Consider the following 255,646-nt stretch of genomic DNA (forward strand, 5'->3'; position numbering starts at 1 on the left):
AGTGGGAGTTAGCACCCCATCCAGGGTCTTTTGGAATTCTGCAGGAATGTTGGTAGAAAATGGGAGGGTATTAACTCAGATGACTCTTAGTTTTTAAAGTAAGTGAGCATATAGCATAGTAATGGGCAAATTAAATGAAATAAAACATTAGGTAGCTTATCCTATGCACAGCTAGCTCAGTTGATGATATCTTAATAAGCACAGGATTTATTCCCATGATGATATAATGCAAATTGGATCCAAAACATCCAGGCAAACACAGAGGCCAAGATTTGTTAAAGTGAGTTCCTAAAGTTAGCCTCTCATATATGAATTTAGGTGCTGTGTTATACAAACACATTTTATATAGACTGGTTTCAACAACAACCTCCTTTAAGCCAGGAATATGTAAACTATTCTGGCTACTGCAATCAAGGATGCAAGCAATCGAGTAGCCAGTTTAACCAGTGTGCTTCTCCTTTGATCAACACTGTCATTGTGCTTAGTCAATCACAGGAATTCCTGCAAATTTTGATAACAATCTACTGGTGGTTGTGTGATGTCAGTACACAACCCAGAGCTTTTGGTGTATTAGTACAAGCTAACTGCTTTCCTAAATATGATCTGCTTGTTGCTGCATTATATTACTCACTTTGCATAAATAATGGTATCTACCATGTTACAGAGCCTTGTGATTTGCACTCCTACTGATCAATTACATTAAACTTGTACTAAAAGTGAAAAAATAATTATTACAAAGATGGTTGTACTGATAATATTGAAAACTAGGGTGAAACATTCAAATGGCATCAGAACCTAGCACTGAGGATTTTATGCTTCTGAAACATTATGGGTCATAAGATCGTTCCCCAGCTAGAGTATTCTTAGCGAAATTAAGTTATTTTGTTGTTTTATAGGGGTTCATATCCCTATATGAGAAGAGAAGCGTCTTTTCAAACCTTCTATGTTGGTTCCAGAATAATATCTGCTTATTTCATGTCAGAGGAAACAGCTTCTTGGTCAGCTTCTGGACAGGAGTGCCCTGAGAAATTTCAGAATCAGTTATGAAGCAACACTGATATTCTCCAAGGACTCCTGTCTAGTCATCTCAACCGGGAAAAATTTGCATTTGTGGGTGGAGTGTTAGGGTTAAATAGGAGAGCCTTAAAGCTCTGTAAAGTTGATTCAGTGAATCATTAAATGATAGGCTTTGTGTGAGCTTTCTTTCTTACAAAGGCTAAGTGTTTGTATGCGTTTGCTTATCATCTAGGATAATGGAGCTCTGACCCTGGTTGAGACCTCTCGCCATAAGCAATAGTCCATCCCTATTCAACAGTGTTTGCCTGGGCCCTGGTGTTTTTAGCCATATGATAGATACACCCAAATTACTTCAGTGTCTGAAACAACACAAATAAGCCATTGCTTTGAGTATGTGTGCGCTACTGACAGAGCATAATCTGATCAACAGTAATATATTACTTTGCCCTTGAGCCTTTTGTGAGAGACCATAAAGCATTTTAAAAGCATGGGTGATGAAACATACAGAAGAACTGGGGGTGTCTATATACGTGCTCCAGGGTGGAGGAGGGGGGCTACTGAGAACAACCTTTTTTGCCAGGCAAACTTGGTATACTGGTGGCATTAGCAGGAGGTTGCTCCTGGCTGGCTATAGGGATTTAGATGGGGTATAAGGGAGAAGGTGGTCCCTTGGGTATTTGGAGCCTAGATTGTTTCAGATATAAGTCAAAACCAGCACCTTGGATTATGCCTGGAAAGCTATTGGAAGCCAGCACAGACTAGAGCAGGGGCAGGCAATTATTTCAGGTGGAGGGCCACTTAACAAAGTTTGGTGAGATTTCAAGGGCCAGAGGGATAGCCTCACCCCTTGACAATTCCCTACACCCTGGACACCATATTAGGACTGGATGTCCCACCCTTAACCGCTGACCTTTACCACTGGAAATCCTTCCCCTTGCCCTCTGGAAATACTCCTTTTGGGAGGGGGGGGTTGCCATCTTAGAACCAGAAAAAAAAACCAAATCATACACCAAAAGTCAAACACCTACTATAACATATTTTAATTTTATTGCAAAAAATATTTGTCATGATTTGTGTTTCCATATATATATATAGAAGTGATTGTATAATTATTCAAAAATAAATTGTGTGTGTGCATGTGCACAAGGTGTAGGGGGCATAGGGTATTTGTGAGGGTTGTGTATATGTGGGGGCAGGGTGTGGGTGTGTGGCATTTGTGGGACAAAGCTGTGATCAGCTCATTGGTGAGAGGGTGGTTCCTGCTGCTGCATTCACTTCTGGGCAAGCATGGGGGGTGGGGGGAGGGCGTGTGCCCCCCCCCCCCGATCTGTGTGCGGGGCAAGAGTGAGTTGCGACTGCAGTCTTTGCCCTGGGCACCAAACTTCAATGCTACAGCACTGAGAAGATCTCATTTAAGCATCTCTGTGATGCTTAGTTTCAGTTCTCAAACTGTGGATGTCTCCAGAGATAACATCTTTGTTAACAGCAGCATATGGAAAGAGAGAGATAACAGAACCAATTACCTATCCATCAGGCCCTCTTGTCTCTGCAAGTTTGTATACACAGTCAGGCCCTTACCTCTCTCTAAAAATGAAAAGATTCAAGAAGTTAAATGAATAAAGAATATCAAACAACAAGAATGTATTTTTTGTAGAAAACAATGATTAAATCTAGGCTTCCTGACCAGTGACTTAAATAGTGATTTTAAATCATGATTCAAAATCAATTTGCTTCAAGTCAAAATCCACCCTACCTCCTACTCATTTTTGTATCCAGCTCGAGAGCAACATCCACTTTCTGGGAGGTGCTTAGGACCCATTGTGATATGCACTGCATAGAAACCAAAATAGACAGATTTGATGATTGATAGAGAATTTAAACAGAAATGAATTTGATATATTGGTTATATAAATCGATTAGACGGGCTGTAGAGTCACCAGCAAAAAAAGTGTAAGCAGCAGAAGGCCAGCTGTACCTAACATATGTTTTCAGAGGTCTTATGTAATGAATGAAAGAATTACAGCTATAAAAATGAATGTACTCTGCAACTCTTATACCAAGGTTTGTTTAAATGTTTGTAGGAATATAGGTTCCTACATTTTCTTTAGGCCCTTAAGTGGCCTTTCTCCCCCCATAATTATTTAGTTCCTAGTAGCTCCTACTGAAGTCACTTAGGGTCTTTTCACTGACTTCAGTGGGCATGGGACCAGGCTATAAATACAGGTGCCAAATTGAGGATGGAGAAATTGTATTATACAAAGGCAATCGTTTCAATTCAGTCATTTAAAATAAATACACATCCAAGTATATGCTTATGGTGACATTCTCTTCCCTTCCTGGTCATTTAGGGCCTTTATACATGTGCTTTGGGAGAGAGAGAAAGAATCCCGGGGGTGAAATATACATAAGGTCTTTGGCTAGGGACAGAAGTCACATATAAACTGGTTTAAGTGATCAGAAACTGGGCTAAACCTATAACAGAATAGAAGATCAGTGCAGATAAACCAGTTTAGCTGAAACTGGTTTAAGGTAAACCTGGTTGAATGTAGTATCAGACTTAACTGATTTGGGTCAAACCGATTTATGAAACTTCTGTCCCAGACCCTTTCCTAATTCAAGTTAAAATACAGTCTCCCACCATACTTTGCAGCCCTGGGCTGGGCTGGGCTGGGCTGTGCCATCTGCTCCAGAGAGCAGGGCTGGCCCAACCCCTCTATTCCCTGTCTGGAGCAGTGAGCACTGGCTGACAAGGGAGTATGTTCACCTGTGCCTCAATTTAATCTGTGCAGTTTAGACTATCCTGCAAAGACTGAATCAATTCAGCCTCAGACTTTATGACTGTCTATACTTAGCCTTGGAAGCCATAGTGTCATTACTGTTAGTGGAGAGACCCCCTAGTGCCAGCTATGCACCTGTTATTTCTAGAGGTGCATTGATACATTGGCCCATATTGTATTGGCATCAGTAAAAGGAAAATTGACATTATCAGCAATTGGCTATTTTTGGCTGATGTGGCTGATAATGTCACTGATAAATACTGTGTGCACGTGCAGCCTGGCAGAGTAGAGAGCAGAATCCAGGTGGCAAGTCTGGGGGGGCAGGGGAGAAGGGAGAAAAAGGGATGTGGGGGAGGCATATCGAGGCCATATCAAGGTGAGGGAGGGAGTGTGGGACTGGGGCAGGAGCAGGAGCTGCACAGCCAGGGCAGGGCAGGATGGTGCCCTAAGCAACTCATCCGGGGGTGTGGGGGGGGCAACTCCTGCCACGGTGCGCACCCCCAGGAGAGGCATGGGGTGCAAGTGCCCTCCAGATCTGTGTGGAGGCAAACAGAGCCATCCCTGGGGAAGGCAAATTGGGGTGACTGACCCGGGCCTTGCACTTTGGGGGGCCCTGCCGACAGTGCCATATAGGCCTCGCCAAGGCTGCCATGTGCTGCTAGCTCCACTGCGGTGCCACGCCCCTCCCTGCTCCACACTCTGGCCACTCACCCCCCCACTCCACAATCCGGCCACTCACCCCCTCCCTGCTCCATGCTCTGATTGCTTGCCCTCTCCCCACTCTGTGCTCCAGGTGTTCACCCCCCCCCGGCCCTGCACAGGCTGATAAGCCCCTGGGCCCCGTACACTCTGGGGGTGAAGGCTGGGGGTGTGCTGGGCTCAGCTTCGGGTGGGTGGGAGGGTGGCTATGGGGTAAGCTACAGCCACCCCAGAATTTGCCATAGCCCCCCCCCCCCCAGTGCTGCTGCCACCTGCCTTGAGCTCAGCCCTGGACCAGCCTCCTCCCCACTGGGAAGAGGCTGACACCACCCTTCACCCTACAGCAGCAGCTCGCCTTTGCCCCACACACAGATTTAGGGGCACATGCCCCCTCCTTGCCTCTCCTGGGGGTGCACGCAGTGGCGGAAGCCTCACCCTGACCCCTGAACACGCCACTTACGGCTCCATTCTTTGCCCCATCCTGGTTGAGCAGCACCTACCCCTGCCTGAGCCCCACTCCCTTCCTCACCATGGGGGCCTTAGTCTGCCCCCCATGCCTTCCCCCCCCCCAACAGACTCACCAGCCAGACACTGCTCTCTGAGCTGCAGGGTTGCACATCAGCAATTGGATCAGTATTAGACAATCTGGCTTGTTAATAATTGGCCATCAGTATCAGCCCAAAAAATCTTTATCAGTGCATCCCTAGTGATTTGGTTCTCCAGTTGAAGTTCCCAACTTTGAATCTCACAAAAATCCAAAGACGACAGGATATGGGGTTTTAGTTCAGGCCCCTTTGTAGCTATCAGATACTAAGTAAACAAATTTTCTTCCTTAAGGAAGTGAAAAATGTGGGTAGGTTAACCTAGCCAATTAACAACTGACTTTCAGCAAATCAGCATGCTGAAGCCCTGGTTATGTGGTATTAATAATGAATCTGCATCTCCCTCCAAAGACTAGGTCTTCCTATCAGATTGGGTAGTGTTCAAGTTTCCAACTTTATACTCTCTCATCAGAAAAAGATACATAGCCAGCATCACAGTGGATTATTGCCCAGGGCAGGAGACTTCCCCCCCTCTCCGGCCGAGATTCTTTATGAATGCCCATACTTTATAAAAGCCTTAAAAAAAAAAAAATGTAACCCAGGTGGTACTCAATTATGTACCTCTTCTCCAAATGAAAGGGAGTGCTAGCAGGGCAGGAGCACTGGGGAGGCACATCTGCCCAGCTGGGTGCAGCTTTCTTCCTCCTCTTCCTCCCCTATGGAGCAGAGCCAGGACATACATTGAGGCTTAGCTATATACAATTTCATTCATAGTTTCATGGCACCCCTCCCCGAGTAGCCCAACAGGGAATGTTTATCACCCCTAACTCAGTGTTTATCAACTCATTAACAAAACAAAGCCTTTCTCCATTAACTAATGGAGCTCTTCTTAAACAGCTCTTCTAAGGAAGGACATTAAACTACCTGTTGGTTAGCTCCAAAAAGCCTGTCTGCCTCTGTCCTCTACCACAGCATGGACCATAGCCAGCATGTGGTCTGCTAGTTAATGTTGAGGTGTGTGTGTAAGGCAGAGGGGTGGGGGGAATAATTCCTGCTTTCAGGGAGAAGCCAGGCAGATGCTCTGTGCCTGCAAGTCTCTGCCAAGTTCCAGCCAGGGAGCAGAGGGGAGGGGCCAGCCCTGGAGCAGAGAGCCCAGCCCAGTCCAGAGAGCAGGCTGGGATGCTGTGGGAGTCTGATTTGACTTAAACCAGCATGAGATCTGGGACAGACACTGCATAAATTGGTTCGAGCCAAATCAGTTAAGTCTGATACTACATTCAACCAGATTTATCTCAAACCAGTTTCAGGCATTTTCAAAAAGGTTTATGTGCACTAAACATCTGTTCTGTTACAGGTTTAAACCAATTTCTGATCACTTAAACTGGTTTATGTGTAATTTCTGTCCCTAGTCTAATTGGCTGAGCCAGCTGCTGCCTCTTAGACAGGCAGTCTGCTAACCAGCTGGCTTATTGCTCCAGGCATCCATTTTTACCTGTCCTACAGAAATTAATAGAAAATATATACCTTTCTATAGAATGCATGAGCTGTCTACTATAGGCTAGTTTAAATTCTACAAGAAAGAGGTTTTTTTAAATTAAATTCCATGTTATTTAACAGATTAATCTGTTTGACTTGTATTACATTAATTACAACAAAATTATGTATGTCTTCTCCTTGGAGGGAGGCCCATGTGAAAGAGTTGTATAAATATGATGTGCTTTATTATGATCTAAATAACCTCCTGCCAGCTTCCTAAACATGAGACATGCTGTTACCAGAGAGTTGCATAATTTTGTTTGCATTCAACCTGAAAGAATCACCAGAAAGAAATATTTTTTTTTAAATGGGCTCACTGCATTGAATCCTCTCTCTCTTTCTCTCTCTCTCAGCCCTAAAATAATTCTAATTATTTATATGAGCTTAGCAAAACCAAAGAGACTTCCCACTATTGGATAAAGTTAGGAAAACAATAGTTCCACCTAATTGAAAACATTTATGTGAAAACCTTTCTCATTTGCAGTCTTGGGTAACCTGGTTGCAATTTCAGAATGCACTCTCCAGGGGATTTAGATGGGATTTCAGTGTCTCTTAGCTCCCTTAGTTTCCCTTAAAATTCCCAGTCAAGGAGGAATGGGAATGCTCCTACTGCAGGAGCAGGCCCAACATTTTAACACCATATTTGAACTCTACCCACAAGGTAAATACAATAAAATAAAATAAATATACAATACTTCACAAAATCACAGGAGTCTTCTCTGGTGTTTCAGTAAACAAGGCTAAGGGAGGTTATAAAATACACAAAGAGCCCCACAAATAGCTTTTGCTTTACTCATCAAAAGCTCTTTAACCTTGAGCTAAAATAAATAACTTCATAGAAACAGCCAAGCCAAACAGAACTTTTAACCCAGCATTCAGGAGAGGTTTGTAATGCTTTTGCTTTTTTCCATAAAACCTGAACATTAGCTGGGTTCTGCTCCAGAACTGGTTGTCTCCTGTGAGAGGCACTCTAGCATCGCCAGCTGCCTGTGCTCCTCAGGGTCCCTTGCTTCTCTGAGTTTTGGTACTTTTCCATTGTGCTGCAAGGAGTTGTCCTTTTAACCCTACCCTGGTCTTCTCAGCATGAGTACTCCTTACCTATTGAGCCCCAGCCTGTTGACTTTGGGCTAGAGTGGGTTCCAGGAAATCAGAAAGATGCCAACCAAAGTGCTACCCAGCCCTACCATCTACCTCAAAAAGGGAAAGAGAATGACCAAGGCATGTTATCTTTACTTCAGAAGGATAAAAGGTCTTAAACCAAATACAAAGGAAAGCATTGTCAAAGTAGTAAAAGGAAAATGGAACAACATGCAACACATTTTTCTGAGGGAGATCATCAGTCAAATTTCTGATCAGACAAGAAAATTGACATTCGAGAGAAAAGCAATGGAATAGATTTAATTTATTTAAATTTAATAAAAACTTTTTATACTGTGCTTTATGGGGAATTACTGGCCAAACTGGAAAGGACAGGAATCAGTGAGGTAGATAAGAATTGACTTAAAGGGAGACTACGGTGGGTTATGTTAAAAGGTGAGTTATCTGACCCAAAGAGTGGCATCCAGTGATGTTCCTCAAAGATCAGTCTTCGGGCCTCTGCATTTAACATCTTTGTTAGTGACCTTGGTACTGGAACTAGATGTGTCCTCATGACATCTGCAGTTGACATTAAGCTAGAGGTATTGCCAATAAGGGAAAGAACCAGATCATTCTACAGGAAGTTTTAAATAATCTTGTGGAATGACAGCTAGAATGAAGATTAACAGTATAGAGTGATAAGTCATATACTTAAGACCATTAGCAAAGATTTTGGCTATAATATGGGAGCTTATAGACTGGAGACTGGAGGAAGAGAAGCACCTGGGTTTATTGATTGATTGTGGGATAGCCATCATTGGCGACACATAGTGGGTGCATGTGGGTGCATATGCGCTCCCTGGGATTGACTGTGCATCCTGTGACAGAAGCACCACCGACGCTGCTGGCGGCACCTACAGGAGATTGCTGCTCGCCGCCCCCTCTCCCCACTGGCAGCGTCTACAGGCAGTCCCCAATTGCTGCTAGCCGCCACTGCCAGTGGCATCTGTATGCGGTCACTGACTACTGGTCAGCGCTTGCCACCCCGCCACCCCACCACTGATACCGGTGCAGCCACCTACAGGAGCTCCCTGCCGCCATGCCCTCACTGCCACCACTGCCTGCACACAATCGCCATGCCCCCTCAGCCTCCGGGGGCATGCGTCATTCATGATAGCCATAAACTGCCACTGAGATGGGCTAATGTGGTGATAGGGTGAATTAGGCAGGGTAAATTCAGTAGAGATAAGAAGGTACTAGTACAAGTGTATAAAGTATTAATAAGACACATTTTACAATAATATGTGTAGTTCTGGTACCCATGTTCAAAAGGATGAACTTAAAGTTGAATGGGTTCAAAGAAGGACCACTAAAATGGTTAAAGAAATTGAGATTTTTTTTTATTGAAGGAAGATTAAGGGAGCTTGATTTGTTTATCTTAAAATGGAGACTAAAAGGTGATATGACCATCCTTTATGAGTGCATTTATGGGTTAATATTAGGGGTGTGCAAAGCAGGCCGTATTCAACTTGGATTCAGATTCAGCCTACTTCAGGGGACACTGATTTGATTCATTGATTTGGATCACTTGTGATTTGATCTGACCGAATTTGAATTTGAAGATTTGATGCTGATTCAGAGAATCAGCTATTCGGCCATAGACACAGCTTTAAATGTTTTTTCTACATACCTCAAGGTAGCAGGCGTGGCTCATGAATGCTGAGATGGTGTAGCAGATGAAGCGGCACACAGGAGTGGGGGGGGGGGGGTGCCATGTGCTCGGCAGCAGACTTGGAAGTGAACCAGTCAAGGGGCAGTGGGCCAGGCCCTACGAAGAAAGGTTAAAGGGCCTGAATCTATTCAGCCTCCCCAAGAGAAGGCTAAGAGGGTATCTAGTGGCCAGTTACAAACTCACCAGGGGGAACCAGTGGAAATTGAGTGAGGCTCTGTTCTCCTGGGCACCACCTGGGGTTACTAGGAATAACAGCCACAAATTGTTAGAGAGAAGGTTCAGGCTGGACATCAGGAAACATTGCATTTAGGGCTGCCAGGCTCTGGAATTGACGCGCAAGGGAGGTGGTACTCTCTCCTATCTTGGGGGTCTTCAAGAGGAGGCTGGACAGATATTTGGCTGGGGTGTTGGCATTCATTCCTGCCCAGGGCAGGGGGTCAGACCTGATGATTTGTTTAGGTCCCTTCCAACCCTAAGCACTATATAACTATAAATTGATCACTTTGGCCAGGTACAGATATTACACTTCTACCAGTGTAAGTGATTGGAAACTGGTCTATACCTGTAACAGAATAGAAGTTTGGCACACAAAATAGGTCTATACCCATAACAGAACAAAAGTTCAGCGCATACAGACTGGTTTAAAAATAGCAGGACCCAGTCTAAGATTTGCTTCCCTCTCCCTCCACCAAAGAAAGAATCTGTGTTCTGTTCACTACCAATCTAAGCTACATTCATTGTTTATGGAGAACCACATCACTTAATTTGATTCTGTCTCAGGCTTTTTGTGTGTCTGTATCTAGCCTTTAAGATGGAACTGGATAAGTTTCTGGAGGGGATAATAGGATAGGATAGCAGTTCTGGCTCAACATTCAGGCTGCGTGATATGGAGAATCATGTATTTGCCATTGCCATGTTGAGGTTTAGAGGAAACAGTTTTGTAATATGGCAGTTCTGTGATAATCCTAAACTTTGGGGCTTTTGCTGGTCACCAGTAGGGTCCAGGGAGAATTTATTTCCCTCCCACCTCCATCATGAATGCTTCTGCTTCTGGGCTTCTGTTTGATTTTTGGTTGGTTGGTTCTTTCTTTGCTTCTTCAGAAGCATTGGAACATTGGTCACAGCTAAAGCTGAAAGTTTTTGACTGGGATGCACTGGTATTTCTGCCAGTACTGAGAAAACCCAGAAGTTCCTGACTAGAAGATATTGTTTTTCTGCTCAGGGTTACTCTGATAGTCCAATCTGGGGTCAGGAAGGAAGTTTTCTCCTAGATCAGATTGGCATGACCTCTGGGAGTTTTTTGCCTTCCTCTGCAGCATGGGGCATGGTCTTTTTCCGACTAATTTCTGAGCACATATTATCCATCTCCTTCCTTGTCACAGCAATACCAGAACACTAGAAGTTCCCCCATCTCTCCTTTTGCTTATGACATGTTATCAGGTGGTTTTGATGCATCAGGTATTGTGTTCTGTGTCTGTGAGGATTTGAGGTAGCAGTCTAGGGGACTCACTAGATTATTATCTGTGAAAGCAGAAGATGAGATTCAGTGGCTGAGGAAGCCCCTTCTAGTGCTATGCAACCAGAGAGTGGAAGCAGACATGCCACCTCAAAGAAGAAAAAGATCAATCTAGAAAAAGAATGTCTTATGGTAAAAAGTTAAGCCTCACTGGTAAAATCCTTTACAGCATCTAGCCTGGGGTTTTGGAATGCACACAGTTAGCCTTCAGTGGGTGCATCTACATGAGACACTTACTGTGTAGTAGTGTGCTGGTCAAAAACTGTGCTAATACACTACTGTGCAGTAGTATTAGGCTACTTCACGGTAAGCATCACAAAAAAAACTGCGCCGGCACTACTGCACAGTAACTAGTTGCTGTGCATTTACTTAGTACTTTATTATTAAGTACTAAACTAAATGCACAGTAACTACTGTGCATTAATGAACGTGTAGATACCCCCAGTGAGACTACTGTAATGGTGCTGCTCTTCCCTCTGCTGGGATGCATCCAGGGGTGAAAACTTGGGGTATACCAATACATATAGTGTGTACTTTACAAACTGGCTTCAAACTGTCAAGAAGCAGGGTAAAATTAACCTATGCAGAGCTCTGTTTTGTAGTTACCAGTCTGCCACTGTACCCATATTAGTTTTACACACACTAACTCAGGTAATTCTACACTACCCCACAGTCTTCAGTTTAGATGTATCCTCAGATTGTAAACTCTGCAGCACTCCTGGCTTTGTGTCTTTTTGGGTAATGAAAATCCTGCTGTAGGCAGGATTGTACGGCATTCAGAAATTGGGAGAGACTATTCCCAATTAGTTTTAAATAAACTATTTAAGGACTTTGAATTAACTATGGAACTTTCCATTTTCAGAGAAAGATATGACTTGTATGCTTCTCTGTAGATGGAAAGTTCCACAGTTAATTCAACTCCAAGGATGTTTGGCTTAGTCTTTCATTTTTGTTCAACAGGGGTTCAGTGAGAGATTGATAAAATGTGTTGTAATTCTTTGCATTGGAACTCAGTTTTCTTCTGGTATTTTCAGCTTTTAAAAGGTAGGTAGTTGTTTGAGTGACAGAAGTATACAATAGAAGATATGTTTTTGCTTTGTTTTGTTTTTCCATTCATAGCTTCAAAATATTTATGTAATGAGTTCATTTAACATTCTCATCCATGAGCTCGTATACTTGCCAGCATGTTCAAATCTGTTCATTTTTTAAAGTGTCTCCTTGAATCTTAATAGGCTGTAGGAACTGACAGGCAGCGCTGAACAGTTTAGGTCTTCCAGGGACATGTCTGGAGACATAATGTAGTGAAGAAATGTGGAAGTACTTTGGTTCTCAAGTGCAAAAGCTACAGTAGTTCATTACTAAGGTTGTGGAGTTAAATTCTCAGGAAGTCAGGAAATGAAAACATGAAGTTTCCAACAGCACTGATTTTTTTTTTATCCTTGTGTCTCTGGTTAAGAGTGTAGGTTAATGTAATAGTGTAACTTATTCAACATAAGCCAAAAATATGTAGTATGCCTGAGTTATAGTTACTGTTGCACCCTTTGCCTTTCCTTTCCTTTTTTTACTTCAAATGCTCAAGAGCAATGTTGCATTTACATTGATTTTTTGGGGGGTCATTTCCATGTCATTTGAAATGTAAGGAAAACAAGGGAACACATTTTGGTAATGTTGGCATAATATTCAATTTAAATGGTCCAAATCAAAGTTCACAATTTATTAAAGGGAAAGTGCTGGGGAATGTATGAGTTTCCAATTCGGTGCTGTTGTTTTTTCCTGGATTTTCTGGGCTGGGTTAACAGACCAGTAATGCTGCTACTTGCATGGTGATATCTAGAACAACAGCAAATGATAAAATTGGGATTTTTCCCATAGGTTTCAGTGAGTTTAGGATTCACTCCTGGTTCTTATATGCTAATCATTCAAGCATCTGCAGCTTCTGGGCCTATCAGGACAAGGGAGAATGGGCATAGGGCACATGTTACTGGCACTGCAATTATTTTTGTTAGAGAAATAATGTAACATTAATAAATAATGTTTATAGTGAATATTTACAATAAACAATATATGACAGGTGTTGCCCAGTCTCAGGTTTGTAAAATATCAGTAAATCAAACACAGTTTTATTCAAAATTTAATTTTTTAGCAAAGATCTTAGTTAAAATTGGATAAACTGGAATGTGGAATTGAAAAGTGGATGTGAATCTCATTGCTTGACAAGGTTCTTTGGGTAAATGTGACATATTTTATTAGACCCGCTAAATAGTTGAAAAAGTTGTTCTTTGCAAGCTTTTGGGTACAAATGCCCTTCTTCAGGTAGAGGGAGAGTTTGCCTCAGGCACCTCAGGAAACTCTCTCTGCCTGAAGAAAGGTGTTTGTACCTGACAGCTTGCAAAGAACAATTTTTCCAACTATTTAGTTGGTCTAACAAAAGATATCACATTTACCCAAAGAACTTTGTCTGCCTATGTCCTTAGACCAGCATGGCTGCAACCAACACCCCCCAATCTCATTGCTCGTTATATAACTTTGCTTGTGTATGGGTCAGATGCTAATGAGAAAGCTCATATCAGGTAGAGAGAGAGAGACACACACACACAGAGCATAAACAGAGTGGAAAGAGAAACTCACTGGGAGGCAAATTATGCAGGTTCTAATATGCCAAGTCAGTTTGTGGTACGTTTCAGCAACAAGGCTGACAGACATGCATGGCGCCTAGGATGTAAGCAAGCTCTTGTTTATATCATGATTGCTTGGGGAACTAAGATTTTCTTTGTGCAAGACTCAGCTGTTTGTTTATTGTTGGTTTTCATTGATTTGATCTTGATTTTTGAAGTAAACATTATTTTCTTCTACATTTAATCCACCAAGTCTGCTTTGGGATTCCATGTCACTGCACCTGTCCCTGTGGAGCTGGATAGCATTGCCTTGAGTGCCAGTTGGAAGAGCTTGTTCAGGAGCCTTGCAAGGGTCTCCTACCCTGCTGGCCTGATAAGCAAGAAACCCAAACTTTGATCCTCTCCTATAGAACACTATGGAATTGTTTTCACTTCATTTTCTTCTATTAAATATTGCAGGCACATGAATTAAGAGAGCAGGTAACATTAGCACATGACAGAGTCATGTAACAGTACCCTAGCATAGTAATTAAAAAAAAATGCAGAAATGAGAAAAATCTCCAGGTTCTTTAATATAGAGAAGTAAGGCTACTAGACATAGCAGGATAGTGGTTCTCAACCTTTTTCGATTCAAGGCACCCCGTGTTCAACTTGGGACACGCCTCATTAGACTCAAGGTACCACTCGGAAAATGCCAGAGCTTATCTTTTTTCAGGCATAGGGAGAGTCTGTTGGTGTTTATGTGCTCTCCCGGGGAGAATAGAAGCCAATACGCAAAATGCAGCGCTGTGAAAATGCAACATTTCATTTTCACAGACCTGCATTTTGCATATTGGCTTCTGTTCTACCCAGGAGAGCACACAAACACCAACAACTCTCCCTATGCCTGAAAAAGGGTGTTTGTGCCTTTAAGCTTGCAAAGAACAATTTTTGCAACTATTTAGTTGGTCTAATAAAAGATATCAAATCTGCCCAAAGAACCTTGTCTGCCAATGTCCTTAGACTAACATGGCTACAACCAACAACCCTAGAACTCTTACCTTTTCACTTGTGTCTTTTAACTACAGAAAAATGCTAGAGCAATTCTTTTGTTGCAAAGAACTCAGGAAGACCACAACAGGTCGGCATGTTTTTAATACCATCTCAGAAATCTCTGAGTTTCTCTAGTGAAGCACGTTTGTACCCCTAACAGCACTAACATTGCATGGACACCACAACACCCTTTGAAGGATCTCAAGGCACTGCAGGGTGCTCCTGTACCCTGGTTGAAAATCACTGTAGTAGGGATTTTCAGGATTAACACAATCAACTGAATGTGTATAGTCCCAGCAATATTATAACCTAAGGAAATAGATCCCAGTATTATCATGTTACTTCTGATGATGATGATGATTGCTTCAAATCCAAAAAATATTTGGTAGGGGTGATGAACAGTGACACCAGGTTCATCAGTCGGGCAGCCTTGAGCAGGGGGAAAAGGCTGGTGAGGGCTGCTTCCCCGCTCCCTCCAGGCACACCCCAGCTGGCGACTGTGCAGGCCAGCATGGGGGTTTAAACCCTTCCCTAATCATTGTAGAAGGAAAGGGAGGGCTCACTCTAGCACCCCCTGCCTCTGGCTTCTAGCCTGAGCCACTGCAAGCATGTGCCTGCATTTCCTGAATCAAAAGTGAACATCTACTTGCAAATTGGTTCAATCTCTGCAGATTAAACTAACCTGCAAAGATTGAATCAATTCAGGCTTGCGCTTTTTGAATGTCTATCCCTAGCCTTTGTGTATGACACTTTTTTTAACTTATACTGGGAAGCTGTATGATGTTCTGTCTACACTTTAAAAAGATGGTGATAAACTGGAAAGGATTCAGAAAAGATCCACAAAAGATATTTAGGGGTTAGAGAAAATGCCTTGAGAAATAGAATATCATTAAGAAGATTGAGAAATGACTTGATACATTATAGAAGGATCTTTACAAAACCCAAAGGCACAGCCAAGCCTGGAAGCAAGATTATGCTGAATATTGTTAGGTAATTGTTATTAATAATAAAGCTACGCTCTAAGAAAAGCATTATTTTTTTGAGTTAGCAATGCATTGGACTATGGATTATGGTGCTACAGGAGGCTGCAGTGTTTTGAAATATTCCAGCTGGGAATAATACAGGTGCCAGCTGAAATTATTCCTTCTTGAAGTGTTTCCTTTGGAAACATTTCCAAGGGTACATTCACATGTTCACCAGTACTGAGAGCCATGCTGGAAATGTGATCCAAGTAAGTTGGGGTGGAGGGGTGGGATCAGAGGGAGGGGCTAGCTGGTCTGCAAGGGAGAGTTAGTGGGTCCAAAGAGGGGTTGGCAGAATTGGGGGAGCTGGAGGGTCCATAGGAGGGGTTGATCTGTCTGTGGGAGGGCCTAGTGGGGGTTGTCCATCTGGAGGTGGAGGGGGCCAGAGGGCTAAAAATAGCTTGACTGTGGGGGGAGGGGTGGAAAAGTATAGTCCTGAGGCTGCGCTTTATATGTGTATACACACTCAGTTAGATTGGGCACAGGTGGTGGTGGTGGTGCACCTCCTCAGGGGAACTAAGATCAGGCCAGCCATTTTTTGTCAAATCTAAACTCCCTGGTTGTATGTACAGCTTAACACTTAGATTGACCTAACCCTAGTTAAGTTGATCTAAGTGTAACATCTGCATGGCATAACTTCCCACTAGCCAGGATTTTACTGTCTTTGTAAAAATATTTTCATGTTGATATTTCTAGTTTTATAGTGTATATATATTTATTAGATAGATCTAGCAAATAAAATGTGTTTTGGTTCAGTGGCCTGAAATGTATCCTAGTAATCCATTAAAATACTTTAAAATGTAGCAATAGACCACATGCAGGTTTAAGCAGCAATGCTAGGTTTCATTTATTTTTATTTACTGTTCTGTGATTAAAGTACTTCAGTAACTGAAAGGTCTTTTTCTGCATATAACATCTAAAATAATTTCTATTTCTAAAGCATAACAGAATCACTTGTAATCATTGTTCTATGACACAGAAAAAAAAAGAAGCAAATAATTGGTAACAGAAGTTTACCACTAGTCAGAAAAGCTATGTGTATAGAATTAAAAGTTGACATATTTGCTATTGGGTTTTTTTTGTTTTATGTTCAGTATGGTCTTCCATGTTGCATCATAACAAAGACAGCTGTACATAATAAAAATGGGTATTTGGAATAGCAGGCGTGTTAAAACATGTCCAGTTGAATGAAGGAGGTTTCAGGATGTCTGGCCAAGTTCAACTGTAGTGCTACTAGGGGCAACTCAGCTGAAGTTGGTAGAGGTCTGCTTGCCTCCAAGTGCTGAATCTGTTTATTATTTGTAGTTATGAAGGAATTGGATTCAAGTTTCTAACTGTTTCTTTGCTTCGTTACCTGGACAAATGATTATGACAGTAAATGACAGGTATTGCATGTACATACCTGCACACACATATTGAGAAAATATGTTTGAAAAATGTGGCTGTGGCAGGGCACTGTTGGTGCCTGCCACTTTAAGGGCTGGAGCTGTCAGCAGCCAGGTGCTTGAGTACAGTGGCCATTTTGAGACCCTGGATATATATAGGGTGAAACAGCAGTTTGCTGCTGGCAGCTGTGAGAGAGACATCAGCCAGTGGAGCTGAGGTTCAGGAGCATCTTGGAGGTTTATGAGCTGGAGCTATGGGAATGGGGGAGGCTCCTGGTCCTGGGCATTACCTAAAACTTCACCCTGCCGGAGATGGGTGGCCTGGTGGGGTTCCTTGTGGCATAGGAGCCCCCAGGAAATGCCAGGCCAGTTACCACCCTGGTGAAAGGCAGGTTGGGGCACCTTAATAACTCCAGCTCCCCCAATGGGGTGGGTTACCCCATAGTAGGGCTGAGAAGGCAGACCCAGGTTAGAGAGAGTGAGCTAGATGCTCAGACACCTGACTTGAGGCACACTTGACCAGTCAATGCTGGGGCCAGGACCAGAAGGGTCAAAAGGGCTTGGGGCCCACTGCAAGGGATGCCCAGAGCTGAGGGCCTGGGGTTACAACTGGTCTTGGAGGTAAGGCCAGGGCCTGTGTGGCCAAAGGTCCCAGGGGGGCCACACCCCAGAGGGGGAAGAGTGCAGGGAGCTAGGCAGGCCACCTGATAGCAGGGATCCAGTTGGAGTCCAGACTGGAGGGTTATGGGGCCCAGTGTGGAGCCAGAGACATCAAGAACTTAGATGCCATCTGCAAGGCATGGGCTGTGGTGTAGGGAAGGTTCTGAGTTGCAGATAGAGCCCCTTGGCATCAGGGCAGGAAATGGGCAGCCTCCCACCTAATTGAGACATCAATGATTAAACAACAAGGCAGGTGAGAGAGATGGGAGGTTAGCCCAGAAACAGGTGGGCGGGCCAACTCCTAATTGGCCCTGGGAAGGCCCCCTGTTACAATGGCCATAAAAGGTGGCCATAAAATAAATAATATGTGCCCTGAAATCATTCATACTGGTAATAATGCATTGTATTTCTATAGTGTCATTCTTCTGCAGACTTCAGAGTACTTAAGTGACTTATAATTCACCCTGAGTTCTTTGTGTCAATTGAGCAAGACTTGGTAGTTCTGGAATAGAAAATAACTGCACATGTTCTGCATGACCTCCATGCTTGGGAGGCAGCATCAGTGATAGCAATATGGGTTCAGTCATAACAGCTTCTAAACCAGCAACAACACAGGACCCCAAATCTGTAGCAATCACAAACTTGTACTTGGTACTATATAGTTGTCCTAGAATCCCATAGGCGAGATTAAAACAGCAGATCTCGTGACTCCCTCCTTTTGGCACTGCCAAATATTGTACTGCCCTCTCTGGTTTCAGCAGGCTTCCTGACGCCTTTTGCCTCTCTACAGCCTTAGGCATGCTCCTGTGCTAAGTGGCCCAGCACCAGCAGAGCTCAGAACCTCCCTTTCTCTCTTCCTTCTACGTGACTTTGCCCTTCTACGTGACTTTGTTCTGAGCCAGATCCTGTTTTCCAGCCTTGGGGCTGCTGCAAGTGTCCAGTAAGTGGCTCTCCTTGTATACTCAGGCAGTAATTGGAGATGGCAGTAGCATGCACTCTTTCACCCTGCTCCCCACTACCTGACCCCCACCCCATTCAGTACCTGACTGTGTTGCAATCCCTGGCTCTAGTCTTCTTGGTCCCTGGGGACGGGTGAAATGAGAACATGTTGTGCCCGTCACTGACTTACCAAGCAGATATTCAGTTACCTAACTGAGCTTTCCCCGCATTCCAGCTGTCCTGACGGATAGTTCAAAAAAAGAAACAAGCATGTCAAAAGGATATGGCTTATATCCTCCACCCCTCTCAAATCAGCCATTGGCTTGGGATAGAAAAAGAACTATATAAGCAGGATAGGAACTGGTGAGATACATTTTAGTAGAGAAGCTGCCCTGAGAGAAGTGTGTACACTACATTATAGGCAGCTATTGAAAGACAGGAGGCACAGGAGTAAGCTACACTGCAGCCTGCCTGCAATGGGTGCCTTAGGGTTGAACATATTTGTTCCTCTCAGCTAATATCTACTGCGGATCTTGAGAAGTGAGGAGTTTTATCCCAGAGGGATAGTAAAGTTCCTGGGTGAAGTGACAGAGTATTATGTTATGGTATGTCCTCACAGGATTTTCACACATTGTAGGTGTTGTAAAGGCATTAAAGCATGGGATGGTGTTTGACAGATTAGTATCCTCTGCTAATAGAAATAAACACATGCTGCTAGCCTTACTACTCTCTTTGGGCACACCTACAAGTCCAATTATGGTGCCTGAATACACTGCAGAGCTTATTGCTTCACAGTTAATTTTTCCTGGGTGCATTGTTTGAATGTGTGCCTGGGAGCAATTAACTCCAGAGCAATAATTTCTGCACTTTATTTATGTGCAGTAGGCCTGTGTGAAGTGGCAAGTATTCACTTTGGATTCAGATTCGGCTGATTTGGAGGACAGCGATTCAATTGGGAGATTGAATCAGGACAGTGATTTGAATTTGGCTGAATCAGATCCAAAAGACTGAGTGCCGCTTCAATGCTGCTGCAGAGATTCGGCCATAGACTAAACAGGCAGCTGACATAGCTGCCTCCAGATGGTAAGTCTCTTGGGGTTGGGGGAGGAAAGGGGCATGGGGGAAGAAGGGATTGGGGCTGGAGCTGGGACAAGCTATCCAGATGAGGCAAGGGGGGCAGGGGGGCACGGGATGTGGGTGCGTCAGTGCTGGGAGCAGGGGCTATGCCGTGCTGCCGCTTGCCCAGCTGAGGAGAGGGGGAGGCAGAATGTGGGCACGGCTTGCTTTGGGTGGAAGAGGAAAGCAGCAGCAGGGCATAGCCCCAGCTCCCAGCACTGCTGCTCCCGCATCCCATGCCTCCCTGTGCTGCCTGGGCAAGCAGTGGCAGGACAGAGTCCCTGTTCCCAGTGCTGATGCGGGTGCGGCAGTGCTGGGAGTGGGGGTGTTGGCTACAAATGTCCAATTTGGGATCCTTAAAATTCTGGTTCATTAGGTGGATTGAAACACTGTAATGAGTTAAATCATAAGCCTTGGGGGTGGTCCTTCCACACACACACATGCAAGCTACAGGAGTCAGATATAACTATCCCACAGGCGCTGGAGTCTGTCATAGGTTCATAGACATTAGGGTCGGAAGGGACCTCAATAGATCATCGAGTCCGACCCCCTGCATAAGCAGGAAAGAGTGCTGGGTCTAGATGACCCCAGCTAGATGCTTATCTAACCTCCTCTTGAAGACCCCCAGGGTAGGGGAGAGCACCACCTCCCTTGGGAGCCTGTTCCAGACCTTGGCTACTCGGACTGTGAAGAAGTTCTTCCTAACGTCCAGTCTAAATCTGCTTTCTGCTAGCTTGTGGCCATTATTTCTTGTAACCCCCAGGGGCACCTTGGTGAATAAAACCTCACCAATTCCCTTCTGTGCCCCTGTGATGAACTTATAGGCAGCCACAAGGTCGCCTCTCAACCTTCTCTTGTGGAGGCTGAAAAGGTCCAGGTTCTCTAGTCTCTCCTCGTAGGGCTTGGTCTGCAAGCCCTTAACCATACGAGTGGCCCTTCTCTGGACCCTCTCCAGGTTATCCGCATCCCTCTTGAAGCGCGGTGCCCAGAATTGCATGCAGTACTCCAACTGCGGTCTGACCAGCACCCGATAGAGGAGAAGTATCACCTCTTTGGATCTATTCGTCATGCATTTGCTGATGCACGATAAAGTGCCATTAGCTTTTCTGATGGCTTCATCACACTGATGACTCATGTTCATCTTGGAGTCCACTAGGACTCCAAGATCCCTTTCCACTTCCGCGCCACCCAGCAGGTCATTTCCTAGGCAGTAGGTGTGCTGGACATTTTTCCTCCCTAGGTGCAGCACTTTGCATTTCTCCTTGTTGAACTGCATTCTGTTGTTTTCTGCCCACTTGTCCAACCTGTCCAGGTCTGCCTGCAGCTGTTCCCTGCCCTCCGGCATGTCCACTTCTCCCCATAGCTTTGTGTCATCCGCAAACTTGGACAGAGTACACTTCACTCCCTCGTCCAAGTCGCTGATGAAGACATTAAAGAGTATCAGTCCAAGGACCGAGCCCTGCGGGACCCCACTGCCCTCACCCTTCCAGGTCGAAACCGACCCATCCACCACGACTCTCTGGGTGCGACTCTCCAGCCAATTCACCACCCACTGGACTGTGTAGCCATCCAAGTCACAGCCTCTTAACTTGTTCACCAGTATGGGATGGGATACTGTATCGAAGGCCTTCCTGAAGTCTAAGTATACAACATCCACCCCTCCTCCTGTGTCCAGGCGTTTCGTAACCTGGTCATTAAAAGAGACTAGATTAGTCAGGCATGATCTGCCCACTACGAACCCGTGCTGGTTTCCCCTCAGCATAATTTGTCCTGCCGGGCTCTCGCAAATGTGAGCCTTGATAATTTTTTCAAAGACTTTGCCAAGGATGGAGGTGAGACTGACTGGCCTATAGTTGCCCGGGTCCTCCTTCCTCCCCTTCTTGAAAATGGGGACCGCATTGGCCCTTTTCCAGTCCTCCGGGACTTGGCCCGTGCGCCACGAGCGTTCAAATATTCCTTCCAGTGGCTGTGCAATGATGTCGGCCAGTGCCTTCAGTACCCTCGGACAGAGCTCATCCGGGCCTGCCGACTTAAAGGCATCCAGGTCTTCCAAGTGACTCTGCACCATCTCAGGGTCTACACATGGTAGTCTGGCGCCTTGCTGCTGCCTCTCTACAACCCCAGTGAGAGACTTGTCTTGCCCCTCTTTTAGGAACACTGAGACAAAGAACTCATTGAGGAGTTCAGCCTTGTCCCCCCTGTCCATCACCAATTGCTTCTGCCCATTTAGTAGGGGTCCTACTCCTCCCTGGGCCTTCCTTTTACTCCCTATATATCTAAAAAACAATTTCTTGTTATCCTTTACCTGTCGTTGAGGCTTCTTTCAGCGTGGTGTTATCTTCCAGAAGGGGGTCACCGGCTGGTCCTTCTGGTTGGACAGGTCGGGTGCTGGTCAAGTTGGAGATCAAGAGGGCGCCACTGAGGGTCACTTTTCACTGCCTTTTATCTGTCCTTGGCAGACTTTGGTGACTCCCCAGTTTTCAGGTTTGCCCAATCCAGGGGTCGTTGACCCTCGTGGGACTTCCCCCCTCGGTGGCTACTGGATGGCATCTGTCAGCCCCAGGGGTCGTCCGCATGTACGTGCAGGTTTGGGAGTCCATTGATGAATTTTGAATAGGACTCTGGGAGCGGTTGATCTGGAGATATTCAGCCTAAAAGTTGGTCCCCGGCGTTGATTAACTCAGGCCAGGGCTTCTAGCCCTTGATGTTTAGAGATTTCCCAGTTGTTACATTGTCTTCTATTGATTTCTTCCATTGGTTGATCTGCAGTTTCCTTAGGTGTTAATTGCTGCCTGCTACCGTGTTACACATTCAATCACTGATTCACTCGCTCTTTCAGGGGCCAGCCTGATACAGCGAAGGGCAGTTTGATTCCTGCCCTTGTTAACCTTGTTACAATGTATAACCTACTTATGAAACTAAACACATTTAGTTGAAAGTTGAAAGGTGAGGAGTATAAAATATAAGCTACAAAAGTAATGCCATGGCACACAAATAGATAAAAATACCAAAATACAAGGGGAGATACAAAATGCACACACAAATTTCAAAACACAATTCTTTATCTTAAAGTGAAAGAAAGAGGAAGGAAGAAGAGGTAGAAGAGGAAAAACATATCCAAGGAAGGGAGAGCAACTGCAGGCAAGAGGAAAAGGGGCTTTCTGCTACAGGGGATATGCCCTGCTGCCTCTTGCCCCCTTCTGCCTGGAGTGAGCCACGACTGCATTGCTCTCCCCCCTGCACTGGCTGGGCAAGTGGCAGTGGGGCATAGCCCCTGCTCCAAGTTCTGCTGCACCCACATCAGTGCTGGGAGCAGGGACTCTGCCCACTACCACTTTTCAGCTGGTGTGGATGGGTGGGCACTGCTGCCACCTGCCAGCCAGTGTGGGGGACTATGGGAGGGACGGGCACTGCCACTGCTTGCCCAGCCAGTGCAGGGGTACATGAGATGTGGGCATGGCAGTGCTGGGAGTGGGGGCTATGCCCTGCTGCTGCTTGCCCCCCAGCCCAGCTGGGCAAGCTCCCTTCCCAGAAACAATGTGAACCTCCCTCCGGAAGAGATCATACTACTGGCTATTTCATGTACGGAGCACTGTCCAATAATAAAGGGACTCCATTTGGATTGTGGTAACTGGATCTTTATTTAAGTGCCCTGTATTTTGTGTTGCTGCTTCCAGTCACATACTACTACATGGTATGCTCAGAAATATTGTACAATCCCCAAGCACCTGGAGCTTCTTGGAAGCTTACTGTTGTCATCCTCCAAGTTGTCCCTCCCAGCAGGTAGTTATACTACTTATTACTAGATTTTCACATTTAAGTACAATTGGATAGTCTATTCTAATACCCTGCCAAATCACTTATGTAGATTAGATTCCCTTCTCAAGCACTATGGCCTGGTGAAAAATGAACTGGACTAGATGTCACGGGAGAGGGTCCCCAGGGATGGCCATGATACCCCTAGGGCTCCTTGACTGTGCCAATCCTGCCCAATGGTTACCCTCTCTCACCTGCCATGTCTTGTTGGCAATTATTATGAATAGGGAGGCTGCCCTCGAGTTTATATTGGGCATGGTCCTGATGGACCCTGCTGAACCCTGTGGGTTCTTGAACCACTTTTGGGTCTTGCACAAAATGGTTGCCTCACGAGGCACCTCCAGCCTTATGGGCTAGATGTATGGCTCCAAAACTGCCCCTTTACCACACCCCAAGCCTCACAGATGGTATTCACCCCTTGTCTCTCTCCACACCCCCTGGAGCTGGGCTCTCAGCAGCCCTGTGTCTCCGAATCCCCGGCACTGCGGTCGGCTCACCCCCTTTGTCACCGCACCCCCCTGGCACTGGAGTCTGCTCACCCGCTTTGTCCCTGTGCTCCCTGGCACTGGCATCTGCTCACCCCCTTAGTCTCCACACCTCCTAACACTGGGGTCCCCACACTGTAGTGGGGCCCTAATGAGGCCTCCTCTTTCCCCAGTAGCCTCAGCCCTATCCACCGGTATTATAAAACAGCAACCAAAAATATGAGCCCCTGGGCTATAACATAACACAAAAAGTTCAGGGTGTGCTCTGTCCCTTTTAAAAGAATCAAACTTCTTCTCCAGCACCAAGTGCTTGTGGGCAAGGGTACCTGGTGAGCTCCTGGAGCCCTATTAGCCTTAAGTGCAGTATATCTGGCAGCTGCAGCATCTCTGGGCAATCCTCCCTGGAAATTCCTTCTCCTTTGGCTGCTGGTAGAGAACTGCCTTTCTAGTCCCAGCCCTGGGGTTTATACGTGCCCAGGGCCCTGCCTCTTCCGGTCACCGGACCGGCTGCAGGTGCAGGCTAATTCCCTCCTTAGGCCTGCTGTCACAGTAACTTGCACCTGTGGGGTTCCTGCCTGACTGCTAGGGCCCTCTCTCTAGGCAGTTTCTGCCCTTAAAGGAGTAGGCACCTTAGTGCCCTGAGACTAATCGTGAGTTTAGGAATCATGAGTTCTGTTCCTGCTTCTAGTGACTTACTTATTCTAGAAGATACTGGGTGCATCTACATGAGGCGTTTACTGAAGAGTTGGCTAATTAGCTCTGCAGTAAATGTCTCATGTCTATACTTGCAGTACTATTAGGTAGGAGTAAATTAATTAACTCCACAGCAGGATAGTACCTATAAATACAAATACAATCCTGCTGGGGAGTTTTTTGCTGCACAGTAACACACATGTAGATGCTGGAGGGGGTGGCTGGAGCACAAGAGGTACTTCAGTGCAGGGGCTGCCTACTGGTTAGACCCACACTGGAGCACCTGCATGCCCCAGCTAGCTCATCTGCAGCTCATTGATCCAAGTTGGAGCAGCCCCAGGCTGGCAGGCTCACCTCTGCCAGCTGGGTCATCTCTGACCGAGATCTTCATCATACACTCCTGGGCACACCTGTAAACACAGTGCCCAGGAAGCAATGAAATCCAGTGCAATGAGTGCCAGAGTTTATTGCTTTGACTTAATTGCATGTATAGATGTACACATTAAATATCATTACTCCATTTTACAACTAAGTGAGAATTTGCCCAAGATTACTTCAGGAAGAGTGGAGAACCTAATACGGCTAGTTCCAATCTTACCTCCTCAGCCACACTGACTCTCAGAATGAATGAGCTAAGTTTACAGTATGTTATCCGGATTGTAATGCTTCTGGGAATGGTACACTGGATTTCTTAACTCTAACACTGTACTGCTGCTTAGCAAATCATCATGCTGTATAACTCAATGGTAAAATTTATGAGTCTCATGCCTCTGTAGTGACTGGTCCACATACAAGATAACAGTGTTCCTTTAGCTCAAGGGGTAGAGGTCTGGGTTATATAGTAGAAAGTTAGGGATAAGAGTTCATACTTTGCTAATGAATCTTGTAGGAGGTCCTTCTGCATATAGTGGAATCTATTTTCCCTGGTTTGTTTAAAAATGAATTACAAAGTTCACACAGAAAACATTTTTTTTAATTGTTTTCATAGTTTAATTGACTAATTATGTTTTTTAGACCATGCACAACAAAATTCCAGTGTTTCCTATGGTGGTAGTTTGTGACAGACTTTGAAGCTTGTGTCACACATTGATGCATTTGAAGAGGGAGTGATTAAACCAGAGATATATGGCACTGAGAGAAGAGCCCTCTGCCACTTGAATTAAAAAACTAACTCTCTTTGCCAGTAGCATTAGTGGTAGGTTATCTATCTGAACAAGCCACCAGGGTGTGACACAACACACTTCACCATGGTGTTGTATTTGATTTGGTATTGAATACCCAACAGAGTCATGGAAAAGAGAGCATTTTACAGATTAACTTCAGAGAGATTATAAAGGTTTTTCTAAGAGTAACATTTAGGTTTTCAAGGGTCTAATAAAAAGCCTGTTGAAGTTAATGTCTTTCAAATGACTTGACTGGGCTTTGTGTACGTCCATAAAATATTGACTTCTATACAGAAAGGTTACTTACTTGGAAATGCACATAATGCATATGAGTATGAACTGTCCCATGCTATCATGATAGAATATTATCTTTGGAAATCGCTTGCATGCAGCCTATGCAAAGCATTTCCTATGCATGTAATCCTTAATTATAAACAAGTTACATCTCCCAAAATTGTTCAGAAAAACAGAAAAGTTTAACTTTTATTATATGAAGTCAAAAAACACAACAGTCTAAGCCCTATTACTGAATAAAGAATTTGTGGACTGTGGCAGGGCACTGTTGGTGCCTGCCACTTTAAAGGCTGAGCCAAGCAGCCAGGAGGTGCTTGGTTGCAGCGGTCATTTTAGATCTCTGGCTGCTTATATAAACAGAGTAGTTGCCTGCTGGCAGGCCAGGCAGAAACATTGCCTGGCTACAAGGCTGTATGTAACTTCCTGGAGGTAAGGGCAGGAGCTTAAGGGGATGGTTTGGAGGCTCCTGGTCCTGGGCAGGACCTAAAACTATACCCTGCCAGGAGCGAGTGGCTTAGTGGGGCTCTTGGTGGTGTGGGAGCCCCCAAGAAATGCCAGGCCAGTTACCAACCTGGTGAAAGGTGGGTAGGGACACCTTAACCCCAGCCCTCACCATCTAATCCAGGGAAGGCCAGGTGCACTCCATGAGGTGCCTGAGCCTGCTGGGGTGAGTGACCCCATGGGGCCAGGCACACTTCATGAAGCACCTGAGCTGGGAATAGGGGACCCCGATCCCTGAGTTCAGGCAGGCAGCTTAGTCCTAACCAAGGAACCCGACTGGCCAATGCTGGGGCCAGGACCCAACTAGGGTCAAAAGAGCCAGGGGCCCACTGCAAGGGATGCCCATAAGGGCAGAGAAGCTTGGTGTCACGACTGGCCTGAGATGGGGCCAGGTCTTAAAGGAAGCTGAAGGTCCCAGGGTAGGGGCCACAGCTAATGGACAAAGGGAACAGTTGAGTTAGCTGCCTGAGATGCCATCTGTGAGGCTTGGGCTGTGGTGTAGGGGAGGAATGGAGCCGCAGATAGCACCCCCAAGCATCGGGGCAAGAATGGGCAGCCTCCTGCCAAGTTAACACCTCAATTATGTTCCATCAAGGCTTGGCAGATGAGACAGGTGGGCGGCGTGCCCAGAGGCAGGTGAGGAAACTAGAACTGCGACTAGTTAAAGAACTCCACTTTGCCACATGAACTCTCTCTATTTTTAATAAGCATTAAAAAATTTCAACAAACCTGAGTTGAAAAACTATGAAAAACATGTCTACTTGGTGCCATTGGGTAAGGGAGAAAGCATTTTTCACCAAGGGACAGATGTCTGCTAAAACAGCAGAGTTCAGAATCGGATCCCAAACCTTTCCAAAGTTTGGGGACATTGAGTCTTATGGTTTTAGTTGATGACCATTCCTATATTCCCATTTTAACATGAGGTTTATGAAAACAGCATAGGATCAGTATTAATCAATTGTATCAGAAACAGATACAGGCTTTCTATAGTCTGACATTCAAAGAATACCACTAGCTCATGCTTCTAAAACACAGTGGTGCCCACAGAGGTGGATGAGTGGCACAGAGTTGGCCTGTGTGTTGAATCTGGCATATGGGGCTGGTCCGCAGGTCCAATCTAGCACATGGGCCTTGTCCATAAGCCTGATTCAGCACATGAGACTGCATCATTTGGCCCATGGGGCTCCTCCTGGGTACAAAAAATTGGTAAAAGGATGAGTGGCAGCAGCTACTATAGTTTTGAACCCATGAGTAGCCTGGTGGGTCAGATGACACAACTCCATGGGAAAGATCTAGCCCATCGGGGGGATCTTGGTCATCCCTTTTCTAAAACATTTTTAGGTAGTAACAAAATGGTCTGTAATTGTGGTTCATGAAAACTAATTATTCCATTTCTCTCTTTGCTATTGCTGTTAAAGGTGACCTACCAAATAAACTTGGATTGGTGCCATTTTTTGCCCATACATAATGTATAAAGGTGGTCCAATGCTTTTTAAAACATCTTGTTCAATATTATCACTTACACTAGAAATTCAGCCTTACTGGGCTTTAAGGACAGAATGTTCCTAATGGGAGAGCTCCCAAGTATTAATGCAAAAAATCAGTTTGTCTCACACAGCTCTCATTAAAATGCAATTAAGGAAGACCCAAGTGGGCTGGGTCTCTATTGTAATATAGTATCACTTGAGAACATTTCATTGTGTCATCAAATGAAATATGGTTTGTATATTTCCTCAAAATGAGTGCATGTAAAGACAAGGATAGCATCATATGCTACTTCCAAGAAGCCCCCAGATCTGTGCCATCTACATATCCTCTTCTCAGGGCCTCACATCAGTCACTGTAAATGGTTGTCAGGTGGCAAATCATGTGGGTGAGTACACAAAAAAAATCATTTGCCATATTTTCACACATATTAGAAAACCATTATCCATCCCACTTCTGCTCATCTCATGTCTTGCATCAGAAAGCAATAGCTTAATAGAAAAGAGAAGAAGCTGGTTAAAATGGTGAGTGATAATATTTGAAGGCAACACATTAAGGATGTTCCTAAGCCTCAGCTCTTTGATGTGGATTCAGATCAAACAATTCCCAGGTTCTGAAATGTTTGAATCTAACACTGCTCCCACTAACAATTGTCCGTAACACTCTCATTGGCTTTGATAGGAACATATTTACCATGAATATGTATATGGCTATGATAGAGCATTTGTGCCCCACCTCTGCATAAGGCAGAAAGAGAATGAATGCCTTAAAGGCTGCCTGGGTTTCAAGACTGGAGAGAGAAACTGGAAGTTATGGTTTGTGAGGATGTGGGCCTGACTCATGTGAGCAAGGGAAAGCAGCCCAACACTTTCAAGGAATGGAGCCGGCTTCTGGGAATGTGACTCAGTTTGGTTCTTCTCTGTCCCCTTCCACCCACAACACGTGAACACACAACTTCACACTGCTAAAAGCCAGTGGTGCCCCAACTGGTAAGTTACACTTTGAACTTGGGACATTCTTCTGTCTGATCTTTGGTTATACTCCACCCTCCTCCTTCCACTCTCCCACACACCCTCTGTGCTGTTCTCATTCTTCCATTATTTTCTCTGTCTTCACTGGGCTTCTTTTCTCCTTTTTGCCTCTGCCTTCCTCTTTGCTCATCTCTTCATATTGCTCCCCATCAATCTGCCACAGGCCTTTCATATGGACAAATGAAAGCACAAAGAAGGAAATAACACTAATGAGCTATGTTCCAACAGCACCATAATCCCTTTCCATGTGCAGTCTGCACGTTTCAACCACCCTTTATTTTTGTCTTTTTAGATCATAGAATGTAACAGCACTTTCTAGAATGCCTCTTAAGGGCAAAATCTTTTTCTTGCTATGTGTTTGTATGGTGCCTAGCACCCCTGTCATCTTGACTAAGGTTTGTGGGAACCATTGTAGTATTAATAATGAACATCAAACAATAAGGAAAACCTGGGGAGAGAAAATAATGAAGCAAACAGGTGAAAAATAGAATATACTTGCAAGTGGCTAAATTTATCCTTTGTTTTATTCTTGGCTTTGATGAGGTAGCAGTGGTATAATTAAGGATATACTCAGGCCCAAATATTTTAAGAAAAACAGATGAGAACTCAAAAAAATCCTGGCCAAGTTCAGTTCGTTTGGGATACTTTGAACTCCAAGAAGGCCTATGTTCTGCTTCAAAAACCCCCTCTAACGATACATAGGCCCAAATCTATTTCCTGCCAGCTGCTTTTATGCCAATTCATTTTCATAGTTTTCTCTGAGGGAAGCAGAGACATAACAAACAGAGCAGCTCAGTGCCCCTTGGGAGTGCGTGGGGCAGCACCAGCATTGGCTGTTGTCTTTGCACCCTCCCCCTAAGACAGGGGACCAAAGTTGCACATAAACCGGTTTAAGTGATCAGAAACTGGTTTAAACCTATAACAGAACATAAGTTCAGTGCATATAAACCAGTTTCAAAATGGCTGAAACTGGTTTAAGATAAACCTGGTTGAATGCTTAACTAATTTGGGTTAAACTGGTTTATGCAACTTCTGTCCCATACCCTTTGCTTGTTGTCACAGGGCACTAAGGTGCCTGCTCCTTTTATGGGCAGAAATTGCCTAGAGAGATGGCCCTAGGAGCCAGACAGAACCCTCACAGGTATAGGTTGCCATGGCAGCAGGCTAATGAGGGAATTAGCCTGCACCGGCACCTAGTCAGCTGACTAGAAGAAGGCAGGGCCCTGGGCACCTATGAGCCCCAGGGCTGGGGCTAGAGGCAGCCAGAGGGGAAAGAGTTTGTGCATAAAAGCTCCATGGAGATGCTTGGCTGCCTGTCTGGCTGCTGGTAAGACTAATGGGCTCTAGGAGCTTCTAAAGTGCCTGGGGACAGGAGGCACACATTGCTGAGGGAGAAACTCTTTAAGGGGTAAAGTGTAGCCTTCAGTGTCACTGGTATTATTATTGTTAGGTTATAGCCCAGGGGCTCATATTTTTATTGTTGTTTAATCCAGTGGACTGGGCTGAGGTTATTGGGGAGGAGGAGGCTTCATTGGGGTCTACTACTGTGCAGAGCCCCAGCGCCAGAGGGCGCAGCAACAGGCGTGAGGTGACCCCAGCACCAGAAGGCACAGTTACTGAGACTAAGAGTCCAGTGACAACAAGAGGCTGAACTAAACTGAGGCCTTATTGCAAAAGATAACATCTGCGAGGCATGGGGCTTGGTAAAGGGACAGTTTTGGAGCCATGCATCTAGCCTATAAGGCTTGGGGTGTTTTGTGAGGCAACTGCTTAGCATGGGACTCAGCAAGGGGTCTAAGACCCCTCAGAGTTTAGTGGGGCCCATCAGGACCATGACTGCGTAACAACTTGAGGGCAGCCTCCCTATCTACTATCTTAACCAACAAAGCATGGTAGGCAAAACTAGAAGGCACCCGCTGGCATGGTTGCAGGGCCCTAGAGGCATCACGGGCATCTCTAGGAACCCCACCCCATGACACTGGTTTAAGTTAAATCGGAGTCCTCCAGCATCCCAGCATGCTCTGCAGCCCTGGGCTGGGCTGGGCTGAGTTATCTGTTCCAGCCAAGTGGGGTTGGCCCTGCCTCCTCCTCCCTACCTACCTAGTGGAGCACTATCACTGCTCTGGCTGGCTGAGAAGAGGGTGGGGATGGGAAACCCTTCTCTGGAGTGCTGCCAGATCTGCCTGGCAAGGTGGCAGCAGCCCTTGCCAGGAGTCCTCAAACCACCCCCCCGCCCCCCAATCACTGCCCCAGCAGCAGGAGTGGAAGCAAGTCCAGACTTTGGTAGCCTGAGGGGAAGCAGTGTTTTAATCCCCACATTTGGGGGTGGGGAAGGGGCAGCATAGTCACCAATAGGTTCCACTCATGCAGCTGGGGCAGTGCACCTGGGGCTGCGGCGGCCAGACTCCAGTAGCCTGAGGGGAAGGCGGGGTTTAATCCTCCCATTGCAGACAGCAGCAGTGGGGTTGCAGGTGGGCTGCATGTGCAGCACAGCTCCCTGCCCCCTCCACTCCACAGCTCCACCACTGGAAGAGGAACTATTGTGGCAGGTGCAAGTGAAGCACCTCCCACCCACTTACTGCCTGCTTATGGTGCCACCAGGTGCTTGGGGTGGGCTGCTGCAGGCCAGGGGTGTGGGCAGAGGTGGGGGGAAGCAATGGACCACTGCAACCTGGGAGACTTTGCCTATGCCTGAAGAAGGGTGTTTGTGCCTGAAAGCTTGCAAAGAACATTTTTTTTCCAACTGTTGATTTGATCTAATAAAAGATATCATATCTACCCAAAGAACCTTGCCTGCCTATGTACTTAAACCAACATGGCTACAACCAACAACAAGGAGAAGAAACAAATTGCTGGTTAATTTATGCTGTTACTCATACAATATTAAGAGAGAGAGAATATTCATCACTTCACGATCTTCAAACCAGTTGACTGCATTTTTTTATTTTTTATTTTACAGTTTTAGGTACTGTTATATGCTGATCCAGTTGCTACTATGTGTATAAAGCTTCCATCTTTTATAGGAGTTCCACAAGAAGAGTGAATGCTGTGCCAGGTCCCTTTATTTAATAGGGTTGGCAAGCTGGTCAAATGACCAGTTGAAAACTGTCAATTGACTAGTCAATTGGGGCCATATTTTTGACTGGTCAAAAATTAGAGAATTTTACAGAAAACTACTTTTTTTTTTGTAGACAGAAACATTATTTTTATTTTTATTTTTTTACACATTTATTAATGGAAAATGTGTGCTTTTTTCTGTGTATTATTTTGACCTATTGGCAACTCTTTACAATTTTTTACCAATTTTTGACCAGTTAATTGAACTTTATTTGACTGGCCAAATACCCAATCCTACTACTTACTGACCCAGAAACACTTATAAAGTTAATAGATATAAACTAACGGTGCTTAGCCTTCCGGCCCTGCAGATTGGATGAGCAATGTGAGGCCAATCCCCAGTTTGATCTGGTATGCAGCGTTGATCTATGAGTGCTATCCGGCATGCTAATTTAGCTGGGTATGCCAGACCAACACCATGCTGGCCTAGTCTTGCACACTGGATCCAGCCATATGCCAGCCCAAGCCTATGGGCTGGCACAATCTAGCACATAGGACCATATCATCTGACCCATGGGGCTCCTCACAAGTCCGGAATTTTGGCAGCAGGTGAGCTGTAATTAATGCTCCCAACTCTTCCTCACCACCACTTTTTTTGTACCTATGGGAGACCCACAGGTCAGATGACATGGCTTCACAGGCCAGATCTGGCCTGTTGGTCAGAGGTTGAGCAGCCCTGGTATAAGCCACATGTAGAACTCACTCCACCTGTTAATAACAGTAAAGGCCATGAGCCATGGCATTTAAAAATCCCCATAGGCGAATTTACAAGTTAGGGCCAAGATAGGGGATGGGCTAGCAACCAGCTTCTCCTTGTTTGCATACATAAGCTAAGGACAAAAGTTACACATAAACTGGTATAAGTGATCAGAAACTAGTTTAAACCTGTAACAGAACAGAAGCTCAGTACATATAAATCAGTTTCAGCCATTTTGAAATTATTTTTAGATAAACCTGGATGAATGTAGCATCCGACTGAACTGATTTAGGTCAAACCAGTTTATGCAACTTCTGTCCCATACCCCTTCCTGGTTCAAGTTAAACCAGAATCCTCCCAGCATCCCAGCTTGCTCTGCAGCCCTGTGCTGGGCTGTGCTCTCTGCTCCAGATAGCAAGGCTGGCCCTGTCCCTCTGCTCTCTAGTTGGGGGCAGAGGCATAGTCAGACGTGAGCTGGCATGGCCCCGAGGCGAATGGAGCAGCAAAGGGATTTACTCTCCCCTCCCCTCTCCCACCGGGGACTGCAGCTGAAGTCTGCCTGGCCAGGGTATAACAGCCCATCAGGCATTTGACCCTCCCCATTCCAGGGGCAGAGGCATGGCCAGAGCCAGTCACCATGGTGCCGCCATCTGTCTGCCTTGCCCAGAGCTGGGTCTGAGCCGGGCTGGACTACAGAGGCTGCTAAGGGCAGGTGCACAGTGGCTAGCTCAAGCTGGGCCGCAGGAGCTGAGCCCTTGGCTCGGACTGCAGGACATGAGCGGTGGCTGGCTGAGCAGTGGGCTGCCTGACCTGGCTCAAAGGCACTAGCAGGCCCAGAGCCTGGCAGTCGCCCTCCACAGGGGCTTGCAGCCCACACCACACCCTTGTCCTGTGCAGCACCTGCTGGCTGAAGCCACACCACAGGCTGTGTGCTGACCAGGCCTGGCAGGGCTCTTCTGCCTCCCCCACCTCTAGCTGCTGCTGCCACCACCACTGTGAAGCTCTGGGTGGGGGCGTGGAAGCTTTAGTTCTGCAGCTTCTGCCTGGTGCACAGAGCTCCGGCTCCAGCTCTGGCTGCTTTCCACCCACCCCCTCCCCACCAGCAGGGACTGCTCATCACACTGGGTGGGAGGAGTGACTGGAGCTGGAGCCAGAGCTCCAGCTGGAGGTGAGGAGAGCAGAACAGCACTGCCAGGCCCAGCCAGTGTGCACCTTCCTCCCGCCAACAGCAACTATTCCCCCTCCCCCACCTGTCTCTGCTGCATCACTCCAGGCGGCAAGGCGGTGGGGGACAGTTTTAGCCCAGCAGCTTCTGCTTAGAGCATGGAGATGTGACTCCAGCTCCAGCTGCTTTCCACCTGCTCCCCAACCCCCCACAGGGGCTGCTCATCATGCTGGGTAGGTAGAGAAAGCCCACAGCATGCAGCTCTGCCTCCAGCTCCAGCTGCCTGAAGCAACCCACCCCTACCCCTTCCAGAGCAGTGCATCAGGGACAGGAGTAGGAGGAGGAGTAGCCTCTGAAGGCAAGTGGAAGGTGCACGCTGGCTGGGCTTGGCATGGCTGTTCTGCTCCCCTTACATCCAGCTGTGGCTTGTTTCTGCTCTGCCATGCAACTCTGGGTGGGTGGGTGGGTGGAAGCTTTAGCCTCATGACTTCTGCCCAGTGCCTGGAGCTCTGGCTCTAGCTCTGCCTGGAGCAATGCATTTCTGCCTGCATTTCCTGAATGTCTATTCACTTGCAAATTGAATCTTCAATCTAGGCAAGTTAGACTAATCTGCAAAGATTGAATCAATGCAGGCTCCGGCTCTTTGAATGTCTGTTCCTAGCCATAAGGATTAGGGCAATGCCTGTCATGCTGACCAGACTGTTTTCAGAGCTACAGGAAAATCTACCCTTGATTTTAAACTGCTTAGTAACTGAGTTTGCAAGTTTAACTCTGTAGGAACTGGGAAAGAAATACCCATACAATGCATTATGGGTCCTTCTGTTCCTTGGTAGTAATTGTACATGACGTTATTAACTTCAAGGGGATTAATTAGTTGATACAAGGAATACAGTGGAAAATGTGGACCTAATGTTGCTCTGACTGAAATCAATGAGACTCCACTGAGTTCTGCTCCTATTGACTCCAATAGAAGGAGAATGGCTCTAACTGAAGGCTTAATTTTGGAAGATAAACTCAATGGAAGTTGAGAGTGCATAGGGACAGATATTTGCAGGTATTGTGATGCAAGTAGGAAACATTTAGCAGTACCTTACCTAGAGACCTAACTTCCAAAGTTAGATGCATAGAAACTTCTGAAGCTCCTGTCTGATGCCTGTCTCCACCTTTGGTTAAGTACAGACATTTGAAGAGGTTAGGGGGAAGTTAGATCAAGTTAAAATATAGACACCTGATCTAAGGTAATCTGGGATGGGTGTGTATAATGGGGGGAGGAGGTTGGGGCAAACAGGCTTAGGGGGAGATTGAGGGGATCTGCAGGGAGATGATGGGCGGGGGGGAGGTGGTATCCATGAGTGGGGGATGCAAGCCATACAAGAAAAGGCTGACAGATACAGAAAGGCTGACAGATATGGCTGTTCAGCCTGGAAAAGAGAAGACTTGGGGGAGGGGGGGGGTAGCAGCTTACAAATATATCAGGGCTGAACATCGGGTTAGGCAAACAACTGTTCACCAAAGCGCCTCAGGGGAAAACCAGGAGCAATGGTCATAAAGTCCTAGAGACGGAATGGGAGCTGGCGGGGAGAGGGGCGGAGATAGGGGAAGAGTCTACAGAGACTCTCTTCCTGGATAGGCTCCAAATTGGAGCTCGATCCCCCACCATCTTGACCCAACAAATGTTAGCTAACGTCGGTTGGGTTGAAGTTCAGTCTAGCTCATTGTGATTTCTGTGAAGAGCCATGAGTTAGACCTGGGAACTGCACTTCTGTCTGTGCCTATAGAGAAGTCAGAGTATGTTCTTTTTCTTTGCCTTCCTTTCTGTTTAATAATTTTGTGGCTCACATACCTGATTTTTATGGGATTCTTAGGAGTTTTTTAATTATTTCATAAAGCACATGTATTTTCTACTTGGCAAGGTCCTAGCATTTTAAGAGCAGTGACGGGTGATAAATAAATGTGTCATGAAATATTACACTATGCAAAAGTTGTCTATACCAAGAGTCATCAGAAATACCTGGGCTCATAAAAAAAACTTTCTGTGACTTATGATCTTGTGCAAAATTGGGCCAAATCTTAATGAAGCTGGAACCATTTACAGTTTTTATATTATATCTGGTACAATTCATGACTGTCTGATTTCAGTAGGAATCTATGTGAAACTTAGCTGGTTCAACTGAGTTTGAATTTGAAACATTTAGGTATCTTTAATCCAAGCTTCAACTATCATTCATCCTAAAGAGGCATGAGTGAACCCATGCAGATCATAGTTGAAGGAAATGTTAAAGAAATCTGCCAAATTCAACTCTTGATTTGCTTCTAGGGCCAAACTCTTAAAAAAATGTTGGGATGTTTAGATTCAAAATTTCAATGCATGTCCATCTCTAGCACAAACTGGCAAAGAAAGTCCCTCACATTTCACACAACTCTAAGCATGGGCATTTATTTTACCTGACAAAACTAAGTATTTGCATGTTTATATAGTTTAATAATTGTAATTGGATTTAGAATAATTGCACAAATAAGTGAAGTTTGTTTATGTGTGGACTGGTATGTTTGGAACAAGAGCTGAGCAACACTGAGGGAAGAATAGAATGTGCAGAAGCGTAAGGGATGTCCTCATAAACTTTTTGAAGTGCTGCATGACCTCAGTTGTCCTGCATAACCTTAACTGATTTCAGAATCCAAAGCCATGTTAATTCTTAAGGACTATATTGGTCTCTCTTGCCAATTTTTCAAACGATGACTGTAACTTTTGGTGCTCAGTTGCAATACCATACACCTAATTTTAAAAATACTGAACACACACAAATCCAGTTGCAGTCCAAAGGAGCTGCAGCTTTTTAACACCTCTGAAATCAGGTCCCACATCTAGCAAGTTGGACACTTTAAAACTGAGGGCCCTGCTACACTGTCAAATGAAAGCTGGATAGAAACCAACTAATAGAGTTGTTACACAGTTTCAAGCACTAGGTTTATAGCTGTTTGTCTCTCTTTATAGCTGAATAGTCATTTTTATTGTGTTCTAATTACTTTGCATGTGTGGGGTGTCTCAATTTATTGTGTGATAAACCGAATAATTGTGTAATATATGTAACCAAGGAAATTAGCAGGGACCTGAAGGACACAAAACCTATTCATTCAATCTTGGTTCTACCTTGACTAGCTACAATCAAGTTAGTGATACAAAATTGTTTCTATATCCACACAGATGTTTTCATTTGAGTTAAGTTAATCAACTTAGTACAACTGAGCCGGAAAAACAACAAGGTCAGTGTTGCTAGGGACAGAAGTTGCACATAAATCAGTATGGGTCACCAGAAACCAATTCAAATCTGTAGCAGAACAGAAGTTCAGCGCACATAAACTACTTTCAAAATGGCTGAAAACAGTTTAAGATAGACCTGGATGGAAGTAGTATCAGACTTAACTGATTTTGGTTAAATCAATTTATTTAATTTTGTCCCAGATCCCCTCCAGATTCAAGTTAACTCACAGTCCCCCAGCATCCCAGAATGCTTTGCACCTGCCCCAAAAACAGCCCCCTTGCAGAGTGGGAGGGCTAGCCTTAGGCCAAGCTGTCTCTTGCAGCAGAGCAGGGAGACATGCTCTAGTGCCCTCCGTTTTTGTTCTAGGCCACTGCAGGCGTGTGGCTACATTTCCAGAATCAAAACTAAACATCTGTTCATTTGCTTATCAGTTCAACATATGCAGTTTAGACTGACCTGTGAAGACTGAATCGATTTAGCTTTGTGCTTTTTAACTGTCTGTACTTAGTATGTGTGTACACAAACTCTCAGTTTTGGTCCTTAACAGATCCACCGAAGATATACTGACCTGGATTCTGTAAGTCCTTATATATTGCAGAGGAAGTGGTTATACATAAGCATAAATTCTGTTAAGTACAAGGACAGTAGTACTTAATCTGTGTGGCCACTGAACTTCCCATCTACTCATAATCCCATTTCTGGTCTGAGTCTGACCTTCGTAGCTGAATTCCCTTGGTGCTCATGATCACTCCTGTTAAGTGCAACAACTCTATTTGGGGTGATGACCCCTGCAACTGTTGTACCAGGCATAAAACTGAGTACAAGTAAATCTGTAGCCCATCATCCATAGGCAGTGCATGGGGGGGATACAGAGGGGCACGTTTCCCTGATTTCTGTGCTGATGGTGAAACACGGGGCTGCAGTCCAGCTGGATCCAGGGCCTGGCAGCTATGGGGAAAGTGGGATACAGGGCATGGGTTGGTGGGACACAGGCCTACGGTGGGGCATGGGGCTGGGCAGCAGCGGCACAGGGTTTTGTCGCACCTGAACTGTCAACAATTACATATTATCTATGCCACCATCCTTAGTTTTCCATGAAGGCAGGTTATGTATCTCTAATTTATTAGAACTATTTGTCCTTGTCAATAAAAGAATGGATGAAAGAGAGCCTTTAGAAGCAAGACATGAGCCCCTCTCAGGGAAATCATGGGCGAGAGGCAAAGGCCATGAACAGGTGTTACATGTCTACCAGGAGAATTTCTGTTTTTCCAATAGATATTGACAATGTACAGGTGATCGTTCAGCTTCTCACAGAGGAAACGTGAACTGTCTGTAGTCTTGGCAGAATTCAACTTTTATTTTTTTTAAAATAATTTCAACAGATGATATCTGTTTATTTTTAAGCATTTATTTTAATCTTTATCAAGCTAATAAATTGTCTGCTCCCCATGCCCCTAATTTAATGCAATCCTGATTATTGAATGACAAACATAACTACTGTAGGAGTGCCACCGGCTGAGTGAAAGAACTGCCATCAGTCCTGGCTCTGCTTGTGCATGGCTCCCTCATCTGCTTTGTCACTTCCTCTTCCTTTGTTCCCAGTCCCTGGGGTTTCTGGGAGTTGCACTCCAAACTACAGTCAGCACGGTTCTGTAGGACTCTGTCATCACACTCTCTATCAGCTATCATTTTTCTTACATCCCTTTTCTATAATTTCCTATTATTAATTATGGAAATATTTTTGTTGGTCTGTGTGTGAGAGGTGAAATCAACTTTTATCAATGTTTACCAATAAAAATCAAATCCTGCCAAGCTTATCCACCTGCGAGAGATTTTCCATCTTGCCACCTGGACGAGCTATCCTGTGAGAGAGTTTCTCTTGCTAGAGTGAATGCCTGCACACTCAACTCCTCCATGATCAGGAACATTAGAGCAGCAGCTTCCTCTGTGCCTTCCCCAGATCAAGAGTACTCCAGTGTGGGGAAGGTGTGGGGGGAATTCCTGATCACAGAGGAGTTGAGCTGCTGCCCACACCCTGCCATAGCCTTTTTGAGAGTGGGGGAACCTTGGTTTGGGGAAGACTCAGAAAGCAGTGGGAGCTGGACTCCTCAAACACTAGAGGAGTCCACCCAAAGCTTTCCCTGTATGGGGAACCCCAGTCTCAGAAAGGCTTGGAGAGCCAGTGGCAGCTCAAGTGGGGAGACCTCAGTCTGTGGAAAGCATGAGGAGCAGGGGGAGTGGGAGTCTGCCAGCTAGAATGCTTGTATGATCCCTGTCTCAGAAAGATTTCTACCACTGAATATTTCCCAGAAATTTGCTGCAGTAGAAATGAACACAAAGCATTATCATGGGTCAAAACTCAGGCTAAGAGATGGAGGAAAACAATCCAAATAGGTCAATTTTCATTGGGCAAAGTGTGAAGAGTAGCCTCTCAAGATTTCATATCAGTAAATATATTCAATGCTAGACTTAAGAATTTGTAAAGGGGTGAAAAGTACAGTAGCAAAATTTGCAAATGATACAAAGTTGTATAGGTTAGGACCAGAAAAGATTGAGAGGAACTTCAGCACTCCCTGACAAAGCTAAGTGAATAGGCAACATAGTGGCAGCTGAGACTCAAGGTTGATCAATGCAAAGTAATTGACTTAGGTGAAAAAAAGCCTATGCTACAAATATGCCATAGATAGTTCTAAATGAACTGTATCAATGCCAAAAATGGACTTGCCCAGCATTGTGGGCAACTCACTAAAAACACTGTGGGTGTGTCTACACATGCAAATGTTGGAGGGTGGGTTTACTCTAGAGTAAATTACTTTAGAGTAAACCCACCTTAGGCAGGCTGTTACCAGATTTAATATTAGATTTTAGGTAGTGGCGCTGAATTCATAAATGCTTGAAGAAGAGCAGACTGTTCTCTAAAGAGAGCATTTATTGCACATAACAATTTTCAACTTCAAGCATACGACAAAGAACAACAGAAAACTTCATCTAAGCCAGAGCTTTCCAAACTGTGTGCCGTGACACATTAGTGTGTCGGCAGCAGTGTGTAGGTGTGTCGCGCGAAATGCAGAAAATTTTACAGAAGGGCACCGCAGAGCTCCCTTACTCGCGTCTGCTTCCCTTGGCCCCTCCCCCGGAACTGAATTACTGTGTCGCGAAATGATGCATGTCTAAAAAGCGTGTTACCAACATGAAAAGTTTGGAAAGCTCTGATCTAAGCTAAGACACAGCCCAGTAAAACACGGTGACAACACACACAATTTAGTCTAATTTAAAATACAATATAATAAACCAAAAAGACAACAGAAGGCCTTTGCATGCATCTTATGTAGTCTCAAGGGCAAAGTGTCCCCTTACAGCCAGAGATTCAGAAGGTCCTTCTGGGGAATCCGCAGGTCATCTTAGGTGCTGGAGTGGAAATTTCACAGGCCTCATCTCTGCCTCCATTTTTATAGGTGAATCTGTACCTCCTTCTCTCCCTTGGGTGACTCGAGTATAGTCACATATAGTATACCCCTCATACGTTCAGTGTATTCCAGTCTCTCACCTCTTACAGGTTCTGCTTTGAAATGTATATGTAGTCTTCTGCTTTCTTTGGTCACACCAGCCCAAGCAGTCCCCTGCTCCCTTCGCTCTGTTTCCAACATACACATGTGATGATTGTGTTAGAACTTTGCCAACAATGCATCTACACATGCAGGGATTTGGGAGAAGATTTGCTGCTCCTGGTAGCAGTCTGCTCCCACCCCCTCCTGCCTTGTAGTTGCAGGACTTAGGCTGGAAGACCCTTATCTCCCAGCCTGAGACCTGTGACTGTGGGGCTCAAACTAAGGATCTTCCAGCCTGAACTCTATCACTGCGCATCTCAGGCTGGGAGATAAGCATCACCCAGCAGTGGCCCTGCAGGGGCAGAGCCGCTACTGGGAGATAAGGGTCTCCTAGCCTGAGCCCCATGACTGCAGGGCTCAGGCAGGGAGATAAGGATCTCCAAGTATCCTGCTCGGGATTAGCAGAGCTGGGACTGGGAGATAAGGATCTCCCAGCCCCTGCTCTGCTATCATGATCTGGGAGCAGGGGTCTTGGAGCTCCCCGCTGCTGCGACAGGGGTACATAGTCCCCATCTGGACTCCTGTGGTGGAGCTCACCCTGGCAGCAGGCAGCTTCCAGGGACAGGGAGCGATCTCCCACTCCGTTGTGGATGGCTGACTAGGAGCAGATTTGGCTCCCAGCCAGACATCTACACAAGCACTACAGTGCTGTTACTAGTGTCAAGTAAATTTGCTACTTGCATTTGCAAGTAGCGAATTTACTCAGGAATAGAGAGATTTACTGTGAAGTAAGCATGTGCATGTATAGACCCATATGCTTACTTCACAGTAAACGATGCTAATTCGCCATTTAGCATCTTGTGTAGACGTGCCCAGTAAAGGTCAGCACATGATGCTTACTACACAGTAATTAGCTCTACTGCACAGTAAAGTATCTCATGAGGATGCCCCCTGTATGTGATTAAAAAAACAACAACAACAAAAGATATTAAGAGGCATCAAGAACAGAATGAGAAATAATATGGGGAAATTATCTTATTATATAGTTCAGTGGAACTGTCTCTTGAAATACATGCAGATTACCTCATCCTAGAAAGGATGTTATAGAGTTATAGAGGATTCAGAGAAGGATAAGTGGACCAGAAGTTGAAATGTTTGGAATTATTTACATTAGCAGACAAATAAGGACATGAAATATCTTCATCAGTGATCTGGAATATAGGATGGAGTGTACTTTCAGTAAGTTTTTGGATGACACCAACCTGGATGGAATAATAGATACACTCAAGGGTAAGGCTAGGATTCAAAGGGTATGTCTAATACACATGTATTAGATCCAGGAGCAGTTTACTTGCAAGTAAACTACTCATGAGTAAACACTCACAGGCAGGTGTCTGCACATGAAGGGAAGCAGAAGCAGATTTGTTGCTAATGGCAGCAAGCTGCTCCTGCTTCTTGGGGCCCTGCAATGGGCCCTTGCTGCCACCAGGGAGAGCTCTAGGGCCCCCCTGGGTGCTAGCCCAGGGGCTGGCAGGGAGCGCTGGGCCAGGAGACAGCTGCCTCCTGACTCGGGCTGTCTGCTGCCAGCGCGGGGACAATGTTCCCCTGCCCCACAACAAGGAGGTTCTGACCCTGGCTCCCCAATCAGGGGTAGGGAACAGGTCCCAGCAACCTGCCTCAATCTGCCATTGGGGCAACTGTTTGCTCCATGAGCATGGAACTGGATGGGGAGCCATCTGGAGAACTTGTTCCCTACTCAGCTCCATGAGCACGAGCTGGCACTGGGAGATACAGATCTCCCAGCCTGAGCCCTGCAATTGTGGGGCTCGGGCTGAGAGATGAGGATCTCCCAGCACCAGTCCCACAACCGCAGAGCTGGTGCTGGGAGATAAGGACCTCCCAGCCCCCCAACTCCCTGATCATGATGTGAAGCAGAAGCTGGAAGATAAGGATCTCCCAAACCTAACTCCTTGATTTCGATCTCAGAATGGGGGGGGGGCTTGGAGTTCCCTGCTGCTGGGGCAGGGGGATATAGTTCCCACCCAGACTCCGGTGGTGGAGCCTGCCCCAGCAACAGACAGCTCCTGGGGGCAGGGAGCAATCTCCTGCCCCTGATGGCCTGCTGACCAGAAGCAGAGTTGCTCCCGGTCAGGTGTCTACGTAAACACTACTGCACAGTTACTAACCGCAAGTAAATTTGCTACTTGCATTTGCAGGTAGCACATTTACTCTCAATTAGCGAGGTTTCCTGTGCAGTAAGCATGTGCACATGTAGACACACATGCTTACTGCGCAGTAAACTACAGTACTGCACAGTACAGTGTCTCATGTAGATGCACCCAGTGAGACCTAGACAAATTGGAGGATTGGACCAAAAGAAATCTCGTAAAGTTCAATAAGAAAAAGTGTGAAGTCCTGTACTTAGGACAGAACAATCCCATGCAGTGGTACAGGCTGGGGGCTGACTGCCTGGCAAGCAACTCTGCAGAAAAGTACCTGGGGGCTATAGTGGACAGTAAGCTGAATGAGCCACCAGAGTGCCCTTGCTATGAAGAAGGCTAATGGCATACTAGGCTGTATTAGTAGGAACATTGCCAGCAGATTGAAGGGAAGTTATTTTTCCCCTCTTTGGCACTGATGAGGCCACATCTGGAGTACTGTGTCTAGTTTTGGGCCTCCCACTACAGAAAGGATGTAGACAAATTGGAGAGAGTTCAGCGGAGGGCAATGAAAACAGTTAGGGGGCTATTGCACGTGACTTATGAGGAGAGGCTGAGGAGATGCTGGGTTTATTTAGTCTGGAGAAGAGAAGACTGAGAGGAGATTTAAAAGCAGCCTTCAACTACCTGAAGGGGGGTTCCAAAGAGGATGGAACTAAACTATTCTCAGTGGTGGCAGGTGACAGAACAAGGAGCAATTATCACAAGTTATAGCAAGGGAAGTTTAGGTTAGATAGCAGGAGAGTAGTAAAGCAGTGGAACAGGCTACCCAGAGAGGTTGTAGAAGTTCTATCTTTGGAGGTTTTCAAGACCTGACTAAACAAAGATTTGGGTGGGATAATCTAGTTGGAGATGGTCCTGCTGTAAGCAGGGGTTGGACTCGATGACCTTCTGAGGTCCCTTCCAACCTCAGTTTTCTTTGATTCTATGAAATATATTAAATAATTGTTGGAACAGAACAGGCAAGAACTTTCAGGAGCTCTTGTTTTCCATGCATTACAACTGGGAGAAGGAGACATCTGATGAAATTGGATTGTGAAAATCACTTTCCATAATGTCATTGAGGCCAAGGACTTAGCAAGATTCAAAGAAGGAGGTGCATGGTCCCACTAGGGGGAATGCCATACTGGATCTGGTATTGGCAACGGGAGATGACATGATAGGGGACCTCCAGATCGGTAGCCATTTGAGAGACAGTGATCACCTTATAATAGAATTCAACATAAGACGGCGAGTGGGTAAGGTAACTAGTAGGGTGAAAGTGCTAGACTTTAGGAAAGCTGATCTCAATGCACTCAGGCGATTAGTCAAGGAAGCACTGCAGAGTAGGAGTTTTGATGGGATGGGAGCCCAAGAAGGGTGGCTGTGCCTAAAGGAAACGATCCTTCGGGCACAAAGCAAGACGATCCCCGAGCGAGGCAAAAGAGGGAAAGGGGCCAGGAGGCTTCCATGGCTGACCAGAGAGATCCAGGGCAGCCTAAGGGCCAAAAGGGGAGCATATAAAAAGTGGAAACAGGGTGAGATCACTAAAGAGGAATATACCTCCTCTGCTCGTGCTTGTAGGGAGGCAGGTAGGCGGGCCAAAGCTACCATGGAGCTGAGGATGGCAACCCAAGTAAAGGACAACAAGAAATTGTTTTTTAGATATATTGGGAGTAAAAGGAAGGCCCAGGGAGGAATAGGACCCCTGCTAAATGGGCAGAAACAATTGGTGGTGGACAGGGGGGACAAGGCTGAACTCCTCAACGAGTTCTTTGCCTCAGTGTTCCTAAGTGAGGGGCACGACAAGTCTCTCACTGGGGTTGTAGAGAGGCAGTAGCAAGGCGCCAGACTTCCATACATAGATCCTGAGGTGGTGCAGAGTCACTTGGAAGAACTGGATGCCTTTAAGTCGGCAGGCCCTGATGGGCTCCATCCGAGGGTGCTGAAGGCACTGGCCGACATCATTGCAGAGCCACTGGCGGGAATATTCGAACGCTCGTGGTGCACGGGCCAAGTCCCAGAAGACTGGAAAAGGGCTAATGTGGTCCCCATTTTCAAAAAGGGGAGGAAGGAGGACCCGGGCAACTATAGGCCGGTCAGTCTCACCTCCATCCTTGGTAAAGTCTTTGAAAAAATTATCAAGGCTCACATTTGTGAGAGCCCAGCAGGGCAAATTATGCTGAGGGGAAACCAGCATGGGTTTGTGGCGGGCAGATCGTGCCTGACCAACCTAGTCTCTTTCTATGACCAGGTTACGAAACGCCTGGACACAGGAGGAGGGGTGGATGTCGTATACTTAGACTTCAGGAAGGCCTTCGATACGGTATCCCACCCCATACTGGTGAACAAGTTAAGAGGCTGTGATGTGGATGACTGCACAGTCCGGTGGGTGGCGAATTGGCTGGAGGGTCGCACCCAAAGAGTCGTGGTAGATGGGTCGGTCTCGACCTGGAAGGGTGTGGGCAGTGGGGTCCCGCAGGGTTCGGTCCTTGGACCGATACTCTTTAATGTCTTCATCAGCAACTTGGACGAGGGAGTCAAATGTACTCTGTCCAAGTTTGCAGATGACACAAAGCTATGGGGAGAAGTGGACACGCCGGAGGGCAGGGAACAGCTGCAGGCAGACCTGGATAGGTTGCACAAGTGGGCAGAAAACAACAGGATGCAGTTCAACAAGGAGAAATGCAAAGTGCTGCACCTAGGGAGGAAAAATGTCCAGCACACCTACAGCCTAGGGAATGACCTGCTGGGTGGCACAGAGGTGGAAAGGGATCTTGGAGTCCTAGTGGACTCCAAGATGAACATGAGCCGGCAGTGTGACGAAGCCATCAGAAAAGCCAATGGCACTTTATCGTGCATCAGCAGATGCATGACAAATAGGTCCAGGGAGGTGATACTTCCCCTCTATAGGGCATTGGTCAGACCGCAGTTGGAGTACTGCGTGCAATTCTGGGCGCCACACTTCAAGAAGGATGCGGATAACCTGGAGAGGGTACAGAGGAGGGCAACTCGTATGGTCAAGGGCCTGCAGACCAAGCCCTACGAGGAGAGACTAGAGAAACTGGACCTTTTCAGCCTCTGCAAGAGAAGGTTGAGAGGCGACCTTGTGGCTGCCTATAAGTTCATCACGGGGGCACAGAAGGGAATTGGTGAGTATTTATTCACCAAGGTGCCCCCGGGGGTTACAAGAAACAATGGCCACAAGCTAGCAGAGAGCAGATTTAGACTGGACATTAGGAAGAACTTCTTCACAGTCCAAGTGGCCAAGGTCTGGAACAGGCTTCCAAGGGAGGTGGTGCTCTCCCCTACCCTGGGGGTCTTCAAGAGGAGGTTAGACGAGTATCTAGCTGGGGTCATCTAGACCCAGCACTCTTTCCTGCTTATGCAGGGGGTCGGACTTGATGATCTATTGAGGTCCCTTCCGACCCTAACATCTATGAATCTATGAATCTAAGGACTGACAATTTATAAGGATAATAAAAATATCCTATTACAAGAATTAGTGTTAATAAAAAAGTAACTGCACAGTTTGGGACTTTAAACCAAATTGTAACTGTTAAGGATTAGGGTGTGTTCTCCCCAGGGAATAGGGATGGTTTGGATGTCATTGTGAGCATTCAACATTCCATCATGGGAATCATCACAATGCTGGTTGCTTCACCATGTTCCTTTACTTTTGCTTTTATCTCTCTCTTTTTGAAAAAAAGCCAAAGGAAGATGGAATTCCGTGCAAACAGCTGTGTCAATTTAAAACATTTATGGTTTTGAGTAGTTCTGCTTTAAATTATAAATATTATGTTATCAGAGTATTTTAAGTGTATTTACAAAAGTTCAGAGTCCACCATATATCAAACTCTGCTCTCCCCAGGAGCAGAATAATACTGCCAGCTTCAGGAGCTTGCTCTTGTGTGAGCTGTAGCAGACTCAAAACTTGATGCATCTCCCTGGAGGGATGATGCATTTCCTAAATTAATTTTTAGGCTGCTCTCCTTTTGGATCTTTTGTGCCCATAATGACATCTTCTATGTAACCCAATGAGGGGTCATTTTTCCTTACGTTTCCAATATATCCAATTCCTCAGATATACTTATTCCTCAGAAAAAAATTGCTGAAACCACTCAGATTTCTTCAGGAAAAGGTGTGCCTATAAAACTAAAGAGTGCATTGGCAGATGGGTTTCCTCAGTGTTTGCTACAGTGCATGCGCTGTTTTCACAGAGCTGAATCCTCTTTGGGGAGTGCAGTCAGTCAGCCCTGTTTGCACAACTCAAACTGGATTTTAGAAACACCTTCTAATTGCTATGGTAACTCTCCTATGTGCATTTAGTACATAAACTTTTCTCTTGTGACAGTCTAAATTAGTGGCTGGTGACTGCCATAAATTATTTGGATTATAAGGTTATATGCTATGATGGACCACACAAATATTTGCCATAAAGAACAACTCTTTGGGGCCTGGCATGAATCCTATTTAAACCAATGTAAAATGGTTGTGGACACATGACATAAACCTCTACATTGGCATAATTTCCGAGAATCTGGAGTAGAGTTACCAGAAAAATCAGTGTAAGTGACATGCTCTCACACCGCCCAGTGACAAGGCACTGCAACTGCAACAGCTACACCTGGACAGCCACTCATCTCTTTGCTCCAGATACCAGTGCAATCTGTATTGGGCTACAGAACCAACATAAATGGTGCTGGTGGTAGCATGTCATGTGTCCAGGCCCTTTGTCTTTAGCTGACTTCTTTTGTTTTGATTGAATAGAACAGATAATACCTTTCTGCTGCAAAAAGCATAAATTCTACCTTATTTTAATAACAACCTTAATAATTTACTGAAATATTTTTTGGGTTTATCTTTTTCTCATTCTTGTTTTCTCCATTAATATGGCTGTACAGTGATGGGAAGGAATAATGCATACTCATTGCTAGACCCACCCCAAACAGCAGCTTCTGCATTTGTGAGAGCCCAGGTGTCGCCACAAAGTTGCATTTCTTCAATGTAGCTCACTAAAAAGGGGCCCAGGAAAAGCAGAATAGTCCCTGTCAGTATAAGGGACTGAAGATGAAAGGGCAAGTATGCTGTTTAATTTAAAGAGAAGTAACAAATTACTCATCCCAGCATGAATAAGAAGCTGCACATGTCTTACAAAAGGTTTTACCCTAATGGCAATCTAACCCTATATTTGCTGCTTTGGAAACATCTTCTTAACACTATTTTGTAAATTTTTTATTATCCTCACTGAACATAGTAGTCCCTATTCACAGAAATAATGACTTTGGGCCATTTGGTGGTAGTGTTGTGGGGTATAAATTTAAGTCTCATGTTTGATTGGATTCCCAGAGATCTACTTACAAACCCAGAGCAATGTGTAAGGGAGTCCAAGTTAGTGTAATTTATACCGTTTTCTGGCAGCTCAAAGTTCAAGCAGGATATGACCTACTTAACTTTCAAAGTCTTAAACCCTCCTGCTAGTTGCTTGCCTGCTGCATTCATTTCTTCTGGCCCCTTAGCAAATGAATTATATTAGTTTAAATTCAGTGGGTCAAATTTGCAGGTGGTGTGTATGAAAGGGTATAAATTCTACCTTTTGTAAGTGAGTGTAAATCTAGATATATAGGATTTACATGAAATCTTGGTATAAAGTACAAAGTTCAGAGCCTGGAAGGAAAGTATGAATTACATATGTTCTGTAATGATGATCTGTAAACTTTTGAGTTTGCTTTGAATGTGACCATCAACTTGAATGGGAATATCTGAAAGAGCCAAGGTAGCAGGATTATACCCTAAAAATTTACTCTGAATATCTTCAAGTTTTTATCCTGTTGTTCCTAACTTTCTCCAAATGACTGAAAACACACAGAGATATGCATACACACAAATATACACAGATATATATAATGAGAGTTGCACAGTATCTCTGTTTTGGATTGTGGCTACATGATTTTCTTATTTGAGCCAACTAATGTCGAGATGCATGTTCCATTAATGGAATGAAGAACATCTATTATTTTCCCCCATCTGTGATTGTGTACTGCAACACCAATCCACAGAGTTTTCTCTGAGTTCTGCAGAAATCTAACTTCTCAGAACTGCATTTCTTCACTTGAATGAAATATAGGTCAACAAGCTTTCATCAATTCTCTCTCTCTCTCTCATACCTGTTGTTAAATGTTAATTTGTTCTACTGTTGTTTCTGATTACCTTGTTTTAGTAAATGAATATTAAGCTATTTTACATTTGGGAATCCAAAACCTAAAATGCTTCTGAAGTCATTCTGTATCCCTTTTTGGTAAGGAGCTGTGCAAAGCAGCTCTATCCTAGTTCCCCGCCTGTCCAATTATGTTAATCTTTCTAGTTTTGCATATCCCCTCCCAAAGTCCAGCCTCTGTTAAGAGCTCTGCACTAAGCTGTCAGGCAGTGTAACACCAGAGCGTGCTCAGCTACCACTTCCTTCATTTCAGCTACAACATTTCGTTCCAAAGAGCAATTTTCTTTTAATCTGACCTGACTACGCTTTAACAAGGTGTTTGTTTGAGCTTTGCATCAGAAGCTTGTCTCTGCAGAAGAATGCAAAGCAGTAATAGGTAGTGTCTGGACAGTTATTTGGAAAGCACAGTTTATATACAGGATTTCAAGCTACTAAGTTAGGTTTAGGTTGCTTTTTTCTTTTGAACTTCTAGAGAAGAGCTAGTAATAAGTCTAAACCAAAAGCTGTGGGCTACATAAATTGAAGTTTACTATTTTTTAATTTTAAAAATTATAACTATGAAAACCCAGCAAGTTCCTGCCAGTAAAGTGAATGCTGTTTATGCAGGGAGAGGACAGGCATGTGCAGGTACTGTTAGTTCAGCCAACTGTGGGCATCATATAAAGGACAAACCTCACCTCGCGAAAAGAAGAGATTATTCTGTTGACACTTGGACTGTAAGCCGAGCTACTGGTACCAAAGCTCACTTCCAAGCACAGACCACCAGGCATCAGCTCTACAGCTTGGATAACAGCAAATCACACCCCAGCAATGAATGCTTCACAGGTAGGTTTTCCTGACTAATGTTTTGCATGGAATTTGAATCTCATTTTCTCCTCAGGAAAAATATTTTTGGTAAACCGAGTAAACCTAAATAGAAAGGCAAACTCTGTTCCCTGTTACTCCCAATCCATCCCAGTGATGAAGTGGCACTGCAGCAGCACACTCAATGATAGAGTTTATCCTGAAACAATGTTAATTTTAGATTCTTCATGATATCACTAATGTAACTCATCCTGGATCCATGATTTGTACTTCTCACTGAGTTAAGAAAAAATCCAGTCTTGTTCAAGATTTACATTTGAAATCCCCAATGATTTAGACTTTACTAGTAATTAAACTGCCATCAGTCTTGTGTTGTGCATATGGACGTTGGAGTCTACGTTGTTTGAATTTTGTGAGGCTTTCAGAATGGATTGGCCTGACCAAATCAGTGCTCGTGGTACTAACCATCCAGGCCACACTAGGTGCTGGCCCTACTGTGAGCACCTTGGCAGTGAATCAGGTGATGAACTGATTTAGTCTGGCTCATAGAAAAGCCTGATATTTATGCATGTGGACAGTAAAAAAATAAATAAAAAAATCTCATTTTGGGGAAGCTGGAAGAGGAAGCATTAGAGTTGGTGTTTCTAAAATTAATAATAGCTGATCCAAAAGAAGGAAGGAATCCAGCAGGCCCTGGTAAGGATACTCTGTGTCTTTCAGAACATTGGTGACACCACAAAGTATTGCTATACTAACCACTTAATCTAGAGCACTAAAATCAGTGTGAGGAGACAGGTACTTTTGAGATCAAATCCTGATTCCACCCTTGACTGAGTTTAAAGTTATTTGGCAAATTGCTTAGGACCCATGCCATAAACAACATTAAGCATTTGCTTAACTTTAAGCACAAGTAGTTCCATTTATGCACGGGCTTAAATTAATCATGTATAGAACTTCTTTACATAAGTGCTTAACAGAGGTGCAACAAGTAGAGCTGGCACCCTGGGCAAACCCTGCAGGGTGGACAGGCGGGGGCACAGTTCCAAGAGCAGGGACAGTGGGAGGGCTTAAAGCAGAAGCAGCTGGGGGTGGTTTTGGAGCATGGGCAAGCTGTGGCGCTGCTCCGGCTGCCAATGCACGGACTCCACAGGGGATGGGGGTGGGCAATTCTGGTCCCCCTGTTAACTTGGTGCCTGGGACAGGTGCCCCTCTCACCCATCCCTGTGCTACTGGTGCTTAACATCTCTGTGTCTTGGTTCTATAATAGAAAAATGGGTAGCACTTCACCAGAACTTTTCACTGAGGCAGTGGGAGGTGTAATGAGAGGTGTAAAGTGGTAGGAGAATATTAAAAGTTAGACAAATACTAACTTTTAAAACCTTTATAAAATTGACTACTCTCTGTGCTCCCATAATAAATCAAATAATGGTGGGCATGGGATGTCAAAAATTGCTGTGTTTATGAAGCAAGTGGTTGTATACCTTGGCATGGTCTCCGTGGTTTAGTGACATAGTTACTGCTGGCATAGCAGCTTGGCTTAAATTACTTTACTGTGATGTGACTTCCAAAAATACTTATGCTTCTCTGTTGTTTGAAAGGAAGCCAAGGGGTTGCTTTTTCTCCCCTCCCCCCCTGCAAATTGTAGGTTTTGAGTTGTTTAAAAAAATCCGTATTTAGGTCCTCTTCAGATGAAGGTTGAAACTGTGCTAGCCACTGTGTGTTATATATGCTGTGTTTAGAAACAGAGCTAGAAGGATTCCACTTTCCATAATCAGTGTGAACAAAGATTTTTAAAAATATATTTCTCATATACCCATGCCATAAAGGAATGGTATATGCTATGATAATAAATAGCACTGGTCGAGGTTAATCCACACAGATGAAGGAAATTGTACTTAAGTCCTGTAGTAACACAAGATCTGGCTACTAGAATATTAATTCAAGTTGAACATAGCCTAAAAAGTAATGGCTTAGCCTTGCTTACACAAAGAGTGTACTTGTGCCCATAGTGCTATTGGTAACCATGAGATTATTCGTGTGAGATGAATTGGTTGTGTGCTGAGGGCTTTGCAGGATTGGAACCTAATAGTCTAGGGAGGTTATTCTTAGAAATACCCATTTGAAAGTTTTAGTTGGCATGGATTAGCTGGACAGGCTTTACCCTTTCCTTTTCCTGAGTACAGGGCAAATGGAATCTCAGTTTCCTGGGCAAGACTTGATTACTGGTGATGTGAATAAGGCTAGTGAGGCAGTGCTGCTCTTCCACCAATTACGTCCACATCATCTGTTTGAGGTTAATAGTGTATACGTCTATTGGAATAGTGCCTTTAATCAATAGACTGTACAGTCCCACATCACTGTACTAGTACTAGGGTAAGCATGGCAGCTGGATGCCTGTTTTAAATGCTAGTCTGCGTCCCCTGGGGTTGCCAACCCTCCTGGATTGACTGGGAGTCTACTGGCATCGATCTCCCGGTGACTACTGAAAGCAATTTGGGAGGTCGATATTGTGAACAGGTTGAACAGTACAATTAATAACATTATGTCATGCTGGGGAAAAATATCTCCTGAAATAGCTTCAGTCAGAGTTGGCAACCCTAGTGTTACCCAAAGCAGCCTAGACTGGACCTGGCAGAGTTTTACTCTGCACTTTTCTTGTGCTGGGAATTCCAGCATTTTGACATTTTAATCCTAAATAAGAACAAAATGTTGAATTTTTTAAATTTCCTGAGAAATAAAATTGCTGGAAAAAGAATTATTTTGGAAATATTGACTATGAGCTTATCATATCATTTTATCCAATAAGCAGGAAGTGCTTTCTAGTGATAACGGTGAAATGCTTTGTTTTGAGGTTCTACAAGGACAAGTGCAAACTCCTCCACTTAGGATAGAACAATCCCAAGCACGAGTACAGGCTGGGGGCTGACTGGCTGGGCAGCAGCTCTGCAGAAAAGGACCTGGGGGTTACAGTGGACAATAAGCTGAATATGAGCCAGCAGTGTGCCCTTGTTGCAAAGAAGGCTAACAGCATACTGGGCTGCATTGGTAGAAGTGTTGCCAGCAGGTCAAGGGAAGTGATTATTCCCCTCTGTTCAGCACTGGTGAGGCCACATCTGGAGTACTGTGTCCAGTTTTGGGCCCCCCACTACAGAAAAGATGTGGACAAATTGGAGAGTCCAGCGGGGGGCAACAAAATGATGAGGGGGCTGGGGGACATGACTTAGGAGGAGAAGCTGAGGGAACTGGGTTTATTTAGTCTAGGGAAGAGAAGGCTGAGAGGGAATTTAATAGCAGCCTTCAACTACCTGAAGGGGGGTTCGAAAGAGGATGGAGCTAGACTGTTTTTTAGTGGTGGCAGATGACAGAACAAGGAGCAATGCTCTCAAGTTGCAGCAAGGGAAGTTTAAGTTAGATATAAAGAAAAATGTTCTCAGTAGGAGGATCGTGACGCACTGGAAGAGGTTACCCAGAGAGGTGGTGGAGTCTCCATCCTGGGAGGTTTTTAAGACAGAGCTTTAGTTGTGGTGATCTCGGTGGGGATGGTCCTGCTTTGAGCAGGGGGGTGGACAAGATGACCTCCTGAGGTCCCTTCCAACCCTCATTTTCTATGATTCTATGACTGTTGAGGAAACTTTTAGATCATTTTTTGTTAACAGTTTTGATAAAATTAGTGTTCCCAAGAGACTCTTTGGTTTTGCAGAATTGACATTTCCCAATGGCAAGTGTTCCACTGAAGGCATTTCAACTAACTTTAGCTTGGAAATCTCATTAAGGCATTTAGTTTTGAAAACTGGGCTCCCATAGGCCATGTCTATGCTGCTGCAGCCAGGATTACCACTGAGGAACAAACCCTGTCTGTGCACTCCAGTTCTGCACATCCCCAAGTCTGCCATTAGGTGGAAGATGGCATAGACAAGTCCTAAGCACTCATCCCAGCATTATTCTAAGCTCTTTGGAGACCAAGCCTGACAGTGACGCTGGGGCTTGAGCTCAGGACTCCTCTAAGATGGTTGCTCTTGCCTAATTGCCAAGTTTTGGCACACATGGAGTGTGTTGCCACATGGGCAGGACCTGTTCCTTAGCAGCAGCTCCAGGTTTGGCGGGGAGGTGGTATAAATATGGTCATATTCTACCAAGCAAGTTACCAAAACTCTCCATGAAATGCCATTAAATTCTGAGAGGTGTTTTGTCTCCTAAGTGCTGATCAACCCCATCTGATGCATTTGGCAGGTTTGATTTGGTATGGCCTTCTTTTTATTTTGTATGTTTATGTTGATGAAAGTGGAATGGATTGGGATGTTATCTGAGCATTTGATACTCTCTCTTAGGAAATCTTAATAGAAAAAACCATATAAATTAGCTGGAAAAGAGCTGTTCTCATGGATTTAAAACTGGCTACATATCAAGTTAAGAAGGGACTATCTTACTTTTCCTAAGGTACCATTCAGTAAGAGATTGAACACCTTCCATTCCAGTTAAACTGAAATCAAAATCATCAAGGTATTAAGTCAGAATTTAAATTTAGGTTATGTGATGACTATTTAAGATCCTAAATATCTGACCTGGTTTTACAGAAGTGCTGAGCAACCAACAGCTCATGATTTCAGTGGGGTTTCCTGAAGTATCAGCACTTTTAAAAGTCAGGGCACTTATTCAGGAAAATGAGACTTCAGTAGTCTCCCTTTTTGTAAGGCTTACAGTGAGCACCCAGGTGGTGTTCTGCACAGTGTAGATTGGACTTTTAATTTGCTATTTTTGAATAACCTTCATTTTGTCTTGTGTAATATGCCACATTTGAGCTTTTCCTCAAGAATTGGAATTATGCACTTCATATAGGCCAGCAAAGAACTTCAGATCTTGGCTGAAATCCTACTGCATGCTCACTTGGCTGTGAGCTAATGTTGATTTTATGTCACGATGTGTAATCAGTATCAATAAAACTTAAAGCACAAGTCTGCCACAAGTTTGGGAGAGTCTTGGTTTTGCTGACTTGTACCAATGGAAATATAGACTCTTTGTATCGAAAAGTAGTATGCTAAGAAGCAGTTTTAGAGCGAACACTTAGCAAGATTTATAGAAAATAATCTTATTACCCCTTTTTTGCAATGTATGCCTTATTTTGCAATGTATGCTTCCTAAGGAGTTATCTTCCAACAGTAGACAACTATGGGATATGAAGATGAATGATAAGATCAATATACAACTGAAACCCAAAGTGTGTTCTTTTGTGACAAAGACTTAGGCCAAAATCAACAACTGTGTCATTCATTATAGATCCTTTGACTTTAATAGATCTATAATAATTTATAGGCCTGTTTGATATATTTTACTCCTTCTTTGCTTTATTCCTTTTCTGTTCTCATTTTTAATAACTTTTTCTAACATATAGACAAGGCCATAGTATGCTGTACTGCATCACAAGCCTAAATTGTTTCAGACTACTTTTCTGGTTATAACAGGATCTGTGGCTTGATGCCTGATGTGGCAAACAAGTCGCCCACTACTCTTACCCTTTTGCTTTAGATATAGATATTCTCTAAATATAAATTGGTTATAATTTTTTAAGGTCAATGTATCTAAGCAGTGTTTACATTAGGCGTTAATAAATAATATAATGTTTAGATAAGGAAAGCCTGATAAAATATAAATGGAATATGGAATATTGCTAATGCTATACAATGCATTACTAACAGATAAGGGTAGAAATAATATTCAGATATATATTCTCATTTCCTGAGTTTTGGGTATGTTAAAGAAGTGTGTTTAGTTTACTATGCTGTTGTGTTGAAAGTTGATCACAACTTGAAGTTGTATTATTTGGCATTATGGTAAACTATGGGGTTTTTTTGAGAGTTATGCTAAATTTAATTTTATTAATCCAAAAGCAATTTTAGAATTTTTTTAACTGAATATCTTATTTTCCTTTTTGAATAAATAGTTTAGGAAAAGTTATGGCTGGCTTGTGTAAAAGGTTGATAACATTATGTAAAAAATAATCATTAAATATAAGTGACTGAAAAAACCCACAAAACTAACTTTAATGCATTGTATCATCATGTATTTGAGTATTGTAGAGTATTGCTTCATTTAGGCTCTGCACTAAAGACCCAATACTGCAGAGTGGGCCTAGATAAGAATATTGTTTCAGGACTTAAACTTATTTAAAAAAAATAGCAACCATAAAACATCCATAATTTAGGGGAAGGTGTTTTGGCAATATTAAGTGTTGAGGCAGATCTTGGAAGATGCATTGACCATTTGGAGCAATGCAAGTTGTAGCTGTATTGGTCTCAGGGAACAAGAATCAGAACTCGTGGCAGAGGTGATATCTTTTATTAGACCAACTATATAGTTGCAAAAAAAATTCTTTATTTGTAAGCTTTCGGGCACACTCACCCTTCTTCAGGCATAGGAGAATGCAAAGATTGTAAAACTTCTCCTATGTGGAAATGAAAATTCATATTTCATAGGAGAGCTGAAAATGTTGTAAGATCTCCTGGTTGTAATAGTTCATTTTGCGCATTTTAGGCTCAGATAAAAGTTGAAACAGTCTATTCGCCTCAATGCTGTCTGGTGTCAAGCAGGATGTTGAATTATGTCTCCTTCTGGTTATGATATTTCATACCTCATGGTAGTGTGGGGTGATAAAATATTCTTCTGGGCAAGGAATTTCTCTTGTATTGAGGCAGCTTTGAGCTCTGTAAAAATGCAGCTCTAGCTGGAACAATAGGCAGAAGCCAGGGTGTCAGCTCTCAGGTTTCAAAGTGGTGAATTTGCTTCCTTTTTACAAAAAGACTGTTCCAACTTTTATCTGAGACTAATTTACACAAAATGAACTATTCCAGCCAGGCCATCTTACAACACCTTCAGCTCTGCTGTGAAATATGAATTTTCATTTCCATCTAGGAAAAATTTTACAATCTTTGCATTCTCCTATGTAAAGGAAGGGGGTGTGTGCCCCAAAGCTTGCAAATAAAGATTTTTTTTTTGTAAATGTCTAGTTGGTCTAATAAAAGACATTACTTCTGCTATGATTTCTGATTCCTTTCGACCATTTTGAGGCCTTTCTGTTTGTGAAGTGAGAGAGACAGCCAGGAAAATTTGACCTACTTATCTACCCAGTCTTCAGTGGCAAGACAGACTGAAAAAAAAGACTTATTTTCCAGTCTAACATTTGGATTCCCCCTGCCCTATAAAATCTAGTCAGTGCCTAGCATTAATGCTCAATTTCCTGGAAGATTAAAGATTATTACTACTATTTCACCTTCTTCCAAAATGACCGGCTGGCTGCCAAGTAATATTTGTCCTTCAGAAAGTTACATTCTTCTAAAACTAGACAGAGATTGCAGCCAGAGCAATGACAGCACCTCTTGAGATGGGACATCCTGGTCCTTGCTTTTGACTGAGAACGTGAGCTGGAATTGGTCTCACGCCCCCTCTGACTTGTCCTCAGAGGCCTGTTATCAGGCCCAAGCCAGCCACAAACTTGATTACATAATAATGTTTTCCTTCACTTTTGGAAAATAAAGTAAACCAAGAGGAATAAAAGTAAATAGGCTGAACTAACCTCACACTTAGCTGCTGAGCAGGTAAACGTATCATGCTGTGGTTTAGGTCAATAATCTTCCATTTTGGATTCACCTATATCCTCGCTTGTCTTTTGGGCTTAATGCTTCCTGAGTTCACACAGCAGCCAGGAATCGCACTTTCCTAAACTGATCCCTTTGCTGTCGCCCACACAAAGTTTTATAAATGTGATCGCCATTTAGGCATGCACAACTTTGCCCGTACAGTTGTCAGACCTTACCTATCTTTTGTATACATAGGTGATAGTGTTTGAAAAACATGTATTTGGAGGTCAGTGTCGCCCATATAATTTTAGTATTATCAGGCACCTGAATCCTTTCGTAATTATCAAATTTTGAACATTTTGTTTACAGATGTGAGAGATTTCTTCAGATAAATATAGGATATATTTTCATTTTATCATTTTGGAATATTCTAGAAGTGATAATTTAAATGACTAAAATAAAAAAAAAAAATCTTGAATAAGATTTTATGTTGCCCAATCCTTCATTAAGGGGGAGATAGCTTTAAGTTGCCATAGGCACTATTATCCCAGCTCTATTATTCAGTTCTAACATGCTGTTTTCCCTTACATGAAATGAACTCAAATGTCAGCTCTGGCGTTTTGCTCTTCCGTATATGTACAGAGCTCGGAGTTCTGCACATATAGGGAAAAGTAGCACCACAGAGCGGGGATCCACCTTCTGCCATGGAGCGGAGCACCGAAGAGTAGGGCTGAGATCCAAGTTCTGCATACGCAGGGAAGTGCAGATCTGAGTCCCCCCCACATAACACAGAGCAATTTCCACACGTGTAGAGCAGAGCACTGAAGCTGAGGCCAGTAACACAGATGAGAGTTCATGCAAGCTGGATTTTGGTCATTCTAATACATTGGGGCAGGACCTCGCTAAATCAGCAGCTGCCAGGGATCTGTCAAAAGGAATGGAGAGCCCAACCTGGGGCAGCTTGTCAGGGGCAGGCAGGCAGATCCTGTGTCTGGACTCCTCTTGGATTATATTCCCATTCCAGAAGCCAGAGGCAGCCCCTTTGGCAGGCTCCTGCGGTGACTTTTCCAAAGGCCTCCCTCACCCAGGAGTAGCTAAGCTGCTTGAGACTGGAGCTACCCGGTCCTATCCGGTCACTAACCAGCCTGCGTCTGTCTGGGTGGCCTGCTGGTAATGAGGAGGAGGGGCTGCTCAATTCCACCCCTTTCCTGTCCCTCGGTCCCTGTCGGTCCCTTGGCTGCTGCGGCTGGAAATGCGGCAGGGCCGCCCTGTCCCTGTCAGTCACTGTTTGTATGCCCCCCTGCTGTTGCTAACAAGGAGAAGTGGTTTCCCTTCTCCACCCCCATCCTTTCCCCAAGGAAGTGAAACTGAGGGCATCAGCTATAAATTAATGCAACCCCTTTGCAGCACAGGGAAAGCCTCACATTGTTCATTCCTCAGCACGCTTTCATTTCAGCACTGACTTGTTCCCCTGGGTGTTTTTTTGGACCAAGCTTCTTTTTAAAAGCTTTCATAAGATTTATTCCTGTTGGGTCTGATCCTATCAGTGCTGCCCTAGACACTGTAAGAGCTATGATGCTGGAGATACAAAGGGGTCTCCCCCTGGTTCTTGGGAGGGAGATGTCATTTGACCAAGGTGATATCAAGAAAACCTTTCACTAAATGCCCTGAGAGAGACCTTTCCTCAGGTTCAATTGGAGATGAGGGGGATTTGTTTGTTCCTCTATTTTCTATTTTAATTTCTCACACCAGTTTTCTCTTGGCTCCTGCAACATGCTATACCCTTTACAGTGGGAAACTTACCTGCACTGGGTTTTACATTTGAAGTAACTTGAAGGCATCCTGCAGTTTGAACCCTAGTAAAGGGAGCAAAGATTAAAAGAATAATCCTTTTTGGAAAAGAAAGAGAGAGAGAGAAATTGTTTTATTTAATAAATGTACGGGGCAAAGAAGAGGCTGCAGTTTATGGGCACTGCTCCCCTCTAGTGGATAAAAATTGGAACTACTCAGCTTTGTGCCATAGATTCGTTACTGCTACCAGCAAGTAGAGATTTTCCTACCACTCCAGTGGCGGGGAATTGTGCATTTGGAGAAAAATATCTGAATTTACACCCTGCTATTGCTGTGAAGGTCTCAGCAGCCATTGTGAACAATATAGTGACAATGATGATGCCTTTGTGGGCCATAGATGGGTTAAAAATCATTGGAAGAAACACTTAGGCAGCTAAATTCAGCCCTTCACTAAGAAGGTGCAAATACACATTAAGGACTATAAGACAGGCCATAACACTTCTAAATTATTTTGAAATTTAATGGAAGGCAGATATAATGGTGCTCATAATTCATTACTATTACTTTTGTTTCTAGACTATCACAAGTTACATTTCATCTGATTTATGTGAGCACCCTTTCCTTATGTAAGTGTTGTAACAGATTTTTCATAACCATTTTTTACCTTACATATATTTTCATATTTTTAAATTTAAAAGGAAAAACTCTCAACTTTAAGCTTTAATGGAAGTATTATTTTATCATTTAGTAACTGATCATAAAATTAGAACACTTTAACCCCATGCAAGCCAAGAGAAAGGTGAACTCCTTTGTATATTTTCACAACTATAATTGTTGGGAATAGCTTGATATTCTAAGTTGATTTTATGGAGAGTCATGGTTGTAAAAATCGCATGTTTTGAGGACGCCACATTTTTATATGACAATTGGCAAAACAGCAGGGGTAAAATGCAGATTGGTCTCTGAAGTGCCTGATACCTTAAACTTTGACAAGCTTAAACCTGGGTACCAGGGCTCAGGAGGTTAATTCAGAGAAATAGTGTCAAATACCTGTGCACAGTATCCAGGCAGTAGGGAAAGTTAGAAGCAGCCTAAAGGCAACCCATGGAACCCCACATGCTGAGCGTGGAGCCATCTAGAACTAACGAATAAGAAATGTCGAGCACGTACTTGTGTCTGAACTCCTGCCCCTCTCTATATGCCTCCATGTACTCAATATCCAGAGCCTGGAGTCCTCTTCAGCACCTAACAAAGGAGGGGGAGGATATGCTTACTTACCTTTTACATATATCCCAGTGGTTAGAGCACTTCTCCAGTAAATCATTGATCCCATTTCTAGGCCCTTTTCAATTTGAAAGTATTCAAAGCTGCATCTCCCACCTCCCAACAGAGTTGCCAAGTTATACAGTAGTCTAGCTTGGGGCACCCCTGAGCTCTCCTGTTGAAGTTTGGTTGTATAGTCAAGAATGAAACAGTCATGGGACCTGAAGGAGAACAAGAAGGAGCCTGACTCTGTAGCCTAGTGGTTCGCACTCACCTGGCCAGGGGGAATCCTGAGTTCTGCTTCCCCAGATTATCTCTATTTTTGTCCATTGACTGTCTAATCCAATGTAATGTAATGTAAAATGCAAAAATCTTGCTGGCCCAAATGAGAGCATCTTCTCTTTTTATATGCTAACAGTCAACTTAGTCTACTTTGATTTGGGGGCAGGGTTTTTTTTCTATGGGTTTCTTTGAGAAGTGCTTAGCATTTATTGGAGTCACTGTACCTCCCAATAAATAATTTTAGAAAATCTTACTTTTAATATTTTAAAATAGAGATTGAGGTAGAATTAGGAATGGGTTTGAGGGAGGAATTTGAAAGACAATGCTTGGGATACATACAGGGATGACTTTCTCAGAGTAAGGGGTAGCCTGAAAGGGGATCAAGGTTAAAAGAATGGACAAAGTCTGGAGAAGACTGAGAGAGGATTTAATAGCAGCCTTCAACTACCTGAAGCATGGTTTCAGAGAGGATGGAGCCTGGCAGTTCTCAGCGGTGGCAGATGACAGAATAAGGAGCAATGGTCTCAAGTTGCAGCAAGGGAAGTTTTGGTTAGATATTAGGAAAAACTTAATCACAAGGAAGGTAGCAAAGGACTGGAACATGTTACCCAGAGAGATTGTGGAGTCTCCATCCTTGGAGGTTTTTACAACCTGGGTTGACAAAGCCTTGGCTGGGATGATCTAGTTGGGGCTGGTCCTGCTTTGAGCAGGGGGTTGGACTAGATGACCTTCTGAGATCCCTTCCAACCCTAATTTTCTATGATTCTATGATCCTGCCCCGTCTGAGCTAGGAGAGGAACAGCTTAGCCAGAGCTCCATAGTGAGATCCCAGATTATGGGGGTAAAGTAGGAGAAAGACCTTACTTTCATCTTTGGCTTTCTCAGCCCAGCTGTTCTCCTGATGCCTGCAAAGCACCAAATATTGCCACCAGCCCAAAGGTGACACACGGGTCAGATAGCAATCTCCCAGAACGACAAAAGGAACACATCAGATGATAAATTGAGTGAAATGGTTAGGCAATAAGTTGAAAGATGACTGGAATTTCCCACAGAAAAGCACCCCTCTGCAGCAGTGAGTTGAGCTAAGTGTGACTACTGGTTGGGAGGCAGATAGGACTACTGGGGACTTCCTGGGATGTGGGACTCCCTGTCCAGCTGTCTGGTTCTCTCCTCAACCAGACTGAAAACTGTAACTGGCATAAGGACCACAGCATGAAGGAATTCTTAAATATTTAACTGAAACTTGGATCTGGTTCACAATGATGAATGGTATAGAATGAGAAATATGTTGTGAAAAGGGCTCCCAAGTCTGGAGATACTCAGGCAGGAAGAAGTGTGGGTTGACCAAAGTGATAGCAATATAGTTTTTTATACATTTTAATGCTGATTGAGGTGAGAGGCTTTTTAGATAAGTGTTTAGTTACTGTAGTAATGGGGACACTGAATACAGTTAACAAAGAAACTAATATTTATCCCCAGATTAATATCTGTTTAATCTATCTAGAATGTCTATTCAATTCAAGTGGAAGTTCTGGCATGCTTGGAATATAGACTCAAACCCAGAGTTTGTAAAGTATTTGGGGATCTTCTTGGATGAAAGATGTTAATTTTGAACTGCAGGTAGATGAGGCTGAACTCTGCATGTAAAACTCGATTGGATTTAATGAGAGTTTTACTTGAGTTAGCACAGCTGGATCTCACTTCAGATTTTTAGCAAAAGATAAAAGCACTATACTTCATAATACCAGGTCATTTAGGAAGTGTCTGAAAGTAAAAATTGTGATTCATGACTAGACTCTGGGGAGACCTATTTCTGACTCTGTCACTGTGCTGCTAGGTGGCTTTAGGCAATCACTTCACTTGGCATTGGCGATGTGTAGGGGGTGCACGCGGGTACATGTGCACCCCCTGAGATTGGCTGTGCACCCCCTGGAAGCACCAGCTGCGAAAGCAGAAGTGCCGGTGGAATTGCACTTCCAGTTCTGCTGGTTTCTCCACTGGTGGTTCTGGGCTTGGTGATTGGCTGCTGGGGGACCCCGCTCCCTCCCCAGTCGGCAATTGGCTGGGGAACCCTGGTCAGCGATCAGCTGCTGGGGGACACCCCTCCCCCCCCGTCAGCGATCTGGTGCCCCCCCCCCCCAGACTTGGGAGGCACCAGTTGCTCATGCCACCTGTCCTAGGCCTCAGTCCCCCCATCTGTAAAATGGGGGCATATTCCTGATGCCCTTCTCAAGGCACTTTGAGATCTTTTGATGAAAAGCCCTACTTGAGAGCTAGGCATTATTCTGAAAATGGATCTCTCTACTTTTCCAGAGAAATCAGTTATTGCTCAGCCGATATTTGTGTTTGAAAAGAAAAACCGACCTTTTAAGGTAAGAATTTCAGCTTTTCCCTTTGCATGGGCCATAAAGAAACCTGAAAGTCAGGCAAGGCAGGCCTTGGTCCTGCAGCCCATACCTAGACAATGCTTCTAGGGAAACCAATGGGACTCTTAATCAAGTGAGCTACAGAGGGACTGGGCCCCAAATGGGAATGGAAAGTAATGGAGGAACCAAAATTTTGGAAAAATATACTTGTTTGCTGTATGTTACGCCTGATGTATGAATTTGCAGAGATCCTCATCTCATTTATGCTTTTTCTCTTTTTCTTTCAGAGGCCTGCAGAAGACCCAATTTGCGCAGCTGAAAACGATAGTAATTGTCTCATTAAAACTGAATAAACTTGCTATAAAGCATGTAGTATGATACTGGGGCATTTTAATTGCATTCATTGCATGCATAAATAGTTTTTAGAATGTTATAACATAAAAAGTCTATTACCAAGCATAGATACAGTGAGGCACTGAACCACCAGGTTTACCCTATTCTCTTTCTTCCTAGTCCCCCAAAATCCAAATTTCAAATGCCCCAGAGAGTAGGCAAGTGAACTAATGGCTGTTGCATGCCCTCACCTCTTTTTTTTTTAAAGTACTTATAATAATGTGACCCCAGGCACTGAAGGACACTATGGACAGAGTCCTACTTCAGCCATCTGTTCACAAGTAGCTGAGGCCTGTGCCACCTGCTACTTAGTGATATAGGGCCTGATCCAAAGCCTACTGAAGTCACTGAAAGTAAAATGGACTTTAATGGGCTTTAAATCATGGCCCCTTTCCATGAATGGATTCTGCCTTAATCCTCCTCTGCAAATCATTCTGGGTGCATTTACATGTGCACATTTATTGCATAGTAACCAAAATTACTGTGCAGTACAGATGCGCATCTACACGTGCACACCTGTACTGCACAGTAAATATGGCAACTTACACCAGCTTGAGCGTAAAGTTGATACCTGCATCATGCAAGTGTCAAATTTATGCCCGATTTAGTTACTGCGCAGTAATGCACGTGTAGATGCCTTACAGCACAGTAACACTGTGTGTGGACTGATTTAGGACTAATAAGACCCACTAACCTCTTTAACAGAGGTACAATAGTAGAACGTTTATGTAGTTCAGTCAGGACAGATTTCCTGGAATTGGTCACCCAGAGCAAATGAGGGCAGGTTTCATACGTCTGTTAAATTTAGTCCCAAGTCAGTCCACACTCAGCATTAATGCACTTTAAAGCCTGTACATATAGACGCTGGCCTATTCCCAGTAAGTTACTGCACAGTAAATTTAAGCCAGCGTAAATGCATGTATAGACATGCCCTCTGAGTATTACTATAGGTTTAATACTTTACTGCAATATTTTACTGAAATCTGTTGCAAAAGTTGAGTTTTATAGTGCACAATATGTTACTTTTCTCATAGATTTCATTAGTTATTCCAAGAAACGGGCAAGATCATCATCTTTTACTTTCCGAACATCTGACTCGCAGTCTGACCTAGGTACAGCATTTCCCTTGATTCATGGTTTAATGCTTGAAATTGTGTTGTCTAGCATGATAAGCAAAAAACAAAGACTTTTTTCCTTTTGTTCGTAGTCACTTTTTATTTAGAATAATTCCAAGCTAGAAAAACATGTACACTTCAAAACTGACCAGCCAGTAATTCTCAAAAGAGGATTTAAACTTTTCTAAGTATAAATAAAACCTTAAATTAGCAGAGGGTCATGATCTTATGTATCTGAGCTATTACCACATGAAATAGTGGAATGTTTAGGTAGTTCAGTCAGGACAGATTTCCTGGAATTCTTCACCCAGAGCAAATGAAGGAAAGTTTTATGTACCTCTGTTAAAGAGGTTACTGGTTCACTGCTGTATAGTATTGTGAGACCCAGAGAATTAAGAAGCCATGATGACAATCCTCCTCCACCACCTTATCAAGTCACCTGGAAACGCTTTCAGGGGAGGTGGAGTTATTTCCCCAATATAGTGGGAAAACCTATACAAATCACCGTCAGCTACTTTGTACTAAGCATATGCAGCAGAAATAATTTCTACTTTAAACCATGTAGTGACTGTAACAAGGGGAGTAGATGCTGTTCCCAAAATTCAGGCCTTAATGTTAGTGACTCATATAGCAGCCTTTTATTCATTTCATGCAGCCTTTATAATCATTTCATACAGCCTTTATAATATCTTGTATTTACTTTTATTTAGTGCGACATCGAATAACGTTTCTTTGATCTATCCTAAAAATCACATTTAGATTGTGTATCTATATATACACACCTTATGTTCCTTGAATTGCTTCATACATAAAGGGCTGAGTGGTACTGTTAGAATCTGCCAGTATGGGTGCCTGTAGATGTGCGGGGAGGCTTCTCTGATGCACTGTAATTACAGCACACTGGAGCAGACTTGTTAATTAGCATGTTCCGGCATCATCCAAGTCTCGTGTATCTGCATCCCTGCACTTCAAAATGCCGGTGGGGGCACTTTAACTAAAGCTTGTCAAAAGAGCTTTAGTTAAAGCACCCCTGCCACCATTTTGAAGCACAGGGATATTGATACACAAGACGCTGCAGGTGTTTTAATTAGAACAGCTCTTGGAGCTCTAGTTAAAGTGCCCTCTTCCCTGCCCCTGGAGCACATGTAAAAACACCCTAGGTGTCTTAGATATTTCTGTACTCAACTGTTTGGGTTTTTTTTCTTCATTTCCCACCTTTGTTACTGCAGGTTCTGTGTCACATAGTGCACCAACATCAGGCACGCCAGTATAGAGCAGCTGCTAGCATTGTAATCACTGTGTTGTGCAGCTTGGCTTGGAAAAGATATTGATGATGGTATGTTTAAGCTGCCGTCAGCTCCTTCTGTATGTGGAGCTGCACTTGCAATATGGGGGAATTCAAAGTCTACATGACAAGGTGTTAGCGGTTAGGTGATAAGTTAGATTCTGCTACCCAAGAAGTATCCATGACACATACATTTTTCTAGTATGCAAAACTCATATTCAGTGCTTTGAACAGATGATAATTTTAATGTCTTATATTTTCAGATACCCTCTCTCAAAAAAGAGTAAGATCATCTTCTTTTACCATCCTTCCTACCTTTCCCCCATCGCAGCCAGGTAATTAAGAAATGTGTAGCAAATATTCATGTAAAAACCAGAATCATTAAATGTATAGAACAGCTGTTTCTGTGGAACAAATCTAAACAGGGTTAGGCCAGGTTGGCATGTGAATAAGGCAAAATAAAATTCTTGAACTGTTTGCCATTCAGTAGGTGACATTGTTTTCTCAGTTAGTATTGCACTGATGTCCCTTTGCATTAGGGAATGCTGTGCTGCCAGGAGAGCAGTCTAGGGATGAGACATAAGCAAGCTATACTGAGAAAATGCAGAAAAGAGCTAAAGAAATGGGGCCAGGTCCAATTCTATCTGATACATAGACTTAAGCACCTCATGTGCAGTCCTTTTCCACCTTCGCTCATGTCCCTCCCATTCCTTACTGCATTCTGTAACGTAGTCGTTTTAAAACTCATGACAGCATTTTACAAAGGTAGATGCAGTAACTTTTTCAGGGATTTAAAGAAGTGATTAAGTGCCCAAGGCCACTTAGATGTCCTTATAGATAGAATAACAACTGACCCAAAATGTGAACTGGGTTTGTTTGGACAAAAACAGGGGTCATTCATACAACAATGCTATCTTCTCTTCTGGGACACCCATTCAACTGAGTCTAGCTCTGACCATTGGCCCATTTACAAATATGGAAAAGGACAAGTGGTTATAAATTCTATCACTTGTCTGTCCCCCATACCCTGGAGTCATGATACCAGTGCTGAGAATCCAGGGACTCATGGAATTGTGGGCTAGAGCTTTTTAAGTAATCTGGTGAGGGGGCAAAGTTGCTGTAGCAACAAACCAGCATCTTCTCGAAAAAGAAATGAAGTGTCCATATATATGGACTATCTGTTATGCGTTTTTATCAGACACTTTTGATGAGACAAGGTAGCCATTCCTTTTGAACAACTTTGGATTGCACTTGGAAGCTTTCTAAAAGCAATAGCAGAAATAATAGCATACAGGGATGCTGTGAGCATAGACTGTAAGGATAAAATGTTCATGACCTGCTCAGACACTACAGTGATGAGAGCTACAGAAATACATATAATAATTTAAGCCTTTTGAATAAACACTTCTTTTGCAGTAAAGAAGAATAATATATTCATGACCTCAGCTCTTCTCCGAAGAAGCAGTGACATCACAAGTACAAAAGAAGGTAATTATTGTCGTCATAGCAGTATGTATTGGATGTTAATCCAGAGCTGTACACTCCAAAAGTGCAGAACAGGTCAGTCTTTGTCCAGAGCTGCTTACAGTCTAAGGCTGAAGTTCATCCTTGTACAGAGCGCCTGTGCAACAGAATCATTTAGGCCAACTTAAGCCTTACTTGAGGACCAAAATAACCTATGTTCTGCGCTTCCATTTAGGAGTGAATGTAACCATGAGCATACACATTTTTGATACATTATATAATAGGGAGTGAGCCCTGCTTCCACTAAACACCATGTGAAACTCCAATTAAGTAAGTGCAGGATTAAGCTTTGTATAGCCAGAAGATTAATTTATTACAGAGTTGTACAAAATTGTTTTAATGTATATTACACCACTCTCTATTTTTGGAAGTTTAACATTGATTGGTTCCATGACTGGTGTGTTAGTAGGGTTTTAAAATACCAAAGGGCGGTATGTATAAATAAGAGCGGGTAAATTCAGTTAATTTAAAATATCAAAACACACACATATGCTGAGTCACCAAAGACAAGAATGTATACTTTAAATGTGAAGTAAAAGGTTGTGTATATGGTAACTTATTTTCTGTTTTGCTAGGATCTTCATCACACTCTCCGCTGTGGAATATCATCAGGCCTGCCATTTTACAGCCACCACCAATGCAATTATATGAGGAAAGAAAGCAGACCTGTATTGAACATACACTGCTATTTCCAAAGGCTGAAAATAAAGAAACTATTCAGGTAAAAATGAATTGTTATGTCAAATGTCTATGACTGTTTTTCCATGTGACTGAAGTGTAATAATGTTTAACTGAAATTACTTGTTTTGTGGGGGGTTCCAAAACATTCAGGATAGGCCTAATTTAAATCAGTGGGTATTGATTTCAGTGGGACAAGTTGTATCGACATTGAGTGTTTTTGAAAATTCAGCCTTTCTTAAATGGGATAAAAGTGGAGATATTTTCAACTTGTAATTCCATCAGAATACATATGTTCTAGTATATATCTTACTATTGTAAGCAATGCTTACTCACCTGAGTATGGCTTTGAAGGTCCTATATTTCTGATAAAACTTTATTTTTTCTGTAACATATCCAATTAATAATATTACTTGTTTTCAGTTATCTGAAGAGTGCTCACCTTCCCCAACTAAGAACATTATGAGTTCCAGAACAGCAGAGAGACCATGTGTCATCATGAACCTTTCAAGCCCTAAAACAATAGGGTAAGTTAGTCAAAGGGTATGTCTGCAGTGATAGGTGTCCATGTATTTTGTGTATTCTTTATGCTCAAGGTAGGCAAAATGACCTTCCTTTTTCTACATTAGGTGTGTCTACATGTGCACTTACTGCGCTGGAGGTTATTGGAAGCATGTTCAAATGGTGCACCCTGGAGCAAAAAACTCCAGCGCGATAAGTGCACATGTAGACAGACCCAATGTAGAGAAGTTGTATCAATAAGCACTGGGTGGACATTGGTAGCCAGGGCTTAGCATATGTCTAACTAAACAAAGAGCATGTCTACCTGTGATGTTTACTGTGGAGTAGACTAAGTAGCTCCACAGCAAATGTCTTGGTGTCTACAGGTGCAGGACTATTAGGCTAGAGTAAACTTATAAACTTGTAAATACAAGTACTATCTTGCTGCAGCATTTTTTACTCCACAGCAGCACATGTGTAGATGCTGATGCAGCTGGCTGGGGTACAAGGGTGCTTCAGCATGGAGGCTGCTTGCCAGCTAGACCCATACTAGAGCATGCTTGTGCCCCAGCCAGCCCCTCTGCAGCATGTTGAGCTGGGCAGGAGCATCCCCAGGCTGGCAGGCTGATCCCCAGGCCTCAGGACCCCTGCCAGGTGGGGCTACTCTGACCTAGCTCAACATGCAGATTTTCAGGGATCTGTGCAAGGAATTTCTCCCAAGCTAATGATGCTCCATTGTGCAACTGAAGAAGCTCATGCTGGTACAGAACTGGGTTGCTATTGATGTCTGGAAACCAGTTGTCCAAGACTGCTACAGGTCTGCAGATAAGCAGCTTGGCAAGTCAATGGTCAGTAGCAGTGAACCTTTGTGATGCCGTTATGAAAGTTGTTTACCTGGGCTTGGGATAGAAATTACACATAAACCAGTATAAGTGATCAGAAACCAGTTCAAATACATAACACAACAGAAGTTCAGTGCACATAAACTGCTTTCAAAATGGCAGATAAACCTGGATGGATGTAGTATCAGACTTAACTGATTTAAGTTAAATCAGTTTATTGAACTTTTGTCCCAGATCCCCTACAGACTCAAGTTAACTTACAGTTCGCTAGCATCCCAGGATGCTTTGCACTTACCCCACAAACCTCCTTTTGCAGGGTGGGTGGGTTAGCTTTCGCTCAAGCTGTCTGCTCCAGCTGAGCAGGGAGGCATACTCTAGTGCTCCCCCTTCCTCCCCCCGCACCGCCTTCTGGCCTGGGCCACTGAAGGCGTTTAGATGCATTTCCGGAATCAAAAGTGAATGTCTGTTCTCTTGCTTATCAGTTCAATCTATACAGATTAAACTAACCTGTAAAGATTGAATCGATTCAGCCTTGGGCTTTTTGACTGTATGTACTTAGACCTGGGGATTGTCAACTTTGGAAATATGCCTGAAATAACAGTTGGCTTTCAAAAAATAGGGTTTCCAAACAGCCATTGATGGCACACATGTACTCATAGTCCCTGCCACCCCCAATCAGCCATTGAATATGTTAACTGCAGGGGGTACTATTTCATCTGCAGATGTTAATGGACCTCAATCAAGGGTTTGTGCATATGGGTGTGGGAAGCACTGGCATGTGCACAGCACCAGTATTCTGAGGAGTTCTGGTATTTTATTTGCTTGGACTGTTAGAATTGTACTCCCTTTCATGCCAGGATCATTAATGGGGTACAAGTTCATTGGTAATTTGAGAGAGAGAGCTTATCCTCCCGTGCCATGGCTTTCCAAGGAAGCATAAGGCAACACAGAACATCCAGTTTTAGTCTTAGCAGTTGCAGAATGATGGCTGAGTACATACATGGGAGGATGATGGTGAAACGATACTGCCTCCAGAATTGTTTGGATGCCAATATTCAAGACACTGTATTTGTGAGAGGAGCCTCTTACACCCAGCACAACATCTGTGAAACTAGAGGCAAGTATTTTCATAGGGAGAAAACTGAAGAACTCCTTAAACGAGTCACTTGTATGGCAACTGCCCACTTAAGTGTAACCCTTCTGTCAGGCACTGGTTGGCGGCAACAAGGGCTGGATTCAATTTTGGAGTCTAAATATATTTTACCTTGGCTCAAGCCCCAACCCAGACCACCTGGGAAACACTAAATTTCAAGGGTGTCCCACACAAACAAAAAACCCCTTCTTGCAAGCAGTGTAGACAGAGAATAAATTTATTACAGAAAACAAAGGCGAGGAAAACAAAGAAAAACACTGTATACAAATTAAAACGTTACCAACTACAAGCCATAGTTCATAGATTGCACCCTCTTGGGGAGGCTTCACCCATGCCCAAGCAGTCTGGGACTTGGGGCTCACCCAAAAGACAGTTCTAGGGACTTGTATCCTTATATCTCCCCTACCCCACTGAGCCCTGAACATATAACGGGTTCAGGCACACAGCTAAGCTGTAGAAACAGCAGGAAAAAAAGGGCCCAGGCCTATGGCTGCAGCTTGGTCATCCAGTCTCAGCTATACCCCATACTGAGATGATACAATTACAAAACAGAGGGGGCCAGGCCCTGGGAGCCAGTAACTGCCAGGACCCATTCAGGCAGTTTGTTCCAGTGATTAACACCCCCACACTGCTAACCCACTTAAAAGAAAAATAAAAGAAAGATGAAGGAAATAGGAGTCTCAAACTCCCAAACAAATTTTCTCTCCCTCTGCCTGAGGCTTTCCCTTCAAACAGCATTTGCTTGCCTGTTCAGCTAAGTGGGGGGACCCCCATGGGGAATAGGTTTTCTGGCTCCCAGTGTAGCTGTGCAGCTACAGTAAATGCTTAAACAAACACAGAATGTGGTTAAACTCACAACTACATACAAAAGAAAATGGAAGACCCATGCAGTCAGATCTGTTAATCACTAACAAAAACAAAGGTTTGATAATAAGACCAGAAGATGCTATCTGGAAGCAAATGAAAGCTGAAGTGCAGCCCTTCAAACCATAATGTCACACTATGAATACAGGCAGGCTCAATGGTAGCTAGTTCTGCTGTGTTCCTCTTGCTCTCCTTTCTCCTCCAGTCTCTTCTTGTATGGAAGAGTGTGGTTTGGTGCTACGTGAGTGTTGAATGAGAGGAATTATTTGCTTCCAGAGTTAGTAGCACTGATCACATCCCTGTGAACCACAAATAGTTCTCCGTCCTGGAAAGCTTGTAGGCTATAACAGTGCACTGGAAAGGGCAAGAGAACAGAGGTTTGCAGAGTTCTTTGTGCTTTGTTAAGCCCTTGGTGAGACGCTTTTGTTGCACTGGGCACTGTCATTTATGTCAGTGCTGGAAATTACACAGGAACAATCATTGGTGCCTGTCCCCATGTAGAACATGGCACCACCCCAGGGTGTTGTTTTTTTCAGGAGACTGCACATACGACTTGTTCAGTGTTGTATTGGATAGGTGCTACATGACTTCTTGTTCCTGCTCTCTTTCCATAATTTCTTATCCCATGGGTGGCCTAGGTTTCTCCGCTCAAGCTGTAGCTCCCTGAATTCGGTGCTTCTAATTGCATCTCCATGACAATGGCACCCTTTAGCGACCTCAGTTGCCATGTCCATGTATTCACACTCTGGGGTTGGATGGCTGGCCCTTCAGATCTAACAGTGCCTGCAAAGACAGAGAAAGAGAGTCAGTTCAATACATTTTTGTAGAAATGAGAGAAATTAATTCCAGACCCACAACTGTGTGGCAAAGGCACTGGTTTACAATTTCTGTCATTTGTAGCTTGTCATCCTTTGTCATTTGAGATCTGTTCTGTCTAGAAGTGGCTAATGAAAATACAGCCACTGAGCACTAAGCACACATAGTGATTTTTTTCTCTGCCTTCTATTTTAACAACTGGAAAAAAGTGTTCACTAACTTGAAATGGCCATGAAATGGCCTGTCCCTGGCATGAAGTTGGGGCCAGGGCATGACTCAATGTTTCTTTAACTAGCCTGAAATTCCTGATTTTTTTTTCAGGCTAGACAAGCCATCAGGCTGTAAACAAATATCTCATTTGACCCAGGATTGATTGTCCCAGGATTTGGCCCGGATTAAAAATGCTGTAGCACAGTCCTGTACACACGTGACCCTATATTACTGCTCTTTCACCAGTAGGTGGCCAGCAAGTGCACACAGCCTGACAAGCTTGTCCCTGGAATGAACCACAGTAATCAATGCAAACATACAACAGGATATCCCAGGAAAAAGTGCTAGTGCATTTTATCAGCCAGAATTCAAAGGGACTAGAAGCAGGATAGTGGATCTGTACATCCATATGACCCCAGGACAAAGGGCTTTCTCCTGGGGCAAATGCGATGTCTGTTTGTATCCTCAGCGACATGCATATTTTGGACATCCCTTTCTGGAGCAAAAGACATGGCAATACAGGCCAATGGGAGGGTTCCCTCAGTCTAAGCCAGCAGTTCTCAACCTTTGTAGAACCGAGACACCTTGTAGCACTGTTTCAAGGATCTCATGGCACCCCCAGATACCATAGCACCCAGGTTGAGAACCACTGGTCTATGCAAAGGAGAATAAAAGCTTGATTGACAGTACAGCATCTCAGGTAATGGAGAAGTTAAGTCAGTACAGAGGTGGCCCATCAAAGTTTCCTCTACCAGCTGGTTCTGACTAGAGTGAAATTTCCACTGTCTCACAAATTTAGAAGCAATGCCTCCCAGGGAGTGGGGAAAAGATCTAAAAAAAAAGTGTTGATAAGCCTCTAATGACAAAATTCACAAGCATCACCCCTCTAGGGGTAGGGAAAGATCCAGAAGAGCACTGAAAAGCTGCTGCTCTAAGGGCTTTGAATGACAGGTGTAGGCATTCGTTTCCCTACTGAGGTCAATCACAGGAGAGGGAGGACAAAATCAAAACAGTTGGGGCTGTTTGCTGCTGAGGGATTTAGTCATTTATCTTCACAGAAATGGTGAATGTTTAAAGTACCTTCACAGGAAAATAGCACTGTCTCCTCAATGCTGGACAGTATCCATCAAAGGAGGCTTGCAAAGACTGAACTGGCTTTTACTGACTTTTTGCACAGGGAGAATTTACATGTTACACTTTGACTGTACTAAATCCATGAAGTGTTAAGCGGCTTTGAAGTTAGAACTTTCTGTGAGTGGTCACGTGTTAAGTGTTAATACCATTTCTTTCCTGCATACCCCTGACTTGCCAGGAGGGGGCCAGTGAACAGGGGCATGGCTAGGGCCCAGGACACCTGGGCTCTGTCCCTGCTCTGGGAGGTGGGCGGTGCAGAGGGAACTGGAAGCATTGCATCTTGGGTTGCTGGAGGACTGCCGATTGCTCATTTCATTTCCATGGAGCAGACTGAAGTTATCTTAACATGAGGCAGATAGCATGGCCCAGAGTTAACCCTCGCCTGAAGTGGCATAACTTTGAGGAGCTCAGAGGGTACTTATCATGAGTTAATGAGCTTTAGTGTGTGGTTACTCACATTTTAGTTGCTCATAGAATAACCGAAGTGTAATTTGACCCAGAGACATACCATATGGGCCACATAGTCAGTAGGAAAAGTCACAAATGCTATTTCTTTAATCTGTAGTTTTAGGAACAGTTTGCGTTTGCAAGTCCTGATAATGCATTTGAAAAAAATCTTTGATATGTAAGAACTTGTAAGAAATATCTATTTCTGCAAGTGCAGATAAAATCAATAAGACAATACTGTGAAATGCAGTGCTTGACTTATGCATTTTCACTTTTTTTTTCCTACTTGGTAGCCATCTTGGGGGGTACTTGGTGCTGGGGTAGAGATGGAAGGAGAGCAAACTGCTGTGAAAACTCCATATATAGCGCCCACCCTTAACCAAAGCAAATCATAGCTAGGGAACCCCAAATCCTTCCTAATTCTGAATTCATTGGCCATCTATCAGGAAATCCTTTCCCCTATATATAAAGAAGCCTTCTTCCCCTAACTCCCCCTTCCTCCCCCCTCCCCCAAAAAAAAGAAAAAAAAGAAGAAGAATGAGGTGGTGAGAAACAGTAATTTCCATGCTTGGAGCACTGAAAAATGCCTGACAGGCAAGAAGCCACGAAAATTATCTGACTTCTGGTTTGCATCTTTTACCTTTCATCACAGTTGCATGAGATGAATGATTCACTCTTGGTACTATGACTCAGTACTGTGAATACCCAGCCAAGAAAAAGAGATGATAAACACCTAATAAGAAAAATTTATACTGTCATTCAGAAAGGGAGGTGCACAGAGGGGCTGGAAGACTCAGGAACAGGGAACTGTGGGAATGCTAGAGAAGGACAGTGTATATCTCACAACTATACTGCAACCATGCTGAAAATTGACCATACAGGGAAGCAAATATCAGCTGGGACAGGCACCCACTCACAGAATCTGACCAGAGCCTGTGGGTTCAGGTTATAATCACCCTAAAAAAAGGAATTGAGGACTCCCATTATGAATTAATAGCACAGTTTGGGAAAAGAACATGAGCCTGAATGTGCTGATGCTTTCCAGTGTAAATATATTCAAAGTGTAGCAAGTGTCTGGTTTTGTTCACCTCTTGCTTCCTTTTTGTGCACCTGTGTAATGATTTGATGAAAAATGCAAAGATTAAGCAAAAGAAAGTACATGGTGGATAGGCTGCAACATCATCTGTATGCTTGTGCAGGAGAGTAAGAGGTTTCTGCATGAGTTGCATGGACTTCCAATTGAAGTGCAGTAGAAAAGGGTGCATGTCCCCCCTCCAAATCTCCAAGCAAATGGGCATGGAGCAGATGACATGGGTGAATTTACTGGACAGCACAGCTAAGCCAGTATAAGGAGGACTGTAGTTTTTTCCTAGCATTACTTTTCTGGAGCAAGAAAAACGAGGGAAAGAAGTGTGCCTCACAGAGGCACAATTCCTTTTTTCTTATTTTGCTCCTGGGCCTGGACACCATACACAGCTTGGAGCTGATGGCTTTGCTACCATTTCTAATCATATGAAACATTCATATTCTTCTGTGTGAACTACAGGGTATTGTAATACCTTCATTTTTTTTTAAAGTGAAGTTTTTTTTTTGGTTCCAAGTTGGCCACTGCTTTGTTTTAATGGAATGGCTGAGAAAAAAATTCAGATAGTTGTGTGTTATATTTATACATTTTACAAAGATCTCAATAATATGTTTCACCTATTTTGTTCCCCTAGAAATCATCTTGTTGAAGACAGAAGTATTTTAAACCATAGCAAATCTGATTTTGTGTTTGGAGAAAACATGGTTGAGAGAGTTTTGGTAAGGCTTATGAATATTGACATACTGTAGCCCAGCCAAATCTATTTACCAGCTTAAAATATCTCAGAGAATGATTATTTCTATATTCTTCTGTGCCCCTTTTAAAAATTGGGTGAATTTGAATTCCATAAACTGTTCATTATACAAAATGGGTGAATGTTAATTGAACAGAGGCATCTGGGTCTTGCCTTTCTCAGTGAAGTGCCCTACCTATGAAGTTGTAGTCAGGTGCCCTCTTTCTTTCTTGGCCGAATAAATACTTAATGAAACCACACAAAGTGGAACAGCCTCTACAGGAAGTAATGAGAGTGCCTATACACCACATAGCCTACAGGTTGGTTGTTAAGGACTTCCCTGGATGGCAGATGTTGGGTTTGAATCCCTTTAGACAGAGGAAGGAGCTGAACCTAGGTTTCTCACATTCTGGGTGAGTGTTCTAGTCAATAACTGTCTAAAAAGTGACCACCTTTTTCTCCAACTGTTATGCATAGCTTAATCCCTTAGACAAGAACTGAGACTGTCTAACAGATCATGTGTGACCAGCCAAGACAGGTGGTGGAAAGCCTAGTTTATGACCCTTGATAGGGTTTATTTATATGTTAGACCTCTATCTGCTCAGCACTGTCAAGTCACAGACTTTTTTGGAAGATACCTAAGAAGCTGAAGTGCCTATTAGGGGTGTGTGAAACAGGCTGTATTCAATTCGGATTCAGATTTGGCTCAAATTGGGAACAGTGATTTGATTCGTTGATTCGGATCACTGTCCCCAGTGCGATTTGGACAAATCCAAATCTGAAGATTCAATGCTGATTCAGAGAATAGACACAGCTTTAAATGTTTTTTCTACATATCTCGAGGTACCAGGCATGGCTCGTGAATGCTGCAATGCTGGGGCAGATGGAGTATCCCGCAGGAGTGCAGGGGGCCTCCCCATGTGCTTGGCAGCAAACCCGGAAATGGACCAGAAGTACTTTTGGTCCACTTCTGAGTCCGCCAGGAAGCGTGCTGGGGGACCCCCATCCGGGCCTTCCCAGCTCAGCGATTGGCCACAAGAGGACCCCAGGTCCCCCCACAACCCAGACCCGGGAGGCACCAGTTGCTGAGCCGTGGGGGTGCAAGGCCCCCCCACCCCGTGCGCTCCCCAGCGGACCCGGAAGTGGACCAGACATGCTTCTGGTCCACTTCTGGGTCTGTTACCAAGTGCGTTGGAGAGCCCCGTGCACTCTTGTGGGACGCTACATCTGCCCCAGCATTCACAAGCTGCCTGGTACCTCGAGTTACGTAGAAAAAACATTTAAAGCTGTGTCTATGTCCAAATTGCCAAATCTTTCCAAATTTCTCCTAATTGACTCGGAGGGTTCCGATTCGATTTGGAGAGATTTAAAGGGTCTCCTGATTCGATTCAGATTTGGAGATTTGGTCACTGAATCAGGCCAAATCTCCACTGAATCAAATCAGGGATTGAAGCTTCGCACAGCCGTAGTGCCTATGTGTTTTAATGCCTTCAGGGTTAGGTAACAACTGAATCAGGTCTTTCAGGATTGCAGTTTTGGATATAACTACCTAGGGTTACCATACATCCGGATTTTTCTGGACATGTCCTCTTTTTGGGTCCGCCCATCTCCATCTAGGTGTTTTGTTTTCTTTAATATCAACAAATGTCCAGGATTTTGCTGTGCTCAGCATCAAAGTTTTTTCTGACACTTCCTGGCTTGACCTAGTAAGAAGCTGCTTGGGACTGGGGGAAGCAGGGGGAGGGTGACTGGAGGCAGGGGACATCACATGTATCTGCATGCATAAATGCACATGGCCAGCATTCAGCCAGGCAGGGTGGGAGCGGACCCAGTAGTTGGTTGCAGGTAAGTCTGTCAGGGCAGAGGTTGGAGGGCTAGGGCTTGGGGACTCTGTGTGTGGTGGGGGGGCAGGGGTGCATGAAGGGGATGGGTTTGTGAGGGGTGGCAGGGGAAGCTGTCTGGGTGTCGGGGCTGCAGCAGGGTGGGGGAGGCACCTGCCCCTCCAGTGGGGAAAGGGGGAAGGGGGTGTCCTTTGGGGGCACCAGATAGCTGTGTGGCTGGCCTGGTGGCATGACAACTGGTGCACTTGTTCGCAGGGGTGGGGCAGCTGGGAGCCACTGCAGGGCTGGGGGGAGCAGGGGGCTGTGGGTTGGGAGTGAGGGGCACTGGCAGGCTGGGGGGACAGGGGGCTGCAGGTTAGGAGTGAGGGACACTGGCAGGCCTGGGGGGCTGTGGCTTGGGAGTGAGGGGCACCAGGGGGTCAGGGAACTGAGAGTCAGGAGCACAGGACAAAGGTAGTGTTAGAGGGGTGTGGGTTGGGAATGAGGAGTATCAGCAAGGATGGGGGGAGGGGGTTTGTAGGTTGGAAATGAGGGGCACTACCCATCCCCTCTCCTCCGCTGGCCTGGATCAGGCCCACTGACCCACCTCCCCTCCAGCACCCCAGGTCCCCACTCGCTGCCCCACCTCCCCCCGCTTACTTGTGGCTGCCCGTGCTGTCTGTCCCAGGGCAGCAGGCAGGGAAGGGTTAAGCTACCTGCTCCACTGCTGCTCTCTGGGTGGGCTCAGCCCCAAGAAGAGCAGCAGCCTGGCATTGGTGGCTGGACAGCCAGGTTACCTTCCCCGTCTGCTGCTCTGTGACAGACAGCCAGGCAGCTACAAGTAGGTGGGGGTGGGAGGGGTGGTTTGGGGGAACCCTGAGGGGCAGGGACAACTGGGGAACCCTGGGGGGAAGCCTGGAATAGGAGGAGAGGGATTCTTACCTTTCAGCCCTCCAGGCCCTTGCTGGCCTGAAGTGTGACTATGCCAAACTCATGCTAGCACTTACACCCATCAACATTTGTGTGGATCACTGTGTCAGGTGTAACAAGGCCTTAGGCACCCCAGAATGCCTGTAGATGTGCTAGGAGGCTGCTGCAACATGCTGTAATTATAGTGTGTTGGAGCAGGCTTGATTAATTATTTCATAGTTTTGTAGATTCATAGATGTAGGGTTGGAAGGGACCTAAGTAGATCATCAAGTCCGACCCCCCTGCCCTGGGCAGGAGAGAAAACTGGGCTCATATGACCCCAGCCAGGTAATTATTAAGCCTCCTCTTAAAGACCCCCAAGGTAGGAGCCAGCACCACTTCCCTTGGTTCCAGATCTTAGCTGCCCTGACTGTGAAATAGTGTCTTCTAATGTCCAGCCTGACCCTACTCTCAAACAACTTATGGCCGTTATTCCTTGTTACTCCAGGAGGTGCACGGGTGAACAGGGTCTCTCCCATTCCCCGCTGGTCCCCCCTGGTAAGTTTGTAGATGGCCACCAGGTCCCCTCTCAGCCTTCTCTTGTAAAGGCTGAACAGGTTCAGGTCCTGTAGCCTCTCCTCATAGGGTCTGCCCTGCTGCCCCCTGATCATGCGAGTGGCCCTCCTCTGGACCCTCTCAGTGCTGGCCCATCTCTCCTGAAGTGCAGGGCCCAGAACTGGATGCAGTACTCCAGCTGCGGCCTGACCAGTGTTGCACAGAGGGGGAGGATCACCTCCTTGGCCCTGCTTGTGATGCATCTGTGGATGCATGACAAGGTGCAGTTGGCTTTACTGACTGCGACCTCACATTAGCGGCTTATCTTCATTTTGGAATCAATAATGACACCAAGATCCCTTTCTGCCTCTGCGCTTTCAAGAAGGGAGCTCCCCAGCCTATAGGTATGCTGCTGGTTCTTATTGCCCAAGTGCAGTACCCTGCGCTTGTCAGTATTGAATCCCATCCTATTCTCATTTGCCCACCTTTGTAACCTGTCCAGGTCCAGCTGTATCCTGTCCCTCCCTTCTAGAGTGCCCACCTCACCCCAGATCTTAGTGTCGAGCTTTAGGTAAATCACCCCTTTGATGAGCTTTCAGTAAAGTACCCCTGCCACCATTTTGAAACATGTGGATGCTGATACACAAGATGCTCTGTGCACTTTCCTTAGAGCGGCTCTCAGAGCTGTTCTAATTAAAGAACTCCCCTACCCCCAGAGCATGTGTAACAATGCCTTAAGTATTTTTGTGGATTTGGTCCCCTGACTTAAAGAAGAGACTATTGCAGGGGTGGGCAAAATGCAGCCCACGGGCCGGATGCGACCCGCCAGGCCATTCTATGCAGCCCGTGGGGCCCCTGAGAAATTTAGAAAATGAATATTTATCTGCCCCTGGCTGCCTATCATGCGGCCCTCAATGACTTGCCAAAACTCAGTAAGCAGCCGTCTGCCCAAAGTAATTGCCCACCCCTGGACTACTGCATAGGCTCAATGAACTCAGCGTTTTTCTCATGTTCAAATTCCCACTATAGACTGATAGGATAGGAACGGTTTGCTACTTGTATCCAATGTCAGCATTTGTATATAGGTGTAAAGTTTGTCCATTGGCCTATTACATAACCACTCTGATGTCTTATATTCATCTTCATTACATTCATCTCTGATATTTATTATATAATCCAATGCATTCTTGATTCTTCAGCTTGCTGTTGGAGTCAGGTAACATATCAACTTTACTTAAACAGTGTACCTTATTTCTTCTGTTTTTCTAGACTCCTCAGAAATGTTCCAAGCTCCATAATGAAATGGATCCAGGCAAGAAAGAAAAAACAACCACACACACAGAATATTTTCAGACTTGTTGTCCACATACAAGTAAGCATTATTTCTTGGCAAATACTGTTAATTGTAATATTACATCCATTTCAGTGTACCATAAAGGACACCAAATTAGTGAAGTTTCAGTAATTGTCATCATTTTTAGAGAGTACTGCTGGGAGGTGTGCCAGAAATGTAAGTATTTAGAAAGTAGCTGTCATAGTTATGACATAGGACTAACACTGGACTAAATTTACAGGGAATGATTTATTATTAGATTCACTGAGACCATTTTTCTGTTTGTGAGTCACTCACAAATAGGCCAAGTATATTATAAATTTCTTCTTTACTTGAAAGTGGATGCTGAATGTTTTGTGAATACATTCTAAGCAAGAACTTGCTTATGAGCTTTTTACTTCAAACCCAGGAGGAAGGGGTGGAAAAGGCCTTCTTTAAACAATTGATAGAAGCTCCTAAATTGCAGGACCTGGTTTTCATGTGTTTCTTTAATTACTAGGACACCTGCTGGGAGGGAAACACAGCAGTGCAAAAGCAGTGCAGCAAATTCTTGAATTGTGTTGGGGATAACTTTTTGACACAGATGATAGAGAGGCCAGCTAGGGGGGAAGCTCTTTTTGACTCGCTGCTCACAAACAGGAAGGAATTAGTTGAGAATGTGAGGTGGAAGATAACTTGGGTGACCATGAAATGATGGAGTTCAAGATCCTCAGGGAAGGAAAGAAGAAGAGCAGCAGAATAAGGATACTGGACTTCAGAAGAACAGACTTTATCAAACTTGGGGAACAGGTGGGCAGGATCCCATTGGAACCAAGTCTGAGGGGAAAAGGAATCCAGGACCATTGTAAAAGAGACCCTTTTTAATGGTATAGGAGCAAGCTATTCTGATAAGATGGAAGAATGGGAAATGCAACAGGAGGCCAGTCTGACTTGACAGAAATCTCTTCAAATTCAAAAAGCAATCCTACAAAAAATAGAAACTTGATCACCATAATAGGGAAGAGTATAAGCGCACTGCATTGACATGCAGGGAGAAAATTAGGAAGGTCAGGACATGAATTGAGATGCAGCTGCCAAGGGACATAAAAGGGATTCAACAAGGATGTTAAAAGTAAGAGGAAGATCAGAGAAACCATAGAGTCCTTACTGAATGTGGAAGGCAATCGAGTTATGGATGATGCAGAAAAGGGTAAGGTATTTAATGCCTTTTTTAACTTAATTTTTCACAAATAGGCCCAGTTACTTTCTGACCAGGGATCCTGTTTTTCTGTGTTTAAAAAGTGCAAATTCTCTGATTAAACCCCCCAAAATCTATGTTTTTCCATGATTAAAATGAAATGTCACTATATAAGATATATATAGGTCTCAGTGGAACACAATGTTTTATTGATATATTTATAATTTAAAGCAGTTTGGAAGCCCACCAGTGCCTCAATTATTATAATGAAATAAATTCTAAATACCTATAATTTTAGCATTTGATTTTGGGTTTTTATCATGGAAAATCAGAGCTCCCCTTGCCCCCTTTGCTTACCAGGATGTGGGTCCAGCTGTGGTTGCCCCCCACAACTGTTGCTTTATGACACTTAGCAGCCGTGCTACGCTGGTGCCCTGCCCCTGCCATTGCTCCTCATTCCTAAGCCACAGCCTGCCCCAGCCCTGCCCCACTCCTAACCCACAGCCCCCTGGCCTTGCTGATGCCCCTCACTCCCGACTGACAGCCCCCTACACCCCCAGTCCTACCGGAAGGGGCCCCCAGCTGCTAGGGCTACAGGACCTGGTGGCTGCGTCCTGCCTGTTTCTTGGCAAACAGATGCTACCCACAGCTGGCCAGCAGTGCCCAAGCCCTGGCTGCTGCACACTGCTGCAGACAGAGTGGAGTGCAGAGCCCAGCCCTCCCCACCCTTGCAGGTAGCACAGCTAGAACTGATCTGAGCAGAGTCTCTGCGGGGCAGGATGGGGCGGGGGGATGCAGACTGCCCTCTGTGGGGCTTGGGGCTCCCTGCCCTTCCCTGGGATTCTCTATGGCCCAGCTGGCAGGACCTGGAGCAGGGTGGTGAAACTCAGTGCTGCTGCCATCACCAGGACCCCTGCGCCAGCCATACCACCATGGCAAAGTGCCCCCTGCCTGTTTGGTAGCAGCAGGGGCAGCAGTAGTGTGGAGGTTTGTCCCCCACTGCTACCAGGTGGGCAGGGTGTGCTTCAGACATGGTGGTACTGCTGTCATGGGGCTCCTGGTGGTGACTGCAGCAGCATTGAGCCTCCCCACCCCACTCTGCCTTTCTGCCCTGGGTCCTGCCCACTGGGCTGCAGAGGCCCCTGGGGGGAGGGCAGCAGAGTGGGGAGCCCTGAGCCCCACAGTGGGCATGCTGCATTTCTTCCCTGCCCCACAAACAAATCTGGGTGGGGGTAATGTGCCCCCTCAGTGCATCACCTCTGGCACTCAACCCCTCCCCAGGAGGTCAAGACAGGTCCCAGATTGGAAAAGGGCAATATAGTGCCCATCTTTTAAGAAAGGGAAGAAGGAGGATCTGGGGAATTTCAGACCAGAGACTTGTAGTCTGGCCTTGATACCCGGAAAGACCATGGAGCAAGTCCTCAAGGAATCTATCATGAAGGAGCTAGAGGAGAACAAGGTGATCGGGAACAGCAAGATCAAATCATTCCTGACCAACCTGGTTTCCTACTATGATAAGGTCCCAGGCTCTGTGGATGAAGGGAAATCAGTGGATGTTATATACCTTGACTTTAGCAAGGCTTTTAACATTGTTTCCCACAACATTCTCATTAAGACGCTAAGAAAATACGAATTAGACAAAATACCGTAATGTGAATTCATAAATGGTTGGATTATTGTGCTCAATGAGTAGTCATCAATGGTCCAATAATTAGTTATGAGGAGGTATCAAGTAGGGCTCCCCAGGTGTCTGTCCTGGGTCCAGTATTTTTCAACATATTAATGATTGGGATAATGGGACTGAATGCACACTTGGCAAATTTGTGGATGACACCAAGTTGGGTGGAGTTTTAGACACTCTGGAGGGCAGAGAATGAACTGGATAAACTCAAAAAATGGTCCACAGTCAGTCAGATGAGATTCAAGGACAAGTACAAAGTCCTGTACTTGAGATGGAATAATTGCATGCACAAATATGGACTAGGGAATGTTTGGCTGGGCTGCAGCACTGCAGAAAAACACCTGGGTGTTATGATGAACTCCAGAATGAATATTAGCCAACAGTGTGCTCTTGTTACAAAAAAAAGCCAACAGTATACTGGATTGTAGTAACAGGAGTGTCAGTGATGTATGGGATTTATGTCTTTAATTATTTAATTGTCTGATAATATAACAAAACAGTTTAATTTACAAACTCAAATATTAATCCTGTAGGCTCTGATCCTGAAAATCATTCTTTAGTGCAGAGCTGTGATTCTGTACAGAGACCTTTAGAGTCAAAGAAGAGTCAGTATTCGGGTCCACAGCCTTAATGAAAAATAATCATACTACAATTCCCAACTACAGGTCAGTTGCATCATACGCACATTTAACTTGCGCGACTTCAACTATACGCGGGGGGGGGCTTGAGTTTGCACGCGGCACTGCCGCTTACCTGGTGGCCCATTATGGCAGTGATGGCCACTGCCTCCAAAGCCTCCCGTTGTCACCCTGAGTGGTGTGGCCGGCCGCCGGACGGCAGCAGCAGCATGGTGGTGGCTGGGTGGCACGCAACCATCCCCACCACCACCCCGCGCTGCACCGCTGCTGCTGGCTGCACAGCTCTAAGCATGGTGCCGTGTGCAAACTCAAGCCCCGCCTCCCCTCCCAGCCTGCGTATAATCACCGATTTTTGCCTTATGCGATTTTCACCTTACGCGCTGACTTCAGCACCTAACCCCCACATAAGATGCAACTGACCTGTAGTTATTAATGCACTGACTGATATCAAGCACCATGAGGAACATACAAAGTCATGGACCATGAAAACATACATTTCTGTTGATGTAGTAAAACAGCCCATCTATAAACATTTCAGGATTTTCTCTTTTTATTCTCCTTTAGAAACAGTTGTTGCTGAGAGTGCATCACTAGCTGAATCAGCTGCTGCTTATATTGCTAAACCAACACAGAAATATTTGCTAAATAAAGTGGAAGTTATAACAGGAGAAGAAGCAGAACACAATGTATTACAGGTATACAGTTCATAAAGACTGCATGATGAATATTTATTATGGTTTGAAACACATCATAGCTAACTTATGTTGACATGAACATATACTACTACTTTGGTAGCATACAAACTATCTGTATACATTTTCCCCTTTAAAATATATCTTTTTAAAACTAATCTTCTGACAAGATGGTATGCAGATTTTTATCTTATATTATCTGTATTGAATATAGTTTTTCCACCAAGTGATCATGTTCCACAACCTCCTTCTGCTGTTACCTGTTTATAATTGTCCTCAGAGTAGGTCACTGTACCCTAGGGCCAAAAATTAAAACCTCTTAAATTATGAGAGATGTAACACCCCGCTAGAATTATTATTCTTTGTACTTTTTAGACAAATATCTAACTTGATACAAACTGTAATATAAAAAGTTGTAGAGCAGAGGCATCAACAATGTAAACAAATGCAATTTTGAAGCAACATTCTATTTCAGTTCGTTTCTAAAATATTTTTCCATTAGATCAATTGCAAGCTCTATGTGTTTAATAAACTATCATTATCCTGGACTGAAAGAGGCAGAGGATCCTTGAGGCTCAATGACACTTCAAGCAACAGATGTGGAATGTTACAGTCAAGGCTAGGTAACCTTTCATCTCACTTCTAAATCATGCTATGATTTGCCATAGTCAACTGAATCTTAGCATGTTAGCAACTCTGTAGTCAACTTTTATTTATATGAAGTTGCTGAAAGTCTTTTAAATACTTCATGATAAAATTAGCTGTCCACAAACCTCACTTGCCACTACAGGTTTTTTTTGCTAAGCTGTGTGATGGCACTTACTGATGTCATTAGGCACTATGTATTTCTACTGCAGGATATCTGTAGTACAACTGTTCTTCCTCTGATTCAGGTTTTCCAAAGGCAGTGCTGCTTCCAAATGACTTCTGGAATGTTTTGTTTACCAAACTGAAGTTTCTTCTATTGCAATATATGGCTTTAAAAGAATGTTTTGTTGTCTCATAAGCCAAGGGTATAAAATACTGAGAGGAACTTAATTTTGATATATTAAAACTGATTGTTTAAAGGCCACTGTAAAAAGGACAGGTTATAATCCTGTGAAATGCAAAAATAAAGAGAATGATGTGCTGCGATAGCAAAGGGAGGATGTTTTCATAGAATCTGATATACGTAATCATTGTTTTTTAGTTATGAGAAATCAAGGCAGCTTGAGACTGATCCTCAACACTAAACTCTGGCCTCAGATGATGATAGAGAGAGGAAATCACAAGAGTCTGTGCATTACTGCAGTGGACCAAGAAGACTGTTCTGTTAAAGTATTTCTTATACAGGTAGGAGAAAAACCAAAACCACTATCAAGAATTTTGCAATCTGGCTCAAGTCCTTGTTCTGGGAAGCTTCCAGCTTTGTTGTATTAATCATCATTATAGTAAAGCCTTAAAATGGAAGAAGAATTACCATTGGTGGCAGTGAAAGTCTTGTACAGACTAAAGCTACCCTTACAGCCATAGGTGATCAGATGAGTGCATTAGGCAGCCAGCAGGGTTCACTAAAGCAATGATGCAAAAAGTCAGTTTGTTATGCTGGGAGCCCACAGAACTGGCTGCTCTCTGGTGCTGAATATTTTCACTGTCTTTTAATGTTAATACCCTTCATATCAGCAGTTACTATATATGGCAAAGGGGATGTTATTCAAAGTGATCTTCATGAGAAGTAAAAGTAATAATATCTACAGCCACAGAAAGAGCAAAAGGGGCTGTCCACAAGATTCTTTAGTCAGATGGAGTTTACAGTACAAAAATATAAAAATTACCAGTATAAACAGCTATTTTGGTCAGATAATTTTTAACATATTTGCAACCTTAGACTGGTTTTGTACCTAGAATGCTACAAATGACTTGGGGGTGATGATGACGTTTGCTATTGAAATACCGAATCAAGTGGCTTTTAGTGGCTTTCTTTTATGTAAATCTGGAGTGAAAGGAATGCTGTGCTGCAAACATGAGCAACCTAAAAAAGATGCTGATACTCTACTGCTTTTCAGTGTGTGTGACTATTTACACTTGTACAAAGTGGGAGAAGAAAACATCAGTCTTATTTTGCAATTGGGTATAAAACTACCAAATCAGAGTAGGATCTTTCTATTCCAATTGGCATAAGGATAAATAAAGCCATATGATTCAAAGCACTAGAGAATCAGGGCCCAGCAGATGAGTTTTCAATTATCTGCTGCCTTTCACCTTCACTAGAAGAGGTCATAACATCATTTAGATTTAATTTTGGTTGTTAATTCTTTGTTCCCCACTTGTAAGCAAAAATGCTAAACATGTATATTTATTTATACATAAATAATATGTATCTATATTATACAGATATACTAATGTATGTATATCTATAGTTGTGTGTATATGTATTATATAGTGTGTGTGTGTGTGTGTGTGTGTGTGTGTGTGTGTGTGTGTGAAAGTTTCTATGTGTTGTTATTGTTAGAAATATGTTTAGTTGGTGTGGAACTGCAGTGAATCTGGAATAAGAAGTGTTTAAAAAAACTTAGCCATTCACCAAGCTGCATCATTTTTATTTTAAGCCTCTGTCTGTTATATCAAGATGGAAAGCAATTAGTGCGTACATTTTAATAAACTCTAAACCACTTAGATAAACATGACATTATTTTCATTTAAGCTTCTGAAAAGTCAGTAACTTAAAATCTTAGATTTCATAGACATTAGGGCTGGAAGGGACCTTGCGAGATCATAGGATCCAGCCCCCTGCCCAAGGGGCAGGAAGTCAGCTGGGGTCAGATGACCACAGCAAGATAAGCACCCAAGCATAACTTAAAGGTATCCAGAGTAGGTAGTTGCACCACTTCTTGGGGGAGTCTATTCCAGACTGGAGACTCGGACGGTAAAGAAGTTTTTCCTTATGTCCAGTCTAAAATGGTCTTCCCGTAGTTTGTGACTGTTAGACCTTGCCTTCCCTTGTCTTATATAAATTATTTGGATACAGAAAGACAGAATCTCTGCAGAAGAGATTTTTTGCTCTTTTCAGTACTTGAAAACCGTGTCTGGTTTTCAGTGATCGTTGAGCTACAGCATTACTTTTCTGTTCTCTTCAAAGCACTGTGCATTTTGTTCCATGCAGGCAAGTTCAAAAGATGTTCAATACCTGTATGCAGCAATACACCACCGTCTTGTTGCATTGCAAAGCTTCGTGGAAAAAGAATCAGATACTAATCAAGTAGATACGGAGCCAGAAGCAGCCTTTTGTACGCTAATCTGTGGCAGTGATGATGAGGAGGAGGAAGAAATAACTCAAGTAAGCAGCAATAAATCAGGTAAGCAGAAATCTCTGTAGGAAGTCTGTGCTCCTTTGTTTTGTGGCTTCATTTTTAGTTTTCATTTTTCCTTTTGCTTTCCATCAAAGTCCCTATGCTGTGATGACCTCACTCCAGCAGTTAATTAGAGTTTTACCATTTTAAGTGGCTACATTCAGCGGGGCCAACTTCTTCTGGAACAAATGTCTTTAATCTTTATAACTAGAATCCTTCTTAGGCAAAATGCTGAGGGCCAGTTCTAGATTGGGTCCTCAGATGCCACCAACTTAAATTTTGGCATACCTAAAAATTAGGCATCTAGCCATAGGAGAGTTATTCAAACGAATATAGTTGTGTACCTAAACTTACCATACACCCAGCTCGGAGAGGTAGGCACCTTGAAATGTGAAGAGGCTACCTAAAGCAGGAAGTAAAGCTAATTACAACCTTCACTTCAGAGCAGTTTGCATAGTCCACAAAGTGGCTGAAACCAACTGTAGACAAGTCAAAGTACAGTAGAGATACAATGGCTGGAGTTTAAATCTCCCCTATCCTTAGAAGAAGGTAGGGGATACCTCCTTATGAATACCTCTGCTTGGCCAGAACTGCCTTATGGAGGCACATGTTGCAAATTGCTCTTCTGGGTGGAAATTGTTTTTTGATATTTGATTTATCACTAGCCACATTACTTTTTTCTTTGATGCTCAACTGCCCACTGTCTCCTATTATGTTTTTTAAAGAGCAGATTTTCATATAACTATTCAGAAAGCATCAAATCATGTACACATAACAGTCCTGAGTGACTGTTTACTTTTAGAAAACAAACAGGCCTTTTAGCAAAAATATGACAGTTTACAGTACTTGTTCCCATGATCATTTGTTTTCTAACAGTATTTCAGTAGCATTCAGTTTTTCTAAACAAAATGTGCTGCTGTTACACAACAGATTTTTTTCCAAGTACTCATTTTTCCTTTCAGCAACAGGAAAATTCTGAGTGCTGAGAATTCTCTTGTTGTCGCCAAATAATCAAACCCTCTCTGTATCCTTCTGAAGTAGCCTCCATTTCATTTTTCAAAGGGTTTCTATTAATTTGAAAACTCTGTATAAGTCAAATTCCTTCCCAGAATTATTGATGGTAAGCACTCTTTGTTCTTTCACAAAAGTTGAGATGAATGTTAAGGTCAAAACAGTGTAGAGGTGCAGATTTACAAGTTAAATATTTATTTTGTTTTGCAAAGATTTCTGATGCAACAGTGGTATGGCAAACTAAATCTCAGATCTGTGTAACAGTGCACAAGATTAAAGGATAATAATGCTATCTCTGATTTTTCCTAGCCACTTCCTCCACACTTTTATCTTTCATTTTTCTCCAAAGGATCAGTGATAATAGTATTTATGGTACCTTTCAACATAGCTCATGTGTGGCTTTTAGCATTTCTTGCTTTATCTTGATTGCTTCTGTTATCTTCATAACAATTGGGTCTTCATTCTGTGCAGTTTTTAACTTCAGTACCCCAACTTCACCTTAAACCCCTATGTCTACCTACATTCATACAAGCCAGTCTTGCTGAATGTTCTGCTGTGACTTCTTTTAGAATAGAATACATACAAATGTTTGCTCTTGCAGGAGAAACTCTCCCGGGAGTGATTTAACTCTGGTTCTTTCCAGTTTATTTTTCTCCTGGAACAGCCATTTTTGCACTGGAAAAAAATCCTGAACATCTGTATACCTGTGGTTTCTCCTGTAAGCACAGGGACTCTCCCAGGGCACTTACCCACGTGCAGTCTGCTCTGACATGCTGGAAATCCAGTGTTTCGGAGCAGGCTCAATTAATCAAGTCTGCTGGAGCACATAATTGACATGTCCGGCGCTGCATCAGATGCAGTTGTACCAATGACGCAGTGCATGTTAGTGCTGAAAAAATGGTGGGCGGTACGCTTTGAACTAAAACACATTTAAAGTGTTTTAGTTCATAGCACACCATCACCAGTTCCTCAGCACTGATGCATGCTGAGCCACTTATACACCTGTACCTGATGCAGCACTGGGTGCTTTTAATTAGTGTTAAAAGTGCCCCGTGCTGTGTTGGGAGCACATGTAGAAATGCCCTAAATGTCTCTATGTGGTCTAAGCAGTTGAATCTAACTATTGAATCTCACTTTTCTCTCCTAGATTAAATTTCCTAAGGTTCTTAAAACAGCTGCATCATAGGGGTTAAAGAGAAACTTCTAATCTTCCCTAGCATTATTACTGCCTCATCAACAATGCTGGTGAAGAAAAAATAATAAGATTCCAATTCGTAAACCTAATAATGAGTAAAACGAGCTGAAAGCAATCTTTTCTTTTACTATCCTGCCAAACTTGGACTTCTGGATTCTGTGGTATGTGCAGTAGTTATTAGTAACACTTAGTGAACCTATATTTTCTATTAAAATCAAATTTCTTTTTCTATCATTATATTATGATATGACTCGTATAGGGCATCTAAGTCTCATATTACAAATTACCCATCACAAAGATCAGACTGCAGTCAACCTAGCATTATGATATTTGGGGTTCAGTCACAAGTTATTAAGTACTTGCTATGAAGTAATGAAAACACTTCCAATTCCAAACAGTGTTCCTTTTTAAAATGAGGTCTTTAGATAACATTCTACACCATATAGCATCAAGCCTGAAATATGTATGCCTGTAAGTAATAATCAGTAATCTGACCAGAATTATTACACTGATTTAATTAGGGGGGACCAGAAGGGTTTGGGGGAGACCTTGTTTCCCCTAGCGCCCCCTGGGATGACAGGGAATAATGGCCACAAGTTGTTGGAGGGTAGGTTTAGATTGGACATCCGTAAGAACTACTTCACAGTTAGGGTGGCTAGGATCTGGAACCAACTTCCAAGGGAAGTGGTGCTCCCTCCTACCCTGGGGGTCTTTAAGAAGCAGCTTGATGTCTACCCGGCTGGGGTCATTTGAGCCCAGTTTTCCTCCTGCCCAGGCAGGGGGTCGAACTTGAAGATCTACAAGGTCCCTTCCGACCTTGCTTCTATGATTCTATGAATTGCTTGCTGTCCTGTAAAAAAACGTTTGTGGATATGCCTGAGTTTAGTTAGATTATATGCATCTAACCCAAGAACATACTTTAAAGTTATAACCTATTATGAAATGTCAATTTGATTCAAAATGTGAATACTCTGGAGTAAACAAGTATTTTAAATTCTATTTCAGATCATTCTAGATGGATCCGCAGACAGCCTGTGGTTTGTTCATGACAATGATTACAGGAACAAAGACTGGCAGCTCCATAGTGCTGAAAATCCCAAATTATCTCATCAGTCTGTGGAGTGAAGGAATCTGATGCATTTGTTCCATGATTTTCAAGAAATAAATTAATTTTCAGGACTACAAAAGTTTAATACATCAGAGAAGGACTTGACGTGCACTTTAAGGATTCCAGTCATCATTCCTTGCACTGAAATGGGAATGACAGGATGGCCTCCACTGTTCAAGAAGTATTATAAAGGTTTCAGGATTTTGGAATTAGGCATACTTAAAGATACTGAATAAGGGACATTATCCCTAATCATGTTTATTCATCATATTGATGGATAAAATCTTGCCATGAACTTCATGATATTCCTATATGAAGAGATTATTTATTTTTGTTTTCCATAACACAAAACAAAACATTTATGAAGACTTTAAAAGTAGCTTTGTTGAAAACAGTGAATATAGCTGATAACGTTCAAAGACCCATTCTATAGTCCATACACGAGCAGAATTATTTGTCCACGTCTGTGTAAAATGAACAAAGCCTATGGAAACTAGCCTTTATAATTAAACAAGGTATTTGATAATGAAACAAAACATTTTTGTTTTGAAAATATTCCAGGATGTGAATTGGCTATCGGATTGTTTTTAAATGGGGTCCTACTCTGCTTCTGATAGTCAGCAGGAGTTTTGCTGCTGACTGCAGCGAGAAAAGGTTTGGGCCTCAAGTTTTAGGATGCATCTGAAAATGCAGCTGTAATATCCACAAGCACATTTATTTGCACCTTCTTTGCTTGCATAACACAAGTAATTACATAATTAACTGCTCTTTTGGCCTTTGCAAATGTGTGTCCATATAGTATTTCTGTAGAACTGCTGAAAATGTCTTAACCATGTGTGCCAAACTAGTTAAATGTATGAGTTTTATTGTTAACTATAGGCTACCAAGCACCAACACCTCTTCATCTGATTACCTACTATACAATTTAACATATACAATCCAAGCAGAACTAAAGATACAGTCACTTGACAATAATGAACCTATAATTTACTATGCATTGTTTAAGCTTTTTTTTGCTAACCAAGCTGATTAAGATACTGTAAAAACAAACTCTCTAATGCCTTCTGTCAGCCACCAGTTCACAGTACAAAGCAGCCATTTAGAGCCTTGGTTCTCTACTACTCCAGTCCACAAAGAAAATATATCTTTATGCATCTTGCTGAACCTCTCTGTAGCATTTTATATACATGATTATCAAACACTGATTTTCTTCAACTGATGGCTGACATGAAGTCTCTCTGGACTCAGAGGGCATGTCCTGACAATTGCACACATGTGGTTTTCAGTGCCTCAAAGCAGTTTGAGGTGCTGCAACCTGCATGTGGTGCACATGCACCCATTTGCCATGCTGCTAATTAGTGGTGTGTTGGTTTTTTGATACTGAGAGATCCTTGTGTCAAAAAAATCCACCACTGAAAAATAGTGGTGTGGCGTGCACAGCAGCAGCATGTGCCACCAGAAAGAGAGCCTGGCTGGCTGGAACCATGCTTTGGCTGCTGGCCAGGCTCCAAACGGCTGGCTCAGTATCACTGGTGCCCCAGGAGGCCCTTAGGACCCCAGATAAGACTGCTAGGGCCAGCACAGGTGCTGGCTTCAGCCTCCCTTACCCAATCTGGATCACTTTGCTGTGCACTGGAGCACACATGCAGGGGTGTGCTTGAGGACAAACAGCAGCACAAATATGTGCCACTGCTATTTGTCCTTCAGGAAATACACACCCTTGCACATACACACTTGTTGGGACACACCCAAAGGGTTGTTATAGGTTTTTAACCTCAATAGTTATTGCCTCTGAAGTCCAACCAAGGTTCAGTCCACACATCTTAATAAACATTTATATAAAGCTGTTCAAGAATTGGTGTAACAACATTCACTGAAGTGCTAAGAAAACCTGCATCTTAGGGTAAATGTGATATCTTTTATTACAGGGGTGTAGGTTGTAGTCGTGTTGGTCCAAGAATATAGGCAGACAAGGTTCTTTGGGTAAATGTGGTATCTTTTATTAGACCAACTCAAATAGTTGAAAAAAATCTTAGCAAGCTTTTGGGTTTAAATATGAAGGGCATTTAAACCAGAAAGCTTGCTAAGAAGAATTTTCCCAACTATTTGAGTTAGTCTAATAAAAGATACCACATTTACCCAAAGAACCTTGTCTGCCTATGTCCTTAGACCAACATGACTACAACCAACAACCCTAAGAAAACCTGAACATTCAGCTCGTTTATAATATAGCATTGTCTTCCAGAATTCTTAGTTTCTGAGTACTAGTTATCTAGAACTGAATTGAAGCAAGGCTGATGTGTTCTTGGTAGGAAAAGAGTGTTACTTAAAGGAGTTGAACTTCTGACATATCCACAAATTGAGGGGTCCATAGCCCCTCAATCATCAGTTCCACTGGAGATCCAAACAGCAAAAATGGCACAATGCTCTCTTCCATCTGTGGTGGCCAGAACTTTGTGTCCCTTCATACCATTTTCACTCTTTTGTATAGAAGTCCTCATAGATTTGCCTTACAGATTTGATTATTGCAAGTCATGCCAGGGACCAAAGCAATGCTCTATGTAAAAAAAGAAACAACTCCCCTCCTTTCCCTTCAACTGTTACGAAATACAGCAGCCTATCTGCTTAGACCTATCTAAGTAAGAGGTCACAGTGAGAACACTGCCCTGGAACACCCCTCTCTAAATTGATTATCCATTGGTACAAAGTGCAGTTTCAAAATCTGTTATGAGAAACAAAATCCTCCATGGAATAACGTCTAGGTCTCTATTACATCTCCACTCCAATACTCTGTTATAGCCACATTACCTGAAGGACTTCTCTGATGCGTGGGAAACAATACTTTCATAGAAGCTGCTCCTAGACTGCAGAATTAGTTCCCATAAGATATAAAAATGTAGTGTTGCTTCTAACTGTTGAAAACTAAGCAAAACATCTCTTTGAATTACATTTCCCCAAGCAGGGCTATACTTCCTTATGCACATACATACTTTGAAATGAATAAAGCTCTACCTCGTAAAGGCTGGGGAAGAAAAGAGAAATGTTGTTTTTGTTTCTATTTTTAACTCCTTGGTAGGACATTAAATATTATGCTGTTGGGAGGCCATACAAATATATAGTCTTTAAAATATTTTTGGTGTGAGCTTCTATTCTTGATATCTAAATGTATTAAATTATTTGTGCTGTTTAGCATCGCTGCACTAAAAACATAGCTTTTCAAGGCTAATGTATGTTAACATTTTATAAATGGAATTCAGTATTGATAATATAAAGTTTATATTTTTTGACATCAAAAAAGTAGAATAATATTTTAGCTAAGCAATTAATTTGTATGTTCACTGTCACTGGGTATCTTCTTCTGTGTTCCAGTTCTAGCTATGAATACAATAACTTCAACCCACCCCTATCTCAAAATTCTTCCATCTTAGATTTTCAAGGAGCTAGAGTGTATTTAACAGCAAAAAATATCAGCACATATCCTATGCATGCAAAATTTCCATTGCTGTTGAGAGATTTAAAGAAATAAGTAGGGTCTGAAACCCTTAAGTATTAATACAGAAATAGTTTTTAAAAGAAGTGGAAAGCTAATAATTCTGAGTAAAAGACCAAATAAATTAAACCTGACATTAAAATTAGGTGCTTCTGACAGCTAATTAGTAGCCAATCTAACAGAAATTATTTGGAATGATGATTTAAGTGATGGTGACCTATATCCTGTTACCTGTCTAAATCACATCCTAAAACTTATCACAAAGAGCTTTTGGTGACCTTTATTAAATGAGTTGATAGTTCATGTCAGCCAAACCCTCCATGTTTTGTCATAGTGTTTTCCTAGCACTGATACTGATATAGATAATATTCTATGCAGAGTGGCCAAGAACTGAATGAGTATCAGTACTAAAGCCTGCTTCCCCCTTAAGTTTTTTTCCCAGAACGCATTTTTGAGGTGCATTTTCAGGACAGTTTGAGGAAGCATGCACTGCCTGTTCTTTCATTAAACAATGGACTTCAAACTCCAGAGCTGTGTTTACTTTCGCAAACACTTAAAAAATAATTCACTTAAAAAATAATAATTTGGTTGTAACTGTTCGTCTGTGCTGTTTGTTTGAAATGCGTTGTCAGTTGAATTAATCTGCTTGATGGCTGAAGTACTTAGGAAAAACTGATGTGTGTTCTGAAAAGTAAATTATAACATGACTGCTCTAGTTGATGTGTGGACTAGAAAGGGATCGACCATCTCACTGAGGATGTTGTTTCCAATATTTATTTTTCAGAAGATGTTTTTGGCTTTTTTCATGTTCTTTGTCCTATGAACAACCAGACTTCATTGGAATTTGTTCACTAAACTCTGTGTGCCAATTTCTGTCCTAATTTATAACTTGTATCACCACAAGACTTCATTAGTGTTGCATACAAATGTATGGCTGGACAGAAACTGGCCCCAGGAATTAAATTGCTGTTGAACTGAACTGAATTGTCAAGTCAGTAATCTGGACAATGTGTAGGACTCTGCTAAGTAAATGAGATGATGGACATTGTTTAATGTGAGCTGAAGCTTCTGGAGAGCAAGAAAATTTCCCCCTGAGGAATAAGAATTAACAACTGCGGCCACTTGGCTCCAAAATCATAGAATTAGATTTTGTTTAAAAAAAAAAAGCTCTAGGGGCTGTTCAGCTCACCCTAGGCATATGTAAATGATACTAATATCAATGTAAATAGTACTGATGTCAATATAGATAACATTCATTTTCAGGAGTCATAGACAAAGATGAAGGAAGTATAGATATCGTAAAAGATTATACCAGTGATCACTGATAAATTACTGATAAATAACTAATAAACATCACCAAAATAACTTTTGCTAACACAAATCAATCAACTTCACTAGGAAAAGACAACATTGTTTTATTCTATAATTGTTCTGGAAACAGTTCCTAAATTCTATTGCCTAAGAGAAATGTTTGCAGAACTGTTATGTAAAACTGTTGGTACTGGTAGAATCTGACAACAATTAAAATTTGTTAATAATAATAGTTCTGATGTACAAATGATGCCAATTATATTGTTTTTGTAATACAGAAAGAACTAATAGATTCAGGGTTATTACAGTAATAAATGTAAAAACATGTATACATCTTTATTTCAAATTATTCAGGAACAAATCTGTTATTTATGTCTGTGCATCTCTCCAGAAGTGATTTGATTGCAGTATGTTTCTCTTACACTCAATATCTATGCCACAGACCATGAATTCAAAGGATCTTCCCAGCTATGGGCAGGAGTGCAAAACCATACCTGCTGCAATCTGATCCATATCTTTTCTTGAATATCTTTCAAGTCACTGGAAATCTGTTCATGTTTCCAGGTTTTCATAATAGGGATGTGTATTAGTTTGTGAGAGATCTTTTGTCTACTGGCTTATAAATTTCAGATGGTATTCCATCAGGACCACATGCTTTGTTGTTCTTCAGCTGCTTAATGGCTTTCAAAGTATCTTGATAAATTGGTGGATTTGTAAGGTAGTCCTTAGGGTGTTGTGAAATGGGTTTGATGGTATTGTTTTTGACATTAGAGTTTCAGTTCAGCAGCTCTTGAAAGTGCTTCTTCTGTTGTACCGTGATGGTGAAGCTGTCTTTAAAAAAGAGTGCTGTTCCATCCTTGGACCTCAGGGGACAGCTTTTTGTGTACCAGGCCATAGATAGCATTGGCTGTGCTATGCATGTGGCTGTCGGCAAACTTTTGAATCTCTTTTGCTATGTCCTCCCACCACTTGCTCTTTCACTCTTGAATTTCCCTCTGGGACTTGGCTTTAATGTGGTGATAAGTGATTTGTTTCTGTTTGGAGCTGAAAATTTGAAGGCTTCTGGCAAGGCTGTCCTTTTCCTGTTAATGAGAACTTGAACTTTCTTATAATTCTCATTCTCATTGAACTAGTCCTGATGTTTCTTTGTAGAGAAGCCTAAAGCTTCTTTGCACACCTCATGAATGCTTTTCTTGAGGCTCTCCCAATGATCAATGGACTCACTTTGCTCACTGAGGAGATTCCACCCAAGTCCCAATGTGAGTTCAGACCACTCAGAAGTACAACAGATATGAACTTTTCTTGCTAGACAGCTTCAAAAGTGCTGCAACCAACACTGAGATCTTCACATGGCCTTCATTGACCTGATTATGGCCTTTGAGTCAACCAACAGAGAAGTCCTGTGGAAGATGCTGATGAGATTTGGATGCCTGCCAAAAAATTTTTACAATATCAGATTTTTTCTTGATGACATGACAGCAGCTGTCCTAAGCAATGGCTTAGAAATGGAATCAAGCAAGGTCGTGTGAATGTACCAACACGCTTTTCCATCTACATTGCAGCTATTTTACATCTCATTGCTGATACACTTCCATCTGGAGTCAACATCCAGTATCGCATGGATAGGAATCTCTTTAACATTAACTAGTTACAATCCAAATCCAAGATAATCAACACATCCAATACTAATCTTCAGTATATTGATGATTGTGTCTCGTGTGCCCACTCAATTGAAGAGCTCCAGGAAACTCCTGAGTGCTTCTGTGAAGCATGCAAAATGTTTAGATCAGTACTTCCCAAACTTTTGACCCCTCACTCCCAACCCACAGCTCCCCAACCCTGCGACCCCATCCGCTGATGTTACAACCCCTGTTTGTTCTGTTTGTGCTTCACAAAAGGGTCCTGATCCATGACTAGGGCTCAAAGGCATTATGGTGGTATTATTGATTTTTATTGGAATAATCATTGATGAAAGGTAGAGTTGTCTATCATACACAATCTAAAATTACCATCAAACTTATGAAACTCAGAAGATTTAGGCCCAGATCCTGTTGCACCTAACCGGTATCTAAATGTGATTCTACCTTGCTAAAGTTGCTGAAAAATTAATGCAAAAAGTGAATGGGTCCTTACCACTCTTTGTGACTTAGTCTGAAGACTAAGATGAAGAAAGCACATTGCAAAAGTGCTAAGTGGTGGTGTTCAGCTTTTTAGAGCAAGGGTGCTCAGCTCCCAGCCTGTGGACCAGATTTGGGTGCTACCACTCCCCTGCTGCTGAACTTTGAGACCCATGGGGAGCCCCAGGCATGGATTGGGTGTGATTCCAGTGTGTAGGTCCAGGCAGAAGCAGGGCAGCATTGGGCCCCAGGACCCAATCTTGGCATGTGGGAGCAGGAGGAGGTGATGCCAGGCCCCCAGGGCCCATAGGGTTGCCAACTCTGCATGAATCTATTCCAGGAGGTTTCTGGAACACCAACATGCCTGGGACACATAACATGAACGTGCCTCCGTGCTTGTGTACATCAGTTACAGATTACAGTGTGTAGATTTACATCAGGAAGGCAAATGCACATTACTATTACATTTTAAAAACCCACTGGACTACTGTATAAATCAGATTAAATGTTTAATATTTATTTTTAATGAATGCCCTATTATTTATCTCCTTGGTGACTCTCAGCAGTCTCCTAGAGCTTTATATTTAATTCCTGGAGACTCCAGAGTAATCCTGGAGGGTTAGCAACCCTAGGCCCAATCCTGGCGGGAGGGGGTGGTGCCCAGCCCGTGAAACCCGATCCTGATGTAGGGGGCAGGGAGTAGGCAGTGCCAGGCCCAGGGCTCCCATCCTGGTGTGGGAGGTCCACCCAGCCTGTGAACCAACCCTATACCATTCATCTGGTTTTCTGGGCAGAAAGGTTGAGTGCTCCTGTTTTAGAGTATTGGGCCAGGTGCTGCTGCCCATGGGCATTGTGGGACACTACTCCCCTCCAGTAGGGGAAGGAGGAAGGAGAAACAGGGGAGAGAGGTGGCTGCCAATGACAGAGGGAGGGGAGAGAGAGAGGTAAACAGGGAGGGCTGTGGCGAAGATCAGCAGCACAGGACAGAGCAGGAAAGGGGATGTGCAGAGCTGAGCTGCTTGCCACTGATCCTTTGTGTCGCAGGCTGGATCCACCCCTTGTTCTGTTAGTTTTCAGGGACTTGAGCAGGATGGAATAACTTAGCTGCCTACGATGCCTCAAAGTTGGAAAAGGAGCTGGCCCTTAGTATTTAACTCTTGGGCATAAAAACAAAATTAATTGGTGACCTTGTTCTGTGAGATCTCAGGTTCTTTTTCAGACTTATATTCAATCTCCACAAAAAGAATCTCACTTAGGTCTTCAAGATGAACATCTGTATGTCTATGTAATACCAGGCTCAGCCTTCAGTGGGCTAATATAGGCAAAGAATTGGCTTTAGTTTATCAACTGTTGCAAAAAAGCCTCACCATTTCCAAACGGAAAACAAAAAGCAATTTATAAAAAAAAACAACCCTATTCCTGCTACTTTGACCATGGTGTTGATTCTTAAATCTTACCCATATTGCTCTAAATGAAAGACTTAATATCACATCTTGTATGCATGCTAAACTGTAATGTGCAGACTTAGCTCTATTAACATGCATAAAACACTATTAAAAACTGTAAACCAACCCCACTATTCTGAAAACCTGCTCTCCTGACTGGCTGGGTAGATGGGGAGGAAGGACAGCCTCCTTCCCATTCCAATAGGTAAGTCAATAGGCTGTGCCTCTAGAAACCTGTATTTACGTCCTAGCTCAATTACAGATTTCTATCTGAACTTGGGTAAATCATGTATTCTCTGTGCCTGGCTTTCCCTCCTCTACCATCTTTGTCCTAATGCTCGTGAAACACGGTCCAAATTCCTGCGATTGAGCCTTCATTGCACTACACACTTATGTGTTACTTAGTTTAGAAGAATTTTTCTGACTTGGAAGAGGTCTGATTTAGAAAGATGTCTGCTTTGTGCACAGCTGAACACGGCATCATAGAATAACAAGGAAGTCGGGCTGGAGGGGACTTCCAGAGGTCATCTAGTCCAACCCCTGCCTGAAGCAAGATCGTCCCCATCCAGACCAAACCATCCCATCATCTAAACTACATATGACTACTGTCAACCCTGACACAACACAGACCTAACCTCTAACCTACCACAGGTAAAGCAGGAGAACCAGGACAGCCAACATCTTGCTTGTATGAAATGTTGTTGATATATAATCAAGAGATCCCAGGCCCCCTGCTGCAGAGGAAGGCGTGCATCTGACCATGGGGTAAAATTCCTTCCTGACCCCAAATATTGCTATTGGTGTGACCCTGAGCAAAGGGGCCAAGACCCGACAGCCAGGAACCTCCCGCTTTGGTCCCAGCATGAGCACTGGCACATCCCAGTCAAAGTCCCCAGTCTCGGCTGCAGCCAACACCCAGCCCGTGTGAGGAAAGCTCAAAAACACCCTGATGCAAGTAGCCGAAAAGGGAGGTCAGGGCAAACAGCAAGGCCCAGAAGCCTGGGAATGCCCATAAAACAGCGGCGTGCCTGCGCTGTCCTAAATCATCCCCAACCAGTGCCTTCAATCCAGGAGCCGTGCCCTGGGATTTAGGGGAGAAATTGCTGGGATTTAAGATGAGCCTGTCTGGTTCCCTAACCCAGTGGTTCTTAACTTTTTTTATCCCAGGACCCGTTTGTAAACATGGGTGGCCAGTCGCCACCCAGTGCCCCCCACTCCCGACCTGCTGGGAACTGACAGCTGGCAAGGGGAAGCTGCAGTTCCCCGTTTTCCCCCATTTTAAAAGTGTTTTTAGACCCTCGCATATATCCTTGCAACCCACTTTTGGGGCATAACCAACAGGTTGTTAAACCGCCCTAACCGAGCAGCTGGGCCGAGGTGGCAGTGCCATTTCCTGGGGCTTCACCCAGGCTCTTGCCAGAGGCTGTGGCTTGGGTGGCCCCGTCCTGCCCAGCCCCCGGCTCCTCCCGCCTCTGTGCCCTGAGCCAGCATCCCCGGTCTCTCCGGTTTTAAAAAATCCCCAATTTTCAGTGCAAAAAAAAAAAAAACCACAGAAAAATGGATTTGAGGTTAAAATGAAATACCACTACATACATACGTATATACACACACACACACACACACACACACACACACACATACACAAGATCTATGTAAGCGGTGTTTCATTTTAATTACGGAAAAATGTAGATTCATGGCTACTTTTTTAAAACTGAAAACCGGTGCTTTCTGTAAGCGGGAGCACACCAGGACCCCTGGTCCGCGCGGGGTTTATTCCTGGCCCCCACAGCTGGCGGGGGGAGGGGCGTTTCCCCAGGGCCACAACTGCCATGTGTGGCGCAGAGACAGGACTCGGCGCATGCGCAACCGCACTGGCGAGTCGCGATTCAGGCGCACCCGCCTTAGCAGCGGTAGCAAACGAGCAGCCTATCAACATCACGGGCTCTTCCGGCTCCCGTCCTTGTTCCGCCACGTGCCTCGCGATTGGTTGGGAGCGGCGCACGCGCAGCCTTAACGGCTGGCGGGTGTATGGAGTCGCGCACTGACACCTCGGCCGGGCGCAGCAGCGGCTTCCCGCATTGGTGGAGCGCGGCGCGTGCGCAGTGCGGCCCGCGGGGTGGGCGGGGCTCGCCGTGGCCATGTGAGCCCCGCGCTCTGGCAGCGGCTGCGGCGGCGGCGGCGGCGCTGGCGGGAGGTGGCCCAGGCAGAGCCGCGCTGCCGGGGGGTGGCGGAGGGCGGGCGATGCCCCGCGGCCCGGCTTTGCTGCGCGGCTGCCCCTGCGCTTCGCCGCTGCTGCTGCCGCCCTGCCGCGCCCTCGCCCTGCCCCTGCCCCTGCCCCGGGCTCTCGCTGCCGCCGGGCGCGGGCGGGGCGCGGGGCTGGGCTCGGGCGGCGGCGGCGGCGGGTTCCGGCCGTCGCGCGTGGTGGTGGTGGCCAAGACCACGCGCTACGAGTTCGAGCAGCAGCGCTATCGCTTCGCCGGGCTCTCCGAGGACGACCTGCGCCAGCTGGTGAGTGCGGCCCGGCCCGGCCCGGCTGGCGTGCGGCAGCCCCAGCTTTGGGCCCGGCTGCAGCGGGAGGGGCAGTGGGGCAGGTGCCCCCACGTGCGGAGCGGGTGCTGCTGTGCTGCCCACAGCGCCCTGGCAGCCGGTGTGTGGGTCCGATGTAGCTGACAAACTGGCCCCTGCCACTCATCCAGTGTTTGACAGCTGTGGTGTCTAAGGTGCTGCTGTGCCCCGCCGTCTGACTGTCCTTAAAAGCCGGCTCCATCCTGCAGGCAAGACCTCCTGTAGCCTCCCAAATGACTGCTTGCTTTAGGCCTGGAGCCCCCCTCCTGTGAGTCATTGCACACTAGAAATATCCTCCAGCTTCAAGTCTCCTAACTCCTGAAGTGACCTTGTGAGCAGCAGCCCCGGTGATGCTGGATGTGAACTGGCCATTAGTGCTGCTGTCTTAATCCGCTAAGCCAGTGGCTCCCAGTCTGTGGTACGGGTACCACCAGTGGCACGCGGACAACCTGTCAGTAGTACTCATTAGTAGATTTATTGTAATTGCCTTATATGACAGAATTTTGCTGGTGGTTCTTAAAGTTGTATCATTTTAAATTGGTGGTGTGCAGTCTGTCTGAGTTTGGGAACCACTGCGTTAAACCGTTAATTTCTCAATAGCTTCCATTTACATTAAATGACTTTATCCTGCTGGGGGAAGGCAGGGTAGGAAGCTTGCTTTTTTTTCTACTGGTTATGAAAAATCATGTGATGCAGCTCTGATTTAGTTAGTCCACAAGGTGTAGGTCTACCTGCTTTTTGCTTGATTTCAGACTAATATGGCTAACTACCTCTCATTTAATCCTGTAGGACACTTTTCTTCTCCTCCCCTTTGAAAATCATTCCATTAGGAGGACAAACACTGAAGGTTCAATTTAACAGCGGTGGTCTGAATTAGTATGGGTCATCTCATGGTAATTCAAAGGGCTCATATAAGTCAGTTACTTTTTGGTTAGGAATTCCAAGAGTTGCTAGCAGGCTGTAGAGAAATATCCTAATATATGCCTCGGGATATGTGATTTTGTTAGTAAAGGCTGTAAGTTAATGGCCAAGTAAATGCCAAGATAATGATTGCATGGTGTCTTTAGTTTTGGGTCTTCTAATGTTTTTTTCTTAAGGGGATTAAGTTTCTCCTTTGCTACACATTAGCTAAGCTAAATCACAGTTATGCCACTTCCTTTTTATGGTTTCTAAGATCCTGTAATTTTTCCCCCCCCCAAACCTTTCCAGCTTCACAGCCAAATCTTCTTGTCCTTATTTCCTACCCCAGCTTCTACAAAATCCTTATAGAAACTCATGGCTGCCTATTCAGTACAAATGTAATGTAGTTGCTAAAGTAACTTTTTTCTTACCCTTTCTTTTTCTTCTCTCAGTTGGCAGTTCAGTGGCTCTGGCATCAAATCTCAGGGGGTTTTTTTGTTCCATTTCCAAAGCGTAACAGATCTCTGCTTCTCTCTACTTAGTCAGGTTTCAGAAAGTCCCCTCATCTACCACTGTTCCCATGCTTGTCTACTAGAGGTGCACTGATGCATCAGTCCCATCTTGTATTAGTACCGATATAAGGAAAATTAACATTATTGGCTATATTGGCCAAAAAAAAACGCCGATAATGTTGCCAATAAATGCTCCGTGAATGTGCACAGCTGCAGCGCAGCGTTCGAGCAGACAGAAGTGCATCCTGGCAGCATGGAGAGCAGTGTCTAACTGGTAAGTCTGTTGTGAGGGAAGGAGTAGGGGGTACGGACTGAGGCCCCTGTGGTGAGGTAGGGAGCGGGGCTGGGGCAGGTGCTGCACAGCTGCGGCAGGGCATAGGATGGAGCCATGAGCAGCTCGTCCAGGGGGTGTGGGGAGGGCAGGTGGCTTCTGCCACTATGCACACCCCAGGAGGGAATGGGGGCTGTGTGCCTCTCCCAGTTTGTGGGAGTGAGGGTGGGCTGCTGCTGCAGGCTGGGGCTGGGGGCAGCACTGTGCTCTTCCCAGCGGGGGGTTGGGCAAGGGCTGCGCTTGGGATGGGCAGCAGCAGTGCTGGGAACAGGGCTACAGGGGGATGCAGGCACCCCAGAATTCTCCGTAGGCCCCTTCCCCCCAGCGCTGCTGCTGCCTGTCCCAAGCATAGCCCTTGCCTAACCCCCTGCTAGGAAGAGTCCAGTGCTGGCCCCAGCCTGCAGCAGCTGTCATCCTCACCCGTGCACAGATCTGGGCGCATATGCCCCCCACGCCCTCCCTGGGTGCGCGTATCAGCAGGAGCTGTGCCCCCCCGGATGAGCCATGGCTCTGCCCCAGCCCCGCTCCCTCCCTCTGCCCCCTTCCCCCCGTGTCTCTTCCCACTGACGGCACTTGCCAGCCAGACACTGCTCTAAGCTGCCAGGCCGCATATCGGCAGTAGAGTAGGTATTGGCCAACATAGCTAGTTAAAAATCAGCCTTGGTATCGGCCCCAAAAATCTCTATCAGTGCATCCCTATTGTCTACCTGTTTGCCTGTCTCTATACCAGTGGTGCAGAAGGGCCGGAAGAGTGGCTCATGTGGGTGTGATCCAGTGTGCTTGGCCGTGCACTGGCCTGACCCCATGGACCGGATCCAGCCATAGAGTGCCCCTGCATGCTGGCCTTGCTGTACTCCAGTGCAGGTAATGCTACCATTGCTCCTTCACCGCCAGATTTCTGGACTTGTGTGGAGTGGCAGCCCCCTGGGCCAGATGACAGCTCTGAGCTGGAGGTTCAACACCCTTGCTCTCTACATAGTTGCCTCTATACCTTCTTTGATGTGGCTTAAGTATGTTAAGAACTTCAGAAGATCTTATCTAAGACTTTTACCTTGTCCACAATTGAATCCCTCAAAGAGCCATTTCTTCCTTTGTTGTCCATTGTGAATCTAGTTGCCTTGATTGTTGTTCAGTTTTTTTGTAGCCACTTGCCTGCCTAGGGACAGCCAGGAAAGTCCAGGTGAATCAACAGGTATGCAATCCATGTGCATGAGTTAGTGTTATTAAACCTCCTTGACAATGTTCTCATTCAAATGTGTGAAATGGTTTTAGTTCACTTTAGCTGAGCCCTTTTTGAACCAAACTTATTCTCTATAGACAAGGATTAAACTGCAGTAATCTGAAGTAATTTTATACCCAGACAGGAGTATTCACAAGTGTGTTCAATGTGCATCAATTGTATTATTTTAATTGACTTTTATTAAATCCGCTAATTGTACCTGTTCAGAAAAGCCTTTGGACTGCAAGCCCCTTTGAGTCATTCCTTTCCGGATATCTGGAAAGCAAGCTGCAGATTACGGTTGCTATCATACATACTTTAAGGCAAAACCTTTCTTCTTTTAACTTAGCCTTACCCAATTGTCATGAAATAGTAACAGTTTACATACCGAATGGAGGCACACATTTGTGTATGCCTGTAAGGAAAAACTTGCTGGTATAATTGTACTTTATAAAGCCTCGAACAGATGCGTATTCCAGAATATGTGCCTTTTCCTAGTTTAGTTGATATGTCTTTGGAATGTCTGCCTAGCATGTTATAATAATGTAACTTTAGCGATATAAATATCTCTATGTAGACAAACCCTCACTTAGTCTACATGCAATTTTGCAGTGTTGATTTGGACTTTTGCTCTGTAGATACACATGGTAAAAAAAGATTTGCTCATCAAGTTGAAAGGTTTTTTTTGTCTTTTGTTCCAAGTTCTTAATTTTGGATGCTGCTGTTTTCCTGAATTTTCTTCAGCTTGTTTGTAGGATTTTCCATTTTCTTTGCTCATATTTTCAGGCTGTTTGTAACTGGCTCTTCCTGATTTTTTTTTTTTTTTTTTTTTTTTTTTTTCTTCCCCCTTAAGCCTGAGCAAGCTGACAGATCTTGGGTAATTGCTGAGGCAACCTTTGTAAAGCCCTAAGAAACTGGAACCCTTAAAGCACAGAAGAGTAGAAATATCTTTTCTTAGTGTATCACTTTTAGTAGGCATTGTGTTTAGTCTATTAAATGGAAGTAACTTTAAGGTGGATAGATAGATATCTGCTTTACTTATTTCTGTTAGATGTTTGAGCAGGGAGCGATCGTTTAACCTGGAGTAGTACTTGATGACTTGGGACACAACCATTACTGTTTGTGACCCCTTTTGAAGTGTGCCTTTACAAGGACATCCCTTCCCTTGCCAGAGTGCTTTTGTTGACTCATCTGTCTCATCTAAAAAATCTATGGTTGTTTTTCGTGTGTTTAATGTTCTAGCTGAACAACTTTCCAGGGTCACAGTTTGGGATAGGTCACTTTTAAATAGAGAAACATTCAGCTTTGGTCAACCAGAGACAGTTTGCCCATTTTTTTTTATTTTTTTTTTATTTATTTTTTTTTTTTCCTGTAGCTAAACTGGGTGGAAGGGCAGAGTTTTGGATAGAAATGTATTTTATGAGAGCTGCTCTCTTCTTTGGTAGTCTGTTATGGAAATCCAGAAGGTACTGCTATGTTCTTAGTAGCTAACTTAATGACCCCATCCTCCCTTTGACCACTTCATTTATTGTCCAGAGAGCAAAATTGTTTGGGAAGGCCTTTCAAACTTACTGCTTTTTCAAGGGAGTTCTTTGTAAAGAACACTTAAACACTGTATTTTCAGTGTTTATAGCGGTATTCTTCCCCTCACAGGGGCATGAATGCTTAGGATACCAAAGGACATGTCTGCATGTGTGCTTTAATGCTCATTAGCCTATTTTAATGTGCTTAAAGCATCACTGAAAAAGTGCTCTTTAGTTAATGTGCATTAAGACAGGCTAATGCACATTTTCCTAGTACCTCACAATGGAGGTACTAGATATAATGTTCTTAAATGAAAGCGTGTTAACACATTTGTAGATGCACCCAAAGAGACTTGGCCCACAAATAGAAACAAAGTATTTGTTCTTGCTTTTCATTTCTGTTAATGTTTAAATGCTTTTTCTTTCACAGATTTAGGCATGTGCCTAGTTTTGCATGATGTGAGTTTTTAGCTTTGTTAAGCTTGTGTGTCTTAGAGGATCCAGGATGAAAGATTTAGCCTACTTCATTTTCTAGGATCCCATTCCTTGCTTTTTCTTCCTGGTAGGGGAGAATTGTGAAGACCAAATATATTTGTCAACACCTTTTTGTAAACTGTGCACTACTAGTGCTTTGTAATTCCTCATCCCCTTCCCTGTTGGAGGGACAGGTGCCTCCCCACTGCCCGTGCTACCCGGCTGCAGTCCCAGCACCGAGACACCTTCCCCAAAACCCCCCCTGACCTCCACAGACCCCTGACAGTCCCCAATCCCTGGCCTTCGAACCTCCACCTCCCACACACTTAACTGGATCCAGACTGTTCCCACCACTCTGCCTGGCTGTATGTGGACCATGTGCTTGAGCGTGCACATGTAAGTGGTGCCTTCTGCCTCCAATTACCCTTCCCTCTCCCCACAGCCCCAAGCAGGCTGGAAGGCTGCCAGCCTGCAAGGGGAAACCCACTGTTTCCTGAGATTTTTCTCCTTTTAAAGAGGAAAATCTGCATTTTTCTCTTCAAATGAGAAAATCCATGTTTTTTTTTTCCCAACAGATGGGAAAACCCAGATCCCTGGTAGTTATTCTAAGGTTTGTATATCACATAATTATAACCAGGGTAGATTTGATTAAAATCAAATACATTTTAATCATGATTTTAAATTACTGGTCAAGAAGCCTCAATTTAATCATTGTTTTCTACAAAAAGTACATTCTTTTTGTTTGATATCCTTTATTCGTTTAACTTCTTGAAACTGCACTTTTAGAGAGGTAAGGGCTTCAACTCAGTACATACACTTGCAGAGAGACAAGAAGGCTGAAGGGCAGGTAATCAGGTCTGTTATCTTTCATCTCCATATACTGCTTTTAACAAGGATGTTATCTCTGCGGACACAAATCCACAGTTTGAGAACTGAAACTAAGCATCACAGATCTTCTAGACTGAGCACTGAGTCCCATTGGGTAGAGGGGTTTTCTTTAATTGTTACTAATTTATAGAGGAGCCTTTGAGAACCCCATAAGATTGGGCTCCTAATATAGTCCATGGCCTGTTGTGACCGATTCATAAAACTTTTCTAAAAAAGTTACGTGAATATATTGTTTCAAATAGTATATCATTAGAAGTAATAATCCCTATTCTATGATATCTTTGATCTTTAATATATCTTAAATTAAAACTATATATAGGTTTTTTTAAAAGCATCTAAAATATGATTAGATTAAAAAACTTCTGATTAAAGTAAAAAAACTAACAATTTTTTTAATTAAAAAAAATTGGTTTTTTTTATTTTATTTATTTATTTATTTTTTTATCCACCGTGGGTTGCCCTCAGTAATTGACCCACACTTTCCCTGATCTTCCTCTTGTTACCGACATACTTGTAGAAACCCTTCTTGTTCCCCTTCACATCGCTTGCTAGCTGCAACTCCAGTTGCACTTTGGCCGTCCTGACTTCACCCCTGCATGCCCAGGCAGTGTTCTTATTCTCCTCCCTATTAATTTGTCCAAGCTTCCACTTTTAAGCTTGCTTTATGTGACTTAGTTTCCTGAAGAGTTCCCTGCTGTGCCATTGGGATGGCTTGTTCCTGCACTCTTACTAAAGCTTCTTTAAAATACAGCCAGCTCTTCTAGACTCTTCTCTCCCTCAGACTGGTTTGCCAGGGGATTCTGCCCAGTTCCCTGAGCAAGTCAGTCTTCTTTTCTGAAGTCCAGGGTCCTTCCTATGCTGCTGTCCATCCTTCCCTTTCCTCAGGATACTGAGCTCAGTCTCTTCATGGTCGCTGCTGCCCAAGTTGCCATCCACTACTACATTCCCCACCAATTCTTCCCTGTTTGTGAGCAGCAGGTTAAGAAGAGCATGGCCTCTACTTGGCTGCTCTAGCACTTGCACCAGGAAGTTGTCCCCAAAGCTTTCCAAAAACTTCCTGTATTGCCTATGCACTGCTGTATTGCCCTCCTGGCAGATGTCAGGGTGATATAGTACTCATGTACCTGGGCCTATGATCGGGGAAACTTCTGCTAGCTGTTGGAAGAAAGCCTCATCTGCCACGTCGTTCTGGTCTGGTGGCCTATAGCAGATCCCACCACAACATCACCCTTGTTACTCTCCCCTCTGACCCTAACTCGGAGGCTTGCAACAGGCCTATCTCCAGTTTCGTACTGGAGCTCTGAGCAATCATACAGCTCTTTATTTAAAAGAGCAACTCTTCCTTTTCCCTGCCTGTCCTTCCTGAACAGTGTCATGGATGGATACAAACTGCTCCAGTTATGCGAGCTCCCACCAAGTCTCTCTTATTCCAATCACATCATAGTTCTGGGATTGTGCAGGGACTTCCAGTTCTTCCTGCTTGTTTCCCAGGCTCCGTGCATTTGTGTACGGGCACCTGAGGGAACTCATTGATTGTCCTGATTTCTCAGGAAGAATGTGAACACCTCCCCTGATGTCCCCTTCTACTTGTTCTTCCTCCAGGTCACCCACTTACGTCAGGGCTTTGGTCTCCATCCCCCGGTGAACCTAGTTTAAAAGCCCTCCTCAGTAGGTTAGTGAGCTTGTCTGCGAAGATGCTTTCCCTCTCCATCAGGTGGATCCCATCTCTTCCTAGCAATCCTTCTTGGAACAACAGCCCATGGTTAAATAAGTCAAATCCCTCATGGTGATACCACCTGTGTAGCCAGGCATTGATCTGCAGGATGCATTTGCTTCTTGCGCGAGCCCTTTCCCTTAACCAGATGTATCGAAGAGAACAGGAGCTGAGCCCCCGACTCCCTCACCCTGGCACCCAGAGCCCTGTAGTAACTTTTGATCTGCTCAGGGTCTCCCCTGGCAGTATCATTAGTGCGCACACGGATGAGCAGCATAGGGTAGTAGTCAGAGGGCCTGGATGAGTCTTGGTGATCCCTCTGTGACATCTCGGATCTGGGCTCTGGCTCCAAATGCACAGTGGCAGTCTCCCTTCACTCCTTACACAGATCTGGGAGGCACATGCCTCCCCCAGGGGTGTGCGCAGCAGTGGGAGCTGCCCCGCTGCAACTCCCAGATGAGCCACAGCTCTGTCCTGTGCCCCTTCTGTGCAGCACCTGCCTCAGCCCCGCTCCCTTCCTCACCACGGAAGGGTCCTCAGTCTGTGCCTCCTCACACCCCTTACCCTGAATAGACTTCCCAGCTGGATGCCGCTCTCCAAGCTGCTAGGTTGTATCATTGCAATCTGATCAGTATTGGCCTGTATGGCTGGTTAATAATTGGCCATTGGTGGTGGCCTAAAAAATCTTTATTGATGCACCCCTACCCCAAAGGGTTCTTTTTTCCCTGCTTCCTTGCACCAAGCTAAAAGTCTGTCCCTTCAAAGGGGGGCAGCAGACTGGCCTGCAAATTGCTTGCCCTGTTTGCTGCCCCTGTTCGCTGACCTAAAACGTTATGACCTAAAACATTTTAACTTTCAGGGTTCCCCACGTGTCTTAATTTACTAGGCTGACACTTACATTTTAGTCTAATCCACAGAAATACTGCACTTCTGGTTCCTTCTGAAACCATTCTTGTTGCTGCCAAGATTGGAGATCTACTAGAACAACTCAAATTGCAGAACAGATACTTCACTGAAGTTTGAGTTCCTCAAATCTGTGCAAATATTCACTCTGCTGCTTCAGCCTTTACATTGTAATTTATTTTAGAAAGGAACTTTAGGTGCCTCGTGCTTCGGCCATTTGTGAACCAGGCATTCAGCTGAACAGAAGGTCATGTGCACAACCCAAACACATTGGTTTCTAGATGGATTCTAGGGGTCTTGAGGCAGGTACTTGAGTGTTTCTGTGTGGAGACAGTAGACTCTGAAACCTGAAATAATTTTTTTTTTTTTTAAATAGATTAAAACACAAGTACAGAAAAGCTTAAGTCTGAAACTTCATAGTGAAAAAATCTCACCCACCTGTGGCACCCCTGTAACTCACTAGCCATGGACCAGTTTGGGACAAAACATGCATTTCAGGGCTCTTAATGGATCCTGACAGCTCTGAAATTTGGAAGTGTCCTGGGAAATTCAGAATAGTTGGTTTCCTTACTCAAAGGTCATGCTTTTTTTTTTTTTTTTTAGACATCTGACTTAAGTATGTTGCTCTCCTCTAGATTCTCTCCAGTTGCTCCACATCTTCCTTAAAATGTGTTGTCCAAAACTGTATAACCTTTTCTAGTTGAGCTGTCTTTATTAGACAAATCTATGTCAGATGAGTAGTGGAAAGTTTCTTTCGTGTATCTTGCCCATGATGCTCCTGCTTATACGTCTCGGAACACTGTTGACTTTTTTCGCAACAGTGTGACCTTGTTGATTCATGTGCTTTTTGTGACCATAACCCCTAGATCCTTCTTTTCAGAGCTGCTGCCTAGCCAGTTTGTAGAGTTGATGATTCCTGGTCACTTTGAATTCTGTGCTTATGCCCATCCCTATTTGGTACCTTCTCTAAATTTAATAAGTGTACTCTTTTTTTTTTTTCCCCATCATCCAAGTCATGAATGAATATTTTTGAATAGAACCAGACCTGGGACAGACCCTGTGGAGTTCAGCTGCAATCCCACCCAGGCAGATGAGCAAGTTGGAGTTGCACAAAATCATTTTCTTACAATTAATAGGAAACGGGGAATACCCAAGAAAGTGGTAATTGTCCATTGCTCCTTCCTTACTGCATGGTGAGGGTTTAATCTTGAATGAAACCAAGGCTAAGTTGTCTCAGTTTAGCTTTCTTTAAAATGGGGCATTCGCAGGTACAAAGACAGTTACTACAGATCACCTGAGATGCACTAAGTCCTTAATGTCTCTTAATTATAGGCACAAGGGCCAAATCGGAGCTGACAGAGATTTGGGGGGCATACAATTCTGCTTATAATTTCCTTTACTAGGTTGAGACACTCCCAATTTGAGAATTGCTGCCCTAGACCATGTTTCACTAGCTTGCTTAAACAAATGTCATGTATGATAGTGTCACAAGTCTTACTAAAACAAAAATATATCTAGAGTGACCGTACTTCCTGGTGCGGCTGGGTCACTCCAGGAGTCAAAAGTCCCAGGTCAGAGTCCGACGGGGAGGTGCAGCAGCATGGTGCACCAGGCAAGCACTGCTGCTGCTGTGCAGGATCAAGGCCATGCTACAAGAGAGTGGAGTGGTGCCTGCTCTAGTCCACCCACCTTGTTCCCCCACAGCAGCAGAGGTGCCTACCTGCCTGGTGCACCATGCTGCTCTGCCTCTCTGCCAGAGTCTGGCCTAGGACTTCTGATCAACCAGCTGGGAATGGGCTGCAGAATTCTGTGGTGTCCTGGCCAAACTGAGACACGTGGTCAGTCTAAGTATATCCCAACTATTGTTTCTTCCCTATCCATAGGACCTATTTCCCTGTCAAGTTTTGTGATATAACTGGTTTCTGACAAATCCATATTGATTTTAACTTGCTGGTTTATCTTCTTGCTGTGTACAGATTTGTTTATTTGTTCCTGTATCTTTCTGCGGATTGAAATTTAGGCTGAATAATAATTTCTAATAAAGAATACAAAACCAGTACAGTCAAACATTCACTAATAGCACATGCAATACCTTGATAATACCACAGCATAGGGGCTGATAGGGGCCTACACTAGTTAACAGACTTAACAGTAACTGTAGTTGGACATGAGGTGGCATCTGCTAGTCTTTTGGTTTCCTTGTGAAGAATGGTGCCACCATGCTTAATTTGGAGGAACTATGATTTGCATCCTATTCTTGTGCATTTTGTGAGTTTCTGTAATGCCCACCTGTAACCTAAGAAAGGACATGCAAAATATTAAAATACAATCTTAAAAATGATGTACAAACAGAATGGAGGATAAACTATTGTACAAAGAAGTAGGGTGAGGTCTTCATTCCTTTTAGACCCCACCCCGTGTGCCACTGTACCTGCATGTCACACTTCTATTTATTTTTTTGTCTTTTGTGACTTTCCCAAACATTTTTAAAAGTTATGCTGTGCCATCAGAATTAATGCAATATGATGTAATGTAATTATGAAGTAAATTGGACTCATTGGATCATGGGCAAGCCGCATTCAGGCTCTAGCAGTACCTTAGATTCCTGGATGCTAGGTAGGCACCTGAAAAGTCTATTTTAAAGTTATATTTTTTAAAATACATTTTTATCACCATATATCTTTACACATATTTCTTTAACAAGGCAAATTAGTTTGCCAATAAATTGTATGATAACTTGAAATATCATTTGATAATTGTGGGGGTTTTTTTTAGCAATTAGCATATCTAGCAGAAATCAGTTAAGTTATTGACATTATATAGCTGACAGTGACAAAAACATTGAGATTTCTTTTGTATTGTTATATGTGGAAGTTGATCTTGAAAGTTGTGATATTAAGTGGAGTGTGATGTCAGTAGGTGTGGTATTATCTGGGTTTGACTGTATGCTCCTATCTTAGTCTTACATTGCTTGAAAAGTGAAGTACCTGCCTCCTCTGTAGAATCAGAATGTTGGCTGTTGTAGTTCCCCCGCTTTCCCCTTGGCAGGTTAGGACGTTAGGTCTGTGTCAGGGTTGATCGTTATCTTACGAGTTTAGATCATGGGGTGGCAATATTTTTGGCCAGTGTGCCAAACACCGTGCGCCCCCCCCCCCCCCCCCCCCCTGCAACCTTGACTTGTAAGATGTTGGCATGCCAGCGGCAGATGGCGAGGGGCCCGATCCTTGTTGTGACAGCACAGCGGTGGCCTCTTCCCCCCATTGTTTGTCCTGAGGTGCATGTGTAGCTGCTGTCAGCAACAAGCCAGGCTGGGGCTCTGTGGACCCTGGTGCAGCTGCTTGCAGCTTGCCTGCCACCTGCTACAGCTGGCCCAGGCTCTGGGCAGGCCTTTGCTGCCTACCACTGAGTCTGGGATGCTTGCAGCAGGTGGCAGAGGGGCTGCCTAGGCAGCTACACCAGGGTCTGTAGAGCCCTACTCTGGCTTGTTGCTGATGGCAGGTGCACATGTGCCTTTGTGAACTTCAGGGAAAGGTCCAGGGCCGCACTGCCACAAGGATCGGACCCCTCATGGCTCCCATGCAGATACCCTGAGGCACATGTTTCAAGCAAAATACCTTCAACATGTCATGCTCTGGCACACGTGCTGGGGGTTGTCAACCCCTGGTTTAAATTATGGGTTTATGCAAAATGGTTTGAATAGGGATGTTCTTGCCTCAAGCAGGGTGTTGAGCTAGATAACCTCTGGAGGTCCCTTCCATCTCTACTTCTCTCTGATTTTAACAACTTCTAAAAATTTTAGACATACATTTTTAAAATCATTATCATATGCTCTGCTCTTAAAACATATTGCTTTGCTTTGATTCAGTAGTTTTCAGTAATATGAAAACATTAGCCAGCCATTAGGCTCCAGTATCTAAAGATTAGGACTAAACTTGTGGTCTGTGTTGATTTGTTTTTTCTGTATTTTCACTTTTTAAAGTAAAGTTTTTAACCTTTTGGAGCAAACTTTAACTTTTAGCACTTGATTTTAAAAGTTTTTTTTATGTAGTTAAGACTCATTTGCTCATGTGCATTATGTTTGACCAGTTAAAAGCCACTTTCAGCAATGAGCAGTTTTAAGCAACTCAATAATTATTAACTATGAGACTAGCTGTCAAATAGTTTTGATTTAACTTATAGCTGATAGATTTATGTATTCAGTCCCTCCTTAAGTAAAGGTACAATGACTTCCTACACACCCATATAAAATGCTGCCAATGCTACAAGAAGCACTGATTTAACATGCAGCCTCTTGTAAGGAGACAGATATGATTAGGGGATTGAGTCGCATAGTATTGGCTTGTGCTAAATGACGGCTTTATATGAATCAGAACTCATGGCAGAGGTGATATCTTTTATTAGACCAACTAGATGTTTGCAAAAAAAAATTTTGCAAGCTTTTGGGCGCACACACCCTTCCCCAGGCATAGGAGAAATTTTACAATATTTGCAAAGTGGAAATGAAAACTCATATTTCACAGGAGAGCTGAAGGTGTTGTAAGATAGGCTCAGATAAAAGTTGGAAGAGTCTATTTACCTCTATCTGGTGTCAAGCAGGATGTTGAATTATGTGTCCTTCTAGTTATGATATTTCATATTTCACAGGAGCGTGGGATGATGGATGCTTTCCTGGGCAAGGAATTTCTCTTGTATTGAGGCAGCTTTGAGGTCTGTGAACTTGCAGCTCTAGCTGGAACAATAGGCAGGAGCCAGGGTGTCAGCTCTCAGCTTTTATATGATGTATTTCATGCACATGTTTGTATAAAATACGTTAATGTATTTAATAACATGCAATACATTTATCATTAGAATATTAAATAAACGTATATTAAATAAAAACTTGATTGCGTTGCTCCTGAAGTTCTCAGGCTGCTTTCCAGATTCAAATTGGCCATGCATTCTTGGTTGTGTATGATGATCCATGCCTACCCTGGACTGCAAATTAGGTTCTAAATACTTAAAACAATGTTTATGCAAATGAACAGAGCTCTGAATAGAAGGGACAAAAAAGCTAGTACTGTGAACAGCAAAATAATTCATGGGGAGAAGGGGACCAGACCCAGAAATGCCAAAGGCTAGGCTTGAACTCTTAAATATGCCTGAGGAAAAATTGGACACTTCGAAGTAAAGAATAATCATAGCTAGCAGACGCTGTCATATGAAGAGTAACTAAGGTGTTAGGGAAGTTTCGCTCATGCGCGCTCGCTTGTTCTCGCTCTGCATTTTTATGTTGTCTGTACTACTAAAGCGTATAGAATTCTAGTTACGTTAACAGGTATCACTAAATTAAGATGCCTTTAACTTGCTGATGACAATTTTTTTAAAGTAAAATGACTACCCAAAGCAGAGTTGGTTCAAAATCTCATTCCTTAGACCAGTAGGGGCCAACCTTTTTTGGTAAGCATGCCACAAACTAGCCCTGCACTCTCCCCAAGTGCTGCTCTGATCTCCTTCCCCAGCTTGATCTGCTGCTTTGCTTTTTCCTCCCTTCTTAGATTTGCTGCTTTTGCTTCTTGCCTGAAAATCTATGAAATAATAGACACTAGGGGCTGGAAGGGACCTCGCAAGGTCAAGTCCAGTCCTACTGCCATAGGCAGGAAGTATGCTGGGTTCAAATGATCCCAGCAAATAAGCATTCAAACGTTTTTTGGTGGTGTTTTTTTTTTTTTTTTTTGTTTTTTTGAATGAGTCCAAAGTGTAGGTGCTTGCACCACCTCTGGGGGGAGTCTGTTCCAGACCCTGGATACTCGAACTGTAAAGGAAGTTTTTTCCAGTCTAAACTGGGCTTCCAGCAGTTTGTGGACATTAGACCTTGTTGTCCCTTGGGGAGCCCTGGTGAACAACTGTTCTCCCAGTCCCCTCCCCCCTTATGTACTTATAAACTGCCACCAAATTTCCCCGAGTCTTCTCTTCTCCAGGCTGGAGTCCCATGTCCCTCAGCCGCTCCTTGTAAGGCTTGCTCTCTTTCCTTTGATTGTGCAGGTGGCTCTCCTTTGGACCCTCTCAAGCTTATCCACATCCCTCTTGAAGTGGGGGGGCCCAAAACTGGATGCGTTATTCCAGCTGTGGCCTCGCTAAGGCCGAGTAAAGCGAGAGGGTGACGTCCCTGGTTTTGCTTGAGATGCATCGGTGAATGCATGCCAGAGTTTGGTTTGCTTTGCCGGCCATGGCATTGCATTGTGACTTATATTCATCTTGTGGTCAGTCAAGACCCCCAAGTCTCTTTTGGTCATGGTGCTAGCAAGTGTAGCACTATCAAGACTATAAGTATGATGCTGGTTTTTCCTTTCAAGGAACTCTGCACTTCTCTACATTGAATAGCATCAGGTTTTGGTCTGCCCACCATGTGACCCTGTCCATATCGGCCTGTATCCCCAGCCTGTTCTCCAGTGTGACTGCCTTCCCCCATAGTTTAGTGTCATCTGCAAATTTTTTGTCAGTCTGCATCTGATGCCCAAATCCAGATGGTTAATGAAGATGTTGTGGGGTACTGGCCCAAGTACTGAGCCCTGAGGGACACCACTGGTCACCATGCACCATGTTGGTTTGCTCCCATCAGCTGTTTATTCTTTGGGCCTGACCCCAGAGCCAGTTTCATGGCCGTTGGACCGTGAGATGGTCGAGGCAGTAGTTTCCTAGTTTAATCATGAGGACATCATGGGAGACCCAAGTCAAAGGTTTCCTTGAAATCCACATATGACATCAACTTTGTCTCCTGTGTCCAGGCATTGAGTCTCCTGGTCATAGGAGACAAGGTTGGTCAGGCATGACCTTCTAGCAATAAAGCCATGTTGGCTGGCACTCAGAAAGTTGCCTTCCATTAGCCCAGGCTTCTCCAACATACAGCCCGTAGGCCACCATGGAGCCCACCAAGGCATCTTCTGAGGCCCATAGTGCTGCGACAGGAAACGAAAGTAAACACTGTTTACTTTTGTTCCTACCCCTTCTCCCTCCTCCAGCCCCTCAGCAGTTTCCTAATGGCTGGGGAAGGGACAAGGTTCCCACACGCACCACATCAGCTTGACAATGCCGACGCAGTGCATGTGGGAAGAGGAGTAGCCATGTGCCTCTCAGGACAGGATGAGCCCAGCCGGAGCAGCAGGGGGCTCAGCTGCACTTTCCCCCTACCTGCGCCGGTCAGTCCTGAGAAGCACACAGCTCTGCCTCTGCTGGCTAGTGCCGACCCGGGCGGGTCTGTCCCATCTGGAGCAGCCTGCAGCTGAAGCCGGATTCCTATGTGCTGCTGGGGATGGGAGGAGGCTGGCCAGGTAGGCACCAGCCACCAGAAGTGGCGGCGGAGCCATGTGCCACTCGGGACTGACCGGTGCAGGCAGGGGGAAAATGCAGCTGAGCCCCTGCCGCTCTGGCCGGGCTTGTCCTGTCCTGAGTGGCACATGGCTTCGCCGCCGCTTCTGCTGGCCTGTGCAGACCCGGCCGCGCTCCTCCCGTCTCCAGCAGCACATGAGAGGCCAGCTTCGTCCGCATGCTGCTCTAGATGGGATGGACCCAGCTGGGTCAGCACCGGCCAGGAAAAGTGGCATGCAGCTGAAGCTGGCCTCTCATGTGCTGCTGGGGATGGCCAGGTCTGCACCGGCCAGCAGAAACAGTGGCAGAGCCATGTGCTGTTCTGGGACGGGCTGGGCCCGGCCAGAGTGGCAGGAGCTCAGCTGCATTTTCCCCCTGCCTGCACCGGTCAGTCCCGAGCAGCACATGGCTCTGTCTCTGCTTCTGCTGGCTGGTGCTGACCTGGCCAGCCTCCTTCTGTCCCCAGCAGCACGTGGGAAGCCAGCACGGGGGGGGGGGGGGGGGGGGGGCCTTGGCAGGCAGGGTCCTGGCGTGACCTTTGTGGGGCGAGGTGACGGGAGCCGGTGTCTGCTGGACCCCGCGTTCCAGGCTCGCAGCGCCGAGGCCACCAGGGCTGCGTGCGCGGGCAGCTGGGCACCACGGTGAGCGGGGCCATGCGGGCAGGTGAGTGAGGGGCTGCGGTGCAGCGGCCGCCTTGCTCCAGCCCCCGTCAGGCAGCGCCGGCTCGTGGGGCTGTGCTGCTCGGGAGATGGAGATGTGGAGCTATTTATTTCTCCCCTTCAGTCTCTGGGGCAGTAGCTGGCTGGATGCAGAATGGGTCCCTTCTGCCCCTACCCACCAGCAACTACCATGAACCTTTCAGTAACAGGCAGGTGTAGTAGGGCTACACAAGCAGTCTTTTTGGCCCAGGACAGAGGGTGTTTGAATATGGCTCGCCAGCCCACTGGGTGATGAAAAGTTCATGATCCGACCCCACATTCAAAAAGGTTGGACACCCCTACATTAGCCTGTTGCTGTTATTTGCTACTGTGCTGCCTGTCCTGTTCCCTACCTGCCACATACCACACAGAGGCTGCCCATGCCACTTGTGGCACCTCTTGTGGTCTAAGATCAATGGGCTAAGGTCAAGGTCTGTTGCCCAGGCTGAGATGGATTTGAATGGCATTGTGTAGTGGAGGATGCAGCCCTTTCCAATGCACTGTAGATGGGACACCCTATGAGTCTTGTAATTGGCTTCCCAGTGGCCAGCTTCCAGTGGAAGGATCTCAGCTACACGACTACTTTATGGAAATGGGGGACTCCTCCCTAGCTTGCTCTTGTGACTGTTAGCCAAGGGCAAGTGAGACTCAGGGGGCATCCCAACCCCAAGCCTCCAGGCTTGGGCTTGCATGTAGGATGCCCACCAGTAGATTTGGGAGTATCTGAAGCCCCAAGCTGAGAAGTCTGGGGTAGAGGATATATGCCTGTTGTAGTGCCACATATGGTGTTTGAACAATTGAGTTTTGCTCATTCAAAAGGATTCGGAACTGATTTGGCTAATTTGACCTGGAATGGAAATTTTTTTCCCAAAGAATCCCCAAACTTTACCATGAGTTGGCCTCTCCTATTTTGGACTTAAATTTTACAGAAAAGAAAATTCCTGCATTTTGTGGGTCTGTCAAAATAATATTGCTGGGTATTAGACCGCTAATTAACTTGTGTAATGCTTACATCAGGGGTTGGCAAACCCCAATATATATGCCAAGCATGGCACGTGAGGCCATTTTGCTCGGCACACCACGGCCAGCCCTGACTCTGGGTAGCTGCTGCCAGCAACAGAGCCTGGGCTGCTCCCGGCAGGGCTTGCATCATCCCAGCTGCCTGCTGGGAGCAGCCTGGGCTCCTGGCTTGCAGCAGCTACCCAGAGCTGAGGCCGGCTGTAGCCAGGAGGCTTCAAACAGCTGTGCCGGGCTCTGGCATCAGCTCTGTACTGGTGCATGGACCCATGCATCGGAGCAGGTGGTGGGGGAGGGGCCTGAGGCAAAGCAGCCCTGGTCTCTTCCCCCCCCCCCCCCCCCCCCGGCTCCCAGGACAGAGGTGATGGCAGGCTTTTGGAGCCTGGAGCAGCTGTTTGTAGCCAGCCTGGCCTCTGGGCAGCGTGAGCAAGCAGTGGGCAGGCTGCAAACAGCTGTGCCGGGCTCTACAGCTCCGGCATCAGCTCCATGCTGGCACTGACTGCGTGCTCACCTTGGAGCAGACAGCAGGGCAGTGCAGGCCGCCCTGAGGTGCCTGTGCAGTCGCAGCCAGTACCGAGACGCGGGTGCATGCACCACTACGGAGCTGATGCTGGGGTTCCAGAGTCCAGCACAGCTGTTTGGAGCCTTCTGGCAGCAGCCAGCCTTGGCTCTGGGTAGCTGCTGGGAGCAGCCCAGGCTTCAGCAGCTACCCAGAGCCAGTGTAGCTGCTGACAGCCACAGAGCCTGGGCTGGGGGCAGGGGCACAAGCAGGGCATCCTCCCATGTACCCCTTGTCCTCATTTTGTTTTTCTGCCATGCCAGCAGTCTGGCACCTTCCAAGGTAGGCATTGTGGTGTTTTTTGGCTCTCTGGCCAAAAAAACGTTGCCTACCCCTGCTTACATGCATATTTTATCAGAAGGATCCAGTGAATAGAAGATTAGTGCTGTAACCTTATCTAAACCTTGTTTAACAGTAGTGCTTTCTAGAGGTCAAAGTATCTTTCCTGTAGCTTCAGTAATAAAACATTTCAGTTTAAAAACTTTAAAATCAAAATAATGGTTTCTTTCTATAGTAAGTGCTTCTGTATTTTAAAAGTTTTTCTCCGTTGCCATATGGTTCCATTGTACAGACTGTATCTATTTTCCAGCTTTTAGATTTCCATCAGGATGTTGTTTTTCTGTGAAGTTATTAATCTCTATACCTGTCAGGAGTTTTGTTTACCATTTCTTTTTTTTCCCCAAGAACTTATTGCTCCTACAGAAGCAACCAGACAGTCTGCTGAGGCTTTAACTATCAACTGCTTCAAAAGGGAGCTTAAGACCATTTGTTCCCTTAAATGATGCACATGTTTACTAAGAAAAAGTGTGGCTAAAATGTCTCTTAATTCCTCACTGCCTTTCTTACTTCTGAATATGTTCTGAGCACAGGGTTTGCTAAACAGCATCCAGGAAGTCTGTGACTTCGCTGTGATTAGAGCAGAGATCAAGACTTCCATTGTTTGTTTCTTCAGGAGAAAACCATGCTTACTTAATCCTTATGCTCATTAAGGTCCAGTTTAAAAAAAAAAAAAAAAAAAAAATCTAGTTCGGATTTTTTTTTTTTAGTTTTTATCACCATAATAAAAAAAGAGTCAGAAAGAAAATAAGTAATATACAGGGGATACTCAAAGAGACTAAATAAAGAAATCTATCTTGTGTAAGGTCTGTCCTTTTTATATTTAGCATATAACCTCTTGAGCCATCAAGTGCTGTCCTCTGCTGTCACAGGTGACAACATGTATAATCAGTTTACAACCTGATCCAGCTCCTCCTAAAAGCAGTTGGCTTTATGTTCCCTTAGTCCTATGGAAGGCTGTTCCAGAACCTCACTGCTCTGATGGTCAGAAGCCTCCTAATTTTCAATCTAAATGTATTTATGACCAATTTACATATATTTATTTCATGACCAACATCTCCTCCCTCTCTATGGTATTTACCTTGTTTTATAGATTGCTGGATTCAAGTGAGTGGAGCTTCAGATTAACATATTTTGAGCTTTGTTCTAGTTTTTGTGCAGTCATACTGTTGTGCTCTAAACTGGCACAAAGTCATATTTGTTCCTATGTGTATATAAAATTCATTCCCTCTGACACCAGTTTCTCCTTTTAGAAAACAATGAGGTTTATACCAGTAACATAATGTTGAGCTGTTGGCATATATCACTGTTCCTCAGCCTTTTTATATCTGGGGTACGCTCTTTTTTTTTTTTTTTTTTCTAGAATAAAATTGGTGGCAGGCACTCTTCACTCTGTAATATGTAAGACTTACGCAGAGGGGCCCACCGCTTTGGCCTCATGGCCTGGATGAGCAGTGCCAGATCAGTTCCTGGGACTTATCCCAATCCTTCTATAAGGAACTTGGAAATATGGCAGACGGAGTTGTGTGGGGAGGTGTTAATTACCAGCATGGGGAGCCTCATGGGCTGGATCTAAAGTCTCACTTTTTATAACACACTTCCGAGGCACACTAGTGTGCTGAGGCATACACTTTGGGAATCACGGGCATATGCATCCAGTCCCCCAGCCTTTCTTTGTGCTGTGGTCCGTGTGCCAGTCAGCTTTCAGTCTGGTTGAGGACGGAACCAGACCGGTCCACCATTGACAGCTGGACAGGGCGTGCCACGTCCCAGGAAGTCCCCGTTAGTTTTATCCGTCTCCCAGCCAACAGGCACACTTAGCTCAACTCCCTGCTGCAGAGGGGTGCTTTTTCTGTGCAAAATTCCATTCATCTTTCAAATTATTGCCTAACCGTTTCACTTAACTTATCTGATGTGTCCCATTTGTCTTTCTGGGAGATTGCTGTCTGAGCTGTGCTTCACTTCTGGGGTGTTGGCAGTATTTGGTACCTTGCAGGCATCAGGTAGAGAGCTAGGCTAAGAGACCTTACTTTCACCTTTTGGCTTTCTCCTACTTTACCCCCATAATCTGGGACCTCAGTACAGAGCTGTGGCTAAGATGGTATTCCTCTCCTAGCTCAGGCTGGGCAGGATCATAGAATCCTAGAAAAATGAGGGTTGGAAGGGACCTCAGGAGGTCATCTAGTCCAACCCCCTGCTCAAAGCAGGACCAGCCCCAACTAGATCATCCCAGTCAAACCTTTGTCTTAAAAATCTCCCAGGATGGAGAGACTACAACCTCTCTGGGTAACCTGTTCCAATGCTTCACTATCCTCCTACTGAGAGGTTTTTTGTTTTTTTTTCTTAATATCTAACCTAAACTTCCCTTGCTCAACCCTGTCTCTTCAGCAGGAGAAGTCAGATTGGAAGTGCCTACTTATTCAAGCAGCTTCTTAATAGATTTTAGGGAGTGATGCCACAAAATGTGTTACAGACAGAAAATCATCAATCTGTCCTTAGAGGTATGTCCCCAATGGCAGAGCTTGGCTGTCTCCCTCTGGGGAAGCACTGGACACAGCGTGGGCCCTGCCAGTGCTGGTGTAGTAAAGGGGTCTTTACTACTTAAAAAGTCTTAATTTATGAAGTCCTTTTCCCTGCTCACCTCTAAGCTCACCATGACAGATTAATTCAGAAAAGGCTGATGCAAACCTCTGTGCAGTTTCTTTTGGAGGCACATAATTAGGGAATTTTCCTCAGGGAAGGAAGCCTAGCTGTCCAAGTTGGAGAAAGGGGATTGTATCTTCTTTTGGAGAGAGGGAAGGGGATTTATTTCTTCTATCCTCATATTTGATCCCTTTGAGTTTGTTTTACTTTATATGAACTTCAGTGTGGCATGATTTTGTGTAATCCACTTACCATGGTCAGGACCTTTTGTGGGCAATGTTGAAATCTGTAGCTATTTAGATGAACTTCCTAGGTGTATATTTTTAGATTGACTTGAAACGTTAAGTGGTATGGAGTAACAGACTGAGGTTCTGATGTAAGATAGATGACAAATGTACAAATATTGCTTCTTGATGGACTGTTTTTTGTTTGTTTGTTTTTTAAGTAGTGTAATGGTACTTAACCACTTGTTAAGACAATGTTCTCTTCAGTGTAACGTTTGGTAGTCAGCTGAGTTCTGATTTTATTTGGTGATTCTAACTCATTGGGCCAGTCTTTTTATTAGCAGGTGTGCTACAGATTATCCCCTCACTTTGATCCCCTTTCCCTGCCCCATTTGCTACATTACTTTCTGCTTCCTGCCCTGTCTACTACTGTACCCTCCCTCATCTACATGCCACACAGAGGCTACCTATGCCATCTATAGCACCTTTTGCCACAGGTTGGCCACCCTGTCCTAATTGGTTTACAATAGTTTCAGATTACCTTTTGGTAAGGAATTGCTCACCCTAAAGTAAAATACATGGTGAGCTTACCTTTGAGTGCTTGTTCATGTGTCTGTTTCATCTCCGATGTCCAGGGGCCTAGAGAGCACAGATTTTGCTAGCAGCACATCTTTGATTGACACATGTACTGGTCTGAAGTGAAATGGTCTGGAAACAAATGGCAGGCAAGTTTAGTAGTTTAGTCCCAGGGCTGACGGATGATGCACTGCCAAATAGAGTGAGGTCTAGAGGATCTTCTCAGGATCTGGCTGCTGGCTCCAGATGCCACATAGCCCTTTTCTATGGTGCTTGCTTCCATTCTCCTTTAATAAAGAATGACCTTATTAGAATCTATGGGGCCCATATAAGAAGCCCATTCATAGCATCTGAGAAAGTATGTTGTTGCCTATGAAAGCTCATGTCTCTTTGAACTAGTTGGTCTCTGAGATGCCACCTTGTCCTACTTTCTGCCTTACTTCAAACTAACGTGTCTATTTACCTTCATGAGGCCCATATGACAGGCTTTGTTTTAGATTGCATGGTTTAGGGCTTTGTCTGTATTGAGAGTTGTCTGTATTGAGACTCCTTAAGGCCACCCAAAAGCCCACCTACTTACACTGCATGCTTATTAATTCAATTCCTGGCAGCAGTCCAACTCAACTTTGGAAGCCGACTTGCTGGATATGGGATTACAGCTGCTACCTTTTGCCTCCTAGTCCTTTTCTTAGTCTCTTCAGTTAATGTGGAACGGAACTTCAGTGCATGAAGTCTGCCAACAGCAACCCTACACTTTCCTGTTGTTGACTTCTGTGCCTAGCTTGCTTGCTCTATTGACCAGATGTAGAGATTGATGTGGAAGGAGAGGCATAGTCCATCGTTCATGAAAAAGGCTTGGTTCCACAAATCAAAGCTGCCCATGATGCTTTTGTACAAGGCATGTTTAGAGATGAACAAGGACTTATGTACCGGGTAATAACAACAATATAATATAAAGTTCAAGCCCAAATCCTGGTGCGAGCAGTAACGCAAGACAATCTTCTAGTTTTTCTAGATTGCCTTGTATGGGAGATGAAGTGATGCACTTTCCATTCACTGCTAAAGTGGATCTCTGTATCTGACCTCATGGACTAGAGGAGCATGCTCACCTGGAGTCCAGGCAGGATTCTTTTAAATGACCTCACCATTGATTTTTATGTTCCAGACAGCAGTATAGGGCTCTATTCATACCTTTACTAACCTACAAGGTTCCAGGCCCCCATAAGCCTAGTTAGTATTCTACTTAGAGTTGCCTTCAGTGGCATACACATAGGGACAAGCACTCCAAGCAAGATAAGTTTAGGGAAATGGACAGCCAGTGTAATATTTGGAGTTTAACATGAATTCCCCTATTTTCTGCCCTTCTCTGCTTTGGATTTCTTAAATGTTCTGGGGATATGCGGAAGAAAAGAAACCCACGTGGTGCTTGGTTCTGCATCACCCTCTGCAACCTTGAATTGGTGCACAAAAATCATTGGGGCATGTGTGTGGACTGAATGCTAACTGCCAGCAAGACTTCCCGCTGCTGCAGCATGTGTGGACCCTGTGCGTGCCATGGTGTGGAATACATATCTAAGTAATGCCTCTTAGATCTCCCTTTACTGCATGGATAAGCAACTTTTCTTTGTATGCCTGTGAAGTGACTAGGGAGGGAGTGAATGACAGGCTCCATAGTATACTGTCACTGTAGACTTGCTATTCATTCTGAATTACGGTAGTTTCTGAAGACCCTGATCAAACTTTGGGTCTCTTTTTTTTTTTTTTTTTTAGACCCAATGCAAACACAGTGGCAGCCCTATCCCAAAAGGCATACAGTCTAAAGAGAGGAAATAAAGGAAAGGTGAAAATAATATTGTTATTAATAGATGCAGGAAATAAGGCCTAGAGATGGAGTGACATGACCAAAGCTCACACAGGAAGCTAGTGACGGGGTGAAAATTGAAGTTTGATTTCTTGATCCAGTTGCTCATCATGAGTTCCCTTCCTTTCACCAGTTGAATCCTTTTCTCCACCGTTTCAGAGGGGGTTGAAATTAAGTTTTCCTTGTAAAAATCCCTGTTTTTTCCAGCAGAGATGAGTATTAGACTGCAACTGTTAACCTGTACCAAGAACAAGATCACCTAAAGTAGTCTAGAAAAAACTATGCAGAGTATCCCAGGAATAAATATCAAAAGCAGTGAGTAGTTTGTTCGTAAAGAATGGGTGCTTTTTCATGCAGGAAGCAAGTGTTATCCATGATGCTATTGGGTAACATTCTATCTTAGCTCAGACATTTGATGCCCATCAATAACAAGGATAGGGTTGTGGGGCTGCTTTTTCAGACTCGTTATTTTGTAGCTCTGCACTGGCATTGACTCTTCCAAGTTTCACATACTCTCCACCAATACCACTCTGGCTCAGTCTCTAGATATGCTTATGCTGCAGTCAGAGCTGACCTACAGCTTGTATAGCTGTACCTACACTACCTGTGCACACACTGGCTTTGCTAATGGCAGAGCCTGTACTTGGGTTTTGCAGCTTGCACTCTGGGCTAGGTCATTTGAAGTTGGCTGGGACATGTCCACATAGTCAAATATGTGTAAATTAGTGATTCTCAACCAGAGTGATGGAGTGTCCTGGGATCTGGGGTGCTGTGGTATCCTTTAAAGGGTGCTGCTGAAGTATGAGAAGATATGCAGATAAGTCCAAAAAGATTGAAAACTACTGGCTTAGATACTTTATATGAGCATGAGGTTGTATCATTTCTCATTTATGTTTTCCTTACCTAGTAACCTGAGATGGCTAGCTGTTTCAAGATCATTCTTTTTTCTTTTTTTTTTTTTTTTTTTTTTTTTACAGCTGGCACTGAAGGGATCTAACTACAGTGGACTACTGGAGCGACATCATATTCATACAAAAAATGTGGAGCATGTTGTAGACAGTTTACGGTAAGTATAAAGATTTAAGAATGATGGGGAAATTTTTTTTTATTATTTATTTTTACAATATGAAGTAACTTTTTATTAACGATATCTGGCATACAAAAGCTTGTTCTTCCTATCTCTGTGAATTCCTGCAGAGATCAGCCAAGCGAGCTGATAAAGTTGACATGCAGAATGGCAAAGATCGTTCCTACCAGGCCTGCAGCATGTTGGCAGCATGTGCTTGCTATACTTTGGGACTCTCTTGTTTTTTTTTGTTGATGTGCTTGTTGCTGTAGACTGCATTTTACAGCCCTGATCAAGTAGATGATCTAAACTAAGATAGACAGCACTTCAGTGTAATATATGCTACTTAAGCAAAACATAGGTTAATTTGTAGGCAGTGCAAATAATGGTTTCTGTGTGGAAATCCTGGGAGGCTCTGGAAGGGAAGCATTTTAAACCTTTTCAGTAAAGTTGTGACTCTGTGGTTTGAGTAAGTACATGGAGTGTGTGTATTTCCTGGCTAGCGCAATCAAAAAAACTACTATGCATAACAGTAGAACAAGTTGTGAAACATCTTTCACGAAACTGACTTTTTTATAATATAGGTGTGTAGTGAACCATTTTTAAACAGATATATCAGATCTCTCAGGACAGTAAATGAATTATTAAATGCACAGAGTTAGTGCACACTAAGTTGGACACTTCAGAAAACATTTTTGCAATATTATTAATAAATTAAATATCAGCGTAACTAACTTATCCTTTAAGAACTACATTTCATATCCCCATGAAAACTTGAACTGACATGTTCTTTGTTCTTCATCACACTTTCTCTGCCCTTTTTAGGAATGAGAGGATTGAGGTCCGCCTTGTTAAGCGTCGCGAATATAATGAAGAGACAGCTCAGTGGGCAGATGCTGTTATATCAGCCGGAGGTATTCATTTTTGTGGGGAAAGGTGTCGTGGATTTAAGAGAATGGTAATCTCTGTTATGAAGCATTATGAAGAGTTTGATTGCTTCATGCTTTGTAGGGTAGTCAGTGCATTTTTTTGGATAAAACTCTTAAAAGTAATCTGGGGAAAAATTAAGTGATATGACCTATCATCTTTTTCTTGTGCTTCAGCTCAATAGTTTTTTGGTTGTTTTACATGCTTTAGAGAAGCTAATGATATAAGGTGACATGATCTAAACTGTAGGATTGGACATACTCAACTCATGTAAAAAAACGATAGTGTGTTTTGAAGCATCCTTATCTTGTAGTTAAGTGTGTGGGGTGAAGATTAGCACTTTCTCCTACTTGTTCCTTCTTTCTCCTCTCCTGCCCTCCCAAATTTTTTGCTCACTTTCACATTCATCTGTTTGGTTTAAGCATTTAACCAGATGCACTTACCAGAATGGTAAACCTGCCAGCTAAAAGGTTGATGAGAAGTAGTAGGATTCCAGTGTCCTAATGCAAAGCCAATACCCTAACTGCTGGGCTGCCTCTTGGGGTACAGTCTCTTGAGGGAACTTTGGGGATTTTGTGTTTTATGTTAGACTTTGGCTAGCAGATGTTTGTAAAAATCCAGAGAGCTCCCAATCCCACTCTTGTATGAAGTAGGAAAGAACATTCTTTCCCTTCTTGCTCCTTCCCCTATTCAGAATTTCTTGATGGTTGTACATGTGATGTGGTCTCTGCTTCTGTACTGTTTTTAAAGCTGCAGCAGGGAATATTCTGATTCCTTTTGGTTTCATTGCTGCCTATGGGATTCTGAATAACAATAATGAAAACAAGTGGATTTTGGTCGCTTGTTATTTTGTTGCAGTCTGCTCACAGTACTACTAGATCTGTCTGCGGTGTCTTTGAGTCTGTATTGGCCTACCCTTATTCCAGTTACAAAATGGTAGAAGTATGTATTTAAACAAGAAGTATTTGGACTTGAGACATGGCTCATTGAAACCCATGTTATTTGGGAGCGTTTAAGGCCTTCTACTGAATAATGACTGGAAGCCACAGTTGGGGAAAAAATATATGTATGTTTGGTCTTGGTATGTATGTATGCCTCAAATACTATTTCTGAAGTATGTGATAGATGGTCAGAATTGCATCACATTTCCATATACATTTCCATTTTGTGCCAGTATAGTTCTGGTACAAAAATAGCAAGAAGTACTTTTTTTTTTTTTTCCCTCCCTTTAAATGATTATAGCAAGAATGGGTTGGGGTTTTTTTATTTTTCCTGTGTACCAGTTTTCATTAACATACAAAAGCTTCCACAGATGCTAGTCTTAGATTTGCACAAAACAAAAATAACTGCCTGGCTATGTACAACTATCACATAAGTTGGTGTTTTTAGTGCTAGCTCCTGTAAACTTTGGATTTTTACTGTGCTTCTAAATTAATTTTGTCTCGGCGGTATCCAGGTTTAAAGACTAAATAAACACTTTAGATGCAGAGGTAGGTGTAGGTTGTAGCCATGTTGGTCTAAGGACATAGGCAGACAAGGTTCTTTGGGTGAATCTGATATCTTTTTATTAGACCAAATTAAAAGGTCAGAAAATTTTTTTTAGCAAGCTTTTGGGTTTAAAAACCCTCTGTCAAGCTGAGGAAGTCTCTGCAGTTGGTGTGTCCTCTTCATTCCATCAAGAAAGTGCGCACTTAAATGCGAGTGCATTTTTCAGTTTTACTTCTGTCTTACCATTGTTAATGCCTAGGTAAAAGCACTTGAAAACCGATTGCAGCACTGCAATTGTGTACCTGAGACTCAGTTTACTATGGAGTGTTTGAACATTGTTCAGTAAAAGTAAAGCCAGTTTTTCATGCCTTTTATTTTTCTCCGTAGGTGATGGCACAATGTTGCTGGCTGCCAGTAAAGTATTTGACAGATGTAAGCCAGTTATTGGAGTAAACACTGATCCAGAAAGGTAAGAATAACACATTTGGGAAAACAGTAATTTTACTTAAAGTCAACCACAATATGAATTTGTGCATGTTGCTGTTCTGTACAACACAATTGGATGTAAGGGTCTGGAAAGAAACCCAGAAGCCTCCAGGAAAAAAAAGCCTGTTTTGTTTCCAGTTTTTAAACAGAAACTGTGTTTGCATTGTTACATTGCTTGTTCAGAAATCCAGTTCAACAATGCATTTCTTGGATGCTGGAAAGGTACTTTCAGTAAAGCAGGCATTTGGTCCTGAGTGTAATCTGGGAATCTGCTAAGTACACTGCTTCTGCACCAGTAGAAAGTAAGCCACTTGTCCTATACAACCTCTAACTTCTTGTTTGTTTCTGATTCCATGATCTTCCACAGTACGCGGGCAGGGGGGAAAGTGGTCAGTGTTTTGATATACATCCATATGCTTAAAAAAAAAAAAAAATAAGTTTGGAGAAACTTGGTCAATTTGTACAAATCTTCATCTTAATGAAGTACCTGAAGATTGTAGTGAAGAATCAGAATCAGAAACTGTGGATCTTTCAGAGACACATTTTGATTAGAGATGTTTCAAGGAAAGAAACTTGGGTCGTCATAATTTTTCCAAGCTTCAATTGGTAACAAAACTGTTTAAGTTATATTACTTTTGTTTGCAGATTAATTAGTATGGCTTAGAATTATGGTACTTGCCCTCTATATGATAATGCACAATTAGAAATCTGGTATTTCTGAAAGTTTTTAAATATACCCAGATTTTACTATTAATGCTTACTACTGTGCTGTTATGCTGAATGAATATGTATAGGGAAATTCACTTCCCAAACCTTTTCTCTCAAAACATGAGTTTCTTCTGTTTCTGCATCATAATATTCAGCCTATGTTCACCTATTATAACTGAACCCTGAGACTATAACTTCCATTTCTGTTTAAAATCAACGGTATTACTACCCTGTATCTTCAGCATTTTAAGTTTTTTTTTTTTTTTTTTTGTTTTGTTTTGTTTTTTTTCCTGTTAGGGAGAGCTGTCAACAAGTAAAACATGTATTTTAATACCTACCATCTATTATAGCAGGTATATCTGTTGACTCAGAAATATAGACTTGATACTTACTTCAAAAATAAACAGAGCAGTAATTTCCTCATACTAACTGAAATATAAAGTTTTCCTCATTCTTAGAGAAATCAATAAAAATTAGATTTATTGGGTAACTACTACAGAGGAACCCCCAAATATCTGTTTTCTCTTTCTAGGAGAAGAAATGATGGGGCTTTCAAAATTTTCAGAAATTTTACATCTTATAAAGAAGAATAGGTGCTTAGTGCACAGTTTGTGTGTGCGCATGCATGCTGTCTGTTTGGTTTTTGGTTTTGTTTTCTTTTTTTGGTCAGGATCAGCTTTTCACTGCTGTCATGGTAAACGTTGTTATTGAGTTGAAATGTATTTTGCTGACTTCTATAGTAACTGTTTTTTTTCCATCCAGAGGCTAATTCATAGGAATCTGGTAGTATTTTAATATCAGGCTGGCTCCAAAGCACTGAGAGAGCAAACTCCCATTCACCAAGCATGTGTCCTTGAACAAATATTTGTGAAATGACTAAATGTTAACTTAAATTGTCAGTCATTTAACTTACACTGGAGTAGAACCCAAGTCTCTAGAGGTCATGGAGAGACAGGTTTGAAGAGTGACCTTCAAGAATATGGCCTGAAGTCAGAATTCCAAATCAACATTTATCAGTCTTTTTAAAGTATTATTTGTCCTACAGCTCCCACTGACAACCAAGCAGGTGGGTGGAAGTAAACCTGGGTTTAATTCTACCTTATTTTTGAAAATGTTGGTGTATGACTCTTGTAAGTTCTGGGGAATAATCTGAATGCCACAATAATATGGCTGGTAGTTATGATTAACCTTTTCTATTAGAAGCTCTATTAAATTAATGCTTTTGGGAAGCTTTTGAAACTGCTTCTCATGATCACTTTCAGTGTATACACCAATAATATATGACAGATAAAAAGCATCCTTCCCTGTAAGTTTAAATTCTTACCAGAGCTCTTTCTTTGGTGGTTTCTAGGTTTGGCTTTAACTTGTAAAATTGTTAATCAGCTCGTTAATAGATAAGAAAATAATGGCCAAATGAGAGACTCGGTTCTTTCCCTACCCTACTCGGTCTGATCTGGCATTTGTAATGGTTTGGTTTTCTGCCATATCGGCTCTGAATAGTATTAGAGGTGGACTGGTGTATCAGCCTATATTGTATCAGCACCAGTAAAAGGAAAATTGACATTGGCAATCAGCCTTTTTTTGCCGGTGCAGCCAATAATATCACTAATAAATGTTGTATGCATACACACAGCCAGGAATGCAACCTGGCAGCTTGGAGAGCAGCCTCCTGCTGGTAAGGGCTTGGAGGGGGTGGGGGGTTGATCGAGCCCTCATGGTGAGGGAGGGAGTGGTACTGGGGCAGGGACAGGCACTGTGCAGCTGGGCCAGGGCATGGGAAGCTCATTGGGGGGGCACCTCCAGGCCACTGTGTGCACCCCTGAGGAGGCATGGGGGGCATGTGCTCCCCTGCATTTGTGCGCAGGGTGAGGGTAGGTTCAGGGCCAGGGGCTGCGCTGGCCACTTCCTGGGGGGGGGGGCGCTAGGCTGGGGTGGTTATGGGGGGCAACAATGAATTTTGAGATGGCTGTCGCCCACCCTGTAGACACTTCCTCCCCTGAGCTGCTACTGCTCCACCCCTGCCTGCCATCCCCGAGCACAGCTCTGGCCCAGTCCCCTGCTGGGAAGAGGCTGGTGGAGCTCCCAACCCTGAGCCTGCAGCAGGCAGCCCACCCTCACTCCACGCACAAATGCAGGGGCACATGCCCCCCATGGGGTTGCGTGCAGTGGTGGGGAGCCAACTCACTGTGCCCCTGGACAAGCCGCCTGCAGCTCCATCCCACACCCTGCCCCTGCTGAGCAGCACCTGCCCTTGCCCCGGCCTCACTCCTTCCCTCACCATGGGGGGTCTTGATCGGCACCCCCATGCCCTTCCCCTCCCCACAAACTTACCAGCTGGATGTTGCTCTCCAAGCTGTGAGGCTGCATATTGGCAATTGGATTGGTATTGGCCAGTCATGGCTGGCTAATAATCAGTCATTGGTATCGACCAAAAATTTTTTATCAGTGCACCCCTAAATAGTATAGAATGTTAGGGTGCAAAATAGCTACCTTAAGATGGCAAATATCTAATATGAAATAAAAAAATTGATTTGCTAAGGGTATCAAGGCTCAGTTTTTTGGCTTGGACCCAAGCTTCCTGCAACCTTTGTCACTTAGTCTGTAGATGGGGAGAGAGTCTCTCCATCTCGGAGGTTGAGATTAAGCTACGTGTTAGTTATTGTAATGGGAGGCAAATTGGTTCCTATATAACTTTTTACAACACCACTGGCGGAGTAAGCACATTTGGGAAGGATTGTCTGATTCCAATGACTAAGCATATTTCTGGAAGCCAGCCAGCTCAGCAGTATTGCTCTAGGTTTGAGCCTTAGTGGTTTTACTGTCAATTTTATGCACTCTTAAATGTATCATTGAAAATATGAACAGCTTATCAGTGTTCTATGTTTTTGGGTATAGTAGCTTGTGATATCTGGCTTGAGAGCACCAGAATAAATGTATAAAGGTAGTGCAAATTTCCACATGCTCCTTCTGGTGCATCTCAGTCCAGACCTGTTTCTGAGATGAGGGCAGGTCTGTCATTCTGCCAGACTCGCTGTTATGGTGGCTTGTTAGGTATACAAAATTGATCCATTTAGTTTAATTTTATTCTGTTTTTTCCTTTTTTATATGGCCTTCATTCAGATGGCTGAATCTGAGCCATTTGCTGACAGTGAATAATGCTTCTGAACTGTTCTCATGCTTGTTCGCATAATGAGAGAGAACACAACCAGTTTTAAGAGATGGAAAAATTTAACTTTGTTTGAAGCAATAAAAAGAACCAGTTCTCAATGGTTAGGCCATCACACTTACTGTTCTATCCTTTTTCTACTTTTAGGTCTGAGGGTCACTTGTGTTTACCTGTGCGTTATACGCACTCCTTTCCAGATGCTCTACAGAAGCTTTATCGTGGTGAGTTCAGGTAGGATTGTCTGACCTTTGCTGCTACAAAACATATTTGTAGAGGAGAGCATATGTAATGATGAGCAGTTGCACAAGCAGGATAAGAAAAGTTAATACAAAATATAAGTTCTTTAAATGATTAAATGAGCTCGGAGACTTAGCATATTTAGGGAGTGGCTTTACGATTAAAGCATTGGTTTAAGACAGAGGTGTCCAATTCATGTCATGCCCTAGGCCAGATCAGGACCCTGGGGCTCCTTGCAGGCCAGATCCAGCCTGGGGCATGCTGCAGCTCCAGCTCTGGGACAGGGCACGCAGTACACAGCAGTGGTGGTAGTTCTGGCTTTTGCTACCTGCCCTGTTCAAGAGCTGCTGCTGCATGCCCCATGGTGCAATGGCAACTCCAGTTCTAGCATGGGGCATGGCAGGGCCAGCAGCTGAGGAGGTAAGGCTGCAGTGGTGTTGCTGGGCAAAGCAGCCAGAGGATAAGTAGGGGTGCAAACAGAAGTGCAGCTCCCAGCTGTAACTCGGAAGGTTTTGTACAAAGCGTTTTGAGTTATGTTACCCCAGACCAAACAGAAGTTCACTGTTGGTTCCAGAGGGAGGGAAATCCACCTCTGGGCTGGGAGCCTGTAGCCAGGTTCCCATAGCAATGCCCAGGACTGTCTGCCAGTGCTTGCTTCTTTCAGAATGGGAGGGGGGGGGGGGGAAAGGCAGCAGAAGGAGCTCATTCATGGGACTCTCCAGCTGGTGCTGAAGGGTGGGGTGGGTGAATTGAAGCCCCTCTACCTAGAGGGGGAGGGAGGAAAGGGGCCTTCAGTACACTGGCCCCACGCTCCAGAGAGGGCTAAAAAAAAACCCCACACTGAACTCCCTTTCCCCCTCGTATTCTGAAAACAGCCACAGGCTGGTAGGCAGGGCAGAAGCAAGTTACAGAAGTTGCTACATCTAATACCTTGTGCAATGAGGGGTCAGATTTTTCACCTGATCAGCTATTTTTAAGCGGTCTGCAACCATGCACTTGTGTTTGGTCACAGCTATAAACTGCTTTATGTGGCCAGATTGGGCGAAAATTGTCACTTCTGTTTGTGCCCTAGTACTCGCACCTTCCTGAGCCAATTGCTATGTCCACCAGCCCAAGCACCACAGATTCTGTGCTACTCAGCTTCTCTCCTTAACTACCCTGGCCACACCCCCGATTTCAGGCCGTCTTGTGGGCTGGTTAGAGCAACACCATGGCCTCTATGTTTGACATCCCTGGAATAGATGCGTGAGATCTGAGATTCAGCTTCCAGCTCTAACAGGCCTCTGATGGGAACTTGACAATTTGCTTGCACTTTTGACCTTTGTTTCACATTTTGTAGAGTAATATATTCTTCATAGGTTTACTGTGAGTATAATAAATTCATTGAGTTGCTACTCTAGTAATGCAGGGATAGTGCCATGCTAATATTTAGAAGTATACTTAAACTATATAGTTTGTATAGTGTGGGAGTTTTGTTGTGAGGCATTTCAGAGTTTTGCACTTAAAGAATGCCATAATCTCAAAGTGAAATAAAATTGGGGAATAACTTCTGAACTAATAAGTACTTGATAACTACAACTACCAGACTTTTGTACAAGCCAAGTTTAAACTGAGCACAGTCTCAAGACCACTTGAATTTGAGGGCAGATTAGATGTTCCTCTGTGCATGCTTACTTTGAAATCTTGGCTTAAAGCAGGGGTGAGCAAAATGCGGTCGTCCCCCCCCAGGCCATTCTATCTGGCCCGTGAGGCCCCTAAAAAATTTAGAAAATTAATAGTTATCTGCCCCTGGCTGCCTGTCATACAGCCCTTAATGGCTTTCCAAAACTCAGTAAGTGGCCCTCCACCTGAAATAATTGCCTGCCTCTGGCTTAAAGGGATACAGTCTTTGTGTGTGTGTAACCTCCCGTGCCTCTTCCCTGAGTGTTGCACGTTTGGGTTCTTCACGAACCTCGCCGTGGCTTCTTGGGCTGCATGGCCAGGCTATTGGGAGTGGCCTCAGGTCTATTTCCCAGGGGTCTCTCCTGCCACATCTTTGAGTAGTTTTCTCTCAGGAGGACTATATCTGGTCTTGCCTCCCCTGGTACTTTCCCTCAGCCGTCCTCATGGTTGGTTCTTGGGGCTCCACCTCCCCTACAGCTTGCCTAATGCCAACTGTGGTGTTGTCCATCAGGGCTGATGCTCTGGCCCTCCCTGGTGCTCGGTTTCTTAGGGGCTGCGATCATTGGCTAATGGTGATACCTGTACCGAGCACTCCCTGCGGCCCCTCTTTGCTCTCGGCTTACGCGGAGCCGGACTCTACCCGGGCTTCAACCCCCCTTGACACGTTGTTTGCTCCCCGAGTTCGGTACCTGTTGTCCCAGGTCAGGGTCCCGTCCTCGTATTTACCGGTGTCCCAGTCTCTGTGGCTGCCGAATTCAGTCCACGCCGGCTCTGTAAGTGTCTCCTTGAGCCCTTGCTGGCCCAGTGTTCCCTTTGTGCTCCCCTTCCGAGGGAGCCACCAACTTTCCTCCCCAGGATTTGTCCGGGTGCTCTGGCCCCTCCAGACCAGATGGGGACACTGTTTCCAGTCCCTCCGGCTTCCTTCCTGCCCGACCTTTTCTCTCGGCACCAGGCACCTGCCTGGCCAATCGCCCTCAGCACGCTTTAATAAAGCGTGTCCAGGGGGATGTGGGAGCCATCCCTGGCTCCTCCCGGCTCCGCTGCGGGTTTTTCCTTTGATCTCTGTCCACGAACCGCCAGTTTCACTTTTGGCTACGGGTGTGGCATTCCGCTGCCTCTCCCCTGACTCCAGCAGATTTCCACCACAATGTGGAATATTAATGTAGCAGTGATGATTAGCTTCTATTTAACTTTTACTGCTCTTAAAAATTTAATATCCTCATTGCATCTTATTTACTGCCACTGACACATTTAATTTGTAGCTGGATTCTAATGTAAACTGGATTGAGGTATTGATAGTCAAGTAAATGAAACTTCAGCTAATGTGGTTGTCTTATCTAGGCTAACTGTAAATTTTAATTGCTAGTATTTCTAACAGTAGTCAGAGGCCTTGCCTACAGTGTAGAATTTCTAAGAACTTGCCACCATTTTAACAGTGATTCAGTTCTAGAGATGTTAAAGTTGAGGTTCCTAGTGTGAAAGACATGCTTGCTGCCATAACCATTTTTAACATTGTGTTAGCAGAACAGTTCAGAGTGAGGCAGGATGGCATGGTGTCATAAGGGTGTTCCAACTGGTAGGCCATTTACTGTGGGTTCGTAGTATTACTAATTTGTGTGGAACTAAGTTTTTGTTATGGGGAGGCTTTAGTTTCCATAGATAAGATTTCAAGCTGGCTTATATTGTAAGCCCAGTTTAGCCCCCTTCTCCCTATTCTGAAATCCTCAATTATGTTTAGTTAGGCCAAATTGAACTCTTTTACCAGCCTTGAAGGTAATAGAATAGTGTCCAGTAGAGAGGGTTTGTGGGTTTTTTTTGGGGGGGGGTTAAACTTAAAATACTATCTTAAGTTTTAGCTTGGACAGTTGCTTTAATTTTGAGACCTAAACTTACTGATCTTGTGGCAACTTGGGCCAGGGGTTGTCAACCAGGGCTATGCGTACCCCCTGGGGTACTTGGATAGGTCCTAGGGCAGGGGTGGGCAAAATATGGCCCGCAAGGCCATTCTATATCTGGCCTGCAGGGGCCTTAAAAAAAAAAAAAAAAAAAAAAAAAAAATTAGAATTAATATTTCTCTGCCCTTGATTCCTGTCAAAAATGACAGGAACCAAGGGCAGTAGGACCCAGGGGAAGCCTGGCAGGCTCCCATAACAGCAGGGCCTGCCTGTCCGTCTTCCCTGCAGCCAGAAGCCCCAGTGGGGGCTTCTGGCCTGAGACTGCATGGCTGCCCCATGCCAAAACTGCAGCTAAGGGGGAAGGGCAGGGGAGGACCCCAGGCAGGGAAGGAGCCCGGGGAAATGTGGCCCAGGGAAAAGCTGAGCACAGGGTGGGGGAAGCGGCCCCTCACCCTCCCTGTGGCCGGCACCCAGCTTGCAGCCTGCATGGGGCTGCCTGTGCCTGCTCGGGATAGTCCTGTGTGGGCTGCGAGCGGCTGCAGCAGGGAGTGACAGGGCAGGGGAGGGGCCACTCTCCCTCCCCATTCAACTTTTCCCCAGATTCCTTCCCAGCGTGGAGGAAAGCAGCCTCTCCCCTGCCCCGTGGCCGATGCTCCCTGCTGCAGCCTGCATGGGGCTGTTTGGAACAGGTACGGGATGGGTGAGGGGCTGCTTTCCCTCCCCGTGCTCAGGACCAGCTTATAACCCGGCCCTGCTGCTAGCCTGGGTCCCACTCTGGTTCTGGGCTTGCCTGTCAGGGCTGCGCATGACGACAGCAGCTGTGGCTCCCCTGCTTGCTAGCCCAGTGGGATGCCTTTGTCAGTACAGTTGCTGTCCTGCAAGGCAGTGTGTCTTCAGCAGCTGCCTTGCCCCCAGCCCCTCCCTTGACAGCCACACAGTGGGGGTTGCCAGGCTTACATTATCCCAAGACCTGGCCTGGCCAGGGCCCCATTCACCCCTGTTCCACTCCCTCTTGCACTGTAGGGGTCCCCATCTGCCCCCCTCCCCCCCTACACACTTACCTGCTGGGACAGGGGGTGTCTGTGCATCTGCAATGGCAGCAGGCATGTGGCATCATGCGGCTCTTGGGGCATTGGCAGCAGGGTGCGGAGTCCAGCCTGCAGCAGCAGCTACTTCCACCACGCACACAGATTTGGGGGACATGTGACCCCCAGGCCTCTGGTGGGGTGTGTGCAGTGGCAGGAGCCCCCCCTCGCCCCTAGATGAGCCCCCTGGACTCCAAGCATCCCAGGACCTGCCCTGGCCCTGGGACCCCATTCATTCTTGCCTCTACCCTGTTCCCTCCCTCTGGGGGTGTTGATCTGTTTCCTCCCATGCCCCTTCCCCGTGACAGACTTACCTGCTGGGAGGGGGGGTGAATGTGCATGCAAGCGTGCACGTACTCGGCTCCTTCCCCCCTGCTCCCACGTGCTTTCCACTGTAGCCCCAAGGGGCAGTTTCAGTATCTGTGGAGTGGCAGAGCACTGAGGAAACTCAGTTGAACATGGATAAACTCCTAAAGTGCAAAAGAAAAACAGGAAAAAAACACAGAAGGCTGTACTATAGAAAGCACAAAGTGACAGAAAGTTTGTAAATACAGCAGTGCCTGTTTGTAGTTCAGTTTTATATATGTGGGTCCAAAAGATATAAAACTGATTGAATACTTTGAAAGGGGGCTTGAAAATTTCAAACATCACAAGAATGTGTCTACTCAGCACTGAAGTCAGCAAAAGTGCTCTGGAGGCCTCATATCTGTTATCACTCAAAATTGTAAAATGCAAGAAAGCACATACGATTGGAGAGTCTTTGATTGTACCTGCTGTAGTGGACATTTGTAAAGTACTGTTTGGCAAGAGCATGTGGACAAAGTTAAAAAGATACTTGTTTCAGACAATACCATTTCTCAAAGAATTAGTGAAATGGCAGAGAATGTGGAGATGCAACTGCTTGAGAGGTTGAAAACAGTCTCTACACATGTTCTTCAGGTTGACGAATCTACAGATACAGGAAATCAGACTCAACTGTTAGTATTTGTTCCGTATGTTTGGGAAAGGAAGTTGGTTGAAGACTCTCTTTTTTGTTGTTGTCTTGAACTGCCAACATGAACAACAGGAGAGGATATGAATGAGTGAATAACAACACTGTTCGCTTGCCTAATGGACTTAAATGATGGAGCATCAGAAGTCACTAACGTTTTAGAGGTAACTTGTAGCTCAGTTTTCCATTTCACCAAAATGCCTGTCAAAGTCACTACAAATGAAAATGGTTCCCTAATCCAGTCCCAGTTAAAGTGCTACCAACAAAGAAATGCGGCATGGTCTGAATTTTCACGAAGATGACACAATGATCGAACTGAGCAAAGAGCTTTTTACATCAGAAGCATCAGAGTTGTGGACGAAACGTCTCAAGTTTTTGGTTGGAAATTGAAACTGAATATCTAGAGCTTACTAGGAAAGCAATAGAAGTCCTGCTGCTGTTTGCAACTACATATTTATGCGAGTTTGGGTTTTCTGCACCGGCTGCTATTAAAACAAAACACAGAGCGAGATTGGACTTGAAGGATGAAATAGTTTGTCTTTCTGATGTTGCTCCAAGGATCGAGGAGCTGTGAAAGACCCACCCAAGTGTCCCACTGAAATGGCAAGATCTGAAATTACTTTTGGGTTATTTTTGGATATTTCTCATTTACTTTTTTTTTATTTTTTAAGATTTTTAGTTTTAAAATATTTTGAGGTCAAATGTTTTAAATTATAAATATTAAAGGACAGTCATAATAACTTTGTTATGCAGAAACAAGCTTATGCAAACACTTCATTAAGAGTTGTAATATTGTTTCTTATTATGTACTAATCCAGCAGCATACCAGGCCCAAACATTAATAAAGCACTTAATGTTAATTAGTATAGCCTGCCTTGTATCACATAATTCAGGGGCTGTCAGCTAGGGGTACATGTACCCCCTGCCCCCACTGCACCATGTCTGGTTGCTTGTGTTGTTGTTCTCTCCCCCCCCCCGGGGGTACACTTATTAAAAAAGTTTGAAAACCCCTGACTTGAGCAATAGCTTTATAGCTCAAGAGAGAGGAAACAAAACAATATTGGCACAACTTCCCAGTTTCTTCCTCTGCTGCAACAACACTTTCTCAGGAAGCCTCTTACAGTTAGTACTAGCTGTCTCCTTCCAGCACCCCCTGGTTCCCACTGTTTCTGTTCTCTTCCTCTTGCAGGTCCAGGCTCACTACCCCTTGTCCCAATTTACTCTGTCCCTCTTCTGGTTTGGCTTTCTTCCCCCTGCACTGGAATTGGATGTGTGTGGTTTTTTTTTTTTCTCTGCCACACTGTTTAAGTAGTTAATTAAGGGGCACAGAAGAGACAAGCTTCTGACTCTGAGGGTGCAGAACAACCATTGCAGGGAAAAATCCAGAACTTTAGTTATCCTCAGTCTGTGGGAATGGTATGTGTGCAGTAGTGTCAGTGTTAGGAGCTGAGGTTTCAGCATGCTCACTAAGGTTAGAATCCTTGGAGGTTTTAGCTAAAAATCTAGTTTGCATCTATAATTTTTAAAGACTTATATATTGGCCAGTTTTAGGTCAATTTTTACAGCAATGCCAGGAGGCATATCCCTGATATAAACCACTTTTTCAAATATCAGCTGTAGAACATGGTCTGGAGCAGGGGTGTCACATTCATTTGGGGCCTCCAGCCAGATCCAGACTGTCAGATTCCTTGCGAGACAGATACAACCCAGGGCATGAGGGCTGCTGGAGTGGCGAGTGGGGGGCCCCCATGGTGGTGGCTGAGTGGGGTCTGGCAAAATCCAGTGATGACAGGAGTGGGAGCAGTGCAGAGTCCAGCAGCAGCAGGCCAAGCTCAGTGCTGATGGCAGTGCTCAATGGGGCCAAATGGCTGGATTTCTGGTGCCCTTGGGTAGCTCAGTGGCTGGATAGAGGGACTCAGTGGGTGAAATCTGGCCTGTGGGCTCTGTTTAACACCCCAGGTCTAGAAGTTTTCCTTGAGAAGCTTACAGGTATTTTTTTCCCTAGCTTAACTCACAGAAATGGCAGAAACATTTTGGCTGAACTATTCCATAACAATAGTAAGCCTGAGGCATGGAAAATTTTGCCCCAGACAGTCTGGCAAAATGTTACCAGTGACTGAGCAGGGTCATATAATTGAAAATGTCAGGCAACTTTAAATGATACCTGGGACTGTGTTTAAGGCATGTGATTGTGAGTGCTTCATAGATAGTCCTTCTGGGTGAAAATTGGGAAGAAATTGCTGGTGCTATTTCCAGTTGATATATACTTTTACACAGGAGGGGAGGGGCAGGAATTTTTCTGTTCTGGGAAAAATTGGGAGGAGGGTGAAGTTTCAACAACTTTGAAAAGGACATGAATACCAGTGAATGTGTTCCACATAAATGCTATAAGAGTTCCCAGAGCATGGAGAGGGTCTCATGGAGGTGGATTGGGGTGGGGGGGAGATGGATGAAATACTCCCTCTGAGCTCCCAAAAATTGCAAACAGGATGATGGTACAAAGCTACCAATTTTCCATTTTCTTTTTTTTGGTCACAAATTCTCTGAGTCCTGTTTTTCCCAACCCCAAAGAATTTAAGGCTGGTTAGGGTCATGTATGTGGAAGAATAAATGTCCTTGCTTGCAATGATTAAGGTTTACAGTAGAGTAGATCTGTCCATCTGGCCTGCAAGGAGTTAAATTGCAGCCTGGGGCTGTCACCTGGCTGCCACTTCCCCTTATTGCTCAGCTGCAATCTCCATAGGTCCTTTTTCCTCCTTTTGTGGCCATGTCCTGCCTTTGCCCTAGAAGGTGGGGCAGTGCAGTGCAACATGGGGAGCTGAGGGGCATTCTTGGCCATATATCTGGGGGGAGATTGTGCTTGTCTATGGCAGCACTACACTGGGACTTGCATGTTGCAGCAGGAATGAGGACAATTCATGTCTTTGCCTTGCACCAGTGGGGATCCCAGGTTGCCCATATAGTAGTAGGAAGGAAGATCTGCATGGTCTGGTGGCTCATGGCTTACTTGGTGCAACCCCTGGGGTTTGTGGCCCCTAAGAGCATGGAAGTTGGACAGCCTGGGAATAGAGGATCTCCTAAAAAGGTCAAACTTTTTTTTTTTAAATCAGCAGCTAATAATGCAAACAACTAGGTAGAATTAACTTAATTTAAGTAGTTTGAACTAATGGGTGAGATAGTAGAAATTGAATTAAGATGTTTTTGCAAGTCTGTTTGACGCTTTGAGAGCGATTTATATTAAGAAACTCTCTTGTGTCTACACAATCTGGTGAAGCTAAGCCACCATCCAATGAAAGTGTCAACTGCTTATGCTATAACCCATCTCTTTTCTTTTTTGATTGATTGATTGATTTTATTTTATTTATTTATTTATTATTATTGTTATTATACTTCTAAGGTGGCAGTGGCGGCAGAGAATCAGATTGTATCTTGAAGGAACTGGTATTAATCCTACTCCTGTAGATCTGCATGAACAACAGTTAAGCCAGGAGCAGCACAGCTGGGCCCACATTAATGGCAGATTCCAGGATCAAAGTAAGTTGAAGATGACATTGTGAACGTAAACAACAAAACCTGGCATCTGATAAATCAAAATGGCCAGTTGGTTGTACAGTGTTTTGATGCAGATATAACTAATCTGATCTTGCAGAATTATCTAAGGTAATAGTGCATGCAGTATTCTCCAGTTCTTAGCAGGGTGACTTAAATTCTCCCAGAGAGATGGTCCTTATGCTTAGGACCTGACTTGTAAGCTCTTCAGAAGGGAACCTGTCCTCAGTTGGTTAGGTTTATACCTGATGTAGCAGGCTCAGGAATGTCCTGGGGTGGTCTTTTGCCCCCTGAAAGTTTAGCCTAACCACTTTTTTGGCAGTTACAACTCAAAAAGACAGACTATCTTAAATTCCCAGTATTTGTGTAGTCTGTGGTTAGCTAACGGTATGCTAACTCACACAATGTCATTAAAATTCTGAAAAATTTAACAGACTTGAAAGTCTGCATTTTACCTTGCAGTTAAACTGCAAGAATGTTGTGTCTGCAGGGGAAACTGGGAAGAGATTGATCAACACCTTAAGCTGATAGATATGAAGAGGCCATAAGATTTTATGTAAAGTGTTTCAAAACTAGACACTACCCTTTAGGTATAACAATGTTCTGCAAGAATTTTTTCAAATGAAACGTTTAAACTAATTGTACCTGGTCTAATTCACATTTTGAAAAGAATTTGTCAGTTTTATAAAACAGAGGTATGATTTAAATAACTTGGCGAATGGGAGCAACCATTTTTGGTGTAAAAAGTGTCTCACAAAATGGAACTAGAAATAATCTTTACTTTTGAACAGGCCATTGCTATTATACACTTACCACCAGCATCTGAAGGAGAAACAGAAGTGTGAACACAGTGAGAACTTTAGATGTTGAAGCATTGAAGAGTCGGGTACTCCTACAGAATCAGCCAAAATCTGTGTAGTTCCTGATAGTTTTAGGTTTTTGACCAACCTCATGTGACAATTTTATGTTAAAATGTTAATTCAGCAGCAGAGTTGGTACTGTGATCTACTGTCAACCTGGTGGCACCTGGGATCTGCTAAAATATCAAGAAAATAGCCCCACGGGAGAGTTTGGAACTCACTTGGAAGGTTTCTTACCGCTCTGTCCCCAGGAAATCAAACTTTACAGCAGTGGATGCTTCTCTCTTTGCATGGCTGGGTAGAACATTACTGGACAATGTACAGGGGCAGAATAGAAATAATCAAAAAGCAGTAAATTAAATCATGTAAGGAATAAAATGAGGTAGAGTGAACTTTCTAAATACTTTTACAGTATTATTACACCCTTATTTGTGGCATTGTGATCAGTTTTGGTTACCTCATCTGAAAAGTGATATAAAACAGTTGGAAGGGGTTCAAGAAGCAGGAGGGAGGTACAGGAAAAGAATGAGACATAGTGTGCTTAATTAATAATAAAGATACTTTAAAAACTTTGGAAATGAAATTAATGCCTTCATGCTTTTAGCAAGGCTTTGGACACTGTCTCTCACATGACATCCTCATTAATAAACTAAAGAAATGCAGATTAGGTGAAAAAAAATTGTTTGGATCATCATGTTCAATTAGCAGTCATCAATGGCTTGATTCCTTGTCTCAACCAGATAGAGTGCGATTCCCCAGGGATCTATTCTGGGTTTTAGTAGTATTTAACATCTTCAGTAATAATTACTTAGAGAGGTTGTGGAATCTCCATCCTTGGAGGCTTTTAAGATCTAGCTAAACAAAGTCTTGGCTGGGATTATATACTTAGGGATGACCCTGCTTTGAGCAGGGGGTTGAACTAGATGACCTGCGGAGATCCCTTCTAATCCTAATTTTCTATGATTTGGACAATGGGATTGTGTGCATGCCTAGCAAATTGCAGGTTGCATTAATGGCGACGCATAGTGACGTGCACCCCCTGTCAAGCCACGTTCCCTGTTTAGGTGATAGGCGGGGGGGCAGGCAGGAGTGCCAGTGGGGGGCATGCGCCCCCCCCCCCCGGGTGAGTGCCAGCTGGGGAGCGGGGCTGCCAGCAGAAGCCACCAGAAATGGCATGGCCACCTTCTGATGAGCGAGATCAGCTGCAGGAGGATGCGTGCGCCGCCGCCCCCCCTCCCCTCCCGTCCCCCCCAATCAGCGCAACTGGCTGCCAGGGGACCAGCAGAAGTGATTCTTCAGTGCTGTTTGGCATTGGGGAGGCCTTACGTGGACTACTGTGTACAGTTTTGGGCTTCATACTTCAAGAAAGATATGGACAGATTGGAAAGATTCCATTAGAGAGCAACAAAAATGATTAAAGACATGGGAAGCGTGATTTATGCAGAAAGGCTGAAAGAACTAGCATTATTTAGTTTGGCACAAAGAAGATGGGGTGGGGGGTGTGGAGGGGGATTTGAGAGGAGTTTATTAAGAGGAAGCAAAGGAGCTTTACTCTGTAGCTGTAGAGGACAGGACTAAGAGCAATGGCTTCAAACTGCAGCAGAAGAAATGTAGGTTCTAGATTAGGAATGGGTTTCTGGCCATGAGCGCGGTTAAGCATTGGAATAAGCTGCCTAAAGAAGTTACATCCCTGGAAACTTTCAAGACCACATTAAACCGACATTTGGCTAGGACAGTTTAGTTGGGGATGTGCCTGTCTTAAGCCATGGGCTGGACTAGATAAATTTGTGAGACTCAATCCAGCCCTACTTTCTTATGTTCCAGGGCATAAAGCCACTTTCCAACCAGCAGAGATTGGGAAGAACTAGGGCTGCGCGAGGCTTCGGATCCGGAGAAGCTACAGATGCTTTGGGGTCCAAAGCAGCATGTCCAGGTCGAAGCCCTGGCCTCGTTAGGCTTCCCAAAGCGGTTCAGAGCCTCTGAAGAGCTTCGGAGCCGCCTTGGAAATCCAGCCATAGGGTATAACAGGGAAAAATAAAATATGTGTTTGGATGAAATTTTCAGGGGTGGTAGACTCTGCAGAGAGCATGAAGCCTGCCAAGTTTCAAGAAGATCAGTGCAGGGGGTTGGGGGGAACTGCACCCCAAATTCTTGAAAGGAAAACTGTCACATTTATGTGTTACAACACGGGGGTGAAAACTGCAGGTGTGGTAGCTCTTGCTGAGGCCACAAAGCCTGCCAAGTTTCAAGAAGATCAGTGCAGGAGTTTGGGGGGAATTGCCTCTCAAGCTGTGAACAAGCAAAACTTGTGCCATGGATGACACTGTGTGTATTTAAGGTGCAGCGGGGTGACACCTGCAGGGATGGTGGCCCCTGCTGTGGCCATGATGCCTTTCAGCTGTTGAGGAGATGGATGCAGCGGGGTTTTGGGGCCCTGCACCCCTAGTTGCTGATGGGCAAAACTCATGCCATAGTTTCATAGTTGTTAGGGTTGGAAGGACCTGAGCAGATCATCAAGTCTGACCCCCCTGCCATGGCAGGAAAGAGTACTGCGGTCAAACGACCCCGGCAAGGTGTTCATCCAGCCTCCTTTTAAAGACCCCCAAGGTAGAAGCCAGCACCACCTCCCTTCGAAGTTCGTTCTCCATGGGTGCTTGTGGGACTGACTGTCTCTGTCTTGGGGTGTGGGAGACACTACTGCAGGCCCGGTTGCTAAGCTACTGTGTTACCAGTTACCAATCAGTCATGATTCACTCAATATACAGGACCTAGCTAATGTAGCCAGTTAATTGCCATCAATTAGCACCTACAAAACCAGGCTTAAGTAGAGGAAAGAATCAATACAATCAACTGTCCCAAGACAGACAGTCAGTCCCACAAGCACCCATGGCACGAGTTTTGTCTGTCAGCAGCTAGGGGTGCAGGGCCCCAGAACCCCACTGCACCCATCTCCTCGACAGGTAGCAGGCGTAGTGGCCGCATCAGGGGCCACCACCCCTGCAGCTTTCACCCCACTGCGCCTTAACAAATGCAGGGTCACCCATGGCACAAATTTTGCTTGTCCACAGCTTGAGGTGCAGTTCCCCACTCCCTCCCCCACCCCCAAACCCCTGCACTGTTCTTCTTGAAACTTGGCAGGCTTTGTGGCCTCAGCAAGAGCTACCACACCTGCAGTTTTGACCCCCTCCTCCCCCCTGTGGTGGCTCCGAAGCTTCAGAGCTGGATCGAGGCGGAAACCCGGTCTGGAGCTTCGGATGGGATCGCTGCCATCCGAAATGGCTAGTTCCAAAGCTGGATCAGATCGCTGCCGACTCGCACAGGCCTAGGAAGAACCTTTTCTTGTTTGCTTGTATACGATCTAGAACTTCTTGCAACATACTCTCATAATCATTACCAGGATTCTTGTTTTCCCTGATTAAAAAAAATTGCAAATTCTCTGATTAGATCCCCAAAATTTGGGGTGCATGCACAGGTATGCACACACATGCATGCATGCACAGTTGAACACTGTTTCCTTGATACATTTACAATTTTAAACAGTTTGGAAGCCTACCAGTGCCTTGGTTACTATAATAAAATAAATTCTAAATGCCTATAAATTTTGGTATTTGATTTTGGGTTTTTATCATAGAAAATCGGAGCTCCCCGTGCCCCACCAGCCCTGCCGGAGGAGGCCCCCAGCTGCCAAGGCAAGGGGGCCAGGGACCCAAGTCCATAGCTCCCTGCCCCCCACAGCAGTGCCCGAGCCCTGGCTGTCACCTGCAGGAGGCGGGTACAGCTCCTCGCTGCTACACACTCTCCTGGCGGGGTAGGGGGAACCCATGCCCCCCAGACCTACGTATAGGGTGGACATGGGCTGCCCACCCTGCTGCCCTCCACCAGGGTCTTGACAGCCCAGTGGGTCAGACCCAACACTGTAGGACAGAGCAGGGCTGTGCAGGGGAAGCTCTTTGCCACTACAAGTACCATGCTGCCATGGCGAAGCATCCCTGTCTGTGTGCAGCAGCAGCAAGGGGCACAACCTCACGCTGCTACTCTGGGCAGGAGCCGCATCGCCAGGGTGACACAGCTCGCAGGGGCAAGGAGCTTCCTCGCGGGGGCCCTGCTCTGCCCTGCAGTGCCAAGTCTTGCCCACTGGGCTATGAAGGCTTCCGGGGAAGGCAGCAGGGCAAGGAGCCTGAGCCCACAGTGGCCAGCCCACCCACACCCTGAGCACAGGTCTGGGACGGCACAGGTCCCTCTCTTCCCCTAGGAATGCTCACAGCGGTGGGGAGCTGGTCCCACCGTCCTTGCCCCCCAGACAAGCTGCCTGCAGCCTCATTCCGCTCCCCCCCCCCCGGGCCCTGTGGCTGCACATTCCAGCCCCGGGCCCACTACCTAGGCTGCCTTGCGGCATGAGGACCTGGTGCCCCTTGCCTGACTGCCACCCCCTTGCAGGCTGGAACTCTGCCAGACTGCAGAGAACTCTTTGCAAAAGCACAAAATTTGCCGGTTTCTCTGTTAAAATTAAAAAATCCACATTTTCTTCTGGTAGAGGAGGAAATCCTTATTTTTCTCCTTTTTCCCGTGGGAAATGGAAAACCTGGATCCCTGATCATTACTATTAATGCCAGGAAAGTGGGCTGTATGTATGATGACTGTGGATACATATAGCTTTATCTGCATGGGCAGAGTGATACTGGTCTACTCAAGCACAAATTTCACCACGATGGGCTGCTGAAAAAAGTTTAGTATCACATTTTCACGCACCTCAAATTTAAATGCTCAAACTGTTTTTCACACCGTCCAAGAGACATATTTGGATAGTGAAAGATTTTAAGAAAATCAAATATCCAGGAGCAAAAGTTTAAGAATGCAAATATATGTAGCTGAATGAAGTTGGTTACTTTTTGTTATGACTAACTAATTGTTTTGCAAATTTAGTTTTTAGAAAGAGATTCATCAGTAGAACTAATGTTCTAGCAGCTATTATTTGTTCATTATCTGCAGGATCAGAGATTTCTGGGCCACATCTTTTGCCTGTGAGAGCACTAAATGAAGTATTTATTGGAGAATCTCTATCATCCAGGTATGTTGAATTTGTGCATGATTAAACTACACGGACTGGCACTTTAAACAAAAAATTAAAGTATACTTTTTTGAAGATTTCACAAGTAATCAGTATTGATATGCTTTTGCTGTCACATTTCTCTTTAGTCCATGAATATTTCATAGTGATCAGGTTTCTCGTGTACCAAGTATGTATTTACCAGATCTGATCAGACAGACAGTTGAGTGACGTGAATTTAATCTTGATTTCTTCTATTACTCTGGCTATTCTTTTGGCATCTGTTCTTCTCCCTATGCCTGAGGGGTGCACACAGGGCTTCATCCTCTATCCCTCCCTAGCTTTACACCCTTGCGTTGGGTGGTGTAATAGACTCACATGGCTTGAGCTGCTGTTTATGCTGGCTTTCTGATCTACCTGTCTGTTCCTAACATGTGTCCAGTCCTACATTGCCTTCTGAATGTCTTGCCATAAGTTTGAGATGGCCAAAACTGAACTCCTGATGATTTATCTTTCTTTCCTCTGTCTCCATCAGAGATGGTTTCCCCTGTCCATTAGAGAATGTCTGACACTTTACTCTCCTTCTTCTACATAACCCATCTGTATCAAATCTTGGAACTACTTTTTCTAGGAAACCACTGAGGTGATCCTTTTTGTACTCCTAAACATCTGTCTGTGATACCAATCAATTTATCATGGCAAGGCTGGGTGATATGGGCAAAATTGTGTGCGCGCTTGCGGGGGTGAAATTAAAATATAATCACAAATCAGGACCTGGCCAGTTACCACTTTTATTTGTATGTTATGTCCCATTCCCCTTACTTCCTCTCTCTGTTTTTACCTTTAGAGTGTAACTTCTTCTTGTGTTTGTACAGTGCCTGGGACATTGTGGGTGCTGCTGGAAACATATAAATGTTCCATGAGCGCTTAATCTTCCATCTGGACTGCAACTTCAGACTGGCAGAAGGAACTAGTCTCAAAGCATGATGTACCTTTTTGCTTTCTACAAGTTCAGGCATACTTCTACCCAAGATGCTAAGTTTCCCTGTCGCATTCTCTGTTCAGTCTTGAAACATACAGTCGCTCATGGGCATATGCCAATACTTCTCCATCTTCTCCAGTTACTTTTGAGCATTGGATGTATATTATAACATAATGCTCTTTGGTTCCATTTTATTCCACAAGCACTGTTAGACATTCTACCTTTAGGAACATGTCCTGGAACAAGGATTCTTATAGCAAAGAATGTGTGAGTTGACAGTCTTCTGTATAATATACTGTGACACTGTTATCAATTATACTGATATGTATGCAGTGCTTTGAAAACTAAATTCTGATAGTAGAGGGACAAGTATTTTATAACCTCTGCGAGAAGAAAAATATATGAGTGCTTGCTTAATGTTTGGCCCAGGAGAAGGAGAAAATCTAGTTGGTAGAACCCTTAGAGATCCCTTCAGGATCTGTTTCAGTGGGTCAGTAAAGAAATGAGTAAGGGTATGAGAATAGCTGTCTCTATTGCAAACTTGCTCCCAGAGGGTGCAAGTCCTATTGCTTTGACAGATTGGTCTATTTTATTTGTGCCCCGTTTCACATGTTTTCAGTTAGTTCCGTTCTTTTGTGTTGAACTCTTTTAAAAATTGGCCCATACAGAGCTCTAGGTTCAAACACACAAAGTAAACCATTAAGACCAATGTTCAAGAGGAATATTCCTCCCAATCTATTCAGACCAACTTCATCACTTTTTTAAAGCAGCCTGTTCATTCAACAGTTCTAAGAATAATGCACGTTCTGGAATGTAACTCAGATGATGGCAAAGAACGTTCTCTCAATGTGACTGTTATTTATCTGGAGGCTTTATCATGTGGCTAGATAGGACTTTGCAACTAGTACTACTTCATTTCAGAAACTCTAGCCTATATATGTTTCGTTGGAAGTTTGAGACTTTGGAAGTAGTTTCCTAGACATAAAATAGACAAAAGGATATACCAAGGTATGAATAAAATTGCACTGAAACCTGGCCACTTCCCAAGATTTAAACCTAAGAAGAGAGTACCACATTCACTGTTTAGGAGGAACTTGTATTGACGAGCAAACCCTGCTAATCACAATTCAGCCAAGCTATTTGTGAAGAAACCAGCTGGATTTGTAGCTATTGAAGTAATCAAGAATTCAACTTGAAGCACTGCTATTACTTACTGATAAGGAAATGCCCACCACCTAATGTTTCCTGATGTAATTTTATGAGACCAATAATCAACATAAGCACAGTTTATGCCATTATTCAACAGCGATACAAAGCAGGTAATATATATGTAATTCCATTTCTGAAAATGCAGCCAACCCTGCTCTGCTCAGAATTGTCATCGTATATGAACTACAAAGTCCCTTGCACAGAATACAATATAAAAGGCATCAGCAGAAAAGCTGTCATGTTGAAATAAGGAAAAATCCTGGTAACTTCAAAATCCTAAGTTAAAACACCAGATGGAAACAGTTGTAGTTGAACCTTGAATTCAAACTCAACATTGTGTGAACTGGACAATTCTGTCAGGCTTCTAAGAGTTCAACCCTGATTTCTTACAGTTAAAACATAATGTTGAAATTATTTTTATCCTAGCAATGTAGATTGCTCTCTCATGGCAATTTCTTTTGCACAAATCCAATGTAGCCACAATTTCTTAACATGCCTACAGATCAGAAATATACTGTACAAAAATCTGTAGTGAAGTTATCCATATTTGAATTTGGCCCTTCTAAATTTTTACATGCCTGATAAGGCTGTGTGTTCTGTCTTATTCAGGGTGAACTATAAGTCCTGCAAACCCAGTTTTAAATTCTCGCTTCATAGGGCCTCCTACTATGAGATATCTGTTGATGATGGTCCATGGGAAAAACAGAAGAGTTCAGGGCTCAATGTCTGCACTGGAACTGGATCAAAAGCTTGGTAAGTTTTTGATAATGAAGTAGGGATTTTGGAACAAATGATCTGAAATTTTTAAAACTATTCTTCATTGTATTTCATTGATGCAGCTAATAATCCAGCTTCTTTTGGGTTGTGAATTGCCAGAGCGTGAGCATTCTCTCTGAGCAATAACTGATGAAGAATTTAAAAAAAATCTGCATGTCCAATGTATGCTGAAGGACCTTGCCCCATACCATTGCCCGTCTCCCCTCTTTGTTCTTCTCAATTAAAAAGGTGTTGTCTTTTTTGCTGTAGGACTCCTATTTAAAATTAATAAGACTTGTCTGCACAAAATTTACTCTGGTTTAATATATTGTATGAGTTTTAATGTAATTTAAAACCAAAGCAACTTCTGCATGAAGGCAGAACTAAGTATAACTTTTATTTTCCTAAAGTCTTAAAGAACTACATGGACTATGCATGAGCATCTTGTATTTAGACAAGCTGCTCTGTTTGTTTGATAGTGTGTCTAGCAAGACTTTAAATTCTGTAGCAAACTCAGATGAACTTAAGAGTTTGAAATATATAAATAAAATGTTTAGGTATGTTCTAATATTTATTTCAATTTCTATTACTTATATATGTTTTGGTCTTTATTTTGCTGCAGACATTGGTATTAAAACTGCTTAACTTTTACTATAGAAGCTATTGGGGATGAAACCAGAGGATTAGTAACTTAAAAGGGAACTGTTGTAGTGAAGTAGTCACTTAACAATGAATGTATCAAACTTAAAAACCCACTTAAGATTAGTGGGGCAGGTCATATAAGGGTTTCTGCATACTGGGGAAAAAAATACTGCGCAGGTTTGTACTATCTCACATTTTAGTAGACATCTTTTACAATACTTAACATTAGCAGCAATTATGAGTGCAATTCTGAATTGAAAAGATGAGCATGTGAGTAGGATATTTGGGTACCCAAGGAATTTTAAAGCTATTCAAGTATAAATTCAAGGCCATTCTAATAAAGTCTTTTTGCACTGTCAGAATAGTGTAAAGAAGTGTTTTTTTTAGGTGACTGTTGGGTCCAATAAGTAACTGTAAGAGAGGAAATGGAGGGGTGGGGAGAGCGCAACAGAGATAAAGGTCCAATTTGTGTATAACTTGCAGGTATAGAGGTGAATTTTCATTTGGACTTCATAATAATTAGGATCAACGCTTGCAAGGTGGGTCTGCATGTGGTGACAAAGGCAGAATCAAGACTATCTGGGTGACTTCACTTCAGTTGTGGATTATTAGGCTTTTCAAATGAGGTGATTTTTTTTAATCCCGAAGTAGTCTTGCACACTTGTTCTAAGGCATTTTCTGGGAAGGTTAACTTGTACCCTCAGCCTTGATTCCATTTTGATCTTTTTTTTCTTTGTATCTATGCAAGAGGCTTTTTTCTTGGGATGTTTTGTTTATCACACAGTATTCTTACTTCTCTGTTTAGGTCCTATAATATTAACAAGGTAGCAAACCAAGCTGTTGAAGAGATCCTTAAAATTGGTGAGTGGGCAGTATGATACAGCATTGCAGGCTAGTTTTATCTGAAGATATTCATGCCTAACTGGGAATTCTTTCTCTGGTTCAACAGTTAAAAAACATGGGAGTTTGAATCTTCCATTGAACAGGGAATTTATACAAAAAGGTGAGTGAAAAGAGAGATTTTTCTAGTAGTTTTATAACAACATTGAATAATCTGAATTGGTTGTAATCTGATGCTCTGTATTTGTTTCATAGTAGTGCAAAGGAGTGTTCTTTTCCTGAAGAACACTGGCTAAGCCCATTTTAATTAAATGCACTGTTTTAGATAATCTGAAATCCAGGACTTGTTATCCTTTGTGTACTAGTCACAGGCATTTCAGAGCTTAACAATTTACAGCTAATACAGTAGAACCTGGCAGGGCTGCGTGAAGCTTCGGCTGCTAATTTGATTTAGCCCGATTCAGAGATTCGGCCACTGAATCGGGAGACTCATTAATCTCTCCGAATTGGAGACTTTCAATTCAGTTCATTTCAGAGAGATTCAACGTTTCGGACATAGACACAGCTTTAAATATCTTTTCTTCATACCTCAAGGTACCAGGCAGCTCGTGAATGCTGAGATAGTGGGGCGGATGAAGCGTTCCACGGGTTCGGCAACTGGTGGCTCCTGGGTCTGGGGGGGCACCCAGGGTCCTCCCGCAGCTGATCACTTAGCCAGCAGGGCACAGGGGGAGTACTTCTGGTCTACTTCCAGGTCTACTACCAAGCATGCGGGGGGGCCCCCCCACACTCCTGTAGGACACTCCATCCGCCCCACCATCTCAGTGTTCACAAGCTGCGCCTGGTACCTCAAGGTATGTAGAAAAAACATTTAAAGCTGTGTCTGATCAAATCGCTGATTCTCCAAATTGGTATAGAATCTTCAGATTCGGATTAGGCTGAATTGAATTGGGACAACACTGATCCGAATCAGCTAATTGAATAACTGTCCCCCCGAATCAGGCCAAATCTGAATATAATATGTCCCACTTCACACCCCTAGAACCTGGCTCAGGTTTTTCACAGCCTGGTTAGTTCTCAGCAGGTTGCTCAGTTGTTTCCTGCAGCTATTACTTTAGAGTGTGCTGTGTAAATTGCACGAGTGGGGACTGCAGTAATGTGAGTCACAGGCTGCAGCACGGCCCTTTCCTCCAGGCATTTCATACGTGGCCCCCACCCTCACCCCACACGCACATACATAAGGCACCACGCCATGTTTTCCCTGGCACCATGGGCTGCCCCACTCTACTCCCTAGGATGGGAGTAGGAAGCAAAAGCTGATGGTGGTGTGGGGAGCCTAGAGACCTCTGCTGCAGCAGCAGCCAGAGATAATAGGGAGGCAGCAGATGGGGAAGAGCCTGGGGCTGCACACAAAATCTTTGTGGGCTGTGTGCAGCCCCTGAGCTGCTAGTTGGACAGCCCTGCTTTAGAGGGTACTTTTCCACTCTGCTGTAGACCAGTATCAAATCTGATCAAAGAAGTGGCATTCTTTGAATAAAAGCTGCAGTGATCCTATACCACTCTGTATTGTTTCACTGATTTATAGGCCCTTTTCTGCACAGGGGGATTGGGAACCTAATCCTGAAAACTGTTGGGTTCTGCTCTACTTTGAAAATGAATTTAAGTTGAGAATTAGTCAGTGACTAGTCAGGGGAATGTCTCTTCCTGTAAAGTTGAAAATTGTTATTTGACCTGGACACTTAACTAGCTTAAATATCAGGTATCTAGATGCAAGGTTTCGATAGTTATACATTTCCCAAGCAGAGGGGCAGTATCTCTTAAAGAATGACTAATTGCTCTGGAGAAAATGATGGTTCAATTACTATATTTACAGTAACAAATGAATATAACGACTCCCTGCTCTATAGTCCAGAAGAACCAAAGATGTTTTTCAGTATTCGAGAACCTATAGTAAACCGGGTTTTCTCAAGCAGTCGGCAGCGTGGCTTCTCTTCAAAGTAAGTATTGTTTACAGTTATTTTACTTCAAATATTCAGTGACAGAAATAGAACAGGTGTGCTTAAATCCCCTCCTGCAGGTCAGATCCAGCCCACAGCCCCATGTCATCCAGCCCACCAGGCTCCCCGTGGGTCCAGAAATTTGTCAGTGGTGGGAGAAGAGTGGCACCACTCCCCTGCCACTAACTTTCTGGATCCATGGGAAGCCCTGGGCCCTGCATGCTGGATCAGGTGTTTGAGCCCAATTTACAGGGGTGGTGCCAGGCCCCCAGGACCCAATCCCAGTGTGTTGGGGTAGGAGGAGTCAGTGCCATCCTCTCCAGGGACTAAACTCAGTGGGAGGGGGTGGTGCTGGGCCTTGCGGCCCAATCTGGGTTCATGGGGCTTAATCTGGCTTTGCCCCACTCATTTGGCCCACAGGGCCAACAGGTTGAACACCTGTGATATAGAATAAAATAAATAATCCAAAATTTGACATAAACATGCTTGATATTTCTAGTTTGCTTCCAAGTAAAATACCCAAGTCCCTCAAAACAAAGTGATGTGAAAATTTCTCACATAAGGGTCTTTGTTCATACATCATGTTGCACTTTGACAGAATAAATGAGCTCTTTGTACTTTTTATGGAGTACATTGAAAATGGTAAGCAAGCAAATATACATGCTTCAGCAATTCTTAAGTTAATTAGCAAGTCAAACTGTACTAAATTAAAGATGGACTACTTTGTTTTTCAAATGGCTGTCAGTTCTGATTTGAATCTATAAATCTATAGGATCTAATGATCAAATCCTCAAGTTAAGAACAAGCAATCAAATTGAAATATGAAGTTGATATCTAAAGGACTGTAGTTTTATAAAATGAAAGAATTCAAGGAGGATCCACATTCCTTTATCTTGAGAGCCCAACCTGGGTTCTAGTTAATGCAGTATATTGAGTTAACTGATGAAGAGCGTAGGTGTTTGCCATTAGGACCTAAGGCTGCTTGCAGATGTTAAACAAAAAAACCCTATGCTTTACCTGAAGAAGCAGTGTGTTACTTAGACCTAGCTCTGCAGCATCTGTATAATAGATTGGATGCTTCGGCAGGACTTTTTGGCATTTATATGTAATAGCTGATTTAATCAGCAATTAGCTCAAAGCACCAAAAAAGCCACACTAAAGCAACTGATCTATACAGATGTTGGGCTAACTGGGTTCAACTAATGCAGTGCCTTTTCTGGGCATGTACTGGGCTTGGTACAGGGGCATGCAGAGCTAAAAGCAAAGCACATTTTTGTTTTGTTTTGTTTTTTTTAACTTCTGCAAGCAGCCTAAATATCCATTCTGGTCTTAGATCTTTACCAAGAGGAGTTGCCCAGTGCAGCTGGTGAAATCCTTTGATTTCACATAAAGTACATTTCCAAGGACTTGCAGCAGCCCCACTTCACCACTTCTTCCTCAGTATCACAGTTGTTGCCAGCTGTCAAGTAACAGTTTTAATTTCACGCTGCCTTTTTTTACTTACACTTAACACACACAGTGGGTGATTCAACTATACACAACAGCAGCTTTTGAATAACATCTTGTTTTAACTCAAAAGAATCTAATTCAGTGCTAGGTTAGCATTTGCTTCAGGACATTGGTATACCAGGTGGATCTGGTGCCCATTACCTCAGCCAGACAGCTTACAATCTTCCAGGTATAAATACCCATCAAATATGTTGTTTTTGGTATTTGGAAGATCACCTAATGATCACCTTTCATTACGTATTAATGAAAAATTAGAAGAAAAAAGATGGCTTCCTTTCCAAAAACTTGGGTGTGGGGGTTAGACATTACTCTTTGTAATTTCTTGGGATCTCTAACTCATGTAGTTTTATCTGGAGCCAGATGGCAGAGGTTTGGTTGATGGGAGCAGCTCATGTCTTTGCTGGTTGCATCGTGCTGATGCTGACCTATACTTGAGGTCTCAACTTCTTTAGCTCTTCCTCCTTAGCCCATCAAGGGAAAAGAGGGACATATACAGTAAGCTGTTGTTAATGGAATAGGAGAAAGAACTGGGGTTTTTTGCTTTTTTTTTGTTTGTTTTTTCCTGCAGCCTTTTCTTTTTACCTGGGTCACTTTGCATTTTGTTCTGGGACCAGTTTTCTCACAGGGATTATCTTTATGCCTTAGGTCACAGTGGGAAGGTTCATTGCTGAATGATCCTTCCTCTTGCAAAACCAGCATGATTAACTGAAGGTCAGGTGATCTTCCAAATACCAAAAACAACATATTTGATGGGTGTTTATACCCGGAAGATTGTCAGCTGTCTGGCTGAGGTAATGGGTACCAGATCCACAACTGTCAAAATCGTATCTAATGAACTTGACATCATGGTTGATGAGCAAGTCAGAGTTGTTAGATGTATCCTGTAGCTCCAAGAAAGTTGTTTCAAATTGGAAGAAAGTGAGGACTAGCCTGCATCAGCCAGGTCCTCCTTTCCAAAAGTCTGAGGTGGAGGAAGCCCTATGATTGCTGAAGTACACAAAAGTGTTCAGACAGGTAAAAAAGCTTGACTTTTTTTTTTTTATTCCAGAGCAACTTATGAATGTTGTTTGTGAGAAATGAATGCTTCTCACAGGTAGGAAATAGGTTTTGAAATATGCTGACAAGGACTCTTACATTATCTGCATTATCTGCTGGACAGAAAAGATATGCAGAGAGAGGAAATATCAGGGACAAGTAGACCCTGGGCATAAGTAGGCAGAAATGTATGTACTTTGGTTACATCAGGCATAGAAATGGAAGTACTCTCAGGGCTAAGTTATGGAAGGAAGTAATCCAGTGAGGTGATATTTATGTGATATGCAGATCACTGAGCAGTTGGCTACTGATCATGCAAACTGGCAAATTACCTAGAAGATTTCTGAAAATGCTCTTGTGATGTCACCAATACTCAGACATGGATAAGTGATATTACCTAATTGGCACATTCTTCCCATGCATACATCTCTTTCATGACAATTACTTCAGTGTTATCAGCATTTTTAAATACTCTGGACCTTCTAGTGACAAAAAATGCAGCGCTAATATGAATTCATAACTTGTTTCCATGACTCCTGAGCAAAAAAATCACAAGCTGCTTTATATTTTATCAGAATGAATTCTACTCAGAATTAAATAATTAGGTTTCTGAAACTCAGCTTCTGACTAATGTCCATATGACATCAACAGCACAGTCTCCTTTCTCTTACAACAGTGACTGTCAGACTAAAGCTGTTTGGGACCTTATAATACCTTATGTCGTAAACTGAATAAACGTTAGTTGGCTTAGTGTCGTTTGACTTAGTGGAGTAGTCACACCTTAAGGCAAAAAACCATCTCTGATTGTCCTGCATCTGCACAGTTGTGACTTGCGCTAGAGGCTTGGTGAGTAGGGGCAGGACTGGCTCACTGCTCCTGCCAGGAAGAGCAAGTGCCCGGGAAGCAGCAGGAGACACCATGACCCTGACCCGCTTGTTGTGGGTCAGGGTCATGGAGACACCATAACCCTAATGTCGTCGTCGTTCCCCCCCCCCATATTCCCAGCCACACTTTTTTTTATCAAGCAAGAAACTGATTTGGTCTAAGTATTACTTTAACCAAAAAGATCAAGATTAATTTTTTTTGAATAGAGGGCAGTACTGTGACTTTTTTTTCTTTTTTGTTTTTTGTTGGTTTTTTTTTTTTTGCATCCTGGGATGCTGAAGGACTTTAACTTGGGTGGAATAGCTGTAGAGAGTGGCCATAGCTTAATGGAACAAGAGCAAAATTAGGCAGATTACTGATAATTAGTGCTTTAAACCACTTGAGTATTAATGTGCAGCCAATCCAGGGGTTAAGAACTCCAGAAGCTGCCTAAAATTATTGTGTAACAAGGCCTTAAGTTACAAGTGGCTTATCGTCTCATCCCCTGTGGGATCCCAGATGAGATCCTATCATGCAAGTAAGTTTTAATAGCCGTGTGATGGTCCACTTCTAGAGGATGGCCATGACACCCCCTGGAAGCTAAACTGATCTCATCCTGTCTACCCAGTCTCCCAAGGTTCCCACTTTTTCCTCACCTACTATTCTTCTTTAGATGTCCCATGTATATTTGGAAGGCTGCCCTTGGAGACTCAGAATGAGCCCTGGGTGTTCCTCTCTGTCCTCAGTCATTTATTCCTAATCCCTGTCGCGCGCGCTCTCTCAGTTGTGGCCCAAAGGCTTTACTAATGTCTGCTAATTACCTAAGGGGCATTGATTAGTAATCAGTGGTTTGATGTCTAGTTGGCAGCTTGTATCAAATGGAGTGCCCCAGGGGTTGGTCCTACGGCTAGTTTTGTTCAATTTCTTCATCAACGGTCTGGAAGATGAGATGGAGCGCACCCTCAGCAAGTTTATGGATGACACCAAGCTGGGGGGAGTAGCAGATACACTGGAGGGTAGGGCTAGGATTCAGAGAGACCTCAACAAACTGGAGGATTGGGCCAAAGGAAATCTCATGAAGTTCAACAAGGACAAGTTGCAAGTCCTGCATTTAGAACAGAACAATCCCAGGCACCAGTAGTGTTTGGAGTCGTGTTCAGTTTTTGCACCCCCGCTTCAGAAAGGATGTGGATAAATTGGAGAGTGCCCAGCAGACGGCAAAGAAAATGGTGAGGGGGCTGGGGGATGTGACTTCCTAGGGGAGACTGAGGAAACCGGGCTTACTTAATCTAGACGAGAAGACTGAGGGGGGATTTAATATCAGCCTTCAACTACCTGAAGGGGGGTTCCAAAGAGGATGGAGCTGGACTGTTCTCAGTGGTGGCAGATGACAGAACAAGGAGCAGTGGTCTCAAGTTGCAGCAAGCGAAGTTTAGGCTAGATATTAGAAAGAGCTTTCTCCTTAGGAGGGTTGTAAAACACTGGAACAGTTTACCTAGAGAGACTGTGGAATCTCCATCCTTAGAGGCTTTTAAGACCTGGGTAGACAAAGCCTTGGCTGGGACGATATAGTTGGGGATGGTCCTGCTTCAAGAACTAAATGACCTCCTGAGGTCCATCCTAACACCTGTTTTTCTATTCTTCTATAACTATGGCCTCCATCTGCTCAATAGCCGTGCCCATGCCTCTCAGGTTTTACTGCATCATTCTTCACTGGACCCTCTGGTTCTGTATTGGCTTCAGCCCTTCTTGGGCTCTAGCCCTTCCTTCCAGGCTTTCACCCTCTTGTCCTCTTCTTTATTCCTTAGGTGCTCTTCTCTGATTGACCTCAACCACTTATTTCTGATCTCTTTCTCAGTCATGACCCTACAGGCCTGTAGACCTTTGGACTTTATCCCAACTCTGGGCCCCTGGCTCGACCAGGCCTTCAGCTCCTCTCAGGCTTCAATCCCCTCTAGGCTTTAGCTATCTGGGCCCCTGGCCCTGTCAGGGCTTCAGCCTCTTCTGTTTGCTTAGAAAATGTAATGTCAGTCTTTGAAAGTTTTGTGAATTCTGACCTGGATTTGCATGTTACACTGATCTGTTATTTTTGTACATATGAGATGAAAGCCCTGCTAAACAAAAGGCTTGTGCAGATCAAGCTAGCCAGCTTCTAAAAGAGTGTGTTACTGGAGGATAATAGAACATGCTAAGTTTTATGCAATATACAGTAGAGCAGTGTTTCAAAGTAATTTTTACTGCATGTAGGTGCTCATGGGCAGGATTGGATTAAAGCAATGTTAGGGTTCTGATAACGGAACAGGAGGCCAGCTGTAAACTTGCTTCCTCACTGGTCTTGCCTCTCACATGGAGTATAAGTAACAGTGGCACCCCAATCGGTGATATGGTGAAATGAGACCAGCCTGGTTCAAGTTTGAAGTGTGGTAGCAGGTCTGAGCAATGTTGTGGGGTGTCCATTTTTATCTAAAGCTGCACCTGACACACGCGCACGCTTAGGTCAGTTCACACTTATCAGAACTATTGTTTCAGGCTGCCTGCTGACTCAGGTAGACACATCACTGCGTCACTGGCCACATTTCAGATTTTTCCTTCAGGACTACCAGGGAGGCTGTCTTTAAGAAAAGATCAAATTCTGACAGTCTATTTCTATATACTAAACTACCCATCTTTAATGGCAGATAAACTTCTCCCAGGTTGTGAGGCAACCTGTCTGAAGAAGCATGGCACGTTTGAGGGTGCTGCAGGTAGGGGCTATAAGATTATCTTATAAACATGGCCTGTGACTCCAGGATCTCAGGCCCTACACCTAAGTCTCTTTAGTCTATGCTTGAATCTTTCCCTGCTCATTGGAGTCCCAGTGTCTGAGAGTGTGGACTCAGTCCATTAGGATTGTTTTATGGCCAGAGTGATATTTAAAAAAAAAAAAAAAAAAATCTTCAATGCCACTCACTTTCTATATGGTCTAAAGGATAAATCCCAACTGTTGGGCTCCTTTAAAAGGTAAGTTAAAAAGAAAAACATGGTAATGGCAATATACTTGTTCAGTACCAGAGGAGCTGCCTCTATAAAGGGGTACATGTTTTATGCAGCTTAAAATGATGTACTAATTTAACATGAACAGTAATCTGTTGCTACATGTATATCTACATTTTTTTTTTTAACCAGTATCCTTGCTTCCATCTAGCCAGAGAATGTTTCATGTACAATGTAGAATAAATACATTTTTCATGTTTGAAAATTGTTAGCTCTTACTAAATGGAAACATTGAAACTACTTGTGCTAATTGGTATCCTAAGATTTAGGTAGAATTGTGTTAACTTCATACAAATTACAGGATGCATAAAAGATCTTCCAATAAGCAAGTCGGTATTACAGTAAATGGGCTTATCTCTAGCTTCGTTTTAGAACTTAGAGCTACAGCATTTATTCAATTGGTCAGACTTTGTAGGCTGCTTGCAAACTTTCCCTTCTAGCAGGTGTATTTGGCAAGGCACTTCAATCCTCCATACTTATTAAGTGGTCTGTTGTTTCAGTCATATGTTTTCTGGCTGTTTTAGAAGTAATTCATTTTGTTTAAATGTAAGCTTTTTGTCTTATTTACAGGGTTTGTGTTCGTTCCCGTTGTTGGGATGCATGCATGGTTGTGGACGGAGGAACTTCTTTTGAGTTTAATGATGGGGCAGTAGCCTCAATATTGATAGATACAGAGGATGCATTGCGCACAGTTTTGCTAGAAGATTGAAGGGACTTAATACTCTCTGAAACTATCCTAAATCGTCAACCCAGAGAAGGGACTCTAACCGCAGAGATGGACGGCTTATCAGAAGGCTGCATTATTTTAGGTTTGAAGGTTTGCTTCTCTGGAAGATAGTCTTTTGAAAGGAAAACCTGAAAGTGTTTTTCATTCTTTGGAAGGGGAAATTTTGGCTAACAGATTTTAAAGCTTTGTTGCATCTCACAGAAAGGAAACTTATCTGAAGTCTTGCATCTAACCTCAATATAAATTAATTTTTTAACCTGTAATGCACATGGCAGAATACCTTCTTTTTTTTTTTAAATTGGGTAGATGGGTTCAAATTAAATATTAAGTGGTTAACATTAAATATTCAGATGTACAGTTTTTTAATAGCAGTCTGGGACTGATTCAATCATACTTCTTAATCCTTCGTATGTATTACACTCTTGTAGGAAAGCAAGCTGTCAAGACTTATTGACTTGATCCAAGGATAAGACTTTGGTAAATAAATCCTAACATTGACCTAACTAAAATGGAGGTATGGGCTTTTTATATGCTTTTCAAGAATTGTACAGCTCCAGTGTGATATGACTTGTGGAAGATCTTTTGGTTCTTTCAGTGATTTTTCTACTCTCTGATACTTGTACCTTTTAAGATTTAGAAAATGCTTTAATATCTACAAAGAAACTTTTTTCATTTTTGCAGGATGGCTTTCAAGATCTTCTCTGTTTGGAAAGAGAGAAATTCACTTGAAACCTTGAGTTTTTGGTTGCTTGCTAGACATCATTGTACTGCAAATTGCTTCAGCCATAGGAAATTATGCTGTCTCCATGAATACATTAATTGCCCAGCAAGTGTTCTGTAGATCAGACAGGGAGTAGCATATCTGTATAGTTAAAGTTAAAACACGGCTATATTTGGAGATAGCAAGTAAAAGGTTTTGCTGTTTGGCTACATTTTGCGTGAAGGTGTAGAAAATGCATCTTTCTTCCAAACATGTGGAACATGTTTGTGTTCTAGTAGAGGGGGCACAAGGTTAATATTGCATCTATTTTCCAATCTGTACAATAGAATAAAAATACTTAACCACTCTGTGAAATGTTTCAGTATTCATGGATGAAAAATAATGTAAGTGCTAAATTATTTCCCTGACATTCATCAGGGAAGGACCAATTTACAGTAAATTCAGTGCTTGCATGTGTTTGACTACTGCACACCACTTCATTATCTGCAGAAATACAAAATATACAAAAAAAACCCCATGTAAGCAGTTGGATGGCGAAAGAGTAACCTTCCGTTATCATCTGAAGAAACTAAGCCCCACCTTTTTCAAGGTGGTCATAGCTGCTGAAATAGTGTATAGACTAGATAGCAGAATTTGTCAGAAATGGATCTTGCTAGAATTGGAACTCTTGCATGTGACTTACAGCAACAAAACATTTGTTTGTACTACAGATCTAAGATTTCTAGTGCAGAGCTAGTCAGAAAGTCTAATTGCAGTGCATTCATTGTTTACATTTCCAAATTTGAAAGTAGGAAGGCTAATTCCCTTTAACACAATGAGAAAATAAATTTATTCTCTCAGTACAAAGTCTGAAAACTTAAATGTGAAGAGTTTCAAAATGGCTGCTTAGTTTACTTTAGGAAAACGGTTCATGAAATTGGTGAATGGATGGAGTCATTGTAATGAATTCAGTTGTAATTAGAAGTCTGTGCACACCTTGGGTTATAAAACCCCCCTTTTTAAAAATGTTCTGAAGGTTGAAGTGTTGCATAAAAAATTTGGCATTTGAAAGACTGCTGAAGTGCAACTGGGGAGTGGAATCAAATTGGCTTTTCACAAACCATTGAATCCATTGGGATTTGAATGTTACAAAACTAAAGCTTTTCTGCATGTACCATAAATAACCTGCATGGGTTTCTTGTTTTTTTTTTTAAGTAAGGGTTAGTCCATGTTATGGCTTAATTTCTAAAAGATTGTGATTGCAGGAGCTAGTGTGTTCCAGTTATTTCACAAAGTGCCTCTTGACTGTATTTGCACACTACCAGTCAGTACACTGCTTTGGTAAAACATTTTCATGAATAAACACTTACATGATTGACTGTGACTGCACCAACTGATGTCATTTTTAAACGCATTAACCTTGATATAGCCTACTAATGTAAAAACATTTTTAAAAACCTGTTCTTTTTTTGGAATTTAAACTAAGGACCCTCAGATACCAGTAAGATCTTACTAATATATCCACGAGTTGAACACCAGAGAGAAACTCCAGCCTGTACACAACTAAAATTATAAAGTTTCTCTAAACAACTGAGGCTAAAAGTATGCTGTAATACAGTTTTTTTCCTTAGATTTTATGAGGGTTCAATTTATGCAAATTTTCTCCTATGCGATGACCCCTTTGTAACAAAAATTCATTATATGTGAGGTAAATTTATACGCGATCATCGTAGGTCTGGAGTCGTCTGCAGCTGGAGAGCAGGCTGGAGCCGGCCTAAATTTGCAGTGGCTGCTGGGCCAAGTCTGCTCATCTGGCTGTAGGCAGCTGCCCACCCCTGCTGCAGCCCTGGGAGCAGCGGATGCCACCTGTTTGCAGCCACTGGGCTGTGCCATGCCCCCTGGGGCTCCACTTCCCCCGAGGCACTGTGCCCCAACCCCCCCCGGCGTGGCAGAGCCCAGCAGCTGCAAGCAGGCTGTGTCCACTGCTCCGAGGGCTGCAGCGGGGTCAGGCAACCGCCTGCAGCCGGATGTAACCAGGCTGGTGCTGGCGGCGGCTGCAGGCTCAGGGGCTCCAGTCTCTTCCCGCTGCTCTGCCTGTCTCCACCCCTGCCCTGGATGCAGTGGCCCCAAGAGCTGCTGACGCCAACTGCCTGCATCAGGGCATGGTGCAGCCCAGCGGCTACAGGGAGTTGGCATCGCCTGCTCCCAGGACAGCTGCAGCAGGAGCTAAGGTAGGTGGGGACAGGCAGAGCCCCGGGGGGATTGGGGCACAGTGCAGCCCAGTGGCTGCCGGCAGCTCGCAGGGCTGCTGCAGCCGGGGCTGGGGTGAGTGCTGCACCCTGCACTGCCCGGGGCTCCACTTGTCCACACCCACCCCAGCCAGCCCTGGGAGCAGCCAACAGGGGAACCTGTCCCTATTTCTTACATTATAAAGTAGGTTCACTTTATGCAAATTTGATTTATGCAGCATTCTCCAAGAACACATGTACCGTATAAATCGAAGGACACCTGTATTAGGGAGATGGATTAAACCAGATGGAACACTGCTTTGAGTTTGTCATGGGTGAAAAGCAGCAGCTTCCAAATTTATATGGACCCAAATCATGGCCTAGCCTTTAGCTTTTGGTATGACATAGCATTTGGATTCATCACCAGGGATCCTAGTTTTCCCTGATTATAAAATTGCAAAATCTATGATGAAGTGCAAATTTTCTCAAAAAACCAAAAATCCCTGATTAAAAATTTCAGGCTCCCCACAGCCCCCTGGCCCTGCTCCTGCTTCACTGTCCCTCTCTCCCCCACAGCCTTCCCTGGTGCCTCGGCTCCCTTAGCCCTGCAGGAGAGAGCCCCCAGCTGCCAGGGCTACAGACCCAGGTGGCTTGTCCAGGGGAGGGAGAGGGCCGGCTCCCCACTGCCACACTCCCAGGGGCAAGAGGGACCTGTGTCCCCCAGATCTGTGAATGGGGCAGGTACAGGCTGTAGGCATGGGCTCCTGCTCTGCTTGCCTCCCCCAGGGCCTCTGCAGCTCTGAGTGCCACCCGGCACACCAGGGAAGAGCAATGTAATGTGGAGAAGCTACTCGCTGCTGTGAGCTCCCTACTGCCCTGGAGATGCACCCCCTTGCACATCCTACTGCTTTTGAGTGGCGCAACCCTGCGCCACTGCCCTCTGCAGCTCTGAGCACAGGTGTCACCAGGGCACGCAAGGCAAGCAGCTTCTCTGCTTGCCCTGCCACCCTCCCCTGGGGCCTCTGCAGCCTGGTGGTCATGACTCAGTGCAACAGGAAGCAGAGGAGCTATGCAGAGAAGCTGCTTGTCACTGCAAGCTCTGCACTGCTTCCCTCCTCCACGGCCTCCGCAGCCCAGTGGGTGCGACCTGGTGTGGCAGGGAGCATTGGAGCCATGCAGAGAAGCTGCTTGCCTCCACAGCAGCACAGAGCTTGTAGCAACACCCCCCTGCACATGGGGCTGCAGAGAGGGTAGCAGCACGGGGCTGTGTCCTTCAAAGCAGCTGCATGCGCAAGGGGTGCATCATAGGGCAGCAGGGAATGAGCAGCTTCTCTGCGCAGCTCCAATGCTACCTGTCATGCTGGGTCATGCCTGCTGGGTTCCCGAGGCCCTGAGGGAGGGAAGCAGGGTGGGAGCCTGTGCCAGCCCCATACACAGATCTGGGGGGCATGGGTCCCTCTTGCCCTGGGAGTGTGTGGGGCAGTGGGGAGCCAGCCCTCCTTCTCCCCGGACAAGCTACCCACAGCCCTGCAGCTGTGCATTGTGGCCCCAAGCCCTGCCCAGCTCCCTCCCTACAGGGGCCTCAATCCTCCTCTCCTCCCCCACCCCTGCTTACCTACTGGATCTGCTCTGCAGGATGCCTGGGGCCATGTGCATGTCCATGCACTTAGCCTCCCCGTCTCACCTCATTCCTTGCAAAACGGGCAAAACTGTGGGTTTCTAGCTAAAACGAGAAATCCATGTTTACCTCTAGTTAAAGGTGAAATCTGCAGCTTACTGTTTTTCCATGGGAAACAGAAAACCCAGATCCCTGCTCATCACAAAATAAAATTGAGTTATAGACTTGAGCTGCTGTCAGTCTACTGCAAGTGGTGCTTTGCCACTGCAGTGAATAACATTTCTCCTGTTTTAATCCTAGTGCACAAATCAAAGTAAATTAGATAGAATTGTGTTGGCTCATACTAATTTAGAATATAGGATGGAGTCGGGAATCCACATTGGATAAATCAGTACAGGAGCTTGCATCTTTTTTTTGGAAGTAAAGAACTTAAAAGCTTTTAAAAATTTTAGTACTCTTATGCAGCAAAAAAACCTGTGTTCCCCTAGACTGAATTCTATGTAACAGTATATATGCAAGACACAAAACTATAATTTAACAGTGATTTATTCATCTGAACTGATAGTAACTTCAAGAACCATATCCATTTCAGCAGCCTGCTCAGTCCAGAACTTTTGGCTTGCTTCTGTTAAGCCATAGTTAAGGCCACTTTGACATGTGGTTAAATTAGAACTTGACAGTCTTTGCTCTAAAAGTGTGGAGTGTTTATATTATTTTTTTATGCAGAATAATTGATTCTGAATTGACATGTTAAACGGTTCCTTGCTTTGTATTTCTGCCTTGTCTTAAAAGTACCTGGGGTTGGGAATTTAGTGACTAAAAGTTTACAATGTGTTGTGTAGCTTCTGATGTTTCAAATGTTGGCTTAAGAGTAAAGATAATCAACAGATTGATTTCCCAGTTTAAAATTAAGACAATACCATTCCATAACCAGGAAGCTCTTACTTGCTTGTTTTATAGGTGCCAGAGGCACCTTCATATTTCCTATGTTAAACTTGTCAGTCAAACTTTCAAGCAGTCTAGAGCAAAGGTTCACTGACAACAGCATTGCGGCTTGTGCATTAACATGCTGGAAATGTTCAGAACTGTATTATAGCTTCAGTCTTACGGCTCTCTTCATTTTGCATCCTGTTAGCTGAAGTAGAATATCAATAGGTTAGTGCAAAGAAGTAAGAGTTACCCGTTGGTTATACAACATGCTGTTGGGAACACTTTTGATAGGCCCACCCTCTTCTCTGCACTAGACTGACATCCCTGCATGGTGGTTGCATGGCATGCAGATTAGAACCAGAGGAAATTATTGTAAGATTTAATTAATTTAATACATTAATATGTAATGTTGCACGATTTAATTCCTAACCACTAATGCCAATGCTACCCTTTTAAAGAGTTCAATATTGGTAAGCTGGCTAGCATTCAATTTAGGGTAAGCAATTTTTCTAAAAGTCAGAGTAATTTTCTTCCTTCCATGAGTGGTGATGGTCAGCAACTGTAGTGTTTGATGGGCCATGCATAATCGAGACTGGAAGGGACCACGGTCTGGTCAGAGCAGCAGTGCAGAGGCCAAATGCTGTAGTTCAGTCCAAGGTCATCTGTCAGAAAGATATCCTCTTGGTGTACAAAGAAAAAGAGTACTTCTTCCTTTCATAAATCACTTCTGATGGAGGATCTACTTTCTTTGCTACAACTGTCTCTAGCCACCTTTCCTCAATGCACTGCCTTGTTCTTATCTGTTATGTGATGCCTCTAATTACAAGTTTCTAAACTGCATAATAAGCATTGGTACAAGTAGTAAAACATGTCAGAAGCGAATTTATCTTTCCAACTTTCCTCCCCTACTTTCTCCATCCCAGTTGGCAACTTTGATACTCGCCTATGCCAGCCAATTCTCTCGACTCCTTCCATCTAGGCCTTTGCCAATTCCTGTTGCTTTTTCCCTTTGTAATTTTACTAAAACAACTGTTGCAGTTGCAACCATGGCTACTATTTCCATCTCCTTCCTGTGCTGTCGTTTCAGTCTATTATACCTAAATCTCTGACTTCTCCCCTTATGTTCCAGCCTCCATCTTCCTCTGGCAGTTCTTTTTATGTTTGACATTTTGAGTGGGAAACAATAGTCGGTAAAATAAAAGCATCGGGTTTTCTCCCACGCACAAGCTAACCTCACTACAATATACTAGGGCTGTGCAACATTTCGCCGGCTGTTTTGTTTTGATGCAGTTTTGATGCATTTCGAGCTTGAAACAGTGAAATTTAAACCAAAGGCTTTGAAACAGCCTCGAAACAAAACAAGGGCAGTCAACATGTTTTGAAACATTTCAAGTTTTGAAGCTGGGCTTGCTTGCAGCTAAAGAGAAACTAAGGCGAGGGAGGGGGAAGGACTGCTGTCATATTGACTGTGTAGCTGGCCAGTGACTATGATCCTTCCCTGAGGTCCCTTCCAATCCCACTGCTCTGGGAGAGGGATAAAAACAGCATAAAAAGCACTGTTTGAACTGAGCTTTCTCTATGGCTTCACACTTACAAATGACACAAGTTTTTTGCTCTGAACAGTTTGAGAAGCAGTTTCCCAGAAACCCCTGTACCTATCTCCTTGAAACCTGGCAGGCTTCATGGCCTCAGCAAGGGCTACCATCCCTGCAAATTTAATCTGAATCAGGCAAGAAATGACAAAGCTATAGGCAGTTTCATGCTTCCCCATTATAGCCTATGGGCAAAACACTGAAACAGCGTCAAAACAACAGCAAAACCGTTTTGACGAAGCAAAATGGAACGGTGCTTTCGAAATTAAACAAACCTCGAAACGAAACAGTGCTGTTTTGCACAGCCCTACTAGGCACTAACTTCCTTCTAGGGCTCTGCCTGCCCCACGCAGGCACAGTAAATGTCATACAACACACTGTGTATCTTATTAGAAACAATTAAATATTTATGGTAACAGTGGATGGAGATAAAAATACAATTTACAGTACTTTGTAGAGCAGGGCCAAGAGCCATCATTTGATCAGATTTACCAGTTCCAGTTCTGAGATATTCTTGAACCTTGATGCCTCAAAGTCTGGAACTTTTTAAAAGATGTACTGAGTTGCTCAGAACACTTCACCCATTAACAGCTTCATTTAAAGTTCATTAAAGCTTTAAAGTTCATTTAAAGCTCCCTAAAAGAGGCAGGAGTTCAGATAACAGTGGGGTATTAGGACAGAGAATCATTACAGCCTGTCAGTAGCTGTGAGCATGAACCTTAAAAATGAGAACTGTAGAAAAGGTTAACAATCTTCAACACGCCCGTACAAATAGGGAAAAAGGAAAAGTTGGGACAATTCCAAATTCTGCCACTTAACCGAGAATTGGCAAAGTTAATATCAACTATGATGTATACAACTCTGCTGGAAATTTGTCACCCTAAAGGAAACCAAGAGAGGGCCAGGAAAAGTCTAGATCCTCCTTCTGGTGAGTGCTTCACGTTCTATTAGCCAAACTATTTTATGGCTGTACATCAGGGTTGTGCGAAGCTTCAGGTGCTGATTCATTTCGAAGGAGATTTGGCAGCCAAATCTCCGAATCTGAATTGAATCAGGAGACCAGTAAAAAGGTCCGAATCTATTCAGAAGAGATTCAGAGAGCTTTGGAGATTTGGGCAGTCCCTGCTTGCTGCTGCAGGAAGCTGGACCTGGACTCCATGCTGGTAAGTAGGGGGTGGGAGAGGAGGGGCTGGAGGTGGGGTGAGGGGACCATAGGGGGACCCCTGACAGGCCCCCCCCCCCCCCCCCCGAGTGCCCCTGAACCCTTCCTGCTCTCCCAGCCCCACCATGGCTGCCCCACCCAGCCCAGGCTCCTGGCTCTTTTTTTTTTTTTTTTTTAAAGCCTGGCACTCACCAGCTGCTGCAGCAGCTTCAGGGCTTCTGGGGGCTCTTGGCAGAGCCCCCCCTACATAGATCAGGACAGCAGGGATTGCACCCTGACCTGGCAGGAGCCAGTGAGTCTGGGCCTTTTGTTGGGAGCTGGGGCTGGGTAGGGCAGCCACTGATGGGGCTGGGAGAGTGGGCAGGGGATGAGGCTTGTCCGATTCAGAGATTCAGCCAATTTGGCAGTGGCCAAATCTCTGAATCAGATTTGGCACAGTGATTTGAATCGCCAAATCAAATCACTGTCCTCTGAATCGGCTAAATTCAAATATGAAGCAAATACTAACTGCTTCTCACAGGCCTACTGTACATACCTTTTTGTGATCTTATGGCCCGAGACCCTTGTATCTAACATAGTTTACAGCCATCAGTAAATTTCATCAGCGTTCTCTGAAGCATAAATGTATCAGATCCGTTTTACAGATGGGAATGGGGGCATAAGGGCCAAATGGCTGAGATCTCTCAGGAAATCTGGGGGGGAGCCTGAAAAGGAAGCCAGATCACCTGAAAACTGAGGTACTCGCATCTTTGTTTATCCTTCCGACCTTGTGGCAAATGAATGAGATGAATATTTAGTTTGTTCCTGTATTATCCACTTAAGCAAGTAATTTTTTTAGTATTAACTACCCTTAAAAATTATAACAAAATGTGTTTGGTGTTTAAAACTACAGGAAGCGGGGCCTAGAAACTTAAGCACTATTACCACCTCCTCTCCTACACTGCAGCATATATGGCTACAACAGGTTCCCTATTTCTCCTGACACTACTTCATACAAATACCAGTCAGGTGATCTGAGCATCTGTGGGCTCCTGCTATCCTACTAACTTCCACTGGATCCCCAGGCCCCCTTCCGGGCACTGAAGAACACTGCAGTTCTGTACATTTCACCTTTTCTCAGCTTTGCCTACTTTTATGGGACCTTGAGAAGAACAATTACAAAAAAAAGCACTTTCCCACTTAGCTTACCAGTGATGAGATCTGGTCCCCGTGTCTGGCTATTTGGAACCTATAGAAACCAGGTAAGTTACATAATGTTCCATTTGTGTGCCATTTAATCAGCAAGTCAGATGATGCACAGAGCAAGAAACACTGACGGGGGAAGGGACTAGTTTTTATATGCAACAAGTCTGTAAAGAGGTTTCAAGTTAAACTCCTTAGAATAGCAGCTGTGAAATAATGAGGATCCTTTCCATAATCTACTGAAAAAGTCTGCCATAACTCTGTTCTGCTGCCTACAGCTTGTGTGATATTTAGCTGCCTTGGAGTTGCTTTTGTATGAATCTCCCTTCCCATGACCTACTGCCATGAGGCTCAGTGAAAGTAGCATATAAAAACACAGTGATAAGTAGCATCAGCACTTCTAAGGCAAAAATATTTAACACCCTTATTCCTTCCGAGGTCTAAAAACTGAAACAAGGAAGTCAGGAATATACTGAATCATGATGAAGCAGAATAGTTCTCTGACAACAATTAGGTGGAACAGCTTTCAACATTGCTAGTCTCTCACAGGAAGTAACTATATTTGGAAAAGCGACACAGGCAGTCAAAAGGTGCTTCTGGTTTTCTGAACAAAGAATCAACATTATAACTCAGAAAATTAAGCATGTTAGCAGAAAACTAGAACACCTGTTCTATTTAATGCAAATCACCTATTTCTATTTTAATAATGCTTAGCATGCTTTCAAAAGCAGTCTATATATTGTAAGTATAAACTGCTTTTGAAAGTAATCTTTGCTAAAAAAAAAAAAAAAAAGGCTGTCTTTTTTTTTTTCTTTTAAACCTCCAAAAATTCATACCTGATTAGATAGCTATCTTGAAATACTAATGGGTGTTAAAAAGACAATGTAAAAATATATTTATAAAACTAAATTGTGGCATAACACCAAGTTAAAAACACTATAAAAAGTGATAGAGTGGTGCTTCAATGTTCAGAATTCTCCATGAACCCCACACTTGGCATCAATCAAAAGAAATAGCTTGCAAACTGTGCATCACAAACCACTGGGATTTCTGAGTGTCAGTCTGCATTTGATTCCCCAGATTTCTTGGTTCTTTTTGCTGCCAACAGTTGGCCTTGCAATGGTTGTAAAATGTGAACAGTTGATCTTTATGTGGGGGAGTGTTTCCTTCAAGAGCTGCAGGGCATTGTCAGTCACTATTCCAAAAACTTGAAGTGTCTTTAGTGTGGGAATTTCACCAAGTTCTCTGGAGAGAAAAAAACAAACTGATTAGTAGACTGCCCACGTGGTTTAAAACCTCTTAGCCTCATTCATCTGTTGGTCTTATTCTTCCTGCCTGAGAAGTTGGATTATAAAGCATTTCAAATAACTGTATCTGTTCCTATTTTTAAAAAATCAGCTTATTTTAAAAGCAAGTTTTATTGAAAATTTTATTAAATTTTCAATACATTTTTAAAAATTTAACTGCTCAGCTACATTGAATAGAAAGAGAAATTTATGTGTAATGAAACACTTGGTAAATAAGACGGGTTGTTACATGATCCTCATACACACAGACTGGCAGCTGATGAGGATGGCTGGATTAGGTGGTTATGGCCATTTTCTGTATGAAGTGTGACTTACAAAATAGAAGGTGATTGGTCTCTTCTTAACATAAGCACAATAATGAACTTTATTAAAACAGACATTCAGAACTAGTGGAAGGAATTTCCCCTAGATTACCGGGTAAGCTATTGCAAAGTATCCGACCTCTCTTACTTTTGTTGTAACATTGGCTGGGTATATAGACCAGGTTATTTCATTACTTTACTGTTTGTCCACATGTCACTGAAGCAATGTACCCAAATATGCAACCAGGCAGCAGATGGAATCATCATAAGGAGCAAATAAAATGCTTGCCAGAGCCACACCACTACACCCTGGTAATGATCTTGGGATTCCCATTTGAACAGTCCAACTTCAGAAATAGAAACTCATCTTGCACACTGCTCATTTTTACTCCAACTTGATCTTAAATGACACTTTCACTAACTCTTTTAGTGACAACATGACAACAGTGGAGCTGTATTTTCTTATGCATCCAATATTTTAAGGCTCTTACCTAATGAATTGGACAAAACATTTAATTTACTGTAGACCTTATGTAAGCCTTGCTTGTGCTGTTTAGAAAATAGCTTAAGGATTTTGTTCCTTAAGGGTGAGAGGCTTGCAAAGCCCCTTTCATAGGCTTCTGGTGCCCATTATATTTATCACTAAAGCAATGGGTTAATATAGCTGTTGCTGCGATGTGCATTCAGCAAATTTATGGTGCTATAAAACAGTCACAAGCATATTCCACAAAAGATGCACCTCCTACCATGCAAATGGAAGGTTGGAACAGCTCGTTTTTAAATTCCTTCAGCTAAAAAACCTGCCCTGGCCAGCAGCTGAGGGCTACTTGCCCTCAAGAGCTTCTGAGGCCCAGCCACTTGGTATCTGGGGACAGTGCCCTGTGTCAGGCTAAACTGCTGAAGCAGCATCCCAAATTCACTCTTTAAAATACCCCCAAATCCATGTTCTTTCACAATTAGAACGAGAGAGAGAGGGGGATTGATCAGATGGGCAATGTTTTATTGTTATATTTACAATGTTAAAGCAATTTGAAAGCCTACCAGTGTCTCTAGCATCATAATAAAAATAAATCCTAAATATCTCTATATTTTAATGTTTGCTTTTGGTTTATCACATGGTGGGTGTTTGATAGGGGGATGTAGGGTTTGCAGGAGTGGGGTGGGGGGATATGCGTGGGTGTGGAGGGATGCAGGTCAGTGTGTGGGTAGGTGTAGGGGGACTGTGGGTGTGGGGGCTGCTTAGGAGGGGTAGGTCCCCTGCCCCCCACAGGGCAGAACAGCACCACACAGCACATGAACTGCCCTGTCTGCATGGTTCCAGCCTCACTGCCCCCAGGGGCTACAGCCCCCTCCCCCTGCTTGTTCTCCACCCTCGGGAGGCTGGAGACAATCAGGGGAACATCTCCAGCGTGTCTCCAGGGGCTTGTTTACAGCCCCCTGCTTGTTCTCCTATTTTGTCTCCGATCCTCCAGTTTGCTCCCGCACATGCCTCTTGCATCTCAAAGGGGTTTGAGATGCTGCAAGAGGCACATGCATGCTCGTCTGGATGCTTCTGTAGAGTTTTATCTCTATCATTCAGTGCACAGAACAGGACAGTTTGAGGGAATGAATTGGCATTGCAAGGCTGTTATCTTAGAAGCTGTAAGGTGCATAAGTGAATAAGACAGATCTGTAGGAAGAAAAGATGGTGTCATGGTCAAGACAGATGAATATCTTCCTGGAGAAATGGGATTCAGGCAAACAATCCCTCTTAAACACTGTTTCTGTGCAAGGCTGGGAAGTCACCAAATGGTCTATTATTTGCTGGATGCCTAACTTAAGGCACCCGAACCTAACTTGCAAAAGTACTGAGTACTTGCAGCTTCATTGGAAATCAGACGGAGCTAGACTTGCAGATATAAAGTTCCGGGTAATGCTAAGTGTGCTGAAAAATACAAGTCCTGGTCATTTCAAAATTAGTGGATACTTCTGTCCTTAATTTATCTGAAATCGCTGTCAACTCAATAGGAGTACTATAAAGGACTCTTACTATAGTAGTGTAGGTGACTGTTTTGGAGCACCTCTGTAATAACTTATGAATGTTGTTCTGTGTTGTCCTAATTACCAAACTATTTTCTGTAAGAAGAAATGGCTTGATTTAATAAGGAAACATCAGGAAGAGAGAGGATCTCTCAGGATAAGCCTAATCATATGATTCATCAGCTTGAGCTGGAACTCTTAGATGAGTGCTTCTCAACTGTTTTAGCCCATAACAGGGTGCTTAGTGCTCCTGTTATTTTAAGGGGAGAAACTGCAGTAGCTAGAGCCCAGGCAGCTAAACACATGCCAGCTGTAAGAGGGAAGGCAGAAGGAAGATGCTGCTGCCTAGCCAATAAGTGGCCCATTAAGGTAAAGGGCACACCTGCAGCAGGTCTGGGGAAGTCACCTGACCAGAGGGAGCAGGGCTTAGGGAACATAAAAGCCCAGTTTTGAACCTAGGTAGGCAGTCTAGCCTGGAAGCTGCTGAGAAAAGAGCTCTGGGGCAGGAGGGTTGCAGAGAAGCCCCTGGCAGACACCTGGATTGCCCTAGGAGTAACGCAGGTAGAATGCTGCTGACTCACAAGGAATACAGCATGGGGTAGGGGAAGCTCGGTGGTACAGCCAGTGACCTGGGGTTATGTTTGAACCCCATGCAGGGCTAGTTTGTGTTATAGCAAACCAAAGCCCACTGGCTATAACTTGCTTATACTGGTGGTTTGGGGGTAGAGGAGGTCCCAAGGTGTTTAAGGGGCATGTGGCTGTTTGAGCTCTGCCAGGGGCGGGTCTTGAGGCACTAACAGATAGCAGCTGTGAAAGGGCTGAAACCTGAGCCAGAGTGTCCAGAGCAGGGCAGAGACTAGGCCAAAAGCAGACTCTGGGCCTAGGAGCAGGGCAGAAGCTAGGTCCAGCACAGTGGTCCTAATTTAAAATGCCCAGCCAGAGGAAAAGGGCAGAGCTGAGGCCCCAATGAAGGGAGAGAGACTGAATGACAACATCTGTAAGTCATAGGCATGGCTATGATTATAACACACTAATTACCTTTAAAAGATAATTTTGCTGGCCCCTTAAGGTGATTAGTGTGTTAAAACACAGCCTGATAGAGGGCTGCTCCAGGACCCCTGGGCAGCCTCCCTTTTCCAAATGATTTACATCAAGGCATGGCCGGTGTGGGGGGGGAAAAGGGGAGGCTACCCAGAGGGCTGGGATGAAGCAGAAGCTGTGTGGCCACCAGGGGGCATCATGGCCACACCTGGGGTCCAGCACTTGCTACATACTCCATCATTTTTTTTTTTTTTGCAATTTAGAACCACTGAACTGAAATATAGCTCATACTAGGTGAGCGGAAGCAGGGCAGGACTTTACCCCCTTTCCCCCACCTCTCCATGCCCTGCTTTTTCCATTATCTACCCCATCCCAGGCCCAGGTCTGTATCCAAGGTGGGTGAGCACTGTTCCTCTGGGGACTTGAATACCAGCAACGAAAACCACATGCTTTGTGGCTCTTCTTGCTGGTCCAGTTGAGTATGGGAGGAGGGATGGAGAACAAGGTGGGCTGGAAAGCATAGCCCACAGTTGCTTATCCGCTCATGTGCATGCACAACAGCATGCTGTTGGGAGCACAGGGACCAGCCATGTGCACTGCTGTGAAATGCTGTCTGTGGGAAACTAGGGTGCTTGGCACCAAGAGACAGGAAAAGCAATTGCTTACCTCCTAGCAGAGGGACTAAGCACTGTGGCACCCTGGTTGCAAATCAGTCAAGCTCACAACACAGGCCACTTCCATTTGAGTTCACTATCTTTTAATTACTTAGTTACAATTTATACCTGCTATGTATATCCATATTGGAGAATGGATGATACATTCATGCCACCTGGGTTTTAACAGATGTCTGCTGACAAAAGAAGGGCTAGGCTCAGGAAAAATGGAGTCTGGTCAGCTCAGCTGGGGGAGAGTGTCTTCCGGTTCTTTTGTTTCTGTTCCCTCCTCCCTGCTTCTCATCCAAGCCCATCTTCCCCTCCTGTTTGAATTACTAAGACTGTAGAGGCTCAGGGTCTTGGAGAAAAGATATTGGATAGACACTGTATATTTTACATGTTAACCAAAACTGTAAGACATTACTTACAACAAGGCAGCTGGAGATATCTGATAACATCGACTAAGGGACAGATGCTGTAGATAGATGAGTTGATGGAAATATTGAAAACATTCAGGTTTCAACATAACACTGTCACTGTAGTGGGGGAAAAAAAGTGCAGGTTGGGATGAGAGACATTTTTTTCAAGCGTGCTGTAAGATGCGGACTTCAAAATGTTTCAAAAAATTCAGGGAGGAATGCTTGTTAAACTTGTATCTATTTTCCCAAAAGCTTTTTTCAAGAAGCTTTATTTTCTACTTGAACCATTTTCTTCTAGCATCCACAGAAAGTGGACAGGGGGGGTTACTTCTCCATAAGCAGGATGTTTTGCTAAGTTAAGGGTAGATACAGTACTTTACTGCATCATGCCATGTTGTTATGAATTATGGCTAGAAAATTACAGCATTGCACTGGAACAAAAATCTTTCCCTGCCCTATAAGGGGTAAAGAGTTTGCTACACTGAATTTCTTACCTTAAATCTAAGTGAACAAGATAAGGGCATCTTTCTACCAAGGTTTTAACATCTGAAAAAAAGCCAGACAGAAACGATCAGCCAGTCACTTTTCAGTAATGTTATAACTTCTCCCTGCAAGCAAAAGCTACTTTTAAAGTTGCATGTGGCTTGAATTATTTGCTTCTACATCCAATCTCCTTTTACTTGTTTTCTATGAAGATTAAGTATGTAAAAAGTTGCATCTTTTTAAAGATTATTTCTACTGCACTTGAAATATATAAAATCTATTCAGTGATGTTGTTTAATGCACAAGTTTTGGTTCCCCAGAAGCCCCAATAAAACTTTTGTTCAAAGAAGTGTCCCTGAACTATCATTTCCATAATCAACAAACTCATTTTTTTGTTTAGTTTTAAAATTTAGTCACTTTTCTTTTAATATGGAAGAACTTCCCATGTATTCATGCAAGTGAAAACTACTTCTGCACCCAGCTCTTTCCAACATTTCCAGTACACTTCTAATTTTCACAATGTCTGGGTTTTTGGATATCTCATGGTTTCTCTATGTAAATCTAGAAATTGTACTGCTGCTTTAAGTTCTTCTTTCAAGTCTACAAACAGTGCTGTTAGTTTGCCTTCAAAGTGTAAGTTCTTTGCAACAGGTATCAGCTTGCCATTGTTTGAATTAAGCACCCAGAATGCCAGAACTCAGATTCCCAATTGTGGTCTCTATGTGATAGCAAAGCACAAGCTGGATAGAACTGATACCAGCAGCCTAAGGGCTCTTTTATGAAGTGTGCAAATGAAAGCACACCCTTTCAGGCCAATTCCTTGGAAAGCATAAGAGTTCAGGCCTGTTGCTTTTGCAATCAATCCTTTTGCATCTCCTCTTACTCAGCAAGAACCCAATTCAGGGCAAAGGGTGTCCTATTAAGTTGGAGAATTCAGAGCTCCATGTTTGTTCATGGTAGACTGGGATATGTAGGCAGAGATGCATCTTCCTTTTAATGGAGTACACACTGAAGTCAGTGGGAGGTATACACAGAGAAAGGGTGAAGTACAGCCTGGTGGAATAACCAAACTATCTGTTGCTATTTGGCACCTTCTTGTCCTGTTTACTGGTTGAAAAAATATGCTTCTCTTTAGGCCCAGTGCTACTTCTGCCCTTAGTTTCCTTTCCTTCTCCAGGCTCTATTTATTTATTTGCATTTCCTTTTGTGCAGTAACTCCCACTCCAGCTGCTCTAAAAGATCAACCGTTATTGATGACAATTAACCTTGGAAAATTATCAAAGCAGGGAAGTTTCTCTCTGAAACATTGTTTCAGGCCATCTACAATCTGGGGATATAGTGAAAGTCACATGAGTACACCTGGTGAACTGAATCCATCTCACAGAACATGTTACAGCCCTGGAGTAGGTATTTTAACAGAAAAGTAACTCAATAGCTAGACTTTCAGATCCAGGAACAGTCAAGAGTCTCTCCCAGCTATTGTAACTGAGCAGGTGCAAAAAGTGAAGGCCTTGGCAGGAGGCAAGCCACACAGCTTGTATATATCATTACTACTGCCCAAGCATGGAAGTTACTAGAAGTCATACAAAGAATCAACAAGAAGCCAGTGAGAAGCTAATGGTTGCCCAGTGAGGAGGAAAATTGTTCGGCTAGTTTAGCAGTCTTTGTGACAACCCTGCGAGTCTGTTTGGTAACCCTAGGTATACTTTACTGGGGCCTAATAAGTCATTTCATGGAACACCAATTCTGAGTGCTACCTGATATCTGTAGATTCTGCCTGTATCCACTGAGGTTTAGTTGAGTTACTTTTGAAGAAATGTGACTGACTGCTGCTTGAACATGATCCGCTGTGAAGTCACACCAGGACAAGTTCAGTTCTTGCAGTCTAAACACAAATGAACATATACACACACTCATTAGAAGCAAGCCAGAAACAAAGATTTGGGCCTTAAAAGCATTTCTGCATTATTCCAGTACTAAAAATCAAGTTGTACATGATACACCTAGTTTATGCATCTGTCGTACCAAATGTTATGACATTAAACAAATGGCTCGGGGACTAATAATGGACATCCTGGTAGTCATTACTGCTTAATGCCTACTGGCACACTAAGCACCTGTTGTTCTGTGTAGCTAGTTATTTAGTGTGACTGTCTCTAAAGAAAAACAGATGAACTATATGTCCCTTATCCATTGCTAGCTTTAGAGTCATAGATTCATAGACGCTAGGGCTGGAAGGGACCTCGGAAGATCATCGAGTCCAGTCCCCTACCCCAGGGGCAGAAAGTCAGCAGGGATCATAGGTTCCCAGCAAAATTAACATCCAAATGTCTCTTGAAGGTGTTCAAGGTAGCCTATAAGCATGCTGCAGGTTTTCCCTCCCAAGGTGGAGAACCTTACACTTTTCGGTGTTAAACTCCACCAGGTTCTCGTCCACCCAATTCCTGAGCCTGTCAAGGTCAGCCTGGATCACCCTTCTGTCCTCGGGTGTGGATGCTTTACCCGAGTTTGGTGTCATCAGCGAACTTGGCCAGTCCGCTTCTGACACCAATGTCTACATCATTAATGAAGATAAATAGTATACGCCCTAGGACAGAGCCTTGAGGGACCCCACTGGTCACAGCGCACCACGACGATTGACTTCCATCAACTACCACCCTCTGGGTCCTACCGCGGAGCCAATTCCCCAGCCAGCGGATCATGGTGAGGCCGAGGCCACAGTAAGCCAGTTTTGCCAAAAGGTGATCATGGGATACCAGATCGAAGGCTCTTTTAAAGTCAAGATATATGACATCAATCTCTTCCCCTTTGTCCAGGTGATAGGTCACCTGGTCATAAAAGGAAATGAGATTGGTCAAGCAAGACCTACCCGCAACAAACCCATGCTGGCTGTCCCTCAGGATGTTGCCGTCAACCAGTCTGTTAAGGATGGCCTCTTCAATAATTTTTTCCAAGACCTTCCCCAGGATGGAGGTCAGGCTGATAGGCCTGTGGCTAAACCAGTTGGCCAATTTATAAGATTCTTTTGAATAGGGGTGCGCCAATGGCAGTCATACTGGCCAATGCTGATGCGCAGCCAGTGTCTAGCCAGTAAGTCGGGACAGCAGGGGGTGGAAGGGGCATGGGATGGCCAGGTCAAGGCCCCCACTGTGAGGGAGGAAGTGGGGCTGGGGCAGGGTGCAGAACAGAGCCATGGGCAGTTCATCTGGGGGATGTGGGGAGGGCGGGGCAGCTCTCTACCACTGTGTGCAACCCTGGGGGAAGCATGGGGGCCATGTGCCCCCTGAATCTGTGCATGAGGCGAGGGTAGGCTGCCTGCTGCAGGCTCGGGGCCGGGGGCTGCGCCAGCATCTTCCTAGTGGGGGCTGGGCCAGGGCTGTGCTTGGGGCGGGGCAGACAGCGGTACTAGGCTACAGGGTGGGCTATAGACACTCCAAAATTCCCTGTACGTCCGCCTCCCAGCACCACCCCCCATGCGCCCTGAGCGCAGCCCCAGCCCAGCCCCCCTGCCAGGAAGAGGCCAGTGCAGCCCCTGGCCGAGCCTGCAGCGGGCAGCCCGCCCTCACCCTACACACAAATCCAGGGGGCACATACCCCACATGCCTCCCCCAGGGATGCAGGCGGCAGTGGGGAGCTGCCCCCCTCCCCATGTCCCTGCTCCTCCTGGATGAGCTGCCCACAGCTCTGTCCCATGCTCCAGTCCTAGCCACACTGTGTCCCTCACTGTGGGGGCCTTCCCCCCTACTCCCCTTCCCCTCAGACTTACTGGCCGGACACTGCTCTCCAAGCTGCTGGACTGCATTCCTGGCTGTGTGCATGCTGTGGCTCCATGCATACGCACAGAATTTATCAATATTTTTGGCCGCACCAGCCAGAAAAAGTCAATTGCCATTAACGTCAATTTTATCGGTGCCAATCCAATATGGACTAATATATCAGTGCACCTCTACTTTTGCATAACATATTCAAAGACTACCTGGTTTGACTGCTACTCTCCCAACCAATTTTGCACATGTTGCTTGTCTTAAGTTGTGAGGTCTCTTCAGCCCTGTCCTAGGTGTTCCTTTGTGGCCACTGAAGCCATTAGAGGTACAGTAAATCAATAACCACTATTAATGGCTAACCAGCACTACTGAAATCTTTTGCTAATCTCTCAATAGGCAACTAAGTGAATGGTCAAAGAAACCAGGCACCATCTCCTCCTTCAGAAGGTTTCTGAAGAACAGGATTAAAGCACACTGATGAGGTAAAGAAGCATGTATTTTTGTGTGGCATCTACTCTGTGTTGTTAGGTAGTTCTGTATTTTAACATGGTAGGTCCCAAATAGGATTGGGCCCCATTGCAGAGATGGTGAGCAGAGGCCCAAGGAAGTGAAAGTTTTGTTTATACAGTTGCTGTGCTGGCTGATGCTCAAGTCACTTGCCCAGCAACACACAGGTAGTCAGCTGCACCAGGACTAAATCCAGCTGACTAGAGCACCCGCTCAGTGCTTTAACCACAAATTGTCCTTCTTCCTATTAGTAGATCAGAGCTTGAACCTCCAGAGCTGCCAGTTCTTGCAGTGGGTCCACACAAGAACTAGAAGACCATATGTTTTTGAAGGATTATTTTAACAGAGATGTAAAGCCATGATCTTTTCTGCTATTGAGTTTGTGCTCTGTGTGTAGGGACTTGTCAAATGCCACTCCAGTTTAAGACAAACTTTCTCTTTGGCAATGTGACTCTTCACTCTTTCATTAAGGAAATCAAATTGCCATAACAGAAATCCAAGGGACACAAACAGCTTTTGTCCCTGAATCTATCTTTAAGCAAGATGTCTTATAATTATAAAACATTACCGGAAAGAGGTCTTAGCTATGCAGAAAAGGAAAAAAGGAAGTAGTTTAATAGAAACATGAGTAATCTGGATTTTTAACAAGGAACAGCAGCCTGCAAAACAAATGAATAAATAAATTGCTCCCTACCCAGAACAGATGCTCAACATGGTCTCCAGTGCTTCTGCAGAAAATCCAGAGCACCCCGAGAGATTTAGTCGCACCAAACTGGAATTCTGAGCAATGTTCCTGGAAAAAAGATCAGACACAATATCCCAACATTTTGTTCTCTCCTAGCATTCACCAGTAATGCTTCATTTTCAAAAGCAAAGGTCAAAGCTTTATGATTGCCAAGAGGGAACAGTTCCATCTCTATGGATATGAACCCTGAGATCCTTGATTCAATACGTTCTGTAACTGTTTGGGTGCATCTACACATTCATTAATGTGTCATAGTTATGGCACATAGGATGTGTAATAGGTGCTAACCTAGTGCGCTGTAATTGGCACTACTATGCATTAGCACAGATGAATGTTTTTTCTGTGCAACACTTACGGAGCATTGGATTAATCTACTGCACATTAGCATGGGCTTCGCCTGTCATGCTAATGCACAGTAGAATTACTCCAATGGGCATTAAGCATCTCGTGTAGATGCGCCCACTATCTGCTGAACACTAGTATACATGATGGGTCATGGCACTTGAAAAAGACAATTACCCCTAAGGCTAGGGACAAACATTACACACAAACTGGTTTAGGTGATCAGAAACTGGTTTATATCTGTAACAGCAGACGTTCAGTGCACATAAACCAGTTTCAAAATGGCTGAAACCGGTTTGAGATAAACCTGGTTGAATGTAGTATCAGACTTAAATGATTTGGCTCAAACTGGTTTATGCAAGGTCTATCCCAGACCCCTTGCTGGTTTAAGTTAAACCAGAGACTCCCAGCATGCTCTCTGGGCTAGGCTGTTCCAGCCCAGCCACTGGCAGCCAGGTCTGCACACCCTCACCACTGTGCTCCCTGGCCTGCCCCCTCCCCACCGCAGCAGCTCTGCTGGCCCCGCAAAGCAGCCCCCACCAGTAACAGGCAGCCCATCACAGTCATTCACCACTCCAGCTGCTGGGCAGGGATGGGGCCTGGCCCTGGCCACTCAGTCTGTGCTCGGGGCAAGCCCCATCCTGGCAAGAGGGAGCTTACTCAGCCACTGGCCCCAAGCACAGGCTAAGCAGTGGCTGCGGCTGGGCCGGGCAGACCCTGCTATGGTGCCAGTGGCCAAATAAGCTCTCAAGTACAGAGAAGCCGCTGGCACCGTAGCAGAGTCTGCCCAGCCTGGCCACTGCAGCTCTGAGCTCGGGGCCAGCTCCCTTCTGGCAGGAGGGAGCTTATTCTGCTGCTGGCTGGTGGCTACTGGGTCATCTAGGCCTGCCCGCAGCCACTGCTCAGCCTGTGCTTGGGGCTAGTGGCTGAATAAGCCCCCTCTTGCCAGGAGGGGGCTTGCCCCGAGCAGACTGAGTGGTGGGGGCTGAGCCCCACCCCCACCCAGCAGCTGGAGTGGCGAGTGGTGAATGACCATGACAGACTGCCTGTCATGGCTTCCTGGAGCATGAGGCCCTTCCTGGCGGGGGCCGCTCTGTGGGGCTGGCAGAGCTGCTGTGGAGCTCGCACTCCCCCACATTATGACGGGCTGCTGCCCCCAGCAAGGGCCCTGCCCCCTCTCACTGCAGTGGCGGGGAGATATCATGGTCAGGCAGGGCTCCTGGTGTGCAGGGGTGGGGAAGCAGGGAGCACGGCAGTGAGAGTGGGCAGACCTAGCTGCCAGTGGGGGTAGAAGGGGGACTAACTCTCCTCCCTGCCCCCCTCTGCCTCCAGGGACCATGGTGCTCTGCTGCAGCGAGGGGGGAGGGCCCGGCAGACCCAGCTCAGGTCCCTGCTGGTGGGGTAGAGGGGGGGTGAATTAAACCCCTCTCTGGTCAGTTCAACCCGAACTGGCCGCACTGCTTCCCTGCAGTCAAGGGCTGCATTTCTTTGCAGAAAAGGGATTACCCTATTTGCAAAGTTAGCCTCAATCTGCAGGTAGATGGTGCCGGTGCAAGTTCACTGACCCTGCTAGAGTAAGTGCTAAATGCCTTTATTTGCAAGCTGGCATTAGCCAACCAAGCTTCAGAAGGCTTTACTTTTAACTTGATGGTTAGTGTTCCTGCATTTGCCTGTTTGTATGCATCATGAAAGCTTCTGAATGCTGCACCTCATCAGTTCCAAAGCTCCGTAAATAGTCTGGGAATCTGAACAGAACCCAGATTTTAGGGAAAAATTAGAATACCCTAAGTGTAAAAAAAGAAGGGACCAAGAGCCCCTGGTATGTGATCCAAAGATATAGGGACATTTGCAACTGTCCACAGATCAAACAACTAGTTGGCGATTCGCACTGAAGTCATTCAGTCAATAGCACTGCATATCCTGCATGATTCATCTCCCAAATTATAATGGAGGTAGATGGCAAAACTGGGGAAACAAAGCCTCTTTATATGAGGGGCAAAGGAGCTGCAAGGGAATGAGCAGTTGGCCAAGCATTTGGGCTATTCAGTTGTGCAAGGAAACTCAGTTCATGCAATGAGTTCAGCCAAAGAAAGCAACAAAGTACGCACCTTTAGAGGTTGTCCAGGGACCCCTGACCACCAAAGAGAAGCCCATAATTAAAGAACACTAATGAAAATTCCCCCTCACCTGATGATGTCATCAGAAAGTTTTAATCCTTCCAAGCTGAGGTTCTGTAGTCTATAACATCGGTGGAGAACACTATGGAGATCAGCAACATTGACTGTACAGTTGGACAGGTCCAAATGTTGCAGTCTAAGAGGTCTACAGATTGGAAAGGAGAAAGACATACAATATAAGATAAGGTTCTTTGGGTGAATCTGATATTTTTTAATAGACCAACTTAAATAGCTGGAAAACAATTAAGCAAGCTTTCGGGTTCAAAAACCCTTCGTCAGGCTAAGGAAGTTTCAGCAGTTTCTTATTCAATATAAGACACAGTCAGATCCTGAAGCCACTCCTGCTGGCAGAGCATCTGCATACCACAAAGTGTGCAGAGGCAGCAGAAAACACGTATGCTTTAAAACATGTCAGATCTGTTAAAAGTACTAAGCTTATTGCCTAAATTGCAAAATGTTGTTTGCTTCAGGGTACACAGAACTTTGCAATTCATCACAGTTTTCTGTACTACCTGAGTTAAAACAAGTTTCCTTTAAAATGGTGCTTCACTAGTAAGTAGTTAGTTCCAGAGTAAAGGCTATGTACGAGGTAAGTGCCCAGAAAATAACTGTGCTGGATTATATTGTTAAAGTTGGGTTCACATGCTCTTCAACAGTTTTAGATCAATGACAAGTGAATACAGCTCCTCTAATTTTAGTTCTCCACCCTAACAACTATTTGTGGTGTCCCTAAACTTTGAAATGATGGCAGCACCAAGTGCAACCAGAGGTGCTAAACCAAATGATATTGGTTGCAATATGTAGCCAATAGGAGAAAGTGAAAGGGGCAGCTTTGCTGCAGAAAACTTAGATATGGCAACATTCTTACCTGTTGTGTTTAAACGAAGGTTCCCCAATGCAGGATCTTGGGCAACGAAATACAGTTACACCTACAGGCAGCAACTGCCCAATTACTCCTGGCAGCAGATTTTTACCAGTCAGATCAAGAGTCTGCCAAAGCGATTCATCAAACCTAAGAGGGAAGAGAGTTTTACTTGTTACCAAATAAAAAAAGGCCAAGTATTAAAAGTTCTCAATGTCAGCCTTTATTAGAGGCATCAGTTCATATCGTATTGGCACTGATAAAAGGCAAACTGACATTATTGGCATGCATACGGCCAGCCCAGGAGCATGCAGAGCAGTGTCCAGTCGGTAAGTCTGTTGGGGGGGCCAGATCAAGGCCCTGCGGTAAGGGAGGGGGTGGGGCTGGGGCAGGGCACAGGACAGTGCCACAGCTATTCCGGGGGGGGGGGGGGGGGGGCGGGGCGGAGACTAGGAGGATCCCATCACTATGCACATGCCTGGGGGAGGCATGGGAGGGGGTGTGCCCCCGGATCTGTGCACAGAGCAAGCTGGAAGCTGCACTGGGCTCTTTCCAGCGGGGGGGCAGGGCTGGGGCTGCACTTGGGCTGGTTGCTGATGGGGCAGGGGTCTATAGGGTTGGCTACAGCCCCCCAGGGAATGTGTATAGCAGCAGGAGTTGCACCCTTCCCCCCCCCCCCCCCCCCCCCCGATGAACCTCTCATGGCTCCATCCCATACTCCACTTCACCCTGGCTGGGCAGTGCCTACCCCTGCCCACTCCCTCCCTCCCTCACCACAGGTTATTTTATCAAGTCTGCCCCCTCATGCCCCTTCCCCCTCCCCACCCCGCAGACATACCAGCCAGATGCTACTCTGCAAACTACCGGGCTGCATATCAGCAATCAGATCGGTATCAGCCAAGATGGCTCGTTAATAATCGGCCATCAGTACCGGCCCAAAAAAGCTTTATCGGTGCACCCCTAGCCTTTATTGTTATGAATAAGTGGCATAAGCCAGAATATTATATTCCTTTGGCTGCAATTATTTACTTATGTGTTTAAGGACTCTCTTTCAACATGCACAAAATCTTTATACAGTATAAACTAGCTTAAATGTGCATGTCAAGATGAACAAGATCATTTCACAATCTTTAGAAAGCAAAGCTGCCCTCAATGCTTACAAGCAAAACACAATACTCACGAAAGGCGATACCACCTCTTGCAAACCTGGGTAACTTTCAGCAGGTCATTTAGAGGTAAATAAGCAAAGATCCCCAATAGCAATTCATCTGGAAGTGCATCCCAAGAAGCACCTTGAAGAAAAAATGAATTTTACAGGGAATTAACGTAAATTAATTGAAATGAAAACCAGACGACAAAAGAAAAAATCTAATTTATCACCACCTCATTGCCTTGGGTAATGCAAATACCAATACCCTGCTTATATAGTTACAGCATTTCCTTATTGGAAAGATATTACAATTACTACTCTTATCCATGATGGTACTAGGTACACCCTGTATACATATATGCAACAGTATGCAGGTTTCCCTTGCTTTATGCTGTATATGTGTTCCTAGAAAATGGCACATAACTTGAGTTCGCTTAAAGGGAACCCACTTTACAATGCAACAAATAGGAACACGTTCCTCGACTGCACTGACCCCCAGACCCACTTCTACCACTTTTACTAGACAATTTTGGTACTCACCAACAGCAGACAGTACACACAGGCACAGTGCACCATCATAATGCGGATGGCAACTACAGAAACATGTTTTGCAGACAAGAGTGAGGATCACAGACCACACAGGAGACTATATTTTGGTGCATGTTACTCCCACAATGCACCGCACAAAGCAGCTGACTGCAGGCTTCCACCACACCGATCGTATAAGAGTGCATTTACCTCGCATATAATGAATTTTTGGTATAAAAAGGGTCATTGCATAAGAGTGAATTCATACATATGGAACCCACATAAAGCGAGGGAAACATGTATAGATACATGCAACAACAGCTGCCAATGGTACTATCATTCATTATTTTCTAAAGCTTGTTCGGTCAACCTACGTTATTTTTTGTAAGTTTGTAAGAAGTTCTAAAGTCACAACATCTTATTCTTCTGAAACAAACGTTGCCATTGTTTGTGTGCAATTAGCTCTTTTTAAACAGAAGTCCACAACTCTCCTGAAAGCAGTCTCTGTAATACATATTATGGTATTGCTATATTATCCAAGTTTTCTAGGTTTTGGCTGGTAAATTCTGAAGGGTGCAATTCTAGAAAACACTATTACTGCTGCAAAGGAGTCTGGGTTTTTTTGCCTTGTTCCAAATGTGATAGTCTCTCTAACTGGGATAGGAGACAGTATTCATTTTAGGTATGAATTTTATGCAAAGATGATTGCACACAAGAGTTTAAAAAAACAACGCCCCCTCACCCCCGTAAACTGAGCAAAACTCTAAGTCAGAAAGGTTTAAAAAATGACTGAATATTAGGTTGAGAAGTCAAACTGAGGTCTTATGAAAGCACTGGGACTATTCATTTCTTAAAGCAAAACCAAACCTCAAAACAGTCTATTTTGTTGCTAGATGAATGTTTCTGAATAGCTACACTCCGCTGCCCAGAACTGCTGTATTAGAGCTGTAGGATGCTTGAATTCCAAACTCCTCTTGAATCCCAATCGAAGAAGTCACAATAGAAGCTGCCAACAGTCTCTGCAAAGCCATGGGAAACCTCTTCCTCAGAGCAGACACCTCTCTCCAGAGCTGATGCTGAACTGTGGCCCATAGCAAGGCAGCTCTGTACACTTGGACAGATTCCCTCGAAAGGCAGTTGCCAACATCCACTCTTTCAAAGAACTTAAAGAAGCTCCCTCCTTTCTTTTCATGTAGGGCCACCAGAAAAGGAGGGGGTCGTGGAGCCCATAATCACCAAGCAGTTAAGAACACAAGAACTGCTATTTCTGGGGCCAGTATCCTGTGTCACACAGTGGCAGAGTGAAGGCTGAAAGCAAGAGTAAATGGCATGACGAGGAGTTTTCCAAGCTTCCTCTCGCTTGAAATTTCCATCATTTAAGGTCTAGGAAGTCCTGATTCAGAGGCTGCAGCCCAAACTCTTATGTTCAATAGCAGCTGATACACCTTCCCTACAAGAATTTGTCCAATCCCTTTTTGATTCTGGTTGAACTGTCAACTTCCACATCTTTGGCTACCAGTTCTACACTTTAATTACATGCTCTGTGAAAACAACTTCCTTTTGTTAGTTGTACACCACCTGTTATTTTCATTTTATGATCCCTAGTTCATGTACAGTGAAATAGTAAATAATAAATCCTTATTTATTTTCTCTTCATCATTTAGTTTTTTGTAAATCCTTAACATGTCTCCCCTCAAGTGCCTCTTTTTTCTAAACTGACTAGGCCTAGCTTCTTCAGTCCCTCCTCGTATGAAAGCCCCTCCATACCACTGATCATGCTTGTTGCCATTCTCTGGACCTTTTCTAGTTCTTCTATATCTCTTTTGAGGTATGGGGACCAGAACTAGGCACAGTATTCAAGGTGTCTATACATCATGAATTTATAAAGGGGCATAATGATAATTTTTGTTTACAATTCCTTTAATAATTCTTAGTATTTTGTTTGCCTTTTTGATGGCTGCTGAGTACTGAGCTGATGGGTTTTTTTGGCAAACTATCGGCAGTGACTCCCAGATCTCTTCCCTGTGCACTAAGAAATGATGTAGAGCCCATCACAGTGTAAGAACAGTATGGGTTATTTTTGCCCATGTGCACCACTTGACACTTATTTATACTGAATTTCATCTCCTATTTAGTTGCCTATTCACTCAATAGTGCAAGATCCTTCTGTAGTTCTTCACAGTCTGCCTTGGTGTTTACCACTTTGAATCATTTTCTGTCGTCTACAAATTTGGCCACCTCGCTATTCGCCCCGTTTTCCAAATCAGCAGTGCTGGTCCCAAAGATCCCTGGGGAACCCCATTGTTAATTTCTTTCCATCCTGAAAACTGACTATTTATATTCAGTCTTTTGTTTTCTATCCTTAACCCAATTTCTGATCCATGAGTGGACCTTTTCTGTAATCCCATGCCTAACTTCATTAAGAGCTTCTGATGGGGAGCTTGCAAAAGGCTTTTTGGAAGTTCAGTTATACTGTGTCAACCAGATCACCTTGATCCACCAGCCTGTAGTTTCCTGAGCACGTTCTAGAGCCATTTTAAACATTGGAGCCACACTGAAAACCTTCCAGTCCTCTGGTGCTGAGGCTGTTTTCAGTAATAGGTTGTATGCTAGAGTTAAGAGTTTGGCAGTTTCCGAGCTGAGCTCCTGCAGGAGCCTAGAGCGGTGGTGCCCAACCTTTTTGTCCAGGGGAACAAATGGGCAGTACCTGGTCTGTCCATAGGCTGGATCCAAGTGGTGGTCCCAATCTGAGGTTCAAGGGGCATGGGACGGAGCCCCTTGGATCTCAGATTTGAGGGGAGGGAAGGAAAAGGGGAATTTGGAAGCAGGGGAGGGGCAGCGATAGTGCCACTGCTCCCCTGCTGCCAAATTTCCTGACCCATGGGGAGTCCCACAAGCTAGGTCATATGGTTTTGTGGGCCATGTTTGGCCTGCAGGTCAAAGATTGAATACCCCTGCCCTAGAGTGAATGCCATCAGGTCCTGGTAATTTGCTGCAGTATGGTTTATCCATGTCCTCTGAGACCTTGTCTCCTGACACCTCAGTTTGGGTCAGTTCCACAGACTTGTCCCTCAAGAGGAATGGATCTGATGAGGGAATCTTCTTATCACTTTCTACAGCAAAAAGAAATGCAAAGAACGCATTTAGCAGCAGTGGCCCTGTTATCCTATCACTCCTTTTGCATGCTCTAGCAGGTCATCTGCTTCTAATATACTTAAAGGAATTTTTAGTGTTACCTTCTATGTCTGTAGCAAGTTTCTCTTCAAATTCTGTCTTAGCTACAGATTCCATTTAATTTGCCAGAGTTTATGCTTTTTTTACTTTCCTCACTAGGATTTGACTTCCACCTTGTGAAAGAAGCAGTGTTTCTATTTATTGCCTCTGCAGCTCTGCCATGAAAGCCAGCATGGTTTTATTTTGGTCTGCCTTCCTTTTGACTTGCACTATACATTTACCCTGTGCCAGTTAGAGCCTTACCTAAAAAGCAAAAGACCCAAGTTTAAAATCTTCTCTCTTACCTCCCACGCTATAAACTAAATTAGGTAGGATGTTCTTTACCCACTGTATTCAAGCTGAGGCCCTGCTCAACTCAAAAAATAAAATGAAGATTTACAGAATAGGATTCAATGTTCACAGGCCCACAGAGATCACCAGAGGGAGCATGACTAGTCTTCATGGTTGGAGCATTCATATAGTAGGAGAACCTCCTGGGTTATAGGTCCTACTCTCAAACTTGTTTCTGTGTTTTATCTACTGGCTCTTGAATACAAAATATAAAGCCAGTCCTTTGAGCAAACTCTAACCTACAATGCCTCCCATCCAAGTGACCTGGCCACTAAGCAACAGGGTCCAATTCCCTCTGGTGCTCTTTGTGGCCCCCTTTTTTTTTTATTCCTTGCTGCAAAGTGGCCTATCTTCAGTGGGAGGGTGAAGGATACCAGTAGAGGTACACCAATATATCAGTCCTTTCAGATTGGCACTGATAAAAGGAAAATTGACATTACTGGCAATTGACTATTTTTGGTCAGTATAGCCAATAATGTCATTAATAAATGCCACATGCATGCGCACAGCCTTAGCATGCACATGGCCAGGAATGCAGCCTGGCAGCTTAGAGAGCAGCATTCGGCCAATAAGTTTGTAGGGGGGAAGGGGGATGGTGATCAAGGCTCTCACAGTGAGAGAGGGAATGGGATGGGCAGGCGCTGCCCAAGCAGGGTAGAGCATGGGACGGAGCCACAGGCAGCTTGTCTGGGGTTTGGAGAGGGAGGACGGCTCCCTGCTGCTACACACACCCATTGGAGGGGCATGGGGGGCATGTGCCCCCCAGATTTGTGCATTGAGCGAAGGCGGGCTGCATGCTGTGGGCTTGGGCACTGGGCTGGGGCTACGCTCAGGGCAGGCAGCAGTGGCACTAGGAGGGGTGACTACAGGGTGAGCTACAACCACCCGAAAATTCCCTGTAGCACCTCCGCCCACCCCTAGCAGAGCCCCAGCTCTGTCCCTCTGCCAGGAAGAGGCCAGCACAGCCCTTGGCCCCCAAGCCTATAGTGGGCAGCCCACCTTCGCTGCACACAGATGCAGGGGGGGGGGCACATAACACCCATACCTCCTCCAGGGGTACGCACAGTGGCTGGGAGCCACCCAGTCGCATTCCTCAGATGAGCAGCCTGTGGCTCCATCCCGTGCCCCACCCTGCCTGGACAGTGCCTGCTTCTGCCCCAGCCCCATTCTCACCCTCACTATGGGGGCCTCTATCTGCACCCCTCCCCTGCCACAGACTTACTAGCAAACACTGCTCTCTAAGCTGCCGGGCTGCATATTGGCAATTGGATCGGTATCGGCTGATATGGCTGGTTAATTTTTTGGCCATCGGTATTGGCCAAAAAATTTTTTATCAATGCACCCCTGCTACCCAGAATAGCTAGGGTTCTCTGCTGGGAGGCTGGAAATGCAGGTTTGAATCTCATCAGGCAGAGCAACAGATTGAAACCAGGTTTCTCATTTCCTAGATGAGTGTTCTAACCCTTATGTTATTATGCAGAGGTGGGCATCCCCACTATCTTTTTCTCTTCCTGAGGCAAGCCTGTTTTAAAAAGAAACGGACACAACTGTATTTTGTTACATCCTGCTGGTATGTCAGGTATGTTCTGAGAGTGCCTAGCAGACTGGAACGTTCACGGATGTAGGTGGAAGAATACAGAATTTTTTAATTGTAAGCAAACTTCATCTTGTGCTAAGTGCTGAGCTCTACAGACTGGGGCAGCTCTGGGCACACACAAAAGCTGAAATATGATCTAGATTTTTCTTTAGCTAGAGCGTTTATTTTTTTTTAACTGCAGTTTTGAACTTGACTGCCTCAATTATACCAAAGCCCTGTTTTCAGAACCCAACTTCTTTACTGAAATCCAAGATGCACTGGATCCAGCAACCAAAATCGGGTGGTCTGAATCACAGTATGTGTGACCTGAAATACCTGACCCACAGTCACTGTCACAGGCTGAGAGAAGCCGCGGCTGGTGTTACTCTACCTGACTCTGGCTCTCGAAGCAGCCTAGGCCTGCGTGCAATCACAAAGTCCTTGTCCTTCTCTTTTACTTTCTGCCGTTTCTGAGGAGGAGAGAGGGATATGAGTAGATCCTGTGGGGTGTTTTCACTTCCCAGATGCTCCTTCTTAAGGACAGACACGCCCATGCCCGAAAGTAGCTCTGATGTCTTGGTAGGGTCCCATGCCCACGTGAAACTTGTAAAAACATTACTACTTGAAGGTGGGATTTCCTTGAGATGTCTCCTGCAAGAAGACCATAGGTTACCCTCAGAAAAATGACAATGGCCAATATGCCTAACCCTAAACATCACACTAAAGAGAATGCAGATAGACCATAAAGAATGGTTAAGGCAACTCCAGCTACAACCCCTACAATAATCCAATTCCTCAATGAAAAACAAAAATATGATTTAGTAGCAATACTTTTTTATTTCTATAGCACCCACAAATCTTACAGAGCTTTACAAACATCCACAGCACCTCAAGCAGTAGATCCCCATAGAGAGCAACTGGGGACCAATTCTTGTCAATACATTGAGAAGAAAATGGGTTAAATGCATGCAAACTTAATGGCAGGGAGAAAGCAATGATGAAATGGAAGAAGAGAAGTAACCAAAAATCAGGCAACAATTTTGTTTTTGATTTAGCTGCAAAATAGAAAAGGAATTTTGAACAGTGGTGTCACAGTGACAGGGCTATAACCAAAAGCGTAACAGCATGCCTGGTGGTCACAGACAGAACACAGCACTTTACCATGGAGGTCAGGAAAGCCATCAGGCGCAGCTGAGAAACAAGGACTGTTTAATAGAGGTGCACCAATATATCGGTTGTATATCAGATCAGCACCGATAATAGGAAAATGAACATTATCAGCATTTTTTCACAAGCCAAGATGACCCCAAATATACCCCCATTCCCTCGCCGGTGGGGCACGCTGGGCTGGAGTGGAGCAGCTGCCACAGCATCCCTGGTGCTGGTGCAGTACGGACTGCGTGCTGGGGCTGGGGCAGGTGTTGTAAAAGGTGCCAAAAGCTGGAGACATGACTGGGGCAGAGAGGGGCTGGCAGAGATGAGCTGCCCCCTCTGGCCGAACATGCCTCAGCTTGTGGTACCTGGGGGTCTGTGGCCAGGGGCAGAGCCTCGCAGGGGCCGGGGAAGCCTCCACTGCATGCAGCAGGGTCCTTCCCCCAGTGGAAAGGAAGCCTCCAGGAGTGGAAGAGTGGCACTTTAATTAGAGCAGCTCTGAGAGCCGGCCCAAGAGCTGCTGACCCCTCCCCGTCCCAGCTGGCAAAGCAAGTAAAACTCTGGCTTGCATCTATCAATGCATCTCAAGCAAGACCCAACAAGTCATCCTCCCACTTTACTCAGGCTTGGTGAGGCTGTGGCTGGAGTCCAGAAGAGAGCCACACGCATGAATAGAGGTCAAGAGAACAGGCCTTATCAGAAGAGGCTGAGAGGCATGGGACTCTTCAGCCTGGAGAAGCAAAGGCTCAGGGGTGACTTGGTGGCAGCCTATAACATACATCCTATATATACATAAGGACTATATATACATATACAGCCTATATATATATAAGTGGTGCGCATCTGAAACTGGAAGAATGTCTGTTCACCAGGGCACCCCAAAGGAAGACAAGATCTAACAGTCACAAACTACTGGAAGACTGTTTTAGACTGCACAGAAGTAAAAACTTTCATACCGTCCGAGTCTCTAGAGTCTGGAATAGACTTCCCCCAGAATAGTGCAAGTACCTACTCTGGACATGTTCAAGAAATGCCTGGATGCTCACCTTGCTGGGGTCATCTGACCCAGCTGACTTTCCTGCCGAGGCTGCACCCGATGATCTCATGAGGTCCCTTCCTGCCCTAACGTTTATGAGATTAAAGTGCCTAGAGACCACCCAGCCCTGGGCAACTTCATGCTCAGGCAGCTGCCCCTAGACTGGGGTTGAAGTACAAGGGCTGCAAACGGCATGGGGCACTTATAAATGTGCTCCAGAAGGGGTGGGGGCAGTGCTTTAATTCGAACAGCTCGAAGTGCCAATCTAATTAAAGTCATGCCATACCTCCTGTATCAGCGTCTCCACACTCAGAAATGGTGGTGGGGGTGCTTGAACTAAAACTCGTTCAGCAAGCTATCATTACTAAATATCAGTTATTAGATCCGTATCGGCTGATATGCCTGGTTAATAATTGGCTACTGGCATCAGCCAAGAAAATCTTTACCAGTGCACCCCTACTGACTAAAGAGGAAAGACGCATCACTTATGCTAGTGCATGGGGAGAACAGCTAAAAACAATGGAGGTAAATGAAGAAATGAAAGAACCACACTGAAATTCAGCAAAGTTTTCTCTCTCTACATATTACAACTGTTTGCCAGAGGAAGCAATGGAAATATCATGTCAGGAATCCTAAAATGAGACAGCAAAAAATTCACAGTCACTTCACCTACCTGTGTCCACTCTGAGCAATTTAAATCTATGGCTGTTCATTGGGTCCAGCTTGACAATCCACAGACCGCACCAAGCCCTGCTCACCTTCCTTTATTAAAACCAGTGCGCATGCTGGGCCAGGAGAAATCAAGTAGGTCCACAACGGTCTGCTGGCCCCAAATGTTTGGAAAATACTAGGCTGCTGGGAGTTGAATATAGGAGTTGACATAGATCACTGTCCTAGCGATCTTTAATTTATCATTGAATGGTGGTGAATACTACCTGTCTATTTCCTAGCAGCGAGCCGCACCGCTCAGCAATAGGGGCAAATGGCTGGAAGGACCCGAGCTGTAATCCCAAGTGAGGTGGGGACTTCCCACGCCGCGCTCCGCTTCCGGGCCAGCCCCGCAGGGGGCCAGGGAGCCAGTTACCGCGCGCTGCCTCTGCGGGGAGCAGAGACGTCCGCACACATACACATGCACGCACGCACACATATGCACATATACACACACACACATGCACACACAGAGACACGCATGCATGCATGCATGCCGACGCGTGCTGCCTAGAGAATCAAAGACGACGCAGACAGCCGTGCACTGAGCGCGCGCTGGGGAAGGACCCGGAGGCGCTTCCATCCTCACCTGTGCATGGTGCCCCGCAGCAGATGCACGCGCGGAACGGCCCGGGGTGTCCGCGCGCCACCAGCCCGTTCCCGCGCTCGGCCGCCCCGCCCCGGGCAACGTTCGATCCCGCCGCGTGCGCCGGGACGGAAGCGGCCGCGAGGCCTACTGGGACCTGGAGTTCCACCGCGGCCGCGAGGCCTGCTGGGAGTGGGAGGCTGCGCGGCGGCCGCGCGGCCCGCTGGGAGTGGGAGTTCGAGGCCGGGCTCCCGGCAGGCCTTGCGGCGGTGACGTGCGGGGCGGCGAGCGGCGATGCCCGCAGTGCCGGCGCCGGCTGCGCCAGAGGCGGGGTGAGGCGGAGCCAGCGCGGCCGGGCCGGGGGCATGGAGTGGGCCGCCGTGCCCAGCGCCGACAGGTGAGCTCGGCTTGGCGCAGGGGTCACATCCGGGGTCTCGACCCTGCCCTGGCGGCGTCGGGGGTGCACACGGGTGTGATGGCAGACGGGTGTGTACCACTCACCTGAAAACACAAGTGAGGCTTTATGGCAAGAGCCGCTGTGGGGGCAGCGCCCGGCTGGGATAGATGCAGACCGGGGCCCCAACACCTTCCTCGGCCGGGGGAAGGGGGGGGGATTTGCTCAGCGTGCGACCGCCCCTCCCATCCTGGTCCGTTCACGCAGCGACGTGCACGAGCCTGACTCCGGCTGCGGCTCTGCCTTGTTGGCTTCTGCCCCCAGAGCGAGGCCGGCGCCAGGGCCCCCAAGAGCAGGTGCGCAGGGTCCCCGGGCAGGCCTTGGCACAGGTGGTGGAGCCGTCCTCTGGTTGTTGCCCCCCGTCCCCAACCCTGCCTGTGTGAAGCGAGTGGGCGGCAGAGCTTAGCGCGTGGGTTGCTTTGTCTGGTCTGTTTGGCCCTAAGCACGGCTGTGCTAGTTAAGGGCAGGGCAGTAAAGGCTTATGGACATGGAAAACCGGCAGCGTGTTGACGTGGGGTTCAGCCCACGTCCTTTTAGGAGGCTCCTGCTGATGCTCTTCCTTAGGGCCCAGCGGCTCCACCCAGGTATTTTAACTCGCTCATTAAATACACCCACTCAGATGTTGTTCAGTTTGTTTTAAACTTCCTGTGTAGACCAAGTCAAATCCAGTCTTTGTTTCAGGAGTGCAGGTGTTGATCTCATGCCCTCAAAATGTTATGAAATGGTTGTGAGGAGAAACGTGCAGACTGAATGCACCCTGGCAGCACCTTTCCCAAATGGCAAATTGTGTCCAGGCCGACATAATTTAACGCTGTAATTATTTTGTGACGTCAGAGAGATGCTAACAAAGTCGAAAGCAGTGATTGATCCGGCACAGCATTGTGTGAGCATTGGACTCCTGTCAATAAGAGGCCCATGCTCATCAGGTCGTAGAAAGGTAGGGCTGGAGGGGACTTCACAAGCTTATCTAGTTTAGCCCCCTGCTCAAGGCAGGATCATCCCTGAATAAACCATTACAGCCAAGTGTCTGTCCAACCTGGCCTTGAAAATTTCCAACAATGGAGATTCCACAACTCTCTAGGTAGCCTGTCCTAATATTTTACCATCCTCACAGACAGAGTATTCCTCCTCGTCTCCAATCTTGATTTCCTCTGCTACAGCTTGAGACCATTGCTCCTAGTCCTGTCCCACAAAAGCCACAGAGAGAAGCCTATCTTCATCTTTCCTATAATCATCCTTCAAGTATTTGAAGACTGTTATCAAATTCCCCCCGCCCCTCCAACCCAAAAAGTCTTTTCTTCTCCAGGCTAAATCTCTCTTGTTCTTTCAGCCTTTCCTCACAGGTAATATTTCCCAGGCCCGTAACTATGTCTGTCACTCTGTGCTGGACTTGTCCCAATCTGCCTATATCCTTCTTGAAGCGTGGGGCCCACACTTGGATACATTACACTAGGTGAGGCCTTGCCAGTGCTGAGTAGAACAGAAGAATTGCTTCCCTTGATTTGCAAGTGACTCTCCTGTTAATACAACCCGGTGTGCTGTTGTCCTTTTTGTAACAAGAACATGCTGTTGACTCATTCAGCTTATGGTCTACTGTAACCCGCAGGTCCTTCTCTGTAGTACTGCAGCCTTGCAAGTCATTCCACATTTGGTATTTGTGCGTGCAGTGATTTCATCCTAGATGCAGGACTTTGCACTTGTCCTTGTTGAATCTCATCTGATTAGTTACAGACTATTTTTCCAGTCTATCCAGGTCCTTATAGATCCTAGCCCTGCCCTCCAGTGTGTCTGTCACTCCGCCCAGCTTGGTGTCATCCACAAATTTGCTAAGTGTGCACTCAGTCCCATCATCCAAATCATTATAACAGTATTACTTTATTTACTCAAATCCAAGACAAGTGTGTTTTTGGTTTTTTTTTTCTCCCAATCAGTATGGGGGAGGGGACAAAGCCTCATCTTGGATTCGATTACCCTCATCTTGGATTCGGGCAGGTGGTGGCTCAGCATTGGTTTGGCCCTGGCTTAGGGCTGAAGTCAGAGGTGAGCTGCTGCTTGCTCCAGGCCAGAATATCTTGTTTGTTGAGGGAGGGGGCAAATGGCCAGGGTGAGTGAAGGGTGGCAGAGTAAAACTACAGCTTATCCCCCCGCCTTCCTCACCACCTGCTCCCCTCCTCTCCAGGTGCCCCCTCCCCACCTTACTTTCTCCTTCATCTCTGGTCCCTCCAGCCCCAATTCAGCCTGGTTGGAAGCTGCTGCTGGTTCTCCTGGCCACACTTACCTGAGGGTAAGGGGTAGAGAACGTGGGCATGTAGGGTGATCAAAGGGTTGGGAGGGCAAACTGCAGAGAGGCAGGGAGTGGGAAGTCAGGCTGCAGTAGGCAGGCACAGACATGGAAGGGCAGGTGGCAAGGGGGTAGGCAATAGGGGGACACATAGTGGGGGTAGGCACAGTGGGGGGCAAGGGGTTGGACTTTGCCCCCTCATCCCCTGCCACAGCAGTGGGGGAACAAATTCAAAACTATCTTCCACTAATTGTATTTGGTACATGGAAAATTTTATAAGAAATTCAGTTTTCCATGTGGAGAATCTAGTTACTGGGGGGGTCATCTTAAATTGAAAGTCATCTTGAATTTGGGTAAATATGGTAAATGATACCAGACCCAGGATAGATCCCTGGGAAATCTTTCTTGATACCTCCTCCCAACTGGACATTGAGCCATTATTCCTACTGATTTTTTCAAGTGAATAAAATGTTAAACCCCAAAATGTTTAACTGAAGTGACAGACTGTGGCTTAAGGCAGGGGTGTCAAACCCTGGCTCTACAGGCTGAATGAATAGTGCATAGCCTGCTCCACAGGTTGCATATGGCCTATTGACCTGACCCTGCTCCCCAGCATTCTGGATCCAGAGTATTCAGTGACTATGCCAAGACTCAGGCTGCACTTAAGGCCCACCAGAAAGCAGCTGTGGGGGCAACCACAAGCAGCGTCTGGGTCAATTCTAGACTCAGGAGCAGCTCTGGGGATCAGTTGGTAGATGGGGCTCTGCAGGCCAGATTTGGTCTGCAGCCTGGATCATTGACACCTGCGGTTTAAAGGCTATAATGTTTAACTGGTGATGAAAAGGGGGATATTTTTTCAGTAGCCTTGTTTTCTAAGCTGCCTGTCTGACTCTCTTTAGCTGGCTTTTTTCTATCTTCCAAAGTCTTGCATCCAGTTTATTCTGCTTGGAATTGCGAACCCATTGCTGTATTAAAAGTGTGACTTCTTACCTCTCAGTTACCAAAAGCTTATTCTCTCATGCACTATGAATGTTTAACACCTTCAATTGATGTATGCAGGCATTTGGGGGGGTTTTTTACTAATGTTTAACCTGTGTTTGTCTTCCTATGTTGTAAGGCCATGGTCCTCCAGTTGGCTGCCTTAAATGCAGCCCTGGTTTGTGTGATTGCAGTTGCCGAGCATGAAGATCCTAGTCTCTTATTTCTGGAAGATCCTTTTTACAGAGAGACCTTTTAAACAAAAGGCAATGTGTTGCTTTTCTTTAGGGAGATGTGAAAAAGCAACTAACCTGTTAAGGAAATTTCTCTCTCTTGTTGCATTCCATTGAGCTTTCAAAAATGTTTCTTTGCAAAATGAAACAAATGTCAATTGGGGCCCTGTCAGTGCTAAGTAAAGCAAACTATTTAATTTGTGTATTTACACTGTTTGTTTCTCGCTTTGTTTTCAAAGTGAACCTCTTCTTTATCTGGTTTCAGTATAACATCTCTGTGGGTAAAGAAGTTCTTCCCATCTCTGCCAGTCGCAGTTTACACATACCGTTAGTGGCTCTGGAAAAAATGTAAAATGCAGTAAGAATGCTTAGTAAGAGCCTAATTAGATTCGGATATTAAGATTAGTGTTAAAGGTAATCTTAAATTTATTAAACCTAATATGAAAGCCCTGTTTCTTATAGTTTGACCTTTTAAAATCAATAATGAGAAAACAAAAGCAGATGCACACCACAAATCTACTTTAATGCTAAAATATAGTTAAACCAGCATAACCCTCCAAGAAAAGATGCCATCCTGTAAGAATGCAGTATAGCAATGTGGATTAAGCACTTTATAGTCACGATAATGCATCTACTGTAGTACTCATGTTAGCATCAGCAAGAAAAAATCAGTCACTCCTGAATTGATATATCTGTGTCACTAACATTTTTAATTGTAGAGCTAACCTAGGAAGCCTCTAAATAGTCAGATTCTTTTGGAATTAAGTTTAACTAAAAATCACTTTAAATTCTGAATCTGGTTTAAAAAAAAATCATTTGCTATCCATTCTTCATTGTCTGCTCTAGTTCATTATTCTTTTGCTTTGCACAAGTCAAAATCAATCTTAATACATTTCTTTTTGGTTCTAAATTATACAAAGCTTTACAGGATAAGTTAATTTTGCAAATCATTCTTCAAAAACAATTTTTTTGTAGATCTCTCTGCCTCCCATCTGAAAAAAGCTGCTAGACTTCTGTTTGTAACTTCCCTTGCTAACTTGGTACAATTTGATGGTGATGTCTTCTCCATCTACATGGTACAGAGTTTCCTAAGCTCTTTCCATCTAGTCTGTCTCTCAGTGAAGTTACTGGCAAAGAAGAGCTGACAAAGCTTGATCTTTTGAGCCTCATTCTGACCCAGAAAGTGTTACCTATGTTGTAGGTGGTCAAAAACAATCCCACCAGGCTTTTGCTCAAAAACTAGGGAACATTCCTATAAGCATTGCGTCTCTGAGCAAGTGCCTTACGTCTTGAAAACTTACCCTCCAAAAGAAGATCTTGCAATACAAATAGGATTTATTTACAGTGACATTCATTTGGCTGTAAGCTCGTTTTGTCTTTCCCATTTTTCCTCCTTCCTCCCCCTTCTGCACCCCACCCTCCCACCAACTTTCCCTGTAAAAATTCTACCTTTTTCAATATATTTAAATCAAATAATTGCTTTGCTTGGGGTACCTATGGTTAGCTTATTACAGACTAATCAAAGGCAAATCTTTATCTTACTAGAACCCATATTCATTGTGTTGATACACACTTGACGCTTGAAAGCCTTTTTTGTCAAGGGGAATTTAATATATTTCTGATATTCATAGTGACTGCTGAAAACTCCATTTGTTCGAGCTTAAGCTTCTCTATGTATATTATTTTCTTGGTAGTGTTAGATCAAAGTGAGTGCAACTCTGAGATTAGCGACTGATTCATTTTTGTCCAAAGTTTTTCATAAGTGTAACCAGAGATGCCTCTAGAAAGGGGTGTTTCCATCTAAACAAGAATTTTCATCTTACCAGGCTTAAGGTTTGTTCCATGCAAGCTTACTGATTTTCCTGTCACTTCTCCCATATTCTCAGTGTCAAAAGGTCATCGGGATTCTATTTGTGGCTGCAAAAAGTCTTGGCCACCCATCTTTGTGTTTCATTTTGCACTTGCCTTTAGCTATCTGGTGAGCACTTTATTGTTTTATGATCTTTATAAGCTTACTCGTTAGGGCTGTTTGAAGCTTTGGTCCCTGGTTTTATTCGGTGGCTGAATCTCCGAATCGAATCAGGAGACCCTTTAATCTCTCCAAATCGAATCAGAACTGTCCAAATTGATTCGAAAAGATTCGGTGATTCGGACATAGACACGGCTTTAAAAGTTTTTTCTGCATACCTCAAGGTACGAGGCAGCTCATCAACACTGCGATGGTAGGGTAGATGGAGCATCCCACAGGATCTCAGAGGGGTCCCCAGTGCTCTCAGCAGCAGACCCAAAAGTGGACCAGAAGCACTTCCGGTCCACTTCTGGGTCCGCTGGGGAGCATGCTGGGGGCCCCCCCAGCTCAGTCACTGGGTGCTGGGGGTACACCGTGGGGTCCCCCTGTGGCTGATCACAGAGCTGGGGAGGGGGGGCAGGCAGCGCGTTCCGGTGGACCCAAATACTTCCAGTCCACTTGCGGGTTCGCCACCAAGCACGCGGGGGGGCCTGCACTCCTGTGGGATGCTCCATCCACCTCAGCATCGCAGCGTTCACAAGCCATGCCTGGTACCTTTAGGTATGTAGAAAAAACATTTAAAGCTGTGTCTATGGCTGAATTGCTGATTCTCCAAAACAGCATCGAATCTTCAGATTTGGATTCGGCCAAATCAAATAGGGGACAGTGATTTTATTGGCCGAATCAATTAATCGAACCACTGTCCCCAATTCAGGCCAAATTCGAATCGAATGTGGCCCATTTCACACACCCCTATTAATCATCACACTTCTAGAATGACAGACAGAAGGCACGGCAGGTGCCACCTTGGACACTTAAGTGGTTTAGAGAGGCATGAGCTTTTATAGGCATGCCTCTTTGAATCAGTTAGTCTCTAAGGTGGCACTCTGCCCTTCCTTCTGTCTGATTTCAGACTAACACGGCTAACCACCTCTCTTGTCTAGAATGAAGTGATGGTGCAGCCAGACTAGCACTGCTTCCTACTAAGATGTTATCATTGCAGACTTCTGTAAGGGAAGGATATAATTCCCTGTGTACATACTTGCAGAGCATTATTACTTGGATTTGGCCCCATGAAATGGTGGCTGAATTTTATTAGTAGAAGGAAATGGTTCTTGGAAACATATATAGCTACAGGTCCAGTTCTGCTTTTCTGGCTTGTCTTAAAAAAAACCTGTTGACCTCAGTGTGTTTTTAGAGGCATTCATTAGAATAAAAAGTGCCTTGATTAATGCTCTTTATCAAATCTTACAGATAATGGAAACCTTGACCATGGGTGAAATAAGTGGAAAATTTACACTTAGTGACAAGTTAGTTACTTAATTTGTGTTTCCTTTGTTTCTTCTAGAAGCCAACAGTAGAAACTGCCTCCTGTGGCTAACTTTTCAGGAACAACCTTAACAACAGACCAGGTAATAAAAAGATTAAATAAATGGTTCAAAATGCTTTAAATACATTGGGATAATATGTACCTGTGGTAAATTGAGTTAACATTTGAAGGCTTTTCAGACAAGATTTCAAGCAGATTTCTTTTCAGCCTTCATTTAATTAATATAGAATCAATTTAAATAGTTACACTAATGTCAGTGAGTATTACATTAGGCCTCAAGTTGTCTGAACAGTTTGCCTAATTGTGCAAGTAACTTGAGTATTTGCACATGGAGAGGGCCCAGCGGTGCAACCAGCTGGCGCTCTGCATGCATTTTTTGGTTACTTGTGAACTTGTCTTCAAGCAAGCAAGCTGGACTCATGAGCTGTGTGGCTAGTGGAAAACTGTTCCTAATGTATACTGAGAAACCAGAACACTGGTGCAGTTCAGAAGAACGGATCTACTTGGTGACTTTTCCCGCCACCGAAAAAGTGAAGCCAAAGGAGTTAGTAACATTGTTATTAACATTGTCTTAAAACAATACATATTTTGAAACCTGTCTAGTCCTCATTATATGAGGAGACATAAGTAGGCTGATATGTTGTCATCCACAATCATTTTTAGGCCTTTGGTCAGCAGTTGGTGCCCCTTTTCTCTAGCCTCTGTCTGGCTAATTTATTGCTTTTAAATTCTGTTTGGCTGTTGGATGCAAAATACAATAATGGCAGCTAAAACAAACATTCAGCATAGCTAAATGAAACCAGCTAACATGGCAATATAATTGGAAAACCAACGTGATGCCTGTTAGTCCTTGTAAGGGAAATTCCAGTCCATAGTCCTCAACTCTTCCTAGCTTGTGTCAGTTCATGTAATTATAAGGTGCCATGGGAGGAAGTTTGAGCTTGCTCTGCAAACGTTGGAACATGGATAGCTGCTTAGGAGAGTCTGCAGTTGCCATATCTGACTGCAGCCAGTCTTCTAACCTGCCAGAAAATAATAGTTATACTCTAGAAAAAATGCAAGGTTTCTTCTTAAGATAAGCTAAGATTGCTAGCCTAATTTGGACTATTACATGACTTAAGTATGTGATCAATATGTTGCTTTCAGAAGTTCTAGAGTAACCAGAAAATAGTGCTCAAAACTGCCCAGATGACTGCCTGTATAAATAGTATAACTAGTCAAACAAGAATGTCTTTCATGGCTAAAAAGTATGAGTGAAACTCATTTATCAAGACACTGAAAATAAGTTTTGTTTTTTCAAAAAGAAACAGCGAAAAACCAGAAACAAAATCAGAAAGAAAAAAAAAAACACAGGAAGTCTGAGCAACATCTGAATTCTTACAACATACAGAATGTACTAGATTTTATGAGAACCATGAATTAACTTTTGTTAGACACCGTTCATGAAGAGGGGTTTCATTAGGCAGCTTAGATGTGGTCAGAAAAAATGTTAAGATGTTTGTTTGCAAGTAGACTTAGGAAGTAGAGCAAGCCCTGAACACAACAGAGAGAACCCCTGCTCACGTATGCCTGCCATGTATGTACTGAGCCCACAAATCAGGCAGCATAGATAGCATAGGAATGTGTCGTAATGCCTCGGAGTGGCCCTGAGCTTCTTGGGGTAGAGGTAGATGTGTTCATGGCCACTCAGGCACTCCTGAACCATTGAACCATCTCAGTGTGGGTGGGATTTTTCTGTAAAGTGGTGTTCCTTGATTCCCAACTAAGGCTTATGCCTCTAGAACCATATGTTTTAGTTTAGCCATACTGAAAACTAGGTGACGAGCAGAACCTTGCTGAGAAATCACATGCTTAATCTTACCTCAGCTGTTCCTGTATAAAGTATAAAATTGTTAGCATACACAAAAGAATGTGTGTTAACCATTTGATGCTCTTTTGTTGTGTGAGTGTGTGTATATCTTTTAGAGGGTATGATTATAATGGAAATAATATGTTCTTGTTTTACAGTTATGATCTACTTTCATAAGTGAGCTGCATTGGCTTTTTGGAGTGAACATACAATAATGAGCGGTGCAGCTTTGGGCATTGAGATAGTATTTGTTTTTTTTCTGGCTTTATTCCTACTTCATCGATATGGAGACTTTAAGAAACAGCATAGGCTTGTAATTATAGCAACATTGTTGGCTTGGTATCTCTGCTTTCTGATTGTGTTTATATTGCCTCTGGATGTTAGTACGGTAAGAAGCTTCTGAGATTTTTCATCTTTGTAAAAGCACAGTATAACTATTCCTTTATACAAAAATATATCACATATGATATACAATGTATATAATTATGTAAGTTACTAAAACATAAATACAGTTGTATAAGTCTAGACAATTTTTAATTATGAGAAGGATCTTATTTTTTTGAAAATGTTAAGTTGAATAAAAGGTATTTGGAGAAATACTATCAAGTTAAAAACAGTACATACTTAAAAGGAATTTGGAATGTATATATTGAGCATACTAAAACTTCAACAAGTTTTACGTTTTAAAATTCATTATTTTTGTTGCTTCTTTTAGCATTTTCCTGAGCCTGGCCAATGTACAGTCACTAATCAGTTTTACTTCCCTCTGCCTTCCCTTCTCCTCCCCCCCACATCAGTTTCTCCACTAGTCATCCCCCCCCTCGCCCTTTTTATGCATTACTTCAGTGCTGAAATGCAAACCTGGAATGCAGGACACTTATGTTTTTTTTAATAATCTGCTTCTGGGATTAAGGTGCAAAAAACATAGAAATATTGAATTGTTTGGGGCTATATATGAACTACCCTCTCTCACTCTGATTCTTCTTGTATGTGTTTCACATTTTGTATTAATTATTGGGATAATTACTTGGCATAATATTGGGTGGTTTTGTTTGTTTTTAGACCATATATAATCGGTGCAAACTTGCTGTTAACTCCAGCCCTCCAGAAAGTAACAACAATGGAACTTATACTACCCCTGCTCCAAGGTATTGGGAACAATATTGTTTGTTCTGCATCAAAATATTAAAGGAATTTCTTTTTGTGTGTGTAAGTGAGCATAAGTATACCGGGTACTTCTAAAATCAAGCAAATAGCTCTCCTGCCCTAGAGGGAGTGTGCTCTAAAGTCAGCATATGGCAACTAAAGTTTATAAATGCCCAGTTAAGTGAGGGAAAGAAAAAAGGGACAATAAGAATGGTTAATAAGGCATCTACACAGCTTATTGCTTCAGTGTTTGATTATTTAAGCATGTTGATTCCTGTGACCTTTCCTTAGGCTCCTTTGCTGTAGACAAGATAACAGAGGAATATGAATGTGCCTGGAAAGATGCCTTTGTGAATTTCTTTCTTGCTTTCACAGTTCTAAAGGTTTCATAGAGTTAGACCATGAGAGTTTTGAGAGAGACGGTTATCTTGCCTGTGTGTGTGTGTTGCTTGTAGCTGAGATAGTAGATCTGGGTAAATTCCAAGCAGCTTCAAAGTTTATGGCAGAACCTTCACGTACATGCCCAAGTATGAAGCACTGAAATCATAAAACCAGGGTTTCTCTCTGGGTCTACCCTGTTCAGCCTTGAATCTATCACTTGTTTCTCTGTCGACTATTACCATACTTGAAAAATTACATAATACTCTTACTTCTCACAGGTAAGCAGAGTAGTTGTTTCTACAACATTTTGAGAACCTGGGATCTAAGTGGGTACCCAAGTAGGAAGTATCTTTTTCAGTGTCCCAAAGTGGCAAGACAGTGTTTATCCATGAAAAATTTAAAGAATCACCTTTACCAGTGGCACATGCATAATATGTTTTTCCTTTTCCTGAGTATAAATTAGAGTCTTGAACTTTAAGACCATTTAGCATTTCCCATGGTAATGCATGTTCCTATTCTTGTACAGTTTTAAGAAGGTACAAGCATTTAAGGTTTCTTCTAAAAGAATAATTGTTATATAAATAAATATTAACATTAGAGGTGCAGTGATATATTGGCTCGGTACTGATAAAAGGAAAATTAACACTACTGGCCTTTTTGACCAGTGTAGCTGATAATGTCACAGATAAATGCCGCGTGCAGCTGCAGCATGCGTGTGGCCAGTAAGTCAATGGAGGAAAGGACCGTGGGGGAGTAGATCGAGGCCCCCATGGTGAGGGAGGGAGTGGGATATGGGTAGTAGCAGGCACTGCCCAGCCAAGGATGAGAATGCAACCCTGGGAGTAGGACTGAGCTGTGGGCAGCCTGTCCGGGGGGGAAAGCAGTGGGGGGCGGGCGGGGAATGGCTCCCTGTCTGCTGCTGCATGCATCCCTGAGAGAGGCATGGAGGGCATGTGCGCCCCTTGAATTTGTGCACAGGGTGAGGGTAAGCTGCCCACTGGGCTTAGGGCCACAGGCTGTGCTGGCCTCTTCCCAGCCCCTACCCCTCTCCCTCACCATGGGGGCCTTGGTCTGCTGCCCCCCCTCCCCCCACACCTCTTCTCCTCCCCACAGACTTACCAGGTGGATGCTGCTCTCCAAACTGCTGGGCTGCATTCCTGCAAATCAGCTATTGGATCGGTATTGACCAATGTGGCTGGTTAATAGTTGGCCATCGGTATCGGCCAATAAAACCTTTATTGGTGCAGCCCTAATTAACGTGCTTGATCTAAACATACCAGTTACTGAAAAAGTGGCCTGAACAGTAGGTTCTAGTGCAAGGAGTTGAACCCATCCAGTTGTGCTGGCTCTAACTGGGCACCACACACAGCATGTACCCCATGCTTGCCCCCTGTGCTGTGTGAAGTCTGTAGCCTGTTCAGACCCACACTGTGTACAGCATGCATTATCCCCAGGGCTTGATGTACCTGCAGGTTTTGAGACTGGTATGGTGCGCATGCTGCCCGGAGCATGCAGGCTGGACATGGCATTGCATGTAGCACAGGAGTCCAGGGTGCAGGTTGCATGCAGTGCCCTGTATTGACCTGACCACCTGCACTGCCTGCAGTTTGTGTAGTGTGGCATCCAGGCTGTGTTCCACACACAGCATGTGGGGCCAGAGCTAGGACATGGGGTTGGTCCAGCACCCCAACGACTGTGTTTGACATCCCTGCACTAGTGTTTTTTTCTTTCTAATTGAATGCCAGTCTTTTGAACTGTGCTGCTTTTTTCATTTAAGGCAAATGGTTGTGTCTTGTCTAAATATTTGCTTTATGTGATAAGTTACCATTAAAATGGTACAAGTTATATGGTAGTCATTCTAAAATCATTCAGTAAAGTGGTGATAATTTTTCAGTAGATGTTATGAGTTTTTCTGAGTAAAGAAATTCTGCATTCAGATTTCATTTTCCCAGAGCCGGACGAAGGGACTTTGATCCCAAAAGCTTGCAGAAAAGGACAGTTTTCTTGCCCTTTTCCAGCTGGTCTAATAAAAAGTATCATTTTGGAACCAAGAGTTCTAGTTTTCTGTATATATATTATTAACATGTGGCACTCTCATCTTACTACAGGAAACAGAAGTGTTTCAAGCCATGGAGTTACATCCCTGATGGAATTATGCCAATATTCTGGCGTGTAGTATATTGGACATCACAGTTCTTAACATGGTAAATAATGTAAAAATTGAAAGCAAAGATTCTGTGTATAATATGAAGACACCATATGCTAATATCTACACCTTTTAAGATGATGTGATTACAAAACAGTTACAAATATTATAAATATATAGTCTAATATAAAATAAATACATCTGCTTCCAAATAAAGATATAAAGATATTTTAATTCAAAACAGCAATCTTTTGCTAAATTAGATGACAAGTATATCATATCTTTAGAGTTATACAGGCAGTCCTCGGACTTGCAACACAATTGGTTCCTGAAAACCGCGTCTTAAGTCGAATTGTTGTAACTCGGAACCAATTTTCTCATAAAAAAACAATGTTTTAAATGGGGGATTGGTTCCTGAACCAAGGCCTGATACCCTATTTTCACCAAAAATACCCCAGAATATTGTACTCTATCAACTATAGATGAGTAATATAGCTACATTAATGCATTTATATCGTAAATAGCAATCATATTGATTTGGAAGGACTTCTTTGAGGTGACTGCTGGACTTTTTGAAGGGTTCTTGGCTGGAGTCTTCTCAGGAGTCTTGGCTGCAAGTTTTTCTGGAGTCTTGTCTGCTTTCTTAAAGAAAGTGTCCAAGCAAGTTCGGACAGATGTTCTCCAGGGAGATGAGCGTCACAGCGAACTTGTTCGCTGGCGTGGCATGGCATCTGATCAAGCGTTGTAAGTTGAAACTGATGTCATAAAGTTGAAACAGGGTGTCAATTTATAAACATTGTAAGTGCGAAACATTGTAACTTGAAATGAAGTCAAAGACTGCCTGTATTTTCAGTATTTCCTTTCATGTAAGTTTTTTAGGAACAACTCTTAAAGTTGTTTAACTCCTGACAGTAAAAAATGGTTTCAGTGTTGGCGATATTTTCATTCTCAGTATCTTTTTGAAAATAGGTCTTAAGTTTCTTATATTTTCTTAATTGAGAATAGGCTATAATTGTTTTCATAGAAGATCCATAGAATCATAGAAAATTCCAGTTGGAAGGGACCTCAGGAGGTCATCTAGTCCAACCCTCAATTTTATTTTCTAAATGGCTGATTTCCCCCAAGTTCATGGTAGGTTGTGCCTTGTTTAAGTTGAGAAATGATCCACTAATGTAAAATTTCAGCCTCTAGGGTATTAAAAAGAGGAACACAGCCTCTTTACACAGTAGTTCTTTAAGTTAAAGAGAAACTTTTAATCCACATAGCAGGTTATTTCAAGGCTTGTTTATCAGATTCGATGCATCTCAAAAGTAAAACCTAATATAATAGTTAATAAGTTTGCTAATTGAACTGTGTTACCAGGTGATTGTTGTTGCACCAATTTACTACTGTTAATGAATTTTGCTTGTGTTTTGTATTAGGATTTTGTTACCTTTCATGCAGTCGTATGCAAGGTCAGGAGGATTCTCCATTACTGGGAAGATTAAAACTGCATTGATAGAGAATGCAATCTATTATGGCACATACTTGCTGATTTTTGGAGCCTTTTTGATATATGTGGCTGTAAACCCACATTTCAATTTGCAGTGGTAAGAGATAAATGCTGTGGCAAGCACTTGTCTAATTAGTTTTGTTTGGTTTTTCTTTTTTAATTCTGTATGCTAACATATACCACTGTAATGAGGAAACTAGACACTGTTAATCTAATATGGAATTTATCAGGTACATCTGTTCTTTGCTGTGTAAGGGGTGGGGGGAGCCATCCTTGTTTGAGATTTTTTTTCCCCCTGAAATTTACCGCTGTTGGTTTGTTGCTGTCCTGCTCTCTGCCCTGGCTCCAGGTCCCATTCACTGCCCTAGCTGGCCATTGTCCCCAGCTCCAGTCCCTGCCCCACTCCCTCCCGCCCCATGGGGACCTTGATCTGCACTCCCCTCCCCCACACTCCTTCACCTCCACAGACTTACCTACAGGGAGCTGCTCTCCATGCTGCCTGGCTGCATACCTGTAAAATGGTTATCGGATTGGTATCAGCCAATGTGGCTGGTTAATAATCTGCTATCGTTATCAGCTAAGAATCTTTAGCGGTACACCACTAATAAAAAGAGCCATCCAGCTACAAAGTTAGTGCTTGAAAATGTGTGACAGCTCTATAGCTGGTTTCTATCTAGCTTTAATTTGAACCTGTGGCAGGGCCTTCAGTGTTTCTTCAAAAGCATTAGCTTTAAAAAATATTAAACTCCACATTGACCTAATTCCTCTTTAAATCCCTTGGAAATATTAGAAAGTGATAGTGGTATCTCCTGTTGGTTCTAGCATGGAAGGTACTGCTGCTGTGTTCACTTGTTTTGCCTACTACAACCCCCAACTCTGAGTCAGGAAAGAGGTGGTGCTTTTGTATTTTTTTTTTTTTCCTGTCTAATCTGCTCTCTATCACTATATAGATAGGTTTTTTTCAACAACTGTTTCTGTGGAATCCTTTTTTCAGGATATCTTTGCTTTCTTTCTACTTTGGTTGGTCTGATCAACATCTCCAGAGTTAGCAAGCAAAGGCAAACTATGGATATCTTTAGACTAGTGGTAAAATTCCCAACCCTGAGAAAGGTGTCCCATTTGGAACAGGACCTCTGGCCTCTTTCAGAAACTTGGGAGACATGGAAGATCCTTGCAGTTTCAAGCATAAAATCCCTTTCTGGGCAGGACAGAATTAATAATTACAAAATGCATCTTGTTTCTCTGTATTTGAAAATTTAACTAATTGATGATAATTTATAAGTGCTTTACTGTTTAAGGAACCAGCTTCAGACCATTGGAATAGCAGCTGCCAACACATGGGGTCTTTTCCTCCTTGTGTTGTTGTTGGGGTATGGCTTGGTGGAAATTCCCCGTTCACACTGGAATGGAGCAAAAAGGGGCTACCTTCTCATGAAGACCTATTTCAAGGCTGCCAAACTGATGACTGAAAAAGCAGATGCAGAGGAGAACTTGGAGGATGTTATGGAGGTGAGCAAGTTGGATTTCATTAAGAAATACAAGGGTTTAGTTATTCATTTCCAATTCTGCATTTCCCAGAAAAAAACAGCTCAGTTGACGTGTGCTTACTTTGAAGTTAAATTCATGGGTGTGATCAAACCTCAGTTTGAGGGATGTACTGTATGCAATCAAATGCCAAAACTATCCCTGACCCATAGAGTATAAATTGTTAGGTTGTGATAACTTGGTATGTTGTCACAAATAAAAGTAATAGGCCATAGGTACTTTGCGTCGGTCTTTCATCAGCCCCATGGGACGCCTGTGCCTGCTACAGGGCCGGGAAGTCCGGGTGAGGGTGATCCCCTGCCCTCCATTAATGCTGACTTTGTGAAGGAACATCTTGAGAAGCTGGATACCTTCAAGTCAGCCGGCCCTGACAATCTTCACCCCAGGGTACTCAAGGAGTTGGCGAGCATCATAGCCCAGCCTCTAGCACGGATCTTTGAAAACTCTTGGCGCTCTGGTGTAGTGCCCGAAGACTGGAAGAAGGCCAACGTGGTGCCTATCTTCAAGAAAGGGAGGAAAGTGGATCCGGTTAACTATAGGCCCATCAGCCTGACTTCTATCCTGGGGAAGATCTTAGAAAAGTTTATTAAGGAGGCCATCCTTAATGGACTGGCCGACGCCAACATCTTAAGGGATAGCCAGCACGGGTTTGTTGCGGGTAGGTCTTGCTTGACCAATCTCATTTCCTTCTACGACCAGGTGACCTATCACCTGGACAAGGGAGATGAGATTGATGTCATATATCTTGACTTCAAAAAAGCCTTCGATCTGGTGTCCCATGATCGTCTCTTGGAGAAACTGGCCAATTGTCGCCTTGGGTCCCCCACAATCCACTGGCTGGAAAATTGGCTCCGGGGTCGGACCCAGAGGGTAGTAATTGATGGAAGTCACTCATCGTGGTGTCCTGTGACCAGTGGGGTCCCCCAGGGCTCTGTCCTTGGACCCATACTGTTCAACATCTTCATTAACGATGTGGACACTGGAGTCAGAAGCGGACTGGCCAAGTTCGCCGATGACACCAAACTTTGGGGCAAAGCATCCACGCCAGAAGACAGGCGGGTGATCCAGGCTGACCTGGACAGGCTCAGCAAGTGGGCGGATGAGAATCTGATGGTGTTCAACGCTGATAAATGCAAGGTTCTCCACCTTGGGAAGAAAAACCCGCAGCATCCTTATATGCTCGGCAGTACTATGTTGGTTAGCACTATGGAAGAAAGAGACTTGGGGGTCATCATTGACCACAAGATGAACATGAGCCTGCAATGCGATGCTGCGGCTAGTAAAGCGACCAAAACGCTGGCTTGCATCCATAGATGCTTCTCAAGCAAATCCCGGGACGTCATTCTCCCCCTGTACTCGGCCTTAGTGAGGCCGCAGCTGGAGTACTGCGTCCAGTTTTGGGCTCCACAATTCAAAAAGGATGTGGAGAAGCTTGAGAGAGTCCAGAGAAGAGCCACGCGCATGATCAGGGGTCAGGGAAGCAGACCCTACGATGACAGGCTGAGAGCCCTGGGGCTCTTTAGCCTGGAAAAGCGCAGGCTCAGGGGTGATCTGATGGCCACCTACAAGTTTATCAGGGGTGATCACCAGTATCTAGGGGAACGTTTGTTCACCAGAGCGCCCCAAGGGATGACGAGGACGAATGGTCACAAACTACTACAAGATCGTTTCAGGCTGGACATAAGGAAGAATTTCTTTACTGTCCGAGCCCCCAAGGTCTGGAACAGCCTGCCGCCGGAGGTTGTTCAAGCGCCTTCATTGAACACCTTCAAGATGAAACTGGATGCTTATCTTGCTGGGATCCTATGACCCCAGCTGACGTCCTGCCCTTTGGGCGGGGGGCTGGACTCGATGATCTTCCGAGGTCCCTTCCAGCCCTAATGTCTATGAAATCTATGAAATGTGGACTACCATTGGTTATTTGAGAGTAGTGTTTCAAAATGATAAATGCAGACTTGGGTGTGTTGCACAACTAATTAGTATTCATGGAAGCTATAGTGTAACAATGTTATGCTTTAATTAAGAACTTGTAATAAGACTCAATGTATTTCTAACTTCTGTGTTACTTTTGAAGAGTGAATCAATGAAATACTTCCCCCCCCCCAAAAAAAATAAAAATTATGCCCTGCTATTTTTCTGTGACTTTGAGCAAAAAACAAATTACTGCTGTATAAACCAACTTACCACCTAGTGTTTACTGAATTTTTCTACTAACCATGATCTAAAATTTTAAGTATCTGAAAATGTATATAGCATAGTAAGCTTTTGTGTGTTGATGAGGTAAATAACAGAATTAATTCTGTGAATTTGAAGAAACTTCAGCAATAAAGAAATAATTGTATAGAACTGATAATTCTGTTCATATTATAGTTTCTGAATTGGAGATATATAAGGCTTATGTCTTGCTATATTCAATCCTGGGTGCTTGACTAAGAAACATTGCTAGCTGGAGAAATTACTGGTCAGTGTTTGTTCTTTTGAGGTCCTGTCTCTGGGTGACAACAAAAGTTACGACATTTGGAATATGATTAATGATACCAATGATGAATAAACGTGTGTGTGTCATGGCACATTACAATTTTAAAGATTTGACACGTAAGTAAATAGTTTAGAAGGGAACGCACCATTTCTCGGCTACCTTAGTCACAGCTTTCTAAGATCTAGCACGTTCATTGAAACTTTTATAGTTGAAAGTCAGTAAGGACTGAGAATACTAACAAAAATGTTGACACTGCTTTGGAGAGAAACCTGAAACATCTCTATAAGTTATGTGAGTGAAACATCCACAGAACTTAGTTCTCCTCCAGAGTAGCAGATGATGCCCAGAGCCTTGAGTGAATTCATTTGGAAACTTTAGCAATCTAAGACTAGATAAGACCTCAAGTCCAGCCTCCTGCACAGAATCAGGACCAAGAAACCAGACCATCCCTCATTTATTCCTGCCTGTTTTGGTTTGTCTAACCTGTTTGTGAGCGAAACTAATCCCCAGTGAAAGTTTCCACAACGTCCTTAAGTAGCGTCTTCCAATACTTTACTACCTTATAGCTAATTTCCAATATTTAGCCTAATTCCTGCAAGTTATGGTGATTTTTGTCCTTCTCTTAGCAGCCATAGAGAACAAATGAGTTCTGTTCCATAATCTTCTGTGCATTGAAAGACCTCCCACTCCCCCTCCTCTTCCCTCCCAGCCTTAATTTTATCTTGTGCATAGAATAACCAAATCAAGTTCCTTCAGTATTTTCTCATGAGCCTTATTTTCTATCCCTTTTTTGTTCTCCACCAGATTCTTTCCAGTTCATCTGCATATTTCTTATTGTGTCAGTTGCAGGCATTGCACTTTATTCAAATTTCTTTAGAAAGGTTCATTATCTTGAGCACTGTCAGTAAGATCGGAGAAAATCTGCTTTTGTTTCTGACTCCATACTATGCCCCCATATTCTTTGACCAAGTCTAAAGTAGGAGAATTCCTGCATTTTTTTTTTTACTGAAATCAGCTGTAACCCAGTGTGACTGACTCCTCCTTCCATCTATCTATTGATATCCTCCAAATGATGTCCTCAGAAATGAGGCAGCCAGAGACAAGTGGGAAGGTATAAATATGCCAAGGCAACTGGAATATTGAGAAATGTTTTAATATAACTTTGAGGAAGCTTTAATTGGTCATTTTGTGCCCCTTCCAAGTTTTATATCCCAGTATAAAAATCAATATATTCTTAGCCACTTACATGCCTTATAATTAGGGCTGCGTAGTTGAACAATAATAGAATACCAATTTATTATAAATACTTTTGTGTGTACGCACAAGTACACAAACCCTAGACAGTCCCCAAGACCTGGTCCTCCAACCCCGTCATCCGTCACCCCTACCCCCCCACCCCCATATACTTACCTGCATCCAGCTACTGAGTCTGCTCCCAGGACCCTGCCTGGCTTGTCTGGGTCAGTGGGGGGGAGGAGGGATGTCTGCCTGGTGTGCGTGTTGCCGGGGGGGGGGGGGGGGGGGGTCAGTGTGTGTGTGTGTGTGTGTATCTGCCTGGCGTGCGCGTGTGTGTGTGGGGGTGGGGAGGGGTTTGCCTGGTGCGCACACGTGTGTAGGTCTGCCTGGCATGTGGGTGTGAGCGTCTGTGGCCAGGCAGCAGCAAGTGGGGAGAGGCTGCTTTTCTCCTAGCAGCCCAGGCAGGCACGCACCAGCGACAGGAGAGGGGCTGCTTTTGCAGCACAGGCAAGCACGCGGCATCAAGGGGGGAGGGGCTGCTTTTCCCCCCCCCCCATCACCAGCAGCAATTAACTTGCATTAAAAAAATTAACGCAAAAACAAATTAACGCGTTAATCGCAATTGACAGTCCTACTTGTAATCATCATGCATGGAGCCACATACTGACATATTAAACATCATATTAAAAATCAAAACAAATCAAGCCAGAATGAAACTTCTTTTTGTTATTCCCAAAGCATTTCCTTTCAATGTTCCTGCCTGCAAAACTGCTTTTCATCCACACGCTTATTTTTCCAAATACACACCGTACTGTTAGCTTGTTTAATGAATCTTTCTAAGCTAGAAAGAATATTTAGAAATCACTTGTTCTATGCTTAGAACTTCTTGAACAGCCTTAAATTTCAATGTTTTTCTGAAATCACTGAGCAAAGACCTCTGCTGAGCCATGTGGAACTTGCACCCTAATGCTTTAGCTGCTTTTATGTATTGAAATGTCATTTTAATGCGTTGAATTTTTTTTCTAAACAGGAAGTCCGTAAAGTAAATGAGAGTATCAAGTATAATCATCCTTTGAGAAAATGTATTGATACAATATTGAAAAAGGTAACCAAATATTCATAAATTTTAGAGACTGTATTTTCATTGCAGTTGTCAAAAAATGCCCTTTAGCCTTCTGAAGACTCCTTGTTCAGGAGTAAGGTTTTTATTGAATAAATCAAAATGTTTAAACTATAGCATTATTAAGTCTTGAGGCTTTTATGGTTAGGTATTAATTCTGTCTAAAAAATTTTGTATGAAATAATATGCCTGGAATATAGTTGTATAAGCATATTTTGAACTAGTGGTTAGAACTTGCTGTTTTCTTTTTTTTTTGTATTTAAGCCACCTAGACAAATAATGTGAAGGATGGCTGAAAAGGTTGATTTTCCTTCTTACTTTTATGTATCTTACCCTATTCTGAACGTATTGTTACACACTTGAGTAAAAACCATCTTTGTCTAACAAGATGCAACATTTTTTTTAACAATTGCATGTAAGAAATTAACTTCATTTCTGCAAGTGAAAATTTGCAGAATTAAAGCATGCCTGTAGGCATGCCAGAAGGCTGCTCTAACACGCTGTAATTAGTGCACTCCAGCCAGCCTTCGCATCTCGTGTTATCCGCATCCCCGTGCTTCAAAATGGCGATGGGAGCACTTTAACTAAAGCTCATTGAATGAGCTTTAGTTAAAGCGTCCCCGCTGCCGTTTTGTAGCACGGGGATGCTAATGCACAAGACGCTGCAGGTGCTTTAATTAAAGCGCCACCCCTCCCAGCCACCCCTGAGTCATGTGTAAGAACGCTCAAAGAGTGAAAAATATTTAGTATCCTAACTGAAATGTACTTCAGTTAGATCAGGTGTGCAAAACTAAATGTTTTGGGTATCTTTATGGTAAACTTCTTTTTATAAAAGGTATACCTTATCAATTCTTGTACTCTTAGTGTCCTACTGAGTATCAAGAAAGAATGGGCAGGAACATGGATGACTATGAAGACTTTGATGAAAAGCAGAACAGTTATCCGAGTGAGAAAAGTCTGGTCAAACTTCACAAACAGGTATCTTGATAAGTGTATGGTTACATCATTTCTCTTGTTTGGGTAGTCACTTAAGACTGCTTTATTTTAAGTTCAAATGCACTGAGATCATTCTGTGTTTTCTATGCAATTTTTTTGGTTGCAGCTGCAAACAAAACATTTATTTAATTTCATTATCTGTTCCTTCTGCTCTTACAGCAGTAACAACTGCATACAAATATCTGAACATCAGTTCATACAGACTTGCGGGAGGAGTTTTGTGAGGCTTTGTACTGGCAGTCATGGGGATTTCTAGGGTTGATGATTGTCTGCAAGTTCCAGGGACTGAGCTTGGTGGCCCAGGAGACCTCTTCCAGTCCTAAGTTCCTGCCTAGATACACTGAAGCATGTTGTTGGTGCTTGTGATTATACATAACACTGTATGACTTCCATAAAGAACCTTAAAAAAAAAATTGTAGCGAAAGCATAAGAAATTAACTGATAGAATATGGTGGAAGTGCTAGAGAAGTGAAGTACTTAGTTTGGCAGTATTTTGTCATACGTCTATTTTTCATAAAGATAAGCAAATACATGGAATTAATCTTTATACTCATGTGATTGTGTAAGCAGTGTAGTATGTATTTCCTAATTTTTCCCCTCTTACTTCCTGGATCAAGTATGTTACAAAATGGAACTTAATGTTCTTTTTACCGTAGGTGATTTATTCAGTTCAGAGGCACCGTCGTACACAAGTCCAGTGGCAAATTCTTTTAGAACAAGCATTCTATCTAGAGGATGTGGCAAAAAATGAAACCAGTGCAACTCGTCAGTTTGTACATACTTTTCAATCCCAGGAACCTGAAAACAGAATTGTGCAATACTTCTACACGCCGACTGTTGGTATGTCTGAACTAGCAAAAGTCCCATGCTCTTAAGGAATTCTTTGGATCATATCACCATAGTGTGCTCATGTCTGAGAGAGTACAAGGGTATTTCAGAAACTTAACATCAATTTTGAAATCCAAACTCATTGGGCACAAAATGTTTTTAAGTACCCAACAGTGGGGATCCCTGGTAGGATCTTTGAACATACCTGTTGTTTACAACTATGTAGAGAATTGACATGGTCCAGTAAAACACCACATTGCACACGAAATTATTTCATTTGACAGTTCCATTACTTTTTTAAATGCCCTCCTATCTTTGTAGTTGAATAATTAAAATAGACAGCTGTTTTCCTGGAAGCACTGACACACTGTTTAATGATTCCACTTATACTGTCTTATTCCTAGATGACAGCTTAACTTCAGAATCTTAGACTTTGTCTCTCTTCCTCATCTCTAACCAAGTTTATTTTAATGTTTTATATTAAAAATTGGATGGTACCTGAAATTTGTATATATTTTTTGCATATTTTACTTGCATTGTGCGAAGTTATTATTTGTGAAACAGGAGCGGTGTATTCAAATGATGATCCCCACAGTTCCACACTTGCTAGTGCTCATGTGCTACTTTGGATTCTTTAGGCCTAGCAGGGGCTGCACATTAGCAATGCTACTTTGAAATAATATTTTAGAAAATTCCATTTTTCCTGTTTCTCTTCACTAATCTTCGGGGGGTTTTTTTCTTTTTCTAGAGTGGTACTGGGAGTGTCTCCTGCGACCATGGTTTTGCAGGATTCTTGCCATTGTTTTGGCTGCTTTCTCTATAATTGTTGTATGGTCAGAGTGCACATTTTTCAGCACTAGGCCTGTTTTGTCCCTGTTTGCAGTGTTTATACAACTGGCAGAAAGAACATACAACTATATTTATATAGAGGTAAGGTTTGAGTTTGATCATCTACCAATGTTATTCTTTTGGTTTGTTTGTTTGTTTGTTTGTTTGTTTGTTTGTTTGTTTTAAATCCCTGCCATAGTGGTAGTGACTGAGACTACATTGAAATCAGCACTTGTAAACTACTGTCCCTTAAATTAACCGTGAATGTGAATTACAGGTGCTCTTTAAGATATGCAGCCCTGTGCAAGAGAAATTGCCCTCTTGTGGTGTACACCAGGGTCTGATCCAGTTTAGTGAGGCACTGTTATCTGAAACAGAAATGGAACTTGTGTTTGTTCTGAGGTCATGGGTTGGAGGTGTGACGTGTAGCCTCCTCAGTCTCTGTTCCTTGGACTGATTTATTTTCCATTTGTTTTTCTGAGCTTCCATGTATGCAGACCTCTGCCTCCGAATGGCCAATCCATAGTTTTAAGATGTATGGTTGGCTTAAGAGAACACACAAAATGGGAACTGAGCTCCAAATTTGGAGCCTGCTAATAAAACAGAATACATTTTAAAGATATGATTTTTTCTATTTTAGTTCATCCCCATTATCTAGTTGTATTTAGAAACAGTTTGCTTACACCAGCAAATGCATATTCCTAGTATGTTTGAATAGTAATGGTGTTAATTGGGACAGCATTTAGCTTTTTAAAAACGTACTTCATGCTGTTGCCATTTTTATTTTTTTTAAAAGGCTTCTATACTTAATGTCAAACTGGAAATTAATTTTTTTAGAAATACTTTATATGCATTGGTTGTATTAAAATACCATGACAAATTATATATATTGAGAATTGATTTCTATTTATTTATTGCTGTATTCTAAGTCTTGTAATTACCTTGAAATTGCATTGAATTTTAAGTTGTAGAAGTAAAAGTAAAAGGAATATTTTTGTCTTTTAGATGGCTTGCTTCCTTACCATCTTCTTCTTAAGTATCTGTGTTTACTCTACTGTCTTCCGGATCCGTGTGTTTAATTATTATTACTTAGCTTCCCACCATCAAACGGATGCATACAGTCTCCTTTTCAGTGGCATGTAAGTATATATTGTTTGTGAGAGCATTTCAAATAATAGCATTTTTAATGGTGAGAGTATAACCCTCATCAATCAGGTGGAGATAAAATGTATTTTCAGTTTGCCTTTCAAGCAATCTTATTCCTAGTTGTGCTGTATTTTTCTTAACACATCTTCTAAATGGGGAAATTGTTTAAAAGTTGCTATTAAATTCAATTCATACAGGTTATTTTGCCGTCTTACTCCACCACTGTGTCTGAATTTCTTGGGTTTGACTCACATGGATTCATCAATCTCTCACAAAAACACTCAAGTAACTGCATATACATCGGTAGGTATAGAAAGAGAAATTTTTATGCTACAAAATAGTTCAATAATAACAAAATATATTAATGTGAAATACTTATATTAAGAGTATCACTTGATTTGCTTCCTTGACTTCCATGGAGACAGGCTGAAAACTATTGTCCAGACTCATTCATTAGGCAAGAGAAAGCTACTGATTGTAAATCATTAGCAATCAGGCTCTGGCTCCATTTTTAGTCTATAGATTATGAGAATGTTTTTGACCAGTGGTGCTCAACTCTTTGGCACCCTGGGCCAGATGAGTGGGCTGGGGTTAGTCCATGGGGCTCACAGAGCCGTGTGTGCTGGGCTTTCATAGACATTAGGGCTGGAAGGGACCTCAGAAGATCATTAAGTCCAGCCCCTGGCCGAAGGGGCAGGGAGTCAGCAGGGGTCACAGGATCTCAGCAAGATAAACATCCAAATGTCTCTTGAAGGTGTTCAAAGTAAGTGCTTGAACCACCTCTGGCAGCAGTCTATTCCAAACCTTGGGGGCTCGGACAGTAAAGAAGTTCTTTCTTACGTCTAGCCTGAAACAGTGTTGGAGGAGTTTGTGACCTCTTGACTTTGTCATCCCTTGGCGTGCTCTGGTGAGCAAACGTTCCCCCAGATCCTGGTGAACACCCCGATAAACTTATAGGTGGCCACCAGATCACCCCTGAGCCTGCGTTTTTCCAGGTTGAAGAGTCCCATGGCTCTCAGCCTTTCTTCATAAGGTCTGTTTTCTTGACCTCTGATCATGTGCGTGGCTCTTCTCTGGACTCTCTCAAGCTTCTCCACATCCTTTTTGAATTGTGGAGCCCAAAACTGGACGCAGTACTCCAGCTGCGGCCTCGCCCAGGCCGAGTACAACGGGAGAATGACGTCCCGGGATTTGCTTGAGAAGGATCTGTGGATGTAAGCCAGTGTTTTGCTCCTAGCAGCAGCATCACATTGAAGGCTCATGTTCATCTTGTGGTCAGTCATGACCCCCAAGTCCCTTTTGTCCGTAGTGCTAGCCAGCATAGCACTGTCGAGCCTATAAGCATGCTGCAGATTTTTCTTCCCAAGGTGGAGAACCTTGCATTTTTCGGTGTTAAACACCATCAGGTTCTCATTTCCTGAGCCTGTTGTGGTCAGCCTGGATCTCCCTCCTGTCTTCAAGTGTGGCCGTTTTATCCCACAGTTTGGTGTTGTCGGCGAACTTGGGCAATCTGCTTCTGATACCAATGTCCACATCATTAATGAAGATGTTGAATAGTATAGGCCCAAGGACAGAGCCTTGAGGGATCCTATACTCGGGACACAAGGGATTGGCATTGCCCCCACGTGACCCTGTACGCTGGGATCAGGTGCCTGGTTCCAGTGTGCAGGGCCCAGAGCTTCCCATGGGCCTAGAATTTTGGCCGGAGGAAGCAGTGCCACCACTCTCCCACCACCAAATTTCTGGACTGATGGGGAGCCCCACAGGCCAGGGCACTGGATCAGGCACCCCTGATGAGCAGGGGTTGAGCACCCCTGTCCTAAGCTAACTGAAAAGTGCAAAGTTACTTTTTTAACTTGTATGTAATGATTGCATTTATACATGAACAATATAGTTTTATGCTTAGTTTTCAGTCTCAACTTTTTCTCTTTAAAGTAGATATTTATTGAACACCTTAACGGTTTGATATTAACAGAATTACCAATTCTGGTGGTAATCTGTAGTAAGAATAAATTGTGAGGTTTTATATAGATTTAATACAAAGATGCCTACCCAAGTATCTTTTGACCAGTGCTGTGGTAATGTGGTGCACTGACAATTTATTGATAAATGCTGAGTAGAAGGTGATTTAATGAGTTATTACACACATGTAGGTAGATGTATAGTGAATGTAGACCTGACTGTAATGAAGCTGGCAGTAAAAGTGGAAATATGAGAAATGTGAATACACAAAAAGACTAGAAATATTGAGATCTTGCTTTAATATTAATGCATCTTTTTCTTTTCAGATAATGGGCTCTATGCAAGTGTTATCCTTCATTGCAGATGGATTTTATATATACTATCCCATGCTGGTTGTCATTCTCTGTATTGCCACTTACTTCAGGTGAGTTATTCACTCCTCTAAACATATGCATTTTTTGGTTATTTGAACACCACTAATTTCACAATGTAAAACTTTTCTCCCAACCTTTGAGATGTTGCATTGACTTCATCTTCAGTGTTTTCAACTAGTTTAACATTGTAGTATCTGTACATTTTAGGCAGAAATACTCTTAACGCTGATGGCTGGCTGAATTTTTCCATTAAATTTCCTTCTTAGATTTTTGGGGATCTATGCTGCTTCAACTGTAGTGGAAAATCTCGTTTCCATTAGTTGAAGATTGGATTTCATAAGCTGGGAGTTATATTTCTGGTATGACCATCTAATATACTAAGCAGTGTTAGCAGAGTTTGAGAACATCAAACCTTCTCTAATACACTTGTTTTGATTGGCAAGTTTTCTAAATTGATTAGCATTTATTTGGAAGGCTTGTAGCACATGGTGTTTCAGCCCTCTAATCTCTACATTTCCATTTGTTTATAGGTTGCATATGTAAAATTGTCTGTCACTAGAATATAGTTCATGATGCATTATTAGATTGCATTATTAGATTGCGCAATCTTGTTATAGGCCTCAGTAAAGGCACCAAAAATAGGACCCAGCCCAGACTAGTCTCAATTTGTTTTCTGACAAGGCACTATGAAGAGACTGCAAAAATTGCTATGGTGAAGGGAGGAAAAAAGTTCCAGCAGTAACTTTGCAAAAACATGTGTGCACCATCAAGTGTCTGTTCTGGGTTTGTTTGGTTTTTTAAAGAGAAAAGTGACTTTTACTCAATACTTGGTAGTATTATCAATTATTACTACCAATTATATATAATAATATAATTACTAATAAAATAATATATTACTACCAATTATTGGTAGTAATATATCTACTAAAGGTAGATATGGCCTGTAAGGTGAATGTTGAATTAGGGGAGGTCAGTGGCCAGGAAGACCAGCCCCCAGAAAGCATTCTTTACATTTTAAAGCAACTTGTTCAACCAGTTGGGAGAAGAAAAGGGAGTGTTGGTTGTTTTAAGGCTGTTCAGGAAGAAAGGAAGAAACTTTGATCTAAAATTTTGCATTTAGAATGCATAAGAAGCTGAATGTTTCATAGAATCATAGAAAGTTAGGGTTGGAAGGGACCTCAGGAGGTCATCTAGTCCAACCCCCTGCTCAAAGCAGGACCATCCCTAACTAGATCATCCCAGCCAAGGCTTTGTCTAGTGTGGTCTTAAAAACCTCCAAGGATAGAGATTCCACCACCTCTCTGGGTAACCTGTTCCAGTGTTTTGCTACAGGCAACCCCTGCTTAACACTGTTTCACTTAGCACTATTTCGCTGTAATGCTTATTTGAAATTGATACCTGATTTCACTTAGTGCTCAGTGAGTTTCGTTATAACACTTGCAGTCACCATCGTGGGTCATTAAAAACACTTGCAGTCACCATCTCAGGTCATCAAATACTTTCAGTTTTGCTTAACGCTCGTTTTTTTAGGAACCAATTAAGAGCACAAAGTAGGGGTTGCCTGAACCCTCCTAGTAAGAAAATTCTTCCTAATATCTAACTTAAACTTCCCTTGCTGCAACTTGAGACCACTGCTCCTTGTTCTTTGAGCTGCTGCCACTCAGAACAGTCTAGCTCGATCCTCTTTGGAACCACCCTGTAGGTAGTTGAAGGCTGCTATTAAATCCCCTCTCAGTTTTCTCTTCTCTAAACTAAATAAGACCAGTTTCCTCAGCCTCTCCTCATAAGCCATGTCCCTCAGCCCCCTCACCATTTTTGTTGCCCCTCTGTTGGACCCTCTCCAATTTGTCCACATCCTTTCTGTAGTGAGGGACCCAAAACCAAGTACTCCAAATGCAGCCTCACCAGTCCTGAAGAGCAGGGAGTAATCACTTCCCTTGACCTGCTGGCAACACTCCTACTGTTGCAACTCAATATATCCTAAGTGCAGGACTCTGCACTTGTCCTTGTTGAACCTCATGAAATTATTTTTAGCCCGGCCCTCTGAATTCTAGCCCTACCCTCCAGTGTATCTACTACTCCCCCCAGCTTGGTGTCATCTGTAAACTTCCTGTGGGTGCACTCTGTGCCATCTTCCAGGTCATTAATGAAGACATTGAACAAAACCAGTCCCAGGACCAACCCCCTGGGGCCCTCTACTTGATACTGGCTGCCAACTGTACATCGAGCCATTGATTAGTAACCTCTGACCCCAATGCTCCAGCCAGATTTCTGTCTATTTTACGGTTCATTCATCCAGCCTGTACTCCCTTAGCTTGCCTGTGAGAATGCTGTGGGAGACCATATAAAAAACCTATCTAAAATCAATAGACCACATCCACTGGTCTCCCTGCATCTACAGAGCCAGTCACCTTATTATAGAAGGCAATCAGGTGGATCAGGCATGACTTGCCCTTGGTGAATCTATGCTGACTATTCCTAATAACCCTCTTCTCCAAGTGCTTAGAAATGGATTTCTTGAGGATCTGCTCCATGATTTTTCCAGGGACTGAAGTGAGGCTGACTGTTCTATAGTTCCCTGGATCCTCCTTTTCCCCTTTCTTAAGTATGGGCACTATGTTGCCCTTTTCCAGTCATCCAGGACCTCTCCTGATAGCCATGAGTTTTCAGTGATCATGGCTGATGGTTCTGCAGTCTCATCTGCCAACTCCCTCAGCACCCTTGGGTGCATCCTGTCCAGCTTTTCTAAATAGTCCCTAACTTGTTCTTTCGCCACTGTTGGCTGCTTACCCCCTCCCTAAACTGTGCTGCCTGATGCAATAGTCTGGGAGCTGACCTTGCCTGTGAAGACTAAAGTGAAAAAGGCACTGAGTACTTCAGCCTTTTCTGCATTCTCTGTCACAAGGTTGCCATCCCCATTCAGTAAGGGACCCACACTTTCCCTGATCCTCCTCTTGCTACCGTCATACTTGTAAAAACTCTTGTTACCTTTCATGTCCCTTGCTACCTGCAGCTCCAGTTGCGCTTTGGCCGTCCTGACTTCATCCCTGCATAACTGAGCAGTGCTTTTATACTCCTCCCTATTTATTTGTCCAAGCTTCCACTTATAAGCTTCCTTTTTGTCATTTAGTTTACTGAAGGGTTCCCTGCTAAAGCAAGCTGGTATTCTGCCATACTTGCTAGTCTTCCCGCGCATCAGGATGGTTTGTTCCTGCACTCTCAGTAAGGCTTCTTTGAAGTACAGCCAGCTCTCCTGGACTCTTCTCTCCCTCAGTCTGGCTTCCCAGGGGATCCTGCCCATGAGTTCCCCGAGCGAGCTGAAGTCTGCTTTTCTGAAGTCCAGGGTCCTTCCTCTGTTGCTCTCCATCCTTCCTTTCTTCAGGATCCTGAACTCAATTATTTCATGGTCGCTGCTGCCCAAGTTGCCATCGACTACTACATTCCTCACCAATTCTTCCCTGTTTGTGAGCAGCAGGTCAAGAAGAGCCTGGCCCCTAGTTGACTGCTCCAGCACTTGAACCAGGAAGTTGTCCCCAAAGCTCTCCCAAACCTTCCTGTATTGCCTGTGCACTGCTGTATTGTTCTTCTAGCAGATGTCAGGGTGATTGAAGTCCCCCATGAGAACCAGGGCTTGTGATTGGGAAACTTCCACTAGCTGTTTGAAGAATGCCTCATCTACCTCATTCTCCTGGTCTGGTGGCCTATAGCAGACCCCACCACAACATCACCCTTGTTGCTTACCCCTCTAACCTTAACCCAGAAACACTCAACAGGCCTATCTCCAGTTTCATACTGGAGCTCTGAGCAATCATAAGGCTCTTTTACATAAAGTTCAACTCCTCATCTTCTTCCTTGCCAGTCTTTTCTGAACAGTTTGTAGCCTTCCATGACAGTGCGTCAGTCATGCAAGCTCCCACCAAGTCTCTGTTATTCCAATCATGTCAAAGTGCCATGACTGTACAAGGACTTCAATTTTTCCTGCTCATTTCTCAAGGTCTCTGCATCTGTGTACAGGCACCTGAGGTAACTAGTTGATTGCCCTGATTTCTCAGGAAGTATGAGAGCACCTCCCCTGTTGCCTACTCCTGCTTGCTCTTCCTTCAGGTCACCTACTTCCCCACTTACCTCAGGGCTTTGGTCTCCATCCTGTGGCAAACCTAGTTTATAACCCTTCTCACTAGGTTAGCAAGGCGGTCTGCGAAGATGCTCTTCCCTCTCTTTGTCAGGTGGATCCCATCTCTTCCTAGCAATCTTTATTTGAAGAACATCCCACAGCCGAAGAAGTCAAATCCCGGCTGGTAACACTACCTGCACAGCCAGGTATTGATCTGCAGGATGCACCTGCTCCTGCCTGGGCCCTTTCCCTTGACCAGAAGGATTAAAGAGAACATGACCTGAGCCTCCATTCCTTTCACCTGGGTGCCCAGAGCCCCATAGTCACTTTTGATCCACTCAGGGTCTCCCCTGGCAATATTGTTGGTGCCCACATGGATGAGCAGCCCAGGGTAGTAGTCAGAAGGCAGGATGAGTGAGTAATCCCTCCATGACATCCCGGATCCAGGCTTTGGGCAAGCAGCAGACTTCCCGAGACAACAGGTCAGGTCGGCAGATGGCTCCCTTCGTCCCCCACAAAAGGGAGTCTGCAACCACCACCACCCAAGCAGGGGCAGGTGCATCCTTGGTTTCTTCTTGGTGGTGGTTGTCTCGATCCTTTCCAACTTGGTGAGGTCTGGCCTGTCCTCCTCCTCCAATAGAATGTGCTCCTTCCTCTCTGTTGCCAGGGGTGCATATCTGTTCTTCAGACTAGAACAGTTTCAGTCCAGATCACAACAATTCACCCAGATTACAACAATTCTTTTAAGTAAAAGAAATCTCTTGTTTGACTGCTGGACTAAACAAATTTCAGATTAAAAAAAAAATAAAATATTTTGCAGCATAAATAATAGTGAAATATACTTGAAAGCAAATCAGGTGCAGTGATAAGACCAAAGATCAGCACTTGTCCCCTTGAAAAGAGAACAAAAATGGTTTTAGCTGGGGCAGATCATCATCTTGGGGACTAAAGTAGCCTGGGGTCTCCATCTGGGCTGGAGCTGCCCCCCTCCCAATGCCTACAATCAGCTGATTGTCAGCATGGGCAATGTGATCTGGCATGAAGCAGCCCCAGGTGTCACATATTCATTTTGGGCTGGTTTTCAACATGCCTTAAGGATATCCTGTATTTGGAACAGGTTTGCTGCTAGTTTCCCATTTTATTGGCTGAATGTATGGCAAGACATTTATTTATGCTCAGATTAACATGTTAATCATGCTATAAATGTAAGGACCTTACTCTGTTTTAAGAGTTTTATATATTGTATTTATTTGAATCTAAGCTGAGGTCTGCCCCTAGTCCTAGCTTTGCATACAAAGTGGGAGGGGAGGAAGCAGGGAGCTGCTGCATCTCTGGCTCTGGCCCTGAGCCTGGTTGGAGCTAGAATCACACCCCCATTTGGTCTCTGCAGCTTCTGGCCGCATTCTCCTCCCCTGCCCCCCACCTCCCCACTTCACTGTCAAGTGCAGCTTGGCTCCAGCTTATGCTGGATTCCCTCCTGGGCACAGACCACATGGAAACTCTGTCCCCTACTGTGTGGCCTGGCTCGTGCTACGCTCTGTGACTCAGGAGGGAATAGAGCCTGAGCAGCATCTGACAGTAAAGGGGAGGAGGCAAAGGTTTTGGGGATCAGGGGCAGAAGAGGCAGAGCCTGGGGGTGGGGAAAGAAGCAGAGACTGGGCAGCTGGGGGTGGGAGGGCAGAAAGTCTGTGAGGGAGTGAGTAGTTGGGGGGGGGGGGCAGACACTTTTCCCTGCTGTAGTAGTGGGGATGGATGAACTTAAAACAGTTCTCTGGTAATTGGATTACATACCTGGAAAATTAGAACAAATTTATAAAATTTTCATATACAGAATCTAATTATTGGGGGGTCATCTGAGATTTGTGTAAATACAGTATAATCCTAGTAAAAGGGAACACTTCTCATATAAACATGCTTTCATTTCAATGCACATTTCTGATTTTAATGTAATTTAGAAGGCTTTTATAGCCTAATGCATGCATTGTTCCTGGAATGGCTTGATGTACCTGTCTTGTGTTTTGAATTCTCACTTTGTGAAAATGTGTAAGTGCTGTAAATGTAGAATTATCTGATCCTCAATGCATATTGATAATCCAAACTAGAAAGGAAATTGCCAAACCCTGTTCTGAATTAAAAGAGTTATCCTCTTCTTTCTCCCAGTTTAGGAACTCGCTGTCTGAATCTTCTGGGATTCCAGCAGTTCATGGGAGACAGTGAAATGACTTCTGACTTAATTGATGAAGGAAAAGAATTAATCAGAAGAGGTAAGACTGTTATCTTGCTCTGCTTGCCGGAAGTGACAGGAGCACTATAAGTGTCTAAAATGCAGTTGTATAGCAACATAGCTTATGGCTTTTCCATACTTTGCTCCAAAATCTTAAAATTATTTATATAACAGGCTAGAACCTTACCTATAGTTATACTGCTTTTCAAATCTGTCTTGTAGGCAGCCTGAAGGGGAGACCTAAAGAAATCTTGGGTTATACAAGAGCTAGTGTGTTTGTTTCATTGGTACTGAATTATTGCCCTCCCATAGTGGCCAGCTAGTAAGCTTGTAGTATTACGATCTTTCACATGGGATAGTTACCATCTCTATCTTTCAATAAAAACTAAATTTTGCTTTTTCATAGGAGTAAGAATAATAGCCTAGCTGTCCTCTCCTAATTCTTGACACTCAAATAAATTTCTCCCTTAACTTTACTTGCAGTTTCAACTGAATATTGTACTTTTTATTTACTGATAGTATGTATCATTACTGAGTGTTGCTCGGATAATTATTTCAAACCTGTTTTTTGTTAATAGATGAAGTAATTGTTGTGTGGTATCCCTTGAGATCTTCAGTCTTAACTAAATCATAAAAGTGGAACTAATTCAGGTTATGTGAAACATGCTATGGCAATGTGTAGTAATTGTTTTCTAATGACTGGATCAGAGCATACGCTTCTGTGAGCAAGAGCTCACTTCATTAAATGGCATGAAGTGAGCTCTTGCTCATGAAGGATTATGCGTCTCTGATTCAGTTAATCTATAAGGTGTAGCTCTACCCTGCCTTCTGCCCAACGCCTTACTAATATGGCTAATAACCTATTTTTTTCATTAAATACATGATGTAAGGACTCTAGACATCTTAGGTGAACTTGCTTGTTCTGAATGAAGTCTTCTTTGGAAGAAACATTTTCCTACTCTCTTTTTAAGCAGTTAACCATCATTGGTATCCTTTCAAAATAGGTCTTCTGCAAACCCGATTTAAGTTGTATCTTTACATTTTACAAAGCTATCTAGTGGTATCTTCTATTTGGTTTGCTTTTAGGACTGCCACATCTTTGAGACTTATGTATTTTTTAGTTGCTTGTTTGTTTGCTAGCGTTGCAGTTTCTCTATCAGGGATCCTCAGTCTAAACTTCTAAATATTAGGAGTAATACTCCTTTTCCTGTCCAGTCTCTTAATACTCAGAATCCTGGTCCTTGTTTTCAAATATATTCTATATTATTATACTATTATATTATATACTATATAATACTATTAGTATTATATCATATACTATTATATACTATATTATTATAATAGTAGTAGTATTATTATTATTATTATTTGATATGAGCTCCAACTAAGCTTATCAATAGTGGATAAACTGCTGATTTAAAACTTTGTCCGAGGAAAATTATTGAGCAATTATTACTGAAAAGTGTTCTGTTTTCCTTTAATCACTTTAGAAGTGTTAGTAGCATTTTATTCCAATTCCTTAAACATAAAATCTGTGTTGCTTTAATATTTGTATCACTGTTGATATTTATTGCTCTGTGGTTAAATAAAATGTTTTATTTTCTTTTTCTAGAGAAAAGAAAACGGCAACGGCAAGAAGAAGGAGAAAACAGAAGAAGGGTATGAGTTGTTTTTTTTTTTTTTGAAAGTATTGTACTCATTTTTTTTTGTAATGTATTAGAAGTTTCCACTAAAACAGCTTTCTATAAGTAGGGAATAGGCAAGGTTTTTTTGGCAAATATTTTTTTAATCAAAAACCATAGTTTGGGGATAACCAAACCCATGAATAAATTCAATCCAAATTGCCAGATTTAACTTTTGGTTTGTAAAAGACTTTACAGGACTAGATTATTAAAGAAGAACTGGTCATATAGTTGGTTTCTTTCTCCTTTTTAGGCAACTCAGCCTAGGATATGGGAGTTTCCTTCGTCTGACTGATGGGTTTTAAACCTGCCTTAATTACCTTCCAAGAAATGCCCCAGCAATCATGGTAGAGCATGTTTTGGAGTGGTTTGCTCTTACCATTTTAAATGGATCCAATTTGTTTAAAAAAAAAACAAACTAACAAAACCTTATAATGTTTATTAGTAGATGGATTTCAAGTATGAGGCACTTAAGTCATGCTTGCTGTTCTTCTCCACCCTCACCCCCCCTCTCCAGTGACTCAGTATTCAGTTCAGACATTTGTGCCAGGAGAAAAGTCTTTCTTACAGGACCAACAGCTGTACAGTCAAGACCTTTTATGGAAAATAACTGGCTCTTTACAGCCTGCCCCCATCCCAGACATGGGCCCTTATGTGCTGTCTGGTTGGAGAGTTTGCCTGTGGAGCTCCCCAGCCATGGAGCTGGAATGTATGGACACTCCAGCTCCTGGGCAATTCTTCTACCAGTAAGAATTTCTTACTGGTAGAAATGAATGTCTGTCACTTGGTCCTCATCAATCTTCATGACTTGCTTTTTATTTATTTTCCTAAAGAAATGGATGGAATGTTTTGCAGCTTGTGTATGTCCTTGAATGCATAATGCAGTTTTACAAGGAGTCAAAGCTGCAGGACCGGGCGATAATATATAAATATAACATACTTGAGTGGGTGTTGCAGTGTGTCTGGTTTATTGCAAATCAGCATTGACTTAATTTTAAAGGTTATTTTCTACATGCATATCCTACACTTTACAGATACAAAAATAATTGGTCATAACCAATTTCATCCTTTCCAAGCTATTCTCAACAGTCCTGAGATTGTAATTGGCCACAAAAATCTTGTGTAACCTAGAACAGAAGATAGTGGGCATAAATTGGTATAATGACTTTGCTGGAGCTAGGCCAGTTGTTTTTCCACTGATAAATTGTGTGTTTTTCACAAGAATTCTTTCCCACAGATTCTAACGGGAATTTTATTTGGCTCAGAAAAGTAACAAGTGGCTCTGGCTTCCCTTATATCTAGGGAGTAGAAATTTGACTGTACATCACAATACATAGTGCCACAATGGAATGCACCAGTGTTACTGTATAGTTTACTGTCAGCCATAGTTTTAATATGCTAGCCTGAGCTGTGGATATAGTATCCTACCAGCAGATGGAGACCAACCAAAAAGTAATCTCTTTCCTCATCTCTGTAGTGTGTACAAGTGATGCTGTAACTGACAGTCCAGAAATTATGTGAGAGGCAGAGATTTCTTAAGGTGATATTTTTATTGTACCAACTGGGTACTTGGGCTAGAGTTATTCAAGCTTTTGAATGCAAGACATTCTTCATCAGGACTGACCAGAACAAACCAAGCACAGCATTATCAGCTGTACTGTGGATACCAATCAAAGAAGTCCTTGCCTCATCTTTGTAGAGCACAGTGGTTTAGTGCACTTTGATTAGTCAATATGTAGTTAACATACACGATGGTTCTTACTTCAGAAAAAGACCACTTTTGAAGTACACTTTTAGTGAAACATTTTTTCAAATCAAGAGTTTTATCTTGATTTAATATTTCTGATGCAGCAAGGCACAGAATCTCACAGGATGAATGTGTAATATGTTTTTATAGTTATTGGTCCTAATATCTCACACTGGAGGGTGAATAACCAAAATGTATAGATCTAGAGAGTCGATTCATTCCAGGTAATGATTTAAGGTGACTATTTATGTGTGATAATTCATATGGTTCAAATTAGTGTATTTTCTCTCTCTCTCAGGAATGGAAAGAACGATATGGAAATAGAGAAGATTCTACCAGAAACAGAAATGTTCACACAGATCAAAAAGAATCTAGTTTCTCAGAGCCCAGCACAAATAGACGTAAGTCATGTACATTTATAAACAAAAAACCCCAAAGCACCTTTCACTGGCGCAGTACCACCTGGATAAATAACAGTTCATTTGATGTTTGCTGTCTAGTTGCTATGGTGGATTAGACAAAGGGCCCTTCTGTTTACTATGGGAACAGTAGTAAGTCTTTGGGACATGGCAGTCTGACCCTCCTTTCTGGCCTGCGGGGGATGTTCTGAGACTTTTAGATTGTTCTTGGACTCTGGGATTTGTAGCCCTTGAACCTATATCAGCAGCTTCAACCTAAAAATGAAGGTTGTTGACTGTTCTGGGGATTTTGAAATATATAGAATTTAATGTTTTAAAACCTCTGGTCATCCTTGTTGCAAAGGTAATCTTCCAAACAAGCTGTCACAGCAATTCAGTTTAATGCATATTTAGCATGTCGAGTAAACAAACTAATTATACATTTCTAGTTTTCATAATCTGTAGGAATCTAGTGTATGTTAAATCCTCTTGTTTGTTTCTTAGGTGAAAACAGTAAGATGTTGGTCAGACTCTTAAAGTAGGCAATACGTTTTTACATTTGAATTTTTGTATGTTTTTCATATTTTCCCAATAGTTCTCAAAAGCAGGACATGAATGGTCTTGTACAAATGCACAAGTCTAGAAAATGCAACTGAACATCAGTTAACTGATACAACTGACTAGGCCTGAAATGTCCAATTAAGAAAGTATATTTCACCTATAATTTACTTGTGACTGTTCCATGGTACACATGTTAAAATAGAAGTGTTACAGGTTATATGTTGTATGACTGAATATCCAACATGATTTCAGTCTTACACAAACTGTATGGAGCCTTGCAAGTTATGACAAAAGCTACACCAGCAGCTGTGATTAAGACCTGTATGATTAAATTTTATTGTTTTCATTCACTGGTACCTTTTCTTAACAAACAAACAAATAAATGATTGTTTCTGCATACATAGACACCCATTCTTTATTCAGAGGTACACGTTTTTTATTTGGTTTGTTTTTAAGAAACACTAGTTTCTAACATACTGTTTAGTTACTCTTCCTATTTTTCAAGGAGAGTGTATTTTCTAATGGTGAGAGTTCCTGTTATAGTTCATCTCTTCATGGAAATAATCCCACTGAAAAGAGTCTGTGGTAAAATTTGGTGGAAATGGAGACTTGCCCATTTTGAAAAATTTCAGGGGTTCTCAAGTAGTAGTTGGAAATCTGAGCATCCAGTTATGATTGGCATCAGAAATTGAATGTAGTCAAAATTAGGGGGTTTTCTTTGGGTGACATCAAGGGAAAGGCACAATTATGTTTGGTTTTAAATTACGTCTTATTCAGTAATTTTACAGATTTTACAAACAAATGTTGTTTTTTTGTTTTTTAAACATCCAGCACTGTCTAAATACACCAGGTCAAATGGCAAGACTGAGAGGGATAGAATAGAACTTCTCCAAGATGCAGAACCTTTGGATTTTAATGCAGATACTATTACTGATGATCCCCTTGAATCAGACTCAGGAAGGTAAGGAAATTTAATATCTTGTCTAAGGCACCTGCCACACATTGCATATATTAGGCAGTTAGCTAGTTAATTGCACAATAAATTTAGACTGGCCACAAGTGCAAAGTAATTATCACACCATAAAATGTCCATCCAACTATAAAAAGGGTCAACTGGCTATAAAGTTAGTCCTTGAAAATGTATAACAACTTTATAGCTGGTCTCTATCTAGCTTTAATTTGAATGTATGGCAGGGCCCTATGTAAAATATTTGTACTTTTCCAAAAATCTTTGCCCCATGAGGCCGTTCAGGTTCTTGCTTAGCATTTGTAGTTCTTAAGATCACTAGGGCAGTGTTTGAAATCTCCTGAAACTTAATGCTGCTGGTTTCCCCCTCAATCTCCCAAATGTGTAATGGGTCTAATTTAATTTATTTCAGTTAATAATTTTGACATGCATGTCTTCATACTGAGTTTACATCTGAGAAATATTTCCCATAGAGACAGGTGAAGGAGCCAAAGAGTGTGAAATCCTATAATATACACTGTCACTTGCACTTAATGATTGGTTAGTTCTTAGCTCTTTAGTAACGCTTCAAATTATTCCTCACCTACTACTCTTGTACTGAAGCAAAGAACAGTCATTAAGTGTATCAGAAAATATAAGAAAAAGTAATATACAGTATCTATATATTTTTCTTTGCTTAGTCGCACTGAATTTATATGAGCCAACAGTTGCACTTTTGGTATGATCCTGCCACTATTGTGAAGTCAATGCAAAATTCTCATTAATTTAATTAGGGTCAGGATTTCATGCATGATTTATATACCTGTATATTTGTATTACCTGTTTGCAACTCGGAGGCGAACAAAATTATATTATCATGTTGCTCTAAATACAGCAAGATTAAACAATTTGAGTTTCAGATAGCTAATTTCTATACATAGTATTCAGTGGTTTACTGGCATGTCAAATACTGTAATTAAAGTCTGTTTTATCCATTATATAAGGTCTTTTAAATATAAAGTTGAGTCCTTCAAGGTAAAAAATTATCATCTAAAACTTGTTCTGTTGTGAAAAATATTTTCTGTTTCAAGACAGAGGCAAAATAAACTTCTGTTTCCACCCCCCTCTCCTCCGCAGGAGACACGACTCCACAGGAGACCTGGGGGCTTTTTTTCCCATCTCTGTGACTTTTTATACATAGTCTCTTAATGTTTGTCTTTCAGGTATCAGCCTGGTGGAAGGTATTTGTCAATGTCACGAAGTAGAATATTTGATGACGTCTAAATCCAACAGTGCTTCAGAAAAGTTATTGGAAATAAGTCTCTCATTCATTATTTGAAAAATACTGTAATTGTAACATCTCTGAACCAAAAATGCCCTCTCCTTTCAAAAAATAAAAAAGGAAGAATGAAGGAACAAACAAACATTTTAAAATCCACCTTGACTAACTTTACCAGTCTACAATGAACAAGAATATGTTTCTGCTGTTAACAGGTATTACACATCTGTGTGCTAGGTTGTTTTTCTCCCCTGTCATGACTAGGATGACAGAAATCAATTTCCCTTAAGTGATAGAATAGACTACATTTTATATGTACAAATAGGGCTCAATTTACATTTTTATCTCAAATTTTACTGCTGATTTTTCCTTTCTTGAAATAAGGAATTGATAAGATACTCTGAGAGAAATCTAATGCATCCTAAGTGCAGTTATATCTATTACTGTAGTAAATACTCTGGAACAGCTTTCTGTTTGAACTTTAAGCTTCATCCAAGGTCCACTGAAATCAATGAGAAGTCCGCTATTGACTTCAGTGTCCTTTGAATTAGGCCTTTTATGAGTACGAGAGATTGAACAGTAATTTTGTACAAAACACAGTGGCATAAGATGTGAAGGGGCTTGCACATCAGTCATAGAACTTAGAAATTTTTTTCCTCTTTCAACACTACCTGCAGATGGCATCGGCGTATGTAAATAATTCAGATTCAACATAGACAGGTACTTTCATTATCACTGTCATATAAGCATGTGTGCAATAACAGGAATGCATCCTCTGGGTATGGTGGCTGTTTAAGATATTTTGTTTACAGTAGTAAGATGAAAACCTTGGCACATTGGTCTTGTAGGTATAAAAAATACTTAATGTGAAATTTGAATAAAATTTTAAATGTTACAATTTTGCACTTATTTATAGTACAGTTTAAAACGCTGAAGCTTCACTTTGAAATAAGTGAACAATGTAGCGTGATTAGTTATTGGTAAATATTTTTGACATCCCAACTCTACTGCCTTGTATAAGGTATCTGTCCATTGAGGTGCCTGTGTTTTACAGTAAGTAGTCTGTCTGTCTGCAAAAAGAAATAAAAAAACTTGTTCATTCAATTGCCATTCAAAAACCTGCCAACCAGAAACAGTGTAAAAATGCTTAAATTTAATAATCAGTGTAGGTAGGAATATTTTAAAACCATAGTTGGTTGAATGAATTTTAAAGCATTAGGTAGAAGGTGTGGTAGTGTTACTATTACGGAGGAGAGAGATACCAATTTAATTTTGCTTTGTTTGTAATTTTAAGTTGCACTTAATTTTTTTTTTTGCGGGGGGTGAGGGCGGGGGGTTAATTGACATTTTTACCACACTAAGTTGTTTTTTTTTTCCTCGTGTGCACTTACTGCACAGCAGTGATGAAAACCAAAATAGAAGTTAATGTCATTTTTTTTCTCTTGAACACTTGAACAATGCATGATTTTAATTCAGAATCCTGATCTCAGATATGTGCTCTGTTCCTACTGAAATTAGGAGACATTTGCAGTGATTTAAGTGTATTATTTCTGGACCACTTCTCAGAGGACTTTATTTCAAAGGTCATTGTTGAGTACCTGTATGATGCAAGACAGTGTCATATAAAGATACTAGACACAAAGGGCTCCTATACATGTGCAGGGAGCAGACACGATTAATTGAGTCTGCTGGAACATGGTAATTACCGTGCTTCAGCAGACTCCAGCATCATGTGTATCAGCGTCCCTGTGCTGAAGAACGATGGTGTGGCACTTTAGAGCTTTTTTGAGCTTTAGTTCAAAGCACCCTGCTGCGATTTTTTTAGCGTGGGGGCATCAATACACATGAAGCTTTTGGAGCTGTGCTAATTAAAGCACCCCTCCGCCTGCCAGAGCATATCTATAAACACCCTAACAGTAGAACCTAGAAGCAGGACAACTACATTAATGCAGTACTATCCTGGGCTAATAAGCCCAACTTCTCAGCAGAGCTGCTTAGCACGCATAGCATTGCACAAGGTGGGTGTGCTGTGCTGGTTCCAGAGCTAGCATGGGATGCCTTTACATGGCATTGCCTTGTGCCTGATGGACATACCCTGGTAAACTGAGGAGTTCCTGTTTGTGGTGTGTATGGCATACGTTTGAAATCCAGATCATGTGTACCCTGGAAGACTCTGTGGTGACTGGAGCATTTGATGATAGCACCACAAACTGGAAGCTAAGCAACTGAGAAGGAGAGAAATTTTATTGAGACCTGCAAACTGATATGGTAGTAACTAACTCAATAAAATTTGAGATGTATGATCTGTAATGCATTCTACTTATACCTCTCTTCCAGTTAAGGTAGGATTATTCACAATGTACATGCTTAAAACCCAAGAAATATTTCAGCAGAGCTATGGGTTACTACATTTGGATTTCCCTTTTTTATTAAAAGAAAAAAAAAGATCTGAGATTTTATTAATCTAGATGCTTGAAGTTTAAAAATAAAACTTCATAAAAAGGGCAAAAAGCACAAGTCCTTCAGCAATGCTTTGTAAATTGCATTTGAAAGAAAAAGTTTCTCTTTTGCTATTGGTGATGATGAAGGGAAGGACTTTATTCCTGTTGCTCATGAATGTCCTGATCCAGATGTCACATTTCGGCATAGTTAATGGAGCTTGAGCCTGCTTTGGCTCTCATGGAAGTAGACTGAATATTTGCTAATGATTTCATAGGAAATGCAATGAAATGCTTGTATAGAAAAATGAGCTAGCCCTGTGTCTGGACTTCCTAGTGACATTTTTCAAAGCATTTAGCAAAGCTATTTGTGTAATTTAACACTAATCAGATTCCAGTGACTAACACAAATACAGATGTGGAAATTCAGCCCTTAACTGAGGCAGAAATGTTTAGGCTTTATCAGGGTATGGTACTGTGAACAAATTAGTGGTTTTCTATCGAGCATCAGAGTAAAACTTTTCATTTTGTTTATTGACCCCTAAAAATAAGAGCTTAAGAGGATGGTGGTTGTATTGAAGTGGTTTTTAATTCCCAGATTTCAAGTGTTATCCAGGTAAATGGAATGAGATCTTGGCTCTAGAGAAGTCAGTAGAAAAATTCTCATACACTAGAATGGGGCCAGGATTTCACCACGAGCCTTTAATCCTGATTAATTATTAAATGATATTTAATTTATATTCAGAATTTGAACTGTGATGCAACACCACAAATGATAGAATTTGATAGAAAGCACAACTACGTGAGTTCATTAAAATGTATCTGCACCACAGACACTGCTGTACTGCAGCTCATGCTAACTTTAAAATAGCAGACATGGGAACTGGTAATGGTGAAGGTATGGTAGTACAGAAATTATGGCTAATGCCTTGAATATATTCCTAGTTTCTCAGGCCAGTTTTGCAGTTCATGCTGAGTTCTGTGCTCTGATGTTAGCGGTGTATAGCTGCAACAGCAAGTTAGTTTTAAGCTATCATAACTGAGCTGTCATCATTGCTGTGATTGTAACATAGAAAGGCCCCCCAAATAATTTCTTGTGCTTAGTACTCAACCATACACCCATGTACTTGTTTATGTGGTGCACCTAAAAACATTTAAAAAAATAATTACCTTGTAAACTGCACTATGGTTTTGGAGGCTGAAAAATAATATATATTTATGCTGCCAGTTTGTCATCATATTTATATGAAACTGAAACATGTAAATTATATTTTTCTTAAACTTCACTGTATTCAATTAAATTAAATTCCGTGTGAGGTATCCTTCCTATCTCTTATCCTGTTTGTCACACTTTCCTCTAATGTGACATTTTCCAAATATAGCAAGCTAAGTACAGATTGGGATGCTTTCATGTCAGGGGTTGTAATCCATGAGAAGTCTGAGTAAGCTTTGAAAAATTGGAATGCAGAATTTAGCTGCACAAAGAATCCAGTGTTGATGTTGGTCTATTTTTAAATAAACTTGCTGTTTCTATTAGATTTGTAATTCTGTATTGTCAGGCATTTAGATGTATAGAAAAACTGCATTTTGAAGTACATTCTGGGCACCTTACTGAAATTGGGTCCAACTTGAAGCATTCAGAGGAAGGGAAACTTAAAATTTTGGGGGAAATAATTAACTTTTTTTTAAAATTGTGTACTGCTGTAGTAAATGTTTAGAAAGAAACACAGCATGTTTTATTACTTATGTACAGGTTTCAAGTACTAATGAAGAACCTCAGCAGAATTTTTTACTGCTGTTAGTCTCATGATTGCAGAATCATTAACCTGTTCTGCATTTCTTGCTGATCAAATAATATTCTTGTTAACTAATTAGTTATGATTACAGTATTATTAGGAATGAGTAAAAGCTGCTCTCTTCATCAATATGTAGTTTTACTATCGTAGATGAGAGAGAAGATACTATGAGGGGGAGACTGAGTGCATATGTCAGCACGAGAACTGCAGCTCCCATTGTGCTCTGCGCTGTGCAACACGTGCACAGTTAGTTAGCCTCCTTTTCCTCAGCCACGTGGAGCTGAGCGTGCATGGCTCGCCTGGCTGCACGCTGAGCAGCACCGTTGTGCAGCTGCTGTCTCCGGCCTCTGCAAAATTAGTTTGAGGGGGATAAGCCTCTCCAATCCCCAGCCTTCCATCACCACCTATGTTTGTTATACCACAGAGCCCCAATGACTATTTGTATGTTTGAAGCTCAAAAAAATGTGATTTCATTATTCTCTAATTATGGTAATGTGTATTTTTAATTAATTAAACTTGGAATGCTGTAAGTGTTATGGGGGGGGGGGGAGGAAGTACACGGTTAACTTCTAATTTTCACCATTACTGTTAATTACTTGAGAGAGAAATTTTTGAACTTGAAATATTTTACAGAATAATGGCCTATGAAAGAATTCTTTGTAATGAGTAAATCAAGTGTATACATCCTAACAATTAACAAAAACACTAGTTTTGATGCCATATACTGTCTTCTAGGTTTTAAAAGTTGCTTTAATGCAAGAGTCATTAATCTTTACAGAATAATTTAGACAGACAATTTGTAAGACGTCTGAGATTTTTAAATTTCCCTTTCTCTAATGCACTCTGTGGGAATACATACTGCTCTGCAGCAGTATTATGCCAGTACTACATGTGCCTCTAGCCAATTAAACTAGTCTGAGGTTGAAACACTCCTACATTTCTTCATCGTCTTAATACGAACCAACAATTCACAGCCCCCTTTCTCTACAGCCTTACACCCCCCCCAAAAAAAAAAACTGTACCAGAACCCCTGTTCCACTTAGATAATTACTAATATGTATATATGAACTGTTAACACTAATTAAGCTGTATTATGTTTAGTCTCATTTTGTGTCAATCAAAGCAAGGTACACAATAACATTTGATAGTTTTAAACTTTTAGAAAACGTATTAAGAAGCATCCTCATTGATTTAATGTGTCTGTTTTAACATCTTTATAACATGTAAATAGTGACTACTTGGATCATTATTTTGGGACCATGTCATACTCGTAGAAAGTATAGCAGTTGGTATCTATCTTTTTTTCCTCAAGGGTTCCTAATGTAACAATTTCATTTCTCATTGAAGTATGTGGAAGGTAATGGAATTAATTTTGTTTATACAATTTTAGTAAGACAAGACCTTATTCCACTTTCAAATGTGCATCAAGAATAGTCTGTAGGAGTGTTGCTTATGGATAGGCTAGCTTCTTTTGCCTTATGATACAGGTATGGGAGTGCATAATACCTTGCTCAGATGCTTACTGAATTGATTTTTTTTTTCTGTGTAGCATTATTAAATTATTGATGTTCTGGATATATTTTTTGAATTGTATATATGACTGTCTAGCAGAATGGAAGGTTGTTTGCATGAAATAAATAATTTCTGCAATCCTATTTTTTGTGTACTTTATGCATTCAGACTTCCTTCAGGTATGCTACTGATCTCTTCCAGAAAATAGTGCATCTTTTTTCATGTTATTTAGAAATAGGCTTGCTTAGCATCTCAGCTGATTCAAAAAGCATCTTCATAAAATGAAATATGGAGTTGGTTTTCTGGCACAATTTGCAAGACCTTCCTCTGAGCTAGATGGCATCTTCTGATAAATCCAAACACTTCACAGAACATTCTAGGTATCAATTTAATTCTCTTCCCTGTCTGATGACCTACAAACAAGTTTTTTTTTCTAGACTTTTTATAGATTTTGCTATGCTTTTTTTTTTTTTTTTTTACCCAGGTGGGCTTAGTATAATGACTTTCCAAAGGATCAAGAATGCTGGGACTTATTTGTGAGCAGTAGTCACTTAAAGCTCAGTAGGTATATTCATGCTCCCTTCTTAATCTGCCAACTGTACTCCTAATCCATTATGAAGCATTAACCATCTGAAAGGGGTTTGGTAGACATGCACAGTTTGCTTTTCCAATAGCCAAAATTTCTTAAACTAACCCCAGTTGATAGACTCTAGTCTAGCCCCTAGTTAATTGTCATGAGAAACTGCTGAAAATAGCACCTTGTCAACATATGTTCACAGTAGTTCAAAGGAAATAGCTGGAAGTTACATCATACTGAATACTGACCTGTTAAATATTGCATGTTTTACTTTATTGCTTAGCAGCTTAAGTTAGTTATTTTTACTGTGGACAGTTTGGTAATGAGGCTAGTTCAGTGTGAGAGAGAATTTCAATTAATTATTGAAGTGGGCATTCTTTGAATATCTCTTCCTTCCTGCCATACAAATAAGTGGATTTATTCTTTTTTATAAATGTGCACTCATCAGCCTACCATAGGAGTCATCCCTCAAGGTCAACATGAAGACACACAGTGGTGGTACAGCTGGCATACTTTTTCCTGTGGTTGGACTTCAGTTTTCCAAGTTGACAGGCTTCCCACTCTCCTTCCCCTTTACCCTTCCTTTAACATAGATTTTGATTTGTTTTTAATGGAACAAAAAAGGACAAGTTTCAGAAGGTGTGAACCATGAGGCAATACCTGGCATTTGACAGCTATTGAATTAGCGCAGTGATGAAACACTGTAGACATTAGGAGTGTTAGTTAATTTACAAAGCCATTTCAAAAGTCAATGTTACTGACATGGCATGACCCCAGTGAATGAGAGTATAAAGCAACATGTGCAGAGGAAAGACATTGAGTTGGCTGCACCAAGGACAGAGTGAGGGTACAGATGATGGGGAGGAGACAGGGAGGAGAGAGCAAGGTGTAGGAGAGACTATGCTACATATGCCATCTGGTTCTTTCCTTATACTACAATAAAATATCCATCTTGCTGATATTGTGGTTAGCAAATTCAGTTTCATATCCCAGCATGCTTGATGGTTTGTGGATTACCCTAAAATTCCCTGCAACCCATTAAACAGTTGAGTTCTGTCAGCTGGTGCTGCAGTACTGACAGAATATGAGAAAATGTGACAGAAGTGAGTGCTGGAAAGAAAGGGAGAGAGTTGAGAAGTGCTAGTTTTTAAATGGTTAATAAAATGCAAGAAAAAAAGTGTTTGTTTTTTTTTAAGGCTGTATTTTTTTTCCCAGGCTAGTTTCTATCAGAGGTATAAATAGGGAGAGCCCCAAAAGAGCTATAAAACACTGTACTATAATCTTTGTGCAGTCTATACAAAGTCTAATTTTCTGCAATAACTGATCTAAATTTTACCAGGGCCCTGTAAATTAGCTGTACTGTTCATGTAACAGGATATCAGTTATCTACTGTAACCTCTTTTGCCCTAAAAGAAATGGTGCTATTAATGTGTGACAGTGGCCTATTCAGAGATTTGCACTCTCTCTTCCACCTGCAGAGGCTTAAATGTACTATAAACAGCTGCTCATTTTGAGCTAAATGTTGAAAGTCAAATAATTTGCTCTACCTTGGAGACTAGCTAAATATTGAAAGTCAAATAATTTACCTTAGAGATGGTATGCCCTCAAGGCACCAAATTCAGGGCCTGCTTCTCTAGTAATTACTCTCACTTATGTAGGAGTTTGGCTTAATGAGCATGCCAATGTTCACTATTGGTCTTTTAAGTTATACCTTGGGGTGCCAGTTGTACTCAATTTTGGACCTAAACAGATCAGGACCAACCCCCTGCCTTGGGCAGGAACGAGTATGGAGTCATAACACCCCAGCCAAATATCTGTCCAGCCTCCCCTTGATGACCCTCAAGGTAGGAGAGAGTACCACCTCCCTTAGGAGCCCATTCCAGACCCTGGCAGCCCTGACTGTGAAGTAATGTCTCCTGATGTCCAGCCTGAAGCTCCTCTCTAACAATTTGTGGCTGTTATTCCTAGTAACCCCAGGTGGTACCCAGGGGAACAGAGTCTTCCCCAGTTCCCGCTGGTCCCCCACCGGTGAGTTTGTAAACGGCCACCCGATGCCCTTTCAGCCTTCTCTTGTGGAGGCTGAATAGGTTCAGTCACTTTAGCCTCTCTTTGTAGGGCCTGCCTCACTGCCCCTTGACCATGCGAGTGGTCCTCCTCTGGACCCTCTCAATGCTAGCCACATCCCTCTTGAAGTGCGGCACCCAAAACTGGATGCAGTACTCCAACTGTGGCCTGACCAATGCAGCATAGAGGGGAAGGATCACCTCCCTGGACCTGCTTGTGATGCATCTGTAGGTGCACGATAAGGTGCGGTTAGCCTTACTGACCGCTTCCTTGCACTGGCAGCTCATGTTCATCCTGGAGTCAACAATGACTCCAAGATCCCTTTCTGCCACCATGTTGACAAGGGTGTTCCCCACAGTGGCAGAAAGGGATCTTGGAGTCATTGTTGACTCCAGGATGAACATGAGCTGCCAATGCAAGGAAGCGGTCAGTAAGGCTAGCCACACCTTGTCATGCATCTACAGATGCATGACAAGTCAGCAACTCAAGTCTTCTTATACTACTGTGCTGCAAATGTAAATGACTAGCAGTTTGTTAGCAATTCAGCTCCACCAACCCTGCTTGACTTGGTCTACACTGAGGTTATTGACAGATGTTAAAAAAGCATGATGGGATCTGATGCAGCATCCCAACAAATGTGCTTCCTGCCAGGCCGCACATGCATGGCAAAAGGCATGATTGTGGGATCAACCATCAGATCCCATCATGCCATATTGCCAGTGCCAGGGGAGCCCAGCTAAGAGCTCTGGTTACTGATGGGGCTCTCAGCCCTGCGGGCACATGATAACCCAGGAGTAGGCAACGTTTTTTGGCCGGAGTGCTGAAAAACACCACAATGCCTACTTTGGAAGGTGCTGGAGTGCTGGCATGGCAGAAAAACAAAATGAAGGCAAAGGGGTACATGGCAGGATGCCCTGATTGTGCCCCTGCCCCCAGCCCAGGCTCTGTGGCTGTCAGCAGCTACCCCAGCTCTGGGTAGCTGCTGGAGCCTGGGCTGCTCCCAGCAGGGCTTGCAGTGTCCCAGCTGCCTGTTGGGAGCAGCCCAGGGTCCCAGCTGGCAGCAGCTCTCCAGAGCTGAGGCCAGCTGCAGCTGGGAGACTCCAAACAGCTGTGCTAGGCTCCAGCATCAGCTCTGCACTGGGTGCATGCACCCATGTGTCAGCAGGTGGTGGGGGAGGAGCCTGAGGCAGCACATCCCCGGTCTCCTCCGCTCCCAGCACAGAGGTGATGGCAGGCTTCCGGAGCCCGGAGCAGCTGTTTGCAGCCAGCCTGGGCTCTGAGCAGCTGCAGCAAGCAGTGGGCAGGCTGCAAACAGCTGCGCCAGGCTCCACAGCTCTGTCTGCACCTTTGGGGCAGACAGCAGGGCAGCGCAGCCTGCCCCGAGGTGCCTGTGCAGTTGCTGCCAGCATGGAGCTGATGCCGGAGCTGTGGAGCCTGGCGCAGCTGTTTGCAGCCTGCTTGCTGCAGCTGCCCAGAGCCCCCAGGCTGGCTTCTGGAGCCTGGCAAAGCGGGTGCGGAGCTGATGCCAGAGCCTGGAGCCTGGCACAGTTGTTTGGAGCCTCCCAGCTCTGGGGAGCTGCTGCCAACCGGAAGCCCAGGCTGCTCCCAGCAGGAAGCTGGGACGCTGCAAGCCCAGCTGGGAGCAGCCTGGGCTCTGTCTCTGGCAGCAGTTACCCAGAGCTGAGGCTAGCTGTCACATGCCGATCAAAATGGCCTTGTGTGCCATGCTCACTCAGCCCATGTCCTGGAGGTTGCCGTTCCCTGTGATCACCCTCAGACTTGGCCCCCCGCAGCTGAGAACTCTGATTACTGATCCATCAGTGATCTGGGGGAAGGGGAAAGCTTTGTGGATTTCTCTTGCCAGATGTTATGGGCTTTGCTGCTGGTCGTGGCAGTGGGGACATGACAGGGATGGAAAAGGGTCAGAGCTACATTTCTGAGGAGCACGTCACTCTGAAGACTGAATTTCCTGCCTCAGGCCCAGCTCCCTTCTATCCCATCTTCTGTTACGACTGTTCTAAGCCCACTCCAGCTTCTAAGCTGCTCGGGCCTACCCAGAACCAGGGCACAACCTTCCCAGGGAGTTGTCCTTGCCTTGTGCAGGGCCAAGTCTGAGGGGCTATCATCCTACAGGTCTCAATTGGCACGGCCCCTAACAGTCTTAACCTCCAACCCTGTGGTGATTGGGGGGGGGTGGGCCAAGGGAGCCAGTGCTGACTGACACCAGAGGCACCAAGGAAGGTAAGCAAAACTGGGATGTGTGTGTCCATCCTGGAGTTCCACCAGGCCAAAGGAGCCACCAGTCTGCTCTTACAGCTGCCTCGCCCAGCCCCAGAGATGGTTTTAGGGAAAGTGGCACCCTGGGAGAACTTGTACTTTGGCACTGCCCCAAGTCAGCGGTGTTGCTGCAGGTAGAGACACGTGGGTAGGGGCGCAGGGCAAAAGTGGTTTGTACATTCAAACAAGCACCTAACCTCATCACCAGAACTAAAGCCAATTTCCTAAACCTCAAAACACAAAGCCTGCCAACTATCTCCAGTACTAGAACTGGAGATGAGGTTCTGCATGCTGGAGTCTATCGAAGACAACAAAACCCAACTACCTTTTGGGGCACATTCCTCACCATAAAAACACTCTGCCTCCAGTCTCTCAGGCCTGATCCTGAGAGGGAACAAATTACAAACCACTTTTCACAGCCGGGCCTATGAACTTCACTTGATCAACCTCCTAGGTACAGAAACTCATGGACTCAATATAGATTAGACAGTGGAATTATGACGCTACAACCTGCCGGACATTTGACTCCCCAGGTGCCTCTGCACTTTCACTTGCACTGCTACATCCTTCACCCCGATGCCTCCATTTCCATTTTCACTGACTGGCTTTCTTGCCTGCACTGCGTGCCAGGCAAGCCTCTGGCTTCTTTACTATCCCTTCCATCCAGGACCAAGAGACACCAACTGCAGGTACTTCCTTCACCTGACAAAGGGTTTTTCAATGTGAAAGCTGGCATCCCAGGCAGCTAAGCTGAGCTCACTGAGAGCCTCACAACTGCACTGCAACCAGCAAGCCTCAGGCCTGTCAAAAATGTGACAGGTCTGGGCTTTCCCCAGCCAGGACTGTGCGTGCATCTATTATCTGGAGGCTATGGTGCCTCCTACCCGCCTTTCCCCAGGGGATGATTGGTTCTGGCATTTATGGGGCCACCGTGCTGCCAGCAGTCACACCAGGCCTCCCTACCCTGGCAGGGTGCAATTTTAGTGGTCATGCCCAGGACCTGGGCTGCCTCCTTCCCTATAGCCCCATCCCATGCCTCCAAGTTTGTCCTGGCAAGGGAGTGAGCTCAGCAGGGACATGTTCTTCCCCTACTGGTTGGTGATGCAGTGAGTGCCCCCTCCAGCTGAGAGCAGGGCATTAACTAGTTTTTAAAAAAAGGAAAAAAGGAAATCAGTGCAGACGGAGTGAGGAGGGTGGCACTTGGTCAGTCTGCCGGTGAAGCTTGGGGAACCCCGGAAGCAGGAGGTTCACTTTCAAGAACACCAACTGCTCCACCAAACCAGGATCCAAGCAGATGCGGTGGGGTGTCACAACATCCCCACCAATGCTGAACACCCTCTCGCTGTGCACTAGTCGGTGGACAGGACAGGTGTTGCCAGGCAACCGTGGCCAGATCTTGCCACAGCTGGTTGTGGCTTGCCCACTAGGCCAAGGTCACAGTCCAGTAGCTCCACATCCTCAGTGAGATAGGTAGCCACCAAAGCCTTAGTGCTACCTGCCTGAGACTGGAGTCTGGTGCGTTTGGACCCCAGCGTTGAAGCCATGCCCTTGGCCCACATTGGCAGTGGCTGGCGTGGAGGAGACTGGCTGGTGCTGGTGCTAGAAGTGCTGACATGGGAAAGTGGATCCTCCTCTTCCACATCCCCTCGCCTCTGCCCTTCGGCCTCCCTGACTTTGTTGACCAGCACCTGCATCAAGTGATCAACGGTTTTGGTGCTGCCAGTGCACATGCTCCCCTTCACCCGTGAGCTGCACATGCCCGCCAGCATATGGTCCGTACTGGACCACAAGGGATCCAGCCATCTCCTGATGCCCTCCTTCAACTGCCTCACCAGTGCCTGTACGTCTGGTGACAGCAGCCTGCCCCAGCCAGGAACATTGATCCCCTGCAACTTCTCCGTTTGGTTCCCCAGTTCCCTCAGTGTGGGGATCACCTGGCTGAGGAGGGCATCGCCAGCGCTAAGGGTCTCGGTGGCCTCAAGGAAGGGCTTGAGGACCACCAAGATCTGGGAGATGATACCCCACTCAGCTCTGTTCAGGGGGCTGCTGATCCTGATCTCCACAAGCAAGGCCATCTCATGGATGGCCTTCTGTTGCTCCACCAGCTTCTCGAGCATCAGGTATGTGGAGTTCCACCGAGTCTCCACATCCTGCATGATTTTGTGCTGCGGGATGCTCAGCTCTGCCTGTTTCTCCCACAGCATCTTGCCCCCCTTGATGCTGCGGTGGAAGTAGCCTGCCACCTTCCTGCATTTTGAAATCAGCTGGCTTGTAGCAGTAGTGGTGGCGGCACCATCACCAGCAGCCCTGTCCCTCTCCAAGGCATCCCCGACTATGTGGTGCAGCCTGTGTGCCACACAGCAGATGCCAACGAATTTGGCATCATGGACAGCCTTGACCATATTGGCCTCGTTATCAGTGACCACGAACCCGCAGGTGAGCTCAGCCTGCCCAACGAGCCACCCCTGCACCAAGTGGTTCATGGCCACCATGATCTCCCTCGCTATGTGGGACTCATCCAGCACCTCAGCTTGGAGGAGAGCCCACTAACAGCCTGACTGATCACACCAGTGCCCTGTGAGGGAGAGGTAGGCGTGATCTCCACCCCGGCTGCTCCAGATGTCTGAGGTGAAGTGCAAGGCTACCTGTGGCACTGCCTTGCACAGCTCCTCCCTCAAGTACTCCCTGCATGCCTCATACAGGGAGGGCACCACCGTCCTGCTAAAGGTGGTGCATGTGGGCACTTGGTAAGATGGGGCCACAAGCACCATGAACATCTTACCCCTGGCCACTCAACTAGGGCGAAGGGCTGGCTATCCAGAGCAAGCATCTCCCCAGTGGTCTGGGTGATCTTGCTTGCCTTGGGAACGTGCCCCCCTCTGTCTGCAGCTTTCCCCCCCTGGTCCAGGGTGGCCTGCCTCTGCTTTGGGGGGACGTGAGTGATCACACTGCCAGGGAAAACACTGAGCTTTCTTTTTTAAAGGTTTGCAAAAAAAAAAGAGAGAGAGAACAAGTATAAATCAAAAGAAATTAATTGGGTAAGTATTAAGTAGAGAGATTCTAAGCTAAGCTAAGCTAAGCTAAAATGAGCTATATCCTATCTAATCCTTTCTAAGAACAAAAAGGGGCAAGTGACTGACTGACTAGGAGGTAATTCAGGCAGCCCAGTACCTTTCTGACGCTGTTGCTCACTCAACCAGCTCACAAAAGGCACAGAAAGCTGCTGACAGGCTTTTATGCTGTTTCTATGTCCCTCCCCCAGACACTGTGATTGGAAGGGCAGTCAGAAAGAAATCACACTCACTGGCCAGTTAAAGATGTCAGTCCTTCCCCCCCTGCACCCCCTCTCCCCCTGGTCCCCCTCCCTCTTCTAAGTTTGTTTCCCCAGAAAGACCACCTTCCAAATCGCCAAATCTCTTCCAAATCTTTTCCGAATCAATTTGGAACATTTTAAGCTTCTACCGATTCAATTCGAGTTCAGAGATTCAGCCTCCGAATTGGGCTGAATTTTTTTCTGAATCGAATCACGAACCAAAGCTTCACACAGCCCTAGTCTAAATATACTCATCTCATAAAAGGGAATTCGCATATAAAGAACCGGCATAAATCGAGGGAAACCTGTATATAACATCCAACATCCAATATGCTCCCCTTGCTGCCAATACAGTTTGTTCCTCTTGCAAGCGGTGAAACTGCTTTGCTGGCTCCAGCCAGTAATTGCTTCTAGCTAGCATTTTACCCAGGTCCCAGAAGAAAAGGCTGGCTGCTGCCCTCTTCTGTACAGCCAATATAATTGCTAATTTATAACTTCTACAAAGATTACCGCTGCCTAGATCCTCAGTTCTCTCTTAAAACCATCCAAGGGTGTGTTTTTCCTTTGCTAAGCTTTATATCTTAGCAACAGTTACCATCTCATAGGAGATCTTGGACAACTAAGTTTTTATTTCTGATGTGATCTTCAGCATGATGGTTATTTTCTCATGATGGTTAGAATTTAGCTAGTCAACACTTTTCACTGAAATGCCTTTCCAGTGAAAAATTGCTAACAAACTTTTTATTTTGGTTTCATAGTTTCATAGTTGGTAGGGTCAGAAGGGACCTGAGCAAATGATCAAGTCTGACCCCCTGCCATGGCAGGGAAGAATGCTCAGATAAAATGACCCCAGCTAGGTGATTGTCTAGCCTCCTCTTGAAGACCCCCCAGGGTAGGAGCAAGAACCACTTCCTTTCGAAGTTGGTTCCAGATCCTAGCCACCTTCAATGTGAAGTAGTGCCTCCTGATGTCTAGCCTGAACCTACTCTCAATCAACTTGTGGCCATTAGTCCTAGTTAGTCCTGGTAGTGCCCAGGGGAACAGGGACTCTCCCATTCCCCGCGGGTCCTCCCTGGTAAGTTTATAGGTGGCCACCAGATTCCCTCTCAGCCTTCTCTTGTGGAGGCTGAACAGATTCAGGTCCTGTAGCCTCTCCTTGTAGGGCCTGCCCTGCTGCCCCTGATCATGTGAATGGCCCTACCTCCGGACACACTCAATGCTGTCCACATCCCTCCTGAAGTGCAGCGCCCAGAACTGGATGCAGTACTCCAGCTGTGGCCTGACCAATGTCGCACAGAGCGGGAGGATCACCTCCTTGGGCCTGCTCGTGATGCATCTGTGGATGCATGACAGGGTGTGGTTAGCCTTCCTGACCATATCCTCTCATTGTCGGCCCATGTTCATCTTGGGATCAATAATGACTCCAAGATCCTTTTCTGCCTCTGTGCTGATGAGAAGGGAGTTCCCCAGCCTGTAGGTATGCTGCTGGTTCTTCCTCCCTAGGTGCAGTACCCTGCACTTGTCAGTATTGAATCCCATCCTATTCTCATTCACCCACCCTTGTGACCTGTGCAGATCTACTTGTAGCCTGTCCCTCCCTTCTATCGTTCCCACCTCTCCTCACATCTTAGTGTCATCTGCAGATTTGAACAAGGTGCTTGTCACTCCCTCATCCAAGTTGCTGATGAAGATGTTGAACAGTGCAGGCTCAAGGACTGAGCCCTGGGGGACCCCAGTGCCCACGCCCCTCCAGGTTGAAAATGACCCATCCACCACCACTCTCTGAGTGCGGTCCTCCAGCCAACTTGTGACCCATCTGACTGTGTAGGCATCAACGCTACAGTTGCCTAATTTTTTAATGAGAATGGGGTGAGAGACAGTATCGAAGCCCTTCCTAAAGTCTAGAAAGACTACGTCCACCGCGACACCTGTGTCTAAGGATTTTGTGACCTGGTGATAAAAGGCAGCCAAGTTGGTCTGACAGGACCTGCTCCTAATGAACCCATGTTGGTTGCCCCTAAGCATAATCTCCTCTGCTGGCCCCTTGCAGATGTGCTCCTGGATAATTTTCTCAAAGAACTTCCCCAGGACCGAGGTAAGACTAACAGGCCTATAGTTTCCTGGGTCCTCTTTCCTCCCCTTTTTGAAAATGGGGACCACATTGGCCCTTTTCCAGTCCTCTGGCACCTGGCCAGAGCACCTCGAGCGCTCATAAAACCATGCCAGGGGTCCCACAATGACCCCTGTCAATTCCCTCAGCACCCTGGGGTGGAGATCATCTGGACCTGCTGATTTAAACACATCCAGCCCCACCAGAAGTTCCCTGACTAGGTCATCTCTGACCATGGGCCTCTCCTGAATCCATCCGGAATCCCGGTGGGTCAGATGTCCCCTGCTCAGAAAAATGGATGCAAAGAATTTGTTAAAGAGGTCAGCTTTATTGTCTGGTACAACCACCAGATTGCCAAACGTGTCCTGCAGAGGACCCACGTTACCCAGTGCCTTCTTTTTACTCCCTATGTATTTAAAAAAGGACTTCTTGTTACCTTTGATCCTGGTCACTAGTCCTAGTTCTGTCTCCCCTTCGGCCTTCCTAACAGTCCCCCTACAGTCTTGAGAAACAAAGGTATAATCCTCCTTGGTGACATCCCCTCCCTTTCACTGGTTGTATGCCTCCTTTTTAGCTTTCAGACATTCCTGAATGATTTTGGTGAGCCATGGGGGCTTTTGAGTGCTCTTGCCACCTTTGATTCGCGTTGGGACTGTCACCCTTTGGGCTCGGAGGATCGTCTCCTTAAGGAACAACCACTCATCTTGGACTCCCAACTCCCCTACCGTCCGGGACCTCAGTGCCTCCCCGACTAATCTTCTTAACTCATTGAAATTGGCCTTCCTGAAGTCAAGGGCTACCGCCTTGCTGCAGGCCCTTGGCATCCTGCGCTGGATGGTGAATTCCAGTAGGTGATGATCGCTATTGCCCAGGTGGTCGAGGACCCGCAGTCCCCTCACCAGGTCGTCACCTGGTTGAATTGCATCATTTTAGATTAAAAACCAGGAAAACAAAGCTGTATTTTATTTTGCATAGAAAAATAATGTTTCATCATTTTTAAATCTGAAAATGGTTTTGAAAGCTAAATTTGTATGGTTTCAATTTTTCAATGATATTTAAAAGAAGTATCTTTTTTAAAATTCCAAGTGAAAAAGCATGCCTTTTTTCAACCAACTTCTGGTTAGGTCAAGCAAGTAGAATGTGTTTCTCAATATTCTCAAATTAGCTCTAAAGTTTAGCCTTTTCAAAACATTTTTCAACCAAAATTTAATGTTTAAAATTATGTCTGTTTCTGTTTCCCCAAGTTGCAGATCCTCTGTGTAAGCCACTCCCATGAACTCATCACAAAAGTAGGTACTGCAGTGTACGGACACGCATACATTTGGAGCCATTTCGAAAGGGCAGCACCTGCAAATACAACAGAACTGCTTCAACTCTAGCACTGCTTCATCCAGGGTTGAAGTACGAAAAGATTTCTATCTTTGTATAGCTCCTGGCCTGTCCCTACACAACTGTTAGACTATAACAGCTGCTGCTTTTTTAAATGTTCCCCTTTTTCAAGCGGCTCCAAATGTATGTATGTCCATAATCACTGAGGAGGGACTCTGACACAAACTACTAAACATCCAGCAAGTGTTTCTGATGCCACAGCTGCTGATAGACAAAGAATTTAGGTAAGCTCCTCCCTTTGAGTGGAAAATGTGTTTTATCCATCACACGAACCAAGTGGCTGCCTGGGGCCTGGACAGAAAGAGGGCCTGATAATGAAAACAAAAAAAATTATAATCGCAAAAATTTTTTTTAATATTGCACATATATGGGATTGGCAATTTTATCAATTGAGAATGAACTATTTAAAGACATCAGTACCACAGATGTGATAAAGACTTCTGCAACAAGTCTGATCATTATTATCATTATCTCTGGTGAAGGTGGGCCCAATACTAAAAGTTTGCCCAGGCCTGCCAGGAGTCTAGGTATGGCACTGCACCAGGCATTGCTCTGCAGAAATGAGTGGAAGTACAAAGTTGTGGCCAGGGCTTTGCTGTAGACGAACACCTGCATGAAAAGATTAAGGGCCTGATTTTTTTTAATCTCCCTCTTAAGACACATATATTCCATGTGCCCAAGTAAAAAGAGTGGAGGCAAATATCCATCTTTAGGTGTTGGCTTGGAAGTTAAATTTAGCTGAAAATGTGTATTATTCTCCAGATTGAAATGTTTCATTCTATTTTTCTGTGTGTTGTGTAAAAGGAAGAGAAACATATTTTACAATATAAAAAGAGCACTTGCACTCTACTTTCCTGCTGTTTGGGCTGCCAACATTTCCCCTGGTTTGCCACCTGATGCTTTAATTGTATTTAGGGTCTTAACATGTATCATGATGAACTTTTATGATGCAAACCGTGCATGTTCAGCATAAATGGGGCCCTAATTTAAGTTGTACTCTCTTTGGGTACAGGGAGCCTCT

General features: G+C 43.9%; 4 protein-coding genes across 15 annotated transcripts; 3 read left to right on the top strand and 1 right to left on the bottom strand.

The window, feature by feature from the left end:
* The first annotated feature begins 11,846 nt into the window (after positions 1 to 11,846).
* On the top strand, positions 11,847 to 93,455 carry RANBP3L (RAN binding protein 3 like). Of its 2 annotated transcripts, none has more exons than XM_019495911.2 (15): positions 11,847 to 11,940; positions 63,363 to 63,421; positions 63,703 to 63,742; positions 64,843 to 64,920; positions 66,472 to 66,543; positions 67,625 to 67,696; positions 68,308 to 68,453; positions 68,834 to 68,937; positions 76,096 to 76,180; positions 80,748 to 80,850; positions 84,872 to 85,002; positions 85,502 to 85,622; positions 86,189 to 86,331; positions 88,142 to 88,334; positions 91,540 to 93,455. In XM_019495911.2, the coding sequence occupies exons 1-15, from the start codon at positions 11,880 to 11,882 to the stop codon at positions 91,581 to 91,583; spliced, it is 1,452 nt and encodes a 483-aa protein (XP_019351456.1). In that variant the 5' UTR covers positions 11,847 to 11,879; the 3' UTR covers positions 91,584 to 93,455. The 2 variants fall into 2 exon arrangements, with proteins under 2 accessions (XP_019351456.1, XP_006270105.2); XM_006270043.4 differs by lacking the exon at positions 11,847 to 11,940 and adding an exon at positions 49,547 to 50,163.
* Positions 93,456 to 102,154: 8,699 nt separating this feature from the next.
* On the top strand, positions 102,155 to 190,381 carry NADK2 (NAD kinase 2, mitochondrial). 9 transcript variants are annotated; one of them, XR_009461157.1, is made up of 14 exons: positions 102,157 to 102,513; positions 127,270 to 127,358; positions 128,184 to 128,272; positions 130,161 to 130,242; positions 134,281 to 134,364; positions 143,401 to 143,537; positions 149,378 to 149,480; positions 152,260 to 152,403; positions 153,854 to 153,909; positions 153,998 to 154,051; positions 155,762 to 155,885; positions 158,443 to 158,487; positions 161,972 to 162,037; positions 162,897 to 162,981. XR_009461157.1 is itself a non-coding variant. In XM_059725223.1 (13 exons), exons 1-12 carry the CDS (start codon positions 102,247 to 102,249, stop codon positions 182,929 to 182,931), a joined length of 1,311 nt encoding a protein of 436 aa, XP_059581206.1. In that variant the 5' UTR covers positions 102,155 to 102,246; the 3' UTR covers positions 182,932 to 182,935; positions 189,658 to 190,381. The 9 variants fall into 9 exon arrangements, 7 of the variants coding, with proteins under 7 accessions (XP_059581206.1, XP_059581209.1, XP_059581210.1 ...); XM_059725223.1 differs by lacking the exons at positions 158,443 to 158,487; positions 161,972 to 162,037; positions 162,897 to 162,981 and adding exons at positions 182,850 to 182,935; positions 189,658 to 190,381 and having other exon boundaries at positions 102,155 to 102,513; XM_059725226.1 differs by lacking the exon at positions 161,972 to 162,037 and having other exon boundaries at positions 162,897 to 162,983.
* SKP2 (S-phase kinase associated protein 2) lies at positions 168,128 to 197,551 on the bottom strand. 2 transcript variants are annotated; one of them, XM_006270042.4, is made up of 10 exons: positions 197,390 to 197,551; positions 194,296 to 194,555; positions 188,267 to 188,378; positions 187,093 to 187,236; positions 186,235 to 186,369; positions 183,655 to 183,753; positions 180,447 to 180,574; positions 178,701 to 178,752; positions 178,216 to 178,323; positions 168,128 to 173,710 (listed from the first exon to the last, which is right to left on the bottom strand). In XM_006270042.4, exons 1-10 carry the CDS (start codon positions 197,395 to 197,397, stop codon positions 173,497 to 173,499), a joined length of 1,260 nt encoding a protein of 419 aa, XP_006270104.1. In that variant the 5' UTR covers positions 197,398 to 197,551; the 3' UTR covers positions 168,128 to 173,496. The 2 variants fall into 2 exon arrangements, with proteins under 2 accessions (XP_006270104.1, XP_059581211.1); XM_059725228.1 differs by lacking the exon at positions 197,390 to 197,551 and adding an exon at positions 196,766 to 196,865.
* Positions 197,552 to 197,654: 103 nt separating this feature from the next.
* Positions 197,655 to 243,038, top strand: LMBRD2 (LMBR1 domain containing 2). 2 transcript variants are annotated; one of them, XM_019495946.2, is made up of 19 exons: positions 197,655 to 197,783; positions 204,689 to 204,752; positions 206,678 to 206,907; positions 207,582 to 207,667; positions 210,155 to 210,250; positions 211,614 to 211,781; positions 212,983 to 213,193; positions 217,975 to 218,049; positions 218,929 to 219,042; positions 219,717 to 219,900; positions 220,637 to 220,818; positions 221,722 to 221,855; positions 222,060 to 222,165; positions 224,151 to 224,248; positions 230,473 to 230,576; positions 232,149 to 232,195; positions 234,264 to 234,366; positions 235,756 to 235,885; positions 237,094 to 243,038. In XM_019495946.2, the coding sequence occupies exons 3-19, from the start codon at positions 206,734 to 206,736 to the stop codon at positions 237,152 to 237,154; spliced, it is 2,073 nt and encodes a 690-aa protein (XP_019351491.1). In that variant the 5' UTR covers positions 197,655 to 197,783; positions 204,689 to 204,752; positions 206,678 to 206,733; the 3' UTR covers positions 237,155 to 243,038. The 2 variants fall into 2 exon arrangements, with proteins under 2 accessions (XP_019351491.1, XP_019351492.1); XM_019495947.2 differs by lacking the exon at positions 197,655 to 197,783 and adding an exon at positions 199,791 to 199,880.
* Positions 243,039 to 255,646: the final 12,608 nt, after the last annotated feature.

Source organism: Alligator mississippiensis, chromosome 3, assembly GCF_030867095.1.
Source record: "Alligator mississippiensis isolate rAllMis1 chromosome 3, rAllMis1, whole genome shotgun sequence".
Taxonomy (NCBI): domain Eukaryota; kingdom Metazoa; phylum Chordata; order Crocodylia; family Alligatoridae; genus Alligator; species Alligator mississippiensis.

Coding starts and splice junctions, on each gene's coding strand:
- RANBP3L (XM_006270043.4), top strand. CDS start 49,896: ATGAAAACCCAGCAAGTTCCTGCCAGTAAAGTGAATGCTGTTTATGCA. Junction 66,544..67,624: donor CTTTCCCCCATCGCAGCCAG/GTAATTAAGAAA, acceptor CTTCTTTTGCAG/TAAAGAAGAATAATATATTC. Junction 76,181..80,747: donor ACATGGTTGAGAGAGTTTTG/GTAAGGCTTATG, acceptor CTGTTTTTCTAG/ACTCCTCAGAAATGTTCCAA.
- NADK2 (XM_059725227.1), top strand. CDS start 102,247: ATGCCCCGCGGCCCGGCTTTGCTGCGCGGCTGCCCCTGCGCTTCGCCG. Junction 102,514..127,269: donor AGGACGACCTGCGCCAGCTG/GTGAGTGCGGCC, acceptor TTTTTTTTACAG/CTGGCACTGAAGGGATCTAA. Junction 130,243..134,280: donor GTAAACACTGATCCAGAAAG/GTAAGAATAACA, acceptor TTCTACTTTTAG/GTCTGAGGGTCACTTGTGTT.
- SKP2 (XM_006270042.4), bottom strand. Junction 180,575..183,654: donor ATGTTGAGCATCTGTTCTGG/GTAGGGAGCAAT, acceptor ATTTGTGTTTAG/ACTGCAAGAACTGAACTTGT. Junction 178,753..180,446: donor GCAGAATCTACAGATATCAG/GTAGCACTCAGA, acceptor GCTTTTTTTCAG/ATGTTAAAACCTTGGTAGAA.
- LMBRD2 (XM_019495946.2), top strand. CDS start 206,734: ATGAGCGGTGCAGCTTTGGGCATTGAGATAGTATTTGTTTTTTTTCTG. Junction 210,251..211,613: donor ACATCACAGTTCTTAACATG/GTAAATAATGTA, acceptor GTTTTGTATTAG/GATTTTGTTACCTTTCATGC. Junction 222,166..224,150: donor AAGTAACTGCATATACATCG/GTAGGTATAGAA, acceptor TTTTCTTTTCAG/ATAATGGGCTCTATGCAAGT.